Genomic DNA, 286574 nt, shown 5'->3' on the forward strand with positions numbered 1-286574 from the left:
TGATGCACAGTTTCCACTGAGAATTTTTTTTGCAGAGTTTGAGTAGAAAATGGTAGCTTTCCCTAAATTATTGTAGTTACCTCCTGGAGATATCTTTCTCTTCTCAAAGACTTCAACAGAAGGCTGAAACATGCATGTGTCTTCAAGACAGTCTTGTAATAGTGGGGTGGGTGATAACAAAAGTTAGGAACTTTTCTTCTTTCCACTCTTCCCTTCACTGTGGATCATCATGTGAAATAGATTAATTAAATGAACACTGTATCTCCACATTACTTTAGGAAACTGACTTTTCCTCTCATGTCTAAAACAATATTTGTTTAAGTTTTTCTTGAAAGTTATGATTGAAGTAGAATCTTCCATGGTAATTTAGAGGTGGTAGTCTAGAGGTAACAGTCTGGTCTGTGTTCTGTCCTCAAGGCAGTAGATATTGACTGCTTCCCTGATGCATCCACAGTTGTGTGGTTTCCTGACTAAAACAATATGCTGGTTCTTTGAAATGCACTTCTAGGGCACATCTGTAACACTCAAAAATACAAGATTTTTCATTATAATTATTACTTATAGAAGTATAAAAGTGAATTACGTGGAGAAACATGAATGAAAGAATACTGCAATTTCTCAGTTTAGTACGAGCCAGAAATTCCAGCAGAGATAACCGTTAGCCGTAGGTTGTCTGCTTAAATATATTTGACAGTGAAGGAGTAGAAACAGTGTTGAAGGGGCAGGCGAGCATTTCTCTGTCCAAAAGGTGGAGTTAAGATAGCAAAACATAACCTTCTTGAGTTATACTCTGTATACACGCATCAAAAATATTCCAGAGATTGTTCTTTAAAATTTACAGAATTTGCTAGTTGTGAAGGCGTGTTATTCTCAGCTACCACAAATTTTCATTCAGCCTGAAGTAATAAAATAGAATCAAAATTCATGTCAGCAAAGTTGTTCTCACTGTACTTCTTTCCTCAAGGTAGAGTTGTTCTCACTTTACTTCTTTCCTCAAGGTTACCCAACTCAAAAGACTAAAATGATGAAATATGTGTTGACCAGAAGGGAGGAGCCTATTTCAGTTACTTCATTGACTTTTTTTAGCTTGTGGTAGTGATTGATTTGAATATTTCTTTTTTTTTTTTCATTTATTTTAGACTGAAGAAGCCTCTGTCAATAAAACCAAAATACTCTTAATACTGATAGGGTACAATGAAATATTTTACTATGAAAAAGATTGATCTGTATTTGTCCTGTAATCTTGCTAATAGCCAACAACAGTTAGTTGTTCCCATATGCCAAGTTGGCAGACTTGTTTGCATTACATCAAAAGTCTTTATGCAGAAATTTTTAGACTTTCTGAACAACGTTAGCTTTTCAGACTGTTATCTTTCCTTTCTGTCCCAAAAAATGAAAGGGGAGAGAGAAGTACAGAAGATGAAGAGAAAATAGCGTGAGACTTTCTACGCAGAAGACTGGAGAAGGTTCGAGTTAACAATCCTTCTTTAGACTAGCGAAACTGTAGTATAGCTACTAAAAAAAAAAAAGCCCACCAAACCCCAAAACAAAATGCCAAATTCTTGCTTTTAATTTTTTTTTGAAGTGCACTACTGAAAGAAGTCTTCCCAGCAGCCATAAGGCGTGGCTGGAAATGCATCAGCTGATTAACTAATATTCAGATCAGTTACATTCCAGCAAGCCTTTCAGTTTCAGTTGCTTAGTCAGATGGTAGTCTATTTTTATCCAAGGTTTGTTGCCAAATGGGATAAAGGGGCTCATCTGACTGACAGGAAAGCTTAAATTTTTCCAGGCCTGTCAGTAAAGTATCCTTGTAATAAAGAAGAAACCTTGCAATATGCTGTTTCCCAGACACCAGGCTGACAGGAGATAAAGCTCTTAAAGAAATGGATCAGCTCTCTTCACTCAGAGGCTGTGCAGAAATGACAAACCATCTGCTCTCCTGATTGTCCTTAAAGGATAAATGAAAACTAAAGTGAAGTTTGGCCAGGTTTTCTCCTTTAGTCTTCCTAATGAGGTCTTTTGCTAATAGTTCAGCATGCAGTCTTTAAGGCAACAGTTATTAGTGATGCCACATGGCAACTTGCTAAATTCTGACATGGTGCTTAATGAGACACAAGGTGAAGTGCCTAGGTAGGTAAACAATATAAACACAGAGAATTTTATAGATGTAAAATTGAAGTAATATGTGTCTAATAGCTGACTGATTGCTTCAGAAAACTTTTTGTCCTCCACAATCAGGATTTGAGGTGTTTCTCTGCTTTGGTGTTTTTGTTTAGCGTTGTCCAGAATTGTCAGAGTTTGCTGGGGTTTAGTTTTTCTCTTTTATTGAAATTAATTTGTACAATTTTTGTGTGAACTTTCCTCATGGGCTTAATTGCCCTCTTCGGCACCCAGATGAAGTACTAATATTGTCCCTGTCTAATCAGTGGAGAAACAGGATTAATAAATTGGGAAACAGGCGTACAGATCAAAATTGTTTGCCCTAACATGAATCTGAGCAAACTGGGAACTCCTGTAGTCAAGAGAAACCAGGTGCTTCAGAGTTCCAGATATTTGGTAACTTGCAGACTTGCCTAAGATGGTAATATATTGTCTGTGATAGCACTAGGACTGTGGCCCAGAGCAGAGAAAGTTTAACATGATTCTGAAAACTAAACATATAAGGTAAGGGATAATTTCACAATGAGAATGGTTGTTGTGTGTCTGTATTTATATATAACTGGGAATGAGGTATAGGTCTCTCTGTTATTACAAAGAAGTTAAATTTCTTTTTCTTGCCTTCTCAGTGGTTTTCTTAGGTTTTAGTAAGTTTGGATTGGTGATTTATTTATTTTTTTAAGTCAGTAGCACTAATTGTATAGGTCTGTTGAGTAGATTTCCTACTCAGGAAACATACCTCTTTGTGGAGTAATCACAATTAAAAATGGTACAGGAGCTGAAGAAGGATGGGGAAATCTCTACAGACAGTTATGGGCAAGAATTTTCTATTTGGGGTAATGCAGACAGTGGGACAGCAAAGGGTGGTGGCACAAAATGGGATCGGATGGAAATACAGTGAAGTAGTAAAATGGAAGAGCAGGTAAGTACATTCCTGGAGACAGAGGATGATTTTTTCTGCCTTGTAAACCCAGTTTCATTTAAGTGTTTCTTTACCCTGAGGCTTGTCTGTATCATGGTAATCATGTACAGCATTTAAGGCAGCATTGCCAAAAGCAGATGAGGACATATGGTGAAGGCTGAAGCAGTATGTTAGTTTCGTGTGGTCAGCTGCATCAAGGGTGCAAACAAGGACAAGGATGAAGTACACGTGCCAAAAGGTATTCCTGTCAGATGCTTTCAAGTGTGGCTGTTACATTTTTCTCTTGGAAGTTAAATTCCTGTTTTAGAAAGCTGGGGGGTGTGAGAGTTTGAGGACTCCAAGAGAGAGTGTGTCCAGGATCTGAGCAACGCCTCCAGAACGACCATGAGATTAAACACAGGAATACTGCTGCTTCTTTGTTGTCCATTTTTTTTAAGTTCACCATCAGGTCAAATGCCTCTGTATGCAAGATGAAGATGACTGCAGTTTCAAACAACTTCTCTTATTACATGTGAATAGCAAACCAGCCCCCTTTTTGTCCTTTTCAGTTAGCTCATGCAGTTGACCGTATCCACATTTTTGGGTCATTAAAGAATGAAAAGTCTTGTCAATTATTTGTCTTCAATAGCTAAGAAAGACGACATCCAGCCTCAAACTGTCTGTGAACATGTGTGTGTGAAAGTATTTTTCTCCCTTGCACTTTCCCTCCTCTCTACAGAAAAGGGGAATGCTGAATTTGGGAGTCTGTTTGCTTCAGATATTCTGATAGTTTGAGGTGTTGGTAGGAATCCCACTTAGAAGTCTGAAAGGGAGTGTCGCAAATTACTGACTAATCAAATGGGCAAATAGTAACGTTCATACAGAAAATTGGCTGTGCAATCTGCCAATCAAGTATGAAGCACCTATTCTAGCTTACTATGACTATGAAACAGCAACTTAAACATGTAGGATACTGCCAAAAAGAGAAATTCCACCATCTCTTGTCCTCAGAAAGAATTCCTTGCCCCCTTTCTGGCATTGGCACTCACGAAGCCTGATGGGCAGCTAATTGATATGATACAGCTAAAATGCTTATTAAGGCTCTGCAGCTGCACCTCTGTTACTCAGAATTTCTGGAGAGGACGAATATTGAATGCCTGAGTGATCTGTTCTGATTGTAGCCTCTGCCCTAGATTTACTGGGGGCTCTTTTGTTGCGTGGGCAGTTCCACAGGCTGAGAGTCTTCATCTGAAAGTGAAGGTTTAACAGCCTAGCATCTTGACCTCCCTTATTACAAAATTAGAGGCATTTTTCCTTGTATATTACTATAAAGGTAAGTCAAGTGATCAGCACTGACGTCTGAAATCTGAGTTTAAGCTTACCCAGAATGTTACTGCCTCCATCCTATATGAACCACAATGCTTCTAAATGTTTACTCTAGGGGTCTTCTCAATGTGCAGATAAACCGATGATGAGTGCTTGGTGGATTGTGGGAATGTTTCTCTGCCTTTTGGGAATCATGGTCTCAGAGAAACTGGAAAATATGGCAAGGCACTGGTAGTTTAGACTGTGCCCTTTTTGTGAAATGGGCAGCTTACCAAACCTCTTGGAAGCTTTGCTCTGATTTTACAGAGTCTACAGTAAGCCAACTTGTCTGTCTTGCCAATGCCACTGCACTATGGTTTACGTTGGTCCTGTGGGAATGACAGAGTCCTTAGTACAACCCATAGCTCCTGGATTGCCTTTTGTTAGTGCACCACAAGCAGGCTTTGCCCCTTTATTTCTTTTTTTCAGGAGTCTATCTAGTTTCATCCAGCTTGTAATTGCATTTAAATATGTGTCAAATGGCTGACATCCTTTTTGTTTGTTTGTTCTCTGGAGAGAGCATGCTAGAGTAGTGCACCAGCTGACAAAGAGAAGCCATTCATTTTGACAAGACAGGAGACTCGTCAGGTCCAGCAAGGAAGGTGTCTGACAACGAGGCTGAAATTAAGCAGTCATGCATTGTGTGTGTGCCGCAAATACGTAGAAGAATCTGAAGGACAAAGGATGTGGATTAAAATCTTAAATGGATAAGTGCCAAGCAAATCCTAAAATGGGTTAAGCCTTTCTGGCAGACAATTGCTGACATGATAGCATCTGGACCCATGGACTTCCTGGTCTTTTTAAAATTCTTGAGTAACTATTTATGCATTGCACTTAGTTTTGAGGAGAGCACCCCTTGGAACCTTGCATATTAATTCACTTGGAGCTTGCCCTGTGGTTCAGCAGCTATGTAATCAATAGCATACTAGAACTGGAAATAAAAGGAGAAGTTGTTACAGAGACCTAGGTGCATGCTGTGTTTAAACTACAGTCTGGAGCTTGGTCATTTTGGAGTAATGCAAACTGTTTCCTATTGTACAGGCACCACTTTTGGCCTCCAGTGTTTAGTGACTTAGTGACTGATATTTTTATTTAGTATGTGTGTATTTGTCAAAGTAAGAACAAAAGCTCAAAAATACCTAGAAATGTCCAGCAGATGCATGAAAACTTTCCCTGGGGAGCCCTGCCTGACAATGCATCCAGACATGGGAGGTCAGACCAAGGAGTTATGTGACTGGTGTGTGAAGAGACAAAATGCTGATAAAACCATCAAAACATGAATAATAGAAAGTCTCTGGTCTGCATTTCCAAACCTTTGATCTGTAGTGTACAACACTTACCAGATTTTTATATTAAGCAGCAACAAAACAACAGGTGCAGATTTGTCAGGGAAAGATTTCTCTGTGAATTTTGCTCCTGCTCATTACATGATGTGAAAGTAGCTGCATTCAGCCCTAGCCAAATAAACACTACTTGCTCCAGGATAAAAATAGAGCTTTAAAGAAGGCAGTATCTTCTGACTATTCCAGTCTCCAGTTATTCAGAGAAGCTCCCATATGCCACTAACAAAGATAAGATGTATTACACGAAAAGTGATTTCCACATAGACTGAGAGGAGAAAACTCCAAGGATGTTTATGTACCTAACTAATAGTTACTGCTTGCATGTTTCATACAATCATCATCTCATTTCTAACTCATAGGGAGGAACTGGAACAGAGGAGAACAGAGGAGAGGATATTTAGTAAGCAAAGCAGGGAACTCCAGTTTGGATGGTAGTCTTGAATAAAGAGCAATAGTATTCAAATGAACTCACTGAGGTGTGGATGCTGATTACTTCAGGCTTCCTTGTTAAAGCTGTGATACAGGGGCTGCTAAATGTGAAATATTTTACAGTACTGATGTCATAGCAGTGTTGGTCTAAGAATACAAGCAAGATAAACTTGTAGGTAAGGAGAACATCGTTTCACCTGCTGCTTTGGGCATGGGGAGGAGAAGCAGCAAATGAGATTTTAGTTTGAAAGCCATAAATTCTTCTGTACCCTGAAAAAAACCTGTTGCTGGAAACATGGTAGATCATAGTTTAATTTCTGATTGTGAGTATTTGGCCTTCAGCTGTCCTCACATAAATAGACTAGTTGTACCGAGGGAAGAGAAGAGTATTCTGGCCCTCTTTGATCTCTCTGCTGAGAAAACCAACAAGATTTCCAGTTATGGTGGCGGATTTTGTATCTGTGTGTGACATACAAACACCTGTTTATTTTCCATAAAGAAATAAGTCACCAGATGGTAAAGATTTTTATCCATGCTGCTCTAGCTGGATTTGTACCAGTAAGTTGGAGACAAAAAGTACCATATGGTACTGTTAATCCCCAAAGCATTTGTTATTCCTAAAATAATTTTCAACACCTTTTAGTGTTGACATCTCTTTCATTAATGTCATGCTTATTTATGTGGACAATGTTCAGATGAGGTGTAACTTAGCATATTTGGGTTTCTGTTCTTTTTATATGAGTATTTTTGAGATTCGGTGCCAACTAGAAAATTAATTGTGTTTGGACAGTAAGCTAGGGGCTTATGTGAAATGCGTTAGTAGTCTCATTGTAGTCTCCAGTGAATGTGAACTGTCACTGGCAGCCTCAGCAGAGAGACAAACTGCAAATAAGCGTGCTAACTTGAGAAGTGACATGCATTCTGGTGGATAATATCTAATTTTTTTTTTTTTTTTAAAAAATATGTTTTATTGTGAACCATGGCCAATTCTTGTTGTCACTGCTGGCAAGAATCTATGAGACTGCGATGAAATTGTTCTCAGGGAGCAGGACTTATTTAACATACAGGAATTATATTGAAGAGTGGACCTTGGTGACTGCATGAGTGGGTGGCAGTTTTGGAGGGAGATGCTAAGGAAAAGATCAATGTTCAGTGAGTTCACCGAGAACACAAGATTTTGAAACTGGCCCATCAACAATTCTGGAGCCGTAGGACACAATGAATGGATATTCTTCAAGCTGATAAGTATGCAGAGGGGGTTATTCAGCCAGCTTTCCTCAGAAGGCAACCTGATTGCAACACACTGCCTCTAGAACAGGATTGAAGCATGTTTAATTTCATCGTAATGAGGAAATATGTTTAACACAAATGCATCACCACTGTTTCCGTGCAGATGTTGTACTGATAGGTGCAAACCTCTAGTGCTTGAATTAAAGTTGTTTGGCTGAACAGCTCTGTCTTCTGAGGAATGTTTTATATTATAAAAGCATGTCAATAAATACCACATATGTATAAAGGAACAGAACTAGAAGCTTTTAAACTTCAGAAATATGTCATTATCAGAGTTTACAAGTTGCTTATTAAAAGTGATAAGCTTAAGCATTCCAGCATGATTTAAAGAAATAATTTCAAAGCCAGAAAAATAGCAATGCTTAAGCCTACACTTTGAATAGGATTGCATTTGTTCAGCATTCATTTAACAAGAAAAACCTGTACCGATAGTTAATGTCTTTTGTGGAGTGGTCAGTCATGGAACCAGTTTCTAAAGTGAGCTATGAGGAGACCTGTCATCAGACCCTGAAAACTCAAGTGCCCTTCCCTTCAGCCCTTCCTCCCCTAGTTTGAAGGTATTCTTTGCTTTGTCTCTAGTACGTTTCATAGTTCATTTCAAAGGTTAGTGTTCTAACTTTGGTTTCATGGTGCTCTGGGTTGGGGGGAAACAGAGCTGATGTTTCAGTGCACATACCAAATAGACGCTAAGTTGCAATTACGATTTCCTAGAATATCTCATGTCCTACAGTGGAAATGTCCCTCCACGCTTCCTTCAAAACTCAAAGAATTCTGCTCCTTTCACTCCTGCTGTGAAAATACATCTCTCCTTTGTCCTGCCTTTAGTAAGAGCCTTTAAAGCCAGAAGTGGGCAGGACTGCTTGCTTTCTGTTGCTTTTGTTTCTCAAAGCGGCAGGGCTTTGAGGCAAGCACAGTGTAGATCAGTGGAACTCCTGAAATTACCAAATACCTCCAGCTGTGTGAGCTGATGGTCTTAGAAAAATCCCATCAAAGTGTAATTACTTATATTTTGCTGTACCAGCTCTGGTTTTCAGAATTAATTTTATGTTGGTTTTTGCATGGTCTGGCATTTAAAACTGTATAAATACTTTTGGTCTTCAAATTCTGTCCCTGCATGCATCCTCCATTTGCTGACTGATCTTTGCTAGATTTCTTAGAATCATGGAACAGTTTGGGCTGGAAGGGACCATAAAGATCATCCAGTTCCAACCTCTCTGCCATGGGCAGGGACACATCCCACTAGATCAGGCTGATCAAAGCCCCATCCAACCTGGACTGAACACCTCCAGGGAGGGGGCATTCACAGCTTCCTTGTGCAACCTGTGCCAGTGCCTCACCACCCGCAGCATGAAGAATTTCTTCCTAATGTTTGATGTAAGTCTTTCCTGTTCCAATTTCAAGACATTTCCCCTTATCCTGTCACTCCATGCCCTTGTAAAAAGACCATCCCCAGCTTTCCTGTAGCGCCTTCAGGTACCGTAAGGTCTCCTGAGTGCCTTCTCTTCTCCAGGCTGAACAATCCCTACTCTCTCAACCTGTCCTCATAGCAGAGGTGCTCTAGCCCTCTGACCATCTTTGTAACCCTCTTGGACCTGTTCTGACAGTTCCATATCCTTCTGATGTCAAGGATTCCAGAACTGGACACAATATTCCAGGTGAGGTCTCACAAGAGAGGAATAGAGGGGCAGAATCACCTCCCTCAACCTGCTGGCCACGCTTCTTTTGATGCAGCCCAGGATACAATTGGTTTCCTGGGCTGTGAGCACACACTGCCAGCTCCTGTTAAGCTTCTCATCAACCAGCCCCCACAAGTCCTTCTTCTCAGGGCTGCTCTCAATCACATTGTCCCCCGTTCTGTGTTGGAAACCACAGATTTCCCTGGCCCAGCTGTAGGACCTTGCACTTGGCCTTGTTTCCCAGTGAAGAGCAGGGAGTGTGCACAATCATTTCAACATTGTACATCAAGAGGATTAGTTAACTAAAGCTGATTTTAAAAAGTTCCTAAGAGATTCACGCAGAGGTAGGAGAATGCACATCTTTAGTTTTCTCTATTACAGGACTGCATAGCTCTCCTATTTTTTCTAAGTTTTCTTGTGGTTGTTTTTTTTCCCCTTGATCTGCCAGCTTGAATTTTTCATGTTGTAAAATCATCTGCTTTTTGCACATAAATAATTAAAAAATGCAAACTTTTGTTATATGTTTATGGAACATACTGATAAGCACAGCTACTCGGGTTTTTATATCATGACGTGGGACACCGCAATACGCCATCTGAAGAAGGATGGTTGAAGGTTTGCAAGTTTGTTCACAGACACTTGAGGATGCTTGATAGAAGACAGTTCTCGAATAGGTACTGAGTAGTGAAGCTGCAGAACCTCAGCTAGACTTGATCACACACATCCTTCACTGGTATTTCAGCAGTAAATTTTTTCAATTAACCATCTTGCTAAATACGTGTGCTTCTTCCTTGCTTATGTCTGAACGTGGCAGCAGCAGGTTGCAAAGGGCCAGAGGGGGCAAAACAGAGTTCTGCTGTCCCCTCAGCCATGCCAGGACCACCTTGTTGACTTGAATGTATATCAAACTATAACGATTATGGGATATTTCTCCTATTCCTTATATAGGAAAAAACCTCTAACAATATGAACCTGTTAATCTCCTTTGCTGCTACTAACATTACTTTCTTCTTTTGTTCCAGGCTAAATGATCTCTTTTGGAGACTGATTTGTGCCGCCTGCAAACCATGAGCTAGTTCTCTGCTTCAAATGCCTTACCATTTCCTTTTTTCTCAGCAGGTAAGTGTGAAGTACTTATGTGCTTTTCCCTTTGAACAATGTAAGTGAAGTTGTGTTGTGTTGAGAGATGGCCCCAAAACATTTGCCATCAGTCTTACTCTTAAGTATCTACCCACTGATTCTGCTTTCTCTTAGCTTGCTGTATTCAGTGCTGCAGTACATGATTTGTTCCGTTGGGAGCTATATGCATAATGCAAGCGATCTGACTTTCTTGAAAGCTGAGTCTCTGCACGTATGAGGCTCCCAGTTGCATTCACTGCATGCCTTGGGAGGGTATTTCAGTGGGAGATTGGTTGGTTGGTTTGATGTGTTTAAAGCAGGCGTGTGTGAGCTGACATTATAAATGCTGGTGCGGTGGGGAGAAGCACAAAATGAGAACTCCTTATCACAGAACTCTGTAGAACCACACTGCCTTCCCACCATGGCTATGGATTTCTATCCCAAGGGGAGCAGTTAGAAAGCAAGCCCTGAAAACATAAGCGTGATTGATTTTTTGTTGTTGTTGTTGTTTTGGTTTGGGTTATTTTAAACAAAACTTGATAAAGAAATACAAAAAACAGCTGTGAAGGGGTGTCTGGTTTACTGGACAACTGTATAAATTATTTTCGTGGATCAAAACCCTTTGATTTTTCCATATGAAAACAGGGACAGGAAGAACAGCCACTCCCTTTCTGAGCAGATGGCTGGAAAAGTTACCTGTAGGTCATACTAGGAGATTTGAGCTCTGCACTGCTGCTAGAAGTGCTTTGCATCGTCCTCACTTTCTAGGATGAGAGATCATCAAATGGCTATGTAATCCTCTTTAGGTGGAGCTAAGTGAATTTCCTTGTATCTGTCTCCTGTGAGTAGATGGAGGTCTTTCACTCTTGAGATTCTGGCATGCTTACCGCCAAGAGTCTGCCTCTTCTCTTGTCCTCTTTTATCCAGCCACATGCCTGCATTACTGCATAAAGTTTTGATGTATGGCCATATCCATTATTGTTTCTGCTTTCATTTCTGTTCAAGCTACGTCAGCCTTTCCAGAAAGGCATATTTTCCCCATCTGGTAATCAGCTGTGGAGGTGCAATCACAACTCCAGTTAAAACTGACTCTGATTTGTGTTCAATATGAGACTTTTGAATAACATTTCAACCTCCAGTGATTCAAGACAGATACTATTGTTTGTTGTTTTGGTTGTATGAATGAGAGCTGGTGACTGGGGTGGGGAGGGTGTCCCTGTATAAAAGGTCAGACTTTCAGTGTAGTTTACTCCATACACCTTAGATGAGCTGATGGTTGAGTTGACTTTAAAAAAAAATAATAAATTGGTAAGCGCCCTGCAAAATTCTAGTATTGAGGGTGGTTTTTATCCTGAAACAGGTAAGAGATGAAACTTATGTTTGTGTTAAATTAGAAACACAGGAAAACTGAAAATGCAGGGGTTTAGGTTGTGTTCAGCTGGCTCCTCCTGAACAGCTGTAGCACCTCAAGCGAGCCATCATCTTAGACCTGCAACCTCCTGTCATCCTCCAAGCAGAGCTGCCTGCTGTGAGCATGTTTCCCACTGCTAAGTGCAGTCGGTGGCCCAGCAAGGAGGGTGAGCAGCAACACGGGCAAGAATCCAAGAGAAGAGGAACTCAACTAAAATTCCTGGGGGTCATTAATAATCTGGAGTAGGAGAGCCAACTAGTTGAATGTGGCAAACCCAAAACTTCACCATTTGGACTGACAAATGAAAAAATTCTCTTTCCTGGCCCAGAAATAGCTTTGGATTATTTATTTTTCAGTTGAGAAAGCAGAGCAAATGCATTAATCTTATATAGAACATAAAGCACTTGTTCCCAAATGGGATCAAGTAGTGGAAAGATAAGACAGAAATGCTGCTGGTGTTATAGTACATTTCAAGTAGACTAAGCACGAAGAAAATTGCTGCGTGCTTTATACTAATATTTAAATAGAAACAATGCCCCATTACATTTCATATGCTGTACAAAGTCAGTCTGTTTCTGTCCTACAGCGTTTATAGGTAGACAGATAAATTGGCTTTGGTGAATATTTTTGCTTTGTGTTTTAATAGGATTAGATGACTGTCCCTGTGCTGGAGCTCTAGCACCTTGCATGCCTGCTCTCCACAGACTGTATGCAATAGTACTCGGAGTCCTGTCATGGTCTTTTTGCAGCCTTTCACAAGAACCAGTTCCATCAAGTCTGTTGAGGAACATGAGTGGAAGTCTTGATTGTTAAAGGGTTTTTTCCATTTTAGTAATTAAGCTATAAGTTCTTAAAAGTCTAAATTTATCTATGCTTCCTTCTTTTGTAGGACATAGGAGAAAATTGTAGTTTCATCTGTCTCTGAGGACATAAGGAAGTCTGTTTTCTGGGACCCAATCGTTACCCAGCAGCACATAAAGCACACAGCAAGGACCTATAGCAGAATAGCTATTAAGATATGGAGTAACTGAGTAATTTTTTGCCAGGAAAGGCTCTGTTCTTCACTAAAAACTCCCAATAATGGGCAAGAACACATTTCCTGAGATGCTGGCAGTCTTGCAGCTCTGAATTTCCAACCATGGCAGAATTCTACCACTGAGGACTGGTGCCTTGAGGCATAAAATGGAACACCTTGAGAGATCCCTAAGATGGTACAGGCAGAACTTGGACCCAGTGGTTTTTACAAGACATGTCACTGTCGTCCAAAATCAGTTCCTATATGTTTGAGATACTCTTTTAAAGAGGCAGCTGGTAGTGTCATGCAGGGCCTCATTTTCATCTGTGCTTCAAGCCTTAAGGGAGGCCACACAACCTGATAGACCTGTCAGTGTTCTGTAAACTTCTTTTTTTGACGGTGTTAAATTAAGCCACATCTTTCAAACCTGCACTTGTTACTTTTAGCAAGTGAAACACTGCATGTTAAATGGTAACAAGTACTGATAGGTTTGTATAAATAGTTGGTTTGTTTTCTTTGGGGTTTTTTCTTTGGAGTTTTCTGGGGGATTATGTTAGGATATTTAAAGTTCTTTGTGTCTGCTGTGGATTGGGAAAGTATCAAAGAAAGTAAGTACATTAAGTCCTTGGCATGCTGTAAGATGAAGAGATTTAAAAGGGGGGGGTGGTATTTGTTTTTATTTTTAAGACCTCTAGATCACCTAAGTAACAACATGTTTTGGCTCTTTGATTAGAGGTGGAACATCTTCAAAATGGACAAAGAGATTAACTGAAAGTGAACTATTTAGTTTGGTGCATTCCAGCATGAATTTTCAGAATATAACCTTGCAAGCAATAACAAGTTACATTTGGCACTTTTGTTAGCAAAGAAGTTTAACAGCTTAGTCTACTCTGTTTAAAAAAAAACCAAACAAAACAACAACAAACTTTCTAATCCTACATTCACAATTAGTAATGGATGGGATACCTTCTTTCTTCATATCAAAATCAGTCTCTACTTTAATTGGAAATAATGTTTTATTGTAGTGAAAATAAGATACCATTATGTCCATATGTATACACACACAGAGACAAAGAAAAGATTCACTGTATATGCACTGAAATACTTCATACTCGGTGTAACCAAGACCCTCTTCAGCTTGTGCGCAGCAAATACTAGAATACTTTTAAAACATGCCTAATCCTAGGCACCATCCACTGCTGTGCTTAGCAGGGGCAAGACTGAAGCTTCCTCCCAGTTCTGGTAGCCCTGGTGCTTGGAAACAAGTCGCAAGTTGATGCCTGCTCTGAGCCCGGTACTTCTCTACATTTTACAGTTACCATTAACACAAGGCCTTGGTGTAACAGGACAGTTCAGCTGTGCTGCTGGAGGGGCAGGAGGGACTGGGCTGTGCCTCAGGATCTCTGGATCAGCTGCTCTGGGAGCCTTTGGGTCACCCAGCACAATGGAGCACGATCTCATAACATCTGGTCACAACAATATTCATTAGCACCATTTTACTTCCTGCTCTCTTGCATTATTTGGGCTTACGGTGGTTTATGTAAGCATTTCTTTGACAGATGTGTGGCTCTGATACCCATTCCCTGCCACTCAAGGCAAGTAGACACTATGCCAGTGATCCAGTGAGGTTTTCCAGAACGTGTGAAGAGTTGCATTGAAATCTTCCCTTGTTTAAGTAAGCCACTTACAGACAAGTACTTAATTCTCACTGTCACTTAACTCTAAAAAGTATCAGGTGGCTGTTGGCACATGTGGGCCAAGAACTACAGACTTTGTAGGAATAACAAATAACTTGGCCTTGTTTGCTAGCAGAAGCTAATGTGAGACTATTAGGTGCCCTAACCCTGACAGCTGTGTTTATGCTTTAAACAAAAGACACTGGGTGACTGAACAGACCCCCAAGACACCTTAACATGTAGTCACAACTCTTTTTGAAACTTCTACATAAAACTGTTTCTGTACCTCAGGAAGACCCCATCTCAATTCAGCTATTTTAAAATGCTTCAAACTGACTGTGTCTGTTTAAGGAATTCTACATTGACTTCCACTAAGCCAAGAATAATCTCATATTTTTCCTTCCCTATCAGAAACTGCTGCCATCCCAAATATGCATGCACTTAAATACCAGAGACTAATTTTGAAATGGAGCTTGTGGCAAGCTATTGCCCAGTTCAGTAAAGAAAATTCAAATATTTGTTGGCTGAATTCAATATTAAGTAAACACTAAATATGTTTTTAAAAAGGGTGGGCATAAATGCCGCTGTAGTATTTAATCATTAAGCTATTTGTATTTCTATTTCAACAATGAAATCGCTTATGAAAATAAGCTGGTAGGAAAACACAAAACAAATAAATAATACATATTAACTTACAAAATATCAAACAAATTGTCTACATACAAAAAAAGTCAATGTTAGTCACTTAACCTATGTGGAATATTTGTATAATTGAAGCCCTTCAGTATCCCAGCTTGTGTGTCTGTCAGGAACAGCTGGAGAACCAACTATCCTGGCTTTAAAAACACTCTACTGTACTGCAGAAGTACTACCCTGCCTTGCTGAGGCACCCATGAGGTCACTACTGACAGGCAGTGGTGATGCTTACTGCAGGGTAGAGCTTTTAGGAGGCCTGCAGGCTCAGTACTATGTTCTGTTTTGCTGATGACAGATGGCAAAATGTATGTCGGGCATCTGTACACAAAAATCATTTCTCAGGTGAGTTTGTGTTTATCAAAGGAATGCTTTAAAACAATGCTGATGTAATTCTAGCACAACAGTTCTCTCTTACAAATAATGTGTGCAAATCATTTCTTTCCACTAGTGCTTTTTACCTGTGAAATCCCAAGAGTAACCTCCAGTGAGGGGATAAATGCCAGACAGGGATTTTAAATGTGCATTTTATTTCGGTTGCGCATATGTCTTCTCTTACCTGAGGAATTTTTTGCCTTAGTATACAAACTTTCACTGTCCATTTCAGAGTTAAAGAAAAATGAACTTCCATAACCTCTGCCACTTCTGATCACCTCCTAAAAACGTCACTTAATGCAGAAAAGCCAGAAGTAATTGAGATAAACAGACATCTGTACATTTTAGCCATTCATTTAGAAAACATCTGTATCCATCCATGCAATGTTAAGACTATAAGTAACTTTGCAGTTACATCTGAGCCCATTGCTATGGCAACAAGGTAGTCTTTATCTCTCACATGCGTTCTACTGATTTCTTTTTTCTTAAAGCAGCTTCCTGAAATGAAAAACAGAGAAGCAATGATTAAGTTAGTCTCTTTCAAACATTGGATTTAAGTCTTATATGAGGCAGCCCTTACTACTTTCCATCTGTGGAAAATTGAGATACTGAACCTTTTCAAGATGAAAAAATGAACTGAAATGGAAAAATGTGAACTGCTGTTATTTTCAATTAAAAAAAACAACACAAAGCATAGTTGATTCTTGAGCTCAGTGACGTCAAGATCAGAAGCAGCTTGGGTTGCAGTGATTACACACTGGTGGAGTAAAAGGTCCTGAGGGATATGGGACAGGCGAGAAGTATAGTCAGGACATTAAATTTTAGGAAAGCAGACTTCCAGCTCTTCAAGGAGCTAGTCAGTAGGACCCCCTGGGATATAGTCCTCGGGAACAAGGGAGCAGAACAGAACTGGCAGATATTTAAGGATGCTTTCCATAAAGTGCAAGAGCGCTCAGTCCCCAGCTATAGGAAATCAGGCAGGAAAGGGAAGAGACCGGCTGGTCAAACTGAAGACCAAGAGGGAACTGCACAGGCAGTGCAAGCAGGGACAGGGAACCTGGGAAGTGTATAGGGACACTGTCCCATTGTGTAGGGATGGGGTCAGGAAGGCCAAGGCACAGCTGGAGCTGAACTGGGCAAGCAAAGCAGAGAATAACAAAAAGGGTTTCTGTGGGTATGTCAACCAGAAAAGGAGGTTAAAGAAAGCATACACCTTGGGTGAACACAAATGGTGACCTCATATCAACAGATGAGGAGAAGGCTGAGGTACTTAACTTTTTTGCCTCAGTCTTCACTGAAAACCACTCTCCTCACCCCTCCTGGACAACAAAATGGGGACCAGGTAGGTAAAGCCCCTCCCACTGCAGAGGAGAATCAGGTTCGTGACCACCTGAGGAACCTGAACATTTATTAGTCTATGGGACCTGATATGATGCATCCTAGAGTCCTAAGGGAATTGGCTGACGTGGTTGCCAAGCCACTCTCCATGATATTTGAAAACTCATAGCAGTCAGGGGAAGTCCCTGGTGACTGGAAGAAGGGTAACGTGCCCATTTTTAAAAAGGGTAGAAAAGACGACCCTGGGAACTATCAACCTGTCAGCCTCACCTTGGTGTCTGGGAAGATCATGGAACAGATCCTCCTAGAAGCTATGCTAAAGCACATGGAAGACATGGAGGTGATTGATGGCAGCCAGTACGGCTTCACCAGGGGCAAATCCTGTATGACCAATTTAGTGGCTTTCTATGATGGGGTAACCACAGCAGTATACACAAGAAAAGCAATAGATGTGATCTATCTGGATCTAGCAGAAGGCTGGAGCACCTCTGCTATGAGGACAGGCTGAGAGAATAGGGATTATTCAGCCTGGAGAAGAGACGGCTCTGGGGAGACCTCATAGCAGCCTCCCAGTACCTGAAGGGGGACTACAAGAAAGCTGAGGAGGGACATTTTACGAGGGCATGTGGTGGCAAGATGAGGGGGTACGTCTTTAAATTGGAACAGGAGAGATTGACATCAAACATTAGGAAGAAATTCTTCACACTGAGGGTGGTGAGTCAGTGGCACAGGTTGCCCAGGTTGTGGGTTGCCTTCCCTGAGAATGTTCAAGGCCAGGTTGGATGGGGCCTTGAGCAGCCTGGTGTGGTGGGAGCTGTCCCTGCCCATGGGAGAGGGGTTGGAACTGGATAATCTTTAAAGTCACTTCCAATCCAAACCATTCCATGACCTCAGAACACAAGATTTTTGCTACGTAGCTATTTTAATCAAATCCCAGGAATTGCACTACAGTATTTTTCACACTAACACGGCTAGCTGTAATTTGCTGCTTGCTACAGTGAGAGTAAAGGGAGTGTGTATGCTAACAATTAATTCCTCAGACAATTAATGTCCATCAAAGCATACAGCTCAGCTTGCTTAAGTGGGAAGTGTCCCTTCCAATCCAAACCATTCTGTTATTCTATGATTCTATTATGGTCAGTGCCCACCATACCAGACTGGATTGTACTGGTGATCTGTTGTTTTTTTGTTTAGTTGCCAGGTCTTAAGAAGTCAACATAGACTATGATACTTTTTAAACTTCTATTTTAGATAGAACACCAGGCAAGAATAACTATGCTAGAAGAGTTAAGAAGGTTCTGTCTCTGCTTTTAAGGACATGAATTGATGTGAGTGCTTCTCTGACACCCATTAACTTTGGGATTCCTCGTCTCTGCTTTTAACATACCTTCTGGGGCTATCTATTCTTGACATTGATTATTTTAAGTACTTCTAAAGGGTTGAGCCTCTTCAGCAATAATATCGAAATATTAACCTCTAGTGTCCCAGCATTTCTAGACCCTTCATATGAAAAGTACAGTAACGTAGTAAAAGCCACGTAAGAAAATATCAAAGGAGTTAGTTATCCAGACAAAATATTTCACTTACATTTGATGCTGCCTGACAAATTCTGCAAACTGACGGTCTTTTGCGTAGAGCTCTATAATTCGAATCCTGTCCTGAATTTCCTAGAATACAAGAAACGCAATTGTAAGTACATAACAGATCAGAATAATGTTGAAATAACTGATTTCTGGTTTTTTGAAAATAAAATTCTTATGCTATGCTATTCCAGAGAGTAGAGCTTGATATTGGGCACTTCAATGCTAAAACTCTATACATTTTTTGTTTTTAAGTGAAGAACTTGACCAAACTCCAGCAATACTTTACTCTTAAATCAAAACCAGGGTTTAGATAAAATGTGGCATTTCAACAGGCTTTAACAAAAGCATTCCTTTCTCATAGCTACTTCACCTACAAGCCCAGTTACAGGCTGGATTCACATCTCTCACAGTTTTTAAGGATTTGTCATTCGTTCCTGGATGTATCTCTCTTCTCTTTAGCCTTCTAGAGATAACCCTGGATACTGGGTATATAGGAAGGAACAAGAAGAAGGATGTGATCTAACTTGCAGGTTATAGGAAGACCTAAAATTTATTAAAACGCAACTATAAAAAGGCCTGGATGTGCCAGGTTTTCACTGTATAACTACTCTTCCATAAAGTAGTTGGCATTAAAAGCTAAAGGCCATGTCAAGTGATATAGCAGCAAACTTCCCTAACTCCCATGAAGTTACTTAAGCAGTCAGCTCCCTTATCATGTGAAATTCATTATAGGTCAGAACACAGCCATCACTTTATTTATACTTAATAGCAAGCAGGGAAAGAAATCCTTTCTCTCGTCTTAAGTAGTTACAGGAGCCATAGTTGCAACTTCTTTATCTATACCATAGACACTGGGGAAACCCTGAGCCTGCTTCTCACATTACAAGTGTGGAGTAAGCTTATTGTTTATATAATCTTTTCCATGTCACCATGAAAACAAGGTCGCTTACCTCCTTAGTAAGCTCGCTGTTTTCATAAATGTGCCTGATCTCCTCACTGCTGTATTCTGTGGATGTCTCTGCACTGGTAGAACTGTAGGACGTTAGCTGAGGGTATCTCCGGTAATAATGGCTGTAGCCAGTCGTATCACTTTCATACATGGGATTGTATTTCACTGCATTCTCAATGGAAGAGAGGCTGTCACCCTGCCTGAGGGAGCAATAAACAAATTGTGAGCTTCTCTGCAGCCTGGAAAGTCAGCAGATGGATTAAGGAAACCAGGCATTTGGAGGCATCTGTACATCCTATTGCTTGTCACCTATGTGATGTAAGACTTAAGACAGAATTATCCTAATTTTACCAGAAGTGTGTTAAAATATTAGATGATGTCACTTACCCCTGTGATTCCTCAGTGTCACTCTTCGTGTACTGGTCTCGAAGGGTCCTGGCCAAGAAGAAGATGACAGCAGATGCCACCAGAAGAAAGCCTGCCACAGAAGCAATCGCAATACCAACAACCAATGGCTCAGACACATATTCTTCACAGTGCTCCCCTCTGTACCACCAGTTCTCTCCCACACGACACCTGCAACAAAGAAACACAAGGAAATTAAAAACAAGCTACCAGCTTTGGCTAATGTAAATGTATTTAACTCTCTGTTGTGATGTGCCCTCAGTTAAGTAACCTAAATAAATACTGTTGCATGTTCTAGCACTAACTTTCTCCTAGTTGTAGTAGTAGTAGTAGTATCAACACCCTTTTTGGTCTACAAACATAGAATGGTTTGGGTTGGAAGGGACCTTTAAAGGCCACCTAGTTTCAACTCCCCTGCAGTGAGCAGAGACATCTTCAACTCGATCAGGTTACTCAGAACCCTATCCAACATGACCTTGAATATTTCTAGGAATGGGGCTTCTACTATCTCTCTAGGCAACCTCTTGCACTGTTTCACCACCCTCAGAATCAAACATTTTTTTCTTATATCTGACCTGAATCTAAAATCTTTTAGTCTAAAGAACTGACCTCTTGTCCTACATTAACAGGCCCTGGTACAATGTTTGTATTCTTATGGGACCCTTTTAAGTACTGAAGGGCCTCAGTGAAGTCTCCCTGGAGTCTTCTCTTCTTTAGGCTGAATAATCCTAATTACCAAATTGAGTGAAGACAGGTAAAATTAAAGAAGGATAACATTTTTGCAATTTAGAGTATCCTGTGATGTGTTAAAATGGAAGGCTTTTAAATTAAGTAAAAAGTTATGTTTTGATTGAACACTACGTGTAAAGTATATAACACTGCAAAGGCAGAAGGAAGTTGTCTTAATCATACTGTAACGTAAAACCAAATGAAGGTGTGTTAAATGAGCAGAACATTTGTATAATGTGAATTCCACAACGATTAGTTAAATAAATATATAAAATAAATTACTAGAAAGAAGTATTTGTCCAAGATTGTATCTTTGCAACAGTTGCCCAGTATTCTGCCTTGCTGTGGTTTTGAACAGAAGAACTTAAATGTTAATACTGACTTCAAATATACCAGCAAAAATAATATATTTGCATTATGTGTGTTTGGGAGTTCTTGCTTTAAGAACTGAAGAAATTGTAAGGTATTTTATGACTCAAAGCAATGAACCATATTAATAAGAAACATAAGTAAACTAAGTCTTCTAACATCAATATCTGAAATAGTTTCTGAAAGTAGTAAGTCATACTTTAAATTTCTCAAAAAGTTATTAGTAAATAGTGGCCAGAGCATGCTTGAGTTCAGATAATTCCCTGTTTCTAGTTAACATTATTATACAAATATGATAAAATTTATACTATATATGCGATTGTATCCATTTTTGTAGCTTTAAAAACATTTTTATTTCTCCTGTTAACTACTGGGACCTGAAGATTGACTTTAGAGATGTTCTCAAACAAGCTTTTTAAAAAAAAAAAAAATCACCTAGAGTAACGTAACAAGTAGTCATTTTGTTTTTCACAGTTAAGTCTCCTACCTTTTGTTGATAAGTGTATTTTGTTTTTAAAAATAGTAGACAGTTACATTGCTTGAAAAGGAAAAAATTAAGTGTAATGTCAGAGGGAACTTCAATTTGTTTATATCTTATACTAAGTCTTTTCCATTGTTGGTGAAATACAGAGATCCTGTGCTAAGGGGCATGGTTTAGTGTTTGATAGGAGTGGTTGGACTCTATGATCCTGTGGGTCCCTTCCAACCTGGTTATTCTACGACTCTATGATTCTATGATAACATATCTATCTATTTTTAAAGCAAAAATTTGAACCAGGGGGGTGGTGCCTTGATCTTTTCATGAACCACACATATTTTTTTTCCCAAATGGCCAACAATATAATTTTATTACTTTTTCTTATCCAAGAGCACTAATTTTAATATATTGATGCTGTATGAATATAATTTTCAGATACAAATTTTTGTGATGAAATTAATTCTCATATGCTTTATGACATTATCTAACACTTTGCTACTTGAGAAAACCTCTGGAGATAAATTCTATCCTCAAAGATCAATTAAGGTGATTTGAAAAACTGACCATATTCCATTTCCACTAGTTAATTTCCTAATGTTTCTATTCTACTAAAGAAATGTGTTAGTGTCTCATTTCTGTTATATACAAAGGAAAACAAATATTAATATTGGAACCTCCATTCAGCAGCATACCATGAATGATAATCATTAACAGCTCTCTTGTTGCACATTATCCTGTGGAATTTTGCACAAATCTTGTTGAATGCTACAACAAAAGAGAATATAAGGGGCTTTCATACTGGAAGTACATACTTCAAACTTCAGGTTGCCCCACCTGCAGATGGCCCCTTGCCCAGGGCTTATGTCACATTTCCCATCGTTCAGGCAGAAGTTTGGTTGCAGATCACAGATGCTATTGCATGGCAGCCCATCAATACTTAAGTAGCCAGGATTGCAGACACACTCGGCTTCCCCACTCCAGCGATTTACTAAGCATTCAGAGAACTCATTACAGGCCTGGAACTTGCATGGATCTGCTTGTTCACCTGAGAATGCACAAAGCAGAAAATGTTAATTATAGAGAGGAGAACCTTAACTGAGGCAAAGTGCTGGCTATCTGCTGCCATTTTCTCTAATGATCTCTTTGTTAAAATAATCTGCAAAAATCTGGCATGCGTCTTCCCTGAGTTACAAAAGATTCTAAGGTCAACAAGTTCCAGGAATTTTTCCTCTCTCTTCACAGTGCATGTCAGTGGTATAGCGAAGACCAACCAAGAAGCCAAACAAAAAAAGAGTATTAAGTGTTCTTTTTCTTACTAGAATGTACAGTACCTCAGATGTTCTCTCATTTGCTGGAACTATATTTTGTAAATGAGTAAAACACAGCTGATCTCCAGTATTTCTTGTTATAGAATATCAAAGCAGCATGCAAGGAAGGGCAAGGGGACTTCAGGCACTTACCACCTAAGGTGATATGATTTGCATTTGTCTGCAAGGAACACAAGGTTGGAGCATTTGAGATATCTCATTTGTATCAAGATTAAGAGGGCTGACATACGGTTAAATGATCAATATCAAAGGATTTGTTATGCTAATTAAACCATCTTTCTAAGGGAGCTACCCATGAAGGACAGCTACCATTTGCCAACATGTCAGCACTGTTATTTTTCCCTAACCTTAAAACAGGAAATATTTCTGAGTTGCTTCTATGGTAAATTGCTATCTAACTTGGACAGGGAAAAAAAACCTTCTCCCTGTATCAGTGGATTAAACTAAGAGGGCCTGTAAATTTTTAATGCAGCCAAAGCCTTACCAGGAGAGTGCAGCAGCAGCTGTTACCTGTGCAGATTGCCTACCTGGCAGCAATGAGGCAATTTTGTCCCCCTACAGACCCCATGTAGCTTGCTCAGTCTGGGTCCTGCTTTGATTTTCATCTCTTTAGTCACTAACAGATTTTTATTTATTTATTTATTTGTGAAAAAGCAGTGAGCAGTCTCAGAGCTGCTGGGAACCTTCATAAGTTCTTACAGCAGAAGTTGCTCTAAATCTCTTGGCTTTAAACTGCATTTCCCTGCCATCCTTACCTGATTCCACATCCAAGGAGTATTTATCAATGGCCAGGTTCATGGTGTGATACGCAGTGTTGCAGAAGTCTTCCAGGATCATGTAAACAGCGTTGGTGACGTTCCGAGGCACAGGTTTGGCAAATTTCATTCGACTGTTCACCACAATGCTGCCATTTCTAAAGTTCAAGATTTCTAGATTCTGGAAGCCTGTCAGATTTGACTGAAGGTAGGGCACCAGCTGCAGCACAGGAGACATGACAGAAAAGCTGAATCTTTGAATATCTGCTCTAGCCACTTGCACTGTTATTACCTCAGATATCAGGAGCCTGAATTATTTTATCCAAATCCCACAGCAAGGGTATTAAAACTTTACTGAATGGAGGCCCATGCTGGTGGCTTGCCAGGGCTCCGAGTACTTCAGACAGTTCTTAAGAGTACGCCAATCTGCAGACAATTCCCAGAAATCTATGATTCAGAAATACAATGCTCAGGACATACATGGTGCTCTCCCTCGATTTAAGCACCAGGCATCCGCACCATTTAACAGGGTATTTTCTTCAAGCATGTCCCCTTCTCCTTTCTCTCCTTTGTTCCCTGCATTTCCCACAACAAAATGTGAGATATTTTAGTCAAGTGAGGGAAATTTTCTGTTTAAATGTTGGCAGTTGTTCCTGTATAATTCCTCTGAGGCTTTGCTAGCCATCAGTCAGTTTAGGAACAGCTTAGTTCCCTAAGCTTGAACGTGTTGCAGAGGAGTTACCTCCTCACAGCCCTCTCCTCACTTCACTTCACACAGTTACCTCCTCACTTCTCTCTCTCTCCACACTAAATACAGAGCACTTGAGAAGTGAGTAAGGGGAGTGTTGTAGTGACTTCAGCTACACTTACTGACACCAGCAGAGCGTCTGACCCGTGGTCCTAAAAAGTTAAACTTTAGAGAGACTACTCACTGAACAAAACCCAAGAGATACCTCTCCTATTTCCAGACAGAATTTTCCCATAGAGGGAAACAAATAATACCTGTAAACACTAGTCTTGAGTTGCTCTCTGCAAAAGAGAGCTGACAAACTATTATTTCCCAATTATATTTTTTTTATCTGTCTGGTAATGGACATTCAGCAAGAAATGATTCTTACCAGTTCCAAGAATCGCTGCTCCAATGCTTTGTATTCAGGAGAGTTTTTATTAAACAGATCCTCTGAAAACATCATATTGGTAACCCGAAGACTGAAAAATACAACTAGAGCTCGTGATGGGACAGGAGAACTATTCTGATTTTCATGTGTGGCCCAGGCCACACTGGCCATCTCTGTGGACTGGACATGAGTTGTTAGCTCCATGTGACTTTCAGTCATGCTCCCTCCCTCATCAGTCAGCTCAGGAGAAAAGTGGACAGTGCTCACATGATCAAGGTCTTTTGAAACATCCAGAATTCTCGTTGTTTCATCTCCTACTATTGTTGAGGAAGCCACAGATGATGACACTGTAGATCCCACAGGAGGGAGAAGGGACGGAAGCTCAACAGTGTTTGTTGGTGCACTCACTGTCACATAAGAGTCTGTAACACTGCTGAAGCTCTTGGAAACCTGCACGTCATGGTCTGTACCAACCTGCACAGCAAAGCCCTCTGGAACAGTGGTCTGATCTATTACAGAAGGACCTACAGATGAAACTTGAGTGGCAAACGGCACTTCTGATGGCATCATCTGATCTAATAAGTTTTCTAGTGCTCTGTTAGTAGGCCAAACATCAGCTAGATTCTTCACTCCTGATCCAGTAGTGTCCTGGCTTGCTGACAATGAATCTAGGGTATGCTGCTCTTCAGTGGAATCATCAGGGTTCACTGTGGAAGCATCAGAGCTTACCATGGAAAGATCTGCAGTTAGAATAGTTTCTGAAGAGCTTGTGTCCAAGTGGCCTGTTGTAGCAGCTTCAGTTACATCTGACAGCCCCACTGTGATTAGTTCTCTCACCATTGTCCCATCTTCATTTTGGTGTTCAATTGCTTCAGAAATTATGTTCTGGCCTACACTGTACTCTTCAGGTTGCTCCATACTGATCACCCCTGTAGGTGTAAGGACACTTTCTTCCACAGACAGATCTGTACTGTATGGAGAGACAGGTGCCTCTCCAGTTGGCATGTCTACAAAGGAATGGTCCACTGGAGGCTCCAAATCCAAGGATGGTTTAACAAAAGAAGAATCATGCATGCCCAATGTTTCTGTCTGTGTAGATGGTTCCACAGATGATGGCTCTTCCGTCTGTGACACAGGTACCTGCTGAGCTGTAGTCTCTGGAAAGACAAATATTTCAGACTCATCAAGGAAATCTTTTATATTTGCCATACCTTCATTCTCATCTTTGGAAGGATCATCATCTAATTTACTCCCAGAGTTAAGGATATAGTCTAAGATCATGCCTTCAGGAATATCTTCGGTTCTGATTGACGAAGAGTCATTGTCATCTTCAAGCCAGCTATCAGGACCAGGATAAAAAACTGGTTCCAGTGTTGCTTCTTCCCAAGGCCAAATGCTTGGTTCCATTTCTTCTCCCGAACCATCAATAGCTGAACCAGATCCATCATCATATATAACTCTATCACCAAGATATATATCAGTTTCTTCTTCCATAGGGTGTACTTCTAAGGGAAAATTAGTTTCTTCCACAGACCCATGCAACACAGAGTCTGCATCGCTACTGTCTGCAGGACTTAGTTCTTCCTTCTCAGCAGACACTATTTCTTTACTATCAGTCTCTCTGACTGATGAAGAGGCCACTGTTGGTGTAGAAAGCAGAGGAACAGCATAATCATCTGTAGACAGAGGTTCTTCAGGCACAAGGTGAGGAGGAGGACTTGAAGGCAAAAAGTTTTCAGATAGTCCAGTATCTTCAGACACTAAAAATAAAAAGAAAATTTAGAGTTAGAAAAATTGATTCACTTAATTTGGTAAAGACCATTGGTAAAGATCATTGAGTCTGACTGTAAACCTAACACTGCCGAGTCCGTCACTAAACCATGTCCCTAAGTGCCACATCTACATGTCTTTTAAACATTTCCAGGGACGGTGACTCAGCCACTACCCTGGGCAGCCTGTTCCAGTGCTTGACAACCCTTTTGATAAAGATTTTTTTATTTAATACCCAGTCTAAACCTCCCTGGAAAAACTTGAGGCTGTTTCTTCTTATCCCATCATTTGCCACTTAAGAGAAGAGACTGATACCCACCTCAATACAACCTCTTTCAGGTACGTGTAAAGAGTGATAAGGTCTCCCCTAAGCCTCATCTTCTCCAAGCTGAACAGCCCCAGTTCCCTCAGTTTCTCCACATAAAACTTGTGCTCTAGACCCTTCATCAGCTTCATTGCTTTTCTCTGCACACTTTCCAGCAGCTCAATGTCTTTCTTGTAGTGGGGGGCCCAAAACTGAACACAGTATTCAAGGTGTGTCCTCATTAATGCCAAGTACAAGAGAACACTTTCCTGGTCCTGCTGGCTACACTATTTTGGTACAACTCAGGACGCTGTTGGCCTTCTTGGCCACCTGGGTACACTGCTGACTCATATTCAGCTGTCTATCAACCAACACCCCCAGGTTCTTCTCCACCATGTAGCTTTCCATCCTTTCATCCCAAGCCTGTAACATTGCATCAGGTTGTTGCGACCCAAGCACAGGGCCTAGCACTTACCCTTGTTGAACCCCACACAACTGGCTTCAGACCATCAGCCTATCCAGACCCCTCCAAGGAGCCTTTCCTTCCTCAAGCAGATCAACACTCCTATCTAACGATGTCATCTGCAAACTTACTGAGGGTGCACTTGATCCCCTTATCCAGATCATTAATAAAGATACTAAACATAACTGGGCCCAGCACTGAGCCCTCGGGTACACCAGTTGTGACCAGACATCAGATGGATTTAACTCCATTCACTACAGCTCTCTGGGACCAGCCAACCCAGTACACCATTCAAGCCACAAGCAGCCAGTCTGTCCAGGAGAATGCCATGGGATTTCATCATGGTGAAAAGTGTAAAGTTCCATTTGTATTATTGTCTATAGATGTCTGTTCAGGATGTTTCCTGTGATAAGGAAATCATCCAGATTGGATGAAGCTTTGAGCAACCTGATCTAGTGGAAGGTGTCCTTGCCCGTAGCAGGAGGATTTGAACTAGATGATTTTTAAGGTCCTTCCCAACTCAAACCATTCTATGATCCCATCATGACTCTACAATAATATTCTGGCCTTTGTAAGCCAAAGTCAGAAGGTCCTTTATTGACCTCTCCCACTATTCATTCAGATATTCTACAGGCCAAGACAAGGCTACAGAGTAAGCAAAAAAGCAGTAAGTGTGTGGCACGTCCTTAGGCTAGTCAGTCTACTTCAGAGATCAGTTATCTCTGGATGGCGTCACATAAACATGCCCTTTTCCAAAAACCCCCTATACAATAAAACAAGTATCATGTATACAATTCCCTGAGGGATAAACAGGAATTGTTAGCTGTTACAAACATTTTATCTTAACATATTGTTCTTGTATATTTGCACACATGAAAGGTAAAAACTATCAGAGAAAAATATCCAATTTTGTAGACCTTTCTGAAAATGTTAAGACCTTTAAGACCAGACCTTTCTGGTGAATGTTAAGATTTAGTCTGGCTTGATTGGTAAACACGGGTATTTGTGATCACAGACTGCCCCATCAGCCCCTCCAGGGAAAGGGAAATGAGAGAAAGAGACTTCTGGGTTGGAAACTAAGACTAACGTTAATGAAACAACAACAACAATAATAATAATAATAAAATAAAAAATATATGTGAAAATTCTCCCACCCAACAATGACTATGCCACCACTGATGCTGCAGAGCAGGCACAGTGAAAGTCTCACACTGGACACAGCAGTAAGGAGCTGGACTAAGGAGCTGGATTCAGGAATGCACAGATCCATTATCAGGGGCAAAAAGACAGATAACACTGGCTATCAAAGAAGACAGTTTGACTCCCATTATTCCAAGTATTATGTATATGGAATGGAATACACTATTAATCAGTTTTGGGTCACCTGTCCTGTCTGCTCCTTCCTGCAGGTATGATCCGTTTTGCCCCTTTCACATATGGCATTCCACAAGCCTGAGGTTGGCCTTGGTTTCTATAAGTATAAACAACAGCCTTCCTGTATATCAGTGTCCCATGCTAGCACTTCTAGTCAGAAACACTGTCTGAAAAACATGCAGTTAACTTCCAGAAAATGAGGTTACTTAGATAAACCTTAGCTGAAAAATTATAAAACTGATTCTACTTTCGCTCAAACCAGAACAGTAAACTATACCTTTGGTAAGCATCAGGAAACTTTAAAGTGTAATTTAAACTTTGTTCAGTGGCACTAACTTACCATCTAAATAATTGAAGGGTGAAAGCCGTTCCAGAGAATCCACGGAATCATGCGCTGACACTGGTACAGTGACCAGATGAGGAGTCTGATTCCCATCCTCTAAATTCAACCCATCAGGCAGAGAAGTGATGTCAGCCTCTGAGGAGAGCGGAGCTTCAGGTGCCAAACTAGCCTCAGAGTCCAGATCTTCTGGTCTTGGCCAGATTTCATTATCATTGGACTGTTCACTGTCTGAAGTGGAATCTGGTTTGGTGAAATCGAAGGGCAAGGTATTGCTGACAGTTGATTCATCTGCTGAAGGCCGTTCAGCTAAAAACGTGCTGTCCTGGAACATAAACACACTATTAGTATTTCCACTTTTACAGGGGAAGCATTGGTTGTCCCTGTTGGACTAAACAAATAAAGGACATTATCAGCAGACAACAGCAAAATCTGTTACTATTGCCTCTGGGAGAAAGTAATGCACAGGAGCAGGAGGCAAATATATACCCTTTGCTAATCATGTCTAACATACATGTAAAATGCACATCCTCGGGACATATATTTTGTGTCCAGTTATGTCCACTAAAAAGGGAACCAAACCATTCGGATTGCTTGGAATGCAGTTTCAGTTATGGTATTAAGAGATTTACCATCTATATTCACACTATCTCCTTTCCTTCTTTACTGAAAAAATTCATCTATTTCTAATTAAATCAAAAATAAATGCACACAGCCCAACCTGCCTTCATAAGGTATGAAGAGATCTTAGCAGCTTTTTTTAATCATCTACATAATCAACATGGTAATTATAATATTATTAAAATGTCAGGTATTGTATATTATTATTGTATATTATTGTATTATAATAATGGGAAAAATCAATCAAGAGATTAAATTATTTGTTGAAGACAACAAAAGCAAGCTGACTGCCTAAACTTAGGTATTAGTGCTTCAAACGTATACCTGCCCACACATCAATGCTGTAGATAGTCTGATATGGACAAAAACATACCTTGGGGTATGAAAAACTGTCAAACAATTTAAAGTAGCAGCAATTTACTAAGAACTAACTAACTGCTAATGGTAACAGGTGAAGTTAAGGGTGCAGTGGGCACACATTTCTGTAATACTTATTACAGTTCAAAACAAAGTACTGATTTAACCACTTCTGTAGCTCACCATTCCCATCTAATCTTTCTTTTTCTTAACTGACATGAATAACAGGAAGGGTCCAAATACTTTTCTATTTGAAATATTACTCCTGGTTGAAATTCAAGCTACATTTGAATGCTTTGGCAACAAGCCAGTTGAAGTATTTTTATTTAATTATTTATCTGCCTACATTGATCACATTTTCATAGCCAGTTCTTACATCACTTGGTCTTCTCACATTTTTTAATTTATATGGTAACAATCAGTTGAAGAGTGCATATATTGTATAGACATGTGCTCTAGCAATTATCTTTTTTTGGCAAAATTGACCACTATAAATAAAACTGTAAAAAAAGTTACTGTTCAAGATTAGAAAGAAGTTACACATACAAATTCCACAAAGAATTAATAAGGACTACCAGCAATAGCTTCTCAATAGAGTTTGTTGGGGGTTTGGTTTTTTTTTTTCATGTGAGCATTTGGTTGCCAGAGATTGCACTTCATCATTTATTTGAATGTGGATAGATGTTCCTATGGCAACTAACATTATTCAGAGATTCTTGTTACAGTGCAATACATTATATTAACAAGTTTAATATCATATTGGCAAGTTCTGGTTTTTGCTAATGTCTTTTGAAACGCTTACAAATATGACAGATGACTGCAAACACAGAACTTCCTCCCTGATTTTCCATTTAATGCTGCCAGGAAGGCATTATATTCAGCAAGCCAGAGCATTCTACCTGTTTGAACTGAACAGAAATAACAAGAAAATACAGATTTCAAAAACTGATTTTTTTCTTCACTTTTTAGAGATCTGTAAAACTCAAAGAAAGGAATTAATGACTAGTTAGTACCATCTGCTGGCAATTAGATGGTGAAGTCATGATAACGTCACACTATGTCATGAGTATGTATGGTAATACAAATCCAACTTCAATCGGCTAAAAATTAATAGCAAAGCATTTTCTCATAGGTAATAGTTCTACTTAACATTATCTACTTGAACCAGTTTGACATCTGTGGAAGTAATTGGCTAATCCTTTCAGCCTCGTTCACTGTTTAAGTATGTTTACAATTTTCTTAAATTTATCTGAAGTTACTTTCCAGATTATACTTGATTTGCAGAATATACACAGCTGTTTGTTGGATATACTCAGTACCTTTCACGTAATTACAGTTGTTGACTGAAGGCCTAGATGACATTATTATTCATAGTCCATGATTAGAAAAGCATAAGTTCCGGGAAATTTTCTTCCACATACTCTTCCCTAAAACTCATTTAAAAATTATTGCAAAGCTTTGTCTACTCTAAAATCTTCTTGCCTGCACATCTGTCGAGGCATCCACAGACAGAATGTAAAGATGGCAGAATTTGTCGTCTTACTAAAATGAACATCTGCAACATTTTAATCTAGTTAGATAGCTCTAGAAAAGAAAAAGCTTTTTCCTGAAAGTTAAAGTCATATTTATCCACCCTATGTTTAAGCCATTTATGGCAAATCAATACAAATTTGCATTTGAGACATCAATGATTAGTTTTAAAAACTCAGGGAAAAATGGCATGAAATTTAGATTGTTATACCAGTGATGGTTCTAACAAGAATATTTGGGTTCTGTGAAGTCACTGAGAATTTTGCTTCCATAAAGACTCTAGAAGTTGACCTAAAATTATATGTGTCTGTGTTCACAACATAATCTCATAATGAACTTAATGAAAACCTACTATCAAGCATAGGTGAATCTGGATTGCGTAGCGTGAACTGAGCTCATTTCTACTTGGAAGGCACATTTGTGTTACACAACACAGTGCAAAGCAGAAAACTACTGTATAAATCTTTAAGCACAGACAATGCTCCATCATTCAGAAGCTCTAGCTGTGGGTGGAACTAATTAACTCAATCTCATTGTCATGGGCACCTAACCTGGTATTTCAGGTTAAAGCCCCGTTGCATTGTACAGACATGGTCAAGGATACTAAGTTTCCTCTCCAGTGGGGAACCTGAGTCTTTGTGCTAGGTTTTTCCAAAGCTAATTAGGAAAAAAAAGAACCACCGGCTATTATTTTTCTGTAATTCCTTTGCTGGCATTAAGGAGATGGACATCATTTTAAAACTGAACTGGGAACTTTCAGGTGAAGCAATACAGTAACAAAAAGAACATATGAAATTTGCCCTTCTATCTGTTCTAGCAGCCAGTTTTACTGCTTATATCTATTTCTCACTTTCTAAAGAAGCTTTACTTCAGTATACAGTGTGTCTTCATTACAGATTATTCTGCATTACCAACAGGCTAGAGAAGCTCTGTGTGTTGGCTGTAACCCTGCCTTACTAAGTTGTTCAAACATGTCCAAAGACCACCACCCAGAACCATACTCACATCAAAATCTGGACGCTCCAGCACAACTGGATACTCAGTAATCCAGGATGGGTCTTCGGGTGTAGAGTGTAGTATTTCTTTCACTGTAGAAATATAAATACTAGGTATCTGAAGGCTACAGTAGCAGTCTGAACAAATTGCTTTGGAAGACTGACTGAAAAACCCTCCCTCATCTAAGATTTGTGAGTAAGATATTTTCAAAAAGTTTACCAGGGAGATTTTGTTTCTGGAAATGCCCCCAGTACATTGATAGGAAAAGATGAGAACAGAGGAATGGTCAGCACTTATCTGCCAACTCTAGCAGGGTTATTGAATATACAACAACAAACCAGGTATTTTCTTTCCTGTGCTTAAGGCCAGAACAGGGCTACTAAGCTGAGGGTAATCTTAGTGTAACACGCATCATGTGAACCACATTTCCCCTTCTAGACTTGTTGGAATTTTTGGAAGTATTAATGAAATTGCATACCACAAACCTCAGTGTCAAAGAAAAAAGAAGAGTCTAATCTAATGGACAAAGAATAACATAGTACTGCTAATGACTTGGCCAGGTTAAGATCAGAGCGAAACAACCTATAACGTGGTTGGCTTTGTCATTTCTTTTTAATTATTTAGAGGACAACTAAATTATTCACTCATCTGAGGTTTATTTTATAAAAACATCAGATGTGTGGCCCACCAATGCATCATAATTAATACCCACCATTAGTAAGTTGAAGAGAGTTAGGGTCTAAAGACAAGGAAGTGTTTTCAAGCAAAGCATTTTTCTGGAGGATTTCAGCAATATAATCTCGGAAATCACTGATGGTATACACAGCTGTTGGATTATCCTCTATGCCCATAAAGGAGTTGTCCTCCACTTTGTTGGAATGGAGGTTAATCAGGTCCCAGGTGGCATTGCTGATGGCTTTTCCATCAAAGGTGACAGCATAGTGAACTTCCACCCCACTTCAGTTGTACAAAGAGAAAGAGAACACAGATGAAAGATGCAAGGTTTTCCAGCATATAGCAAGCACAATGATTTCTTTCTAAGAACCTGTGTCAATAGCCTTTTTTAATATAAAAATATATTGCTTTAAAGGACTCTAAACAAAATTTAATTCATTTCACACTTGCATCCACCTGCCTGTGCTTTCTACCACTGCAAAGTTCTCAAGGAAAAGGCTACCAAATTCTGACATCTGGTCTGATCCCAGCCTTGTAATTCTACTAGAGAATGATATGGACACCACAAGCAGACCAAAACATTGGCTTTCTGCCAGCATTATTAATGGGCCCGGCAGCATGCAGTGGTGTGAGTGATGATTTTATGATTGTGCCAATGAATGGAATGGCTCTGAGCTAATAAAACAACCAGGAAAAACAGGCTGCCTATAGTAACAATCTACAGCAGCAATAGAAAGCTCTGATTGCTGTCACTGTGTGGTAACAATCTGCTTGAATAGTGTCTTTGATATCAATAAAACAGTATTAAATATAGTTTATATTGGGAACATTTTTTCCAGACTAATTTGATAATTTATTTTTTAATTAAGTTTTGTGTCTGGGTACTGCTTAGCTTTTTTCATATTAACTCTCAACCATGTTCTCAATTTTCTTTTCCTGAATACATCTTGGTGTCCTATCTGACCTGATAGCATAGGCAGCAATCAGATTTACCATACACTGGGCATAAGAACAGGGGAGCTTTAGAAAATGTCACATATTTTGTCTGTAGGCAAGGCATAGCAATAAAATGAAGTAAACTGTGAAGAGCTAAAAAAGGTGCTCCAAAGACAGGTCTTCATCGTTCCACAGAGTTGGACAGGATTGTAAAGTAACAGCTCTGTTCAGAAAAGTCTCTAAGACCCCAATACCAGACACAAAAGAGGGACAATCAGCAAACACACTAACTAAAACCAGGAGCCTGATAGAGTTTTGCTGCTGGCTCTGTCATTGAAATGAGCCCACCATGGGCACTGACTATCAGCAGAAGAAATAAAAGAGGACGGCAATAGTGAAAAGGCACAGCAAAGATAGAATTTAGTATGATCCTCAAAATTAACATTTATATTTAACTGTGTTGACAGTTGCACTTAATAATTCCTCACTAATAACTACGCCACCATCATCTGTCTGCAAAGGGCTAAAACATTTGGTGCTTGGAACATGACCTCTGTGAATAGTTGCATGTGTTTTAGCTTGCAGACCAGCGAAGTAGAAGAGGATGGCTTTAATTCACTATTGCCCGTGGAGAGATTTGTCTTTTCTAACCTCTCTTCTAAAATTAAAATGCTAATTCTCTGTAAAACTGTTCATGAAAACCTGGCTAAGACGTTGCTGAGAAATACGTGAAAGAAAATAATATATCCAGTAAGTTAAAGACTGCAGTTCTTTTTCTGTCTTGTGAAATTCTTAGATTACTAAAGCAGGATAATTTTGGATACCTAACCTGCATATGTTTGATGAAACACAAGTCCAGAATAATCCCATATTTTGCTAAGGAATGTTTATCGAACTGCTAGTAAAGTTGCAGTACCTCTGGTCTTGAAGTAGCAAAGCCAACTGCCTTTGTTGCAGAACTATGGTTTTCCTACCAACTTTAATTTCTATAAAAATAATTATCATCCCCTATCTATTCAAGGCTTTGCTGCAAAGCATAAAGACCCTGAATCATCATTAAGCAATTTTGTTGTCTTTACAAAAGAGGCTCCTATAAACAAGTTAACCCAGTAACTGACTTGGTTTTAGGAAGATTTTCCCCAAGTAGTTTTTTTATGACTTGAACTTAAATAAGTAAATTAGGTTTATCCATAATCAAAACAGATCAGTTACTTCAAGCTTCTGGTAGAATGCCCTCACATAATATTTATTATCTTTATTATGACAATAGCTACAAAAAAAATTGTCTTTACCTGTCCTCCTCAGGAGACCTGAATACAGAAACAAAACAAAACACAACAGCAAAACCTGTTAATCAATGTTACAGTTTCCTTTACATCTTCTAACTTTAACACGTTTCTTTGGTATTCTACAGGATGCACAAATTTGAGAAAGCATATAACAAAATAGTTACAAGCTGCATGGTTATTCTGCCACATAATGAAGCATTCTTTTACTTAACTGAGGTATTTCCTATTGATCACAAGGAATCAGCAGAGCAGAACCATCTCAACTTATTGCAAGAAATGCAGTTACATTGCTGTCATTACCAAAAAAATCAAGGCTCAGTAATTCTACCTAAAGGTTTAGTTTACAAACACTTTTTTGTTGTTTTGCACAGCAGAGTATGGAGCTCAGGTACATTGCCAGAAATGTCAACCTTTTATTTGTCTTTTCAGATAAATGAAGAGCTTACAAACTCATTAGACTGCAGATATCAAGATGGAAGGATTTGCTACCTTCCAAGCTGGAAACTGAACATGGTATAGGTTTCCAAGCATAAAACCTTTCTCACTATAGCTGCTTTGTTACCTGCATGTATTCTAGTTAGAACATACCAACCAATAAATTCTAAGAAACAACAGCTTATTAAGTCTCAAAGAGAACAAAATTTATTTTAGCTCATGAATAGTCTCACTAGATTCTGAAAGTTATATGTACACTTCTCAAGAAAAATCGTAATTTGTGATCCATGTACACTGAAACTCTGGCATAAGATGTTTGATGCATAATAGGCAGGATTCCCTTTTTCCCAAAATTAAGTTAAAATGTCATTCTGAAGCACAAATTGATTTGAGGAAACTAGTCTTTAGGAAAAACGTTTATAAGAATAAAGAGAGTGAAAACATTTCACATCATTTATCAAATTATTCACCCACCTTTGCTTTAATCAAAGGGAGAAATACATATCTCAAACATCATCATTTAGACTAATCCAAATTAATATAAAAAATAGGAAAAAAATTAATATGCCACATTTTTCCAAAAAGGTTTGTGTGTTCTCCTTTGTTTGATAGTAGAACAAGTCAAGAGCACTGAAGAAGTATCAGATAGTCATTTTAAATTAGAAAAGACGTCTTGCTTTTCAGATAGAAACTTGAGTAATAATGCTTTATCTTAAAATCAAGGCAAGTATACCATGTGAGTTTCTCTGGTGGATGTTAGCAGAAAAAAAAGGCACTATTACGCTTACAATACTGTATTTCCATTCCAGCCTCTGTATATGGAGGTACCAAATACAAGAGCACTTGTATTTTGGTTAATACATCCTCGGAATTTCCATGCATATGCCTGGAATTCTTCCAAGTATGGCACTAACACATGACATCATCATACATGATCAGTTTTAATCACCACATATGCATTAATATCTTTTTACCTGTAACCTAGGACATGGATGCTCTTGTATCCAGGTAGTTCTTCAAATACACTTTCAATCTATTGAGAGGGGAAAACAAAAAATTAAAGATTTCTCCCCACCCCACTCAATTAGTTAAAAATATTTCAAGATTTTCTAAAAATGCATCTGAACTTTTATTTCTAATAGGAGAAAAACAGTTGAATATTCTCTTTCATCATGGAAGAAGAGTTTTGGTGACATTGTTTCATTATTAGAAAAGGAAAAGGATGAAGAACAACATCCAGAATTCCCAAAGAACCTTTGAGGAGAGAGGTGCTGGTGTTCCAAAAGACTCTGCAGAGATCTGCATTGTGAACAGCAGACTATGATTTCTGTTATTTATACAGCACAAACCCTCTCTGCCCTAAGGGTTTGCATTACCTTCCAACCCTCTCTGGATTAAAAATATTCAAGAAAATGCTTTGGGCTTTAGCAGCTTAAACAAGAGGAGCAGCTGCCACCACAGTAGGAATGGGGATCTCTTTGGGATCTGAGAGGCATAAACGCATTACATACTGCAAAACACGGCTTATCACCACTGTCCCGAACACACAAAGGTCTTAGGAGTGATTGGCAATGCTACTCAAAAAAAGGCAATTGGGCCCAGCAAAGTGGCAGCCTAATTCAATAGACCACTGTGTTACATGAGGAAAACAAGAAATAGAATTATTGAAGGTTCATGCCCGTTTGGGGTTTTTATTTCCTCCCAAAAGGTCCTTGCCACCTCCTCAAATTCTTCTTCCTCTCCCCAGTCTCCCTAGTTTTATACTGTCTCTGGTGAGACTTAAACAATCAAAGTGCTGCTGGCTTTTTTTTTTTTCAAGATCTTCTTTATCCAAGCACAGAGAAAACCAGGCAAGGGATCAAAGGGGTGGAACATCCATGTGCCAAGTGGACTCTGTCCCATCTGACATTTCTTCCACACACACACACTATGGCATTGCTACTTGGCCACACAACTAGGAAAATTAAGATGTCTAGCATATGCTAGCAACTTGTGACAGTTGTGGTGATGCTTTTTGGCTGCAATGAAAAGTACATCTCTTTCCCATCTGGCCCACAATTTGGCACAAGGTTAGGCCCAGTAAAAGGGATTCACCAAAGAACCCCAACTAAATGGGTCTAAGAAGGAAGCAAAGCTGGAGAAAAGAGATGATTCATGATGCCCTGCTGTACGGCACCTTAGATGCTTCTCCAAAGAGAAAGACAAATTCTCTGCGTCAAGAAAATTATGGTAACAAAACTACATCTGTTGTAGACAAAACAAAACAAAAAATAATGATTGCAAACAATAAGGAGGCAAAAGTTCAGAGGCTGCAGTATGATCATATTTTAAATACATGTTTGTGCATTGGTGCACTGGTAACTTTATTTGTAGCATTCAAATTAAAACATTAAATTTTAATTCAAATTTAATTAACTTGAAATCATATTTTAATAAATATTCATATGTGTGCCTATGTACATGTTTCTATGCATATGCGCACACATTTTTTCTTTGAAGTAGGTGTTTAACAGTTGATATCGTGGTTCATTCCCACCGATTCCAATGAGATTGAAGTATGTGTTTAAGAACTGGCTGGAGGGTTTTAAAATGCACTCGTATGCACTGCTGATTCTGGGCATAAGGGAAGAGTAAGAGTTGTCTTGTCAGCCTAGATTTCAGAGAGTATTTTACTGCAGTGCACAATGATTCATTTGAAGAAATGTTGCTCCTCGGTGGAAATAATGAATGAGTTCTGCTGTTTGTGACTTCTTCAGATTTCCCCATCACCTACTCAGTATAGGCAGATTCTCTAAACTGGTGCGAGAATTTCTAATACATTCCAAAATCTCAATACCATGTAATCATTAAATTATCCTGTTTCAGTGCTTATCTTCTATAGGAGACTCGGAACATGCCTGTATAGGACCTGATGGACCTCTATGCCTTCTGTCTGCACTTCATGTTAAAGCTGTGCTTCACTTGAATTACTGAAGCTGCCTCCCAGCACTGCATGTCCTGCCTTTTGGGAGTGCAAGCAGGCAGGTTTGCCAAGACCCTCCGATTATCTTTTCGCTCCCTAGTTTCAAACCAACTTCATTATGGAAGAATTCAAACTGGACAAGATAAGAAAGCGACGCAAGAAGCTCTAGGAAGATTGGTCGGTAGACAGATGTTAGACGTATCTTTAAAATTTAAGATTTTCAAGTCCTAAAACTTTAAGAACCAATGAGGTTGTATCAAGAGGCAAACAAGAATCTTGTCACATCTCAGAGTTTAAAAGCTCTGTTTTCAGTAACACTGACAGGGAGAGGGACTGCAAAATTCTGAAAGGATGGTAAGGCCAATGTTATGGTAGAAATAGGTATTTCATATGACTAAAATTAGTGGAAATATTCACCTGAGAAATGAATTGTTCGGAGAGTAGTTGATGTTTTGCAGAAGTTGGGTCACTCAGATCATCACTGTACTTTTCATCAACAACCAAAATGCTAAACTCAATCATCTGCTCGCTTACAGGTCTCATCAGCTTCTCATTCTGCTTCTTTATCTCATTATTAGTCTGGAAAGAAAGGAAGAAGGGAGAAAACAAGAAGTCATTTCGTGCCTTTTGTTTTGTTGTTTTACCTTTTGGTATTTTTCCAAGAAATAAGTCCTCTTTACTCACCACAGATCATATTCCTACCTGTACTGTATTTGCTCCATTTAAAAAGCATCGCTAGATATTTATGTGTACGCATGGTCTGCCATCAGTCAACAGCACATCACATTCCTAAGCTTGGGTCTAAACATCTTTCTTATGTAGGATAGAAACCCCTTCAGCTGCTGCAAACGTGAAAGGTTCTCTGGCTCATGATGGGGCAGAAAACCTGAGCCCTCTCCCTCAGCACTGTATAGACAGGAGTACATCAGGGCACTATCCACTGATGGTCATGGACATACTTAATGACATGTGAAAACTGCAATCCAAAGCACGGCATGCTCTCTTGAGCCATCACTGTGCAATGTATCAGGGAAGCGCCTAGCTCTCATGGCTGCCACAGGCAGCAGTGAATTCGAAGTTTAATCTAATTCGAACAGCAGAGCAACACAGGAAGAACATTTTCTTCTTAATTTCCCAATATTTTACAACCAATATACTTTTCTTTGTGGTATACTGAAAGACATGAGAAAAACCACATCTTGATTCATATTTTTGTGCTGTAAAAAAAAAATAATTGAGATTGGGCAGGGGAGGCGGGAAGGAATGCTGGCTTAAGTTTTCTTTAGTGAAACAGCCAAATATCTTTGGATATTTACATACTGTTGTTGCTTTTTCCCCATTTAAAATGAAAAAAGAGAGCCAACAAAGCAGACCTCATCAAAACTGCAGCCTGTATTGTGAACGGTGCAGGAAACGTAAAAATCTTTCTCCAGACAGTTTAGCTGCCACCAGTGAGCAACTTATATGTTGCTTAGGGACTCTCTAAATCTTCTTCCTCTCCTCCCCTCCATCCCTTTTATAACTAGATAACTTTGTTAAGGACCACAAAGACTGGTTAGCTAATTAAAGCTATTTAGCATTAAGAGATGTACACTTGGCAGGCATACATGTGCTGATACTATATCACTGTTGCTACACTATGTAGTTTCAATCATTTACCAGTCCCCCAAAGCCAAAAGTACAGTCAACATATGAGTGCAGCTGATGAGCTGTGCTCACTTTTGGTCTTGTATTCTGCAAGGCGTTTTGGCGGCACAGAGTGATGATGAGGTGTGATGTAACTGTATAGAGTGAAAACACTATAGCAGCAGCACTCTAATTCTGGTTTCTTTCTGATTTACTGAGTGATCCTATTCTATTCTTAGGCAGAAATACTTCAGGCAGTTATATTTCAAAAAAGAATAATGGTGGACATGGAACCAAACCGCAAGTGTCCTTGGTATATAATATAAAGTCAGACCCTGGACTTGGGTCAGAAGCTGTCTGCCTGTTTCATATTCAATGTTTATTCTTGGAAGCACAATATCAGAGATCCACAGTCAGCCTTGAAAGCTCTAGAAGAAAGAACACTTTGGCCTAGCTTTGTTTCATGGCCATACTAGGTTACAGAGCAGAGGACATTTGAACTCAGTACCATAAATCAGCTTCTACTTATATGCAACATCTGCAACTTTGTAAGATTCTCAGTAAATTCACCGAGAGTTTCACATTTATAAGAAGACAAAAGCCAACTGATTCACACCACTGATTTGCAAAATTTTCTTCAGTCATGTAGGCCCATGAATCCTGCAGCTGGATTCTAGATTTCGGGCTTAAATTTTAAGCCAGAAGAGATATTTCCTGGAAGGAAATACTTCCCCGGGACCTATGTGGTGATCAGCAGTTTCGAATACCAAGTCAGTCTTACAAACACATTTTAAGTACTTGATAACAATGTAAGGGTGACTGCAAGATGATAAATAAAATTTCACCTATGCTGGCAGAGGAAAAGGAGCAGAGAGCGAGAAGAAAACTTCAGGGCTATCGAGGTCACCTCTCTGCTATCCTACACAGTTGTATGGTATGGACCCTCAAAACACTGGTACAGCAATTTAAGGTGTATTGTGTTTCTGTGGGAATAATAATGCTCTACATTCTCCTTGGAGCTCCCAGAAGCCCTGGGCATTCTATGTCTCGTCCTATGTCACAAGTGAAATCCTCACCTGATAGCTCAACTGATCTTTTCTCTTTCACTGTCTAGGAAGCGGAATTGCAAAGCCTCTATAAATGAAAAAATAATGACCCAGGAAATTATTTTAGAACTTTCTAAAATTTATGCCCTGTTTTTATGAAATCTTAATTTGTGTTAACACACTATGCTAGCAACATCCTTAAATACAAGGAAATACAAATCACCACAAATAATGTTATTTACGAAAGGCAACAAAATGCTGAACCAAATGAAATAACTCACAGTAGTGTCTGCATCTTCAGTTTGACGGACAGTACTGCCCACAGGACTCTCAATGGAGATCTCATGAGGGGGAGGAACGTTGGCAGCAGCATCTGATTTTGAAAGAGAGCAGTATTATTTTGTTTGGCATTTTTTTATACCCATGTGCATGTAGGTACATACAAAAGCAGTTCAGCAAGCAAAAACCAACAGTAAAATTTGATTCCTATTCCCACCATCATGACAGAAACAACACAGGAAACACCTGAAGAGACTGAGGAAAAAATATCATATGCACTAATCAGAAGAAAATGCTAATGTTCTGTCTAAATAGATGTATTTTTTGGAAACATGAAGTTAAGCGTAGTAAAAAGTGGACAGAACTAATTTCTCAAGTAGAATTTTCATGATTCACACGATAACAAAATAATGTCAGCATATAACATATCTCCAGCTCACAAACAGCATTATTTGAGATGCAGAAATCCACAGCTCTTCCTGAAATCCAAACCACCATCAGATTTCCCAATTTTCTAGTAATTCAGAATCAGCCTTGACAGGAGTTAGATGAAAACTGACCTCTTAATGTCGTAATATCAGCATCCGAAGCTGGAGTTGGAGTCCCACTACTGCTAAATAAAAATAAAATCATAAATTGAAGGTGGACATGGTGAGATAGACTTATTAGTTTTTAACTTATTTGTGATTCTGCTGCCACACCAGAAAGCATCTTTGCAGAAGAAATTTGTCACAGCACTAGTTTGCTGATAACTACATAAACCCTAGGCTTTCCATGTTTCAGTGATCTTTTGCCACTTAGATATTGGGTGACTTGCATCACACAACACATAATGTGCTTCTCCAGGTTGCTGACTTCCTTGTATTCCAACTAACTGAGTCCCACCCAAAAATGTCTTTTGTGTTCTAGCAGTTCTGTAAAGGAAGTAAATGTGAAGACCAGAGATAAAATGAAAAGATAACTTGTAACATACTAGAAAATGCTGGTTTTAAAGTACCTTCCAGTGCACTAAAACACCATAGCTGTACTAAAATCACTGCAAGATGTGTTCTTTTCATCATGACTTTTACTCTGTCTATTTGCAAATCTTCAAAAGGCATCAGTTTCCAATCCAAATATTGCATTCACACACACATAAAACAACTCTAGACCAAATGTGAAAAAGAAAAAAAAAATCAGATAAAAAATCAGATGAAGATTGTCAGCCTGAAGACTAACAGCTCTGACATGACTCTTACAGCTCCCTGGGGCCAATTCTCTAAGCCCTGAGCAATTGTCAAGTCACCAAGACTAGGAGACATGCTCTGACAAAAACAAATCTTCCCTGAATGAACAAAGAGGTTTTTCAGATTTGTTGTATTTTTATTACGTTCAAAACAACCTGGAAGACTGGAAATTTAAGTGCTGGGGAGAAACTTCATCACTTTAGAAAATCATTGATGTTTATTGCATTGAGATATTTCTCTCACTTCTCATGAAACTCCTTTTTTATTTGTGGTCTGGTCATATTTGCGCCATAAAATAAGCATTGCAGCAAAGAGACTTTACTGTAATATATACAAGCACTGATACTAAGTGAGCCACAGTTCCTAGCCTTGCCAGGTTTGATTTTTGATTCCACTACTACATTACTGGTCTTGCAGTCTGTTCTCAAGTAAAACTTCAGTCAAAGTCAAATGATATTTTCCCTCCTTGAGGACGTATAATCAGTCTCTGCAACACTCAGAACAACAAAATCCTCCAGCAGTAGCCAGACTACCAGAACCAAAGTGACATATTAAAGATACCAGAGCACAAGCATATGATCAAACAAATGACAGTGTCACTGAGTTAACACCTGAAAGTCCATTTCTCTCCCTGCCTCTCACAGCCACATAACATTCACCAATAAACAGAACTGAAGACAAATCTGATAGATTTTTTATTTAAGCCAAGGGATTCCCAGGCTGTTCCAGTGCGTAATGACTAACTATACCAAAATATACAGAGTTCAGGGAATGTTAAAATGGCAGGGTGAGGTCTACACAACAATTATAAAATATTAACAAAAAATAAAATAATCTCCCAGTGAACAAAGGAGAAAATACTTATTTAAGAATTTAAACAGAACCTTAATTTACTTTCTTGAACCACTAAAATCAATTTGCTCTATGCAAGCTCTGAAATCTACAGTTTATTCGTGTCTGCTTCCATCTCGTGGACACTGGTACCTGGTTTCAGCCAGCACAGAGCAAGATAATGCTACCAATTCTTTGACAGTCTCACTAAATCTTGGAATGATTTCCAGGACTGGAAAGCTATATTTTACTTGCAAGTACAATTCAGACAAGATAGCCGCTCTTATCTTTTCTGCCATTGTGATCACACACATAAAGAGCCACAAGTAACTACTTCAAAAAAAAAATCAATTCCTTTCTGCTAAAAACAAACAAACAAACACAAAAATCCATATTAAAAGTATTTAGATTTTTTTAAGAATGCTGGTTATAATTTAGTTTCCTTATTTACCCACCTTAGAACTGAAATAGAAACTATTGCTTAATTATTAATTGGTCAGATTAAATATTTTCCAAATACGTTCGCTTAACTATAAGGATGCGTTACTCTTATCAATTTCAATAGGCATTAGATTACACCTATACCAGAGCTTCACCAATGAACAGCATGAGTAAATAAAGCATTTTAGTACATCATATTCAATGATGTTTTTGTCGGAAGCAAATAAGATTCTATTTTTCAGAAGAAATGAAACAATCTGAGCTTTTACTTCCTACAAACTGTTTAGCATAGCTAAGGTCAGAATAAAAACTCAACAAAAACAAAGTGATGTGCAGTGAAATAACGCTACTAGAGGATTTGTAATGTTCTGCTCATCTGAAGTACTCAAACACATATAAAAACATCAGCTAACCTTGTGTTGACTCCTTTTTCTTTAGAAAGGGTAAGCAAGAAACATGACTTGCTATGGTACAAAAAAATTATGCTCAGAGCTCAACCTGAGACTCGCAGGACTCAATCCAGCTGCCCACAGGTTGCTGCCTGTTACACTTCAAGAGGCCTCCAGGCACTTCTGACCTCCAAGGCTCCTGTCACCTGTGGATCCTACATCACACCTGCTAGCCTTCTGCAGATGAGTTCTGTAACTTGGAGCATCTCTGAAAGACCTGATTATCTGACAAACTGAATTATGCATCTGGTTCTGTGGTGAGTTATCCTTACCTACGGGCCAAATGCCCACCAGACCACACTCTCACCTCCCATTCTCAACGAGACAGGGGAGAAAATAAGATTTTCACATAATTCAGCTCATAGAATGAATTAAGGCAGGAAGATTGCTTACCAGTCACTTCCATGGGCAAAACAGACTCAGCTTGAGGAAAATTAATTTATTGTATATTTAAATAGATTTAGGTAGTGAGAACAAGACAAACATTAAAGCACCACCTTTCCTCTACACTTCTCAGGCTCATACTCACTCCTCTACCCAGTGTGGGCTCTGCAGGGTCAGCAGTTCCTTCAGGAAATACTTACCTGCTCCAGCATGAGTCTTTCACAGGTTGCAGGGAATACCTGCTCCACTATGGAATGCCTCCTCCTCCACCTTCAACTTTGGTATTTCCTATGCCATCAATTCTCATCCTTCTTGCTCCTTCATCCTCACCCTGTGCAGGTATTTTCACTCATTCTTACACAGGCTCTTCCTGAGGGCTCTACCATCATCCTTGAGGGGCTTAGCTGTGCCCTGTGGTGGGGCCATCAGAGCTGACTGGAACCAGCTGTGTCAGCTCAAAGCAGCCCTGGCCTCTCCTCAAAGAGACCACCTTGCAGCAACTTGCTAGCACCTGAGCACCTGCACCCAGTATCACAAGATCAATTTTAACAGAATTGCTTGAGTATTTTTTTTTAAAAACTCAAAGCAGGCAAGAAAATACAAGAAGAATGCTATCATATAAAACATGCTTTCCAAAGAAGAGCAGTTTGTAAACGGAAAAGCCTAAAACTGGTTTTCTAGAGTAGAGTACTACTTCTAGATTAGATTACTGGTTAAAGATGGATGAATCAAAATAAAACACTTCAGTGTTTCAAAGGTCCCAGAGGATTCTCGCTGCCACTGACTTAAATGAGCAACAGCTTTCTCTCCAACAGGCTCCTTTGGTTAAGAACATCAACTTAGGCATCTGGCAGCCACAGACCAAACCAGGCCATTGGGTAACCCTGACAGTGTTGAAAGGCAAGGTGAGAATAAAGCCACTGTCGTTCACAGTGTAGCAAACCCATCACCTCAAGAAGCAACAGGACGTGCTCTTTGTCAAGGCCAAGTAATACATTCTCATTGGCAATGAGGGGCTGAAGAGCTAACCAATTTTCTGACAAAATTCCAGATCACAGCTGGCTGAAAATTAAAAGCCAAGGTCTTAAATAACACCTAGTAAAACCCTAATCAATGTAACCAATCAAGATAGTCAAGTACGGAAAATGATAAAATTAACAGTTACTGCTTTTTCTCAGGAGAATAAAAATCTGTTTTAAGAAACTGTGCTATAAACCAACCTCACGTTATGTACAATGGATTTTCTCATCACTTTACTGGAATGGTGAGGTTTGCTTTCTTTTTGCATCTGTTTCTTTTTGTCTTCTACTTCCCTCTAATATTTTACTTTTTCAAATTCTCGCTTTATTATCTCCTAAAAAAAGCAGCAATACTACTATGTATCTCTAAGGAAGCTACTTAAAATACACAGGACAATGCATATACTGATTTGCCCGAACGCACTGCTCTTTTTGAAGTAAACACAGATTCAAATTCCCCTTGAGTCATACCATTTAAAATATTGATTATTTGCCCCAGGACTAATCCAGGGCTCAGGCTTTATTTTTAATTATACCTATACAAGCAAGCCACTCCAGCTGGAAGGGCTGTATTCCAGCAAGAGCTTGTTGTGAATTCCAGACACATACATACAAAATGTAGTTTCTATTGTCCTACCTGCATAAGTGATGCCCTGGACCACCTTGGCTGAGCAGTAAGCAAAATATAAAAACATACACAGATGTATGGAAAGGCAGGAAGGAATATGCACAAGCAGATGTCTAAGCAGCCAAACGAACAACACTGCACTGTGTTTCCTTGGCAGAAACAACCAGTTTCACATCACACAGCTCTGTTAAACACTTGGATCCAGGCAGGTAACTCTTGGATCCAGGCAGGTGTAAGACAAGACCCATAAGATGAAAGCAGTGCTTATGGATGGCCTACACGTATCCATACAACACACACAGCTCACAAATAAAGACTCTCTTTCCCTTCTTCAAGGGAGGAACACGGTGAGACCCTCTGTGTGACATCCATCATGCCAGGAACAGACTTGATAGGTTCCAATCCAGCATAGCACAGAGTGTCCCATTGACTCATAGGCAACTGCAGTAACTAAACAAGTTCTTCTGTGCAACCATGCCATGTTATTATGGAAGATTACCACTCCGGATCTGTCAAATGGGACAGCAGTGGTATAAGTTCTCTCCCCCATGAAATTTTATAAAGGTAGCAATTACAGTTCTCTCTACATTCTTCCTGAAGATTTAACACAAACTCAAGTCTGTGGTTGAAGAAGGTACCATCTTCAGATTTGTACTACATTTTCCAGATGTCCAATATTCATATCACGTAAAGTAGGGAAAATAATTCTATAATCTGGTATGCAATTTCAGAATTATTTTTATCCAAGTACAGAATGCAAGACAGAGCCTTGTATTCAGGTATTCTCCTTTTAAATTGTACCTATATTTATCTCATTTTTTGTTTAGGCAGTTCTTGAATTTTGTCCTGTTGTTTTCAATTAAAGCAGGACAAACCTTGCATATTTTCTACCTGAAGAGGAAGAATGTGGAACTTTTCACATGGGGTAAAGCTGTGCAGATGCTCAAAACTTGAAATTAGCAGTATCATTGCCAAGTCCACATGCAGAGAGTAAAAGGAGCTCAGGTATGTTTCTACTTCACTGCAGGCAGAACTACTGAACTGTTGAAATGATCCCAGCACAGAAGACAAACTTTTTTTCTTTCATAAAACACATTTAGATACAAGGTACAAAATTTGAGTTGATACACCGTCAACCTTTGCTGCCACCACTAATGAAATATGGATCCAAAATTTGCCAATGCATTTCAAAACAGAGAACCAGGACAGAACAAAGGAGGCCTGGACATGATTTTTTGTGACTAGTTTCAGCAACAGCGGTGTCAGCAAGTACCAGTCAGGAAGCAGATGTGATTCTATTGATTTAATTTCACATTAATAGCCACATATGAAGAAGTGAAAAAGTAATGCATTATATTAATCCTTTTCAACTATCCCATAGTCCTTATCTTTTCTTCAGTATGTTATTGTGCAAACAGCCTTCAAACAAGGCTATGACAAAAACACTCTAGTTTTCTACTGCAGCAATTTTGTGCTACTCCTTTGCCTTCAGCTGATTCTCAAGATCTGGCTTTTGGCCCCCTAGGAATTAGAATGGCTGTCCTGTTATCATGAGACATACTCCAAAAGTGAGAAAGCAAAATTAATTATGCAAAGTTGCAATGGCATACTGAATAAAGCAATCACTAAAAGTCTTCAGCTGATGTAGTGCTCCCACATTTCCAACTGAGTAAAACTCCATAGCGTCCACTGGGCTGCTCTATACACATCTGGATTATACCCCAAATATTACTTTTCCTTTGAGGTTTTCTCCTCAGTGGCACTTAGGTTAATCCCTCAGTCCCTTAAAAGGCCAGGCTAGCTGAGCAGTTAACCTACGTGAATGCGTGCACTAGTCTTACGGGAAGAAACTTTCATCCTGCTGTTACGCAATTGTCAGTAATGCCGGATTGTGAGTTATTCTGGGAAGTAAATTACACAAGTACAAGCCACCTTTCCGTAGGCTACACTAAAACTATCTTAGCATTTAACTAACTGAAATCACCTTCTTCCAGTTAGATCAAAAAGTTTTGACATCTAGGAAGGGTTATATGAGATGTCTTAAATTATTTAGGTCACAGCTTCTATTCTATGAATGTTCGTGGCTTTCAGCACAGTTTTGCTTTAATACAGGGAGGTAACGTAGTTAAAATGACTGACAGATATCAAGGGTCTGTCTTCTGTTCCAAATCAGCCCCAAATTTAGAAATTGTTGCACAGAAACCATTGTTTCAATGAAAAAAAAAAAACAAAACAAAAGCAAACAGTCAAAGCTCAAAAAGAAAGCACTCAGTTTCTTGTGCCTTGGATATGCTCTAGAAAACAAACCTACTACAAGGTTTCCTGTGTTCTTATCAGTATGGAGACAGAGTGAGAAATATGCCTAATGCCACATCTCAAAACTGAAATGACGCTTCTGCAGATTCATTGGAGAAATGGGAGTTCCCCAGAGAACACGTCAGAGCACCTCTGATAGACCCTTCCTTCGAGGCACCCTCAGGGGTATCCTGTCCTTCCCTGGAAATATGGAGCCTCACATGAACATCTCAGCTAGAGATGTTGGCAATGCTGAGATAGCTCATTCACTCCTCTTGATGGAAGATGTCTGAAGTTAGATAGGACATCTTCTACCCACAATAGCTAGTTATGGCTTTGGGTTTACATGGCCCTAGCTTACAAACTTCCCATCTTAAACCACGAATGCTCTAAGATGTCCAGAACACTGTTAGAATAATTTTGTGTTAATATTGCCAAAATAATTTATATTGATTTCTTCCTCATGCTCCATTATCCAAAGCAAATATGTTTCTACCTCATTGTTTCAGTCCTGTATCACTCCATGCTATAAAAAACACTATCATATCCAAGCACAAGACAAACAACAACTTTTAGAGGAAAAGATATGGTAAAACCAATGTTTGAACAGATGGTGACAACAAAGATACCATCCTAAAGCTATGAACAATCTGAAGTAATATATACTGGAATAAAAGCAGTGTATTTTTGAAAAAGATGCAATACAGCCCCACAGAGAATTGAGCTGGGTAAAGCTTGCCAGTTGTCAACTGGAGCCTCTTTAAAGCCTATCACAAAAGCATTTGATAAAATAGCTTTTGTGCAACTACAACATTAATCATTCTGATCCACCTTTCAATCAAGTGTCAGGTTTCTTTGCATTTTTGGGTTGTTTAGCCCAGTGCATGTAGTGACTCTAATTAGCTTTGACTCCCAACTCCTCTCATATATCTGCCTCTACATTCACATTTCCTGAATGATCACATAGAGGGATACCGTAGGTTTTCAAACTCAAACTTTTTCAGAAAGATTTTTTTTTTTCAGTTTTCAACATTCAATCTCAGATAACTGTATGTCTGAATTCACATTTTCTGATAAATAATATGTGGTTCCATTCACGTAAAGGGCCAGTCTAGATAAAGACTGATGCTAATGAGAAAGAATCAGACCCACAAAGTTTGCAACAACAAAATTATTTTTTACAATTTATTTTCTGATTGAAAACAAAAGCATATAAGTTTGGTCTATGTTGCATTGTCAATAGAGAAAGTTCGGAACAGATGTACGGTATCCAGTTGACGTGGAGGCTTCAGGCAGTGCTCGTGTTAGAGGAGTGTTTCAGAGAGAAACCGGCCTCTTAGGAATAATTTTTGCACTTATTGTCTCATGATATTAATTTTAATATATAATGTTGTGGTAATGAAAACAGTATAAGGACACCTAATTTGGGAAGTTGGCTGGGAGAAAGAGGGGAAGTTTAAACTCTGTTAAGTGATTTTTTTTCCAAGTAAGTGAATTACTCTTATTTGTGATAGCTCTATTTGGCTTGTAAAGCAAGGAACTGAACCTGCCAGTTTTTCAGTTGAGTTCAGCACTGGGTTGTTTGGGTTTGAATTGCTCTAAAAATAACATCTTAGATTAAGTTCTGAGTAGGAATGGAGAAATAATAATTTGAACTGGTTTTTCTTTTCATTTTAAAAAAAAGTCATTAAACTAACAGGTCAGGTTCAAGTTTGCTTTAATAAAAAGAAGCCACAGTTCAATCTAGTTTTCATTTTTATTGCCTTGTTAAAAGTATGAGGAGCCTAAGCAGCCAAATTCCTTGTAACTGTTTTTAGAGCACACCTCTCAAAAGTTTTTTCAAAAAGTATTTCAGAAACATCACACTTTCTTGCTTGTTGTAATAATGACCAGGACTACCCTAAACCCTCTGGTAAGTGTTCTCAGGATAACCAGAACATTAATACAAGTAACTATGAACACATCTCTTTCCAAAAATAGATTTCCCCCACTAAACCTCTTCAGGTAAATAGCCTGCATCTGTGCCCGACAGCCAGCAAGGTGATGACATACTTAAGCAAAAGTACAAGCCCCAGATCGGCTGAGATATTTTGAGCATGTCAAGCATCCTAGGGCAGCCTGAGAGAGGTTCACATGCAGGAACCACAAGATTCCTCCACCACACTTTGCTTTATGCCCTTTTGCACAAAAGTGCATTTTGTTCATCTTAAGTGCACAAATCAACTCCAGCAGCAGCAAGAACTGGAGAAAGGACCAATCAGGAGTCTTTAAAAAGGGAAAATTACTTACCCACATGACCAATCACTGCAGGAGCTGGCAAAAAAAAGAGAGAAAAGGTTACAAACTGTCACAACTCAGCCTCACTGTTATCTCCAGAGAGAATAAAATGCGCACTCACCTGCTCATTGCTTCCTTTGTATAGGAGAGTTTCTGGAAAACAAACAAACCAATCCTAAATATACTTGAGTATCATAAGATGAAAGAAATTGAAATACAGTTTATACTACTGTTTCCTTCCCTGTGCCAAAATAATTCTCTTTTCTTTGTTCTATGCTCATTTTGAAATTCAAAATCAACAAAGTCCCTGCTGAAAAGAAAATTTGTCCTACATTTCCAAAATACAACTCAAACTCAAGAACATGTAAAGACCACTAGGTTTGTCAGAAGATGCTTTGCATTTTTGCATTTTCCTGCATTATTCTGCAGGAACAACATTCTCTCACCTTAGAGGAGACTAGCAATAAAATCCTTTTAAACATGCAGTATTAAGAAATACAACATTACTTCTGCTGCTGTCCATAGATTTAAAATCATCTTTTTGGGAGTACAGTTACAGCTTAAATGACATAGTTTATGTTTATAGAAGTGGCAGGGATGATTCTTTTTTCATTTATTATTGTATAAAGACTAAGGCAGTGTTATACAGTTCACATTTTTTCATCAAAATTCTCATGGTATTTGTGCCATTGGTTCTGGAGAGGAGTTAAGGGACTTTCTGTGAAGAACTCCACACGAAATGGAGGAGATCCTGAGGAGTTTGCCGCATGACAGCTACTGAGGAATAATCCTGTATCCTGCCGCTGTACCGATGTGAATGGAATATAAAATATTTTTAGAAGATTATCATCCAGCCACAAAGTTTCTGTTTCTCCCTGGCATTGAGGGGAAAGGGATTGTTTAGGAGTTTGTTTATTGCCTTGGCTTTCTTTACACAACCAATGCAGATAAATTTTTCACTAAATACTCAATCCAAAATGGATCAACTCAGGTATCTACTTTGAAGTTAAATTACAATATACTTAATAAATACTATTTCTACTTGGAAAACTTCTCTGTAAAACACCCGTGTGTATTTTGGGACCTAAGGACTGTCACTCTAAGATATCCCAGTGGTTCTTTCTGTGAAGGAAGACTGAAAAGGCAAAACAGACTTCCTGAGCAGGTTAACTTGCTCCTTCTCTTCACCTATATTTCTCAGGGAGCACAGAAGTTCAGTATTTATTGATTTGGAGTCATGTCAATGACTACCTTTCTCTTCTTTCCAGGTCATCTATGGACAGTAAGTGTGATCACAGCTAGAACAGCAGACAGGCTGGACATGGTCATGAGCAGGGCTTGCCAAAATATTAATTTCAGTCAGTTTGCTTTTCAGCATGCCTTCTGGCCAACTTTTATCGTGCAAATCTGTTAAATGCATACTTTAGTAAGAAAAATTAAGACACAGCTAGAATAGTTTTAAGTGACAAACCAAGAAACTAAACAGTCTTAACAGTGAAAATTGTAACCCAGGGCCAATAAAACCATAGTGGAAATTGGGTATTTTTTACACAGGGTTATTACACTGCTCTATACAGTGTTTGTACACAGCTTTAGTGCACTGGATCTGCACGGAACAGAGTGACTGATTCCCCCTCCACAAGCTTTTGGAAAGTTATATATAAGGAGTAACCTGTATGGTAAAAAGTGTTTGTTCATTAGAAAAAGAGACTTTCTTCGATATTCAGTCAGTCAAGGCAGTTTGTAGGCGCTATTAAAAACTAACCTGCTTATCAGGGGCCCCACACAGCTTTTTGATACCACCTGTAGCCCACATTCAGCAGCTTTTCTCCTTGGTCCATAAAGGCCATTGACAGCAGAGGTCAGTATAGTCCTGATCATTTCATAGAGCAAGGAAACATAGAATCATAGAATCACTAGGTTGGAAAAGACCCACTGGATCATCGAGTCCAACCATTCTTATCAATTATTAAACCATGCCCTTCAGCATCTCATCCATCTGTCCTTTAAACACCTCCAGGGAATGTGACTCAACCACCTCCCTGGGCAGCCTGTTCCAGTGCCCAATGACCCTTCCCATGAAAATATTTTTCCTGATGTCCAGCCTGAACCTCCCCTGGCGGAGCTTGAGGCCATTCCCTCTTGTCCTGTCCCTTGTCACTTGGGAGAAGAGGCCAGTTCCCCCCTCTCTACAACTTCCCCAGTGAGGGGCAAAGCTCTGTTGCAGGGCAGTCTGAGAAGTGGGTGGCACCCAGCCCTCCTGAGCGTTAATGAACATGCCTTGTTATTTCCAAGTCTTCTATTCATTAAATTATAAGAAGAATCTAGAAGAACCAAACCTGAAGTGAACTATCTCCGCATTTTTAAAAAGTTATCAAATTACTTAAGTTATCACCCAATTTTGTAGTAAACTAGCAAAGCCTAATACTGTATCATTGGATTTGAATGACAGCCTCTGTGTGGGGCAGGTGTTTTATTCCTTAATTCACCTAGTTCAGGACACAATATTCTCTCTTCTTTGAAAGTTACATCTTTTGTGAAATAATAAAACTTTGAAGGATTAAATGCTTTAAATGTCTGTTTAAATTACTTAGCACAGCTTTTTCTCAAACAAAACCTCACTCTGAACTCAACAACAACTTTGAGAAATGATGGCAAAGATTGTCACTGTTATATTTGTTAGTTATGTAATGCAGTGAATGTATTGCAAAAACAACAAAAAAAAGCATTAACTATAAGTTACACATTAGTTAATCAAAGAACTGCGAGCTATCCGATAAAACCCATTTGGCAATGTAAAACTTGAACAGAGATTATTATCATCTTGCAGCTTTAAGTCACAGGTAAAATCTTAGGGTTCACAGTAAATTCAAAAGGAAAATACAATCTGAATACCCAGTCTTCAGTTTCTTACAATCTACAGAGCGCTAAAAACCAGATTCACACATTTTGCATCAGTCCTATAGACTGAAATATAAGACTTAGGTTTATTATGTTAAATGAAGTTTTTTTCAACTGAGTTTGTGAAAATGTGGCATCCTCTTATTGCAAAGCTGGCACCATCTGCAATAGTTTGTAGTGTGATTCTCTTCTTCTCTCTTAAATGTTGAATTTGCATTCCAGCCTGGGATGGGGACAAGAACTGACATATTTTAATTTCAAGGCAAACAGGCATCTTTTTCCCTAATTAAATGCCAAAGCTCCAGAGTTCTAATACCGGCTTGCTTTCTCATTTAGTATAGAATAGCCTTTGCCAAATCACTTTACCTCTCTGGCTCAGTTCCTTCATTAACAAGATGGAGTTATAAACATGCCTACCAAACAAGGAACTGCATGGATTAACTAATGTCTTTACTCTTTCAATATTTGATCTATAAATAGTTTTACATAGCAGCAGCAGCCACAGCAAAGCCCAAGGGGGTGGATTTTACTCAGTGAAGTTACCTGTGGCAGATGCTTTGTGTAAAATTAGTTCTAAAGCTGGGAGCTGAGTTTTGTGTCATTTGCACTACTGCTTCGCTTTCTCAACAGACCACAGTTAGTTTTATATAATGGAAATTTATCACAAATTAATAGAAGTCCATCAAACTAAATACAGGCTACCACTATAGCACAAATGACATACAATACTGATTGACTCCTGTCAACTTATCCACTTGCAGAAAAGCAGTTATATAGGATACTCTTTTCTGATCCTAAGAGATTATCATTATTCATGGAAGATGAAATATGTCAGAGATAATTACAGGCAGGAGAAAAAGGTGGAGGAAATGTCAAGGAGATCTTAAATAATCTCATATTAGTTTAATCCCATCTGTGTAGGATTGCATCAAGCATGTTTGATTTAACTCACCTGTACACATCATTTCCAACAGGAAAGTCATACCAAGAAGCTATTCTCTCTTTGCCTGTACTAATTCACCATTGTGGTGCATGGCAGAACTATGCTTTCATGGAGGCAAAGCCAAAACACTGTGAGGAATCCAAGGAGATGGATGTCCAGATGTGAAACTGGGAAGGCCAGAATGGAGTGCAATGCTCTGAGGCACAACTCTGACAAATGAGGTAAAAATATAGTCTACAATGAGCAAGAGGAGACACAGCAGAGAAAACTTAGTGGAACAGAAATAGCTTTAGCCATGTTCAACTTGAAATGAAAGCTGGAGACCCAGAGTAAGATGTCAGAAACAAGCTAATCATTCAGTCTGTCCAGCAGGAGTCAACAGCAGAGTTGAACTCTCAACATAGAAGTGGTTCGCCAGCACGTGCTAAGCAGTGCTATCTAGAAATGAAGTGAAAAATACAGAAAACGAGGAAAAACTACAGGCTCGCAAAGTAAAGAAGCTTATCAGACAAGGATTATGAGGATGAAATATTGGATTTGAACTCTGCCTGGAAAAAGATGAGCTTGGGATGATAGTTTTTGTGCTGTGTGAGGTGTCAAAAGAGACCGAAAAGGAAGATATAGTTGGAAACTGGAGGGGAATGACCAGACAGAGAATTAACACAGAGGGATTTGTGAGCTCAGATCTGGAGCTAATTAAGCTGTTTGCATAGATTTGTGGTGAAGGTTTGAGGTTTTTTTCTCTTTGAGTTAGAGGAGTCTAAAACTTGCAATGCAAATAGAACCAAAATCAATAGGAGAATCATAGAATCATAGAACCACCAGGTTGGAAGAGACCCACTGGATCATCGAGTCCAACCATTTCCATTAATCACAACAGACAAGAATAGTAAGTATAGGAATAAGAAAAGGGGTTAAGGCAATCTGATATAATGGCTCCAAGGTGGGCAACAGAAGAAATTTTTTTATTATTTTGCATCCTTAAGGGGTGGCTAGAGGGAGTGAAGGAACAGGAGAAACTGGCTTTTTCCAGATTCAGAAGAAATTCTAGATGTTCTATGCAAAGAAAAAATGTTATGGTATCCAAGTCAGCAATCAAAAATATACTGGAAGCTGCAATTAGGGCATTTGATTAAACAGAGAAAGACAATGGTGAGCAAAGAAGATCCCAGAACAGGAAAAGCAGAAACAGCAGAAGAGGTCTTTCTGCCATAGAGGAACCTTAATAAGACAAAATTATGAACAGCATGACATGATCAGAAACTACAGTGCTGGGAGTAAGCGACTATGAATGACTCATGTCATTGGCATGCTATGTCTCACCTTTGAAGAGAGCTCAGAAATCAGGAAAAATAATGTATTTTACATTGCTAGGTGCAAATTTCAGCATGCAAAGAATGTGGTTTTCCATGCTACCCATTACAGCATCCTGAGGCAGGGTTGCCTCCAGTCAGTTCCTTTCATCCTAGCCTCCCTCACTGAGCAATTAGTCTGTGTTCCAAAAACATTGAAAAGAGCTGCTGATGGGCTTGAAAGTCAATATTAAACAAGTGTATTACTTAGTCAATACAACTGTAGGTTCTGTTTCTTGGCCCAGGAGTTTTTCAAGTTGCCTTTTGGTAGGCAAGCACATCCTGTCACTGTCTGGGGATTCCTGGGAAAACTGCCTGCCTTTTTGTTCTCTGGTAAAGTATTACAAACTCCGTTCTGTGGCTAATTCTCAGCTTAACTCCTAGATCTCAGCCCCACCAAAAGGTGTGCACAGCATGAATCTGCCTCTCACCAGCAACCAAAAGTCACAGCCCTGCTTTATTTGGAAAGGATTCATGACCTAATCCCTGTTGTGACATGTCTCATTTACCCAACACTGTATGGAAATGCCTTGTTATACACATGGGACTACACAGGAACCCTCAGCAGGTATAGATGAGTATCTTTCAACAGAAGCTGAGTTTTTACACTGTATTCTGCACATTGAGGTTTTGGTTTTGATTTTAAAGAACCACAAATTATATAAGGATGTGCTTGACTTCATATTTATGTTTTTAAACCTCTTGAAAATATCTTTGTTCTTACTGACACTCCACATTTTTCACATCTTCAGTTCTTTTATCTTTGTTCCTTCATATTTAAACATTCAGTGCAGCACCTTCTGCAGTTTGTAAAAAAATGTCGCGTGCAATTTCTTGTACTAATTGTTCTGTAAATGCTACAGATTGGTGAGCGTCAAGGTGCACAAAATTTTATTTTGGCACCACAGAACAACAAGTTTTCTGAATTTTCCACATCTCTGCAACAAATAACGTTTGGAAGAGCATGTGGTTGGTGAGGTACATCTTTTCTAGTTGGATTCTGGCTGAAACAGTAGCAGAGCTTTGTGTTGTTGAAATTAAAAGGATTTTAAAAGGGAAAAAAGAAAAGGAAAAAAAACAGACATGACTTGAGGTTTTAGTCCACCGAGATTTATTTCTTGTTCCTAATTACTGTCAGCGGCAGATGCCCCTATGGAAGTTGTATGAATGTCCAAAACCTGCACAGGAATCTTAAGAGAACTCACAGGATGCTAAGGAGACACAGTAGACAGCTAATCCACAAAAAAAAAAGGGTTTTTTACTATTACAGTACTTGTTTCTCAACCTGAAATAAGTCCGTTGTCTAGAAATATTACAAATAGAAAAGAAAAATGCAAACTTTGTCCCCTGCAGCTTTGCTCAGTCCTAGAAGGTCACAGAGGAAGCAGAAGTTTGTATGTCTCAGCTGAAGCTCTTGGCACTGGTAGTCCAGCTTGGGAGCTCACCATACACCTAAAACACCTCCTGACTGGGTGCCTGGTGAGGAGGTCCCTGCAGTTAATAGAAGAAACAAGGGAAGCACTGGCAACTGACTGTCCTTGTTTACTATAACTGGCTGCATATGAAAATTCAAACTTCAGGTTTCATTTCACATGACAAGCTGCAAAGAGTTAAAGAAAAATTGTAGAAAGAAATAGGCAGGAAAGCCATTTTTTTGTACCAAAAAAAGCTCTCTTTGTAGGATCCCCAGAACACATAAAAGAAAAAAAAGTACTCTCTAAAAGACAGAAAATTCAGGAAAGCAGGTGTTAAAACAGTTGGACCATCTGCTCCAGAACTGCTCCATTATTTCAGTAATTTATAAAGTAAAAAAATGTGCCCAGCAGCTATGTGGGCATCTTACAAAGAATATCATATGCCAGCTGTAAATGCTCCTAGAAATGGCACAGACTGGTCTGTTTTGGCAGAAGTGCTTCAATCTTGTAGCAACATAGACAAGCCTCCTGGGAAATCAACAGTTGCTTTTGCTTGTGTTTGTCCTCTCTTGGATTTTTCAAAAAATATCTAGCAAAAGTGTGAACATGACCACAGTTTCAGGGCAGAGTGGAGGCATGTTTCAGCAATATCAGAATTCCAGTCGTATGTGTCCCATAGTGTAGAACTACCACATGAATGAGATGAATGAGAACATTCTACACCCTACAGAGCTATATGACCCCCTAAATTACAGCTACACAGTAAGGAACACAAGTAGAGTTAATTTATATGAAGGAAGGTTTCTATGAAGAAATAGATTGCAAGTAAAACTTCTCTTGGGATTGGAATTACCATCTCTTTTTCCATTTCTGCCAAGATTTGAAAAGAAATGGAGGGATGACATAATCCCAAACTTTGTAAGCCTACTTAATATCCAAATAAATTACTTAGGCTAGTATTCATCCTATGTAAAGTACTTTCATTTATCACAGACTCACAGAAAGCAAAAAGAAATTGGGGGGAGGGAAGCAGAATATTTAAAATAATTCTTTATGGTTGGCATAAATCTGTTCACCTGTTCCTTTGGAAAATCTGGCAGGTGATTTGCTCTAAGAATCTGATGAAAACTTTGTATATATATTATTTATTACTGTATAATATGTTTATACATACACATGTGTGTAGGCAGTCACACAGAGGCAGGCCTTAATTCTCCTAGACAACATTAGACACATAGCTTGCTTATTATACGGCAGCAAAAGCATTGCCTTCTGGAGCACACCCTCCCTACCTCTAGAAGCCACTTGATAGCAAAAGAGTTATGTATGCCTTCAACTGCACCACACTAGTCAAGTCTTTTTGACAGACTAGAGACTGAATGTATGTTACCTGAAGGAATAAGTGTGAGAGCTGGGACCAGAGCTGGTCTAAGCACCTAATGATATCCAGTAAGAAAACCATGTCAAAAGCAAGACAATCAGAGTTTTCCTTTACGTGAACTAAGCCATGCTGGAGCAGACATTACAACATCTGTAGATGTGTGACAGTAATTACCAGGAATTAGATGAAATGGTAAGACATAAAACTAGGAAGGAAGGCTAACAAAGCTTTATTTTATTACACTGCTGAAAACTGAAACTCCACACTACAACAAAAATAGCAAGAAAGTAGTCAGTTTGCTGAATTTTTGTTTATGGAGAGCAAACCTCATGGATTTATTTTGCTTAATTTTCAGAGCTCCTTTTAAGAGAGAAGGGGAAAATTCAAAGCATGCACCACATCTAAAAACTGAATTTCATGCTACCATCTACCAAAAAGTCATACAGAAAGACACTCTAGAATAAGGCTGCCAGAAATTTCAGCAAGCACATTTATAAAAGAGGTGGCAGATCAATGCTGTGACAGTAATAGCCAATATATACCAAAAGAAAATCAGAAATACTTTGATCAGCTGCAGTCTCTAAACTAAATGTTTGAAATTAACCACAGATTATTCACAGTCACTGGAGAGCAAAGGAAGGTTAGAAACGAGTCATATTTAATAAGGCATATAATGTACAGACAAAGAACTACTGCCAACCTCATATGCTACAGTGCCAGGCAGAAATTAAATTTCCTTCTAAGCAATGGAGAGTGTGGACTATTCACATGTACCACACATGCACACTACAGAGTACTGTGCACCCTGTGAAATGCTGGCAGCTCTTTGGTGAGAAGTACTCAGCAGTTTATAGATCAAACTTAAGGAAAGAAAAAAAAATATATGGCAACAATTGGCCGTGAACAAATAAATGAACATGCTGTAATGAAAGAAAAAATACCTTAAAAGTAAGGGAAGGGCTTAATTGTGGAAGTTAGGTCAGCTTAGCTGATCAAAGCGGAAAGAAAAAGAGGGTAGGACAGTGCTTTAGAAAGTGTACTTAGATCCACAGGCTGAGCCCAAGGTCTTACCACCACATCAGACTGGGGCAAGCAACTAGCAGGAGGATGGATGTTATTAAAAGCTTAGTCATAACCACTGCATCTGGTTGGACTCAATGTTCTCAGAGCTGCTTTAAAGAAATTACACACTCTGACAAGCATTTTGTGCATTAGCGGGTATGAGAAAGGGTGAGTCAGTACTAGAGTTTGCAATTAAATCTATACTCTGACGTATGCATTCAAAAATACACCATCACACCTCCTGATGCTGGCTGATTGGAGAAGTCAGTCTTTGAATCTAATTTAAATTTAATTCAGGCTTTTATTTCAAAAAAAATTACCTGATAGATTCATGACATTTTATGTGGAGGACAGTGGTGACAGCATTCAATCCCCCTTGACACAAACTAGCCTCTCATCAAATCAGCTAAATAATCGTTACCTTTTATCAATTACGCTGAAAGCAAATGGAAGGATGAACAGTTCTTCTCCATAATTTGCAATACTGGAGGGAATACATCCATTTACAGGAGAAAGGGAACCTAAATTACACATAAACCATCTGGAACAGGCTGTCCAGGGAGGTGGTTGAGTCACCTTCCCTGGAGGTGTTTAAGGCACGGGTGAACGAGGTGCTAAGGGGCATGGTTTATTGTTTGATAGGAACAGTTGGACTCGATGATCCGGTGGGTCTCTTCCAACCTGGTTATTCTATGATTCTATGAATAAATCATCAAACACAGGGCACTTATTTGACTCCACTGCTAAAGGTTCATATGTAAAACTGTACAGTAGAACTGGGAAGCTGGTTACACCATCCTGCTTTCTTTTAATAAGCTCCCACTATGATCTCACTACCAAAATCTTACACAGAGGAATGACACACCCACTGTGCACATAAAGTATCATGTAAAGTTTATTTGTCTTCATCTTTTTCACAAAATATTCTAAGGACATTAATACCAACAGATGTCATAGAAACATCCACCTGTGAAGACTAACATACAGGCTCAGGAAAAAAAATACCCCTCTCCATTATCCACAATAGTTTTCATACTCCCATTCCCCAGAGCACATTCCAAGCATAGGAGCCCTTAAAAATGCAGGAAGGAAAAATTCATACTAGTAGAACATTACAGTTCTATGAGACCTTACATTTAAAACTACTCTTCATAAAACTACTCTTCTATTAGCTTGCAAAATAGAAGACATTGGAATCTTAAAGAAGATCCATAAACCGTCATACATATTAAGACAACCTTATACCCAGAGAAATTAAGGTGTCCACTGTATCTTAGATGCAAAGAAAGTTAAGCACTTAATTTTGTACTAACGACTTAATTTTAAAATCCACAAACTCCTGAAATGATATTTTTGTGTTTCATTTGAGATAGGCTGCTTTAGTTTAGCATCAGAAATATGGATCGGGACTTCCTGCTTTGGCATGTCATTTGAGCTGAAGGCACCTCCACGCGCAGTTCACAGCTGGAAGGCTGCTCTGTGCCACAGAGGGCAATGTGCCACAGCCTACATCATGTCATGCTGCCTTTTCAGACAAGGGGTCTAGATATCAACAACTTGTTAGGAACATATCTATTGAAGACAACATTCTCTTCATCATCATTGCTTTTCATTCCACCCGATCAGGTACAACTTTGGCTTTTGGAACTGATCTCAGAACTGTAGATCCAAGAGCCGGGAGGCTCATGCCTGTCCATTTTAAGCACTCCATGTGTTATCAGCTGCCATATGCAAAACCACAGGTTGCAGTGGGACATTACGCCCTTGATCATGAGAAAACACCAAGTGCTGTACCCACCTTCACAATCAGACTCCGATGCTCCTCAGACTGACTGAAGTTTGTGCCTATTTCAAAGGTACTCATCGTTCCTTCCTCACACAGGCTCATCCAGGTGTGATACTCTTCACGCTCCGGCAGCCTATCCCAGAATGTCTTGAAGACTTCCCAAACTGTTTCCTGACATACTGAAGGCACAAGAAAGGTCTAGTATTAGTACAACAGGAGTGCTTCTGTGTCATCGTGGCTATGATAGTATTAGCTAAATGTTGCATGCTTTTCAGTATATTAATACACAGAATATAGTGGTTACACACTTACATGTAAATATATAAGGCATCAAAGGGACTGTGTACTGGGTTTGTGTGGCAAGGGAAGCTGCTAGAAGCTTCCTCTGTGCCTAACAGGGCTAGTACCAGCCAGCTCCGAGAGGGACTCACTGCTGGTCAAGCTGATCCCATCAGCAGTGGTGGTAGCACCTCTGTGACAACATATTTAAGAAGGAGGGGGGGAGTTTTTGGAATGCCAGCAGCAGTCAGAAGGGTGAAGTGAGAATATGTGAGGCAAACATCTCTACAGACATGAAGGTCAGTGGAGAAGGAAGGGGAGGAGGTGTTTCACATGCAAAAGCAGATTCCCCTGCAGCTTGTGGTGAAGATCATGGTGATGCAGGCTGTCCTCCTGTAGACCATGGAGGTTAATGGTGGAGCAGGTGTCCACACAGCCCACAGAGGATCCCATGCCAGAGCAGGTGGATGCACCTGAAGGAGGCTGGGACCCTGGAGCAGGCTCCTAGCAGGACCTGTGGACCCATGGAGATAGGAGCCCATATTGGAGCAAGTTTGCTGGCAGGACTTGTGGCCCCATGGGGGTCCCATGCTGGAGGACTATCTCTTGTGGGAGGGACACCACACTGGAGCAGGGGAAGATGATAAGGAGTCCACCCCCTGAACAGGAAGGGGTGGCAGAGGCAGGTGTGATGAACTGACCACAACCTCCATTCTCTGTCCACCTGCACTACTGGAGAGAAGGAGGTAAAGAATTCAGAAGTGAAGACTGGGAAGAAGGGAGGGGAGTGGGTAAGTTGTTTTAAGATTTAGTTTTTATTTTCTCATTATCCAACTTTCATTTGATTGGTAATAAATTAATTTTCCACAAGTCAAGTCTGGTTTTGCCTGTGATAGTTATTGGTGACTAATGTCTCCTTGTCCTTATCTCAATCCACAAGAATTTCATTATATTTTTTGTCCCCTACCTAGCTGAGGATCTGGAGTGATAGACTGGCTTTGGTGGTGACATAGCATTCAGCCAGGTCACAGTGAAGATCTGGTGGATCTTTCACACTCACACTACTTGCCTCCTTGATTTTTTAAAAAGAAGTAATTAATTAATTAATTAAAGTAAAAAAATAAGATGGGAAGAAAGAACAGTCTTGTCTCCTAAAAACCATCAAGAACAACAGTATTTTCACTGAGTGAAACTGTCCTTGTTCAACGTGTCAAATTTTTAGAAAACTTAGAATACCAAAATAGTATGGCAAATGCCCTTGCAGAAAGTAGAGCTGAAGCTTAATATCATAGAATTATAGTTGAACTGTATAAAGTTTTAGAGGCTTCAGTTACAATTCCTTTGGATTCACCTTTATACAGAATTTAAAATAAGTTTCAGAAGTTGTAATTGCATTAATGATTTGAAAAATAGGATGATAACACAACATAATAGGCTATAAAGTAAATCAATCTCTAATCCTGCTGCATGTATGCACTGAGAATGAACTAGACATCTCTGATTGAACACAGTCTGCAAATTAAGAGTTAAATTATCTTCTACTGCATCACGTGATTTAACCTCCCTATCCTGCATGTGCTCTTTGCCAATCAGAGCAGTTGGTCACATAACACTCCAGCAAGAGCCCGTGACCCAGGATAACTGGAAGAAAGGAAGATTTACAGGATTTTCCTTGTGTCCTGGAAGAGAACAACGTTAAAAGGAGAACAACTCTAAAAATCACTTGCAGCAGATGCCAGCCTGGAGTAGTAGCAGACAAACCTGCTTTTTGGCCTTAATCGGATTTCTCTACTTATATATACACAGTTCAGCAGAGGAATGCTTTGCATTCAGGGAAAGTCCTGGCATCATAAGCAAAACCTTACAGGAGACTGACCATGAATCTATTTTCAGAAAGTCATTTTCTTCAATCAGCTTAAAAATACACTTCAGGTAGCCAGAATTCTGAATTCCAGAATTGATTAAATAGACTTGTCTTAAACTTAATACATAGATCTCACGGAAACATCCCTTCATTCAAACAAGAGACAAACATTTTTCTTTAAAGAGTTCATAAGTAACAGTCTTAAGGAACTGTTTCACATGCAGTAACACCCTTAAAGCTTAGCTTATTCAAGCATGCTGGATGGGACCATGCAGAAAATTCTCTTTTCTCCACCCCAAATTTCAGTTTAGCAGTTGAGATCATTTTTGTGTTGAGGAACTCTACCAATACACAGATGTCTCATTTCCACAGCCCTTAAACTTTGAATTATTAACTCTCAATAGTATATTGTTGATCTGGCACCCCTCCAGCTTCCAGGTAGCTAACTTTAAGGCACAGTAATTAGGTAATGAGTACTGGAGATTCTTCCAATCAGTTTTCCTTATGTATCTTTGTTAACTAGAAATAAATAGCCAAATTTACAAGCATCTATGCACCCTGCCATGTTCTCCCTGAAGTTATGCATGCTTCCTTAGCAGCTGAGGAAGCAAATGTTTTAAGGCAGGGACATTTCCATATGATCCCTGCACAGACCTCAGGCAATGAAGCCATAATCCTGCTCTGGGATTTCTGGGTCCTGCTGGAGTACTAATAAGCTTCCTGAAGCAGAATGACATCTGTAGTATCCTCTCTACAATCCCACTCATAAGAGCTAGGCATCCAGGAAAATATCAAAGTCTAATTTCAGACCTAGACACCTATGGGAAGAAATACTGCTTACTCATTTCTTTCAGTGGTATTTTTACCCTGCATTCTGACTAATGGATATTTTACCCCAGGCTTTCAGCAACAATCCTGCAACGAGATTATTCCCTGTGGCAGGGGTAAATCTTCAGCAGTCTGTCAATGAGGGCTGAAGCTCTGGCAGTAGGTTGCAAACACATTGCAGCGGCACTGTCTAATCCTACAGTTTTCAAATGGTAAAGGACTAGTTTTCCAGTCGCAAGTAATAAGTGGCAGCAATAATTGAAGGCAATTTTCCATAATGCTCTCAAATAAGTTTAAGGTCTTTTTAAAAATAAATGGATGAGACAGCATTTTGCCTGAATGCAAGCTGCTGCTGTATGAACAGTTGTCTCAATCAGCTCCCAATAGATTAAGGATTTGTTGTGTGTCCTTTCATTTGGAATTAGACACCCCACTGAATTCCAATCCCAAAGGCTTTGCACCATCTGTGGGCTCCAAGCCCATTAATCAGCTGTAAGCTGTCAGAACAGGGTCATATTTTCCGTGGAAAGGCGATGCAGATAAGGAGTCACATTCTGTCCTCTTTAGCCATTTCCACTGCAGAAAGCCCCTTTCTTCCTCACAAGTAGTCTAAAAGTTTGTTAGTTCTGACACACAGAACCCAGGCAAACATCTATCATGACTGTCATGTAAACACTTCTGTCAGCCTTGCACAGGAAACTGCATCCTATGCCATGGTGACCTGCTTGCCACACAGTCACTTTACAGCCTCATGGGCACACAGTCCATCCCGTCGTTGTCCTGTTTATTCCAACTGTCCTGTTTGTATAGTAAGGGATTGCTTTCCAGGATGACAAATCCAGGCTGTAAGGGCTCAACCCAAGAATCACCCCCAAGCACTTGAACTATATGATGCTCAAGAGCAAATTCATAATGTGGCTAAGAAAAGGAACAGTTTCAGTCTTTCTTTCCATACACCCTTTCCTTGCTTTGTAGTTAAATGAGATTTGCCACTCCAAACACAGAAAAAAAGAATAGCACGGTTTCTTCAGTGTGGTTCAAATCACACTCTTGTAAAGAAAGAGACAAAAATTATTCTCTCTCCCATCTCTTCTTCAGGAATGTCAAAGAGAGAGACAGTGCTTACCACACCTTCGTTGACACGACCACCCAGAGAACTGAAGAGACACAGCATCCTCACAGGGTGTTCAAATCCACAATAAATGTGATTAAGCTTTTTTTAACTTGAAGGTGGAGCTCACTCCTCTAGCAGGTTTTAGACTATCTGCTGGCCAGCGAGGCTTTTCAAAGTTTCTTAACAACAAATTCTTGAGAACTCCAATATAAGAAAAACATGTTTCTCATAACTAGATTATAAGCACTCTAAGATTCTGTAGATAAAACTTGGAGTCATAAAAATATAAACAAAGTTAAACAGGACTTGACTGGAAGCTTTAGTAGGTGAATATACTTTACTGTATAAAAATAATTCACAATTCTTTCTGACCTTATATTAACTTGCCAGTTCCTGTGCCATATATACTATCTACATATCTTGACAATACATGAAGCAACTTTTGACTTGTATTTAAAATAGCAGCTCCTTGAAACTAAAAGAAAATGAGAGTCGGGGGTGGGGGGGGAACCAAGCAGATTTACCAGTAAGTTTCTTGACTAGCAATATAGCTTTGAATTTTAAATATAAAATTTTTAAAGTAGAAAAAGAATGGGAAACAAATGCAGCATCAGAGCTTACAATAAATTGACAGGACCCCAACATTTTAGAGTTATGACTGAAGATGCTTGCTTGATGCAATGTGCTGTGTGAACAGACTCCAGCTACTAAACAAAATAAATCTGCTGTACAGAACTTGTGTGATGAGGAATCAGGTTTCTAAGACCAGCTGCAAAACCGTTCAAAAAACAATGAGCACCCAGCCCTGCTGGGACCAGGAAGGAAGGGCTGAGCAGACCCAGCAGTGCTGCCACCTGCCACCTGAACCTCAGGAAAGCCTGTCTTCGTGGCTAGATCTCATGCCAAACTTTCACTACAGGGGTAGCCACAGGCACAGATATATGGGACAGCATTAGTAACACCAGTCCCTGGAGGAGACAGGATTTGTGACGAGGCCTCTAATCCCTAGCAAACAATACTGATTAAAAGCATCATAAAATCGAGATCAATCTTTTAAGGCAGCGAGCTAAGAACCTTGAAGCTACACATGGGTTGGGAGGGTAAGCTTCCCCAGAAAATTACTTCCTTCATCCCATGGCTGCAGTAACAAATAACTTGTATTGTAGTGCTGACTGATCTCTTGGCTGCTTCACAAGTTTTCTCTGAAGAATTCAAATGTTAAAAAAAGAAGGTGTAAAAGAGAGGCTCCGTCCTACAAAGCTGCCTACAGGAAAGTGAGTAGGTATGCAGAAGATGAGTAACTGACACAATAAACCAGAATTCAAACCAAGAATGCAAACCAGATGGCTTGTTCTGCAGTTTTTCTCCAAAGTATATTCTGTGTGCACATGCTACATTTTGCATGTACTCGAACTTGAATGTCTCAGAAATTAAGTCATGTAACTCATCATTGAAATAATAGTCTTCAAGGTGAGAGAGGAGGCAGGAAAAACTGAAAGATCAACAGCACATTTGTCCCCATACCCTTGTGCAAATTTCCACTTGAGCAAAGTGTCATAGGCATTTAAAGTAGGCGACGTCTTGACTTTTAAAGGCCATAACAGGTTTCAAAGGCTGCCTCAGAAAGCCAGACGTGTAGCGAGACCATGTGAATCCCAGCAAATCTACTCCAGGAGCCAAAACGCCCAGCGCCTGGGACCTTATCTGCTTCAAATGCAGTGTTTTCGCTCAAGTAATACATACAAATAATAGGGAATATCCTGAAAAGCTTAAGATAAATTGCGCTTTGAGCAAAAAAAAATGCCACATAGGCAGGAACAAGCTCTTTTCAGTACTGCAGGAAAGGGTGAGAAAAAGTTTATTTGAAGCTTTCTTTCCTAAAGACTTTGTAATTGTTTTCAAAACCTCCAGCTAAGATCTGTGATGACGTGATGTCTCTTTCTCTCTGTCTCTGAAATTCTCATGCACAGCTACCACTCATGCACATGGGTAGGATATATCATCTCTGTGGCTCCAGCCTTACCATCCAGGATGCATTTATCTCTCCAATGAGAAACAATTAGCCTATTACACTCAGTCCATGCTCAGGGATTTCTGAGGTTAACAGAAGGGACACCACATGACAGCACTAGGCACCTAGTAGGGGGTAGTGTGGCTTTCTGGCCATTTCTGTAAGTGGGCAGTGCTGGAGCTTAATCCTAGGTAAATCCCATTAGTGCTTCTTAAGAGTTGAATCGTGTACAGTGGCTAGGAGCACTGAATCAGGCTGAATAGCCTATTTTGAAGCAGCATGAGGTCAACTCCTCCTCTCTAGCATTTTCTGCACAACTGAATGTCTTAATTGTGGTGGGTTTTGGTAAGAACCCAGTGACAGGGAGACTGACAGACACCTCTTAAAAGATCTTTCCTGCAAAGACTTCATTAGCATTCACTAAATAAATAAGCATACACACATGCAGAGAAATCACTTTATTTCTGTTTTCTAATCAAAATTTCTGTTGCTGAAATGCTGCTCTGTATGACCTACAACCTAAGCAAACCTTAAACGTTATGCTCAACAAACCAGGATTTTAAATTAAAATAGCTGAATGTGAATTATCTAATCCCCATGAAAGATTTTTTTTCTTTGAACATTAACATGTTAAACTCTAGGACATAAACTATTCTGATCAGTAACATTTCAATAACTACAAAGGAACATCTTTCATGGTAAAAATCAAGCTTTTTAGAAACATGTGCCAACATCTAAAAAATCAAATGTAGAGGGAGACAGAACAAGGCCTTCTACAAATAAACTTCAAAAACATATTGGCTGAATACAAGCTATGCATGATATGCATAGTAGGCATTTACCAGCAATTTCCACCAAAGGAAATGGATAGATTCACTGAATTGTCTACGTAAGGTGAAAGGTCTGAGTGGGTATGGCTATTTTCCATTTTTTATTTAACAGGCGCTTGGGCTATCATCTCCCTTTCAGCAGTAAAAAACATAACTATCGTAACTACTCATAATCCACATTACCACATACAGCACACTCACTATCTGAAATCTCACTATTTGATTTCCACAAAATGTGTTCATCACAACATTCTAGCTATGAACCACCACTAGAATTACATCACTCTTCCAGCAGTAACCATAACATTACTACCACTAAAAAGGACGCTTAAAAATGCTACATAAGATCCAACCTGTAGGCCTGCATTACCTGATCTGTAAGGATCTACTACTCATTTCCATCTCCCTATTCTAAAAAATAGACCCCTTGATATTTTTTATGATTTATTATTTATTGATATCAAAGCAGTAGTGCTTCCTTCCATGGTAGTGGCACTGCTTACTGCTGATAGTAAAGTAAACTTAAGGAAAGAATAGATAGTATTGAAAGCATGGAATATTAAAGTAATTCCTTATTTCAACAGATAAAGAATAAAAAGAAAATTCTAAAAATGTAGACTGAGATTGAAAAAACAACACATTCTGTGTACCTGCATACTTATTCCCTTGTAGGGTCAATTATTTTTCTAATCACTGATAGTAGTCTCTGAGTGCTAAACAGTGACCACATGCTTTTCTAGAACTGTTTTGTTGACACTGCAGAGACAAGAAAGTCACATTTCACTATTTTATCACTGCACTGGTTCAGCAAGCTAGGAAAAACATGGTTTCAAATAAAAGCTGGTATAACTCAATAACACTCAAGGAACATCTTTACTGTGAATGAAAGTAACAGCATCATCAACTCTCACTTGCCTTAGGTGCGTTTACTCAAGACGCAATTAACTAGACATCACCAAATACTGGTGGGTCAGAACATCACTACTAAAAGGATGAACAAATTGCTTGAACCACACCTTGCTTGTTTCACTGCTGATTAAAGTCACCTCTGCTACTTGCAGAGATCTTTTAAAAAGTTTTAAGTTAAAACTGCTAAGGGTGGTCATAGCATCTCTGCTCAAGAAATCCTTGTGGATCACGGAACCTGTAAGTCCAGTAAGGAAGCAGATGGACTAGATAGATTCTTGGTTCAACCTAGGACTGTTAAGTTCTAAATAAGCTTTTACAACCTAATTTACAGATTTTCCTCTCAGTTTTGCTCATTCACACTTTTGCTTACTTGATATTGCCCTCACATACTGCTATCAGATAACTAACAGGTCACTGCAGTTAAAGTAAATGGTATGGATTCATTTTGAGCTCAACAAAGAAGAGTTGAGCGTTATTGGGTGGAGAGAAACAAGAAACTTACAAAGCCTCCCAAACTCTGAGTGATCATCACTGTCAACATCCCTCACAACCTGGGCACAATTCATATTAAATGAGGCTCTGATCCCATATAATTCCACTTCGTTCTCCAAACACATAGACACTCACCAACTCCTGATTCTAATTGCTTTTCACCACTCTAAGTGAATGAATTAGTTACTGGTGGGGGTTTCTTCTATAGACACTCAAAAAAGTCTCATTAAACGTGTCTTCAAACACCTTTCCTTCTTCTTTGCGTAGCCAGCCATAGTTTAAAGTCAAATGGCTGAGACACCAATGTCTCAGACTTGACTCTTTTCTGAAAGATCCCTCAGTGAATTCTACTAGTGTTTGTAGAATACTAAATAAAAACAACAAGCTCTGTCATTTAGCTAGTCTGTACATCACACCTATATTTCTTAGAATTCAAATGGTTCTTTGAGAAATGATGAGTAAATATTAAACAGTAATTGCGGTTGCAGGGACTGAAAGTTATTGTGACTTATCAGTGTAACCAGAAGGCGGTTTTTTAGCTCAGAACAAATCATCACAAAAAACTAAGTTTCTCGGGTAACAATGTATTTCCTGGTATTTATTGTGTTTGACGTTTCATCTATTAATTTTTTTAAATAGATGTTCTTTATCAATTACATGAGAGACATATAATCACTTACCTCTGAGCCTGAAATATTTCAGATGGTTGGCAATAGCCTGCTCAATAGATTCTTCAGGGCAGATCTTAACTCCACTGGGAAACAGAATAGACCGCTTTCTTCGTAACAATAAATGCTTGTTGACCTGTTCAGCCTTCACGATGCCATTAAGCTTTTTCAACTCAGGAAGCTGAGAGGGGTTTGTCAACTGCCAGTCACTGAGCTGAGGGGTTGGTGAACCATCTTTAGCCTGTCCTCCTCCTACAGCTGAATAAACTTCTGCTGTAAAATTAAAACCACACATAAACATCTCAGATGAGATAATGATGCAATCGTCTCATGTATATTAATGCCATTTCTCTGGTTTCCAAAGGATGTTGCTGTGCTTTTTTCTGTTAACAAAACCCACCTGTATGACTGTACTATTATGAACAACCTTAAGCTCTTTACAGCATCCCATCAAATGATAACATAACTTAAAGCCCTAATCTTTTGAACGCTAAAGTTTTGTGCTTCATTCCCCTTCTGCGATAGGCTTGTCTAAGTCAAAGGAACAATATTTGTGAATAAGCACGTACTTAGAAGCCTTCAGGGCCAGGAATGAAATAAGTAATTAATTAACAAGTCTCTTTATTCCATACTTTCTTTCCACCAGAAACATTTATATCCCTTGCATCAAGAAATCTGCTTGAATTGATGGCTAGCAAAAGCACCTTTTACCATCATGAGATAGATCCCTACCCAACTAGAGTGGGGAAAATAAAGGAAAAAAGGGGTCATTAGCTTTAGCTTTTTTAAAATTCTCTTATTTTAGTTGTCCCATATCACTCCAGAGGAAACTTTACAGTGGAGGGGGCGATGTGTCTATTTGGTTTAGTCTGACAGTCTAATTCTCTGCCCCCCATAGTCAGCAGTCAGCTGATCTGAAAGTAGTAAATTCAATTTTCTTCCTTCACTTCTTTCCCCTAGAAAGTGTAAATGAAGAAGAATCACAATTACTCATTTATTAGAGAGAGAACAATAATAATGGAATGGCATTTTTCATCCCACAGATTATGGGATTATTCTGCAGCCGCAAAGTCAATAGCACGTTTGACTTGATATCTGAAAGATGAAGAATATGGTTATTTTGATGGTGTAGTAATAGCCAGGTCTAGTGCAGAAGACCACCATCAGATTGTAAATCAGAGGGAGAAGGAAACAGCAAAAAAGGTCACTAAGGCAAAAGCTCAGTCTTCAAACTGACATATCTTCAGTGTACATGAGCAGGAGAGAACCTCACTTTTTAAGATTTAATACAATAAAAACAGCAAGTAAAACATTTATCAGTAATAAATGTCTCCCAAAGTTGGAAAAACTTGCTTCTGTAGCTACTTTCTACACTCAAAATAACAAAAATGAACAGTACAGTAATACCTCCTGGAAATCACTCTAAGTATTCTATATTTACACTGATATCATGACACAGATTTGACCAAACATTTCTCTGTATTAATCACCTTTGTATAATTCGAACACAGAGGTATTTTTATTTCTACACACTACCATAGGTAAACTTTGAAAATAAGAATATGAGTAAGATTTCTGCATTACCTGCAACTATTTGAAGATCACCTTTAATCATTTCTAAAAGCAGGAGGCAAAGAAACATTTTCCAAATGAAGCCAAACATACTTATTTGTATAAAAAAAAAAAAAAGCAAGGAAAATAAGAAAATCCCTTTTAGCAAAAGAGCTGTTGTCTTTAACGTCTCCTTGACCCAACCAAGAGCATTGCGCTTCTTGAAAATGTCTTGATGTCACACACAATTGTCTTCAGAAAAAACATTAGGTAAAAAAAGTCAATCAAGACATCCTGGAAATTTTCTGTTCAAAGACAGTATTCCACTTCAGTGAAGAAACAAGCAAAGGTGATGGAAGTAAACTCCTCGGAGTCAGCAGATGGACTGAGACAATTTTTTAATTTTAATCTGGCCAGCTAAGCTCTTTACCAGAGCTTGTCATACCATTAACAGGCAGTCCAAACAAGGACAACACCTTTCACATTTAATTAACCACAGTTTTTCATTGGCCCTTCAATTTCTGCTGTTTTTTAAAATCAAGCTGACCACAAAGCATCAGAGCGGGCACATTAAACTCCAGTGGAGGGTCTCAGTGTGTTTTGTCTTCTGCTTGTACAAATATATGTCCCTAAAACCACACTGACTCACTCAAACACCAACGCATATGTAGATAACACTGAAGCAACCTTTCTGTAGGATTGTTTCTTCAGGTGACAGAGCTCATGAAGCCCTGCAGCATGAGTCTGCATTAAAGCAGAAAATCTTGTGCTGCTACACCACTGCCCCTTGCACCCCAGAACAACTTCTTCCCCTGAAGCTGACACTAGGGCAAGTTATGTTTCTTTCATCTCTGTTTGGGTATTATCTGATATGAGTGCTAGGAGCAAATTAGTACAGATACCTGAAGAAACGATCAGCTAAGAGCAACTACAGAAAGGACAGAATGCGGGCAAGCAGCAGCACTCTCAGTTTCCCTCCCATCCAGGGTCAGGTCACTGTGAAAACGTGAACAGAAGCAGCCCTACAATGGCAGATGGTATTCGGATCACTAGAAAACCCAGTCAGGGATATCTCCTGAGTGGCATCAATTCAGATCTTCCTGGTTACTGCATTCATATAAATCTGAGCAAACTGTTGGGTTGTCTGGAGTGACTGGTTTTGGCAGTAGCTTTCTGTAAATATTTCAAAGCTGGATTTCCAAGGCTTGACAGATGATGGTCTGCAGAGTATTTAAACAGAGCTCCTTAAGAATACAATGCTGTCTCCTCTCTTCTAGCTGCTCTGCTGAACTCTGGCAATTCAGATAATACCGATAATTCGTGATATTACATGCATGACACAGAAATCAAATAAAACCACCTTTGTTTTTAGGCTGTTTTCTGACATCTGAGAGACTGCAGCTGACATTTTTCAAAATAACACATTTTCCTTGTTTGGTTTTTCTTTTTTTTTTTACCCCACAAAACTACTAAATTACACTTTAGGTTAAACCACTGAGCTGCTCTAACACACCCAGTTTTAATAGAATCAGACACTGTGGATCTGTCAAACTAGCAGTGTTTTACCAAGGCTGGCTCTGTTGAGGTAACAATACTGGCAGCAACACTGGAGCTGTAAATGGAACAGTCCTGATGATACGAGGCACAGGAACAGCGTTATACTGGTGCTCATAGACTGTTTTCAAGTCCTATTCAGCACCTCCAGGTAGACAGAGCAACTTATGAGGTTACCTCAGGTATCTTTATTACAATCTTGGATTCAACAACACAGATCAGCCTTTTCCTCTTTTTAACCCTCTGCAGACTGGTGAATGCTTTTGCTTGCATTACCCTGCCAAAATGCAACTGAATCAAGATTAGAAATAACGTACATACTTATAAAGGCAAAGCCTAGTTCACCTCAAGAATGCATGACAACTAATCCTTTTAGAGAAAATACATGTGCTCAGAATACATGTGCTTCAATAAGAGTATGAAACTCAATTAAAAGTTTTCCTGGAGAGTCTTCAAATATACAGCATTACTGGTTTTTTTCATCAACAAAATTCTAAAAGGCAGCCAGAATGTGAATAGTATAAAAAACTACCTGCTTTATATCTCAGTCAAAATTTGTTTTCTATGGTATGGCCATGATAGCTTCTGTGCAATGAAATAGTTAAGATACTTAAATTGAATTTTATTAATATTAGTTCAAGCTATCAATTTAAATTCACCACTGATTTCAGCATTGAAATCTAGATTTGTAACAGCTGAAAATCTACATTTGTGATAGCAAAAAGTATAATTAAAACCACAAGTATCATTTAAATTTTCTTAAAACGAACAAAAACTCTCTTGCAATAGACATCCAAAATAACCTTGGAAAATTAACTCCTCCCATGGTTTGACTAAAGCTTTTACACTAATACTTTGCATCAGAAGATGCATAATCCTTCATTTCCGGCAGCCAAATTACATCAGACGAAAAGCACTCAGGAAAAATATATTTGCTGGGGTAAAAAAGGGAAGTATCCTAGTGATGTAATATGTCAAGGTCACATTAGTACCTCAAAAATAAGAAGAAAATTTTCTGACAATTTGTATTTCTGAAAAAAAAGGACATACACTTTCATACAGCAGAAGTGTTTAGCTGAATTATAGTTCACTACAAGGTAATCGTCACTGAAATTCTGCTCCAGCTGACATACTGTTCTAAATAATTTCATTGTTTTTCAAATACCGTTTATTCAAAAACCTAAATCCTTCCATCTGTAGCTAAATAGTGCAAAATAAAGGTATACTTTAATGAAAATGCCCCAATGAAGTGCCATATGAAGGCAGAACTCTATCTCCAAGCTCACACAGCTTAATACAAGATTATCAATCGTCTCCTGTGATGAGACTGTGGCAACTGGCTTTGTGGCATTTGACAGGACCAACCAACAGAATTCCCAGTCTGTTTAGGTGAGAAAACTACATTAGCTGAAACCTTTTCATTTGATCGGTTTCTGTGGTTGCTGTTGCCAAGCATTTCACCACTATCACATGTGCTCCTGAGGAGCTCTTTGGTGAACTGTCTCCCAAGAATAAGCAAGGTTTGAGACTGTTCAGCCTTGCAGCTACGCAAATTCAGCCCACCACATCCTGTTGTAATGCCACCTCTTCCATCATGTAGCATTGTGAAGTATTCAGAGCAGAAAGATCAGGGAGGTCAACTAAACTAACTTAACACTTCATTGATCTACTCTATCCTTATAATGCAAGCCTATTCTCAGCATTCCTCCTTTTCTGAACTGTTGATCAGGCAAGTACCTCCTACTTTGCTCAACAGTCAAAGATGATCCTGATGCCTGTGCTTCATCTCTGAACAGTATTTCCAACTTCAATTTGGTTGGACAGAATTATTGCTGTTGGTCTTGGCTTTATTCAGCCATTAATGGAAACATTTTCAATCCCAAGACCTTTTAAGTCTCATTCTAAAATTCCTGCTTATTCATCTAACAACTAGTGTCTTTTTGGGGGAGGTTGCCAGAAGCTATATTCTGCTCCCATGCCATAATCAAGATAGAAGTGTTACTACTGTGGGTTTTAAGTCTTAAATATTTTCTAAGTTGTAGTATAACACTTATTGAGTACTGCAAGCTCACTTCAGGGTCAAATTCTAGGAGGCAAGGACCAGAAAGGACAGGTCACAGAGTCATAGATCATTAAGGTTGGAAAAGACCTCTAAGATACTCAGGTTCAACCGTCAGCCTAACACCACCATGCCTACTAAACCATGTCCCGAAGTGCTACATCTACATGTTTTTTGAACGCCTTCAGGGATGGCGACTCCATTGCTTCCCTAGACAGCCTGTTCCAATGCTTGAAAACTCTTTCAGTAAAGAAATTTTTTCATAATTTTCAAATCTAAACCTCCCCTGGTGCAACTTGAAGCCATTTCCCCTCATCCTATCGCTAGTGGCATTGGATTGCTATTTGCCATTGCAGGTGGACTGCAATGAATCTGTGCCTGCAGTTCCAGAGGAAAAAGACAGCGGTCAATAGATACTTTTAAAAAAAAAAAAAAACCAAACAAACCACACTTGCAGTTTTATGATTAATTTCCCCAGTTCTTGATGAAACCTATGGGGGTTTTATGTTTCTACTGGAAGATTTACTTCCTACTAGTTACCTGCATCATGCTTGCCAACAGATCTCTGTGACTCAAGTTTTTCTCATGACAGCCAGTTCCTGGTCGCACACAGCCAGAACACAGCAGTTTCTTTAGCTACATTTAACGCTTTGAGTACAATTCATTCCCTTGAAAACCAGAATTACAAAGTGCAGGTTGAAGCACCTTACTTGGTTTGCTTCCGAGCATCACAGTATAGCCACTCCACCATTTCTGTTAAACGGGGATCAATAGTAGGAGATGCGGGAGATGTGTAAAAAGGTCCCTGAATCAGTCTGGTGCCTTATATATGCCAAAAGTTATCTTCGGGGAGTTCTAGCGACTAAAAAGGAAGCACAAAGGTACCTGGAGCAGAACTTCTTTTCCACAGACCTCCTAGCATTCACCTCATATCTGTTAAATGCAAATGGCTGGTGGACCCAGGATTTTTCCAGGCTAGTTATTCAGACTGTCAATATACACCTACTGTGTGTATACATTAAAAGCAGTAAACATGGCCTGTTTTACACTCAGCTCACTGGCTATCTGTGGCAGCTGGGAAAAGAATGGCAACAATCATTCAGCAACTTCTGGAGATACTTTTAATATCAAATGTATTGGCATTCTCATAGCATATAACTAACAATCTACAAAGGTAATCCTTCAATGTTATAAAACCAGTTTAGAAAAGTTTATACGTGACTTTAGCTTTTAAATGTATATAAACCAGTCAATCTAGAAAAGAACAGGTTACTTCATGACAAAAATTAACTATACCATAAGAAAAAGCCCAGAACTATTTGTCATAAGGGAACATTGAAAATATGCATCAATTAAAAAGGCATAGAGAAAGGGCACACATTTCCACATTTTATCTTTCATCAGATAGAATGATTCGTGTTTGAGAAACAATGGCAGGAATTTCTTTGGATGACTGTACAGGACCTGAAGTAGTAACTGGATTTTTCCAAACACTAAGTTTCTGAGTTTTCTTGAGGGAAGGGGCCCTGAGAATTCTGCAATGCCATAAAAATGTCCATACCTTTGGGTTGCCTTCAATTTTTATTTTAACTCTCTAGCTTACTTCTAGATATAAGTGCTCTATAGTTTTGTTTTGTAGATGATACATTTATGACACAAGTGGTTTTGATGGTTAGCCAACATATCATCATTCTGAAGGGTGCAATGACAAAGTTTACTTACAGTGGGAAGCAGGAGAACGTATCCTCTTAAAACAATCACCCTCTATTGTGCAGTAACCACAGAAAAAACTGTGCACACGTCAAAATGTTATTGAAGTTTTATGAGATCACTGTTTGAGGAAAAGCTACATAAGCACATTTTAAGACAACAATAAACTTGTGCTGGTTAAGCAAATCAAGCCCAGTTTCAAAAACTGAAATATTCAGACATTTTTACTCAATTCTCCTGAGCAAAGTATAAATTCAATTTTCTTGTATAGAATCATGGAATCATAGATTAGTTAGGGTTGGAAGGGACCTCGAAGATCATCTAGTTCCAACCCTCCTGCTATGGGCAGGGACATCCCACTATATCAAGTTACTCAAGGCCCTATCCAACCTGGCCTTAAAAACCTCCAGATATAGAGATTTTTTAATATCTAAATAATATGTAAATTATATATTTTAAAGGCATATTATACATAATTAAATGAACTTTTTGAATGAAAATTACCTTATTTTTCAGTAAAACAATTCAAACTTTTGAAGTTATAGAATCACAACCTGCTTGCCCTTCTAATGCAAGTCATGCCATAAGATTTGCGGGAGTAACTCCTCAAAATATTGTGAAGAGGATTAAAAATCTACATGTATTGCATTTACATGTAAAATAGTTTTAGGAGAAATTTTGCTCTCAAATCTGACTAGAAAAAAAATCATAAAAGAAAAAAACCCCTACTCTCTACTTTAAAAGATTTTAGTGGTCACTCCAAAGCAAATGTCTTCTACTTATGGAAAAAAGAATTTATGTTGAAAATGCTAGGGAGGGAAAAAATAAAAATAATCAAAACTCAGCAGTCTCGGATCTTGGCAGGACATGCAGACCACTTCTGTATATAATCAGAAACAAAAGAAAAAAACACATCTCTAAAGAGAGTCAATATTAGATCCTTAAATAAAAAATACATAGTATTCATTCTAACTGTATAAGCTGGAAAATTGAAAGAGACCCAGTATGGGGCCAAAATCCTGTCTTCAGGCCTGACTCCCACGTGATCATCCATGCTTATATTACAGAGAATTGTAAAGAACAGGCTGCAAGATGAAAATATTTTTACATTCTTGTGGTGCATACCTGTACACAGCTTTCATATTCCAAGTAAAAAGTCAATTAGTTTATCCGTATGTATTAGCTTTAACTTACATATTTAGACTTTTATGTACAATCTTCTCTTTTACACTCCACAACTGCATTCTATGACCACATAACACAAATGAAAAAAAGAAATCTTTAAATAAATACACACTGAACAAACAAACAAACAACTTCTTGAGGTGGTTCTTTTTTTTTTTTCTTTTCTTCCTTGCAAGGCAGAAAGAGCACAAATGCTGCTGAACACAGTTTCAGTTACTTTATACAGCAATGTTCTTTGCCAGGTCTGGCTTGTTAGATTTATTAGCTGCTGCTGCCACTATGCTGTTGAAAATGCAGTTGCAAGATCAGGTCTCGAATTTCTTCTCTTTTGCTTCTGATCAGCTGACGAGGGAACCACTTCTCCAGATGCAGCGGCTCTTCAAAGTTAACTATGGGATTCTGGTAACAGGAAAAGGAATATTTACCGCACAAATTTCATAAAGCAACCTTAAAAACTAATTCCAAAAAACCCTTCCATTACTGCTGAGACCAATAAGGCACAGACAAGTTTCCATTAGACAGCTTTTGTGTCCAGCTATTTCCCTCAGAAATAGGTTTTTCTGAGTTTAATGTGATTTTTGGGGAAAGGGGTAGTTTCCATTTGTACCTGGAAAAAGCTTTCCACATATTGCAGCAAATAGATCCCACAATCACTGCTGTTATCTTGTTTAGGCACTCTGGGACACAGGTCAATCATAGTTGATTTATTGAATTCTCGATGTGTTTTTCGTTTAGCTTCCCACTCCATTTCAAGGTACCTACAAAAGAAAGTAAACAGATTAAATACTTGAGAAATAACTCCCAAGCTCAAGGCATTTTGGGATATTACTCAATATTGTTCTGGAACTGGACAAAAAGCTGAAATAGCTTTAATCCATTTCTTTCACCAAATCTGAAATTCACAGAGGGGATTACCACAATTTCTAATATTCTATCACACTCGGGTATCTCTACTGCATAATAAGCAATGTACAAAATAGAAAGATGCATGATTTTATATAAAAACAGAGTTATTTGTGCTGAGTTTCTTCAAGCTATTAGGATACCAGGGTATTCTTAAACGTAAACTAAAAGAAGAACTCAAATCTTTCTTGGCTATCACACAGATTCTTCCTGGGCTCATCCTAAGAGGCCAGCAGTGGTTTTCCAACCTGAGTAAACCATTATAAAATTTCTTTCACTTTACAAACAACTTTAGTTACAACTGCATCAATATAACCCTTGCAACCTACTAGCATACAAGGTATATAAAGACTTATTCAAAATTTTAAGGGAACATTTCTTTAATGATTATGACTTAATCGTTATCAGACTTTTCTGTTGTTTTTGCGCTTCAGTAGCAACTCACTGATGCCACATTCTGGGTTGCCCACTGAGTCTGGAGATGGGATTGGAGGCATAAGGGTCTGATTTTCAAAAGCAACAGTTATCTATACTTTTCTGCTCACTTTAGTCATAGTTGCGAAGGCTCAGAGCTTGTGAAGGCCAAACATAAGATCTTACTTTAAGGAACAAAAAGTATATACATTAAGTCAGGCTTTGCATTTTTATAAAAGCCTCAAGTCCTTGCAATTCCGAGAATAAAAACAGATACAGAACACCCCAAAAACCTTTGGGGAATATGGCAATTGTGAAAAGAAGGAAAACATGCAGTAATTCAAAGATGACTGCTCAGAGAAGCACATTCCCTAGAAACTGTAAGAATCTGTGACTTTAAAACTAATTTGAGCCTGACCACTGCCCAAAACACAATAAAAATCAACTCAAGGAAAGAAGAGGTCACAGAACCCCTGCAGTAACTTCCTTAAACTTCTGCTTTCAGAGTGAAACTGCAACTTAAAGGACTAAGAGGTCTGCTTTCTAAACTTCTCTAATACCACAACTCCATAAATCATCTCTCATGACATCTCTCTGAACTCCAGGAAACCACTCCCTCTGGAATCACAACCCCAGAAATAGCTCAAGATATAGAGATTTAAAAAATAAAATAATAATTGCTACGTCATTCTCCCTCCGAAGACACACATGGTGGGGAGGCCTCTCTATCTAGGGAAAAGATAGTTTCAAATAAATCCTGATTCTCATCTAACCTTTAATTAGCCTTTTGAAAAACTTACTTTTACAAGGAGAATATATTTTTTGGTTTACTCATTTTGTTCCTTTCAGTGAAGTGGATACAACAGAGAACAAAAAGAACAATGCTGCTCAGTTTCAAATATTTAGTATTATTAACTTTTTAAAAAGTTGTTGAGGGACGTTAAAGTCAATAGGAGCATGTAGAAATACTAGAAGCTTGAAGATGTTCTTCCAGTACTTACATAGTTATCACATAAAAGACTGAGTATATTTTTACTCTCACTTTTCAAAACAAATAATTCCATTCTGATAGAACTATACAGACACATTCATCTTTTAGACAGCTTCAGTCTAGTTTCTACTTCTTTTTGCACAGAGATAGCAGTGGATTTAGCACTATAATTCTGTAAACTCCATCAAAAAAAATAAGATCGGCCCTTTGGAAAATTAGACATTTAAATTTCAAAGGATTCATTTTAAAGAACCTTCGTTTCTACCCTTAAACATACCCTCCATTACTGAAATGGAGAGGTTAAAAAAAAAAAACCAACCAAATCACCTCTACTTTTTAATTGTTAAAATATCAAGCAGACTGTCAAATTGAAAATTTTTGCTTTGTATCTGCACTGCAGATCAAAGAAAGGCCTTTTACACAAGTTTCTGTAATGCTACCACAATTTTCTTTGTTGTGGATCTTCATGGATTTTCCTTTAGCATTAAAAATGTACACCTTTATAGAGAAAAGTATTTTTAACACAGAAATATGACCAGGAGCATCTCTTTGTAATAAATAGAAACTGTAGTTACTTACTCTCTCAAAACCTGAACTGTTTTCTGCACAGAACCAGCTTTCAAAGAATCAAAGATGAGGATACAAGGTCTGTAAACAACAAAAACAAAACCCAAAAAATATCTTTGTAATCTTTCATTGCCAACACTACTGAAGCATATATTTTGTCTGAATACAGTTTAAAAATAGCATCAATATCTGAATAAACATGGGGAAAAAATGGACAAGCTCCTATAGCTGTGGATTTGTGACAAACAACTGAATGATTGCAGAATTTCTTAAGACAATTTAATGACACAATATCAGTATGAAAACAGAAACGTACCTCTTACAAATCTGCCTTTTGGAATTATTTAGGGAGATCTGTAAGAAGAGAAAATATAAATAACCTTTAAAAAAACCTACAACAATCAGAAACTCAAATGTCTTCATGGATCTAAAGATAAAGCCAGAAAGGCTCTCATTCCAGAAACAGAGCAACCGATAAATAACTTTCAAAAATACGTGAAAGCATAGCACAGGCTATAAAGGTTGATTTACTTGTTTGTGTGTCTTAAACACTTGTCTTATTGCAAAACTGTGTGTCCTTTAAGAAGCCTGGCATCTTGCTGCCCTGGTGTTTAAGGCATGCGGTTGAAGAGGGGAAGGGGCACAGCACCTTGTAAATAGGTGAAAATTGCTGAATCCCTGTGACTGGGCTGAAGAGGCGAAACCTCTCTTGACTGCACATATGCCCAAAGGGTTCAAGAATCAGCTGTTCTGGCAAGAGTCTCTTAAACTGTGAGTGACTCCTAAAATACCCAGAACCAACCCCAGAACCTTCCAGAAAGGACTTTTACATGCTCCACTTGGAGAACTTTACAAGCAGGGATACTGCAAGAGCTCGGGAAGACCCTTCCTCTGTGTGCCTCACATGCTAATAAGAGATGGAACTCCTCTATAAATAACCCACATAAACAAGCAAATGTGTACACCCGCTGCCCTATGGACCACATTTTCTGCTGAAATATTCACTGGATCTGTTTGGGTGGTGATTATTTCTCTGTTATAGTCCCCTTTCCTGCTATTTTTCTTCTCTTTTTTCTCTCCATCCTTACTCTCTCCTTACATGCCTACCTCAGCACTTCTCGGCCCTTTTGGGTGACATTGACTGTATTTGTGCTGTGCTATTTGGTAAAAAAACTAACCTTTTGCCAAGTCTGTTGTAAATTGTTGTGACTTAACTGAGCTTGAAGTAAATACTGGAATTTTGAGTAAACACCTAAGGTCAACATTATTACTTCCATTCTGCCACAAAAACACTCAACAGATCATCTATTCACCCTGCTCCTGCAGAGTAAGACCAAGGCCTAACACAGGTAACACAGTTAAACAAAGGAGGACTTTAGGCTAATTCAAAGTGCCTTGCACATGCTGCAAGCAATGTAAACATCAACAGCTGCTGCAAAAAAAAGATGATGCAAAATCATTTGATCAATTCTCAGAGCCTTCAGAAACCACAGTAATACAAAAAGAAACTTACTTTAGAAATGCCTGAATCCAGGACTGAAGCAGGAGCAGCAATTTCATTGCCACCTAGTACAAAAGAACAAATTAAGAAGTCTTAAGAAAACATTTTCTAACTATTTCCATTTTCAAATTCATTATTATTAGGATTCAAAACATCACAGTAAAGTATAAACTAATTCTGCTTCCCTTCTGAATGGTCAATCAGCAGAATTACTAAGGGCCTGCCTTCCTGATAAAATTCCTACTGAAGCCAAAAAACTTTCCACTCGTGATAGGATCTCAGCCACTGATTTTTACATGTCCCTTCCAGTATTTTCCAGAGTTGCAGACAACAGGAACGCAGGGCAGTCCTTGCAATGCATGGTAATACACATCTCAATCTTGATGTGAAAGATACTTTGTAACACATAATATCTCTCCTTAAAGGATTAAGACACTATTAAAACTGTATATGGATTGACACGATTTTCTTCTAAATTACTTACCTTTTGAGAATAAAATTCTGTTAGCATCCATTTCTTCTTCATCCTTGCAGTTACCAGGAAAGGCCAACACTGAACCAGTTCTACTGTTCTCACTCTCTGACTGAAGTGGAGACTGTTGAAGCTGGTGATGTAACGAATTCTGATGGGGACACTCTTCATATACAGCTTCTTCTAACCAAGGAAAACAGATGACTGCAATATACCAATGAGACCTGACCAGTGGTGAGGAGAGGGAGGGAAAAAAAAAAGGTCAAAACTGTGTAACATTTGGTTCCAAAGAGGATATTAGAAGTTTTTACAACATCAAGAGCTCATGGACAACTGTTCTGTGACACATAATCATTGTTGCTGTGTTCCTTCATGGCATCTCCTACTAATCCTCTCACTTGATTTTTTTTTGTTTTGCATTGTGGCATTAACAGCAAAAATAAGTATCAATTCCTTTAAAAAAAACTCAAAGCCCACCACAGCAATTTATCAGTGTTTCATCACCCGTTCCACGCTGTTGAAAAACAAACAAACTAAAAATTTAATAAACTCTAATGGTTATTCTATTTTTTAATATAACTGAGGGATGGCATGTCTGCAGCTGTTTTGCATTTGTCACCCTCGGTGATTAGTTTTATTGGAGTTTCCATGTGCATTCAACTGGGCCAAAGCACAGACCATGAAGTCCTACTCGTGATCCGTTAACACTGGGTTTCTGTGATTTGTTTCTAGAAATCATAGAATAACCAGGTTGGAAGAGACCCACCGGATCATCGAGTCCAACCATTCCTATCAAACACTAAACCATGCCCCTTAGCACCTTGTCCACCCATGCCTTAAACACCTCCAGGGAAGGTGACTCAACCACCTCCCTGGGCAGCCTGTTCCAGTGCCCAATGACCCTTTCTGTGAAAAATTTTTTCCTAATGTCCAGCCTAAATCTCCCCTGGCGGAGCTTGAGGCCATTCCCTCTTGTCCTGTCCCCTGTCACTTGGGAGAAGAGGCCAGCACCCTCCTCTCTACAACCTCCTTTCAGGTAGTTCTAGAGAGCAATGAGGTCTCCCCTCAGCCTCCTCTTCTCAAAGCTAAACAGCCCAAGCTCTCTCAGCCGTTCCTCATAAGGCCTGTTCTCCAGCCCCTTCACCAGCTTCATTGCTCTTCTCTGGACTCACTCCAGAGCAAGTCCTTAAGTGCACGGGAATCATCACGACACACAAATTATTTTGAAAAACACATAAAAGAAATTTTCAGTAAGACAGAAAACAAAGATGCAAAGCTCACTGAAGGCAACTGAAGTTTAACATTTGAAGACACTTCAAAATTACTCATTCCACACCTGTCACTTCTTCAAAATCTAGTGTGTTCATTTCCAGTGATCCAATTTCACAGCCATAAATCTTTTCATTCCCACAACATTCAATTGCTTAAATGTTTAACTATCAGAAAAGACGTCTAAAATACATAGACTTACTCCTCATTCACAGGCACAAAGATATAATCTTTACTGAAGATGTTTATATGACGAGTCCATGTGCTTACTCTTCTGTGCCTTCTCTGTGCCGCTCTGCAGAAACCAAATGACAACTGTTGATCAGACTTGTTCCTTTTAGTTAAAGCAAGGCATAGATATGAGTACTCCTAACATCTTCCCAATCCCTCCTCGGATTTTTCATTTTCTCTTGAGATTTCCACAACAGAGAAAAAAAAAATCAACTCACCAGTAGGCACAAGTGAAAAGTGACTAACAAGCTATTTTGAAACCATCTTAAACTCTTCTGGGAAAAAAAAAAATCTACATATTTGAAAGGACTTATTGTGGTTATTTATCAAAAAACTATTATTTACTACATGGCAAAAATCTCACCTAACCACCACCCAGTGGAAAACCAGTTCTATAGCAATTTACAAACATCCATGAATTAAACTTCACAATAACACTTTTAAAGGCCTGTCTAAGCCACCTTTTCCTACTAAAAATCTGGACAATAATTTATTACCATTATGGACAATGAAATATGTGGTGAAATTTTTAATAGAGCAGTTTATTAAAATGATGCATGCCTTGTGAAACTTTTGAGCCTATAAAAAAAGATCAAAAATATATAAATAATTGTTTGAAGTAAAGAGTCAGATAAAGATGGAGAATGGTAAAAACATTTTCATTCGCATTCAGAATGAATCACACAGATTGTAATGAAAAACAGTATGCTTAAATTGCGATAACTTTTAAGTATTAATCCTTTAGAGAACATTGATTACTATTTTATGTACTAACTGGGAGATGATCTGCAGAACTTCCAAGTGGCATCAATAGGTAGCTTGTTTCTGGTCATAATGGCATCTAAAACGAACTTACGAAACTTTGAGATCCCCCTCAGAATTTTTTTCTGTCCTGGTCAGACACTTATAGAAGAAACTGCTGAAAATGTGCGTACGATCAGCAACATGTTTTGGTACTTTCTCCAAAAGCAGATATCTAACAAAGAAAAAAAGAAGGAGAAGTTCAACTTTCTTTTCTAGAAAGTATCGTTACTGATAAAAAAGAAGAACAAACATTTTAATGACTTACATACTCAGGTTATGCTTACTACCAGTTGTCTTCACAGGCGCTAATCATGTCAAACTTTCTTGGCTGAAAGTACTAAGAATGCAGTTACTTTTTATCTCAGATGTGTGCTCCAGTATTAATGCTTCAGTATGTATTTTTAGAGTTAGATTTCTAGCCCTTCCAATTAAGACAGGCTTGAAAATCTAACCAAGTGTAAGTCTATGAAGTGTTACACTCCTGAGTATACAAAAAGAATTTATCAGTTAAGTACCATAAACTGTCCATTTTGTTTCCACAGGTTATGCATATGAAAGTTAAGATAAATATAGGAACTCACTCTGTATGACTTTACTGCTGATTATCTTACTACAAACACCAGCTTGAGTGTTTTATTCTGTCACCCTAGAAGGCCAAAGATCTTGTAACTGCAGTGATCCTACACAAGGTGCCTCCAGCTTCACTCCATGACGTGGGCAACACAGTGATACATGACACAGCGTGCAACACCATGAAAACTGACAATGCAGAAAGCCTAACAAATTTAAAAAGCAGAGTTGTGTCTCCAATGATTGCATTAAATTCCTTTAAAAAGGAATTATTTTATTTTATCTTATACTCCTTTATAAAAGGAATTATCTTCCTTTTCTGGAGAGATGAAGCTACAGATATTGAGAGGACCATGCTGCATGCATGATTCATTTCTAATTTAAAGCAAAACACACATGGCTTTGCTGTAAAACCATACTGAAACACTGTGGTATATGTTTCCTTTCCCACTCCTCTAGAAAAGAAGTTTCAGCTGGCTTCGTACTGCTCACAGTTACAGCAGCCACGCTGGATGCCAAGCAAAATTAAATTCTTGCAGACAACCTCTACAAAAGCCAGAATTCTGCTTAGGTTTAAGTCAGCACAGGGGAAAGAAATCTCAGCTTCAGGGAATGGTGGCCCACAATGCTGGTTCTGGAAACCTTCCTTTCACAAGCAACTTTAGCAGGAAGGTATGAAGCACACAAGCCAAGCACAATTTCCTCAAGGGGTATTACCTGTGTTCCTTTCTGCAGGAGCTGTGCATCAGACTAATTCCTGAAATTCTGCACAGAATAGCAGAGCACGCTCCACTTGATGTAAACTTAGCAAATAAACTACCTAGTACAGATGCTCTAGTTTATTCAACAAACGCCTGCTTAAAACTGCTCGGCTCCTTATGTTCTGTAAGGTTGCCAAGGGGCTTCTTCCCCTGAGTTATTCCGTCTGGATTACATCACAGCCCTCTAGAGGGGAAGAACGAAACTGCAACAAATGAATCTGTTTGGAATACATAAATGCTTTAAAAAAAACCCAACTTACAAATTCATCATACTGTTACTTCTAAAATAGTTGTATTTTATTTAGTGACTAACATTTACAATAGCATTCAGGTCCAGATCAGGTCCCAGAAAGAAGGGTACAATTAAGGCTACAATTACTTACTTGAGATAGAAATCAATGATGACATCATTGAGAAACTCTCCATCTTCTAAGCAATATAGGTCTTCTCTTGTGACCCCCAATCCTCTTTTTGCAGGTGGGGGTGGATAAACAATTAAACTAGAAAACACAGATCACATTGTAACAGTCACAAACTGTGTTTTACGTAACTTTCTTCTTAGCATGAGTGTCCCACACATAGAGGATTTTCTAGACCTGTTACAAGCAGTAGTTCGCAGAACTGTTAACTAACTGAAAAGCCTTTTACCATTTCTTCCCCCAACAGTTAACTGTTACAAAAGAAATATGCTCCCCACTGCACACTGAAATTTTAAGAAATCTTTTGAAAAGGAGATTATTTTTTATCTTCATCTTATTTTGCTATTGTTGAAAAAAGTAATTTTTAATGGGTATATAAAATGGTAAGAAATACTAGGGGACATATGCTCAAATGGTATGAATGAACAGTGATTTTCTACTCATTAAGGATCCAATAAGGACTCCCACGTTTCCAAACGGAAAACTTGGATTTAGACACCATGCAGCATATGCACCACAAGTGGTTTGAAACTGGCCAAGTTACTTTTAACACTAATACTTAAAATGTATTTTAAAAGTTCTAGATTAACGACCATATTATTTAACTGGGACCATGAATTGACCATTTTTGCTGTTGCAGAAACAAACTCAATTGCTCTACTACCAGTAAAAAGTGACAGCAAAAGGCAAGAGTTGTTAACAATAATTTACTTCACTAATATTTGCCATACTAGAAGTAAGAGCACTAACAGGCTGCTGCTGAACTGAAGCATGTCAGCACTTTCACAATATCTTGCTGCATTATACATTTGTATGTTCTCATTTTCTAATGTCTTTCACTAACTAAGCTCCTGTACTAACTACTAAATTGTATGACAAACTAATTATAACTAGATTGTGATACAACAGTGAAAGAAAAAAAATATTTAGATTAAAATAAGAGGCTCAGCTTAAGTTAGCAATGTTTTTGCTGTGATATGGACTTAGATGGACACTCACAGAGGCCATGAGGTCCCTACCCTCCAAATGATGCATCAATGATATATATGAGCCTGTAGCCACAATTCAAGTATTCTCTAATTTCTCTGAGAAGTTCTGTCATCCTATATCATACCTATTTTGTCTGTTAACTATTAGGATGGAAACAGGAATGCAACTACCTTCACGCTTGGTGATACTTTAAATTTCTAGAGATCTTTCACACAACACTTTCAAATCAATTAGAGAATGCTTTTATTCCAGCTATTTATTAAATATGCTTTATTTTCACATTCTCATTTGTATGAAATATACTTACTTATTAACTGCCCCTGTTTCTCCTACTTCTTTCCATTCTTCATTCAGTGCAGAGGACAGAGAGATGGAATAGCAACCACTATTCTGTTTATTTGCAAGGGCATAACTGGGCCTGACCACTTTTGGTTTTGATACCTGCCAGAAAAAAATCCAGACAATAATAATAGTTAAAAACATTATACAGCCTGATATGCAAAACAGAATACAAAACCCAAGTCTGAAGCCCACAGGAGTACCCTGCATCATTGAAGGGGAATCTTGCTGGAGAGCAAAAATGTAAACATTAGTATTTAGGCAAATGTACCACTGCTCAGACAATAAAAAAGTTATGTCCCCTTTAAAATTATAACAGTTCTTAATCTGCTCATAACCTCTATCTATAACTGTTTAGGCATTATTCAGCCAACTGATGCAGAACTGGTTTTGGAGAACAAACAGGACCTGAAATGATGGAAGGAAGCATCAGACTGTCTTATTAGGAGCTATGTACACTTGCAAGGTTTGAAAATCTAGTTCTTAACAATTTGCCTAAAAATTATACAGAGTTGAACTTGCTGTCTCCATTTTTAAGTTCACGGTTTCATAGCCAGATTGATCTATTGTCTCTGTGTTTCTTACTGATGGGAACAAACACGTAACTTCTGAAGTGATAATGATGTGGGACTGGGTTGAGACATTTACTCCTCACATTAACTTCCATGGCTTCATCTACCCAGCAGCCTTAGGAATTGTTTAGCATTTCAAGCTGTGAAGCCCCCACAAGAACACCAAGAGATGTCTGGAACGAGCAAGATACATCCTCTGCTGCACCCCTTCACTTCCAGCTCAACTGAAAAATGGCCCCACTACTCAATCTTTCATTTACTCCCAACTTACTGCCCTGGAGACACGACAACAGCAGGAAATCCCTGTGGTTCTAGGCACACACAACCATGAGACAGCCTAAAGCTTCAGTAATTGCCACTAACTGATGACATCTATGCATTATCCCTCTGTGGACACAACATATTTTACTGCAACTCTTGTCCCATTGTGAAATAACAAATATGGCTGATTTATTTTTTTTTTTAGCTATAGATTAAGAAAAAATTCACTTTTTTGCAACTCGCTAATGTAATATTTACTAGAATAAGTAAATGCCAACAGGTGATGATGAATGAAACTACAGCTACTCACTAACCTGAACTGCAAGTTCTTGAGCATCTGAGGTATCCTCTTTTGGCTTATGCTGATTTAATAGATCCTTACTGTAACTCATAAAAGAGGTCTCTTCAGGAGAAAGGTCCTTAAGGAAGGGTAATGCTTGTTTTAAAGACAAAATATCAGGAAGATCTGGTGCTCTGTTTTTCTTGCTCACATCTGTAATCAATTCAGTCAGTCTGTCTTCTTCTGATTCTGTGAGTGGTTGGGTCAGTTGAAGAAATACAAATTCACTAGATTTGGCTGGAAAAAGGAAAGAATGGATAGCATTAACTACTAGGTTATGCGATCAAAACTTATCTGTACAACCACAAAGGAGCGTAAAGAGACAAAGGTTGGAGGGGTAGCCCAAATAATACCCTGGCCAGGTTATCACAGAGGCCAGGTTATCACATCAGCCCACCAAAGGCCCACTTCCACAAGCCCAGAGGAGCAGAGGGGCACAAGGGCAGGTAGGACCCAAATTAAGGGCTGGGAAGAAGAGACACCCAGTCTAAGCCCTTCACAGGGCTGTCCCATCAGCCCCAGGGTCCAGACCTGAAACCCACCAAGACAAAGCCTTTTGGATTGAGGGGGGTTGTGCAGCTTAAGTGTACAGCAAACATGATGGGATGCAGGGGAAAAGCATTTTAGGATTGCAAACGACTTATTATCGGATGTTTCAGGAAAGGATCAAAGGCAGGCAAAGGAAGGCATTTAGGTAAACTGGGGAGGAAGAAGTGTGGGAAAAGAGGGCTAAGGGCATTAAAAGGACCAGTCACATCTAAATAGTTTATTGGTCAGAAAACTTCTCTGGCCGTGCAATGTTGTCTTCTTAATAAATTCCTATCTTTCTTGTAGGCGAGGGATACTTTTTTCGATCTGTGTGGATGGGGGTCTGAGTGTGGCAACTGGAGTGAGTATGGGTGTATAAGTGAGCATGTGATTGCTAGCAAAGATCAAGCTAAACTAGGTGAACAGGCAAAGCACCTTGAGAGCCAGAGGGGTGAGTAGGTCCCTAAGGGACAGCTCTCATGGCTGGACTGCCTGTGTACCACTAAGGATTAGAGTACACGGGGGTCAGGTACCAGGACCAGGAGAGTCCTGACCAGCTGTGTGACTGCATGCACATGACTGCCATAACAGCAACAGGCAATGTCCTAAGTGACTTGTAGGTCCAGGTGCCAGCAGCTGGGGAGACTGGGATCCAGGACCAGCAACTGGGCAGACTGAGTGCCTGAGCCCAGCTGACAGAGGGATCCACCTTGTACATATGCGTGCATGTGTGTGCGTGTGTGTGTAGTAGGCTACCATACTACTCAGCCAGAAAGGGGAGAAGGATGAGGCTGTTGGTGCTGTCTGTGTCCATATGAGTGCTGTATGTCTGTGTTATCTGTGTGGCCAGTTATGTGTATACGTGGTATATGCATGAGCTCTGTATGCTCTACCTATCGAGTCTAAATCTTCGCCCTTGTGACTGGTTGGACTTGGGGACACATTGTTGCAGCAGCCTCACTCCTCTCAGACTGTCAGATGTGGCACAATATATTTCATCTAACATTAACACACTAGGAAGGCAGAGCAGAATCTTAGCAACCATTTCCACAATCTGTAAATACGCCACCGATTTGTTTCAAGTCATCTCTACATACATTTCAAAATATTTACATTAATACATATTTAAACGGCATAAAACATTCAAAAATAGAAATTTAATAATAACTCCTGATGGTTTATCCTACAAGAATGTAATCAAGGTAAATAAACCTAAGATTTAAAAAACACCTTGGAGCTTCATACTCAGATTCTACTGATTTCACCAGGAGCTGCATCTACAGAAGCTAACAGTAATTTTCATAAGCTCACATGAAGTAAAGGTAAATCACTGCAAAAATTTCACTTAGTATCTCACTTCAAACTACTCATGCTCCTTATGTGAAGTAAATTGCTTACAATTCTTTTTCATACAGGTGGTTATTATACAGGGTAAACATACTGTTAAATTTTACACAAGCAACGCAATAATTATTTTGCTAGATATTATTTTGCAATTAATGTAAAAATGTTAATGTAAAAATCTTGGGTGATTGTGCCACTCTGAACATTTGATCGAAAATTACACTCGGATTTACAGACCCTCATGCTAAAAGAACAAATAGAGCCAGTCCATAAGACCCTACAAAAAACTCATTTGGCCTTCAGTAGATTTTTTTTTTCCCCAGTAACAATGCAATGGCCCAAAGCAGCCTTGTCAACAATCAAATCAGCCTTTAACTGCCAAGCCCTTCGTCTAGCACATTTGTTACTCAAGAGTAAGGACACTTCAAACATTCCATTTATTTTAAAGGGAGGGATACTTTATACACAAACCTAGTTTTAGAAGGCCTCTTCACACAGATTACACTTGAGTTGTGTTACAGGGTGGTTTTATTAAGTAGCAGTGGTTTTGAATCACATCGTTAGATTTTCCTTCCAATTACAAGTATAGTGAAATACTTTAGAAAACCAAAAATGACTAATTTATCTTTGAAAAGCTATAGGCTTTCCTCATATTCCAGAAGCACAACTGTAAAATAACCACTTTACTGACATGCCAAACATTAGATGTTTTCATTGCATTTAAGGAAATTTATTACTCACATGGCTTGCTGGTGCCTAGCTTTCCGATCTGGGTTTCAATCTTTTCTATATAATCAACAGACAACCAAAGGAAAATGATCGTTGTTGAAGAACAGCCACCATCACTTCTCCACAAGCCAAACCTTCTCAGATCCAGAGTATCCACCGTCAGGTTAATATTCTTATTCAGAGCCACTGCAGAAAACAGAATTTAAACAAACATATCTTTCACAGCCACAGGTAATCATAAAGTCATACATATTATATAATAACTACATACTAAGACATAAGTATGATCAGAATGCATTAAAACAGTACTTACAGATTTTATTCCTGACATTACATAAAATGTGTTCAGAATTTCATGCTTAAATCAGTTTTATCAATGTGAAACAAAGCTACCAAATTGTAATACCAAAAACTAAACAACTGAACACAGTATTCTCCATGAAAAAAACGTATTTTTGCACAGAATAACCACAGTTTATACCTTTAATTTGATACTGTAGTATAAAAAAGAATGAACAGTGAAAAAAAAACCACTAGCATAAATTCGTAAAGCAAATTTCACACTTAAAAATGGTATACAACATGAATACAGTTGAAGTGTAATCCAACATAAGCATCACAGTTTATAATGACAAAACTGACAATCATTTTTGTACCAACCTAACAGAAGTCCTCCTTAAAAGTGTAAGAACCTGTTAAGTCATTACTGCTTACACTGTATACACTGATACTTTTATTTATTGAAAAATGCAAATTTAAAAAATTATTCAATGTCTGTATGAAAGCAAGTAAGATTATAAATATATATGGAGTATTTCAGTGTAGTTCTTTAAAGATACAGTTAAAAGAAGGCTAAAGAAAAAAAAATCTTACCCTTAAATGGGATCGTAATACACTTGCTTGTAAACTGAAACAAGATAAAAAAATATAAAATTAGTTTGCTTTTCACAGATTGATTAAAATAAAATAAGAATGTCCAATTATCTGTGCCTCCTTCTTAGCTTATAGCCAAATAAATGGAAGATAATATGCTGCAAGTGTTTAGGTTGGAAAAGATCCTTAAGTTCATCGAGTCCAACAGTCAGCCTAATACTGCCAAGTCCAATATGCCTAATTTGAGACTTAATATTGCCTATGTCACCTAAAATAACACTCCTAAATATATATTACATTATCTAAATGACAGCAAACTGACTTCCCGAAGTGCTTACCACTGAGAAATATGGGGAAAGTTGAGGAACTGTTTACAGGTCCCATAAGAAGAAAAAAATTACGAACACCTTGGACAAAAGGAGCTTATTTGTAAGCACTCCAAGACGAAGACTGTCAGCTGCACTATTTGAATTAAGGACACTATATAAACGGTCTAATGCTGGGGTTGAATTGTTACCTTTGACTTAAAGGCCGTTAAAATTTCTACTTACACTGCTATGTAAAAAAGACTCAGCTAAATAAAGAACATTTTCGTGTCACATTGACAAAAGGTTGTCACATACATTGAGTGAAAAGGTTTCTCTTACGTTATCACAGTAAGCACAAAGTTGGTTTTTCCAAGGAAAAGTTTCATTTTCCACCTGAAAGGATTGATTCTAAAAGTATTTCAACTCATCGCTCATATGATTTTGGCATATTAATTTAGGAAATTTTCACTAAAAGTTTTCATTATTGCATGAAAACTGCTGAACAAAACCACTCTTTTGTGAAAAGCTGAAATTACTTTTACAATGCGAGATTTCAAAATTTCTTACTGTAAGCAAAAAACGTATATATACATGTTCAAACATTTATCTCTCATCTGCAATATATAGAATGAGCCTCTTGAAACTCCTGCAGCTGGTACTTCACTTGAAGTACACCTTCACTTATATTTCTGCCTGCTGTGAGCAGCGCGTTGCCTATGCACTGCTTATGCTTTTGTGGTGGTTTTATGTTCTTTAAAGCTATAAAACAAGCAATTCTCATTTTAAAATGAAAGATTAGCACATATTATATATCTGAACTCTGACCACTATGGATTAGTTTATTTTAATAGCTGGACTATTTCTGAGAAGAGTAGCCAGTGTTTATTATAATAAAGTGACACTAACACAACCATTATTTTCTGTTAGAATTTTCATTAAAAGCTTCCTCAGTATGATTTCTGTTCAAATATAGCACTTACAAAGTGCTTATATGCTACAACCTTTACCTCTGAAAACTGGGGCCACAGAAAATCCCAGTTAGCTTTTCTACTGACAGCTATCCAAACATATGATGTAATGGACTACACACTATTGTTTAGCTAAAGCAGCTTGATGCAATAATAATCAAAACTCAGCACTTCCACATTAAGTACCACTAGCTTTGCTTAACCAGAATTCTAATTTTTAAATATTGTCAACATATCACCATAATAGAAAAACTTACCCTAGCAGGACCTGTTGATAACCATTTAAATTTCCCGATGTACAGACTATCAAATTCAATGTCCAATCCTGGGTTCATCTGTTTCCTAGATGCGCTTCCAGAAGTTAAGCTGATAGGACATTTATCTTCAACTGACTCTGTTAAAATCTGGGGGGGAAAAAGTGTATTTACTGCAGGGATCCAAATTAGGTACGTCCCTCCTTTATTCTTAAGAATTTTTTCTTTATGTTGGAAAGAACTTACTCCCAAAGCCAACTTCCATACAAGTATTCCATCCAAAAAAGCTGTAGATACTATTACAATCATTTCTGACAATGTCCTCAAAGGCCTAACATTGTCTTACACCACCTCTAAGGTTCCCACTGCCAAGACATAACCTGTGCTTTTTACTAATCAAGAGCCAAGTAAAAACTCAAATAACAGAGCAACAAAAAATACTACTTTTGATATCAAACGTACAGTATCCAATTAAATGCTTATGATCATAATGATGCGTCCGTGAGAAGAGGCAGCAATAGCTTTTCTGACTTATTTCAGGATTACAGAGATAAGCCAAATCCAGGTCAAAGCAAGCAGCACAAGGATAAACAAGTCCAAAATCGGACATTTATGGCTAGTTTTAGATTCAAATTCCACTGCTAGCCACACAGGAAAGGGAACTTTACCCTATTTCTGTCTGCTGTTAAAAAGACTTTTGATAGTCTTCATGCACTGAATTACAACAGAGGACTGGATGACAAGAAGCAGCTACAGACTTCAACTATGATCAAGATAAAACTAAGTAAAAAATAACTTTCCACAGATGTTCCTGAGACTAATTATATCTGCTCTAAGCATTTCTCTTTTGGTCTAACGTGCAAGAAAAAAATAAGCACTGGAGAAATTAAAAGGTTGGCGTAACAATACATAGGCCAAAAACTGGACTACCTGCTCTGTGTGTCTTTCCATCTTGTCTTCCGGTTGCTCTGCTAAGAAACATATGTCAGACTGTTGCTCTCTCTTATCAGTGATACTACCCTGCAGCAGCTCTGTACATCTTGGTTCAGAAAGTCCATCTTCATCATCACTGGAAAGGACAACTAGAAAGGAAAAAAGAAGCACGCATATACTACGAGATGCAGACTTAAGGATATTTCATTGTGGATTTCAGATGAGCAAGGAATGCTCTCCTGCACTATCTAATATCAAAGTACATTGCCCACACAAGTCAGGGTCTGTGTACATGGAAGCATATGCAACAAATACAGCTTTGTACTTTACTTTTTACCCACCATTCTCAAAATTATTTGACTATTAGAAGCAACAGGGCACAAGACAGTTGCTTTGAAGAGGAAAGAATATTTTTTCTCCGTTTAAGCATCATCAAAAAGTACAAGCTTGATTTTCCACAGCCGCAAAATCAGCTGCAAAATGTAAGGATTGGAATTTGAAAATCCTGCTGTCTATTCTGTTTCTCAAGTAGAAGATTCTCCACACTCCAGCAGCGGACACTGGCACTAAGCACTGTTCTCTAACCTGCCCAGTGTATTACAAACAACATTCTCCATCTTCAGTCTTTTCTTCCATATGTTTCAACTAGTCAGTGACGCATGAGTTACCCTAGCGCCTAAGGATACCAATAATAATTGTCAGCAGCACAGATACAGTACATACTTGGGTCAACTGAAACAAGTTGCTGATTACCCCTGCAGATTCTGTTCCGCAGCTTGGTGAGGTATTGTGATGGGTCTATCTTTAATGCCTTTATGGTACTAACTCGTGATGAAATCGTGTCCCCACTGGTGGCAGAAAGCTGTTTGTCTGACAAGTTTCTGGGAGGAGACACTAAGCCAGGTTTCTCTGCACAGCTGTGAGCAGGCCTTAAGTGGCTGTGGTTGGAAGTCTCCTTATCTTCTCTCTCTGATGGCTGTGGAATACAATCCAGCACCACAATTGCATTAGATTTGTGATTCTGTTCATCCTCACAGGGTGTTCTGAGGCCAGGAGACCGAGTTGAACTCAATCGTTGCTCCTTCTAGAAAACAAGAATCAAGAGACAGGATATATGTTTATTTTTTCACTTTCTACGATGCTTCAGTGATCACTGAGACTTAGCTACGTGCTAGACAAAATAATTACAGCTTAATGCAGCTGCATTTAGAGCTAGAGTCAGTGTGATTTCTCCCTCCTTGTATTTTAGAAGTTATTACATTAAGGTATGAGGGACAACCTTTCAAAGGTCTACCATGACCCCATTCAAGCAGCTCTCTGCCTCACACTGCAAGACCAAGCACCAACCACACTTAGCAAATGTGCAACTTGGTCAACTCGGCAACTACCTACTTCTGTGGGGTTTTGATCAGAAGGTTACAGAGATGCCTTTACTGTAATACAAATCACAGTTTGTACTGGACTGACTGACTCCCTAAGTCTTTTTTTTTTTTTTCTTCCCCTCAAATCCTAATGACTTTAAGGAAGGGTACAGTACACTGAAAAGGAGGGAGAAAGAAAGAAGACACCTGCAAGATTTCAATAACCCCAGGTATACTCTATACCATCTGTGAAAGACATTTCACTGAATGGAGGTGCCTTATTTCCAAAATTGTTTTACTCCATGCTTCTGCCTGAAGGAAACACCATCATTCACCTTTCACAACGTTTCTGATACAACAAGCATATTCTGACATATTGTGGACAGAAGTACATATACTCACTCTTCCTGACATACCACTGAACTGCTTTCCTTCAACAGCTGTAACAGTATCCATAGCTATCCCACTTAGTAATATAATTCTTTTATTTTGGGTGTTGCTACGGCTGCTACTGAAGTGTATGCATATAACCACATACAATAAAATTAAGTGCAACTTACTTTTTTTTCTGGAATGCGTGCATTACAATCATCAGAAATGTGGCCACTAGATCTTCTTTTCCTTTTCTCAGAATCAAAAGAGCCTGATTCCTTCTGATTTAGAGTGGTGCTCTTCATGTTTCTGCTCTTCTTTTCCAGTTCATCCTGCTTGTTGTTTTCTGGTACAGAATAATAAAAAAAAAAAATTTTAAAAAAAGAGTGATTTAATGGGTTATCCTTTTATCCTTAATAACCTTTGTATTTCTTCATATCTGTTATGTCTTCAATAAAATGCATGGAAGCAGATATCTTCCACACTGGTTAATTCCCTATTTAATTGTGTGTGGCTGCCAAAATATATTCACTAAAATAATTAAGGAAAGATTATTATTGCACAATTAGTTAAGACAAAGGTATAATTAAATTCATAGTTCCCTTTCAAATAAGGATTAGCACTCCATATTTCTTTTATCTTCTGCTGGATACAACACTCTCCATTTTCTGTTCTAATCTGCAAATATTACTAACTAGTATTGAAAAGACAGTACATTCTCCCTGGAGAATCAGCATAGAGCTCATGATTTTTCAGCTGTAAATACAAATACTGTCATATAGCATAAACATTTTAGCAGGTTTTACAAACCATTTGAGCATTCTTAAAGTATTACATTATTAGTACAAAAGACTACTTATAAAATCAGGATTATAATTGAGCAATAAAGCTCCCTCAGTTTCCTTTTTTCTTACACAGATCTGATTTGCCATAGCTTTATTCTTATTTAAAAACAGCTATTTGATATATTTCATCACATCTGTAAAAAACTGCATTGTGAGGAAACACATAAACTGTGTGCAACACTTATTTTATTTGTGCTCTCCTCATAATACTAGATTAAAAAAATAAAATTTCTCAACACTCCAAAATTCATATTTAAGCGCCATTTTATTGCTCAATACAAACCTGTCTCCTGCAGTTGCCGTCTTCTAAAAGTGAAGACATTATTTTTTTCTGGTTCCTTAGAAGCCTTAGTCAATTGACACAGATCACCATCTGTCTTTCTCAGGCAATGCTCAGACCTATAAAGAATATTAACTGTAACTTATCTTCAATTTTAGAGAAAGAATACTGAACAGAAATGCCGAAAGAGTTGGTTAGATCACAAACTTCTGCCTCTCTCATAAGTATGTGGAGCTTGGCAAATGAAACACAAACTAATTAAGTTCCCATTATGTAAATACACAGATACTCTGACATTATTAATGAAATACATGCTTCTAAAAAGCACAAAGAATGAAAGTTTGACATGCTTGACATCAGACACTGAAATATGCTGTAAAGCGAGACTGCAACGGAAACACAAAACAAGAAAAAAAAAGAGAACAACAGTCAGTTGAGTGTATCCTTGCCTTTGTCATGAACGCAAAGTGTGAATGAGGCAATGTAGCATATAGTTGATTTAGATTTAGAACTGTTAATAGAATCCAGTGAGTAAGCTCCTGCAACAAGAAAAGTTTTGAAGTAGAAACTCCTGTTCAAAAGGGCCTGAAACAGTAACTTTGAGGGAGGGGCGGCGGTCCAGGATATGAATGAGGAAGAAACAGAAAAGGATTACAGTACAAAAGACTAGGCAACCTACAGGTGTTCAGCTAAGTTTGTAGTTTCGTTCTGAAAAGGAGGACATACAAGAAAGTAATCAACTTGTTTAAGTTTAAAATTAGCTTTTTTATAAATATTTTATTTTTAGGAGGTACCAATAAGACTGAAAAGTATGATGTCCTCACATTTGATGTCTGATCTTGTACTCTCAACTTTTTTGTCTGCTGTAACTAGCATCCAGAGATCTACGTAACTGTATTTTTGTTTCTAGTGTATACATTAGGATAATATTTAGTTGTATGCCCGTGTGAAATTTTCTCACACGCGCTTTTATACACCCACTACGCAAGACCTCTTCTGAAAATTTCTGAGTTATAAGATAAAAGAAACTAACCTCCACGACCTCTGCTTCCTTTTCTATGAGATTTGGAAAACAAAATAGTAAATAAAGAAGATTTCACAGATAAAGCAAAATAACGTTGCTCTTTTCCTCCTTTTGTCACCGCAGTTAATCCAAAGGGATATTTTTGTCAGTGTTTTAGAATGTTCCTAACTTGCACTGCCGCAGTCTCCAATTTGCAGAGCTAAGTGATCATCACAATGACTGAAATCACTAACAGCTGAGCCCAAACCCATAAAGAACATCACCAACCATGGGAAAGAACATTCTTGACTTCTCTAACTAGATAGCCAAAGGTGCTGGACACTTTCTGAACAGATGCCTACTCTCCAATGCTCTATCTGTAGACTGGGCTACCATTGCTCTTTGGGAATACCGTAAAGGCAAGTAAAGATTTCCAGAGGGCTCTGATATTACAGTGATGAAGAGTACACAAGCACCATGAAGACATCACCAATTATCTTTCCACTCACAAAGAATCATGAATTGAACCATACACAGAAAAAGCTTTCGGTAAGCACTATTATTCATTCTGTATATCGAATAAGAGTGAGCCTTCCACACATCAGGCAGTCCTACTTCTAGGAGAACCTCACTACAGAAAACTTGATTTTGGAACCCACATCTCTCTTTCAACACAAATATTCTGCACGCATAACAGCTGTATAGCTCTGACTGCCTTAAAAGACCATAGGAAACTATTAAGCACTTTTTAGCATTTGTTTTACACCAACATCCTAATTCAGGCATTTCAACTTTTTAACTACAGGAATTATTCCTATTGAATGTTTCAGCTAACACACTTCCCTAAATGTATTTACTCTATACACAACTTCTGCACATTTTATTTTCACTTCTAGTCTTCACTGATAACTCAGTTTAAAATGCATCTAAAAAGCTACGCCAGCATTCTCAAAAGACATGACAAACTAGGATGAAACACACTTTGAAACTCTTAAGTTTCATTACATTTAAGACCTACCTCAAATTCGTTAGTTTTACTGATAGGTCAGCGGTGACTTAAGCAAATGCATTTCACATTGGGTTGTTGTGAATAAGCAATGCAAAATCCACCGATTCTGTAACACCAAAAGCAAGAAAGGAAACAGAGAATTTGCAGCAGGTTCTAGTTGATAGAGAAAGGTAAACTTATTACCACTGTGTTCTGAACACACCAAATTCTTTGACTTGATCTGAAATTTCCAGAGTACAAAACTGGCACAATTTTCAGCAAAGAAGAACATGCATTCTCGCTACTCTGATGACACAAAAGAATCTCTACATGGCCAGGTGCACATACCTGCATGACCATTTTAAGGGGAGAGTTTTTGCTCTCCTCTGAAAGAAGAGACCATGAAAGAATCAGTGCTAAGTGATGCACAGACCTTAGTTACAGAAAGATGACCAAGATCAAACCACATTTGTGTTGAAATAATTGCTAAATTCTCCATTTCCCATGCAATACCAACCACAACTTGCACTAACATACTGGTCACTAAGGAGGGGTGGAAGATCCTTCTAATGTTGATTCCTGCTAATAACAAGCCTTTCATTTAATACATTAGAAAAGCATATCACAGGAATGAAAAATTAATCCTTCAAGTAATGAACAACTCCAAATCTAAAGTAAGTTGAGTACACCAACTACAAAAAAAAACCAAAAAACCCTGACTAGTTCAAACGATTCTTGTGCTTAACTTAAAACTCAACAGTAGCCCTTCAGATATGAGCTTGAAAAAACATGCAAGATGTTTCCTCAAATCTAGAGTTACATACAAGAGTTTATGTTTTGCTCTCTATGAACCTACTACCTCCCACCATCCAAAACAATACCAAGCAGAAAAATAGGATACTAGAAACTATAGATCTTAAAGATTTTGTAGCAAGACAAAAAATACCCCAACATTCCAAACAAACTCCCCGCACTTTAGTCAGTCTAAAGTTCTGGAAAAGTATTTATTAGCAACAAATGTAATACTTCTAGAATGAGACAGTCTAATAAACAATTTTTCATTCTGTATATAAATTACATCTTTGTCAGATTGATTTAAGCAGCAGTAGTGATCCCAACATAAAAAGGGAAAGGAATTCTTAGTAATTTAGGTTCTCTAATGTGATCATGTATCAGAATAAGGAAATGACTGACTCACTTCTTTCAAGAATTTTTAATAATTCTTTAACCTAGGAACTGTTGATGATTCCTGCCCTCATAAAACATTCTTCTCTTCCTTCCTCTATTTTCTTACCCAAAATTTCTTGCTATTTGTTCCTGTGGATACTTTGCTGTTAAGCAAAGAGGCAGCCATAAAATACAAGAGGAAACAGCTTATTCTGAATTCAGCTGCAATCTCAGATCAAAAGAAATGTTATATAATTCCAATATCTGATTTCTTCTAGTTTTATATATCAAGTGTTCATGTGATGCTAAGTCAACCTAAACATAGGAAGAAAGAAAGAAGAGTAGATGTTAAGAAGAAAAGAGAAAAAGTTGATGTTAAACAATGAGAGGACACATACAGCCCTTAAACAATGGCACTCTGTCAGGACTGAGAACATTTATGGATTAATGTCAAAAGAAACGAACTATCACAGAGAGGAATTTGGAAAAATATTGTAAAATAAGTTACTTGAAATCATGCTAGAACACGTTAACAGGAAAGCAAGATTTTGGTTCTGGACACAAAAAGAACTTAAATATGTTTGAATTACACAGCCATCTTCACAAATGAACACTCTGATCTGTTACAAATGGAAATGCCTTCTGCGAAGGAAAAGTAGCCTATTAACATCAGGTACAGCAAATCAGAATAAATGCACTGTTAAAATGACTCACTGCAGCAGCGTGTTAGGAACGCACTCAGGAAACTGATCTCATGCTTCTAGACAAGAGTATAACAAAAATTGGTTCAGGGAAATTATTTTCCATTGTGAAGTTACGTCACTTCAGGAACACTGGTAAAATCAGCAGTGAGTAACATACCTTTCTGACAGAAAAGAACTTTCACAAGTAGAACTTAGTATTTCACATGTCTGAAGTCTGGCAAGAGATGATGAGGGTAGTTGACCCAACTGTAACTTGTCATCATCAGGTAAATTTGCATCAATTATTATGTGGCTGTCTACATATTTTCTTCCGATTTTCGTCGTCAGGACGTTCGTCAATATAACTGCAGGTTGTCTGTCATATACATAACAGTAAATCATAAATACTTCACTGAAAATCCACAGAAAGAAACTACTTCTTATATTCATGTTTCTTAAGAGACTTGATAACCATCAAACATCATTACTTTCAGTCCCTCAGAGACAAAACAAAATCCCACTAAGGCACTTAAAATCCCAGGTAAGCAGATAAGCAACACAAACGACAAGAGATCAGGGTAAGAAACTCCAGCCATATAATGCCACCTTTGCCAGATACAAATCACACTGCATTCCTTCTAACATATTATCTCACAGAGATATATATATATATTATAGTTTAAAAACAGGTAAAAGTTTATATCTAAATAGCCCTCATGCAACATCTGTACACATTTCTCAGAACTATGGAGCAAACAATCATGACTTTCCTGTGAACAAGAAGCCTCCAGTAAAGCAGACTGCCTTTTTTCAAGCACTTAGTCAACAGATATGAAAGTAGCACAGAAACACAAATATAGCATTAGAATTTCTTCCCTTCTTCAGCTTCCAGGTGGCATTCTAGAGAACAGCAATAGTAGGGCTCAGAAAAACATTTACAAGTGTTAGAAGAGACAAGCATGAAAAATAAGTTAAACAGGAATATGACAACGCAACTGACCACTGCAGCATAGATATGCAAGAGCAGCACAAGGATTTCAATTTAACCAGTTCCATTGCAATTTATTTTGGATTAGGATGTAACATCATGGCCTTTTCTGAATTGGTTATGAACAATATTTGTCTTTTGGACATCAACCGTATGATTGTCTGTATTCATCCAAAGCACGCTGCAGCACAGACTGTATGATATCTGGGGAGCACTCAGATCTCCTCTTGCACAGACATGTAAATTTGCTTTTAATCAGGAGACTACCTTACAGACAAGATGTTGCAAAGGCACACAGGTGATAAGCAATGAGGATATACTTGAAAGGAAAAGTCCAATACAGCAGAAAAATGTAGTCTGGATCTAACTTCCAATAAAGGCCCCTAAACTGTTTAGCAGCAGCAACTGAGAAAGAAAACTGAGTATAAAAAGCATTCACTCTAGCCATACTTTTCCCTGAATATTTGCAATTGACCGCTGTTTGGGGCAGGGGTGTGGGAGAATAGTGGACTTGATATGCTTTTCTCTGATCATTTATGCCAGTTCTCAAATTTTTATGAGTAGTCTGAAATGGTTATCAGTGAAAATACACCTTGATAACTCCTCTGAGAAAAGACAGCAGTTAAATGCACATGTACACTTCTTTTTACATGAATAAAAAAATCCTAACATTCTGAGAGTTCAATGGCTGAATGAGAATTAGTCAGTCCTGTCAGTACAGGACCATCTAGAAGCCATCTGATCAGAAAATCCACTAGAGTGTGTTTGGCACCATCTCTCTCAATGATTATCAAAAGGAACAAGGTACAAGGAATCTAGTTAGGTGACATGAGAACACAGTTCATGAACAAGACAGTTGTGGCAGAACAAATACTTTCTCCTGAAAAACTGCAAGAAAAACTATTTTTAGTGATATGAGGCAAAGACAACGTACCTTTCAGACAGAAAAGGGCTTTGGAGAGCAGGGTTTAAAATTTGCCATATCTTGAGGCTGGCAGCAGATGATGAGGGTGGTTGATCTGACTGCAGCTTGCCAGCATCAGAAAAATTAGCACCAGTTTTAACTTGTGCCTGTGTGTATTTTCTTCCTATTTTCGTCCTCAGGACATTTGTCAAGATAACTTTGGGTTGCCTGCCACACATATAATAATAAATTAATAATACGGTGTTGAGAACTTAAGTCATATGAATTCAATAAAGCTTTTCTATGAAATTACTGTCTCTGCATCACAGCTTGCATCTTCAGTAAAATTAAGTTCATTTCCATGACAATTTACAAAGCAGTTCTCTTTGGAGAAGAGGAATCACAAACATATCTCCTGATTAGGACAGCCTTTATTAATGACGGGGTGGCAGAACCTGATCTTGCTCTTGACGCAGATTCTGATTTCCAACTCCAACCCCTAATTATTATTGATAAGAGGGAGAAGTCTGAAACCTCTGCTGTAGGGAAAGCAAATGCATGTGCCCTAACGGAGCTGGCTGGATTGCAGGAGCTTGAGGGAGCACTAATGCTTTGTGATTCAAGCAGTACTCTCCTGGGGTGGAGGAAATAGATTTTGGGAGCAGAATGATGCAATTGAAATCCATATTCCTGGACCCAAAATTCTATCCTTTAGAGAAACCAGATTACTGTGAGGCTTTGTTGTGACATATAGTTTGCTGGCCACCTTGGAAACTCAGGTCTGACATCCTTTGCCCATACTCACATCAGCCTAGACCTTGACAGGCTTCAGACACCTCCTTAATTTGTTTTACTGATTGTTATTACGTACATAATTTGTAGTGTTTCCCATTCCCTTGATTTAAATAGGGTTTATACATTTTCAGGAGGTATCCTTGCAAAAATGATCTTACAATTTAAAGCATACATGCACCCGAGCAATTAGCTTTGCATTGGAAACCTGTGCAAAGGAGAGGAATTTTCAATAATCAACAAGGAAGAAAACAATATATATTGGGCTCTCCTTAAAGATGTCAGTGCCACATTAAAGCATCACTTCTTACGTGGCACTAGCTATTCATTGAATATCTTGATAAGACAGCTAGTTAAAACCTGATCTTCAGAACTGTACAGTGGCTTCAGAGATTTCAATGGTTTCCCTTGCTGAAAGAGGAATTTCATCTGGTGGTATTTCTTGAAAAATGATGTTATTAAGACTGAGTGTAAAATAGATTCAGGAAAAACACCTACACTTAAGCCAGCCTGTACATCTGTAAATGATGTCTGGGACACAGGTCCCTAAATTACCTGTTAAATTGTCCACAGAATAAAGTGAGCAAGTCATGAAAAAGACATTTCAAAAGATAAAGATTAGCGTCAAGCAAAGAAAAAAAAAGCAAGCAAAGCACACATTAAAAGCAAGTCCCACCAGCTGAACCTGCAAGTAACCTGCACAACAGTAAGACTGGAGGCATCTTGGTGAAGTAAAACCAAAGGCAATTATTTTTGTTTCAGAAACAAGAGCCTGCTGTACCCCCTCCTTATCCATCTCCACAAACCAGAAAAAAATACATAAGCAAAGGTAATGAAAATATACAGAGACATGAAAGAACAGAATAGACGAAAAGTATATATTATGAAAAAAGCTGTTTGCTGCTCTTGGCAAGTCTCCCATCACTTTTCACAGGCAGAAAAAGGATTATCCTACCTTACAAAGCCCAGAATCAAAAGCTATTAAATGTTTATACCCCTTTGGGGAAAATGATTGACCTCTATTTCACCCAATAATCAGAGCTGCTAGATTCAGTTCCTTTCTCAATGACTATATTTGTGTACACACCAGTTTTGTAACCACTGGTTCCAACATGCTCAGATTTGTATTAGAAAGTTATCAAATTGAGACCTGGAGACTACCAACTCCTTTTAGAGTAAATTATTAATTGTCTACACCACTATCACCTTCATGTCTACATTCTCGTCTACATTCCGAGTCAAGCTTTAAGGCACCCTTGGATTTGTAAACGAACACCCAAACCTCCCAGCATTGATAAAGCCTCCAATAAACAGATATCCAGCTACACAAGTTCTTTCACAGGAATAGGTTCCAAGTTGCCTCCTGTAGTTGGAGTAACAAGTAGATGAGGGCAAATGTAACATCCAACTCCAATGGCAGCATACCTCTATGTACTGTGCTACCCAAACTCGTCAGTTAATAAAGAACATCTCCTCAAGCTCTGCCTGGGGAGGTTCAGGCTGGACATCAGAGAAAAATTTATCACGGAAAGGGTCATTGGGCACTGGAACAGGCTGCCCTGGGAGGGGGTTGAGTCACCTTCCCTGGAGGGATTTAAGGGACGGGTGGACAAGGTGCTCGGGGACATGGTTTAGTGGTTGATGGGAATGGTTGGACTCGATGATCCTGTGGGTCTTTTCCAACCTAGTGATTCTGTGATTCTGATTCTGTGATTCTTCTACTAGTAAACTTTCCCAAGTTTTGGAAAATAAATATTTTGACAGTGGGATGCCACATACTGTCTGAGAATCACCCCATCAGGTCCCATAAAACTTGAACATCTGTCCTACATATACAAAATAGAGCCACTGATAGTATTCAGCTATTTGAGCTTCTGCAGCACATGCACAGCTCAGAAGGTCCTTGGCCTTTCAGAGCCCAAAGGAATAACACAGCGCACTATCATTAATGGAAAATTCCAATTGCCTCATTCACTGACTACACCCTGTTGAGAAGAAAGCCTCTGTCTGCCCTCCTCTTACTTCAAGGCCCTGACCTTTCATCAACTGATCAGAAGTCAATGTATTAACAGCAAACATAAACAACCCTACTAACCTCCCTGCTTTCCAGAACCAGGAAGGACCAAGTACATTTTCCACCTTCCCCTAAAAGTGATCTGACAGGCAAGGACAAGAACCTTGAATTTCAAAATAGTTTTCCATTTTGTTTCTTTTTTTTTTGTTTCTCTCTATTCCCCTCTTGGAGAGGATTAATGTAGCTGAAATAGGTGGACGCCTCCAAGCTCTATTTCCAGGCAGTGATAGCTACCCTTGAACTATCCCTTTCCAAGAAGTTTTATAAGTGGGATATGAAAGGTTAACTGACCAATTACACAAATAATGTACCTAACTTTCTGCAGTGACACAAATAAATTGAACTATTCAAGTTTCATGACAGGTCTAATCTGTTTTGTGACACAATCATTGGAACGTACAAGAGACCTCCAGCATATGAGAAGGGCCAAAAAAATAACATGCCCCAAGAGTCCTGCCCAGGATCACAAACAAATCACCTGACAGTGACCTTTCACAAGGCCATGAGCAGAGGCATTCAAGCAAGAGCTGCTGCTTCCACACCCCACGGTCTCACATTACAGCAGAACTGACAGAAGCACCAAATTTTGTAACCCTGAACTTCAGTTAAAAACAAAAGCAAAGGTGGGTTTGTGCTAATAAACCCATTTTATCCTTTCTGACTAAAATTAAGCAGCAATAAAACAATGCTCAAGCAGCACATCAGATGCCTCTCTGTAAGTATTTGAGATTAGCTCCTAAAGAAGGCCGTTTTTAAAACATGAGGAGCTAACAAGATGTTGTCATCTAGACTTATTTCCTTGTTCACAATGCAAGTGAAAAATTCCTCATTGGCAAGAAAGAGCAGAAAAACTTTTATATTAGAAAGATTGTCAGCATGCCCCATCACACTTAACTTATTTTGAGTTTTGTCAGTTCTCCAACTTTTGCTTAAACATCACCTCTTTAGAACCTGTGTGCTCCTTCTACTTAATACGCAAATGAGATCACAATGTTGATTTTGACTTGCCAAGAAACACCGGGTACCCAAAAGGAATACTTAGAACAAGCTTTACCGCAGACAGAAAATTAAGTTGATTTTACAAAGAACCTCCAGGTAGCCTCTACACGTACAACTTTTTTTAAAGAAATTAAAAATGCATAGATTTAATTTCTGAATATTTACAGTCCAAATCATTTCTCACTAATATGCTGGTAAGAATTTCGGTAAAAATGACAGAACACCTACAAATGTTACTTGAAAGTCTCTCACGTATCAAAATTAGTATATTTAACAGAAAGTTAACATATGTAACAGATCCAAAAGTAGCTTTTTTTAAAAAAAAAAAGCGCTCAACATGGAAATGTCAGTTCAAAGTTTACTGAAAGATCTTTAGGGATTGATATCAGATATTAACCACTTCCCAGCATAATTAAAATTCTTATTTGTTTTGATTTAAATGATTTGTGGAAGAACAATTACTTCATTAAGATAAACATAATTAATTTCATTGTGAAGTCACTATGCTTCCTAGCTGCTGTCAATTACTCTAACTCTCCATTTTCACTTCCATTTGTCAACTATGGCACTTACAACTTCAATACTTTCTTGGACAAACAATCACTTAGCTGACAGCTTCACAGAAGACAATTTTTTAAAATTTGCCATAATCTCAAAGAAACCAAGATATTTGCTATTGGCAACAGAGCATAAGAAGTGGCACAGAGGCAGTCCTATTTATTCACTTAGGTTCTTAACTATAAAATAGAGGTGAAAAACTTCTTCACTGCCTTCCCCTACTAACAATCATATTGCTTGGTTTTGGGTTTTTTTTGTTGTTGTTGTCAAGAGTTGATAAATACATTTTAATGACTGTGGACCACAGGGAAAAACGTGACAAGCAAAGGGTAATCTGGGAAACTTCTTAAGTGTCTAAGATATCTAGGGCTAGAATGATTATTTACACTTAAAGAGTAATGAACACCTCTCAGGATTCCAATCAGGTCAACAAGCAGTAACTCCTCCACTAAGTGTTGCATTCCCATTCTGCTGTTGCTGTCTTTGCGTTAAAACAAAGAAAAATATCTTATTTTTTTCCTAATTCACAACGCCATTAAACAACTGAAGCAAGATTTGCTGAAGGTCGGCTACGTAACATGTGGAAACCATCTCTACATGACACAAATAATTATCTAGAGACCAGAGATAATCAGCTTCAAGAAAGATTATGAAACTGAATATACAAACAGAGAAGAACTACTTTTGAGATTACTTCTTACCCAACTGATTCTTCACCAGTAGAGCTGTGTCTCTTGCGGTCCTTTTGCCTTTTTCCTTTTGTGGAAGGCTCTCTGTTGTTGGCACTTAATTTCCACTGAAATAAAAAAAAATAAATATTGGCAAGTTCCAACAGACATAAATATGTCATCACAGATATTGCACTAAAAAAAGGTAACAATGCCAGACACTGAAACAAAGCAAAGCAACAAGGAATATACTCAACCATTTTGCAAATAATGCATTTGCTTGATTCGAAGCACCCATGTACCACACGATCTTGAATGGAACTTTTTCTCCTAAAGAAATTTGACAATACAGGACAATTCAATTATTTCCCTACTTAACAGGGCCATAAATATTAGGCCTGTTCTACATAATCACAAATACAAAAGATAACTCCTACTTTCTTTAAGTCTATGCATTTAATCAAACCATATTCCACTCGAGATATAAAATTCTAAAATGGAAAATGTATTTGAAGGTTTGGGACTCAGGTGGCAAAACTCACAACAGCAAAACTTCACTTTCTCCAAATTCTCTTACCTTGCTGGAATGTATTTGTATTTTTAAATTAAATAAGTGAAGCCGTATTAAAGCATATAGTTATTTCTACAGTTCCAGAAACCTATCTCCCTCTGCCATTGCCTCTTCCTAATATCTCCTCATTTTTTTTAATACAAAAGATAATAAACTAAAGAGATGTTTGAATTTTATATCCTTTCAGCCTGAGTGGTATAATTTTATCTTCATTTCTGTTTAACGTGGGGCAAACATACATCTGAAAAACTTATGCCCACACATACTTTACATAGTTTAGTGAAGGCTGAAAAGTGCACCCCAAATCAATCTTTTTTCCTACCACAGGGGCCCACTATGTAATGGAAAACACACTCATCATTAAAATAACCAGCAGCAAGAAATTGCCTTGAAGGTGCTCTCCCCTTCTCCTGCCGTCAAACATCATCTAGTTCACCTCACAGCACTGATCTTCAAGCCTGTTAAAGACCTATGTACCTAAATCACTAAAAACTGTACAAAATTTCTCAAACAACACGGAACAAACTCTGGCAACACTAAATACAACATGAACAGACCTCTGTATGGATAAACCAGTAATTTTTCTTTTAATTATGATACCTCATGAGTAATCTTCTCCTTTAAAGTAAAATATAAGGACTAGTCATTGTTTAAAGCATATAGACCCCTGTACTGCATGGAAAAGTCTGCAATATATAGACACAGGTAAAAAGAATGCTCCAACAAAACTAAACCTGGGCCACAAGAGAATTAATTTGGTTGTGCAAATACATCAGAACACCCTAGGATACCTATAGTCTCAGAGTAAAGCATTGCAAATTGTCAGAAGACTTACACTGACATGACCTGAAGATGATGTTCTTCCTTCCATGATTTTCTCTATTGAAAAGAAAAGTTACAAAATGTTAGCAAGACATTTTATTCAGAGGTAAGCAGGACCACAGTAGTAGGTACTAAAGGAGAATAAAAAAATAACTTTTTAGCAACCTAACGCAAGGAAAACTCATTCATACAATGGTTTGGATACAGAGGGACCTTTAGAGATCACCTAATCCAACCCCCCTGCTGTGTGCAGGGACATATTTCATTAGATCAGATTGCTCAAAGCCCCATCTAGCCTGGCCTAGAATACTTCCAGGGATGGGGCACCCACAATTTCTCTGGGCAATCTGTTCCAGTGCTTCATCACACCCATCATAAAAAAATTCTTCCTTGTGTCCAACCTAAATCTACCCTCTTCCCATTTATAACCATTACCTGTTGTCCTGTCAGTACAGGCTGTACTAAAAAGTCATTGACAGCCACAATACAAGAGAGATGTGCCTGGCCAAAGCTCTCGACTGTCAGTGTGGCCAAAACCCTTACAGAAAGTTTCACCAGCATTTATCCTTAGTGATAGTGTTTACTGCATAAGCCCACCTCTGGCAAGCATGCAACCAATAAGCAATGCAGTATTGATTATAAAGTGGAAAGGAGTCGCAGAAGATGTCTGTAACACCACAGCACCTCCAAGAATAAATAACATTCAAGGATTGCTGTTAAGAGACAGAATCTTTTTCCTGTGAGAGTGGTGACATCCTGGAACAGGTTGTTCAGAGAAGCTGCTGATGCCCCCCCCATCCCTGGAGGTGTCCAAGACAGGCTGGATGAGGCTTTGAGCAGCCTGATTCTGGTGGGAGGTGTCCCTGCCCAAGGTAGGAGCATTGGAAGTGGATTAACTTTAAGGTGCCTTTCCAACACAAACTATTCTGTGATTATTCCTTAGCTTCAGAGCTTCCAGCATTCATAGCAATTTATTCTCTTCATAAATATCTCTGTAGGACTCCAGTGCAAGACCTTCAAACCTTTCACCTAGTCTGAAATCTCCCAGGATAACTTTACGCTCTAGTACTGTCATGTAACACTTTTTCAACTTGCAGCCCCAGCCCTGGGTGCAGGGAACATCAGCATCCACCACTATCTAACCAAAGCCAAACCACCGCCTCCCCCGATGCCCACAGGGGGTAAGAGATGGCAAACTGTGGGTCTTCTGGCACCTCTGGGGCACAGAGGCCACTGCCCATCTGTCCCCGCACACCTGCCTCCCCAGCTCCCCCCCGCAGCCGAGCTCCTCCCACCAAGAGGGGGATGGACGTGCCTTTAGCTGAGGGTGAGGGGGACAACCTCGCGTTCCCACACTCTCCTTCAGCTGCCACCCCCGGAGCCCAGCCACTCACCATGGGCGCCCATGGGCACCCACGGATACCTGTGGACACCTGTGCCCTTCCATGGACACCTCCGCACACCCGTGGGCACCCACGGATACCTGTTGACAGCCGTGGACACCCAGGGACACCCACAGATACGCCTGGGCACCGGTGCCCACCCATGGATGCCCACGGACACCTGTGGACACCTGTGCCCACTCACGGACACCCATGGGCAGCCACAGATACCCACAGACACCCGTGTTCACCTATGGACACCCGTGGGCAGCCGTAGATACCTACAGACACCAGTGTCCACCCATGGACACCCACAGATACCCACGGATATCCACTGACAGCTCTGGCCACCGGTGCGCACCCATGGATGCCCACAGACAGCTGTGGACACCTGTCCCCACTCACGGACACCCATGGGCAGCCACAGATAGCCCCGGACACCCACAGAAACCCACGGACACCCGCGAGCAGCCACACGCGCCTACCCACAGACAAACACGGACACCCACGGACACTCGCGCCCGCCCATGGACGCCCACGGACAGACACGGAAACCCGTGGACCACCTGTGCCCACCGCCCCCCGATGCCCAGGACCCCCGCGCTCACCCAACGGCGCCCAGGCTCCCGCTCTCCGCTCCCCCCGCCGCCGTAGGCCCCGCGGCCGCCCGCGCAGCTTCCGGGGCCACTTCCGGTCCGGCCCGCGCCCCGCCCCGCGCGGCCGGGCGGGGTCTGAGGGGAGGCGGAGCGGCGCGAGGCTGCGTCGGGGGGTGCAGGGTGTCCCTTTAGGACCACGGTTTCGTTCAAACAGTGTTTTCGCAGGCGCTGTTCGTTCTCTGGAGCTGATAACGCCGTGTGCTCGGGCTGATCCGTGCTGAGCAGCGGTGCTGCTGCAATCCCTCTGTCTGCACCTTCCCCTGGCTCACAGGGCAGGCAGAGCTGGCCCCAAAGCTCCAAGCGAGCCACAGCTTTGACTGCTGTGAAGCTCATAAGTAATAGAATACGCTTAAGGTTTCCGGGAGAATTTATCCACGTGCATTTAAATATGAAATCCATTCTGTCCCAGCTCTTGTCTCGCTGCACACGACTGATGGAGATCGCTCCCTCGCGTTGCCCAGGACCGGTGAAGGGCGCTTGCTTTGCAAAACTCCAAAAGGAATCCTAGAGACTCGGTTTACCCGGCATTTTCGGTGTCCCGCCCCGCCCGCGCGCAGCCTCTCCCAGTGCCGCCCGCCCCTCGCTCCCAGCCCCACCAGGTTTAAATTGCACATCGCCCAGTCTAAATCCTCCTTCTCTCCCTCCCTCCCTCTCTCCCTTCCCCTGCAGGTGTTGGTCAGAGCCCGGGACACCGGTTCGTCTCGTCGGACGGGAGGACAGGTTCGGGTGCCGGGCACCAGAGGGTGTCGCTTTAGGAACCCTCCCACTGCCAAGTGGAGACAGAGATCCTATTGGGTTTTGTGGGTGGTTTTTTTTGTACAGGTTTTTGTAGTTGGTGGGGTGAGTTTTTCAGTTTAGTTTGGGTTTTGTTTTGTTTGGGATTTTTTTCTGGTTTGCTTTATTTCAGGGCAGCTTCAGAACTGGAAGCTTTGTGTGTAGCTTCTGCTTGGTAGTGGCTACGCGCTAAGTGTGGGAAGCTGTGCAAAACTAGTTTTGACCACTTTTATCAGTTTCGCGCTGAAGAAGCTTAGCTTTAATTTATGGTCAGTTGTAAATCAGGACGTGAGGTGTCAGCTTGTAACTTGGAAGGATGGAAACATATACAGAGGTGATTCTGCCCCTCTACTCCTCTCTTCTGAGACCTCACCTGGAGTACTGTGTTCAGTTCTGGAATCCTCAACGTAACGATATGGAACTGCTGGAACGGGTCCAGAAGAAGGACACAAAGATGATCAGAGGGCTGGTGCACCTCCCATATGAGGACAGGCTGAGAGAGTTAGACTTATTCAGACTGGAGAAGAGAAGTCTCTGAGGAGACCTTATAGTGACCTTCTAGTACCTGAAGGGGGCTACAAGAAAGCTGGGGAGGAACTTTTTACAAAGGCTTGTAGTGATAGGATGAGGGGCAATGTGTTTGAATTGGAGGGGGGAGGATTTAGATTAGACATGAGGAAGAAATTCTTCACAATGAGGGTGGTGAAACGCTGGCACTGGAAGTTGTGGCTGCCCCATCCCTGGAGGTGTTCACGGCCAGTCTGGATGAGGCTTTGAGCAGCCTGATCCAGTGGGAGATGGGAATTGGATGATCTTTAAGGTCCCTTCCAACCCAAACGGCTCTATGATTATCACTGATATATTTCATAGATACACCCAGAATTAAGTACATAAAAGTAACGAAGCCTGAACAAAGATGGGTTTGTTCTTCCTTCACGCAGAGAAACTGCCTGCAACCTCAGAGTGAAGAAGATTTCAGTCTATGATGATGGCAGATTTTACAGGAGATGATATGGTATGTTGAGTTTTACCAGAACAGAGGAATCTGGTTTTATTTGGAAAATCTTATCAAATGTAGTACACTGCAGTTGTGTTTCTAATACACTAACAGCTGTAACAAGCACCAATTGAATTTACAGCTGAAGAATTTTGCAATCCAAACAGAAAAGTGAGAGGAAGGATTTTTCTTTTCTTTTCTCAATGGTAATATTATTTAAATCAAAATAGCAATTGTAAAGGCTACCAGAATAAACACCCTTGTATATTTCATATATATAATGATGAAGCACAAACAGCAGTCAATGCTGACTTAGAATGTATATTTTCCTAAAAGAAGTAAATGCATTACACAGCTGTTTCTACAACAACCTATAACAGCTGCTTTTAAACTCTATAATTTTTTTTTTAATTTGGAAGTATAAGAATCAATTTTCAATATGCCAAGCAGCTTACTCAAGGAAACCTGCATTCCATGAAGGAGCTGGGCTCCAACTCAAGTCACTTACATGAAAATTTTCAGATTGTTTTCAGTCCTAGCAATCAGCTTTATCAGATGGTATAGTGAGTTTTAACATAGTCGTGATTTACTGTGTTCTAAAAACCTCTCTTAGTTCAGTACAAAATATTTAAGTGTATAGTAATTTGTACCAAGGTATTAACCAAATATAATGTCATATAAACAACTTGCCAAATCAAAATTACTGTGTTAAGATGATAAATTAATTTTTTACTGTTTGCAAATCGCTGCTTTTAGGAAAAAAAAATCCTGTACGATTCTAACCACATAAAAGGTTACCCCAGGTTTACCATTCTACAGCCAGCAACAGACAGAAGCAGACTGAAGAGTTAATAGGAAAATAGATTATGATAAGCTTTGGTTTTCTGTTGCATGGAAGCTACTTCCTGGTATAATTCGTAGGAGTTGATCAACTGAAAAATTATTTCAGCTGAAACTAGAGACTTGCCTGATTTCATGAAAGCTTGCTGCATGGGTTTTCTTTTTTCCTGTTTGTTGATCACAGTGTCTAGCTTATTCTGCCATTGATGCCACAATTTCCATGTGGCAAGTGCTTGTAAGGATGAACAAATAACTGGAGAGGTTAGTATTAATGTACTGCTGTTGGAATTTAACAACCGAAGTATGTGAGAGGCTTTATAAGCAGCTAGTTTACTATAGACCACCAAGAGTCAGGGTCAATGAGTACTTTGTTTGTAACCACTTTCAAACCTGAATCCTAATGAATAGGTTTCCTTTATGTAGGTGCTGTATGGTGGTCTTGTCAGCACACTGACATAGTCTCCTTAATTTGTAGTGGTTACAAATACAGCACGAACTAAGCTTGAGGAAACTAATAGAGGGCTCAGAGTATCAAGAGGAACTGAAATACGACTTCAATATAAAAGGGGAACTAAGGCATCTAGATACAAATGAGTCCTTTGTTTTCAATTATTACAAGAATGCACATGAGCAGAATCATAAACGCTATCAAGTTTTGGGACATCTGATTACCCAATATGTTTATGGGCTCCTGGAAAGAGTCTGCATACTGCAAAAAGTTTACATTCCTATTGATGCTACAGAGGATGAACCAAGAAGTTTCTTTTTCATGAGTGAGAACGCACTCACAAGTTCCCTTAGCCTAATTGTCCTTCTTCAAGACCGTGGAGTTTTCCATGCTGGACAGTGGGGGCGAAGGACAATTGTCAGGGAGGGTCTAGGGCATGGAACACAAATACCATACATCAAAACAGCCCTTCAAAGCCACAGGGGAGTGATTGTACTGAATCCCAATGACAACTTTGTTGATGCAAAGACTGAAAAGGAGAGGTTAAGCTTTTATTCCAGGGAAGAAGCACTGAGTTCTACGCAGTCCATCGGGTGGATCCCCAAGAGAGGCAGTAGTACCCCTGAGGAGCATACCATTTATGTATGGGATAACTTCATTTCAAAGAGCACAGTCAAGAATGTGGCCTTCATTGCCCATGGCTATGGTGGCTTGGTGTTTGTTGATCTGCTGGTGCAGAGAAAGTGGGAGGTAATGAATAAAGTTTACTCTGTGGCGTTCATTGACTCCATGCACAATGTGCAACACCAGACAAGAAGCGATCCACAAATACAAGAATGGATACAGAAACACTGCTGTGAATGGGTGTCAAACTGTAAGCCTCTAGATAAAGCTTTTAGCTCTTGCATGAAAGTGAATTGTCCTACTGTCTCTGCCAGAGTGGAAAAGTATGATTTAGCACCCTCCTGCTGCTTACGTGCCATCTTTAAGCACCTGAACAGCACACTGAAAGCCAAGACCTCCAGGCATTCACCTGTTGTAACCAGAAGCAGCACAAGTAAAAGAGGCAATAAATGAAGGTATACTGAGCTGTTCTTGATAGGGCTTTCTTCCTTTCACAACTGCCCCTCCGCCTTTCAGTCACCTACGGATCTTCACCTCATTGTGGAGCAACTTAAAATTTTAAGTTTGAAACTAGTTTCTTTGGTTTTGAGAAACACACAAATACAAGTTAACTGTTGGGAAAAGAAGTGCATTGTTGAAAGCTTTAGGCCACAACTCTCCAGCTAGCTGTCAAATTTAAAGCTGCACAGAGATGTTCAGGTATATCTATTCTGTATAAATTTTTGAAATATTATGCAGTTATGGCTCTATAATCATACTAAAATATCAGGAAAACACTTGCTTTGTAAGTGCAAAGCTTTCATTAAAAGGACAAATCTGGAACCAGAAGCACCTAAAGGATCTCTTTCCTTCCCCACCATATGGTGTTTAAAAACCTTCCAAGAGCTGGAACTCCCCCTCTTCTTGAAAAGCTTACTGTTAAGCTGAACAACACGTTAGGGAACTACACATTGCTATCTTCCCCCAGTCAGAGATTATATGCCCCAAACACAATAAAGTGAGCTAAAGTAATTTATGTTTCAAAGCCAACTAAGCCAGTGAGATTGCTGGGCATGAGCTGCCTTAGAAATTCAGTACTCAAGCAACCTGTCGTTACCAGACTGACGCAAAAGATAGACACTGCTGTTTGCTCTCAGCTATTTAATTTTAGCCAGAGGTAGGAAATAGATACAGTTTTTAGATGTCCATACTTGAGCCTTCAAAGCAAATGTAAACGAAATGGTTGCTCTGAATTTCCAGTTCAATCGTGTGGGAATTAAAAGTATTCAGCAGCTTCAAAAGAGCTTTGAAGGATGACAAAAAATTTTGTCCTACAATTTCAGTTCCCGTCTCAGTCAAAAAAAAATGTTGAACAGCAATACTTGGTGCCAGAGAAAAGAGAGTGTCAACTTTACTTCTGGGTTTACATCCATTTCAGTTTTCAGTCATCTCCAATACTGTTTGAAAAAGCTTCCATCTTGTTATCCAGTAATGAGTAAAAGCATAAAATTCCATTGGACAGGCACAGTCAGCTGAATGCTCTTGAGAGCAAGCACAGCTCTTTAAATAAAGATAGGTTTACTGTTATTGCATCTGAAAGAAAATGGTACTAAATAGGCAATTAATAGATTATACAGGATTTTAGTTCACTTAAGATTTCTTAAGTTTCACTGAGGATGCATTCAACCTGTCTGTCCTGTAGGTGCTGGTCAGCATGCCACTCAAAGAACAGTCGCTTGCGTGAATTCAAGGCATGAACGTGTAGATTTATTTACAAGTACAAGGTGACAGAACGTCTGTCTTCAGAAGGAGACCAATATGATCCTTAAACATAAGTACTCAAACTTTACCACAGTGCTAGAGGTGGCTAAACATGCTTGAAGAGAAACAGGTATCTAGAATTTCAGCCATTTCTGTAATTCTTTACCTCAGGCCATCCCATTAAATTCCTTGGTAGAGAAGATCATATTTAGGTATGTTATTGGGATCAATAGGGCTTCTCACAATGAGCTTTCCCCGCATTGCTCCACGGTAAATCACTTCAATCAGATCTATAAAGTCTTGCTTTGTTTTGAAGCTTCCTACAAATTTGGTGTGATCTGGAGACCTAAACAGAAGCATAAGATAAAGGTAGAACTGTAATGTATACAGTGTTCAAAACAAAAACATCTAAAGACAGGAAAAGATGTATAATGAAATTAGAAGTTCTGACTTGGTCATTCTAAAAGAATTAACGATATTGGTAATGGCATAACTAAGTCAGGAACTGACTGTGACCTCCAAAGTCTAAAAAGGTGCAGTGTCACATCTAAGACTTTAACAATACTATTTTTTGCACAGTCAGGAACATTTCACAGCCAACACCTACTTATTGCATCAGAGCATATTTCAAAATACTTCTTAATCTCAAGCCCTTCTGTCTGCCTACAGAGTTCTCAATGCAGATGCTGGTAACAGTTTTCAAATGTGACCTTCCCCAGGCATGGCAACATAGGGAAAGACTGATAAATTCTTACAGGCGTAATAGGTAATGCCAGGTAGGGTGCACATACCCATAGTCAACTTTCATGTGTTGTCCATTGAAGAAAAATACAGTTGATGGAATATAACTGATGTCAAAATACTGGGTGTACACTGGAACCTTGTCCACATCCACCAGGTAAATGACTGCCATTTTACTTAGGTCATGAGCTGTCTTTGCAAGCTGAAAATAGTGAGAAATATGGATGACAAATGGATTGACACACAAGAGGAAAAAGGATGGTAAGCTTTATAAAGCCCATTTTCCTTATGTCTTTTCAGTATAAGCAGGGCTAGAATATCACGTCTTCTGTAATTCAAGCACTTTGTACACCCACTACAATAACACAGTAATTTGCTTAATTTTCAAACATTTTTATGGATATAGTATTGCTTCATTTTACACTTAATTGATGCCAAAATTTTCATGAGACATCTTATTATCCAGAAGCGACATATCATAGAATCATAAGGTAGTTTGGGTTGGAAGGGACCTTAAAGATCATCCAGTTCCAACACCCAGTGATGGGCAAGGACACGTCCCACTGGATCAGGCTGCTCAAAGCCCCATCCAGCCTGGCCTTGAGCACCTCCAGGGATGGGGCAGCCACAACCTTCCTGGGCAACCTCTGCCAGTGTCTCACCACTCTCACAGTGAAGAAATTCTTCCTTATGTCTAGTCTAAATCTGCCCCTCCAGTTTATACCCCTTGCCCCTCATCCTATCACCACAAGCCTTTGTAAACAGTCCCTCCTCAGCTTTCCTGTAGCCCCTTTCAAGTACTGGGCGGTCACTATGAGATCTTCTCGGAGCCTTCTCTTCTCCAGGCTGAACAACTCCAACTCTCTCAGCCTGTCCTCATATGGGGGGTGCTCCAGCCCTCTGATCATCCTCGTGTCCCTCCTCTGGACCCGTTCCAACAGTTCCATATCCTTCTTATGTTAAGGATCCCAGAACTGGACACAGCACTCCAGGTGGAAGTCTCAAAAGGGAGGAACAGAGGTGCAGAATCACCTCCCTCACCCAGCTGGGCAACCTGTGCCAGTGGTGAATATGCCACTGTCTTGTACGCAAGAGGGGTACTAGTAGGGTGTGTTTAATAAATAAATAAATAAACCGTCGGTCTTACAATATCATCGAGTTGCAGGCAAACAGCATCGTTATCTCTTCCAAACCGGAGAACCAACACCTTCTCGGCCACGCTCTTTATTGCCTGATCCACCTCCCCCTTACAGCCCAGCTTGGGCAGCAGGAAGCTCATCGCGAGGGGCCTCGGCTCCCGCCTCCACCTTGGGAGAAAATGAAACAGCGTCACGACCCCGCCGGGCTCCTCCGCGCCTTCAAGAGAGAACAAGGCGAACGCATCGCCCCCCCCCACCCCGCCCCACCCAAGGCTCCAGCGCCCGCCCCGGCCCCGAGGGTTCCAGGCCTTCCCCCACGTCCCGAGGCCGCGGGGCGCTCACCGCACCCCGCAGGGCGACGCGGGCCAGGCAGAGGGGAGAGAAGACGCCCGGAACTTTGGCCTCGGGGGCCGCGGGGCAGCACGGGCGGGAGGCGCAAGGGAGCCAGCCTCGCCCCGCGCCGCGCATGCGCAGTTCCACGCCCGCCCTCCCCGGGCTCGGAGACACGCGGGGTGAGTGCGCGGCGGAGGGGCCGGGGGCACCGGCGAGAGGATCGCAGAGTGGGTTGGAAGGGACCTCAAAGATCATGCAGCTCCAACCACCCCCTCCCCTGCCGTGGGCACGGACACCTCCCACCAGATCAGGCTGCGCAAAGCGCAATCCGGCCCGGCCTCGAACGCCTCCAGGGTGGGGGCAGCCACGGCTGCTCTGGGCGAGGTTGTCCACCCTGACCCTCGGCCGTGGGTATTCATGGGTGTCCAAAGGTGTCCGAGGGTGGGCACGGGACTTCATGGGTATCTGTAGGAGTCCACAGGTATCTGTGGGTGTCCGTGGGCGCACATGGTGAGCGCCTGGGTCTCGGGGGTGGCGGCTGAAGGAGAGTGTGGGAACGCGAGGTTGTCCCCCTGACCCTCAGCCAACTGTCAGCTAAAGGCACATCCATCCCCCTCTTGGTGGCAGGAGCGCGGCTGCGGTGGGAGAGCATAGAGTCATCCTGAGAGACTTCAGACTAGCTGAAAGGTTTGACGGTCTTGCACTGGAGTCCTACAGAGATATTTATGAAGAGAATAAATTGCTATGAATGCTGGAAGCTCTGAAGCTAAGGAATAATCACAGAATAGTTTATGTTGGAAGGAACCTTAAAGATTATTCGTTTCCAGCCCCCCTGCCATGGGCAGGGACACCTCCCACCAGAATCAGGCTGCTCAAAGCCTGCCTTGGACACCTCCAGGGATGGGGCATCAACAGCTTCTCTGGACAACCTGTTCCAGGGCCTCACCACTCTCACAGGAAAAAAATTCTATCTGTTAACAGCAGTCCTTGAATGTTATTTATTCTTGGAGGTGCTCTGGTGTTACAGACATCTTCTGTGACTCCTTTCCACTTTATAATCAATACTGCGTTGCTTACTGGTTGCATGCTTGCCAGGGGTGGGCTTACTTAGTAAATGCTATCACTAAGGATAAATGCTGGTGAAACTTTCTGTAAGGGTTCTGGCCCCATTGACAGTCGAGAGCTTTGGCCAGGCACGTCTCTCTTGTATTGTGGCTGTCAATGACTTTTTAGTACAGCCTGTACTGACAGGACAACAGGTAATGGTTATAAATGGAAAGAGGGTAGATCTGGGTTGGACATAAGGAAGAAAATTTTTATTATGAAGTGTAACCTGGCTTCCTGTGGTTCAGTTCAGGCCTGGGCTGGTTTAGAAGCTATGAAGGAGCATGTAAGGCCATGCTCTCTGGGGGAGCTGCATTGGTCCTTGTCCTGGTCCAGTGTGCTGTGTACTGCATCGTTGAGGGCTGCTGGCAGCATCTGCGCTAGTGGCAGTCATGCATTATTCAGTCTCTGAAATATTGGTGAAGGGCTTTTCTGTTCATGGGATTAGTTACAGGGAAGTCATGTTGATACAAAAAGTAGTTACTGTTACAAAAAGTGGTATATTTTTTCTAAGCTAAAGTAGAGTTTTCATCCAAGTAACTTTGGTGTTTTGAAAGTTGGACAGAACGTCCCTCTGAGAGCACGATTTCTTTTTCAAATAGTGTTTTTTCAGACACTGTTACACTGTTTGTTCTTTTGGAAGTGGTAATGTCTTAAGTGTGATCTGTACTGAACAGATGTGTCTTCTATAATCATCTCTGTTTGCAGTGTTTCTGCACCTCAAATGCAAGGTTAGACAGAGAGCTAGGGCAGCTCGAATAAGCTAGGGATTTGATTCTTGTGAAGTTTATAATAACATTGAAATTAGTCCTTGGAAAGTAATAGAATATGTGTAAGATTTCTGGGAGACTTTATACATATGCATGTAAGTAGGAAATACATTCTCTAACCAGCTCTTGTCTTGCTGCACAGGATTACTGGACATCACTCCCTCATGTTGCCCAGGCCCGCTTTAAAGGATACTTGCTTCCTAAAACTCCAGAAGACAGTTTATTTGCCAGCATTTTCTATCAGTGCTGCAAAACCAAGGAAAAACAAAATCAATCCTAGAAATCAAGGTTCTTCGAAGAGATTTAGAATAGTAATGTCGTGATAGGGTGCATGCTGGGCATACTGAAAGGTGACTTGGCTTTTATCAAAAGCTGTCATCCAATTGTTTATGGATGACTGGAGTTGTTCAATGTAAAATGTCAGCTCTTTTGGTAAATTCACACAACTTTATTAGGTTATCTATAAATTGCAGCTAACTTGATGTCTTGTTTGAAAAACTCTGTTACAAAAGCCATCAGGTAGTATTCAGATTGTCTAAATCTGCCTTTCAAATATCGACTTAATCAGAGTTCCAGTAATGTAAGTTAACTCAGAAACTGATCCCTTGATTTTCCCAGGCTGGACAACGTACCTTTTTGATTATTAGTTTCGCCAGCAGTTTTAACACTTAAATGTAAAATTATGAACAGATCTATTGTGCCATGAGTTTTCTCTTAACTTCACACTCTTAGGGTTTTTTTGTTCATTTCATCTTAATGGCAGTAGAAAATGATTGTTCAGTCAAGAATTTGACTAATTACAGTGTTGTTAAAAATGCCAGTTTATATAATGTTTCCTAATAACATGCTGCTCTTTCTGTGGTCTTTATTTAGGCAGATATACACATAACCCCCAATTTAGATTTAACTTTTCTTTTGTATATCTGTTTGTACTCAGGTGCTAAGTTATTAGGGAGAGTATTAATTTTTATTTTGAAATTTGGAGCTAATTTTTATGCTTTGGCCAAATGCTGTTTTCTAAAAAAGTGAAATTTCAATGTTTTTACTTAAGTAGGTTTGCATAGGACAAGGAAAATATTAAACAATCTTTGTGTTTTTTCTTTCTGCAGACTTTTTACATTTAAATACAAATGTGTATGAAATTAGTGGGATTGTGGGTTTCATGTGCCTAGCTTTATGTGCCAACATCAAGTTCACAGACAACTTAGCCAAAAGAAAAAAGATAGTCTTTTCTTGTGCTGGTTGCTTATTTTTCCACCTCTTCTTCTTTCTAGGAGGTGTCCAGTGAACTAGGCGTGGCAGCTCATTTGAGTGGGATGATGACTTGGTTTTTTAACCTTTCTCCATCTCCTGGTTAGCTGTCCCTTAATTCAGGTCTCTGATTTGGCTTATAGCATGGCTATGTGGATGCTTGGACTGCTGCCAGAACCAGGAACAGAGGGCTCAGGGGACATAAGAGGGCCTTCACTGACAGTAGTATTAGCTTAGCAAAACTATAGCCATAGTAGTTGCAGTAGTTCCACTGACCTGCAATGTGGAAATGCACAGAAGAGGGGGAACCCTAGTAGCAGAGCTTTCACAAAATACAATGAGAAAAGCCAAAAATGTGATAGTGATAAGAGGTGTTCCAGAGGATGTTACAAGATGAAGCATCTTACCCATTATCGCAGGGAGGTAGATTAGGTAGGCACTTCTGGACATGTATGAAAATAGTTGCAGTCTGCATGCAGCATTTTGCTTAATATGGTTGTGAAGGTTTTTTATTTGTCATGTCATACAGATAATTTAAATAGATTTCAGACACTACTTAAAGGTTGTTTGACCATGTTGTGAGTTCATAAAATCACCAGATTGGAAGAGACCCACCGTTCATCGAGTCCAACCATTACTATCAAATACTAAACCATGCCCCTCAGCACCTCATCCACCTGTCCCGTAAACACCTCCAGGGAAGGTGACTCAACCACCTCCCTGGGCAGCCTCTGCCAGTTCCCAATGACCCTTTCTGAGAAAACTTTTTTCCTAATGTTCAGCCTAAGTGTTCAGTTGCAGTAAGCATATCTGTTTTAAGCAGCAGAGCTAGCCATGTCTGTTCACAGCAGTGCCACATGCTGTTTTCATTTAGAAAACAGTAGAAAAGTAATAGTGGAAGCAAGAATTTCTAGTGTTATCCAAGAAGTAAGTTATTGTCTGTCAATATTACTACGGATGAAAATCTGTGTGTGTTTTCTCCGTAGTTTCTGACAAGTTTCTTTTTCCCTTTTTTTGTGTTCTGCAGGTAAGTGCTTGAACACAGCACATGTCCAAGTATGCAGTCTGCTAACGTGCTTCTGAAGAAAATTCTAAGAAGCTCTGTCCTTTCATTTGCTGCACAACATGGGATGAAAAAGGATTTGTTTCCACTCAGTAGAACTCTGAGTTCATCATTTTGCCTGAAGCAGGACAATTCATGCAATTCCTCGGAAAAACTAGATTTAGATGCTTGGAAGAAGGTAATGAAGTCTGGGTTGCAAGAAGAAGTCAGTGAGACGGTCTCCAAACATCAGGAGATTTCTAGTTTGGCTGCTGCACGTGAGATTTTGGACATGTGGAGACTAGCTGGCAGATTGGTTCCAGAAAATATAAGTGAAGAACAGCTTCAAACCTTTATTGAATGTCCTACCAAGTCAGCCAAAAAGAAGTATTTAAAGTTCTTGCATCTCAAAGAACTTAAGAAGAAAAGCGACAAAAGAAAGATAGAGGAGAAAAGGAAAAGGAGGCTGGAAGCACAAGAGGGAGCTCCAAAAACTGATGAGACCCGAAGAAATTCATACATATGCCTGTGGACCAACAGTATGGATAAAGCATACAACTGGAGGGCTGCTCAGTCTATGGTCTTTGGCCAGCCTCTAGTATTTGACATGTCTTATGAAAAAGATATGTCTGTCCAAGAAGTTGCAAATACAGTAAGACAGTTGGTATTCAGTGAAGGCTGCAATCGAAGATCTGTGGATCCGTTCCACATCCACTTCTGTAACTTCAAAGAGAACAGCCTCTACCATAAGGAATTTATCAAGCATTACAGAGAGTCATGGGGCAAATTGCTTATCACTGTGACAGACCAGTGCTACACAGATGTCTTTCCAAAGGATAAGCTTATCTATCTGACTGCTGATTCTCCCAAAGTAATGAAAACATTCGATCATGACAAAATCTATATTGTCGGGTCAATGGTTGACAAGAGTATAAAAACAGGAGTCTCTTTAGCACGGGCAAAGCGATTGGGACTGGAGACTGCAGCCCTTCCACTGGAGAAGTACTTGCTTTGGAATACCGGTGCCAAAAATCTCACACTGGATCAAATGATACATATCTTACTAACCTTGAAAGATAGTGGAGACTGGAAGAAGGCTCTGGAATTTGTTCCAAAAAGGAAATACTGTGGCTTTGTAAACAAGCCTGTACATGAACTGAAAAAAAGCTTAAACCTGATCAATGCACTGAAACTTGGAAAGAGACAGGAAGAAGTACAAAAGCAGTTTGCCAAGAACTACTCTAAGAAGCTAATGCAAAAGTAGAATGATGGGGAAGAGAAGGATTTATTATTCGCAAACTGTGCCCTTGAATGCTCCAGTTTCTCCAGGCTTCTGGAACTGAACTCAGCTATTTCTCTCTAAAATTGCCTTTGGGTTTTGGTCAAATTGGAAAGGACTCTTGTTAGGGATTTTAAAAAACTTACCTTAATATTCCAAATGTTTGAATTCATTCACACACTTGAATATGTAAGAGAAATGAGATAATGTGTTCTAGAAAACTTCTCTGTACAAAGGATATAAAACTGTTCTGTTGAGCCATGCTGGGACAAGGTTGATTGTAACTGAGTGCAAAGGTGGTTCTTGAGAGAACACCTCAGTGCTTTGGGTTTGCAGCAGGTGGAGGCCATCCACAGTCATCTTTTAGAAGGTTAGCTGAGAGGAAATAAGGAGACATTTCCTCGTTACTTCTGAATCCTCTTTTTGTGTGTAGCTGCAGTCACCTGTGGTAACTGAACTCAAAACACGTGCTTAAAACCTAGAATGAGTTTGGGGAGCTTCACTGTTGGTTTCTGGGTGTCCCATTTGGCACAAATTAAGTCCCTATTTGGAAGGAATAACCCAAATTTTATTTACTCTACCAAAAAAATACCTTAGGTACTCTTGTGTAAGATTCTTAGCTCTGAGTGGCTGTGGTTTCAATGTGTGTAATGCAGATTTCCCAAACTTATTAGGACTCTAATGAACAATCCTGTTGCTAAGTACAGGAGCAGAGAGCCTTTTAACGTTTCTCAGAGCAGAAAACTTGGGTCAGTCTCTCTGAAAGCCTGTGTTCAGGCTGTGGAGCTATGGTGGACAAGCTGTTGAGTGCAGTTCTTTCTGCTACCTGTGGGATCAAGACAGATTTCTCAGGGCCTTTGCAGGCACTTAAATCTTTGATTTATTACTCTAGTTGAATACCCCAGTGCTTGTAAGTTAATCATAGAATCACGGAATTGTTGAATAGTTTGGGTTGGAAGGGACCTTAAAGATCATCCACTTCCATCCCCTCTGCCATGGGCAGGGACACCTCTCACGAGACCAGGCTGCACACGGCCCCATCCAACCTGGCCTTGAGCACCTCCAGGGATTGGGGCAGCCACAGCTTCCCTGGGAAACCTGTGCCGGTGCCTCACCACCCTCAGCATGAAGAAATTCTTCTTTCTGTCTAGTCTAAATCTGCCCGTCTCCATTTTATGCCCATTGTCCCCAGTCCTATCACTTTGTAAACAGTCCCTCCCCAGCTTTCCTATAGCCCCTTCAGGTACTGGAAGGTTGCTAAAGTCTCCTCACAGCCTTCTCTTCTACAGGCTAAAGAAGCCCAACTCTTGCAGCCTGTCCTTGCATGGGAGGTGCTCCAGCTCTCTAATCATTTTTGTAGCCCTCCTCTGGACCCGTTCCAACAGCTCCGTATCTTTCTTATGTTGAGGATTCTGGAACTGGACACAGTACTCCAGATGAGGTGTCAGAAGAGAGGAATACTGGGGCAGAACCACCTCCCTTGACCTGCTGGCCAGGCTTCTCTTGATGCAGCCCAGGATACAGTTGGCCTTCTGGGCTGCAAGTGCACATTGCTGGCTCATGTCAAGCTTCTCATCAACCAGCACCCCCAAGTCCGTCTCTGCAGGGCAGCTCTCAATCACATCATCCTCCATCGTGTACTGAAATGGGGGATTGCCCCGATCCAGGTGTAGGACCTTGCACTTGGCCTTGTTGAACATCATGAAGTTCACACTTCTCCAGCTTGGCCGTTAATGATGGCAGATGGTGGGGTTTGTCCTGAAAATTCAAAAACAAAACAAAAACCCAACAAACAAGTAGAAGCAGGGAACACAGTTGCCAAGCGTAGATTTAAGATACCCCAGTTGTGGGTGGCGAGGCCGTGCCGGTCGCCGGGAGAGGCCGGAGGCTGCGCTGCCCCGTGTGCCCCTCGGGGCCGGGCAGGGGGTCCCGCCGAGCCTCGGGCGCGGGGCGCTGCCCACGTGCGCCGCCAGCAGCTCGCGCTCCGCGCCGGAAGGCGTTGCAGCAGCGTCACCCGGAGCCTTCCCGCCCTCCCCTGCCGGCGACGGTGCCGCGGGGCCGCTCTGGCCTCCGCCTTCGTCATTCTCTCTGGTCGGACGCGAGATGATGGGGAGAAGGGGGTGGGGCGCGGTCGGGCGCTCTGCCTTCCACCCGCGCGTCTCTATGGTCGGAGGCGCAATGGGGCGGACCTGGCGGGGTTGGTGTCGGGGGGGGCGTTGGCGCACGCGCGGCGCGGGAGGCGGCGGTGGGGGAAAATGGCGGACGGGAGAGCTGAGGGGGAGAAGACGAAGCGGCCGCAGCCCGGAGGAGGTGAACACCGAGCGCCTCTCGCCGCGGGCGGGCAGCGGGGCCGGGCCGGGCCCCTACCGCGGGGGTGCGGGGCGTCGGCCGGGCGGGGACCGGGGGGGCCGCGCCAGGGCCCGCCCGCCGCGCCTGAAGTTAACGGGGGAGAGAGCTGGGGGAGAGAAGGCTCCGGGGAGACGTCGTAGAGGCCTGCCAGCACCTGAAAGGGCTGCAGGAAAGCTGGGGGGGACTATTTGTAAGGGCATGGAGAGATAGGGCGAGGGCGAAACGAGGGCGAATGGCTTTAAATTCGAAGGGGGCAGATTTAGATTAGACATTGGGAAGAAATTCATCACAGTGAGGGTGGTGAGGCACTGGCACGGGTTGCCCAGGGAAGTTGTGGCTGCCCCATCCGTGGAGGTGTTCAAGGCCAGGTTGGATGGGGCTTTGAGCAGCCTGGTCTGGTGGGAGGTATCCCTGCTCATGGCAGGGGGGTTGGAAGTGGATGATCTTTAAGGTCCTTTCCAACCCAAACAGTTCTATGATTCAGTGATTCTATTTCTCTCTCTCTAAAATGTATACGGAGCAGTCCTGCCATGTATTAAGAGAAATGTGGTCCTTGCTGCTGGGAAGGATGAGGAAAGTATTTTAAAGATTGGCTTTTAACAGCTGTGCTACCTTTTTGAGAATGGGTACACTGAATATGCCTTACCTGCTGCTTTAAGTATCCTAGGGTTTTTTTTGCTTGGCATCAATCTGCGAGTTTTCTGTTTGGTTTTACAGTATTATGACTTGGACATTCCTATCCAAGTCCATTCTTGTCCAGGACATCCTCTGTATGGCTTATCATCAGATGTACTAAATTTTTTTGTCATATACTTCTTTTCTTCTTTCTTCCCCTGTGTTAAAACTGAGAAGAAAGCAGGTTTTCAAAGATAAAGCTTCCTTTTCCTGGCTTTTTTTGTTGTTGTTGTTTAACTGTATCTGTTGCCAGAGGGCATTTCTTTGATCTGTTTAAGCTTAAATTAAGCTTGTAAACCAGTTAGGGTAGCCTCAACAGCGGCTGTTATTTCTGATAATCTCTAAAATATGAACAGTAATACCTGATTTTACATAGTTTACTGACTCATGGTTCTCTGCTGGGTTTTTTGATTTTTTGGTTGGTTGGGTTTTGGGTTGAGTTTTTTTTGAGTTTCTTTTTGTTAGGGTTGCAGTAACTGGGCAGCATCAATACATCAGTTATCCGTACCATCTTGTATAGCTTGGTGTGCTGGAACGTGATCTTAATGAGTTGTGGTACATTGGCTCTAAGGATAGTTATTCCCTCGTAATTTTTGAAAGCAAATTTAGTCTTTAGGTTTTATCAAGATCAGAGGGGTTTACCTTAAAGTGAACTTCGTTGTAACTGGTTTTTCCCGTAGGGGCAAGAGATACTGAAATTGCTGTGCAATTAGTACTGGCAGTATTTGTCACTTAAACCGCCCAAACAGTGGAAGTTGTTCACTTAGTAGCTTGTTGATACTCATAAGAAAAACTCATCTGTGAAGTAGGACAGCTTTTTATCAGTGTTAATGAAAAGAGCATTGGTCAGACTACTTTTTTTAAGAGTACAGGGGCATTTTGTAGGCAAAGTATGACCTCCTTAAGAGCTCTAGGAAAATATTAATAAAGAGGCCTTAATATCCTGAATAGAATGTAAGTATTGGCATAGGAGATGGGAGAGACCCATTTTATGGGTAATATACGTCTGCATGTCTAACTGTTTCCTGAAGAAATAGAACAGCACAATGGCTCCCTCCCCACCTACCCCAATTGTCCTATGCCCTTATAGCTCCTTCAGCTCATCCTAAGCAGAACCTAGTCAAAGTAACATTCAGAATGCAGTGGTGATAGGAGCTAATCTCTAGAGGGGCTATTTAGTATTTTTGAGGGAAAACGTGGGTAGCTTGTGTTAGGCTTCATCTTGTGCTTAGCAATATTCTACAATTTGCAGTCTGAGAAGTAAGCTGTAGTGTAATTAACTTAAAACTTGGATTAGCTTAGGAACCTGGACTGGTCCAGTGTGCCCTGAGATTTGGGCTGTTGTGGATTTTGTATCTTATGAAGAAGAAGACTTTTAGGCCCACAGTTCCAACACTTCGAAGGTCAATGAATCTTCTACCTACCCTTGAATCACCATTCAGTTTGTAGTGTACCTAGATTGGACTTGTAATTAAATATTCTGTTTAATGTGGTTTCATGAACAACCTGTAAAGAGCTTCTCATAGGCTTGCAGAATGCTGTCTGGAAAATTGTGCTAAGACAGCAATGAGTACCTAAGGTCACTTGTGTAAATTTTGCTTGTTTCTCTGTCCTTCTGTGCTTGTCACTTTCTTATCTTTACTTTCTGGGTCAAATTTCTAGTGGTGCAGATTAGTACTATATTTTCAATAAAGCAAAATTGATTAAAGTTATTAATATTTTTTTATGATCTGCCATGTTCCCAAAGGAGAAAAGTAACTCAATTTTTGTTCCAGTCACTTAATAGCTTGATAGCTGGAAGAGTGGAGTAGAAGGGGTATGTTCTGCTACTTGTGATTTGGGAAATAACTGAAAAAATATATAGATGGTGTTTCTAGTTTTTCTTTTTTCCTAATGTCACTTGCTTTCTCAGGGCTACAATCTTGTTGAGCCCAAGTTCAGCCTAACTTCTCTCTCATTGCTCTATTTTACTTAATAGCTTTTTGCTCTTAGAGAGCAGCACAAAGAGCTTTCTTCCCTCATGGTCTGAATTTGCTGTGTGTGGAGGGTCCTGTTCTCCACTTGATATAACAAGGAACTGGTACTAGCTCCAGTTTTTCTTAGACTGATAGTATGAGCACTTTCCTGTCCATTCCTCCTGCTACTGCAGTGGTTTTCTTATTGCAGCAGCAGAGAAATGTATTTTTGCTGAAGCAGTTACTCTGTTTGGTGTGAGTTTTCCAAGGACACCTTTGTCTCTTGATGTAGCTGAAGAAGCTGAGTGTACAGCAATGAAAATGTGATTTGAGTGTTTTTTCCTCTGTGGATTGTTGTTTGGCTGCTATGTTTTCCACTACTTCATACAAAACCAGAAAAGGTGAAATCTATATGTATGTTTTTCTAGTGCTGATTCCTTCCTCACGCAGAGATTGGCAGATTTATTACAGATGAGATGCGGACAAGCAGTGACTTGAAACATGATTGAGACAGCCGGCCTCCCTGTAATCACTTCCATTATTTTAGAGTTGTGCCAGCCAAGCCTAGAGACTGGCATGGACATGTTTTTGTAGAAATTTAGTAGATTAAATTTTAAATTAGGTTGTCTACTATAGATTTGGAAGTGGATTCCAATTATGAAAGCTTATCTATGGCAACTTAAACCTTAAAAAAGTTTAGTGATCTACATTAAATTTACTACATGAACTTTGACTTCTGTACTAAATAAAGAGATGGTGCTTCAAGATTGTTTTCCTGGCTCATACACAAGAAGTTCTTTACAAGTAGTGGAGTGCTTGCAGTTTCTTCTCTTCTTTGTGTTTTGCTGTCCACTAAATGTACGTTGGTGGAAAATACTGTCACTAAAAACACCTTACCTATTGCACTCAAAGTATAATGCTTTTTGAGGTTGCTGCTCCCATCAATCTGCTCAGTAAAAATAGCTCATCTTGGTAAGTTGTTTCGACTTCACCAGGACCTGAAGAAGAGGCAGAAAAACCTGTGAAAACTAAGACTGTTTCTTCCAGTAATGGAGGAGAAAGTTCGAGTCGCAGCGCAGAGAAACGGGCAGCTAATGAAGAAGCTGAAGACTTCAGCACAAAGCCTGCTCCTGCCAAAATGTCCAAGTTTGGATTTTCCATAGGCAGTCAGACAGCAAAGAAGGCATCTGCAATATCCATCAAACTAGCAGCAAATGTAAGTTGTCTAAGGGGTTTTAATTTTAGAGAAAATGAGGCAAAGGGGGAGGTGCTTCGGGGATGCTTCATTGCAGAAGGAAAGCCTTCAGTTATGTTAGGGTAACTTGGATAAAATTTAAGAAAGCATTGCAGGGCCAGCTAGCTATGCGTGTGTAAGTACTTAAGACTAGGTCAGTTGTCTTAGGAAGCATGAGGCTTGATTGAAATGAACTCGAGAAGGAGAAGGGGAAGGATGGTTTATTTTTCATGACTTTGCCTGTTCTTGGCAAGGTCAGTATGGTTCCTTTATACTATATGCAGGAGATGAGGGTTGGTTGGTTACATGTACAGGTTTCTAAGAATTCTGATGCCCTTTACTGCCCTGTACAAGGTATCCTTAAGCTTCTTCAGATGTGGGTCTGATGCTTCCCTTTACTGCCAAAGTGGTCCTCTACTGGCTTGGGCAAGGACAAGCCAGATGCTGCCCCTCTGTTTAATACAGTTAATTTATACTTCCCACGTACCGTTGTGGTAGATGCATTATAAATCCTTGTCTGGATTAAGTTCAAACTGTAATCGTGAAAGGCTTGCACCTGCAATGCTAGCATTTTGCAGATCTGCAAAAGATGAAAAGAGCGCTCTGTTATTTTGAGATGGGAGGGACATGTGGGCTGGCAGCATTCTAGGGTATAAATGCAATCAGGTCAGCTCAGACTTTGGAAAAATTGACAAAGCTGTCTTTTCTGAGCCGCTAGCAAGCTCTGATTTCTCATGCAGAAAGATACTTCCAGCGGCAATACATTTGGCCTAGGATTTCTGGCTTTAATGGGTAACTGACCGTGCACCAGATTGGACAGTGCTGAAACTTATGCTGTTTGTTTTTAGTCATTTTTTACTCATTTAGTCTGTTACTTGTTCCTATGGAGCTGATGCTTTAAAATACGGCACAGTATTTATACCTCATACACTATTGGTGAGGAACCACTGTAGACAGTCACATAAGGGCTCTGCTGCAGCATCAGCTTCAAAACTGAATGTCTGTGAAATAATGACCAATAAAGTCAAAATTAAGGAAGCTCTGTGTGTGATTGATTTAGATAATTGGCAATACTGTAGAAGCAAACTGTTACTGACGACTCAATGCTTTCTTACAGGTCTCAAAGTTGTTATACTTTTGATATGTCTGCTGGTTTATGTGTAACAGTTTTGAGTTTAATAGCTTCTTGCACTTTAAATAGGCGAAGGTATTGGAAATCAAACCAATACTTTTTAAAGGAGCCTTACATTAATTGGACTGTGTGATGCACACTGATGCTACTTTAAAAGTACTGGATTGTTTTAAGCCAGAAAGCTATTATTTTCTCATCTTTTAACAACATAAATATATTCATCTTCCTGGCTGATAGATAAGAATACTCCAAAAGAATAATGGAAACAGTGACATAGTAAAATTTTGAACACCACAACATATTCAAGTTCTGATTTAATTGTTTGTGTCATGCACCAGTGTTGGCATACCCCTGCAGTGCTAGAAAGTTAAGACTTGTTTGTAGGGAGTTGTAATATGAGAGGGCTTGGCTTGCTTTTCATAATGTCTCTCTCACAAATTAGCAGCCATTTGCCTTTTTCATTAGAGAGAAACCTTTATCTGGTTGAGTCAAACAAAAACATTTTTCCCCCCTTTTTTCCCATTTCAGTGAAGATGTTCAACTTCATTTTACCAAAATATTTAAAATACCAAGGGCGGCTTTAATAAGTTAATGGACTTAATTGATGTGTGCCTTTGGTCTCTTTCAGAAGCCTAAAGAGCCAGTTCCAACCCTTGCTCCAAAAACCCTTTCTGTAGCCGCAGCTTTCAATGAAGATGAAGATGTGAGTAATAAGACAGTGATCAACACAATTTAAAGTACCATTGGTGTGGATCAGAGTTAGACAGAGCGGGTCATTTAAGGTCCTTTACCTAAATCTCTGGGATTTTCACCTAGAAACATCTCTTGTGTTTCTGTTTAAGAATGTGCAACTTTGTAGCTCTATGTTTGTTCAAGAAATCATTAAACTGCTGAAAACTTTTCCCTGAAAATGAGATGCACAGCATAATTTGAATTAACAGTTGCTTTCTGTGAGCTTGATAAAGGGGTGGTGAAGAAGAGTTGTGTTTCTTCTGTTTTTCTAAGTATTTTATTATTGTGCTACTGCTTGTTCTGGCACTGAGGCGAGCAAAGGAATTTGTATTTATTTCTATAAGCTTGTAGAACCTGTGTTTTGTCCTAAGTCACTTTGCTTTCCTGTAGGGCAGTAGTCCATTCCTTTATCTTGTTGGGCATTTGAAATGTTTGAAAGATACCAGCCATCCACACTCTAACCTCCTTTCTCTCTGTAGAGTGAACCAGAAGAAATGCCTCCAGAAGCCAAGATGCGCATGAAGAACATTGGAAGGTAGGTCCGCTTTTATTGGTTTGGAGAAGGGTGAGCATGTGGGAATACCTCCTCTAGCACAAGCCAGATCTTGTAGATGGTTTAGAAATACAGGAAGATAGAATAGGTTCAGAAAGCTTTTCTTCAGAAACAGTAACATTTTAATGTAGACATTTTCTAATGTTTCAGCTGTAGTTTAAAAAGCAATACTCTTATATTTGCTCTTTGAATCTTATTTGCCACTTTCGTTTTGAGGAAGAAATCGATTCTATATTAAATAGAAGCTGATTTTTCTTCTTGGAAAGGTAGTAGGTGGGAGTTTCTGCTTGCTGCTAAACTTTGTATCTTACTAGTTCTCCATTTCATAATCTGCCCTGAAGTAGGATAGTCTGCTCAGATTTTTAAACTCCTGTGCAAGAGGGAGGTTAGAATCATCTCTTTTGGAGAGGCAAAGAATAGCTTGTTTGCTTTTAAAACAAATGTATTTAACTCTTCTGCTTGCCACAAATTTGAAACAGTATAGAGCCAATCCTAAAATAAATAGGTATGTTTTCACAGGAGGCTTCATTTAAGTTAGTGATGAACTTTGAGCATGTATATTTTGAAAAAGTTTTATCATGATAAATTGCTGTTAAAGTCAGTCCTCTGGAGGCTTGCTGCTATTCAGTGGGGGTTCTTTTCTCCAGTGGCAAATTTTATATAATCCTCAGTTTTATAACCCTTGCACCAAATTCTTCACAACTGGCAGCAGTTACTGCTACTCCCACCTCCTCTGCTGCTCTGTCACATCGCTCTGTCTTGACTTGCCACAGAGAGATCTGTGGTCAGCTTACATTTGCTAATAGTGAGGTCTCCTGATGTAACAGAAAGAAATAAATGTGTCGTAGTTTCTGGCAGCAGGCTGGACTTGGAAGTGGTGTTTTCAGTGTCATGTTGCACAAGCTACTCTAATTGAACTGATTTTCACAGTTGATCTTGTTTTACTTTTCACAGGGATACACCAACCTCAGCAGGACCAAATTCCTTCAACAAAGGAAAGCATGGTTTTTCTGACAACCAGAAGCTATGGGAACGAAATATAAAATCTCATCTTGGAAATGTCCATGACCACGAAAATAACTAAACGATGTGGATTGAAAGTTGGGTGTTTGGGGGGAGGGGAGGGTGTAACATTAAAGGAACAGTTTCCTTTTTTAAGAATGGTATAAGACTATCTTTGGAGCCACTTTTTTAAGATTTTGAGTGGTACACTAATAACTGAGTTTGAAATTAGAGGTAATTTATGTTTTGTATACAGATTTCAAGGCATTTGCTAATTTTGTAGTTCCATGTGATTAGTTTCAAAAGGTTCAGATAATAAAGAAGTTGGAGTGGTACCTTTTTAAGATTTTAATTTTTTTTTCTTTTTTTGGTCAGTGGTTAATTAAGGTGGATGAAAAAGGTTACTGTCTCTTTAATCAGGTTAACTTTGAATGCACTCGCATTCTCACTTCCGGCTCCCTCTTAGTAACAAGAGAAACAGTTGACTCCTAAGAATACAGCTAAAAGAGAGTGAGCATTGTCTCGTGCTAGAAGTGTTACTGGACTATTACTTTGAATATAAACTTATGCAGGAAATAATAAGAACCTGGATCCTTTTTTTTTTCTTTCTCCTGTCACCTTTTGTTAAGTCTCTGCAAACTAGGAATTATGTTGCTCTGAGTGGCTTTGGTAATTTAGCTCTAATTTTGTTTAAGACTTCATGTAGGATGTGTAACCTGTGGCCTCTTTCATCCTAAGGAAATGGGCCTTGTCTGTATATTAGATACAGTCTGTAAAGAGTATTTACTACAAAGGTAAATCAGTATTTTCAGTGTACTCCTCTTAAGTCATTAGCCTTGAGTAGTGCTTGTTAGCATTTCCTTGTGGTACACGAAAGCCACCACCAAAAAGGCAAGCTAATGTACATTAAGCTTCACGTTTGGTTGAAATATTTTTGTTTACTATGCCTAGAAGGAATAAAAGCCACACCAAAAATCAGTAGCTCACTGCTTAAGTATGAAAAACCTAAGATGCACTTTCCCTGTTTTGCCATTTAAAACAAAATGCCTTGATGCTGTGACCTCAGTGGACACTATCAGGTTAAAGAAGAATCCTGTATTTGCAGTCCTAACGAGTGTCAACTTCAGGAATAAAACTTGGCCTTTTCCTACCTGTCTGTCTTTTGCAATAATTTTCAACAATGACATTAGCCTGATCAGTTGAATTTCCTAGCTCTCATACTGATGAACAGTGCTGTAGGATTTCAAGCCTAGGAAGGGCTGTCTAAAATTCAGTGTAATTCAGATTGTATATTTTTAGAACATTTTACCAGCGGAACTGGTTAAACAGAAAGTTATCAACAGCAACACCCACCCCGCCCTCAAACAAACATAAGAGTCTTTTTAAACTCAAATACCTGATAGTGTCGACCACTAAATTAATTTCAGCATGGAACTGGTTGTAGAGTTCAATACTTTAATAGCTTTTATCCTGCCTCTAAAACCGTTCTTTCTGCTAAAGTGGAACCTGCAAGTGGAGAAGGGAAAGTGCATCTCGAAGTGTATTGTTTCTTTTTTTATTTTAGGAAGTTCTGACCACTTAGACTTTTGAGTTTGTAAGTTCTAAAAAATATTTTTTTGTATTTTTGTATTGTATGTGTAATCTTTTTTCTTTTGAAGTCTGATGCAGTTGAATACCTGTAACTATTTTCTTTAAAAGCCTTGTTATAAACGTAACATAAAAACATTTACATTATTTTTTTTCCATAGCAGAAATCTTTGATTTATTTAAAACAAAATGAAAGACACTTTCAAAGCTGACTTTCAGGACTTCCAAACTGATTTGGGCATTACTGGAACTAGGCAAGGCAAAATGAAGCATTTACTTTTCACTTATTTTTATCACGTGTGATTATGGTTGTCTAAATAAATCCCTTTAAGATAGTGGTAATTCACAGTGAAGAACTATTTTATCTTTCTCCTTAGTAGTTTCTTGATACTGTCTCGGGCACTTTGATCAAGAATAAGAGGATTACTTTGAGACCTTTCTTTTTTTTAGTCAACCTACCACCAACACCTTCCACATGAGTTTTGACAGAATTTCCTGGTATTCCAAAATCCATCAGGAAATTTTTAGGTGGAACAGCAGACAGGCTAGGAAATACCTTCCATGCAAGTGTGAGAGCAAAAGTTATATTTACCTTACTTACTCCCATGGTCATAAATGTAATTCTAGAAGTTGTGAGACTGCAACAAGTTCTAGATCACAGCTGAGGCTGAGCAGAGATTCTGACTCTCAATCTACGAGTTCTTTTCTTTCTCAGTGCTTCACAGAAGAAAATTGATCAGGATGGCCTAACTCCAATCAGGACTGAGTACTTAATAAGCCTGATCTTGACTGACACCGGTGCCTGCTGACATTTAATGTGTGATGCTTGCAGGAAAGAACTTATCTGAAAAGGATTGTCAAGGTGAACATTAGATAGAACTTCAAGTGAAGTTCTAGTTACAGTAGTCACATTCTTTGCATGACAGTAGTGTTGGGAGAGAGAGTGATGTTATTTTTTTTTGTTGTTCGTTTTCTAAGACTACTTGGGAATCTAAAATTTGTGGTAAATTGCCTGATTAGCTATTTTAAGTGCTTCCAGGAGATACGCAGAGACCTTTAGCTGCTTAGTGTAGCAAGGTGTGTATACCTCAGTGGCTCCAATGTCTGTTTGTGTAACTTGTGTGTTTTATCTCAGAAGGCTTATGCTTGCCTTGCAGTAAATCTTTACCTAGCACCTGAGCAGCTTACAAAACATTCAGGGCATTAGGTGAAGATCATAGAATAGTTTGGGTTGGAAGGGACCTTAAAGATCTTCCAGTTCCATCACCCTGCCATGGGCAGGGACACCTCCCACTAGATCAGGCTGCCCGAGGCCCCATCCAACCTGGCCTTGAACACCTCCAGGAATGGGGCAGTCACAGCTTCCCTGGGCAACCTGTGCCAGTGTCTCACCACCCTCATAGTGAAGAAATTCCTCCTTATGTCTAGCCTAAGTCTACCCCTCTCCAGTTTATACCCATTGCCCCTAGTCCTATCACCACAAGATGTGAGTTGTTATCCAGTAACCTTCTCTGTGCCACCCTGTGCCCAGGCTGCTTTTGAGCCTGCTGGATTGTCAATGTTATGCTACCTATATTAATAATAACAAAGAATGAAAGAGTGCAGTTGTGTACGAGAGGCAGTGTTTCAGGTAGCCCTAGGTGTAGCCCCTCAGACGCCTGATTTCATTCCTTTAAACGTGCAGGAGGTGCACTGTCCAGGTTCTCTGACTGTGTACTTTATCAGCAGAAAGGAGCACCCAGGCAGCCTGTCTGCGAGGTGACTAATGGATGCAGTTTTAATTTCATGGCTTTACTCCCATGTCAGGGATGACCCAATTACAGTGTGCAGCCAACTTTGACAACACCAACTCCCATATCTTAATGTGACCACGACAGCAGCAGCCCCAGCTGCCCTCAGGCCTGATGTGCTTGGTCTTTGTGTCTGCCAGATGTGTAGCGCACCTCATAGAATCACCAGGTTGGAAGAGACCCACCGGATCGAGTCCAACCATTCCTATCAAACACCAAACCATGCCCCTCAGCACCTCATCCACCCTCCTTGTCAGAACTCGTGTCACTGCTGAGTTCTGTTTCCTGGGGGTACCTTTCCCAAACCTTTCATTGTGAGGAGACTTGGAGAAAAAGTCAGCACTGGAGAAAATGGCAGCTGCTGCTTCCTGAAGAGACAGGCTGAGCTTTTGAACTATTGGAAGTCACTGGTGTAACTAGAACACTTTCCGGGCTGCTGTTAAGATAAGACAATAGATAAATCTGTGCAGAGAAGCAACAGAATTTCAATAAGGTTTGTTATCTGTGTAGTTAGGAGCCTTAAAAGATATTCTGTAAAAAGAGGAGTTTTTTTGAATTCATTATAAAATTATAAATTGAGGAATACTGGATAGTTCTGCCCTTAGGCTACAGAAGGGAAGGTTACAGTTACGTTCTAAAGTCACCATGATTTGTCTAGTTCCTCTGCCAAGAGATGCTAGAACACTGTTAAAAACAAGACAATTAATAATCTGTTTTTTACTTTATCCTGTTAGCACCTTCCTTATATCTTCTGGTTTTATTAACAAAGGACTACCCTTCTGTTCTCTAATTGTGATGTATTGGCATCTTAAAAGCTATATAGTGCTTCCTTAGGAAAGCTGCTCATGTTTAATGAAGTGGAGCCGTTGCCTCAGGGTCAATGTGTAGTTATCAGCATGAAACCTGAGCTGTTACTGAACTCTGTATATAGCGTTAAATTTCTGTTTATGAACTTCCATTTAAAAGTGTGCAGTGGTTGGAGTCCAAACAAGATTTAATTACCAAAGCAAACCTTTAATCTCCACAGGGCAAGCATTTTTTTGTTGTTGTTTTTTTTTTTATAGATACCTATCCCCTTTAGGCCAGGCAGAGTGGCAGTGACTGTCACAGCTACCAATTAGAGGAGGTATTTCTTGATTCTGTAGCATACAGTGAGATATTAAAAAACCTTTGCTATTCGTGTGACCCAGTTCTTAGACATGTTCTTGGAATTGGATTTCCTGATGAGACAGGTGCACAAAGCATTTGTTATGCTGCAGCAAGAGCTCCACTGAAACTTGATGTCATGGGCCTATGTTTATGTTTTCCGTGCAGTACAAGTCTATTTATTTAAGGTAATGCAAATCATAATTAAAACATTCGCTCTCCTTTTCTCCCCCAGCTTTCCCTAATTTGTAAACAGTAGTTGCATCTAAAATGTTGGCTAATGCTCAGTAGCTTGTTACAAAATAATTCTGCCTTTGCTTTTGTGAAAGAAGCATAACTGTGGCAGCCTTTCATGCTCATACCTACACTGGCCTCCACCACCTAGAACCGCAGGCACCAGTGTAGTGTAAGTCATACAATTGTGGAGTATTTTGAGTTGGAAGGGAACCATAAGGATCATCAAGTCCTCCACCCAGGACTACTTAGAACTAAGCCACGTGACCAAGAGCATCATGCAGATGCTCCCTAAATTATGACAGGCTTAGTGCTGTGACTGCTTCCCTGGGAAGCCTCTTCCAGTGACTGTCCGTGCTCTCAGGGATGACCCTTTTCCTAACGTCAAAGCTGAACTTCCCCTGATGCAGTTTCATTCCATTTCCTCATGTCCTATCGCTGCTCACCAGAGTAACTGAAACTAGCAAGGATCTTAGGCTGTGCTTTACTTTTTGCTCTTCAAATCCTTTTTTTTAACATGATCCTGTTCACATGCAAGATTTAAGGCTGTGAAAAGAGCTTGGGCTACTACACGTCAAAACGTGCTGAGTGACTAAGTTAATATTGATGTTACCATCTGCAAGGCAGGGCACTTCAAGACAAGAGATCCTGTTCTCGGGACAAAACCTTTCATAGGGGTGCAAGACAAACTTACTTTCTGGAGAAGCCCCTTCAGAGTCACAGTAGACTTGTGAGCATCTCCCCCAGTGCCTGAGGGTGGCAACCAGGGGAGATGCAGCTTCTCATCTTCAGGAGTCAGAACTCTGCATGAGAACAGGGATCAGTAAAGAATTACCCAAGAGGTTCCCACTGCAGTTGTCAGCAGCAGCTGTAAGCTGCTCCTGGATGTTAGCATATTAAATGTATACAGCATTCCAATGCTTTAGAAATGTCCGGCTCTTCCTTTTAACAGCCAGGAATGCCACAGTTCTGGCTCATGTAGAGAAAAGAGGGTGGGGAATGGGTATTATTCACGTATCACTTTGCTGGGTTTAATCTACAGTCGTATCCCTGTTGAACAGTAGTTGCTCATTGGTAGGGCCACGTTATTTTCACTACTCAGCCTTTTGTAAATCGTTCTTAGTTACGTATTTCCTCACTTAGCTTGGTTACCTATACCAGCTCATCAAAGAGTTAATAGGCTAAAAAGGCCTCAGCACTTCCCCTAGGAATCAGGATGAATCATGAAAAGGAATTGGCCTTTCTGCAACATTGCCTTAAGGTTGTTCTGCCAGTAAACAGAGAAGCACAGACAGGAAAGGACAGGACATTTAACACCGGAGGACAATTTCCAAGCCACAACCCCTGCTCAAATATTCATCCCAGAGCAGAGGCCAAGCCAGAAGTGCTGCATGATGCTGGCTTCTGGGTGGCAGTGTTGTACAGAAACCCACCGCAAGAGAAAGAACATCCAAAACAATCTTACAGTGGTTACAGCTGCATATAAAAGGGGGCTGAGTGCTCATCCACCAACACGTCCTGCAGCCAACGCGATTCCAGTCTAAACACTGTTTTGTTACCCTTGTGCTCCTGTATAGCCATGTTCTGACACAGCTTTGAGGACAGGAACCCCACTACCCTCTTACAAGTTAAGTTTTTGAGCCTTAAGCAAAAATTAAAAAGCAGGTGGTACTAGAACTATTCAGCTCAGACATCTATCTATAGCTGGAAGGTTAAATACTAGAGAGGAATAATGCTTTTTTCTCCTTGAGTAAAAAAGCTGCTTGAAATTCCTGGTAAAGCTCAGTTTATTTAATGACAGAGATAACCATAACTTTATACATCTAACATTGAACAAAACCAGCAGAATGTACAAATCAAATTCATTATGTACAGGAATTCACTAGGAATGCTTTATAAATGGACACTTCCCATGGACTTTATTTAAAAAAAAAAAATCAGATTAAATAATGTCAACTGCATATTTGCAGTCTGACTTCAAATAGGTTGCAGAAGGGTAGCGAATATCTTAAATTAAGAGCTGAAATCTAAAGAAAAACATAAGGCAACTTTCACCCCTATGGGAACAGCAAAGCTAAGAGTGACACTCCCTGCTTACCTCATGCCCTTCTGAAATGGTAAGGCACAGTATGTGAGGAAAGGGGTGCCGCAAGATTCAGCTTTGATGTTCCTGGCCGAGTCTTGCTTAGGAAACAACTTTTTCTGCTTTGTGTTTGTTGTTTCTTTTTAAATGGCAGGAGATCAAGTCAGTTAAAAGTATTTTTACAATGGGTAAGAAGGCTCCAAAGCTCAGATTCACTTCTGTCTCTTCCATAGGTTGGGCAAATAAATAAATGCACCAAAGATTAAACTAAGGTGCAGGTAATATTCTTTTTGTAAGGTAGCACACTAAATATACAAATAATGTTCTAGCACTATTTACAGCTATTTCTCCTTGAACGCTTCCTCACTTTAGTATTACATAATTATTTGTAAGATATAAACATTTAATTAAATTAAGTTTACCTAGTGCTCTTTTAACTCTTCTTCCATGACATGGCAGTATTTAAATTTTAAGCAGGATGGCTCTCTCCAGATCCTTGACCATACAAAAATTAAAGAGTTACAGCTAGCAGTAATTTTTCTTGAAAGTATTAATTTTAATTTACTCCATTTGGTAATTAGGAAAAAAAAAATACAATTGTTAAGGGCTGCAGGGTATATAAATAACTGTATTACTTATCTGCAGGAAGACCTTGACCTTTGAAATAGTAATTTACAGATGAATTCGGATCCAAGGCAGGAACTCAAAACTACATATTGCTTAAAAAATTTCAACAACTGCTTATCCACATGCTTGCAAAGTTTAAAAAGAACAGTCCATTCTGTAGCTCAGCAGACAGACACTCAAATAGTTAAAGATGAAAGGTAGACAAACTAATTGAAACGAGTTTGCTACTTTGTCACAGATTTCACTTAAATTTTGTTCAGTGGGTCAGTGTTCACAGGTGCAGAGTTGTATGCTGTAACTTTATTTACAAAGTTTACCCTGCAATATTCCAGGTTTCCGGCTCCTTGCATATCTTGCTGCTGTCCAAGCTGGGAAAAACATTTGATAATAATATAGACTAAGAGCAGCATAAAGAATACAGTTCTGATTGTTCATGTGTGTAGCACATTCTGTTCCCCTTGGTAGACATGTTTCTTGCTTAAAAAAACGCCAAAGAACAATGGAAGAACTCACAGCCTGCACAAATTAAGATGTGCACTGTTTGTGGTATTAAATCGGAGACATATAAACTTGGGACAAGCATAGCTGTATTTCATACTTACTTACAAGAAAACCTAGTAAGAATTTTTTCCATCTATGCAGTGTAACACTGGGAATTAGCTTGCCCTAGAAGTATTTTCTCACAGCAGCAGTAATAAAGTCTTTCGGAGACTAGTATTTTGCAAAAATTTTAATTTTTACCTCATATTAAAATTTTCATAGTCCTCTATCCCAGTATTGCTACGTGTCCCATTTGGAATTAGCTGTGTGCTTCCTTTCAACACGAAACAAGAGGAACAGATTGTAACTAGCTGGACTTCCTCAGTATATTTATGTTGCCAAAGTTGCCATAAGACCTTATCCATTTGAGAGTTTCTACATCAAGGGTAAAGCAAAATCAGAAGCGTCCATTGGTAGATTGCCCGCTTTGAATACGTACAACACAGGTGAAAGCTTCTGATACGCAACCAAACATCATTAAACAAAATATGGTTGTTCACAGAGGATGAAGTTTTAACTCCTGGCTTACAAATAAAAAGCAGTTTACTTCTCTAAGCAGCCTCCCTGCAACAGGCTGTCCTCTAGTCAACTTAAATTCACAATCCATCTTGGAGAACCACTTCCTCAGAATTCAGTGGACCCCAGGCCCATTACCTGTAAAACATTCAACAGCTTTTCCCTGAACCTTGGACCTGCCACCCACTGACCTGGAATTTAAGCAAGTTCTTCAAAACTGGGATTCACAAACTGGTGATGATGCACCTACCCACCTAAAGAAATATGCCTCAGATTTTCTGGACGTTGTTTGAAGCACATACTGCACAAAGCATTCTACCATCGCCTTGTCTTGGGGAGTAAACAGACTGAATCCAGTACAGGTAATTTGCTCACAAATTTGATGAAATGCACATAAAATCAGAAGTAAAAAACCTGCTACTGATACTTGCACATTTGTAGCTTTTAGTGCAGCCTCTTGGTATTTTTTTTCCTTTTTGTTTTTTAAAAGTTACAGCACAACTACTTGCTCCATGACATGGAAAATGTTATTCCAACTTCTTTTTTTTTTTATACAGTTGTGGCCAGTGCAGAAATCTTAGCCTTCAAAGCCTTGGCCCACGCTGAAGCATCTTAACTTTTCCCCCATAATGCGTAGTGCAGTGTTTTGTCACCAAGACATTCAGAACCAGGGATTAATTGTTTGAAAACAGGTATCACTGCAAGGCTCAGATACCCAGTTATCCAAGACCTCACCCTTCTTGCTCTCTCATTTACTATATTCACTCTGTCTTTGCAACATGGGCCACTTCTACTTCTACAGTTTCAATGGCCTGCGTCACTTCAGCCATCTTCTGTCCTTGCTGCTGTGCCAATACATAATTTACTACCTGCATGATGCTTTGGTCAGAAAGAGTTGAGACTGATGTGCATTCCTCAGTAGCTGCAACTGCTTCGATGGCTTCAAGTGTCTCTCCTGTCACTACCACAGTCTCAATCTCACCACCACCAACGCTAATCTCAGTTTCTTGTTCCTGCATGTCTGCTGCTAAGATGCTGATGGCGTGCTCCACCTGCGTTCCCTGGTTATGAAACTGAAGAGTATCCTTTTCCAGCATAATTTTGCAGGGTACATAGTCCCTATGAAACTTGGTCATGTGCTTCCGTAGTGTCCGGGCATCTATGTAAGCTTCGTTGCACACTGGACAGACGTACGGTCGTTCTCCAGTGTGCGTCCTCACGTGACGCTTCAATGAACGCGCATCAGCCCAGGCTACTCCACAAGTTAGACATTCAAATGGCTTCACACCTGTTCTCAAAGGGAAGGCAAGGAAAAGATGACTGTCAGTGCTCATAAATACGTATGCAGAATGATGAGAAATGACAGGGAGAAGAGCAGTATAAAAGAACAGAAGAAATACTGTAGCTTTTTCCATGTAAGAAAGAGATTGTTTACCATTTCTGTACTATAACACAACATTCAATGATAAGATTTTCCACTTTTAAAACTTTATTATTTTCAAAATTACTTTTATTTTCTCTCCACTATTTTAAAAATATACTGCTTAATAAAATTCTAATTATTTTTTCCTGGTGATGCCTTTCTGAAACTATATTTTACTTAACAGAATTTGTCACTTACATCCTCCTTAGCCATACTTAGTTTCTGTAAATCTCACTATACACACCTCATCAAATCAGCACTTATTCTACTTAGCTTGTAATGCTGCCTACAGCTTTTTTCCTCCTCCTCCACACCACTTATGTTCAAATACCACATCTGATGTTTCTATAATCTCACTCTCCCTCACATCATCCAAGTTCTGTGGTCAGCAGCAACAAATGCTATTTCAATACCAGCTTTTCCACTCTAACAGTTACTGTAGATTTAGGGTACCTATTACAGCATACTTCCTCTGCTTAGGAATCAACAGAAAATGTCTGTTACTATAAAAAGCTTTCATATTTTCCTCAAATAACATATAGCTTACTGCTTGTTATAAATCGTGAAGCTGACCAATTTCAAAGAGCAGTCCTTGTTTAAAATTCAAGCCAAACGCTCTCCTGTTTAAAAAATATTTGGTTAACAATGCGTACTTTTCAAACTGGAGAATCTTTTACATCCAATTCTTTGGTAGATACAGATTTTTTAATCACTTCTGAAAAAGTACCTCTTCCATTAAAGTTCTGAGAAGGATAGCTTGTCGCTGTCCCTGTGTGTGACTGCAGTGTTAGAAAGATCTCAAGAACCACCTCTGGGAATTGCTGGAAGCAAGTTAACAAACCAGGACTGGCATAGAACTAACTGGAGAGAATCTGTAACTTCTCTGCATCTTGCAACACAGGACAAAGCACAGACTCAGAGAAACAATTACTTCTTTCCCCATCACGATTTTTGGAGTTCAGGGTTGTCATAACTACTTGTTTTTTTACACACCTTCATGATTGTTCATGTGCCTCCTGTATTCCCGGAGTTGCGTGAATTTTCTTCCACAGTGCTCACAAACTCGTTCCAGATTTTGTTTTGCTCTTCCTTTTTTACCATGTGTGGCTTTCTGAACATGTCTTCTGTACAAAGCTTTCTCATAAAATTCTTTACCACATATATTACACCTAAATTGCATTAAATGAAAAATTTATTGAAAACTTTATTCTATGCTTATGTTACGTTTTTTAAACCAAAATGCACTTTAATTACAGTGGGCAATGTTTAATGGGAGTTCTGTCTCATATAAGTAGTTCCATCATTAGAAAGAATATTGTTGGACTGAGCTATGTTTTTTCTTATTCACAGCCACAAATCTTACTTCTGTAGAATGGTAAGTGTAAGATCACATACCAAGCACTTCTAACTTCATCAACCATATCTATTCTCTTACAACTTCATATGTATTAGTTCCAGGATTGAGCCAGCAGATTAACACTATTTAACACTAGGACAGCTATTGAGCCACAGATTAACACTAGGACCACACTATTTGAAGTTGCCTATCCAGTCTCAAGTACTCAAGAGCCCAGTAAACATCAATCACCTGGTACTTCAACAACGAACTAGGCAGTTCCTTGTTGACTGGCTGTTGGTCTGTATAACCTCATTTTCATTAATACAATTTTATTTGTTAAATGAATCCCCTCTTACCTGTAAGGGTCTGTGACAGAATGAGACTTTACATGAGAATACCAGTCTTTCTTCCAACTATAACATTTTCCACAGAATTGACACTGAAAAGGCTTCACACCTAAATGTTTGTTCATATGCTGCCGAAGATCTCGAGCTTCATAAAAACTTTTTTCACACCTGAAACAGTAAAGGTTTTAGCATCCCATATAAGAAAGATCTCAGTGATCCTGATTTCAAAGGCACTGTAACTCTCTTTAATGGCAACTGAAGACTTTGAGAAGACAACACCTATTACCTAACCAAAGAGGATTATTGATACAAAGATAACCAGGATCTATTGTTTGGAATGCTCAAATTATTTTTTTAGAAATTAAAAACCAAATTCAGAATCCCACAAGAAAGCATCTGAAAGTAGTGATAAGCATTCTTCTGCTTGCTGAAGGCAAATTCCTAGTTTTCCTCCAATTACACTTTGCCATAGGACCAATAGACAAAATTACATATCACTAGGCTCCTCTTGGTAGAAAAACTACAGAGGTCAGTCCAATCAAAGACATGCTTTCTCCCTCTGAAATAAATTCTGCTCTTCAGATATCTATGCCTGATGATCTGCATCTCTTCATCTTGTAACACCGTAACTATTGCAATTTAACCGAACGCCTACTTCACTAGCAAACTTCCACAAACAGTTCAGGGAAACGACTCGTGTTAAGCTTTATTCAGCTGGTCCAGAAGCTCAAACTGAAGCCTGGCAGCAAGTTTTACATACCAAGCCACAAAACTAGAAAACTGAAGTCTGGCTATTGCTTAGTGAAGCTCTCTAAACCATGTGGGACATTGTGTATTATATTCTTAGTAGAGATCTTCACTTAAAAAAGAACTGCACCTATTTTGAAGATGAGGAATCATAAATACCTTCTCTGTCAAGGTAATCTTTTGCATCCATGACTGTACTATCTTGAGTAAAAAAAAAAAAAAAATTTAAACAAAACAAAACAAAAATGGCCTTTCCTGGTATGAAGAGTTCTGTTCCTTTTGAGGACCCTATGAGCTCTATTCTTTGTATTTTTAAGATTGGCATCTTTAGCATTACAAAGCACTAAAAAAAAAAAAAAAAATCCACTGTTGACAGAATTAAAGTGAGTCTTCAGCAGTTAGAAAATATTATTGCTAGCACACAGCAGCACTAACAGAGATGCTTTGAACAATGCTATAGATTAAAGCTTTCATTAAAACCATGAGTTGCATACAGGCAATCATATAAATTGTGCAACCCCTCTTAATACCCGAGAGAGTTTTCCAGAGACCTAATCGACAGTTTGGAAATTAAGCACCATCTATGCTTTTGTACATCACTTGAAAGGTTCTCCTACAGTCTGCCTGGTCATGGAAAAAGTATCCATCTTTTGCTAATGCACTAGGAGACATGCTCTTTCTAGTTACAGAGCTGCTGCTAAACTGAAGTCCATAATGCAAAGATATTTAAGTGGTCATGTAAGTTTTACAATGGAGTTAACTGCAGTAGTCAGCAAGTCTTAATTCATGATGACCCTCTAGAGCTGTTTGCTAAACAAAGCGAGTATTGCAGCGCACACAAGTACACGGCCATATAGATTGTACAGGAGCTTTTCAAATCAAACTGAAATCAACTATCACAGTAAAAAAGGGCAAGAACAGACTGAAGGCCCTTGGCCTCTGACAAGCTTACCTCTCTTCTACCTGTCCAGCAAGGGTGCTTTAAAACCATACAGCTACTGATTACAGCTGTAAGTGCAAAGACACTCATTAAAAAAATACTTTATGAAACTAGAGGTAGGTAATGGTTGAAAATCAAGCTTTTGCTCTCTAATGCATATATTAATAAAATTGCATTTTTCACTCTTGTGCTTTAAAAGAGTCATTCCAGGCCAGTGAACAGTTTTACGCTACAATAAGCAGCTGCCTTTAATCTTTAAAATTACAAGGAGCACTAATGCTAAGGAAAAAAACTCATCAACCCTCACCCCCAACAACTTACTGAGTACACTGATATCCACGAACTTCAGGCTTTGGCTGGTGTTTCTTTATGTGTTTACTGAGTCCTGATGCTCTATGGAAAGATTTTCCACAGATGGAGCAAAGATACTTGGATTCGCCTGACAAAAACAACCCAAACAAAACACGTTATGAAGCCAGACCTCCATTTGTCTGGAGTGCTTTGTGAGAGTGTTTTTAACTTCTCATATAATTTATCTTAAATAGTCAGAGCAATGCTGCAAAGAGAAGTTGGTTTAATTGCACACAGATGGAATTTTTAAGTATATTTTGTATGTACCAATGTAATAACACACAGGGAGGGGAGTAGCAACTCTAAAATTACTTTATCACATTTTTTTAAACACAGGTGCAACTAACTAGACATGAAATAATAACAGTCTAAGAAATTGCCCTCTTGTGTGAAAAGTAACACCAGTTGCCCATGTTCATATAATATGCAGTTTCTCTAGCAATGCAGCACTACTTACGGATGACTTACACCTTGAATTTTTGGAACAACACCTTAAAATAAAAATTTTTATACTCCATTTCATCAGTTTAGGAGTGCTGAGTACTAATATAAATTCTTTCATTTATAAATTCTTTCATTTCTGGAATAAATTGTCTTTAGAAGTATCTATTACTTTAAATTCCACCCAGCCCGGGAAACAAAAACTGCAGCAGATTTCTGCACATTACAGTTTTAAAACTCTACTTGTATGTTATTATCTTTTCATATGATAAGATCTTTTGAGATATTAGGTGTTATAAAATGCTAGTATTTGTACAGCACATCTTGTAAAACATATACGGAGATTATCAGAGATTTAACTTAGCATGCTTTCCTCTGAAAGGACAGGCTGGAAGTATGACTGCTCCAGAGCATTCCAGCCTGTTGCCTATCTTTGTTGAATTGACACGATACAGGCACAAATATGTAAATAAAAACATAGGAACAGACTAACCATGATTCACCAACCCTGATTCCCTGTTCTTGTATGGAACATTTGCATAACATTGAACTACAGTAAAATAAGTCCAGAAAATAAATGTAAAATGACAACTTACCTCTGCTTCAGCAGCCTGAACAGTAGAAGAAAAAGAAGAAACTAATTTTCTTTAAAAAATTCCTGTGACACTGAAGAACAACATCAAAGTCCAGCAGCATACAAGAGCCAACCAACATAAAAAGACCCTTTCTCATCGCTTACCTGTATGAATGCTCATATGTTCCTGAAGACTTCTTTTTGTGACAAAAGACTTTTCGCACAAGTCACACTTGAACTGTTTCTGTACTTCATGGAGAGCTAAGTGCATTTTTAATCCATGCTTATACGTGAAGGTCTTTCCACAAACCTAAAAAAAACATATCTGGTGGAATAAGACAAATAAAACTCCCTATGTAATAGGTGTTTAACTTCAAACACAACAAAACCCCCTGGATTTCCTGGGAACCAGGATAATCAAGCTTGTGATTTCACACTGGTAGCAGAACTGGTCAGTTAGAATATTCATGGGAAGACATTTTTCTAGATGAAGGAATATGAACTTTGATGATTCAACTTCATTCTAGTTTTCTCAGTCTTGGACTACCAAGAATTTTCATCAGGCATTTTACAGTAGTATTCCCCATTTTGAAGTGACCTAAATTAAACTAAATTTTAGGATAGTGTCAATACTAAAATATTTTATTACAGAGTTTAAGGACTTTCTCTTTACCTTGCATGCATGTGGTTTTACACCTGTATGTTTGAGCATATGTATTCTGAGAGAATAGAGCTTAGGTAGTGTTCTCCCACATATATCACATATAAATTCCCGTTTAGTTCTGCCTTTCACTGAAGATACGCCTGTCTCTTCTGAATTAGCAGCTGCACTATTAACTTCAGTCTTACGAGTGTGCCGGACAAGATGAGCTCGAAGGGAAGCACCATACTGGAATTCTTTTTTACACAACTGGAAAAGAAAGTATTACAACCTTACTTCACATTCAATACTCAAAAATGATTTTTTTTAAAAAAAAAAAAAAGTAGTCAAAAGTTTTAACTATAGCAATATGATTATCTAGGTCTATGACACGACTCCAATAAGCATTTTTTCTCAGGTTAATAGCTGTATAATTTTGAATTGCATGGCTACTGACAGAGCCACTGATTACAACGCAGTGAGGCTAACTTCCAGGTTAATCTAAACACAATTGCAAGTTTACTGGTAAGATTAAAAGGAAAACCCACTCCAGCACTCCCATGCCCCACAGTGCTGTCAGACCATGTGGCTGCATCACATTTTACCCCACCCCATCCAGATCAGGGCTTCATCTGTCTCTTAAATCCATAACTATAATTACTAGGGGAATTACTAAATTAATTTTCATAGAAGCAGGTTTACATATGAAAAAAATAACCAACAACTTACTGGGCATTTATAATCTTTGGATCTTTCATGTTTCAGTGTGTGCATTATAAGTGCATAGCGCCGCTGGAACACCATTCCACATTCAGTGCATTTGTGCTGAGCTGCTTCATTATTTTCTGTAATCTCTCTTTTGGGCTGTTTCATTTTCTTCCCTCTTTGTACAAGCTTCATGGCAACCTGAGTTGGAAAAGTATAAACCTTGAATGAACTTTACTACACTGTATTTTACATTTCTTCTGCAAGCTAGTACTAAAAGCTGATATTTCTGTGTATTACTATAACACCACTCAAGTCTGCTCAGTTTACTTAGTTGCTACACATTTACCCCTTTCCAGTTCACCGTAAAACTACAGATCTCGTGGTGGGTGAAAAACTGGTCTTGCTTTAAAAGCATAAACATCGTAATCAATAGGCAGAAAACAACTTACCAGTTCAGAGACAACTAACTATTCATTCCTGAGTTACTGCCTAAGAGAGCGCTAAGGCAGATGGTTACAAAGGAGCCACAAATTACTGTCAGTCACAATTCTACCAAATCTTTCCAATCCTTTCCTAAACTCCCAACTTCCCTTTTCAGGATTTACATTTGCTTTACTACAAAAGTTATCAGATTAAAAAAAGAGTGGCTTGGCCTAATTAACTTCTACCAGCCAGCAAAATCTAAACTATTAATAACCTGTAAACAAATTTGCAGTACTTAAGCAAAATTCTTTCAGATTAAAAGCATTCCAGCTTTTCCAGTGTTTTTGGTTTGGTTTTTTTTTTCCATTAGGTACTAGCAATTTTTGTTAGGCAGTACTGGCAGTGCTACCTGAAGCTCATAACCTCATTTTCCTTTGCAGAAATTCGCTGTCAGATTCTTTAAAAGCCAAATTGTAAGCGATCAGGCTGGTAATTCCTGTACTGGGTATCTTCCCTTCGGGTTTCTGAGAATAAAGCAAAGGAAAAAGGCACAAACATCCCTATGTCTTCTTCTTCCAGTTCTCTCAACAACCGAAGCATCTAACAGTTTCTGAAAACATGCTAGCCCTTACATGTCTCAAAACCAAACTGAAACTCAACACACAGACAACATTGTAATTTTTTAAAATTTTGCTGTTGCTCTGAAAACTTATGCAAACTTGGCTAAATTGTGAAGCCATAAAAATAACTTTGTTTAGTAGATGATTAGTAAGAGCTTGAAAAACAATTCGTTTATACAAAGCACACTTCATCCCCAACATCTCCATGCCAATGCAGTTACTATAATTCAAGAGTTAGCAGCATTTTTCTTGCAAACTCTCTTTCCAGTTATTCTTTCGGTGTCAAAATTGGAAAACCAGGAAGGAGTGTCTCCTTCCCAAAGCTTATATAACATTCAGTGGTGTGGAATGTCATTAAAAAAAAGCTATTAAATTAACTAGGAAACCAGAAACCTATTCCCAAGTCCAATTCTGAGCAATTGTCTAAGCCAATTTTTTTTTCCCATAGATGGCCACTGTCTGTAGAACTCAACTGTTAAGGGGCTAGATTTAAAAACTCCAAAATAAGTTACAGAAGCTGTTCCTGAATGTAGTTATTCCCCCCTCCCAAAAAAGAAAAAAAATTTATAATTCTTCAGCCATCATAAATAGGTTGCTCAACTGTTTTGACTGTGCTAGTTTCAACATCTGGGCTTTAAGTCATCCATCTGTAAAAGGAAACTAATGCTACAATGTCTATCTAGGAGGGCGTTGTAATCAATACAAATTACCCCCTGCCTGTGGGACTGCCGGCTCTAGTATGCAAACATCTCACAGAACACCTCTGGAAATTAATAGTTCTTCTTAAGATTTAGCCAATGCGGAATTAATAATGCAAAGTGTACTTTGTCATATAAATGGATGTATTAACACTCAGTGAGGTGAATGTCAGCTATCCAGAAGCACTAGAAGAGTAAAACCTCCTTAAGGGGAAAAAGAAGACAGTGTCATTAAAAAAAAAAGGTAATTGAAACAACTTGTTCAATTATTAAACATTTAATAAATCTGAGTGCTTGAGTTGTTCATATCAGAGCTCTTTAAACTCGTTTTTAACTGACCCCAATCTGAAATTAACAGGATTGCATTACTGTAACTTATAACTAAGTCTTAGGGTCTACATACAATGTCAAATTTTTCATTCCCAATGCTCTGATTCAACTTTAAACAAATGTAGGGTCTCACTGCTCTAACAGATAAACACTGACCTACACACCTGCTAGTTAAGAATTAAATTCCCAGATCATTAACCATTTTAGGGAGAAGATACACCTTCTGTTCAACCACAAGAAGCTGTGAGGAGATATTCAAGCTGACCTAAGGTCACTAAGAACTCTTAAGATTTTCCATACAGAAGGAATTTTGATGCCAATGTCTGTTTGGGGTTTTTTTCATAATTGTCACATCTTAGAAGTTACTTTGGTTTGCAATAATGTTAATCACTCAAAAAAAGAAAAACTTTTGCCAGACAGTGCTTGGAATCGGAAAATATCCTTTTTAGATTGGTCTCAAAACATCATATTATTACTGACAACAGGCCTAAAGACATATAGAATACCTGCTGTATTGCCGATTTAGGATTTGCCTTTCTATTTTGTAGTTTTTTTTCAATTCCTTTATGCAATCTGATATATCCCCCTTCGCTAACAGAACGCTGGCGAAGCTTGCTCTTGTATGTATCATCTTGGCTGGAAGCTAGGCTTTCTGGTTGTGAAACTGAAATGCTCTGTTCTTTACTTTGCATGCCATGTTTTTGCTCCAGTGTTTCCAAGGAGTCTTCAGAAGCAGCATCCACATTTGCTTTACCACTTTCATTTTGATCTGTCTCAATTTCACTTTGACTTTGTGTGTCCACGGCTTCCACAGCTGACTGCTCAGCTTCTATGACAGACACAGTGCTGTTTGAAATGCTCTCCAGCAGCTCTATCTTGACATATTTTTCAGTTGTTTCACACTGCTTCACAGGCTTCGAAAGATCATCCAGTGTGGGCTCCACAGGCTCTGGGGGCAGGAGGTCAGGCTGGGGTGCTGCTGTCTCCTCTGGCCCAGCAGAGGAAGGAGCTCCGTTCACAGCTACAGGCACTTCACCAGCTGAGAGCTCAGGTTGCTCAGCACCATCCACAGGCTGCATCTCAACTTCAGTCTGCTCTACTAAATTTTGTGTTGACTCTACTGTTTGAATATCTCCCTTTTGGTACACTGTAATTTGTTTCTCTTCCATCTGTTTGTGCACATTTTCACAGATTTCAAGGACCTCTGACATGAAGAGATGCCGGGCAAGCATGGCAACTTCTGCCATGCTACAGAAGTCAAACGTTAACTCTGAAGTATAAGCAAATTCCAATAGAGGCAGGAAGCTGGACTTGCAGAACCCTATCAAGAATAAAACAAGAGATTAGAGCAAACACTGATGACCCTTAATTACACCAAAATACCCCATGCTGGATAGAACAGTTCATCTTTGATACAGTTAAATCTGAAATCTGGAGTGAAATACACTTGTTGCAAGTAACATTGAAGCCCCAGCACTGGGACTCAATCACTTGTCATTTATGTAGAACTGTCCTGCTCGTGTATTTTCTACATGCAAGTAAGCTCTGACTACTTTTCCAATAAGTAAGTAGAACTGAGGTATTTTCACAATAAAATTCTCCAGATAAACATTTCAAGATGCTGGGAGAGCCACAATATTTTTGAAGCAGATTAACCCCAATTCAACTTAAGTCTTCTGAACCTGCTACATTCAGAAAGCAGTCAGGACTTAATTAACAACTAATATGACAGAAAAATTAAACAAGAAAGTGACCAATGAATAAAATTAAGGTATGGATATATAGATAGAAGTGCTTAAAAGTAAGCATTTGGTGTAATTTTCCACAGTTCTGTAAATTACGAGTCAAATACTTTATTTGGGCGACCTTCTGGACCATCATACTAGAAATCTATTGTTTGTGCAGAGACAGACACAGTTAAGAAACTGACAAGAACGCAAGCTACACAGTAGGCGTATGTTCTCTACAGTACTCTTCATCACTACAAAGCTATTTTTAGAACATTTATTTTAGGATCATCTCCTATCTTTAAGGAACCAGAAGGTTTGAGAAAAAAAAACCAGAAACACGTATAATTGTGTTTTACAGACACAAGAAACAATTTGACATTTGTTCAGCAAAAAAACTGTCTGAGAAGACAGTCAAAATCCTCTCTTCATGCATTCAAGCATTTGATTGAGTTCCCTTTTTTAATGTTTGTGACTAATACATGGAGAAAACACACCTAAGCAATGTAAAAATCAATCCAAAGCTTCTCAAAAACTTTAAAATGAAATTACATAGCCCACTCAATATGGAAGATCAAATTATGCAAAATCAGAGCAATTACTTTAGCATTAAAGTCCACACAAAATACTTTTAGATTAAAAGACAGACAAAAGCGAGATAAAATATTTGGTTGTCTTGAACACTCAAAAAAGACCGAAGCAAGTACTGTACACCTTACTTAGGGTATTATGATTTCTAGCTTTGAAACACACAACAATTCACCTGACAGGTCCACTACAGCTTCATGACTAGAGACAGCTCCCTTTTCAATGAAGAGCTCTCGGAAGTACTCGCTGTTGGCTGCCAAGACAGATTTGTGAGCTCTGTACTCCTCTCCTTCAATCAGCAGAGTCACATCACAGAATTGATTGGAAAGCCTCTGCTGATTCAGTTGCTTTAAGACTGACAGACAATGTTTGGAAGACGACTGCTTCACAAGGCCCTTACTGTCAACCTGTCATAAACAACATTATGAGAACTTCATTACATTTAGATTGTGCCTTTTTAAGTGTTCACACAGAAAGACATTTTCTGCAACCATGCAATCAGTTTACGCCCATATAACGCACAGCTTAACTTTACTATTGTTTTCTTTCTTTAAATTCATCAAGTCTTGCCCTCCCTCCAAACACAGTTAAAATAGACAACTGGAAAAATGGGAAGACATGGGTATTCAAACCATTCTTTGACGATGTTTTTCAACTCTACAAATGGTTTTTAGATTCAAAAGCCTTTGCGTGTGTACGAGACTCCATTATCATCAAGAATTTTACATATAAATACAGTACCATTTATTAAGCAACAGATATAGATTCCATAAGAATCTTGTATGTGATGCTTTACTATTTCTACATTTACCATTCATTTTCCCTTAGATCTTATAAATAGGAGTCAGAGTGATTTTGTTTTCCAAAGATGACATACTATAATTAATTTCATGTCACATACACCAGTAATCCATTTCTACACATCGAATATCTTTGGCAAAATTTACATCGTCTTCTTGTTACAAGATTATCACAATGGCAAATAACTATGTGACTAAGGAAGCATTAACAAACATCTTGCATACACTCAGATCAAACAATGGTACTTACAAATACAAGCTCATGCTTTGCTATTGGCTTCTTCTTCACAGACTTTGGGGATGCAGCTGGGATTGATGCTGTATTACTCAATTCATCATCTGTTTCATTACTATCTTCATGAGATTTTGCATCCAGTCCTAGTTCCTCTAGCATTTCAGAAGGATCTGACAGAGATCTAGAGCGATCTAGCTTTTCCTGGCACTTGCTGCATTCTTTAATGTAATCTTTAACCTGCTTAAGAATACCTAAGAAAAATTAACAGAGCTTAATTAGGCTTCCAATCTTAATTCAACTTACTTTATACGCTTAATTGAATACGTGATTAGCAAAACAATACTGCATACTTACTAAAAAAAAAAAGTCAGCCACCAACACCTTCCTCCTTTTTACTAGTTCTGCCTCTCTCACACTATGTCACTACTGTAACCCACTGTTAATTTGAGACAGAACATTTGAAACATCACTATAACAAGCAGACTCTCCTAGAAAGATTTTTAAGGCTAGGAAAAAATCCTGTATTTACACATTCTCCTTAAGAATCCCACAACAATGAAAGATCCCATGTTTAGCCTACAGAAGTGGATCTCGGCTTGCTCTTACTGAAGGGGACAAGAATTGGAAGGCTCACCTAAGGGCTTTTGCAAAACTGGGACCAACCGCATTATATGCAAGGACACTGATAGGTATTTTTAACAGAGATTTACATCAATCGCTCATGATTTCAGAATTTAAGTAAATTAATTTCCCAACACTACTCTAACCAGTATAACTAAATAATTTTAGATACTCGACGGTTCCTAAGCTCAGTGTCCTCTTCTAGGTACCACAATACTTCTATTGTATAGCTTTCAACCTAGATTTGTTTTCTTCACTAGGACAACGTAAAAACATACATAAAACCAGTCATGTCTCTCTCTCTCCTGTTCAAAAGCAAGCACAGCTCAAAAACTTGGCTGACTTGCACTGCTCACACCTTTTCAGAGCATGAGATCTACAACCATTACATACCCATCTCTGTAAGGGTCAAGAAAATATGGACTTCAAGCAACTAAAGGCATTCATGCCCATTTCAAACATTTCTACATTTCCTTGTTTTCATCCAAAATGAAGGCTAGCTCCCAGGACAGAAAGTTTCTAACACCATTCCTGGCCACTCAAGCCACACTCTAGCCTGTTGCTTCCCAGTTACATAACAAAGAAAGAGTGGCACTCACGTCAGGATGACAGCTGGGTCAAAAGCCACTGTCCGCCAGCAGCAGAAGAGTATTATTATGGGAGGGGAAAACAGTATATTCATGGAGACGCATAAATGAAACAAAATGTTTGAACTGAAAGCAGGGCGTGAGTTTCAGTATTCACAGTGCAAGAGAAATAAAAGTATATAGGCTGTGCAAATAAAAGTAAACATAACATCAAAAGCTGCAGAATACAGCACGCCCTCTTCTGATGAACAGAAGATCTGCTGAGGTCCATTAAGGAATTTTCTGGCATAGGATGGCAGGAAATGCTAAAATGGTCCAATATCAGGCAGACAATGAGAAACCAGATAAAGGCAAGACCACCATCATCCAAAATGGTCCCTTTTCACATCAAAGATCTTCCAGCCAATGAGATCTGGACTGCACAGACAGGCTGCAGCTAGAACAAAAAGCCTCCAAATTAAGATAGGGAGAACCAAAGCTGAAACAACAGATACGTTGACTGACGGACCAAAAAACCCAAACCAGAACAGCAGTACAAACAGAAACTTGGCCCTGGGCCACTGAAAAGTGGGGTATTTGTTTAAGAGATACATAAGACTAAAAGTAGAACACCAAGTCCAAAGGGAATGCAGATATTAAGTGATTGGCTCAGCCAAAAGAAAGCCCCAGTGAACAGTTATTGCCGTTCAAACACTACCATTTCTGTCTGCTATGACATCACTCAGGATCCAACTAAGAATTAGCCTGGTCTTACAGCTCCTCATTGAAAGAAAGAAATAAATATAATAATGAGTGCAAGGACTACAAGCCACCACTGGCAGCTCTACTATTGAAATGCACCATCCACGCACTAACTGGAAAAGCTATCATGATGTCAAAAGCTGAACTAAGTCACGTGGAGTGGATTACTGCCCTACACAGGGCGATAACTACCCCCTTACCCCCCCTTACCTTTCCTCCTCCCAATTCTCCCTTCCTCCCTCATTTTTCCTTCTCCCGTTATCCCTCATTCTTCTCCCCCCTTATTCCCCCAACCCAGTTTCCCTCCTTATCCCTCCATCCCACTCTCCCCCCTTATTCCCTCCATCCCACTCTCCCCCCTTATTCCCTCCATCCCACTCTCCCCCCTTATTCCCTCCATCCCACTCTCCCCCCTTACTGCCTCCATCCCACTCTCCCCCCTTATTCCCTCCATCCCACTCTCCCCCCTTACTGCCTCCATCCCACTCTCCCCCCTTATTCCCTCCATCCCACTCTCCCCCCTTACTGCCTCAACCCACTCTCCCCGTTTACTCCCCCATCCCACTCTCCTCACACTCAGCCCCTCTACCCTTCCTTCCCCCTATCCCCCTTCCCCCCTTATTTCCCCCCATCCTCCTCTCCTATCTCCCCTCCTCATCTTTCCTTCTCCCCTTACTCCCCCTTCCCCGTTCTCCTCCCGTTCTCCCCTCGCTTTCCCCCCCCCCCACTCACCTCTCCACCAGTACTTCTGGGACAGCCCCTGCCATGTCTGCAGGCGGGTGCGATGGGCCCCGTCGGGGCCGAGGTGGGCGGCGCGGATGAGCCCCCGCCGGCGCTCGGCCTGCAGCACAACCTCCAGCTCCGCGAAGCGCTGCTGGTCGCGCTGCCGCCGCTGGTAGAACAAGGTGCCGCCTCGCACCACGTAGCACGCGGCCGCCTTGCGGATCTTCCGCTTGGCGTTGCCCTCGGTGCCCGGCGCGTACGGCTCCCGCTCGTTCGTCAGGTACCGCAGGATGGCCAGGTAGCTCTCCTCGCTGGACATGGCTGGGCGCGGCCGCCTCCCTCCACGGGGACACACGCCTCCCTCCCCCCCACCCGCCGCCGCTCGCCGGTCACGCCGCTCCCCGCCCGTGGGGAGGGAGGGCGGCGGGAGCCGGGGCCCCGGGGGGGAACTGGAGTTTCGGAGCCAGCGGCGGCGGGTGGGAGGGAGAAGCTCGGGCAGCGGCGAAGCGGCGGAAAGACAAAATGGCTGCTGCACCAGAGGAAGTGAGGTCGAGAGCCCGCGCGCGTGGGAGGGGCGTGCGCGCGGGGAACGCGCCGCTCGCCCTAGGGGGACGGGGCCGACATCTTGGAGCCGGGCAGAGGAGAGCCCGGGCGAAGGGCTGGGGCGGCCATTTTGGAGCCGGGCAAAGGACCGGCCAGGCGATGAAGGGAGCGGCCATCTTGGAGCCGGGCAAAGGACGGGCCGGGCAGGGAGGTGGCGGCCATCTTGGAGCCGGGCAAAGGACGGGCCGGCCATCTTGGAGCCGGGCAAAGCCCGTGAGGAAGGAGCATGGCCGCGGCGCCGTGAGCGGAGGGCGCTCCGCGGTACCTGCCTTGATTGCCGCGTCTCCCGGACGAGCGGCCTCCCGCTCGTGATTGCCGCGGGAACGGGAGCTGTGGGAGCTCCGGAAGTGGGATATCGCGTGGCAGCGCGAGGGCAGCCATCGGGGCAGGCGGGGCGCGCTCGGTTGTTTGTGAAAGGGAAGGGAGAAAAACCTTCTGAATGTCGAGTGTTCGCTTTCCTCGTCGGAGTTCTGAGCCGACTGATACCGAAACTGCCGTCGAATCAACTCCGTAAGACTCGTTTTGGAGTTCTAGGAAGCGAGCATCCTTTATCAGGCCTGGGCAGCGCGAGGGAGCGATCTCCATCAGTCGCGTGCAGCGAGACGAGCTGGGACAGAATGGATTTTCCACTGACATGTACATGGACACATTTTCCGAGGAATCTTAGGCATATTGTATTACTTTCCAAGGGCTGGTTTTAATGTTATGAACTTCACAGCAGTCAAAGCTGTGGCTCCCTGGGAGCTTAGGGGCCAGCTCTGCCTGCCCTGTGAGCCAGGGGAAGGTGCAGACAGAGGGATTGCAGCCGCACCGCTGCTCAGCACGGATCAGACCAAGTGCACAGTGTTATCAGCTCCAGAGAATGAACAGCGTCTGGAAAAACACTGTTTGAAAGAAATCCTGCTGTCAGAGGAACGTTCTGCCTAACTTTCAAAAGATACAATTATTTAGATGAACTTAACTCTACTTTAGCTTAAATCAAAATATTCCGCTTTTTGTAATAGTAACTAGTAATTGTATCACAGTTTTGCTTTATACCCTAAACAAAGACCCAAAATGCAGAAGCCCAAACAGGATGCAGGAGCATAGCCAGCTGCAACCCTTCCCTGTGCTCAGTGGCAAGACAGTGCCTGGAGTATTGTGATCCCTCCAAATATAAAGATAGTGACTGAATGGAATGACTGGCAGAAGGCCGCCAAGAATGTCATGTGTTAGAGCATGAGGGAGGATGTGAAGATGAGCGCTGGGCTTTTTCAGCCTTAAAATGGGAAGGCCTTATGAGGACCTTGGGGCTGTCCACAACAGATACAGAGACGCTGGACACAAAATATTCTAGTTATATTTAAGGGTTATTTTATCTTTTTCTTACAAACAGCGGCAGTGGTCAAATACTGGAACAGGTTGCCTCAAGAGGTTGTGGAACCTGTCTTTGGAGTTGTCTTTGGATACTCAGCTGAGCAACTTGAGCTAAACAGACATGCTTTGAGGAAGGAGTTGGACTAGATGACTTCTAGAGGTCCTTTTCAATTTTTGGTGATAAATATCTAATAGAAAATCAGTTCCTTTGCATTATGTAAACAAGATCTCATTAATTTCCATGTTAATTCATTGCATTTAATCTACGAGCTGAATAATGTGCAGTTACACTAGGTTAATGCCCTGCTCTGAATATCCTGCCTTGCTCACCTGAAGCATAGTTTGTGGGAGGAGTAACCAGATGGGCTGTTATTCTTTACTCCATCTCCCTTTATCAGTCAGAACTCATTAAGTGTAATCTTAAAGCATTTCTGTACATCTCTGCAGTAACACCAGGCAGCCAAAGCCTGCTAACATCAAGCATTAGACTTAATTAATCATATCTAGCAATTGATTCCTACATATTAGAAATGATATTTAAAGCAGATCAATTTATTATAAAAGTTTGTCTTCACTTTCAGCTTTCTGGCTGAACTTTCATAAGCATGCATGCAGCTACCAGGTGCTTTGTATAAGACATGGATACAGTAATGATTTTACACAGTCATCACCAGGATAGGTAAATTTCATTGGTATTTTCAGCCTCCAGTTTTAAATTAAGAATTCCTTTCCCAGTAGCACGCAGTTTTCCTTCCCCTCTTTCCCCCCAGTTTCTGTCTTCTTCGCTTTCAAGTGTATTAAAAGCTTCAACACCTTTTTTTTAAAAACAAAAAACAGTTGCTTGGAAGATAATAGTGCAAATTCTGCTAATGTAATCAAGCTAGACCTATTTTAAATGGGTTGCAACCTTCATCCAGACCCTTTATCTATTTTATTAATAAACAAATTATATAGGACTCAAAATATAACCTGTAACTCAGTGCTCATTACAGCCACTGTTCTTGAAGCCGAAAAGAACTGCAGGAAGCATCATTACAGACAGCTGTTTTCCTGACTAGTGTAGTAAGATAAGAAAGCAAGCCACAAGCTAACAGGCATTAAGATGTGACATCAAGAAATTGAGAAGTAGCTGATGCAAAAAATGACGTTCATTTTCTTCTGTGCTTCTAGCAAGTCAGAGGAAATGGCTTTGCCAAAGCTAATTCTGTCCATCAAAACTACAGCAGTTTGGTCACACTGTCTACATAATGCAAATTAAAGAGATAGTTCACATGAAAATTTTAACAAATGGCCACTCCCTCCAGAGGCGGGAGGGAGGGCAGCTACTAAAGGGAACCTGTCTGCATTCTGGATCTGAACCTAAAAGAGCTTGAAGTGTATACCATCAGCTGCATTTGAAGCTCACTCTGCTTTCACAGCCATCCTTTTCCTGACAACTTCCATCAATCCATAGTTTTGTTGCTTCCTGACCCAGGAGTTGCATCTGAACCTTTGTGCATAACAGCCACGCAGTCCATGAAATAATTCATTCCCTTTTTTCAGCCTATTCATCCTTTGATTCTCTACATCTTGCCATGCACGTTCCACAACACAAGTAGTGCATTAGCCTTTTTAAGTCACAGACTGTACTGCTTTGTGCACCCTTGAGTTTGTGTCACTGAGCTTAGAAACCTGTTCTAATAGAGAATAAACTTCTACTTGTGTGTTGTTTTGTCCTTCAGACAAGAGCAGCTCCTAAAAACATCAGCTCCTCCTCCCCCAACACCTAAGCCATTTGACTTCTGAAATGTATGATAATATAGCAGGTTGTCTAAGAAACCAAGTGTTTTATGGCAGGATGTCTGTAAAAATGTGACAGTTTTTTCCACAGATAATTCTCTTCAGTAAATCTCACACAGTTGAGGAGAACATGGCACAAGTTATGAAAGTTGGTCAGATGTTTATTCAACATGGCTAACAGTTTGGCAAGTTAGCGCTTTCCACCCACACGGGGAGCAGAAACCTTGACTGGTTTCACAATCTTCTGCTTAGGTGCTGCCTTTGTAGGAGCCTGCAGAGAAATAAAGCATGAGTGAAAAGAAACAATTTATTTGCAGTTCTAAAAGCATCCCTGTCTATTTAAGATTCTTGACAGAAATTAGGCAATTTAGATGAGATTAGAATTGCAATCTATCAAATAGAGTCACGTTAACAGATGGTTACACACCACTGTAAACCCACAACATGCAGGATGCCAATATGTTATGAATTTGTAAGTAATCATGAAATAGATGCTAACATTCATCAATACATTGATACCAAGTTTGTCAATAAGGAAGAAATTGCATCCAGACAAGTTTTTAGCTTTTGAGAATCTCTGACATACGGTCAGAAAGTTGTTTCACTGCAATATGTATTATGCAAAAAAAGGTTCACTCTAATCAGCTGTTTGGGTATGCTTCCAGATCAAAAAATATAAGCAAATGCTTTTTCCAAACACAAATGAGAATTTCCAGTAAAGTGCTGCAAGCAAATGTTGCATTACAGCACTGTATATTCCATTTCATTATTTCCATCCACCTATTGCATCTTACCTTTGCAGCAGAAACAGCCGTTTTCTTGGTTGCCTGCTTAGCCTTCTTGGCTTCTTTTGCAGCCCTGTTGATTCACAGAAAAAAAAGTAACAGTTATCAGTGCCTGACATTTATTGTTTCTTTGTCTCAGGACTGCAAGAGCTACCTGAGATCAAGAAATGAATGCATTCAGGTTTATCTTCTGCGTTCTCTACCCTCTAGGGAGACTACTACAGAGACAAAAACAGTGTTTTTGCAAAGGGAGAAGGCAAGAAGAGACCCTTCTCTGCTGCTACTATTATCTCTTGCTGAGATCACTCAGTATTACCTCCGAATATACTAATTTTTAAAAAAACTAACCACAAAAAAAGCTTAGGAGATATGGAAATCGTCTAGAATTCATCTTGTATGAAAAGCATTAATAATCTGTGAAAAGTCTAAGACAGCTCCACTTATCTCTGATTTCTTACCGGATAGCTTGTTCCCTCTGGGCCTTTCGTACTTCCGGCTTCTGATTTCTTTTAGCCATAATCTCAGCTAAAGATGCGCCAGTGATAGCTCTCTGAAACTTAACAGCACGACGTGTGCGCTTCTTTTGTACTTCTTCCTAAAATAGCAGAAGATAAAGACAAACAATTATTATCACAAGACATTAAATAAAAGCCTAAGGACAATTACAGAAAAAAGTTGCTATTAAGATTGAAGCTACTACAAAACTGTGTACAGAAGCAGAATTTTACTCTTTGCTTTGGCCATAACTAATTTCTTAAGTTTGCCAAAGTGGATAAGCAGGTAAAAAAGAACAATGTATTCTCCTTTGCAAGGTACAGAAACAACTGTTTTGGAAAAATGGCAGTTACAGAAAACTGAACTTCTGACAGGAAAAAAAAAAAGAAGAGGGATGAAGTCCCATTTGATGGATTCTGAAAGAAAGACACCCCCAACCTGTTTCAAGTGGGATCACTGTGCTGAGCAGCAGTGCAAGCCCCTGAGCATACTTTCCTTCTCCTAACTGGTAAAAACACTGACTTAACACATACGTAAGCCTTTCTAAATGCTCTACTGCTCTGCAATTTTTAACAAGTTGTGCCAGGGATGGTTTAAACTGGATATTATGAAAGATTTCTTTACTGAAAGAGTGGTCAAGCGTTGGAATGGACTACCCAGGTTATCTGGGTATTCTCCTTATCTGGAAGCATTCAAAAAACATGAAGACATGGCACTTCGGGATATGGTTTAGTAGGCATGGTGATGTTGGGCTGACGGCTGGACTAGATCATCTTAAAGGTCTTTTCCAACCTTAATGAATCTATTAAATACATCATGCTACATGCTTTATTAATCTTTTTCACGCAATGACAACTACATAGGAAAGATTTTCTGCTAAGTTAGAGCCCAAAGTCTTCAAGGATACCTGAAAACTCCCCCTCCCATTTAAGCCCCAGATCAGTTCTCTATCCTATCACCACTCCAGCAGTTTCCAGGACCAAAATTTCGGATAGTCTACATATTAAGTAGCATTACCCGCTCTCTCTAAAACTGTTTTCTAAAACATATGCCATTCATACAACTGTTAAAACGTACTGTAGTTCCGAGTAGCCCCGCAAAGAAATGATAGAATACAAATACAATGCTTTTGATATTACCTTTCTAACATAAAGCAGCATATGAACTCATGTAAGTACACTCATAGTTGATTTAGAAGTGGACAGGTACAGTTGGGCTTGATGATCTTAAAGGTCTTTTCCAACCTACTGATTCTATGAGTCCACATTTTCACCATTACTGGCCAGTCTTCATTCCGATAACACTAGCCTACTGAAGTTGCTTCTATTCTAACAAACCAGTGACCACATCTTTTGGTAGAAAACTTTAGAGTGCCATTAGCTGGTATGTACTCACTGACTGTCCTTTCTTGTGTTTACGCCTATACAGAACAGTCCAGTTGATTTGACGGGGGTTTCTCTTGGAAAGGAACGCAGACTCACATTTTGCATTCAAGAACTGAAAAACCTGGGAAGGTAAAGTATTTTGCATAAGCTTTGTTTCTACAAAAGACACGACTGCAGTTTACGTTAACATATCAAGTAATTCTTTGATTCAGTGCTTTTCAACCGTGATGCTTTCATATTTCATTACACAACTGCCACAATTAAAAATTCTAGAAGATAATTTAAGAAGTTCAGAATTTTGTTCCATTGATTTTGCAGGCCTAACTTAGTTCTTTCACAATAAAGCCCGATGTTACAGGTTTTAGAATGCAACAGAGTGGCTTCTTTTTTCTTAGGGAAAGCTCCAATTCCACATGCATCCACTGCTGCACGCTATCCTAGGTGCAGCATATGAATCCGTATCCAGCATCACGCTTTCAAAGCATCTGACCTCAAGCAATTCTGCGCTTCCTGTATGCGTAAGCCAGTCAAAACTTGGCCTAGAGAACACAGTGACCAATACTCCACCCAATTCCTTCTTGCATAGTTACACTGATCTTCTTGCCTAGAATAACAGGCAGAATCAGCAGGCCATTTCGAAGCATAAACTAATTCCCAGCAGAGCACCTGAGGATTTATTCAGTCTGTTTACTTAGTTGTCATTTCCCAGGAGATTCTGTACAGCAGGACAACTGTACTGGGATATCCAAACCCCAAGCACCCCTCCTGTATGTATGAGTACTGTATTTCTCTCTACGACAGTCTGGTCTTTACGAGGGAGTAGCGCTCTTCCGGGCTCTCGTCTTTTCACTCAACTTATTTGCAAGTCGAGTCGTTTGCTTGAGCGAATCAAAGCGTGAGACGCAAGTACATCTACAAAGCTTTGGCATTTTAGACCAGACGCTTTAAGACACTCTTCCCAAACCACCACCCGAGACCCGACCCACACCTTCGAGGTGCAGCGCAAGTGTGGTTCCCCTGCTGACCAGCTGACACGGACGGACACCGCTCAACACCAGCGCCTCAGGCAGCCGCGGAATCGAGGCCACCGCACAGCCGGTGCGAGGCCTTTGCCTCCCCCAGCACCGCGCAGGCCCCTCTCTCCCAGGGCCCGCAGCTGCGCCAGGCACCGCGGGGCTCACCTTGCCGTCCGTGCGGGCGTAGCGGCGCCCGTGGCCCGGGTAGATCTTGTACCCGCTGAAGCTGCACAGCTCGACCCTGCGAGGGAGAGAAGGAAGGGTTAGGGGGGAGGCAGGGGGTTGGCGGAGGGGCCAGGCGCGGGCCCCAGCGGCCTCCCCGCGGCGGATGGCGCCGGATGGCGGGCAGGAGAGCCGCCAGGCCCCTTACTTCATGATGGCGGTGGCTGCGTCGCGGGCGGCGGCCGGGCCGGAGAGGGCGCGGAGGATGACGGGAAGGGGCGTGGCGCGCGCGGCGCGGAGCACGCCGGGAACGCTCCCCCCTCCCGGCCCAGCGCCTGGGAGGGACGCGGAGGGGGACTAAGAATTCCAGCGGGATCGCTCGCCGGTCGGGCTTCTCGCTCTGCGCTTATAATCCTGCCTGACAGTTCCATATGCGGGATTTTCGGCCCAACCGACTATAAAGGAGACAGCTTTCCCGTCGTGAAGCGAAGCAGCCAATCGGCACCGGCCGGCGCGTCGCCTAGCACCGCTAGCAAGCGGGAAGCATGGCGGGGACGGCGTCTGAGGCTGCCTCGGCGGCTGGAGCGGGTAAGGGGGGACCGCGCCGTTGGCAGTGAGGCTGTCGGGGGCCGCGCGGGCGGGCGGGAGGTGCCGGGGTTCGGTGTCGGTGCAGGCGCTGGTGTTGGGGGCCGGAGGGGGTTTGTTTGGGTCGCCGCTGCGGCCGCGCGGAGCACCCTGGGAGTTGTAGTCTAGGAGGGGCAGGCGCGGCACAGGGAGCGCGGGGCTCGGACTACAAGTCCCGAAAGCCTTTGTGGCCCTCGGGGCGGGTTGAGTGGTAGCTCGGCTGCGGGGCCCGGGGCGCGCCCTGAGGAGCGGGTTCGGCCCTGGGCATGGAGGGGAGGTTTGAGGCCGAGGAGGGGTTTGCCCACGGACGTGGGAGAGGTAGGCCAGGAGTTGAACTAAGGCCCCTTTCTCCTACAGTGGAGGGCAGAGAGGCCTTGGGAGAGTGTATTGAGTGAGAGCCTTCTATGAGAGTGTAGTTTCATAGAGCCATAAAATAGTTTGGGTTGGAAGGGACCTTAAAGACCATCCAGTCCCAACCCCCCTGCCATGGGCAGGGACACCTCCCACCAGACCAGGCTGCTCAAAGCCCCATCCAACCTGGCCTTGAACACCTCTAGGGGTGGGGCAGCCACAGCTTCCCTGGGCAACCTGTGCCAGTGCCTCACCACTCTCAGTGTGAAGAAGTAAACATCTTTCCAAGGCACATACCGCTATAGGATATACAAACTTAGACAATTGATATTAATTAATGCACAAGCTTAAACCTGACTTTGCTATTTATTGCTAGTCTAAATCTTCCCCTGTCCAATTTGTACCCATTTCCCATAGCCCTATCACTACAAGCCTTTGTAAATAGTCCCTCCACAGCTTTACTGTAGCCCCTTCAGGTACTGGAAGGTGCCTAAAGGGTCTCCTTGGAGCTGTCTCTTCTCCAGGCTGAACAAGCCCAACTCTCTCAGCCTGTCCTCGTATGGGAGGTGCTCCAGTCCTCCGATCATCCTTGTAGCCCTCCTCTGGTCCTGTTCCAACAGCTCCATATCCTTCTTGTGTTGAGTATTCCAGAACTGGACACAATAATCCAGGTGAGGGCCTTACAAGAGAAGAATAGAGGGGCAGAATCACTTCCCTCACCCTGCTGTCCATGCCTCTTTTGATGCAGCCCAGGTTATGGTTTCTTGCTTCCTGCCTCAGTCTGAGAGGACATTGTGTTGTTATAATAATGTGAGTCTGGCTTTGAAGGCTGAAGTAAGCGAACAGAGGCCTGAGTAAAAATTGTAAGCTTCTGAGGTCTGTTAATGTGTGTAACTGCCAAAAAGTAGTAGCGAATTCTGAAACGTTTCCCTGAGTATTGAGGGTCTGCTAGGAAAAGTATCGTTCCTGTCCTATTTTACCAATGAACCTTTTATTGTATGAAACTGTGTTAACTTTCTTAAGATGATATAGGTACATTTCACACTGTATACTGAATAGTCATGCTTAAACAAGCAAACTAGGGACCCCAGTTTGTCACAAGGAGGAGAAGGATAGACTGATTTGAAACAGGGACCTTTGCTTCTCTGAATCCTAAAGCTGCTCTCAAAGGATGAAGGAGTACCCCCAGACAACCAAGATAGTGCCAAAATGCATAAGCAACTGTAGCAAGACCATCTCCAGGGACATCTAGATCAACAGAGCAAGCAGGTGGATGGTGATGCCATTGAAATATAGTTTCTTTGCAATTAGTTGTGTGTGCTAAGTAGCGATTAGTCAAATCTTCTTGAACCTAAATGCTTGTGAAGTGTAAGAAACATCTGTAAAACTGCATTCTGCATTCTGCCCCAGTTTGAATCGGACACCTTGTGCATGAACAAAAAGATTACTCTTGTAATTTTATATTATGGGTTCAAATATCTTTTTGGATTAACAGGCAGGTGCAAAGTTTATTTGTTTAGTTAAAGAGCAGAGATGGTCGGGTGAGAAACTTTCGGTACTTTCTCCCTGAGCATGCAAAGACAGGAGTGTGACCATTACTGGTTCTTCTGGCTCTGCATTGCTCTTCGTGTGGCTGTGGATTGACAAGCAACAGAAATGTAATAAATGTCATCAGAGATGCTTCTTAGAAAAGCATATTCTGTAGCTGGCAAAATGATACACCAAAAATGTTTGTCTGCATCCTTAGCATAGTTAAACCCTAAAAGCCTGCAAACTGTAAGACTTAATACATATTAGAGTAAGAACTCTATTCTGGAACATGCTGCTGAAAAAGACAGCATTATTTACTGCGCAGATAGTAAAAGAAGAGCAAACACTAGAATGATGGGTGGATGTAAAACACACAGCAGAGGCCTAATGTATGAAAATTATTAGCAGGTGCCACTGTGCTTACCCAGTGATTCAGATTCCCTGTAGATGGCAAATGTTTTTCTTTTAGCTTTATAGGTTTTGCATGGTTCCATTTTAATTGTGTGTTCCAGTAATGAAATGATACAGAGAAGGAAAAAGAGAGAAGTGCAAGCTTTTGTTCAGTGGTCTAACTTTTTGCGGGCTTGTTCATGATAAGGCAAAACGCATGAAGATCTGTTTATCCTGGTTTCTCCGTATATGTGCTCCTATATAAAGTGTTGACTTTGGGTGCCTTTTTTTTTTCCTACTCCTTTTTCTTCTTAGGCTTGGTAGTCAACTGGTCAGGTCAAGGATTGCAAAAACTGGGTCCAACTTTACCCTGTGATGCTGATACTCACACTCTGATTCTGGACAAAAACCAGATAATTAAATTGGAACACTTGGAGAAATGCAGGAATCTGATGCAGGTCAGTGTTACTTGCCTTGAATTTGCTATGAAATAATGGTACTATCATGCTAATTGCAATACTTCTGCTTTAGGGCCATATTATGTAATCAAAGTGAGTTAGCAGTTGCTGTTTTCATAGGAAACTAAATAATTGCTAACCAAAATAGAAGGCTTTGTTTTCAGTGTTGCTTTATGTTTGATAGTGGGAAAGGCTGTTAAACTAGTTACCTAGGTGACTAAAAATGAACTAAATAAATCCTATTGGGAGAGGGGTGTCATAAGAACATTAGAAAAGTAATCGATAACCCAAATTTTGATACTTGTTAGTTTTTTGATACTTGAGCTCTGTAACATTAAAAGTAACTTTGTTTTATCTTTCCTCTGTTTAACTGTAAACGTAGATATTCATACAGAACTCTTCTCCCCATTTGGGTGCTGGAGCTCTTCACAAAGGGAAAGAATTTGTAGCCTTAATTTCCAAGAAGAAAAAAAAAGAACCTGTGTGGATGAGGTTAAAATAGAAATAGCAAATAAATGTGAAGTGGGAGGGATCTGTGTAGTCTTGTTAACATATCAATTTATGTAGGCTCTGATGTTAGTATTGCTTATCATTAATTTTAATTCTAGCAGCAGTCCATTTTAAGTTCATGAGGGTGTGAGTGATAACGATGTGAAGCCTGTGCGTGGTGCTTTCAGAAATCAAAGTATTAAACGCTCCAGGGCAAAGCTGTGTGAGTCTATGTTAATTATCACTGAAAGTGCCTCCAGATAGACTTGAAGTCACCTGAAAGCTTCTAGAGACAAGCTGCACTGGGATAGGAGAGGTAGAGTTTGTTGCCACAACAAACTAACCTTCACCAGTTTGCTGCTTGGTGGTTGTGTTATTCATGCACGTGTCTGAGCAGGACTTATCCTTTTTTAAGTTTGCGATTTACAGTTCTGTTAGCACAGGACTTCTTTGTGAATCATATGACATCTTTTATATTGACAGTAAATATGATTTTACACCAGGAGTAGCAATTTGCACAAAGATTTGGCAATTCTGATTTTAAAAATCTTATTTTCATATGACACAATTCCTAATTAATTCTCCTCTGTTTAGCTATTGATATCAGGATTTCCTCTTAAGATTGCAAAGTCACTTGTGAAAACTACTTTCTTTATATCAGTGATTTATTTCCTAGCTCTTGCAGTTTTTTTGTCTGTGTTATTTGCTTGTAAATGGAATACATAGATTGAAAAAGTTCCCGTTGGATTAGATTTTTAACCGCTGAAAATAAAAGCCTGATCTGTCTGTGCAGTTTAATAACTAAGACTGTTTTTTCTATTTGTGTGTCAATCTGCAGCTCTCTGCAGCCAACAATCGTTTGGTGCGCATGATGGGTGTAGCAAAACTCACTAAACTTCGCGTGCTAAACTTGCCTCATAATAGTATTGGGTATGTGGAAGGGCTGAAGGATTTGGTGTACCTGGAATGGCTGAACTTGGCAGGAAATAACCTAAAGGTGAAGTATTAAGTCTCTATGTTTTCCAGAATCTGGCATTGTAGAAATTAGGAAAATGCTGCAAAGAAATCTGAATGTTTCTGGTCTTTATTGGAACAAATGTTGTAATTTTAAATCTACTCTTTTTTGAAAGAGGAGAAGGCAACTTTTGCACAATAGTTGTCTAGGAAAAAAATAAAAGGCTTGGTATAAAAATATAGTGAGAATAGGGATATAATTATTTTCCTATTTTGGGGACCATCATCTTCAAAATGGAACAGTGTAGAAATATGGGTTTTATTTTGGGTTACTTATCCGGTCCTTTGTAGCTTTCAAAGTAATTCATAGTTATTGATATCGGGTTTTATTTAATGACTAAAAGAGAGTTACTGTGAGTATAATGGACATCTTTATTTTTGTAGGCCATTGAACAAATCAATTGTTGTGCGTCTCTTCAGCATCTTGATTTGTCAGACAATAACATAGCTCAATTGGGCGATCTCTCCAAACTTACATCACTGAAGGTAGATACTATTTTATCTCTGGTTTTGTTACATGTTTTGCATAAAGAAATTTCCTTTGCTTTAATAAAAGGCAGCAATTTTCATTCATTCTTCAAGCACAAGCTGTTAAAGCATTAAAATTAATCACTATCATTTCTAGAGAGAAGCATGTAAGAATTCTTTTTCTTGTTTTTCAAGTTGCAGGAACTGAAGTAGTGATTTTTCTGTAACTATAGTGATTTTGGTAAAGATAACATGGTGAGATTTTGTTCATAGCTCTTGATTCTCATCTCATGTCCTGAATCAAGACAAAGCAGTGTTAACTCTTTCAGCATGAGCACTGAAGAGAAAAAATGTTTCCGAATACATTTTCTTGAAACTGACTGTACGTCAGTTCTGCATTTTAAAATGAGATGATTTTCCTCTAAAGTATAAAAATTACTTTCCCCTTGCTGGGATCAACAAAAACAACTTTGATACCAGAAAGCCTTAATTGTAGTTCTTTTGTATGTATTGTGCAGGTGTTGCCTGAACAAGAAGTATGAGGGTTTTAATCAAACGTATGTTTCATCACCATAATTGTCTTTTATAGACTCTCTTGCTACATGGAAATATTATAACTTCACTTCGCACTGCCCCTGTTTGCCTACCTCAGAATCTGACTGTTCTTTCTTTAGCAGAAAATGAAATCAGAGACTTAAATGAGGTAAGATATAGAAGATATATCACCTTTCTTTAGGTAAACGGAAAACCATGAGTTGGATAATTCATTTGAGAATGTACCTGAAAACGGGCTCTGCTCTTTGAAACAACCTATGTTGGTGGTAGTAACTTTTAATAGTTTATTTGTAGTAACTATATTTGCCTTTACTGCAGAAGCCAGGTGATACCTTTTAAAATTTATACATGAAAGAATATACTTGCTTTTTTTTATTTTATGCTTTTATATTATTCAAGAGCATCAGAAGTATGCTTCAAGGGCTATATTTAGAGAGCTTTCCATAGCTGTCTGACAGTTGAAAGCTGAACTGATTAACTGCTGCAGAAGGTTTCTGCAGCTACTATGTTTAGAACAGAGGTTTGAATTGTGTTTGTTGCAGCTAAATGTTTTTGGGCTTATGTCTTACTTTATCTGTTTCTCAAACACGCTATAAAAGAAAAAAATACTCTGCCTGTGATTTTAGTCTTTGTTGTTTGTTTTAAAATATAAGTAAGAGCCATCAGTTGGACTTCCATGTTGGATGAATAATTGTATTTTGGTAGTACATTTCTCTTCAAAACAGGACAGTGTTTCTCCAGCTTTTTGGCTTGCCAGTTTTTCTTGTCAAAATCTCAGCTCCTGCTATAGTGAACTGGAATCATGGAAATACTGTATTTCTCTATACATAATTCATTCCCACATTTTAAGAGAAGCTAATGCTTTCAAAGGCTGTAGTACTTTCAGGGGCATTAATTGGAAAATGGCAGTTGTTGATGGATGGTCCTTTGAAGATGTTCATGCTCAAAAAGCAAATGTGATTTTCAATGTATTTGTAATTACATTGTTTTATGTGAGATGTCCAGATGTAATTAGGTGAAATGCGATATGTTCCATAAGCACTTAACGGGTTCTGTTTGATTAACAAATACATCTTATTTTCTCAAGGTTTCTTTCCTGGCCTGTCTTCATCAATTGGAACAGCTGTCAATTATGAACAATCCTTGTGTGATGGCCACACCTTCTGTCCCTGGCTTTGACTACAGGCCATATATTGTCAGCTGGTGTCTGAACCTTAAAGTTCTTGATGGATATGTGATTTCTCAGAAAGAAAGGTGACATGATAGTATTAAATTTTCAAAATTATTTAATGAAGTTTGGTTAAGCTGAAATTGCTTTTTTATGTAATAAAAAAAAATTTAAAATGCTAGTGATCTGAAATGCTGTTTGTCTTGTAATGGCCATACGAGATACAGGCAAACTAACGTAATTCCTTTTGCCAAGATTTTCATAGAATCACCAGATTGGAAGAGACCCACCGGATCATCGAGTCCAACCATTCCTATGAAACACTAAACCATGCCCCTTAGCACCTCATCCACCCATGCCTTAAACACCTCCAGGGAAGGTGACTCAACCACCTCCCTGGGCAGCCTTTTCCAGTGCCCAATGACCCTTTCTGTGAAAAAATTTTTCCTAATGTCCAGCCTTAACTTCCCCTGGTGGAGCTTGAGGCCATTTCCTCTTGTCTTGTCCCCTGTCACTTGGGAGAAGAGGCCTTTCGCCTGTACCACTAGAATAATTATGTAAGATCACAGGTTCATTTAAGTAGAAGTATGAAGTTAACCTTTTGTTTTGTTACTGAAATCACACCAGCACCATTACAAAGCAAAACCGTGGTAGCAATTTATTAGTGGTCTGTTACCCCTTCCAAGCTTACAGCCTCTTTGACTTTGCAGAATGAGACAATTGGCTGTTATTTTAGGGAAAGTTCAAATGTGCACTTTTATAAAGGGCCTGATTTGCACATGCATTTCTAGATTTGGTGGTTTTTGTATCAATTAGTCAAATATTATTTTGTTCATATTGCTTGTTTCTGTATATTTATGTGCATTATAGCAATATTATAATCTGTATGACAGTAGAAATGTCTTCTTATAGTTCTTGACATTAGAACAGTCCAAGCAGAAATATTATTCATTATAAACTTATTCTAGTCCAATACATTAATGTATTCCAGGACACTAATGTTTGTGGGTTTTTTTCCCTATTACTAAAATAAAAAGCTGCTTTTTTGATCAAAGTTAAAACTAATTCTGTTTCTGTTTCACCATAACATATTATGACTTTCCCAGAAAGTTGTTCGTAAGAATTTTAGAAACTTTTTTCATGAGTAATGGTGGTTTTCCTCTTGGCTGAATTATTATATATAGATATAGCAAATGTTCTCAGACTGAAGAGCATTTACTTTAAAAACAGGTTGCAGTTGCTGAATACTTTTAGCAAGATTTGCTCTCTGTGCCTGTTTTACGTGTTTGTGTGAACTTTTCTGTTTATGTGAAGGCTTTGCTGATAAATTCATTGATGTAAATGTGTTTTCAGTGCTCAAAGACTACACACAGATAAAGCAGAGACTGCACAGTATGGGTCAGACTTTTTTCTCTATTGATAGTTATGTGAGGGAATACTTTATTCATTATTCTGGTAACTTAATTCCCAGCTCCTCTGGGCGCTGCACGTGTTCCAAGTCTTGGTTAGATTTGTAGATTAGCTCATAGGTACTCACTAGAAGAACAGCAATTAAAAGAGAGTTAAGAGCTTTATTCTGGGCATTAATGGTAACCGTTTTCCCCCTTCCTAACAGTTTGAAAGCAGAATGGCTCTACAGTCAAGGTAAAGGAAGATCATATCGACCTGGGCAGCATGTTCAGCTAGTCCAGTACTTGGCTACTGTTTGTCCTCTTTTATCTACCTATGGTCTCCAAACTGAAGAGGATGCCAAACTGGAAAAAATACTCAGTAAGCAGAGGTGAGAACTTCTTGTTTCTCTGTTGTTAAAGAATCTAATTGGGAACATAATAAGACATACAATCATGTGTTAGATACAATAGCATTTCCATTTAATTATTTCAAAGCAATATTGATGGCTGGAGATGGGAAGAGTAATGGAGGTACAGGCTTAGAGAGGAATGAGAGGCAAGACAGCAGCAGCAGCAGGAGTGTTTTCCTCCTCACTGGGCTGTCTAGAGATAAACTCTCTATATTTTTCAGTCTGTGCTCTGTGAAGGTTACTAGTGTTAGGACGGTGATTAAAATAAACAAGCTACCTACAGAGATGATTTTTTGCCACTGAGAAAATGATGAAAACCTCAATAAGGAGCTTAGATTAACTTTTGTTCTAGTTGTAAACAAAGGCTATTGTGATACGTTGGTGTATTAGCCACTTTTTTTTTGTTTTAGTGTGTTCTTTACTGGTCTTAAGGTTGTCCTTTGAGGGATGCTGTTCTCCTCATGCGCTTGATGATCTTTGTGTCTGGCAACTCAGGTTCTGTCAGCAGAGGCCTCTGCACAGCCTGCTGATTCTGCCCAGTATCTGTTTTGCTAAGGTAGATGAGTTATCATGGTACACTTTCCTCCCATGAGAAGGTGAACTAATTTGGATTAAAAGCCAGCAAATGTAACAAAATGGGTATCCCTATTCCACAGGACCTATTGACAAACTTTTTTTTTTTTCAGAAAGATAAGAGCAGAACAGTCTGCTCTAAGGAGCAGGCTATGTAAGTGGCATAGGTGTGGGTAAAACCTTGGGCAACAAAAGTGTTGTGGTAAGCAGAAAGGCAGCCTTTCATCAAAGGGGCTGGAAACTTGGGAGCACCTGGAAGGAGCTACTCTATGCTCTGTTAGTGTAGATTGGTCTCGTGGAGGAAATTTATAGAAATATTCAGTCCATTTCAGAGGATGAAGTCCAATAAAAGTATATTGACTTTGGAATTTCTAGCTAATGCTCTTGACATTCACGTGATGTTTCTGGGGAAAATTCAGGAAGTTGCCTTACAAGGCATAACTCTAAAAAATTAAAAAGCCAACATACAAAATAAAAAAAACCACCAAAACCCTCACAAAAGAAATCAAACCCCCAAATCCCTGCCCATAAATGTATGTATGCATGCGCATACATATATGATTTATAAGGCAGTTTGACCTCTGTCTCACGATCTTTGAATTTAGCTGAGCTGAAACAACCTGTGTGCTTTCTCAGTTTGTAAAGGATGATTTTTTTTTTTTTTTTTGTGGAGGTATTTGTTTATTTGTGCTAGGATTTTGTCTCTCTAGTAACAGGGACACCTTTCCCTTTATTCAGTGATTTCCAACTGTAAAAGGCACTCCTTTCATCCTTTCAATTCTCAAACTGCTCTACACATACTAGCTAATATACCCTGCCATAAACACTTAAAATATCTGCACACATCCCTTGTGCATAGAAATACATAGTGGTTTTCAGTCTGTAGTCTGAATTGCATATTGGATTTTTATTTTTTTTTCCCCCCTTGATACATGTACATGTAACGAAGAAAAATGGGCAGGAGGAAGGGAAACAGGAGCAGTCTGTGCAGTCCTCTCTTTCGTGAGTAGTCCTGTTGGTGTCTTGTAGGTTTAGGGATCTGCATAACTAGCCTTGTTTAGATGATTTGATCGCTTATTTCCTTTAAAGTAGTTGATAGTTTCTTTCAGGTGTCTTCTGTACTAAAAAAGTCTAAAAGAAATATAAAGTCGGTTCAAACTCTGTGTTTAGGCTCCACCAGAGGCAGTTGATGTATCAAAACCAAAATGAAGGACCTCCTGTGTCTTCTACTCCTAACAAAACACTGCCGGTTGCTTATGAACACAGCAGTCCAGCCCAGCCACCACAGATCGTTATTGAAAGCGGTAAGAAGCTAATTGGTAGCTGTGATCCAACCTGTAGAAATAGTTTGTTGTTTTTTTTTAACACAGATAACTTGGTGGAGAGAATTTCAGGGCAAGGCCCTGGTTTTATTTTATTCTGTTTGGTTTTGGAGATTTATATATACTTTGTTTTCTGGAAATATGTTCCGTGTTTAGTCCTGTCTTGAAATGCTAGTAAGGTTGTTATGTGAAACACACAATCCAGTAAACTAAAGAGTTATTAGGTAGACTGTTCTGTCATATAAAAGTGTAACTTCTCCGGGGGGAGGCAATTTACAGTACCGAGTATTTGCACAGTTTGTGGATGTTACTGTGATAAGTACTTACTGTCCTTATTGTGATAATCATTATTTCTATATAAGTAGCATTTTAGATTTTACACACACACAACTTCTATCTAAAATAAATTGTGAATCTCCATTAATTAAATGAAGATATGTTACTGAAATATTATGACACTTTTGAATATGGCTTTCTGCCTATCTAGAACCTGTCATCCGGAAGAATTCTTGGGTTGGATCAAGTGTAAATGATGATCATTCCTATGCAGTAAAGAACACTTTTCTTCCTGAAAGAAGTTTTCAAAAGGAGCTATACCTTGAAGATATACAGGCAGATGAAGACAAACTAAACAGCAGCCTGTTATCCTCAGAGTCTACTTTCATGCCAGTTGCTTCAGGGTTGTCTCCCGTGTCTCCTACTTCAGACCTGAAGCTACACAGAATCAGTTTGGGCCTGGAAGATGCTGATGATTCAGTATTTGAATGTGTGAGAGAAGTTACTAGTGGAGAAACAGCTAACAAGGAAGAAACTTTATGTATTACAAGAGAGGACTCCAACAAAGCAGTGGAAAGTGAGGGAGCTCAAGAGAACATCAAAGAGAGCATGCTGTTGCCTTCTACTGATCCAGTAACACCTAGCCTGACAGCTAATACTGGTGATGGTTTAGCGTCTTCTGAAGGCCAGGTTCTTTGTAGTCACCCCAGCACCTCAGTAGGTGCTGAATCAGGAGTTACGACTTTCTGTCCTGACCAGACGGCAGGAGAAGGTTCCAATTCACTAACTGTTGTCACAGCTGAACTGGAAAGAATGACTAAAGCAGCTACCAAGCTTCAGGCCTGCTGGAGAGGATTTTACACAAGGAACTACCATCCCCGAGCCAAAGAAGTGCGTTATGAAATTCGACTAAACAGAATGCAGGAGCATATCATTTGCTTAACTGATGAAATAGAAAAGTAAGTTGAGGTCATATAGTATGTTTTCAAATCTGAATGAATATAACCATCATTCCAGGATATTTCAGAATGGATATAAGTGGGTATTGATATGACTAATCACAGTAGAACCTAACATCAGTAATATTGACGTGGTTCGGTGGCAGACATGGTAATTGCTGCAGCTGGGCACTACATGAAGGTGAAGGGGCGATTGTGAAACCAAGGGAAGCCAAACAATGAAGCCTTCCTCCTCCAGCTACAGGAGGCTTCACGCTCACAAGCTCTCATCCTACTCTGGGACTTGAACCACTCTGACATATGCCGGAAAAGTAGATTTAGTCTAGACATAAGGAGGAATTTCTTCACTATGAGAGTGGAGAAACACTGGCACAGGTTGCCCAGGGAAGTTGTGGCTGCCCCATCCCTGGAGGTGTTCAAGGCCAGGTTGGATGGGACCTTGGGCAGCCTAATCTAGTGGGAGGTGTCCCTGCCCATGGCAGGGGCATTGGATCTAGATGAACTTTAAGGTCCCTTCCAACACAACCTATTCTATGATTCCATATAAAACTGATTACATTAGAGGATTGCTTCCTGTAAGGTAAGCATAGTTATGCCCACAGCTGTTCATACTCTTGAAGTGCCTTCTGTAAGTGGGTTGGGTTTTTTTTTCACTTGTCTCCTAGCAATTACAGAGTCTGTGAATGAAGTGTCCATATTGAGAATCATCCCTCTTACTGGTGAAAAGAAGAAGAATTCTCTCTGCCTTGCATAATGCAGTTTTAAAATGTGATTCTGTGCTCGGTTCTGTTTTAGTTATCCTATGAATCCATGTTTGGAGGAGATGATTATCAAAGTTCCTCAATTTGTAAGATATAAATTGCAGATTTAGGTGATATAATTCAGGATCAGCCTGGAAACTGGTGGCCTGACAGGCTCTCGTCCTTAACTATCACAAGCAGTGAAAATTCTTTGAATTGAGTTGAGTCCTTTGGATTTGTAAAAACTCTCGATCCTTACACATCATACCTACATCCAAGTGATAGCAGTTGGGGAGAATGTAATTTCAAAATTAGAAGTGCTGGTTTGGGGTTTTTTTTGGTGCAGTAAATAGAAGCACGTCTACCTAAAATTAAGATCTTGGGTTCGGTTTAGAAAAAAACACTTAAAGTATTAGCAAGTCAATAAATGTGCTGCAGCAAAAGAAAGCAGAATCTTTATATAACACTGAAAAAGAATGTTCAAGTCAGCAGCTGGATATTGATGGCAAGCCAAACCGCAGTACTGTCTTAATATTAGGTTTTGTTACATCTTTCAAGAGTACTGTTCTATAAATAGGCATTTTTATGTATTCTTGTTGATCTTGTTATCCAAATGTTTCTTATTTAAGCTGCATAAATTTGTATGCATATTCTTGCAGGCTAAGAAAAGAAAGAGAGGAAGATAAGATTCAGAGGCTTGTACAGGAAGAAGCTGTCAAATTTCTTTGGAACCAGGTAAATAGTTCTAGTCATCTTAATTTTCTGCTTACATATAAATTTGAAAGGCATTATTCCTACTGAGGTCCTGAAGAGACAGTCAATATGGTTCATTTTTTCCAATGATGACTCGGGTGGCCTGTTAGAATCCAGTTGCCATTTTGTTTGCTATACTGGTATTCCAAGGTAAAATAGCATTCAGAAGTAGTAGTGCAATAAAACTGGTTTTGTTACAAAAGGATAAATTATAGCCTGGTGTGAGGAGGAGGAAAAAATGCAAGGGAAGCTAAATAAACATAGCAGAAGGTAAGAGGAGTGTTATAATCGTGAGATGCCCAGGGCAACTGAAATGGTCTCAAGCTATGTTGTTTATGAGCAACAAGTTTCTAATGTAGAAAAGTTATCAATACACCTTCTAATAAGCTGTTCTTAAAAAAAGAAGACTGTTTTGTTTTTTTTTTCTAAGCAGGGGTTATTTTGTAAAGGTTTCCCAACCTTTCTGTAACAGTGGGAAGAACGTATTTTCCCTAAAGGTGTAGCATACGTTTTGTTAGTTCACTTGGTCTTAAATTTTATACTAGAGCTTTGTTGGTGATTGCAAGATATGCTGTAGAAATCAAAGTCCTTTCTTAATTGCATTTCATAATTAAGTTTTCTCTGTACTTTACAGGTTAAATCCCTTCAACAATGGCAGCTTTCAGTGACACAAAATTCAAGTGCCGCTTGGCAACCTGGGATCCCTGCAGCCAATACTTTCTGTCCATCTGAACCATCTATTCGATCATTCACTCTTGAGCAAGAAACCCCATCAGATGTTAGCGCTGCTTGCTTAGTTCCAGCTAACGGTATTCTTCAGGTAAGGTCTTCATCGCAATTCCCAGATTCTGGTTTTCATTCTTCCATGGCTGATCACACTCGTGGTGGTGACTTGTGTAGCTCCGAAAAGAGCTTAACAGAAGGAACGGTGAGTTCTCTTTCAGTGGAAACCGTCAAGCAATGTGACAACTGTGTTTCAGCATATTCTTCAGATGTAGAGGATGACCATGGGGAATATGGACAAAGTAGAGAGAGCTCTAGCAATGAGCAGGACAACAGACTAATACAACAGTATTTGAAATCTGTTCAGCAGCTGGAAGAGGCTGATGAAGGATCACATTGCAATGATGAAACAGAGGGAAGCTGGCCACCCATCACTTTTTCAGCAGAAAGCCAAGAGTCTTCAACTGACACTGTCTCTGTAGATCTCCCTCAGGATAGATCTTCCCCTGCCCGAGGTGAAATGGGTCAGACACCAGAAAGCTGCAAACTGAATTCAGGAATAGTAGAAGGGAAGCAAACAGACTGTGATTCTTCGTTTCAAATGCTGCATGTTGGGATAGCTGTATAGTAGGCTCAGTTCCACAAAGAACTAGAGATTCCATTTCACTTTCTTTCTTTTTCCTGTTTACACAAAACGTATTTTTCCTGTGTGCTGTTTCAGATTTTTGACTCATGTTACCAATTTATGTTTTAATTAGTATTTTATTGATGTTGCTGAGGGCTGACACTAAGCTAATCTGAAATCAGTAAAGTTCTCAGTGACAGTCATTATGCACTTTATTTTCTAATAAACTAACTGGCTTCCATTAAGTTAATTCTGAAGATCAGGTGTGTTGTGGGGGTGGTGTTTGCTGTGAATTCACTTCAGTGAATGTATTAGTCTTCGAATTCTTTTCTAAAGAGCAGGACTGAGTTCTTACTTTGCAAAGAGAAGGAAACAGCATGGAATGAAACTCCATCAATATAAGCAGCATATGTGTGTGTATGGCTACAACCTGATCAGAAATATGAAAGCAGTCGTCTTTAAGACTTCTTTTGACTTCAACAAGAGTAGTTTGATCAGTGTTTCAAAGATGCATTCCATGAAACCAGTGTCCAAGTTGGTGACTTCTGTTTGTCATTTACATGAAGCTGCTGGCTAGGATTAAGGTCACTTATGGATGCACTGAAAACAGGAGTCAGACCTTCAGGAGCTTCAAACAACTTTGGCCTTTGTTTGCCCTGGGGTTGAATGTCTCTGCTTTCTCAGGTAAGACTCAAAATGGAACCAATAGCAGCCTTTACTAAATAAGAATTTCAAAAGGGCATGTGATGTGGAACACAGTTTCCAAGGCTGCACTTCTGCGTCCTAGCAGCAGACATGGTGACACATATTTGATGGATGCCAACTACTTCTGTCTACAGGTATGAATATTAAAAGCAGACATTGTGACTAAAAACTATTTGTTGACATGTTGGTTTGGGTTTTTTTCTTTTTCCTCTATGTCCAGTTTTGACATTCTAATTAGATATGGATAAAAAGCTGTATTTCTTCCCTGTTGGCAAATGAGCTAAGCTACCTAGGCTGTCCTTTCCACTTGAACACTGGGCAAGCAGTAGTGTTTGTATTTTGCCTACCTGTTCCTACGTTGGTTTTTGATAGAAAAAGGTCAGGTATCTCAGTATACCACAGAAGTAGCAAGGGAAATCTGTTTTGCCATGGACACTAGTAAAATAAAAGTTGCTGTTGTGACTCTTAGGGGTCAATTCAGTTTGCTAATACCACATTTTGCAATATGTACTGGAAGGCCAGTTTTTCAATACTTTCTTAGTCTTAACTTCTTAGCTATAGAGACACATGCGTGTTTCCTGAATCTGCAGGTTTCCTTCTGGTGCTATGGTGTCCTTAAAATAAACTAGTGCTCTTTTAAAGTGACTCTAATGACCATGTTGCTATGTAAAATCATTTAATTTTTATAAAAGCTTTAGTTGTTTGTCTACTTTAGGTTATGAGCTGAAATTTACCACTACTCAGGAGTTTGGCCTGAGGCCAGTATCTGCTTGAGGCCTCAAAATAGCCTTTATTTAGAACATAAATGGTGTACTGGATTTGTACCAGCCATCTCTCCAGTGGTGAAGCTCACCTTGGAAAAATAAAGCTTCCCTCTGTGTACAGAGTATCCATTATCTCTTTCCCCTACCCTCCAAAAAATAAGTTCTAGGGCACTAACTTCTCAAAAGAGCTGTTGTTGCGGTCAAGCTGATATTTGACTGTGCCTTGCATGCATGAGAGCATTGTGAAAAAGACAAAACTGAGGTGGTTGATTCTTCGTGTATTCTCTTTTGGTCTAGGTACAGTACATTTGTGGCATAACCATATTCGTAATCAGATCTTAGAGCACGAGTGTGTTTGGGAATTGAAAGTGGTACAGGTGCTTTAATGTATTTGCAACCTTATAAAGAGGCTCTTTAAGTTTTGAGAGAGAAATTTGTTACACAGTGGCTGGACCTTACCCTCTGGGGACAGCAGTTAGGTGTAATAAAACAGTAAGTTCTCTTTTGTGCTAGAGTGCTGTATTAACATATGCAAAACCTGGGAGAAACTAGACCGCTGTCTGAATAAAAATGTTTCACTTGCAGCAGACACTGAGGGACTATATATTTTGCTATTTTGTATTATTGTCACTTTTTGCTGCAGAATTAGGAAGAGGAGAAACAACTTTAATTTTGGAGGTCTCAAAGGGAGAAAACTTGATGAAACTTAATTTTTCATGGAAGCCCTAGACGTTTCTTGACATTTCCCCCCCGTTATTTGGGCTTGCAAACACCAACACAACGAGACGTTTTTTAACTATTGCCTAGGTCAACTACTGTTTTTTTAAACTTGTAACTCATATGTCCAGAATTGATTTTGTGAAGATACAGACAAGTTTATACCAACATATAATCAGCTTCATCTTAGTCTTTTGGGGAAGATATGAAATATAAAAGATTTTTTTTCATGATGTTATGAAAAGTATCTTGCATGTGTAGAAGATGAGTTACCTAAATATAGAGAAATTGCAAAGAGTGATGAAGTTTTGGATTAGTTTTTACAGGGTCAAATGTAATTAGTTTGTATATACACAAAATATTTTCATCCTGACAACTAAAATATATAGAGGGAAAGACGTTATGGGAGATAGAGTGAAAAAATAAAGAATCAAACGGGATGCATACTTAAAAATGGCTTCATTCAGTCATTTTTGAGCTCTCAAAGAGTCATGATCTAGAGATATCACAGTTTAACATGTGGTTTAACATTTACCCTTCTTTGTTTCTATAAGTTTTCTTAATCTAGGTATGTAGTGGTCTTTTAACTGTGTATGCCTATCCAGGTTCCTTTGGAGATGATGGAACTTTTGTAAAGGAATCAGAAGGCCTCATACATGAAAATCCATGTCTGAAATTTTTGTGTATTTAATATTATAGTGTTCATAATTTTCCTTTTGCGAGGCTTCATGTTCAGCAGAAGAATGTACTTTGTTGAATGAATGTACTTTGCCTGTCTGTTGTCTTTTGTCCTGGGCTGGATCATCCAGTACTGATGGAAGAGATTACAAATGTTTGTCAGGCAATGTTGTCGGCTCTGCTGTGAGTACAGTTTAAGCACTTCTTTAATTTGCTTTAGAAAAAACAGCTAAATAGAACTTAGGTTAAGTAGTTCCGCTGTTCTACACAAGTAGTTTTTCCCCAAATTAGGTGGTTGGCACATACAAACTTCTTTCAGCTACTCTGTGGCAAAAAATTACTCTTGCCTGCTTTTCCTGAAGGTAGGGACAAGACAGAAAGTGGAAATGCATTTATCTGTGTTTTCAGGTTTAATCTGTGATGGTAACACCAACTCTTCTGTGACTACTATTTCAGTTTTCCCCCAATTATTTTTCCAGTTTACATGTTTCAATCTTGCATGCAATCAAGAATGCATTTTTTCTACTGTATGTAATATTTGATAGACACGGTTCCACATGGTATTTGGAAAGGTGGAAGAATGTCATGAAAGCAAGTCTGTTTGCATTGTGTATTTCAAGGTTCTTTCAAGGTGTTTGGATTGCATTGACTCCTCTCTGCTAGATAGCTTCTTTACGAAAGAAAGACATAAGGCAATGAATGCCTCATTAATGACATTAAGTAAATTTCTGTTTCTGCCTTCTTCTGAACTGAGCTTAATGGTCACTGCTCTGGTTTTAGTACCTAAATCTGTAATCGAAATGGAAGAGATTTAACTGCTGAATTAATGCAGTAACTTAATGGTTTGGATTTGAGGTTTTTTTGTGTGGTAACTATTCTTGTGTGGTGCTATTTTGTAAACAAAGTATATGTGGCAAGGATAGAAATTTTAAAAGGTACTGAACATTTGCTTAACTCTGCCTTCATTTCCTTAAAAGAAGCAGAGTCATGTTTAAGCTGAGTCCTTGTGAACTGGCTGTCTAAATTAGGATTTTATCATATTAACATCTCCAAAAGTGTTCTTTTATCACAAACCAAGAAAGCATTAAGACTGCAGATTTTAGTTTGTTTTTAAAAGGCAAATATCTTCCAGTGAATACTTGAGAATGTCCTTGTTAAACTGAATTGCAGAACCTAACCATTTGTTTATAGTTAAGTTCCTTAAACAGCCATAGATTATACTATTTGCATGCAGCAATTTAAATAATACACTTATCAGCCAGTCTGTCTGTATATAAACAATTTTGGTTTTTTCCTGAATAATGTTGTATAGAATTAAGCTTGCAAGTTGTTCCTGGGTTTTATGAATTTGTATATATTGTCTGAAGAACTCCAATCTTAATTTCTACTTGTAGTAGGTTGTTTGTTGAACAAAAATGGAAGATAAATTCCTTTGGGATTTCCTGGGTACATTTTACTGGACTTGAAGTTACGACGAGTCTTGCTTTTTCCTGAGAGGATAGGATTGTAGTATTTAGTGGAGATTGACTGAAGACAACAAATTGTAAAAAATGGTCAGTTCCCCTGCTTTTAGCTAGTGGAAAAGAGACTCTTTTTTTCTTGTTGTATTAGCTTTTTTGTTTGTTTGTTTTTTCCTCCCTTGAGGACTGTGCCACCCAAATAAATAAGAACCAAGTATTCATGAAGTCTTTCAAAAAGTCTTCTTCTTTCATAGTTACAGGGTTTTTTTCCCAGTTTGACTTTCTAGAACAAGCTACTGAAAAGCACTTGTTTTCTATATTCCTGCCAAAAAGCTGGACCTTTTATTTTTAAATACTTTCTTTATGTCAGTAATGGAAGAAGCAGAGAATCCTTTACGTACAAAAGCATAAAGCAGTATTTACCAGGAAAGGTGCTTTATCTCTTGTGAAGTGCCATGCCAAATTTTGTTATTTAAGAACTCTGAAAAAGAAACTTCTTTTCTGGGTTTATTACACTTATAACCATATGGGCCAAATTCACTTATAGCGTAATTCTATTGAACTAAATTTTGTTGAGTCTTTCACAGTAGTATTCTACCTCTAAACTAGAATCTGCAAAAAGAACAATTAGGCATTGATTTGTCTTTCTACTTCTCACTGTTCTCTGTGAAGACTGGTGGGTGGTTAAATTGGTACAGTTCATGTCTTTTCTACAAGTGTTTACACTTCTGGATTTATTGTTTCTTCAATATTTTGTTTGTACCTCTGAGTTTTGAATTTTAAATAAATGATTTGTATGTTTATTGAAAATGTTAATTTGTACTTGATCCTTAACAGTAATGGTCATATTTTTTTATACTTTGGAGGGCTCTCTTGGAGACAAAAAGATTAGAAATACAAACCAGTGATGACAAGGTAAGTATTAGCATTCATGGCTTGGTACATCCGAGGCATCTGATGGCCCACTGTTTCAGTGTTGAAGACAGTAAGAGTGTGGTAGGGTACTCAAAATTTATACACCAATTGTTTACCAGATGCCACTGAAATAGGTTTTTACGACTTGCAGCCCTTTGCTTCTGTCACTGCCCCTGTCTTTCATGTTTTTAATTCCCCACTGTGTTTAAATTAGATATGCGGCAATATTCTGCACAGAGCTTCCTAGGAAGAGAATTAAGGCTATGCACTTATCAAGAGAGATACAACTATTACTCCCTCTCCTACTATTTTGGTTTGCTCAGACACCTGCAGTGGGATAAAATAAATGAATACTAACTTAACATCTTTCCGGCTTTAAGAGGCAAACAGTCCAGGAGCTCAGCCATATTTGAAAGTCATGTTTTAATGCAGGATTGTCACCCCAAAAGTAAAAAAAAAACAACAAACAAAACCCCCAAATAACTTTGTTTTGCTTAACTCTCATTTCACACATGGAGGTTAGTGGGCATTTTTAAACTCTTTACTATGTGTTTCCACTTCATTACACTGAAGAAATTGGCTGAGGTTTATAAGTGAGAATCTTCTCTAAAGGTATTTGAAAGATTGAAATGGGTGCAGCTGAAGTGACTTCACTTCAAGTCTTAGAAGGGAAGAGCAGTGCTGTTTTCTCTTGGAGTAGTTAAGACCTTAAATCTGTACTATTAAGTTTAAATGCTTTATATGTTAGCAATAGTAACCATAACACTTCAGGAGCTCAGGCTGAAGGTCCCTCTTGTCCTCATTTTTGATTCATGTTTGTAATAAGATCGGATATAAAAACATTTGCCTAAAGTTGGAAAATAAAGGGACAAATTTATCTAGTGGATGGAACCAATTTTGTTCAAATGGAAATGGTTACTTTTAATTTTATGGGCTGAAATCATTATGTATGCTTGGGGCCAAGTTTGATACAGTTGCAAAAGCACAAACCAGTATGCTCAAGTATAGTTTGCATCAGTACCTTACTGGTTTCAAGCCATAGTACTGCATTTGTGAAGGCTCTGTGGCCAATTAATGCATCTATCTGTCAAACTTATAGAAGAAAGCCCACTTTGGCCTAAGCGGGACAGCACCTGGGGATCTTGACAGCTCTTAATATGTGGGCTTTCTCAACTTTACCAGTGTCACTGATGGAGCTCTTTCTCCCTTTCTGTCTAAATCTTGGCACGGGTTTTGCCTATACATAAGGGTATTTTCAGACACGTCGATTGTGACCCTCCATCATAAGTTCTGGTGAGTCTGGAGTGGTGCATATGACTACCACAAGTCCTGCAAAAAATCCACTGTGTTCCTTGGTCTAGGAGCATCAGGACCAATGGAGCCAACATGCCATGCTTGATGATTATGCCTGTTGTCCCTTCTTGAAGATTGCTAGGACTTTTCAGGTACAGCTCAAGTAGTTTCTGGCAGAATTTGTCAATGTGAGGGCCTTGGGATTGCTGAATTCTATCCCCTTTTTCCTCGTCAAGGTCCTGTTTGGTTTTTTTTTTCTCTGATATGTGCAAGACAACATTGAACGAATAAGAAACAGCAGAAAACTGTACAGGATGCTTGAATGAAACCAGTTACAGCCTTTGACTTCCAAGACGCTTTGTGAGAACTGGGAAGCCCATCATCATGAAGGATGCACCAGAAAATGTGAAACTGATGCACTTCGTGTGGAAATTGGTTTTGTGTTGGGCTGAAAGCAATAAACCATTACAGAAGCCTAAAATATTCTCAAACAATTGCAAGGAACAGCAGTCTAGGAGCAAGGGCTGTTTTGTTAGTATTGTGCTAAATGACATTCAAGCAGCAGCCTTTGCTATGTTCCTTCCTGTCCATTTTTGTTACACTAGCTGAAGTTTTCCAGTCCCTTGAGAACCTGCAGCATGTTTTCTGGTGTGGGAAGTGCATGAACAATGAGCCAAGGAGGTTGTCACCGCTTTTGTGCGGAGAGGTCTGTGGGACCTGAGGCGAAACAAGAGACACTGAGAAACTGCAGCCTGAACTCTTCTCTTCCTTCCATCATTAGCTCCTACAGCCTCCTCAGCTTTAAGTTAAAGGCAAAAATGCATGTGTTACTGGAGTCCATATTTTCAAGGTCAGCTCCACAGCTGTCTTGTAGTGTGTAGCTCCCTGGGGTGGAGTTCATTCCCTTGTTTTTTTCGCCCGCTTTTTCATATTCATAGTTGCCTGATGCCTTTTCCCTTCTTTGGTGTAGCAGCGTAAATGTTAAACTCGATGAATATACTCCAGGCAGCCTTTGGCTGAAATGGCTGTGACCTCACCCATTGTCTGGTGGAGGAATGGAAAAGGAGCCCTTGTGATAGTCCCAAAGGGGAACCGAATTACCTCAGGGCAATGGGAAGCTGTGCTCCTGGCTGTCCTTGGAGTGGGGAATACAGCACAGCTGCCTGAGAACAGGATCTGCAGCACATTTGCTGGCACAGGAAGGAAGTGGAAAGGCTGCATGTTTCCTGTAGATAAGCTTCTCTGGAACCTTTTAGGGAAGGTCTTGAGGAAGATGGAAGAGGATTCTTTTGGTAAAAACTCTGTCCGTTCCTAAGTGTTAGATGTGAAAAGAGTCTAGGCAGCAGCAGATAAGCAAAAGACATTTTCCAACCAAGTCAAATATACTTTAGTTGTTGCTATACCTGAAACCAGGGGACACGCTGAAACTTGTGTGCAAGGTCAGAGTGATACTCACTGTTCTAGAAACTGCTAGGGGACAACGCAAAATGGTTATGTAAATGAAAATTGGTTGGAAAAGCAATACAGGGGCAGTGTGGGAAAAGCAGTTGAAGATGTCTGTAGAAAAGAAACAGGATGCGGTTTGCTCTTCGCAGACTCTGTCCCGTACTTGATTTGATGCATTATTTGTTAAATTAATCAGTTTGGTCATCTTCGATACATTATATAATATACTGTGTGCTGATGATGATTATTTATAGGTAAAGGATGGGAGGGCAATGGGGCCAAGGGCCCAGCATAACTTAACCTTACTACATATAATTCTGGGGGGAAAAAAATCTTTTTTTCCTTATTTCTAAGGAAAGATTAATTCTTTTTCATTATCTATCTTTCCGCACTCATCTCAAAAATAATTAGCAAATGCTTCTAGTGTGATAAACCACACAGGAAGGATGTAAGGTGAGCGACAGCTGCTGCAGCTGTAGTTTTTAGGGGGCTAAGGTTGTCTCGATGTAGCACATGGAACAGACCTCACCAAAGCCATTGACATTCTAATAATTTAAAACCAAACCTTTCACAAGGCCCCTTCTAGTGAATGTAGGGGTAGATGATCAGTGACCAGTTTACGGCCTCTTCATGCTCAAAAGCATACCACTTTAGAGATTAGAAAAGCACATTTGAGTCATTACTAGGTCTTCACGAAAGCTAGATACAGTAATAAGTGAAGAATTATATAGGGAAAAGTAGTGGAGATCCCTTTTCATCGTTGATAGATGATAAAATGTGGTGGAAAATGGCATAGCTGTACCCATTTCCTGTGAATAGGCCATAGGTTTTGTCACTGTTTTCATCCTCCATGCCCCCCCCCCCAACATCAGTCAATTTATATTACAGTGACAGACCTATACCTGGCATTAGCACACTAAATAAATAGTTTTGTCTTGGGTATCACTTTGAACTGAAGAGTCTGTAGGAGAATTTGATGTGCTGCATCAAGGTGAAGGGTGAAGAGAAATGAGGCTTCTAGATGTAGACTTTTATTATAAACAGGAGAAAAGGCTGCATAACATTCACACTGTGTGTGTGAGAGCATTGCCCAAATGCTTCTGGATTATTGTCAGGCTTGGTACCATGACTACTTGCCTGATGGAGCTGTTCCAGTGCTCCGCCACCCTCTCGGTGAAGAACATTTTCCTAATACTGAACTTAAACCTCCCCCGGTACATCTTCCTGCCATTTCCTCGGATCCTATCATTGGTCACCAGAGAGAGGAGATCCAACTCCTCCTTTTGCCTTTGTGAGGCAGCAGGAAACTGCAATGAGGGCTCCCCTTGGTCTCCTCCAGTCTGAACAGATCAAATGCCTTCAGCTGCTCTTCATGTGGCTTGCCCTCTCGACCCTTCACCAAATCTGTGGCCCTCCTCTGGACCTCCTCCAGTAGCTTCATATCTTTTTTATGCCCAAAACTGCATCCAGCACTGGAGGGGGGGTTGCGCCAGTGCAGAGTAAGGTGGGACGGTCATAGAATCATAGAATGGTTTGGGTTGGAAGGGACCTTCAAGATCATTCAGTTCCAAACCCCTTGCCATGGGTATGGATGCCTCGCACTAGATCAGGCTGCCCAAGGCCCCATCCAACCTGGCCTTGAACACCTCCAGGGATGGGGCAGCCACAGCTTCCCTGGGCAACCTGTGCCAGGGCCTCACCGCCCTCAGAGTGAAGAATTTCTTCCCGAGGTCTAGTCTACATCTTCCTATCGCTCCATGCCCTTGTAAAAAGCCCATCCTCAGCTTCTCTGTAGCCCGTTCAGCTACTGGCAGGTCGCTATAGGGTCTCCCTGGAGCCTTCTCTTCTCCAGGCTGAACCACCCCAGCCCTCTCAGCCCGTCCCCGTGAGGGAGGTTCACACATCCCCGCTTCTCCCGCTCCCTCTGGCTGACACCCCGTCCTGCAGTGACAGCCGCTCCCTCCGGCGCCCCGTCCACCCTTTCAGAGGCGGCGCTCGGTTCTCTCTCTCTCATCAATGAAGACACCGAAGACCCGCCTCCCCCACAACCCCTCCCCGTTCCCCGCTCGGTGGGAGGAGCGGGGCCGCGGCGAGAGGGACGCCGGCGGTGCGGTGAGGGGCTGGGGGCGGCTGGGGTCGGGGCTGGAGGCGGGGGGCGGGCAGGCCGCGCTGAGGGGCCCCTGCGCAGCGGGACGCGGGCGTCGCGGCTCCTGCCCGCTGACCCCCGCGGGGCTGCTGCCTCTCGCCCTGCGGCCGGGACTCCGCTAGGAAATGGAGGAGAAAACCGCGTTTATTATTTTCCGGAGCACGGTGAGGTTTAAATGGGCGCCCGGTATAAGGCGAGCACGCAGGGCTGCGCTGAGAGTGCGGAAGCAGCTGATGCACCCTCTGCACAAGCTTTCTCGAGAAGTCTGCTGCGTGGAGCAGCTGAAGCTGTTTATGCAGCGCCACTCACACTGCTTCTTGTCTATTTCTATGAAATTCGGGGTTTCCTGTAACCTACAGATTGGAAGAAATAGAAGAAAGTAATGCCTCGAGGGCAATGAATTAACGAACTGGTGGGCAAGTAACATAGTCTAGGACGAGATGGTCAGAGAGCTGGAGCACCTCCCATATGAGGACAGGCTGAGAGAGTTGGGAATGTTCAGCCTGGAGAAGAGAAGGTGCCAGGGAGATCTTATAGCCACCTTACAGTACCTGAAGGGGCTGCAGGAAAGCTGGGGAGGGGCTGTTTACAAGGGCTTGGAGAGATAGGATGAGGGAGAATGGCTTTAGATTGGAAGGGGGAAGATTTAGATTAGACATTGGGAAGAAATTCTTCATGCTGAGGGTGGTGAGGCACTGGCACAGGTTGCCCAGGGAAGCTGTGGCTGCCCCAACCCTGGAGGTGTTCAAGCCCAGGTTGGATGGGGCTTTGAGCAGCCTGGTCTGGGGGAAGGTGACCCTGCCCATCGCAAAGAGGTTGAAACTGGGTGGTCTTTAATGTTCCTTCCAACCCCCAAACCATCCTATGATTGTATGATTTCCTCTGGCTGCAGCGAGGCAGATGTCTAGCCTAGAAACCCTGTGCCTTAAGGAAATGGTTTTGCCATCCCCAGGGTTAGCGGCTCCTCTGCATGGTTGCTTTCTGAAGCAGTTGCTCTAAATCATGCTTTTGTGATGCTTCTGGCTTAGAGCAGCATTGGCACAGGGAGCTGACAGTATTTCATGGCTTAAAACAACCAAACAAAAATCTAGTTCTGGAAATGCACATGAGTGAGCTTGGAAACCGATTATAAAATGCCACTGAGCTGTTTTTGTTTTTTAACCTTGGGCAAAATTGGATTTGTAATAACATGAAACGAACCTGAGAGGAGTAATACTTGACAATAAATAGCAGGAAATTCAAAGGTATAGGACTGAAGTTAAATAAAAACCCAAAACAACAAAATACCTTTAAAAAGCCCCTAGATTATTGTGCTAACAAAATTAGTCTTACAGGTAAGGAGTTTGAACTGTCCTGTTATTTTGTGTCACTGCAAATGAACCACTAATATATAAGATTTAAAAAATAAATAAAAAAATTGTGTATGTGTATATATATACACACACATAATGGGTTTTTTTATATATGTTTCCAAGTTTATTTTCAGCCTTTTACATGAATGGCTTCAGAGAATGCTCCAGAGAATTCTCAAAGAATAGGGTAAGAATCTAAGGCTTTTGGGTTGACTTACGTGCTTCCGTTATATAAAAAATGCACTAGATGGTTATTCAAGGATGATGAATCTGGAGGTATGTAGAGGCCTTTAGTGTAAAGAAAGCTCTAAAACTGCACTTTTGAATGTTTTAGAAGATGTGATCTTTACAGAGATACAGAAAAATTTGCAGAAAAACTTTTGAACAAAAATGCATTGGAGTAGCCTCTGTGGCCTTTTTAGGTATATGAAAATAAATTACATTAATTTTCAATGTCTGTGCTTTTCATTGATTTCATAAGAACTCTCAGCAACAAAATTGGAAATTCCCTTTTACTCTAATCTATTTGTTTCTGTTCCTCAAATTGAAATATATAACCTTAAATTAGTATTTTAATATATTTAGGTATATTCATTATCCTTTAATGCCCAAAATGTTATTTTATAGACATTTAATACATTGTATTAGTACAGAACTGTTCCAGCATAGCTGTGTTGCATTTTGTCCATTTGATACTTTTACTTTAGTGGACATCTTGTTTTTTCAATGCGTGTTCGTCAGTCAGCAGTACAGTCTCTGTAATTCTCAGCAAAGCATGTAAAGTTATAATCCCTGTAATCCTTGTAAAGCAATTTCATATGAGGTCTATTTTGAGACTGTCCTGGTTATACCAGCAATAGATTTCAGTTTTCTAGTCTATGTTCTATGTTTTGATATTTAATGTATCATTACATTTACTTTACACTTATGCAACGTTCTTTATATGGTCTTAATATCACTTCTCAGTTACACTATTTATGGAAAGTTATACAAAGTTTATCCAATCATTTGAATATGTTGTTGCACTTGGATGAGTAATGATGCTTTGAGAATATTACATTTGGAGAGACTGGTGTCTTTTGACTGTCTCTCCTTGCCATATGTTGTCTGTTTCCAAGTTTAGAGCTTCTTCTGCATGAGCAGTGCCCTTTTTTGCTTGCAAAATGACTGCCTCAAAATTGTCCTTCTTGCGTTTTTCCCCGAAATTTACTTTTTTACTATTACAGCTGCATAGAGTACATGATGTAAAAGGAATAATAATTAAAAAAAATGCAGGGAGGATGTAGTCTAATGTTATAGGAGATTTCTGAAGCTCAATTTTAGTGCACTCAACTCTGTTAGGTATCTCTTGTTTAACTGATAGGTTTTGCAGCTATATTTTTTCCCCCTCTTCTGAGCCGAAAACTGTAGAGAGTATGTTTGCTCTTATTTATCCAGACTTGCTTCAGACCTTAGTCTTTAATAACAATTTATTGGAATCTCTAATCAGGTAAATGGGGAGATGTCTGAAAACACAAGTTTCTGCTAAAAGTCTTGGGCTTGCGATGGCTGGATGGTGACAATGTGGCCTAATGGATAAAATAGGGTGATGGTTGTTTGTTTTGGAAATCTTGTACTCTTCTTTTGATTTTTTTTTTAATCAAATAAAGATGAGGCTGGCTTTACAGTAAAGGTTTGCTTTGACATGCCAAAGAAAATTAAGTAACATAATAGACAGTACTGTTCAGATTAATGCCACAAAAATCTGTTCTGATTTACCAGTTCAATTGTACCAGTTGTTGCTGTGTGAAGTTCCACCATTCATGTGTTTTCAGTGTTAAGCTCTACTTTACTTCTAATAATTTTGAGACTTAATTTATTATTTTTTTTTGTAAATATATTTGCAGGAATGAAGTGGAAGTCAACTGAATTCTCTTGTGCACTTCTGAGACGAAATGACATTCATGTTTGTGGCGAATAGAAGTCATGACAGCCTCTAACATGGGAGGGAAAGACATGAAGGGACAATGTGGCGTGACTCGTTCAGACTGCAGATCTTCTGCCTGCTTATGGCAGTACTGGCTGTTGTGGTGCTGGTCCATAATTTTTTTCAGTTAGAGGTAAGTGGAGCCTGTTTCTTCTCTAGGAGGGCTTGAGCAACATTATTCCTCTTTGAGTGCAAGGTTACAATTGTGACTGTCAGCATTTAGCTACAACTTGGAATCATATAAAATTCATTCTGGAAGAGATGTCTGTATGTATTTCATCGAACACCCTCCTCAAAGGGCTAACTTCAAAGTTAGCTTTAATTGCACAGTGTGTTGTTCAGTTGAGTTTTGCCATTTTTCAATGATAGTCAGGTTTTGCAACGTCTGGGGCATCCTGTTCAAGTACTGCACCACTCTTGTAGGGGAAGAATATTCTTGCATGCAGGTGAACGTTGCGTCTTGTCTTTTTAGTTTGTATTCCTGTACTTCTGACTCCAGTTCCTCTCTAACTTCCCTTCAGGTAGTGAATGAGTGCAGTTAGATACCCCCTATCTTCTCTGGAAATTAAAAAAAAAACAAGTCTGGTTCCCTTCATGTCTCCTTTCTGTCTCATACTGCAGTTCCCTCATCATCTCCGCAGTTCCTAGCTGGTCTCTCCAGTTTGACTCTGATAAGAGTTGTCAAAAACCAGACACAGTGTTCTAAAAATGGCTTCACCAAGGTCAAGTTGAGGGGAATTTTCACTTTGCTTGATCAGCTGGTTATTCTGCTCTTAATTCTTTGCTGCAACCCTATGCTGCTGATGCATGGTCAGTTTGCTGTCCACTGGAATCCCTAGGTCTTTTTCTGCAGAGCTGTTATCTAACTAGTTGATCGCCAGCCTGTGCTGATGCAACTTCTCTTTGCCTTTTCCTTTTTTCCGTTGATTTGCATATTTTTTCATTTTACTTCTCACTTTGGTGCAGAGGTATTTTCAAGCTGCAGTAGTTGGCTACCCCAGACTAAAGTCAAGACAGATAAAGTCACTGGGGATCTGTTCCAGTGTGTCATGATTTTGAGTCCCAGCTGGCAACAAAGAGCCATGTGGCTGCTAGCCATAGTGGGCAACAAAGCAGCAGACAGTTGCTCACTCACCCCTCTTGCTTCTGAGTCCCATTGGAAGGAGGATTGAAAGAAACAATGGCAAAACCTTGTGGGATCATTCACCAAGCATCATCACAGGCAAAAAGGACTCAACTTGGGGAAAGAAAAATCATTTTAATCTATTACTGATTAAATCAGAACGAGATACTGAGAAACAACCAAATTCCAAAAAGAACGTGTTTTCTCTACCTCTCCTTTCTTCCTGCGCATAACTCTACTCCTGATTTCTCTGCCTCCTCTTCCTGCAGCTGTGCAGTGAGACAGAATGAGTTTCAGTCAGTTCCTTGTGTGCTTTTGGTGCTGCTCCTTCACCCTCAGGGGGAGGACTCCTCACTTGCTTCCTTGCTCCAGCATGGGGTCCCTCCCACAGGAGACAGTCCTCTGTGAACTTCTCTAACACAAGTCCTTGCTGTGAGCTGCAGTCCCCCACGACCTGCTCCAGCGTGGATTTCTGTGGGGTCATGGCCTCCTACGGGTACTTCCACCTGCTCCAATATTAGATTCTGCACAGGCTGCAGGTGGATATCCACCAGGAACCCCTCGTGGGCTGCAAGGGAACAGCCTGATCAACTATAGTCTCCTCCACAGACTGCAGGGGAATCTCTGCTTGGGTCTGGAGTACCTGCCTGCTTTCTTCTCCATTGACCTTAATGTTCTCTGCAGTGCTGTTTTTCTCGTGTCTGATGTCCGCAGAGTTGTTTTTCTTGCATCTGGTGTCTGCAGAGCATATATGCAAAAAATCTGGATGAATTCACAGAAGAAAAATCCAGTAGGGATACTAAATCTTAAAGATATCAACTCTAGTGTTTAATAAGTCCCTAAGCCATAAAATGTTCGAAACTGGATTAAGTCTTCAGGAGGAAGTATCATAACATGTTTGGCCTGTATTCTTTCCCCACACACCTGCTGTTGGAAACTGCTGGAAATAAGATACTTAATGTCGACTGAGGGTTGAGTTAGCATGTTCATTTTTCTGTATAATAAAAGGTAGCTTTTCTTTTATTATTACTTTCTGTGTTTTCTTGGCCTAGGATGTTGCATGAAGAATGGTTTTGATGTTTTGAATTTTAGACTATTATCTTCCTTTTATTAAATTAAGTTTCTTGGAGATAAGGGCTCTGGTAGAGCTTTCAGAGTGAAATGAAACGCAATATGAGTATTCATTCTGTGCTTTTGTTTACAGCTATTCATGATATTCCAAACTCAATTAAGTATTGCGTTGCTGATAAATCTATGCCGTAACATGCAACTCTAACCCCTTTTGTTGTCTTGACTTTTCTGAATGGACCTGCCCTGGTATTTGTCTCTGTCTTTGGCATAGCTTTCAAGGCAGTCTAGTATAGGTAACTATGCTGATTCTTTTCAGTCAGAGATCAAAGCCAGAAAAAGCCTTAGAAAGCTTTAACAGAATATCTGTAACCAAATCTGTTCAGGAGGGGGTTTTTTGGTTACTGTTGAAAATGTGTTTGTAAATGAGTCAGACATGCTTCTCATCCACTAATCATCTGATCTTGCTGGTTAAAACTAAAGAGCTAAGGCAATTATCAGCTAGCCCCAAGTCAGCCTCTCTGCTTTTTCTCTTTAGGATTTTATACTTTTTCATGTTGGAATATTCCCTCTTGAATTCTTAAGAAACCAATGATACCCTTTCAGCCGTCATACCCACGTTATAATTTTACTTTTCTTACCTTGTGTGTAAAAAATGATAATCAAGCTGTCCATAAAATATTTGATAGCCCGCTTATTGTTTAATTTGCTTTTTAGTATGGAGTAACTCCTCCCTTGAGGTCTACAGCTGACCACTGTATTATAGTAGCAGAAAAGATGTATTTTTAATTTATTATACTTTTTTTTTTTGCAAACACAGCCAGACAGAAAAAATATTCAATAACTTTCCACAAAGTTTCATGTTGTTGCCATGGAGCAACATCATGCCTTTAGGATATGTTGGAGTTTGTGTATTTGTATCTATTGTCTTTAGAGCGACAGAACCACTTTAGGGTTGGTTGTGAGCATTCTTTCATTTCAAAACACAACTAGAAAAGATGGGGAGAGGAGAAGTTTCTTGCAAGGATGAAGGAATAGTATGTGGAATCAAACAGCTGAGACGGAACAAAACAACCATGTAACGAAGTGTTTTTTTTATTCTTGCTTGTAAATTGCAGGTGCCTGCAAAAGATAACTGCATCATCTTATTTGGATTATTGCTGGAACTTTGTCACTTGATGACTTTTCAATATTGACTTTTACATTTAGAGTAACTTGGTACCCACTCAGTGCTGCGAGACAGTAAAGACAGTGAACTGATCTCATGCCTGTCTTAGACAACAAATAAGGATAAAAGACCTGGAGCTGACCTTTCACTAATTGGTATTTGTTCAGTTTTAGATATTGTGTGCTGCATAAATTAAAACTCTATTAGGCAAAACGAAACTTCCCCCCACCATGCCTGTCACCTGGGAATCTCCTGTGATGATTCCTGCTCTAATGTTAATAGTGCATGCAGGTTTACAGCAATATTTCTGAATGTAGAGGCCAAGCTAAGAGTTACAGCTGGTGGAAGATACTGGGCTTTGAGATGAAGATCCACATTTCAGCAGCTCTTGAAACACTCAACATTTTTTAACAGCCGCCAACATTATTCTATGTAACTGGGAACTGGTGTTCATTGCAGGTTTGACCAAGCATCCTATGACCCTTCTAGAATATATCTGAGAACATGATTGCTTGGGTGGGATTGTACGTTATGTCTGATTTTTGTTTAGCATTCTCACTGCCAACTAAAAGCTGAGTAGTTGGGCTGAAACGTTCATTAGTTCTCCTGAAAATACAGCTTCCTTTTTACGCACCATGAACAGCTTGTGGATTTGTTTGCACCTAAATGACATGTAATCCATCCTGTCCTGCGTGTGTTATTTGGCAGACATCCATTAAAAGAATTTGTGATCACATTTGGATTCTGGTTATCTTCAGAGTGTAGCAAATAATAAAAAAAAAAGGCCAAACCCAATCAATAAACAAATAAACAAAAGAAACCCTTGGGAATTGCATTCAAAATCAAGACACCTTGAGTGAAGTATGTATGGAAGTAAGCAAAGCAGGGCAAGTGTTATTTGACATGGAGATTGTATTAAAAAATGAGAAGAATCTGTGTCGTAAGGTAAAGGAAGAGAGCTCTTGAGAAATCTTAAGAAATGCTCTTTATCTGCCCTTCCTGAAGAAATTTTATTTTATTTTGGCTGCTAACTAGAAGAGAGACCCCATAATTCTGCAAGGGCTCAGTAGGACTTCTTAACATGCAGGAGCCAGAGAGATTTGGAAATACCAGTGAAAGAGACGGTAGGGAATGGAGTGGGGACAGACCAAACTATTAATCTGCCTCAAAGCAAGCCGTGTGTATCCATAGGAAGAGCTTGAGCACCTGCTTAGCGATGAGCTGGGGAAGCACTTGAGAAAGTAAGATGGTTTAGAAAGCTTTTCTGTTCCAGTCAAAGATCTTCTGTATGATAATTGACTCTGAAGCTTTCCCTGCCTTAACTGAAAAATGTAATCTCTGTAATATTTTCTTCTGTGAATAGCATACATGATATAGTTTACACTTTCACACATAATCTTAGAATTGTGCAATAATACATGGTCCTGTTTGGGCATGGGAAAGGGCTGTAAAGATAAATAAGGGTACTATGGAAAGAATAGTCTTTCAAGATGTTGAAGAAGATCTTTTTTAACCTTCATAGAGATTCTTCCCCCCACTTGAAGATTGACTGAGAAAATATTTGTGGAATGATCTATTCTACTTAATGGATCATAACCTGGAGATGCGGGAATTGAAGTGGCAGTGCTTGTCTGGAACCTCAGCTGCATATAAGTGAAGAGCATTGGCCTGATGCTTTGCCTAAAAGGCTGTGTAGGTGGACTGCTTTATGGACATTAACCTATGTTCTCTGTTTTCTGAATGTATGAGTTTGTCACCTTGATGTTCTCTGCACTGTTTTCCATCGAAAGATAGGTAGGCCCTTGGGGAGATGTTGGAAAGGCTAGCCATGCCACAAATGACATCTTCTCCTTCTCTGACAGAAAGACTGGGTTAAAAACCCTGAAGAATTTATAGGTTAAAAATAGTCATAGTTCTGTTTTTAAGGCTTTCTTAGATATCCATCCTTCTCCTTCATTTGAAAGGTTGTTTTTTTTCTGTGCTTCTTCTCTTGCCCCTTGAAGTACCAACTATTGAAAAACCAACTGAAATATAGAAGCTTTCTCTTGAGATCTTGCATTGAACTCAAGAATTAAACATAGATGTTCTCCCTCTCCACCCCTCCTTAGGAAAACACTTAGATGTTTTTGCTGACTGAGACATGGTTATCAGCTTGTTGGATGCATCAAAATATATAGGTAACTTTTAAAAATATTTCCAGGCAGTATTTTCTGTTATGCGTATGCATGAGCAAGTGAAAGGAAGAAGTTGTGAGGGTGTCCAAAACCAGAAACTTGGCTTAATTCAAGAATGCATGTAGGCAAGATTTAAAGTAGAACTGTAACTGAGATTCACTCCCAGCTTTGCCTGAAGTTTACTGGATTAATAAAATTAATGTGTAGTGATATGTTTACTTTTTTGTCTGCTGTAATAGAAAACGGAAATACTTGCAAGTTACCTCACCTGGCCTTCAGAGAAAACTTGTTAAATCCAGGGTGGAAATGTAAAACAGAAGCAAAAGCTTAAAAAGTTAAAATGTGACAATTCACCATTTCCCATTTTATAGTTAACATGGATATCATACAGAGAAGATTTTACATCCTACATCCTAGTGTGCTCATTATCCTCTTACTCTTAAGCTGATCAAAACCAATTTCTTGCATAATAGGCTTCAAAGCCTTTGCATTTCTATTGCTTGGAAGGTTTATCTTTCTTCTGAAAAAAGTATACTGAATCTCAGTGTTGTTCAAATGACTTTAATATACTGGCAAATGAAAAAAAAATGTAGCGTAGTGGGAACTACTTTGTATGTACACATACTTTTATGTGATATTTCAACAGACCAAGAAAGGTTTATAACAGTTAATAAGGCTTTAATATAAGTGCCATGAATTTTAGTATGTTACTAAGAAGTTAATTATGGAAGAATTAAATAGAAAACGTTGGGATACTGGTAAGTACAATGTTTTTAAAAATTTCAAATAGCATAGTTTTGGGGTTTTATCAGTCTTTCAGATATAAAATAGAATATTCTCCATGCCATGTGAATGATGCATTGTATCAATTCAATCTTTGCTTGAAAACTGATTTGATGTACTTTACTTCCCTGTGAAATATGAGTATGGATAAGTTCTACTATATGCACCTGATGGCTATGCACAAAATCAGCAGTTAATGAGTACTTATTTGAGGTGGAAGTTTGGATTTGCTGATTAGAAGTCTCACAGGTAGCTCTGGAGTCTTGGACTGTGCTATTTTTTAAATTTCCCAAACCTGCAAAATTATGTGATGTTATGATGAAGATACTATCTCTGCAGTCATTTGAATAGAAGTAATTTTGAACATTGATCTCAAGTCACTGCAAAAGCCCCCTCTATTTGTCTAGCATTTTATTTAACTGCTTTAATTTTTAAACTCTTGTGTGGATTAGGGAATGATCTGGTTTCGTTCCATATGGCTCTTGAAGAAGCTGCATATAGATTTTAAAATCTTAATAAACAAATGATTTTTTTCTTCCTGTTTAGATCACAGAATTATAGAATGGTTCAGGTTGGAAGGGACGTTAAAGGTCATCCAGTTCCAACTCCCCCTGCTGTCGTCAGGGACACCTCCCGCAAGACCAGGCTACTCAAAGCCCCATCCAACCTGGGCTTGAACACCTCCAGGGTTGGGGCAGCTACAGCTTCCCTGGGCAACCTGTGCCAGTGCCTCACCACCCTCAGCATGAAGAATTTCTTCCCAATGTCTAATCTAAATCTTCCCCCTTCCAATCTAAAGCCATTCCCCCTCATCCTATCTCTCCATGGCCTTGTAAACAGTCCCTTTCCAGCTTTCCTGCAGCCCCTTCAGGTACTGGAAGGTGGCTATAAGATCTCCCTGGCACCTCCTCTTCTCCAGGCTGAACATCCCCACCTCTCTCAGCCTGTCCTCATATGGGAGGTGCTCCAGCTCTCTGACCATCTCGTCCTAGACTATGTTACTTGCCCACCAGTTCATTAATTCATTGCCCCCGAGGCATTACTTTCTTCTATTTCTTCCAATCTGTAGGTTACAGGAAACCCCGAATTTCATAGAAATAGACAAGAAGCGGTGTGAGTGGCACTGCATAAACAGCTTCAGCTGCTCCATGCAGCAGACTTCTCGAGAAAGCTTGTGCAGAGGGTGCATCAGCTGCTTCTGCAGTCTAACATCTCAAAGAAACGCAGTGTGCTTGCATTATATCGGGCACCTATTAGACCTTATTGCGCTCAAAGACTGAAATGTTAACTACAGTAAGAAAATTAAACATGAATTACAGTTTACTATCCAGTTGTATGGCCTTTGTAATTTTCTTTTTTTTCCAAATTGCTGATATTTGCAGAATACATTGGTAGCCAAAATACTGGGCCTGATCTATATGAAAGGCTCTGCCACAGCAGGGTAACCACAGGTTGCCCACCTTTTTTTTTGGAAAGCCCATGGTCAAACTAATAGATTTGTGTCTTCTAGTGAAGCTGCGTCATTTGATCAGTTTCGAAACTCTGTAAAGCAAAGCCACGTTTGTGGGATTGTATCCTAACAAAACATCTGTTGGTCATGGCTTTTCATTTAGTAGCACGGTTTCAGGTCATCTTTTTCCTCCCCAGCACCTGGATAATGACACAGTTTCAGGATCAAATTGGATAACAGAAGACAATGTCCAGCGTTCTCTATCACAGACAACCAAAACTGCCAGGAAGCCTTACTGTGGTTTTAAGCAGCAAACTTTGTCCAAAAGAGAACAAGCGGAACAGGAATTGTTGCTTGCTGCAGTACAATGGCCAAAACCCCCTGATGGCAAAACTGCCTTTGTGCAAAGTACTGATCCTGCACATAGTGACTTTGTGATTGTGAAACCAAGTGGATTCTTCAAGGTGGGTGATCAGTTAGAGGTGCTTGTTCGTATGAAGGATTTCCAAGGAAAAGCCAAGCAGTATGGCGGAGACTATCTACAGGCACGAATTCACTCTCCTCTGCTGAAAGCTGGAGCAACTGGAAGGATTGTAGATTGCCATAATGGTCTTTATAAAGTCTTCTTTACCTTGCTGTGGCCAGGAGAGGTCAAAGTTTCTGTGTCGCTTGTCCACCCGAGTGAAGCAATCCAAGTCCTTCTGCGTTTACGAGAAGAAAGGCCAGACAGGGTCTATTTCAAAAGCTTGTTCAAGTCTGGGAGGTATTCGGAAACCACTGAGTGCAACATTTGCTTGCCTGGAGATTCTCCGGTCTGTAACTTCACAGATCTCTACACAGGTGAGCCATGGTTCTGTTACAAGCCTCGAAAACTGTCCTGTGCCAGTCGCATCAGCCATGCAAAGGGTGGATATCAAAAAGGTCTTCTGACACAAGAGGAAAGCCTCTTTTTCCAAAGGTATGTATGTTGTTGGATTTATATATACTCAGTCAAGTAATTTTTTGTAAACACAAACTCTGGGTTATTGCTGAAATATGGCAGATTGCCTTAGAGGAGGTGTGTATCTGCAGAAGGATGTGTTTCATGTCAGCTGTTGAGTATTCTCTTCCCCTCTGTTCAGCTGTGCAAGAACACAGTAATCTTAAACTAAAGAAACTTGGAGTGTAATTCTTTCTCCATGCTTTGAATTCAATCCTGGTGCACCTGCTAAATTTCACGAGAAAATGCTGTCTAAATCTAGTGGTGGCTTGGGGGACTGTTTCCTAATTTTTTGTTTCCACATCTATGCTTGCAATACAAATAACAATGTATTGAGATGGTTTTTTTGACCAAGTCTGAACTACCTGAAAAAGGTCCATGTTTGGGGCTTATTTTTACACAAAATACCAATTGCTTTATCATCAGCAAAAGTTAACTTGCATTTAATGCAGTGTGTTTCATGTTTTTCAGTGGAACTTTCAAACTGAAAATGAGTAATTTTGTCAGTCATGAAGGAAACACCTGGTAGAACAAACTGCTGAGCAATACCTGTGCAAGTGCAAAAGATTTGTGCATGTTCTATAAAGTGTCAGATTAGTTTCACAGTCATCTTTTATGCATTCAGCGTTTAAAAATAATACCTTAATGCATGGATAGATGTGATAGAAATACTTGTGTATATACGCTCAGCTAAAATCAGACAAAGTTAGCGACTGTGTAGTGTCAGAACTGTAGTTGTATGCTACAGTTGTGGGCCTTGCTGTCCCGAAAAGGTGTTGAAGCAAGGTGTTTCAGCAGTATGTCCACTTGAAGCTTAAATTGGGAAAGTTTTTAGAGCCATGCCAAATGGCTTAGGGATGTGCATGTTTGCAACTGAAGATCAGAAATCAAAAGTAAATGTCAGTGGAATTGTTTTGGCTATTCCTTATCAAGTTTGTAATTGGAAACTGTCAGCCTCTGGCCTGGACAGGCGCACACTCTCCTGGGTGGAAAACTGGTTGGATGTCCGGTACCAAAGAGTGGTGGTAAACAGAGTTAACTCCAGCTGGAGGCCGGTCACGAGTGGTGTCCCCAGGGCTCAGTGCTGGGTCCAGCCCTGTTCAGTGTCTTTATCAATGACCTGGATGAAGGCATTGAGTGCACCCTTAGCAAGTTTGCAGATGACACTAAGCTCGGTGGAAGTGTCCATCTGCTGGAGGGTAGGGAGGCTCTGCAAAGGGATCTGAACAGGCTGGACCGCTGGGCTGAGGCCAGTGGGCCAAATGCCAGGTCCTGCACTTGGGGCACAACAACAAACTAGGGGGAGAGTGGCTAAAAAGCTGCCTGGAGGAGAAAGACCTGGGGGGGTGTTGATTGATAGGCAACTGAACAAGAGCCAGCGGTGGCCTAGGTGGCCAAGAAGGCCAATGGCATCATGGCTTGTATCAGAACGAGGGAGGTTATTCTCCCTCTGTACTCAGCACTGGTGAGACCACACCTCGAATACTGTGTTCAGTTCTGGGCCCCTCACCACAAGAAGGATATTGAGGCTCTGGAGCGAGTCCAGAGAAGAGCAACAAAGCTGGTATAGGGGCTGGAGAAGAAGTCTTATGAGAAGTGGCTGAGGGTGCTCAGGTTGTTTAGCCTAGAGAAGAGGAGGCTGAGAGGAGACCTTATTGCTCTCTACAACTACCTGAAAGGAGGTTGTAGAGAGGAGGGAACTGGCCTCTTCTCCCAAGTGACAGGGGACAGGACAAGGGAGAATGGCCTCAAGCTGTGCCAGGGGAGGTTCAGACCAGATATCAGGAAAATATTTTTCACAGAAAGTGTCATTGGTCACTGGAACAAGCTGCCCAGGGAGGTGGTTGAGTCACCATCCCTGGAGGTATTTAAAAGATGGGTAGATGAGGTGCTCAGGGACATAGTTTAGTGGCAGATAGGAATGGTTGGACTCGATCCAAGAGGTCTTTTCCAACCTGGTGATTCTATGATTCTTTTGTCCTTCTGTGCCCCTGGCAGTTTACCTGTAAAATAGGGCTGATACTGATTGGTGATGTTTCCAAATAGGAAATGTGCTTGTTTGGGTTTGTTTGGGTTTTTTTCACTTGTTTCATTCAGCTCAGAGATCCTTGACTGAAATGGCTTATAGATATTCCAAATCATTTGTTTCTTCAATAGAGAAAAACATTACATAGGTATTGTCTTTTAAATATCAATAAAAGATGAAGCAAGAGCTTAGTATTAAATCTTCACATCTGTCAGCTGTACAATAGGAATATGTGTCAGATACAAACCGATCTGAATTCATTGATGTCCACAAACAAATAGTTGTGAGGTCTCTTGATGTTCAAGGAGGAGCTTTGTTTCTGTATTCAGCAAATTGCTGTCCTACTGGAAAACCTCATTGCTGGAGATGTCAAAGTTGGTTGGTTTTGGCTGTTACTACCATCTCCCCCAGAGGCAGGAGACACTGCTGCTAGCCTCATCTAGATCTAGAACGGCAAGTGGTGGTGATGCTGGACTGCTGCAGTCTCTGCTGTGTACTGCGAAGGAAGCTGAGGCTGAAAGCGGTTTTAAGCACCTATTGAGAGCTAGCAGAGCTGGTAGCTGCTGCTTCATCACACCTTTCCAGTGGTTTGTCTCCTGGCAGTGGTACAGGTACCACAAGCTGGGAACTTCCCATCTTTGTGAGAATCCCCCAAAGCTTCCTGCAGACCTGTGATAGCTTGATACCTTTACCTAGGTTTGTGCCAGCAAAAGGGTGCCCAAGACTTGTGTCCTAGTGCTTCGAAATTTTGAATTCTGACTGATAACAGCGTTGGTGGTCTCAAGGAAATCAATGCAGAATTAATTCAGCTATAGGAAGCAGAGTAAACTTAAAATAATAAATATGTATTATGAATCTTGTATGCTTATTTGAAGTGGGTTAAGAAAAAATGAAATTAATATTGCCTTGAAATTTTACAGCCTTACTGTATTATTATTATTAATTTTTTTCAAGTGATGTGAATATCAAAAAAGCGATACTCTCCAGTGGACCTGATTCAGTGATTGTAAAGCCCAAGGCATTTCCAGGTAAAGTGAACTTTATAAGATTCTTGTTTGTAATTCGTACTTAAATTTAGAAAAAGAAGAACAGTTATGACATAATAATTGATTTGTTTGTTTACACAGCAGGGAATAGAAATTAACTTTTAAATTTGTGTTGAGAAGATGAAGGCTCTTGGGTGTTACTGTAGTATAAGTTAAGTACTAATAACACAATTGTCTAAAATTACATACATAAAAGGGATTTTTAGGAACAAATATATATAAAAAAGTTTACTCTCTTGCCAGAACTGTCTTTTTTTTACTGTTTAGTCAGAGATGTAAAATGTCTCATGGTAACTGCTTACCAAACTCTAAAGTTAATCTGGCAAAACCGACTGTGTGGTGTTCCTTAATTTCTTTCTTTGTTAAGAATTTTGCCTAATGGATTTTGACAATTTGCATTTAAGTATTACTACCATTTTTTGTTACCACAGGACATCAGAACCTATGACTCTGGACCAGAACCTAATTGTTCTGTACCCTGACTAAAAACAGAAGAAGGCAGTCTGTACTAAATTAAACTTAGAGGTTTTAGCTCATTCATATCGATGCGCACGCTTTTTTTGCCTCTAAAAGCCTGCATGAAGTTTGATGCCCAGTGATTTTCAATTGAAAGCTTTTCAGATGTTTTTTCTGTAAGGTTGTAGGAGATTTTAAAGGTAGAGTTCCTGACCTGAGCAATATAGTCTTAACAGAAAACAGTATACAGCATTTCTTGCTTTTTGTGCTGCTGTTCACTAAAACATAGAGGGCTGCTATTAGGCTAACAGCACTTTCCCCCCTTTATTTCTCTCGATCCTGTAGATGTCATTGGTTTTGTTGCTTTTTTTTTATCTTGCACATTACCTCACAGGAACTGCTGCGACTTTGAAATTCAATTATATTGCCCTTTTTTCAAGAGTTAAGTGATCAAAGCCTGTCTGCATTTCCTGAGGACTAACGCTGGGTTAGAAAGTGTTGATACAGTAGCACAGTATTCCTCAGGGAAATTCCTTCTAAGAAGAACAGTCTCTGAATAAATAATACAGTAGTGTAATCACAGAATCACAGAATGATTGTTCATGTACAGGTTTGTTTGGATTGATGGCATACTTTGAATTTATTCTTTTGCGGTTGTTGATTTTGGGGTGCATGTAGATCATGTTAATTCTTAAAAATTAGTTTTTCTGAAATAAAAGGGTTTTTTTCTATTCTTGATTTGTAACTATTCAGATTGGAGCTTTTATTCTCTTCTATAAAATCCGAAAGTAAAGGCTTTCTGAATTCTGTAGTGAAACTGATATAATACTGTATACAGATTTGAAATACTGGCTTAGTGTGAGGCAGCAAAAAGTTTTCTAGTACCATTTTTATATATAGAATGAATCATATGTGCGCATATACATGTGTAGTCTAAGAATGAGTTTAAAAGGTAAGAAACTGGAAATGTTTTTATGTCAAAACTTTAGAAATGGACTGAATTTATGAATTCACATGATGAATTAGTCTTGAATTATGTGACTGCATGAAGGGTTTGGTTTTTTTCCTTTGTATATTTTGTACATAATGGATGAGACAAGGCTACTAGCTGTTTTTTCTCTTTCCTTCGTTGTCTGTGTTGCCTGATTTAAAGAAGCATTCAAAGATAAAATTGTCTAATGGCTTTTTCTGTGGTACTTATGATTATAGTCTGTGTTATATAAACATAGCAGTAATTTGCTTTTTACAGTGTTCCTGTGAGGTCTAAGGAGGTTAATGTCTACTAATGCATGACACAGAGAATATTGTATAGAAATAGTAAGAGCAAAAATGCCTATTAGGAAGGCATGTTTGAAGATGCTTGTGGCCTGGTTTTTTGAGTGTTTTGATGTTGGCTGCACCTACATTATACTGAGGATGCTTCAGGGCCTGTATTTTACATAGTTAGAAATGGTCCCTGTTGTGACCTTGGCCATGGCAATGTGTGCTTTCCCAAACAGCTGCAATTAAGGACAGGACAGGGACTGTTCTTGCAGGTAGTCTCCATGTCAAGGTGGGTAAAAGCATTTGAACAACTGGGCATGGCAGCTCCATTCAGCTGTTGTTTGTGCTGGGGAACAGCTCCGTGCTTGTTCAGTTCAGGTGTTTGAATACACACATGGTAACCTCTTGGAAGTTTGATGTACTAGTGTCACACCTGATATGAAGAGAATTATGGCAATGTTTGACATAACCATGAGGTGGCAGCTTCTCTTCCTGTAATCACTGGCCATTGCTTGCAACATATCAGCCAACTTCTCCAAGTTAAATAGGTATCCTACAGAACAGATCTTCCCTGGTGTTGTCCAGTTATTTCTCGAAGGGCCACTATCCCAGGCAGTAAAAGAGCAAGGGGCTAGATAACAGAGAGAAAGTATGAAATCCATGCAATGAAAGACTCTCATAATTCATACATTTGAAGGGCGCATAGGAAATTATTGATCATGACTTCAAGTCTTGAGTTTTGAATCGTAGAATGTTTTTATAGAATGTTTTGGGTTGCAAGGGACCTTAAAGATCATGCAGTTCCACCCCCTTCCATGCACATGGACGCCTCCCACTGGATCAGGTTGCTCAAAGCCTCATCCAGTCTGGTCTTGAACACCTCCAGGGATGGGGTTTCCATGACTTCTGTGGGCAATCTGTTCCAGCGTCTCACCAGCCTCACATGAGAAAAATTCTTCCCAATATAGAATCATAGAATCATAGAATAACCAGGTTGGAAGAGACCCACCAGATCATTGAGTCCAACCATTCCTATCAAACACTAAACCATTCCCCTTAGCACCTCGTCCACCCGTGCCTTAAACACCTCCAGGGAAGGTGACTCAACCACCTCCCTGGGCAGCCTGTTCCAGTGCCCAATGACCCTTTCTGTGAAGAATTTTTTCCTAATGTCCAGCCTAAACCTCCCCTGGCAGAGCTTGAGGCCATTCCCTCTTGTCCTGTCCCCTGTCACTTGGGAGAAGAGGCCAGCACCCTCCTCTCTACAACCTCCTTTCAGGTAGTTCTAGAGAGCAATGAGGTCTCCCCTCAGCCTCCTCTTCTCCAGGCTAAACAACCCCAGCTCTCTCAGCCACCTCTTGTAAGACCTGTTCTCCAGCCCCCTCACCAGCTTTGTTGCTCTTCTCTGGACTCGTTCCAGAGCCTCAACATCCTTCTTGTGGTGAGGGGCCCAGAACTGAACACAGGATTCGAGGAGCGGTCTCACCAGTGCCGAGTACAGAGGGAGATTAACCTCCCTGGACCTGCTGGTCACGCCGTTTCTGATACAAGCCAAGATGCCATTGGCCTTCTTGGCCACCTGGGCACACTGCTGGCTCATGTTCAGTCGCTGTCAACCAACACCCCCAGGTCCCTCTCCTCCAGGCAGCTTTCTAGCCAGACTTCTCCTAGTCTGTAGCGCTGCACAGGGTTGTTGTGCCCCAAGTGCAGGACCCGGCATTTGGCCTTGTTAAACCTCATGCCATTGGACTCTGCCCAGCGGTCCAGCCTGTTCAGATCCCTTTGCAGAGCCTCCCTGCCCTCCAGCAGATCGACACTTCCAGCCACCTTAGTGTCATCCGCAAACTTGCTAAGGGTGCACTCGATGCCTTCATCCAGGTCATTGATAATCCAATTGATATCTAATGCAAATTTCCCCTTTCAGCTTAAAACCATTCCCCCTCGTCCTATTCCTGTACTCCCTGCTAAAGAGTCCCTCCCCAGCTTTCCTGCAGCCCCTTCAGCTACTGGCAGGTCGCTACAAGGTCTCCCCCGACCCTTCTCTTCCCCAGGCTGCACAACCCCAGCTCTCAGCCTCCTCGTACGGGAGATGCTCCAGCCCCGGATCATCTTCGCATCCGTCCTCTGGACTCGCTCCGACAAATTCATGCCCTTCCTGTAGCTGAGGACCTTTTGGAGCCCTTATGGTTCAGAATTCCCAGTTGTAGCCCGCGTGGCTGGAGCGGGGGCGTCAGGGCGTGCGCGGCGGGGTTGGCTCATTGACCTCTACGCCGGGGCGAGCGAGCGGGCCCGGGTTGGTGGCGGGGGCGGTGCTGAGGCTGCGGCCGCTGGGGGGCGCCCGAGCGCCGCGGCAGGCGGGGAGGATGGATCGGGAGGGACCTTAGGGATCATCCAGCTCCAACCCCCCAGCTATAGGCAGAGAGACCTCCCACCAGACCAGGCTGCTCAAAGCCCCATCCAACCCGGCCTTGAATACCTCTAGGGGTGGGGCAGCCACAGCTTCCCTGGGCAACCTGTGCCAGTGCCTCGCCACTCTCAGCGTGAAGAATTTCTTCCCAATGTCCAGTCTAAATCTACCCCTTCCAATTTAAAGCTATTTCCCCTCATCCATGCCCTTGTAAAAAGTCTCTCCTCACCCTTCCTGTAGGCCCTTCAGGTACTGGAAGGTCGCTATAAGGCCTTGTCAGAGCCTTCTCTTCTCCAGGCTAAACAAGCCCAACTCTCACAGCCTGTCCTCATATGGGAGGTGCTCCAGCCCTCTGTTCTTTGTAGCCCTCCTATGGTCCCGTTCCAACAGCTCAGTATTCTTCTTATGTTGAGGATTCCAGAACTAGACACAATACTCCAGATGAGGTCTCACAAGAGAGGAATAGAGAGACAGAATCCCCTCCCTCGACCTGCTGGCCATGCTTCTTTTGATGCAGCCCAGGATACAGTTGGCTTTCTGGGCTGCAAAGGCACGTTGCTGGCTCATGTCAAGCTTCTCATCAATCAGCACCTCCAAGTCCTTCTCTTCAGGGCTGCTCTCAATCACATAGTCTTCCATCCTGTACTGAAACTGCAGATTGCCCCGACCCAGGCGTAGGACCTGGCACTTGGCCCTGTTGAATGTCATAATGTTCACACAGTCCCACTTCCCCAGCCTGTCCGGGTCCCTCTGGATGACATCCCATCCTTCCAGTGTGGCAACTACACCACTCAGCTTGGTGTCATCTGCAAACTTGCTGAGGGTGCACTTGATCTTGCTGTCAATATCATTGATGAAGATACTAAAGCACTGGTCCCAGTACAGACCCCTGAGTGATGCCACTTGTCATGGATCTCCGTTTGGACATGAGCCATTGACCACTACTCTCCGAATACAACCTTCCAACCAATTTCTTATCCATTGAACAGTCAACCCATCAAATCCATATCTTTCCAATTTAGAGAGAAGAATGTTGTTATCATCCAGTTCCAAGCCCCCTGCTCTGGGCCAGGACACCTCCCACCAGACCAGGCTGCCCAAGGCCCCATCCAACCTGGCCTTGAGCACTTCCAGGGAGGGGGGCATCCAGGGATGTGGGGACTCTGAGATCTGGCCCCAGCTGGAGGAGGAGCGTGCTCTAATGAGCTTTTGCAAGCATCCGTGATTGAGCACTTCTGAATGTTTAAGATGTCAGACACTTAGTGAACGTATAATTCTTCAGTTAACTCTGTCAGTAGTTACAGCTGCTACTGCAGAGGCAGAAGGTGAAATACTTGGGCTTACAGAAGTGTGAGGCATCAGTGTTTTTAATCTATGTGGTACATCATGCTCTTTTGCTTTAAACTAGGGAATATGTTTGTACATCGCTGGCTATATGTTCATGAAGGATATGGAGGCTGGTTTTGTTGTACATTGATTTAAAAGAATTTATCTCTTCCAGATTTGAGTATTATGGACAGAGCTGAAGATCCCGCAGTTTTCCCTTCTGGTTATTATTATGAAGACCAGTGGAGGTCCAGAACACACTGGATCCACCATTTTAACAAATCGGATGATATAACCAAGTGCTTAGAAGGAAAATTAATTCACTTGTTTGGAGACTCTACGATAAGGCAGTGGTTTGAATATCTGACAGCATTTGTTCCAGGTTATTTTTTTTTATTTGATTTTGTCCTTAAAGACTTTTGCAAAGCTTTATTTCTCACATCTCAGACACAGAGTTCATCTTACTGAATGGCAATGACAAACAAAGGAAGATGTCAGACAAAACATCATCAGAAGTGCTGGCAGAAAGGCAGTTAGTTAATGTTTGAGCAGATACTGGAAACTTGTAGGCCTTAGAAATAGGACCACAAGGTATCAACTTAGAAGTTGTCCTTGTAAAATGTTTCACCCGTGAGCACTGCTGTTGTGGCTGTGAGTTAAGGTGGCCACCCAGGGCCATGGCTGAAGTAATTTAGAGTGCCTGCGTAAGGCCTTACAGAATCTCAGTAACATGAGTGACTTTGCAATAGTGTAGCAAATGACTTCCATTAATCTTAATTGGTTTTGGATCTTTTCTTCTGTTTCCCTTATTTTAACCTTTCCTTAAATAGCAGAATTTCAGTAGCCAATTAGATATTCCTTTCTTACCCCTAAAGCAGTTAAATTGTGTTGGAACAGACTTGGAGACTCGTTAATGCCTAAAAGTTGAAGGCGTGTTTAAATTTAATGGAGTCCTAAAATTGCCAGTAGAGTTTCCATAAATTGGATTCATAGGACAACAATGACGGACAACAATGACTGAAGGACTTTATTTGGAAAATTTCTTTTTTACAAGAGAGAGAAGATGAAAGCTTGGGAAACTTGGAAAAGGCATTGCCAGTTTTGTGAAGCCCAAGTGTGCTGTCCTGCAAATGTCAACACCCATAAACTCTGCTCTGAATTGTGTAGCTAGCCCATGTGTGACACTCATCTTCTGTTTCATTTTAGAGTTCTTAGAATTACGTTCAGATTTCCTGCTTTCAGATTTCCTTCTCTACTGCTACTTTTGCCCTGTGGTCTTAGCATCTTGTTGATAGTTTTAATCTCTTATGCTGTCTTTCACTAATACTTGCTTTTGGGTTTTCAGATCTAGTGGAATTTAACCTGGGGAGTCCTAAGAACGTGGGCCCTTTCATGGCTGTTGACCTGAAGCACAATATCCTACTGAAGTTTCGCTGTCACGGGCCACCCATTCGCTTTTCAACAGTCTTTACCAGTGAACTGCGCTACATTGCTAATGAACTGAATGGCATAGTAGGTGGGAGAAACACCGTGATAGCTATAACTATATGGTCCCACTTCAGCACTTTCCCTGTGGAAGTGTATATCCGGCGGCTGAGGAACATTCGCAGATCAATCATTCAGCTGCTGGATCGCAGCCCCAAGACTTTAATCATCATCAGAACTGCTAATGTTCAGGAGCTTGGGCCAGAAGTGAGCCTCTTTAACAGTGACTGGTATTCCTATCAGCTTGATTCTGTCATGAGGAAAATGTTCTCAGGAATTGCTGTGCACTTTGTGGATGCTTGGGAGATGTCTCTGGCTCATTACTTGCCACATAACTTGCACCCAAAAGAAGTAATTGTTAAGAATCAAATAGATGCATTTTTATCTTATGTGTGCCCTCTGCAGACTTAGCACAAGTGGGTATCTATGCCTGTGTTATCTTTTTGCTGTAGCTAAAGTAAAGCTGCTCTTTGTCAGAGCTATCAGAGTATGCTGGATGGTATGGGAGAACTCTGGCTGTTGTACTTACATGCAGTATAAGTGGGTTGACCTTAACTCTGGGTAGTTGTGAAAGGTGGTAAAGAGGAGTTGATGGTTCAGGCCATACCTCACTGCAAGGGTGATTCTTTTCAACCTTATTGATCGTATCTGAGATTATTAGAGAGCACCTTAAATGAAATTGACGGGATTCAATAAGAAATTATATGGGTTATTAGCTTTACTAGTTGTCTGCACTGTATGCTTAGTTTAATCCATATGACACAGATTCTGTTGCCAGGTTCTTGCTGCTCAGAACTGTGTGTGGAACTAAGTAAAGGTTTTGAGAGTGGTGCTTCTCTCAGCATTCCAGAGTTTGAGGGATATCCCTTCCAGTTATATGTCAGAGAAAGCACAGTGTTTGTTCTTGTTTCAAAGTGCTAATTAGGAATATGAAGGGAGTGTACTAATATCACTAATATCAATCAAGAAAGCACAATCAAAGTACCTATAGTACTAAGTCATGAAGAATTTGCTGTAATTTAATAGAGCACACTAGTTAGGCACCCTTCATGTTTACAGATGGCTGCTAACTAATGCAAATAGCCAGTATTTTCATTTGTTTTCCTGTACTACTACTGAATCTCTTCTAAGCTGTGATGTACTGTCTACTTGATTTATCTATAATAGAGAAATGTATATATTATGACCTCAGTGCAAACTGCCACAGGCAGTTTCTGCAAGTTCAAATTGCAAGCTTGCTTACTTGAAGCTTGAAGAGTTTACTAATACAAGTGTTTCTCTTCCCTGTAAGGTAAAGCTATTCTGTTATCTCTTGTACATGATTCATACATTACGTCTGTATGGAAAAGGCCAAGTGACTCCAATGGACTTGACAATGTTTGCCAACTGGTAACAAGAAGTAGCACACACTAGTGTCAAGGCTATGCAGTGATGCCCCTTCTGCGTTTGGCAGTCTTATCATTTATTCACCAGCTTGAATGCTGCCAATATAAAAGGCAAAAAAAAATCACACCCAAAAGCCAAACACACTCAAAGTTGCCATTAATACAGATGCTTGGTAAATATTTGCAACTTCGCTGCTGTGAACGCTTCTGGCTCTTAGGCCTCCTGGTGTGGCATTTGCTGCTGCTAATTTGATTGAGCCTGCCAATAGTTTTAACTAGTAGGACGTTGAAAACAAAAGTTTTGCTTAAATTCAGTCCTCAAATTAGACAGTAGAGGAGTGCTCCAGTAGTCTTATTTCTGGTCCTGCTCAGGCCAAACATAGTCTTTACCACTAGCTTTATTGAGAAATGTATCAAAACAGTAGTGGAGTGCTTCTGAAGAAGCTCATCGAGCTTAATGAGGATATGAAAGTTGTGTCTTTGTGAGCAAACTGATAAGATAAATATTAATAAAGCAAATTGGTAGGTTGCACAGAGTGGAATATATGACACATCTTCATATTAGGAATATTTTACTCTTTGCTAGGTTTGCTGCTACGTTAGGAAGATTGTGCTGTCATTGCTGGAGCCCCAAGAGAGCTAATGCTACCAGCTACAAGAACAGTGTTTTATGTTTTATTTATTTTAAAGAAAAACTGAGAGCTGTTTTAAAAATAAATCTAACCACTTTTTGGCATGAGAAAGTCATCAGTAGAATCCATCTATACTTTACTGATTTTAAAATGTTTAAAAATGACTGGAGGAGTCACGTACACTGACATAATATTTATCCTTAGCATTTCAAATCAGAATTAAGGAGGTCCATTTTGCCATTTCTACTGACATCTGTCCATACATTAGCCTTAGGTAATTCTTTCTTACTTTAATATGTTAATGGATATTCTTTGCCAAAAAGAGACCGTACCAATTCAGCTCTGGGAAGGTAAACCACCGCAACGCAAAATGACCTTTCATCTTTTCCTGGCGTGTTTTTTAAAATAGGTAGGATATTAGGCTTTCATCCTGAATAACAAATCTATCCAAATAATGTTGATGAAAACAAGACTTCAAAATTTTACTTTGAAAGCACTTTCTTAATTTATGGACTAACCTTTTGATTTTCCTTGTAAAGCCATATCATGTGAAAGTGTTGTGGGGACATTTGTCTTGTGCTCACCGCTGCTCTTCAACAGCAACTTGGTATTGCTATTAGCTACCAAGAACAAATTGAGAGGAACAAATTTGTTTGAATGTTTTGACAATTGAGGGAAAAGGAACAGGACTGCTGTTAGTAAAGATGTCTAATCACCTTCTGTAGAACCTGTCCCTTTTAGATTAATTAGATTAATCTTTTAATTACAGATTAACTGACTTCTAGGTTATGAATTTGAGGGAAATTGCCAGCTAATGCGGAATGAGGACTGATACTTCTTTTCTTTGGACTCTGGAATAGACAACAAGGAGAAAGGGAGAAATGGAGGATTTACTCATGTTTTAAGATGAAGACTATGGATGCTATGTTTTTACATGTCATTCTGTTGAACTGTAAATGATTTTTCATTTCTATTTTCTTCTCATTACCTGTTGCACCAGTTGTGTATGTACTGTATATGGAAACATAGGAGCAATAAAATATTTTTAAATGGTTTCTTTAAAACTTGAAGCCTGTGAATGGATCTTAGTGGGGAATTTGGGTTAAGAGGTTGGCTATTTTTCAAGTTACTATGAGACAGGATTGCAAAGGGGTTTATTAGTTGTCAGTTTAGTATCTCCTTTTACATGTAAAGATTTATTTAATCAGATTTTTCAAAGCCCTGTGTTCCTTATCTTTGAATTTTCGTCCCTTGAAGGGAAGAAATCTTATTACTTCTCATATTTTTGTTCTTTTCCTGAGCCTTTTGATTATTAACCTTTCAACACAGAGATATTTTTCCTTTTTAGTTTTTCTATTCCAAATCTAGCTCACTAAAATCCCAGTGAAAAAGACTGTATTTTTGTGGTGCTTAACAGAAGATTTCAGAGCAATTAATTTATAAAATAAGTTAACCTCATTTTACAGATTGGACTGATACATGGTGATTTTCTGCACCTAATGTTTTGAGAATCTTGGTTCTCACATGTATCATGTTAGGCCGATTTCTTCATTCTAGAAATTTAGTAGAAACATTAGTTGAATTATTGATGAAAACAGAAGTAAAAAGCAGATTTCCCCTTTTTCAAGTGTTCAGCTGCTTCCAATTTCATCTGCTATGCAGCACTATTACAGCTCTGCTTTACGAGGTTCAAATTATTGTTTTTCATTGTTTTACTTGTTGGAAGTAAACACTTAAAACCCAGAACTTTGCTTACTAAAAGGGTCTGTACAGCTTTTTATGTACTACAGGTGACAATTCCATGTATATGTGACAAAAATGAAGATTTGAACTTGTCTCTTAGGAAGGATGAGGCTGTTGGAGTTTTGCTTTGTGTTGTTTTGTATTTTTTTAGAATTGTGGGTTAAATCATTGTTCCACTCATGGCAGTTCAAGTAACAAACAAACAAAGAGCAAATAGTAACAAATATAACAGCAAAAAGCCTCAATCACAAATGTGTATTTAATTTATAAAGCACTCACTTGTTAAGTTCAGATCACTTCGTGCTTAGTTTCTACTCAAATATATTTAGATTGTTTGGAATGCTCTTGTTACCTGTTGTTAGCAGTGAAGGGCTCTGTATCAGTGTTAGAAAAATAACTTGTTTTCAAAAGGTTTTTTTTTCCTGTTGTATGTATATTATTGAAATGCTTACATTAAAAAGAAGGCTTTCATGTATTTTATTTCCCGATGTGATCAGAAAAACTATTTAAATAGCTAAAAAGCTCAAAGAATAAAAAGTTCCTAATAAAGGAAGGCAAGTTTACTTCAACTCTTTCATATAATTTAGTCTCAGTTTATTTTGTTTGCCGTAACCCCACATTCTTTATGGTTTTATAGTTGTGTAGTAGTTCGCTTAGATTTACCTATTACGTTTTTGTGCTGTGTGTTGGGTAGGAGTTTCATGCTATGATTTATAGATTACAATCACTTAAAGTGAGTTTTTTTCTTTTCCTGATCATGTGTATCTGGAGGGGAGTGGTCTGTGCAAGCAGCACAAGTCTGGCGTGAGACCTAGGGCTGAAACACACTGATGTTTCCTGTTGTGGGTGTATCAGGCCTGACGCATAATAAAAGCTTGTATGTAATCTAGGCTTCCTTCTTTGAGGGGTTTTGCAACCCAGCCAGCCAATGGGAAATCTTTAAACCCCTTGGCTTAACAGCAGTGTGAAGAACAGTGTGATCATTGCTTCTCTAGCTTATGAAGAGTTTTTACTTTAAGTGATGGAAGAAAAATCGATAAGAGATGCGTTCTGTAAGTCAGTCAGTGTGTTCAAGGGTCATAGGGCATCCTGTGCTGCCTGTCTGCTTGCCCACTGCCACATGAGACCAGGAGTTGTGTTTGCAGGGTCACGGGGAGGGGGAGAGAGTGGCTGCATGGTACAGATGGGGGGACCCTCAGGGATGGCTGGAGGGCTGGAGCGGAGGAGTTGGGGGATGGCTGCAGGGTTGCCTTTGAGTTACGGTGCAGCCAGAATTCATGGCTGGGAAAGAAGTAAGCAGGATGCATTGCCCTGTGTGCTGCTTTCCTGTACGTGTAGCCAAAACCAGTTTGTTTGACTGGGAAAAATCCCTGAACTACAATTTTTTCAAAACTATAAGAGGGTACACTGAGCAGTACTGCTGAGTGATTGCTCGTTTTCTTCTGTTCCCCTCCTCATCCAATGGTGACTGCTGAAAGAGGCAGGGTAGGGGGCAACAGCCAGTGAGCTGCTTTTCAGTGTGAGGTCAGGCTCCAGGCATGCTTAGAGGAGAAATGGGAGTGAGAGGTAAGAAGAAGAGGGGGACCAAAAAGGGTGAGGTGGGGTCTAAGGAAGAACAGTGGGCAAAGGTCTTGCTCTGTGACACAAGGGAGAAGAAGAAGTTTGGGAATTTGGTCATATGCAGGTTTCCAAAGGCAATATCAGTTATGTGGGATAGAGTCACTCTTCTGATATATACACTTGAATATACACTTGAAATATACATGCATATATTTTTCCATGTATTTCTGTCAAAAAAGGAACAGTTTGCCCCACCTAGCCTGCTCACCCACCTCTTCCTCTACTCCTTCCTGACAGCAGTGTCATAGCAATCGTATGTTAGGTACTGCTCCAAACTTTCTGCTTACAATTGGTTTGAAGTCGTGTATATGGGTTTTCATGTGTTTGTATATGTGATACCACAGGTGGGGAACTTTTTGAAACTACTGAACAGAAAACCAGGGCACTTATAACCAGAATAAGGAGCAGTGCACCAGCAGGCTTTCACCCTATGTCGCGTGCTCTTCAGAGCCTGTGATGACTCAGAAAATGCATGTGACTTGCCTGAGAGGGCACAGGTGCTTGGCAGGGAAGGGTTTGAGCACCAGGCAAAGGGATAGGAGGCTCACTGGGGTTGGCAAAGAGCTGAGACCACATGTTTTCTGATCTGGTTGGAATAGGGCTTCTTGAGTTCATCCCATGGTTTAGCACTGCATAGGTATTACCTAACTTCTAATGTTAGCTATCCTAGTCACAATGCAAGACCCATGTATCTGGAATCAGGGAAATGTTTTATTATCTCTCTGATTCTGAATCTTTGAGTCTTTCCTGAAATGTTAATTCACAGCAATGATTGTCATCCAGATCTGAACTCTCTTGTAACTAGCTCTTATCTGGGCAGTGACTCTCTAAAATCCTATCCAAATTACTGTGTACTTCTTCACTGTTGGTGTTATTAGCCTCTTGTGGATGTATTCAATAGGCTTTTGGGGTGAAATAAGCTTGTCTGCTTTGGGAGTCTGTCATGGTGAATTGCGCTGGAGCTTCTCTGCCTGGAATGAGAGAGAGAGGGATTTGTAGTAGGATTCTAGAGAATGAAGACCATGTGAGTAATTTTGTATGAGCCCCTAATGCAGAGTGGGCATATCACTAAACCCAAGTGAAAGTACATGTCCTCCCCCACATCCCGACTGTGTCAGATGGCACGGGCTTAATATATTAGTGAATCCTTAATGAATGTGGCCAGAAGAGGGCTTTGAGGCACTGAAAAAGAGCCTAGAAAAATTTTCTCATATGAAAAACATAAGCTATAATGTAATGGTGTTCGTGGTGGTTTGTGTTCTAACTGCTGGGTAGTTGCATTTTGAAAAAAAATCACATCAACACCACTGGATGAAGCTCTTTTAGTTGGAGTTCATTTTAGAGTGAAATTCAGTTGATGGCATAGACGTTGATAACTCAGGTTGACTGAGGACTATCGTTCAGAGGGTTATTTTTTTTTTTGCCCTAAATACTCTCTTAAATCTAATAATTCTTTTCCTAAGTCAAAACAGGATCCGGAGGAGTAAACTTTACTGGGATAGAACAGTCCATCTCAAGTCAGTTCTTCCTGCAACGTGGAAACTTCAGCAGACTGTATGGTCTGAAAGCAAGACCATGCTATGGCAGTCAATATTCCCTGGTTCAGCCATCCATTAAATGTTTTGTCCTACCCCTCGGCCTGTTATTCTCTTCTCTGGCCAGCTTTGAAAATAGACAAGTGCTTTTCATCCGGTGCCCTCGTGCTTGGGGTCTCTGTATGAACCTGTTATCTTTTTGGCTTAGCTTGGTATGGGACTCTCCCTTTTCACTCTAAATCTCTGCTGCAGGTTGTTTGCAATGATTGGGATTAGTTATATGGCAAGTGCTATTGCTCTGCCATGGCATGGAAGTCCACTCTGAAAGATCTCACAAAAGAACTTCCAGGGTATTTCCTGAAGTGAAATAACTATGACAGATGCACATTCCACCACCCCCCTTTCTCTGTTCTTTCCACTCCTTCCTACCCCCTAGTTTTCTTTGGGCTGAGTGAGTCACGCTTTCCAGTCCTGCCTGCCCTCTTTCTCTGCCTGAATCAGCTTATCTCAGGGAATAGTTGCTGCTTGCAAGGCAGCTGTTTCTGTCTTTAGCTGTTTCTTCCTTCTAATGTTTTCTTCTCTTTCTGCTCCACCTTTATCATTTTTGCCCTTTGTAGTATTATTTTTTGCTTCTTCTGTATCATTTTTGCCTTTGCTTTGACAAATAAAAATAGAAATAAAAAGTAACTTTAAGGAAAAAAATAGTTTTAATAACCCAATGAAAAAAATCCAATATTTCCAGTAACAAGTAGATATTACAACTATTTTACATTGTTGTAAAACGTGTCCAATATGTTTGCATCTTCCAAATCCCAGCAATTTCATATGTGTTGTTTGAAATGTGGGTTCTCTATGTCCACAAATGAATTCCTGATGTCCTGCTCTTCTGTGCAACAAATACTGCCACAAGCAGGTATTTTGATTTCTGACTGGAACAATGAGTTTCCTTCATGCCTTGCCACACATCAGCACTCTGGCCATGGTGTTGTTACTCTGTCCTTCTGTGCTATGGTTTGTTTCTTGTCATGTTTGGATTTTCCTATTCTTTGCAGGAGGGATTGACTGCACAGGTAAGTGGTACCCGGGAAAAGGCTGACCCCCAGTGCATTTACAGCCGGTAACAAGTGCCTCTCATTGCTTTAGGAGCCAGAGGACCTGAGCTGCCCTCATTCAAGAGGCAGTGACACTGAGGGAGAAAGGTGTGGAGAAGCTGGTTGAGCTGAATGGTGCTCCAGGTGATGCTCTTAGTTGTCTGTGATGTTGGGCCATGGGTGCCCCTCTGGGGCTGCAGCCTCCCCTCTTTGCAAGGGCAGATCTTGGTACCTTGCGAAGGCACCCAAAGGCCTCTCGGGTCCCAGAGGGCAGCATGCTTTGCTCCAGAGTTGCTGTGGAAGCAAGCAGGGCAAGGGTCTGGCTGGGGCACTGCCCTGCCATGTGTGAGATGAGACTGAGGGCACCATAGGCCTTCGATGAGCAAAAAATCAAATACCAGCCCTCGCTGGAACAAACTGCCCTTATTTCAAAGAAAAGTATTGAGCCCATCAAGATTATCAGTTGAACGTGTTCCAGTGATATAATACATCTGCGAACAGGAAGATGGAGCCCACACAGTGTTTCCTGCCTGCAGGGGGGAGGTTTCAGAATGATCACCTTTGGGAAGGAGACGTTCCCTCCTATCTCCTTCCTGCAGCTTGCTGAGACAGGGTGGGGTAAGGTCTGAGGGTTTATTTATTTAGTTAGTTAGTTATTTAAAAATATCTACATTCTGGTGCAGGGGGCACTGGGGATGCATTGGGCAGAGGAGAGGTGGTTCACTACTTTTTTCTTGTTGGTGCCAGCCACTGGGAATTGTATGTGTTAACTGTGCTTGGGAAGGGGTAACAAAGGTGATGATTGAAGCAAGGGTGTGTTTTCTCGGGAAGATTTGGGTGCCCTGTCCTTGCTTGGCGTGTTTGATAAGCATGGTGAATCCTGGCTGGTTCCACTGCTGAAAGGAGAAAAGGGAGTGTGATTCAGATGGATTCGCTCACCTTTTAGGAAAATCTTGGAAACGTCTTCCATGCTGAAGGTTATCGTGTCTATTGGAGCAGGTGATTATTTTACATCTGATAAAGGGGAGTACTATTCTTTTCTTGTGTGTTTGTTGTTTTCTTTAAGCCCCACCCCCTTTTAATCAGGCTTCTGGTTGTATGGAGCTTTCACTCTAGATGACACTAGCCTCCATGAAACTAATTCCAAATTTCCTGGGTCCAAAATCCCACTGTAATCCAGGCAGTCACCAAGGAAAGGTGGTTGCCCTGCTCCACCTCCCAAAGACTGGAGCTGTTATTTTTCCCTGCGGGACGCTGCATCTCTCTCATTTCCTACGTGACATCTAAGCAGGCACTTGTTTGTCCGGGTTACCCTGTAGCACCAAGGCAGGAAAAGGCGATGAGCCATGAGCCATGGCTTGACTGCTTGCTGCCATACAGGCAGCAGTGCAGCCAGGAGGTGGGCAAGGAGGAGAACCTGATCCTGCCAGGAAAGAAACCCCTCTGTGTTGTACGCTGCAGGTTTCTTTTTGTCTCTTTGCTGTACAGCCTTTTTTTCATTGTTTATACTGTGAAACTCACATCAGCGTCTTCTAGACTCTTTTTTGGCTGCATTACACCAGGTTGGGGTTTCCTGCCAGCCTCCTTGGTAGGGGAATGTCCCTGCCAGGGCTTACCCTGCCTGGGAAATTCCACTGCGCAGAAAAAGTCCAGGGAGCCATGCTCACACCACCCTCCTCCTCCACCCTGCAGCTTCCTCTCACATGTCATAACATCCCCGCGAGCTGGGTTAACCAGGGCTAAAAGATAAGCAGTGTGTGATCCACTGCAGTAGAAAGAACCCCATGGGTACTCAGCCTGGAGCTGTCACAAACTGGGGGGAAGTGTTCAGGGTGGGTTTTTTTTTGTTTTTTTTTTTCTCTGACCAGAAAGCCAGAGTAAGCAGGACTTTTGTGAGGGAGGGGAAAAAAAAAAGTTTCCTCACTGCTGCTTCTCTGTTTCTTACCTTTAAACTCTCACAGTAACTTTTCAATCATTCACACAGATGTGGCTATAAGGGAAGATCAGTTGCCTAGTGGGTTGCAAAGAACTGGCTTGTTTTCTTTAGAGCTAATTCTAACTGCAGTCCTCCAACATGAAGGTACACTATTATTATTTTATTTGCTTTATTGCTTAAAACTTGTAATTGATTGGAACAATAGTGGATTCTCATTATTTTTTATTTTTTTTTACTTCTAATAGCCTTCAATGTGGCTTGTGCTATAATTGTCCATGCATGTTTTGGGGTTGGGTACAGATGACTGGCTGTGTTTTGGGAAGGTAATGGTTAATAACTAATATTGAAGAAACCACTGTAAGTGGGGTGGGATTTTTGAAAGCTCACAGTGGAGCTAGGGGCAAAATACCTCTAAATAACTTAGATGTTTTGAGCAATTCTCTCTGAAACCATCTTTTTTTTATGGAGGATGTAGTAGTTTAAGATGGATGGATGGATAGGAAGCTAAGTTCTGAGAGTACTGAATGAAAGAAACATCGTTAGTGAAAGCAGGTGTTTTGTATAATCTTGGTTACAATTTCTTTCCTAGCAGCTCATCAGTAACTTTGGAATAGCAGAGCATCATCGGCATAAAGCTTTGCCTGCTTCAATAGGGCAGGAGTAAACTGTCATGATGCAGTGTGAGACAACACTGAGAAACATATATAAAAATAGGGATCTATACCTACTTTCTTATAATTTAGCAGAAGCTCTGTGGGAATGAAAAGAAGTTTAATGAACTTAAACTTCACTTTAAAATTCGTTATGCTAAGAGGTTTATTAAACCAAACCATAAGCTTCTTTCATCACCTGGTGAGGGTTTCTCTGGCTTACCACATGAGGTTGATTATGCAGCACCCCAGTTCATTACCCGTGCCCTTATCAGGCAGGCAGGGAAGGCAGCTCAACACGAAGCTTCTTGCAGAGGATGAATTGTGGTCTGGATTTCAGACCCTCAAAATCTGGAAGCATGTTTGTACCATAGTGCCATTAGAGGCTCACGTGTGGCTGGGGATGGGCAGCTTGCAAGTACTTCAGATGGAAGGCAGGTATTTTCAGATGGTACATCATGGTTTGCCTGGAGGTACATAGGGGTCAGAGAAAAGAGGATACCCTGAGCTCTCCTTCAGCCAATCCAGGTGACCACTGAGCAGCAACAAATATCACCTAGGGGCGTTGGGAAGGAAGCCATATTTCTGCTCTGAATGAAAAGCCAGTATCAATTTTGTTCATGAGGCAAGTAATTTCTTTTTGGCTAGTTAGACCTTTTACTGACTTTTTTTTTGAAGCAAGCCACATGTTTCCCCTTGTGTTTAATGGCAGTGGATAGGAAGAGGGTGTGTGTCGAGGGGAGGAAATGCCTTCTGTCTCTGGGTGCCAGGAGCCAGGCACTAGCAGAGCCCTGGGCTGCTTGGGGTAGCCAAGCAGCTTCAGCCCTTCACCCTGCCCTGTTTATGCCAGAGTCCCAATGCCACCCTGGAGACAGTGGTTAGAATCATCATCATCAGCAGCAGCAGCAGCAACCATCTGCTGGAAACTGGCTTCCAGCAGCTTTCCTGGGCACTAGGAATCTTCCTTTCCCACCCCTGGGCCACCTGGAGCAGCGGGGTGGAGGGCACAGTGCCATCCCTTCCTTCAGCTCTGCCTCCTGCCACTGCCTGGATGGCTTGACGCTGCATTGCTTCTAGCCTTAGACTTTCTGGGGCAGCAAAATTCAATCCTGACAATACTGCTGAGAAACTCATGTGTGATTTTTCACATCCCCAGTCACAAGATCCTCAGACACAACGTGCAAGTTAGACACGAGCTGCCTTTACTCTTGCTTTCTTCTTAAGAAATTGGCAGGAAATTAAAAGGAAACTTAAACATCCATGGGCTGGCTTCTGTGAAGAGCAGCGTCCTGTAAGACAGGATACGTCAGTGTCTTTTCTCAGCTGAAAACTGGAGGAGGGAGCCAACGCCTGGGAACAGAGCTTTGCACTGTGCTCCACCAAATCAAAGGGTTTATTTCTAGCTTTCTTGATGTTTTATGCTAACCTGTGCATGATTTACATAATACTGTAGATTTGTCATTACTGTCGTGGCTTTCTTTCTAAATGGGTAACAACTGGCTCTTAGGTCTGTAGAAGCAAGAAATAACATGGTATTCGTATCCTTTCCATGATGCTAATATCCTTTATGCAGACCTAGGACACCCATGGTTCAGATGTATGTGGTAGCAAATTTTGGCCCATAGATGAGTGATGTTGTCCCAGTTGAAGATGACTACACACATTTAAAACTGCCCTGGTAAATGCAATTCATCCCAAGCACCAGGAAAGGTTTTATACCACTGCTTGGAAGCAACTTAACATTTTCCTTACTATAATAACATTTTGTTTGGCTGCCTTGGTTTAGGTGCTTTTCTAAATGAGAAAATTTCCTGTTCATTGAATTTTTGTCTGACTAATGGAAGACAGCTCTATAGCTGAATTTCAGGACTTTCCCAAGTTCAGACAGCCATGTGTTTTGAAAGGTGGGATTTCTCTAGTGAATGGAAGTCTGAAGTGAAGGCATTTAAGCTCTATAAACTGGAAAACACAGTGAAATAAAATCAAGACATAAGATGAGGGCATTCCCTTCAATGGTCTTTGCAGTGCTAACATGGTGAAAGTGTCTTTCTTTTATTGTAGTTGTCTTTTTCCCACATGGGCTTTCCTGTGTGCTGTCCTGCACCCTTGAGCTGAGGATATGCTCACAGGCTGGGTAGAATTGTGAAAATCACTGCTGAAGCTTCCCAAAGGTGTTGATCCAGCCATACAACCACAGGACAGCTGATCTGCCTGTGTGCTGCCAGTGCACCTGGGATTTCTGGACTGGTCAACCCAGTAATATCTGCTGTCCGGTAGATGTAATTGGTTTGCCATGTTGAAGAAGAGGGTAAATTTTCAAAGTCTGCCTGGAAAATGTTTTTGAGTGGAAAAACACATGTCTGGGAATCCAGGATGTAGGACAACCTTAATCTTAGATAGATTACTCATTGCTACACATAAACTGAGAGACTAGAAAAGTAGAGTCCTGGGTAGATTGCAGTTTGAAAAATCATATTTTTCTGCATTAGTCTGATTGAGATAAAGCAGCTTTTCCTCTTGTTCCTGTACTAAAGAGTTGAGTGGCAATGCTGCATTAGGACAGCTCTGCAATCCTACTAGAAAATGATTTTATTTTACAGGTGGTTGAAGTGGTTCTTATTTGTGGAAAGTAGGAAGACTGAAATAGACCACCAGAGCTAAGGCTACAGCACAGGCTCCTGTATCTGACAGCAGAAAATAAAATTAATATAGGCTAAGAATGACACGTTTTGGCCCAGGTTGGTCACCTGAATTAGGTGGAAAAAGGTCTTCAGCATGAGTCATGAGGAAAACTGATGCTTACACCTTTAGACCTCCACTGAGGCTCCTTAACAGCACTGAGAAACTGTGCTAACTCCTCCCTTTCTTAACTGGAATATCATAATGAGAAAAATATTTAAAGTCAAGAACATACACTATTTACCTCATCTATGTACACACAGTACAGGTAACATATGACGTTGCCCTTTGCTATGGGGAAACAGCTTTTTGCTCCTTGTTTACATGCTCTGACATCAATGGTGCTTGTATTTCTTAGCCACACATTCATACTGCAAAGTGTTAATGAACTAACAAGATATGCAAGCTTACGAGAAAACATGACTAACCAGGGCAGTGAGTATGTTGAGAGGAATGTCCACAAGTACAAGGTGTATGTACAGGGAAACTGATTACTTGTACAGAAATCAGATCCACTTAGCCAGCTTTGTAACACTTGCTGGGTTTGGGGGTTCATTTCCTCCCTACTGTTTTCTGCTGCTTTATATGCACAGTGTGAAAGGATCTACTTAGGAGCAACCCGCTTACTTTATTTATTTATTTACTTATTTATTTAAAACATCAAACAACCTGGGAGGGAAAAAAAGCAGAATTGAAGGCATTCTTTGGATCAAAGCCGCAGAAGATATATGTTAAATAAATAGTCTGAGTTTTCCTTTAATATGAAGGATTATACGTGCCCCCTTCTGAAGTTCAGGCTAATCCCTTAGAGACCAGCGTCTGGGAAGAATGTAGCAATACAAGTATGGCAAAGAGGGAAGAAACACTGACTCCTCTGTACTGCCTTTTAAAGTAAAAACTTGTCATGGACCATTTCCAGCCTGCTGATGTGTGGTGTCCTAAACCGTTAAAACACACACAGGTATCGATCCTGAAACGTCTCAAGGAGTGGAATAGTTACTAAGCTTTTACTTCTGGTTTTCTCGCTGCTATGATAAAAGCAAATGAAGCATTGTGCTGGATGGCTCGGGTTTGTGTGCTGTGTGGAAATGCTGCAAGCGTACCGAGGCGTGGCAGCGGTGTTCACACACCTCGACTCACAGTCTGCAGCAGGAGCCTAATTGCACCTATTGGAGAACAAGGAGCATTTGACATCCATACAGCGAATACTCACTTGCATTAAGCAACTGGATTGTAAACTACCATTTTTATTTCTAGTTTGAGAAATACCAGAAAGGTTATACTGCTCCAGAAATGTGTTGCAAAACTAAGTTCTTTTTACTAGTAGTTTGTGCTCCACCACTTTACCTAAAGGCTGTCCCTTGTCTCGCACTGCTGCTTAGGAGATGGACTGACGAGAGATGTTTATTCTGCTCCTGTACTCGCTCTGAGAATTGGCACAGTCCTTGCTTGCAGTTGGGAGGGACTGCATGCCTGACAGAACAACTGTGTGCTGCTTTACAGGGAAGACAAAGCTCCACTTTCTGGGCTTTATTTATTTATTTATTTATTTATGTATTTATTTAAAGCCTACGTGGCCCATAGCATTCACCCCAGTATGTGCCCCAGGGAATGAGCAGCACAGGCACACTGATGCTGTAAAGGACCCTTTCCTTACAGCCAATCAGCCACGTCCACCCAGTGTAACAAGCATTTGCCTTGGTCTCCTCTGAGCACCATGTAGCCTCCCCAAGATGCATCTTCTGTTTGTTTGTTTGTTTGTTTTCTTTTCAGCTATGCATGTGAGATGTGTTGCATAAGCTACAGCTTCAAGGAGGCTTTCTGAGGGAAGAAAGGAGGTAGGATGCCTTTTGGGAGAGTAAGCTAACATAGGGGGACACACATGACAGAGTTTTGCCCATTCTGCCTCTAGGGAGCAGTCCTGGAGTAAACCATGTCCAGATTTCACCCAAATGAGCTAGTGTCTCTCATCAGTGACCCTAGAACTGAGCTAATGTAACAGCATTGTTACCCATCCTGGGACGGGGACGTGAGGGTAAACTGTGTGGCCCCGTCATTTGACCGTATACAGATAGGGACTAGTCACACTGGGGATTAGACCGGCAGTGATCACTTACACACGAATCTATAGGGGATAATATAAGATGTTGGGAGGATGTATTTGCAAGCACACATAAATCTCCGCCTGAGATTTGCAGCCCAGAATTTTCCCAAGTTGAGTGTGCTCAACCTGTCTGCCTGTTACCCCCCGATGTTGTGTTTGAGCTTTGCCAGGCTGATCACAGCCAGTTCTGCTGCAGGTTTTCTTTCGGCTGCCTTGCTGCCATTCCAGAGGATGGCCTAGATGTCCCCTGAACTGCAGCATCACAGCTCAGACTGCAAAGTTCATGTCAGAGAGGATCAATCAGAGACAGCTAAAAGCTGGGCAGGAGAATTTCTCCCTCAGTCTGAATTTGTGCTATCATTATTGAAATGCTATTATCAGTATTAGGGCCCGGGTATGAGATGAAATCTCACAGTTACAATTAAAAAGAGTGTAAAAAGATGGAAGTCTGTTTTAACAGAAAAAAAAACCCAAAGGCCGATCAGCACAGGCTTCTTGATTTTAATTTGAGTTAGTGCAGTGGCTCAGCTGTTTCCTTGTAACAAGGACACTGTTACCGGAGACCTCATGCAGGGGAAAGACCAGCCCAGCAAGCCCAGTGCATCTTTTTTCTATGCTGGCTGTGATTAAGATTGCAAAATGGAGATATATGACCTTGATTAGCCTAGAGTTAGTTGGTGGTGAAAGTCGAAGTTGTTGGTTTTCAACATCTCTGACCCGTACTCAGTGACTGTAAGCTTTGAGACAGCAGGGTGGATTTTTTTTTTTTTTGGGCTTAGCTGAATTTTCAGATCACTTCGAAGTAGCTCATGGGTGTGCATAAGTCACACTCTCAAAAGCTGTTTCTGTAATCAAGTATATTGATATAACTTAAACCAAGATTGATTAGCTTTAATTCCACAAATCTTATGTGGGCTGTGTCTGAATTGAGGGAAAAAGCAGAGTTTTTGGAAACAAACACATTTTGTTCCTTATTTTTGCAGTGGTCTGAGATACTAAGATAAGCACATGCCATTATTTCCAGAAGTATGTAAGAAAGGTTTCAGGACAAATGTTGCCAATACTAGCCGCTAGTTGGCATTATTGATACATCCCAGTAAAAGGAGGTGGTGCAATAAAAACCTGGGATGGCAATGCTGGAGGAGTGAGGCATCATCGTCCCTCCTCACCTGTCAGCCTTTTCCAGCTATAGGAGTTGATGGGTTTTCACTCAATCACAGCTCAGCCAACGCAGGTTGAAACCACCCGGGCACTACAGCCCTGCAGTGCCTTCCCAGCTCATCCCTATTTTCCCCAAATACTGTCTGTATGGACTGCACTGTGTTTCCATCAGAAGAAGAGGTGATGAGCACTTTTGGTCACCACCCTACCCAAGAGCAACTTTCTTAGGCTTGAAGACGCCGCATGGGGTTTTGGTCACCACAGATGTTGCGCAGTGTTTGGGCCAAAATACAAATGCTCAAGTCTTCAGCATTAATAATTACAATTTGTAAATGTAGCAACAACTTACCAGTAACCTGCATAGAATCACTTTGAGAGCACAGGGCCAGCTGGGAGCCAGCTCATCTTGTGAAACCAATGGGTGTGTGTATTTTTGAAAGAGCCTTTTGTTGCAGAGCTCAGTGGGATTAGACTTGTCTTAATCTGCTTTGACTGGGAGTAGATTTATGCCAGAAGACATGATAAATAAGATGTTGCTAATGAAAAAAGTATGAATTGAGGTATCAGAGCATTGCCCAAAGTAGGTTTTGCTTGGTAAAATGAGGGCAAGTCAGCAATTCAGCCTTTGGGAGAGTAAAAACTTTGGAATGGTATAGAAAAAGAAATTTCACACTCTCTTTAAGACAAAAATCTCATTAAGCTATTTTATAGCACGGTTTTCACTCGTATGTGGAGTCTAATTTTCAATCAAATCCATTCCAAAATCATTACTGAATAGCAATGACAAAAGTGTTGTCTGTCCCTGGCTGTGTGTGGTTTGAGGACATTCCACAACACAGTAGGACTACAGTGAGAGAAATCCGCTTTTAATTTTGAGATTATTAAGGGGATTGCAGGCAACTGTGATGGCAAATCTAATTTTCTGGGTTGTGGAGTCTCAGATTCTTGTTACTGTTTGCTCATTAAGAGTTAGATCCTTTTGCTGCAGTAGTTGGAGACCCTCCTGGTTAGATTAAAATGACTGGCTTTCTGGGCTACCTGGCTGGGATGTGAATGCAAAGGTTGATCAGTTAGATCCATGTTCAGAAAGCAGAGTTGTGGGTCCTCCATCAGACCCTGAGCGTGCAAAGAGCATTTGAGGGCTGAAGGATCTCTAGGCAGCAAGCACTTTTCAATGAGGAAATACTTAAAAGTTTCTACCTAAGGCTAAGGTAGCGTAACTGGGATCTAAGACCTGAAGAACAACAGAGAACCATCTCCTTGTGTGTTTAGAACATATGGCCTGATTTCACAAATCTTCATTTGCATGAAGAGGTTCACAGACATCAGTGAGGATGCACACTTGGGAGATAGCTGCTGATTAGGGAGCAAGTGAGATTTTACCTTTATTAGACAGTGCTGTTTCTGGCAGCACTACTTGGCATCTGTTTTCATTTTATGGGTTACATTTGCAAATTTTACTGCGATTGCATAAATTCAGACTATGGTATAAACCAGCAGTCTTTGGAGTAGAAAACTGCCTAGTTAATCTCTAGAGAAACCCTTCCTTCGCCTGACAGTGGAAGAAATAGTTGAATAATGTAAAATACTTCCCTCCTGCCTCTTCATGGGCTGATTAATACAACTTCATGTTGCACCTGTCCCATGTTTTTTACTACAATGAAACCATGTATAATAATCTAAATTATAGACCTCTAATTTGCACAATATACTTCAGAAATACCGTGTTATTTTATTACATATTTTTTGTGGCAGCCGTGGTGCTAAAACATCCTAATCACAACCTTGCAGACAAAAACGCACAATTGTGTTTTAGAAGATGGTGACCTCAGTGGAAACGAGGAAAGCAGAAATACTTGTATGAAAAGTAGTGATCTGAGAAGTCTCTCTTGTGACTATTGTAATAACTCGGTAGTGTTGTTAACAGTAATTGCAGGCACGTAGTTTCACCCACTTTGCATTTCAGCATTGTGTTGCTTACCTACTTCTCCCTGCTGGCCTCGACCAAGAGGCTTTGCCATTGCGATATGGTGCAACCCAAACCCAAAATATCTTCTGTCTGCCCCCTGCCTACTATATGTTCCAATAACAGAGAAAGAGAGATGACTCATCGCTGTTGTAACTGCTCACGTTCCTCTTCTCTCTGGATGCTGCCCACTTGACACATACGATCAAAAAAATCCCCATCCTCCCAAACCAGCCTGTCCAGAACTGAGACTTTGCAGGAGTGGGGTTAACACTCCTGTGCCATCGGTCTTAGGGTGCGGAGTATGCATGAGCAGGGTCATAAGCCTGCATCAGCAGTGGTAGGGGTATGAGGGTGTGGCTTGTGGTTTCTTTGTGGAAATTTGAGGTTGCATGTGTTGTGAGTGAGGGGTGGAAAAGCTGTGGGAGGGAGGCCTCCAGGAGCAATCTTGGAAGACAGGGTGCGAGGCAGCATCCATCCCTATTATCCCCATCCCAAACCCATCCCCATCCTCTCCCACCCCAACCCCACCCCAATCATCCTCATCATCCTTATCCTATCCCATCATCCCCACCATCCCCATCCCACTCCATCATTCCCAACGCACCCCAAACACATGCCCATCATCTCCATCATCCCTATCCTATCCCGTCATCCCCACCATTCCACCCTAACCCCGTAATCTCCATCATTCCTATCCCACCACCCCCACCATACACCCCCATCCCCAGCAGCCCAATCCAATCATCTCCATTTCACCCCATTCTCATAATCTCCATTATCCCTATCACATCCCTGGAGATGTTCAAGGCTAGGCTGGATGGGGCCTTGGGCAACCTGATCAAGTGGGATGTGTCCCTGCCCATCGCAGGGGGATTGGAACTGAATGATCTTTAAGGTCCCTTCCACCCCAAACTCTTTTATGATTCTATGATCATCCCCACCATCCCATGATCCCCACCATCCCCATCCCACCCCAACCCCATCCCCATCATCTCCATCATCCCTATCCCATCCCATCATCCCCCCTGCCCCTATTCCACCCTATTATCCTCCCCAACCCCATCCCCATCATCTCCAGCACCCTTATCCCACCCCATTATCCTCAGCATCCCCACCCCCATCCCCATTATGTCTATCCCATTATCCCCACCATGCTCATCCCAATCCAACCCCATCATCTCCATCCCCCCTATCCCACCCCATCACCCCCACCACCCCATCATCCCCATCCCACCCCATCCCCACACTCCATCCCCCATTCCACCCCATCACTCTCATCTCACCCCATCCTATCATCTCCACCACCCCTATCCAATCCTCATCACCCCCATCACCCCCATCCCATCACCCCTGCCACCTCTCTCCCACCCCATCACTCTCATCTCACCCCATCCTATCATCTCCATCACCCCTATCCCATCCCATCACTCCCACCATCGTCATCCCACCCCATCACTCCCATCCGCTCCATCATCCCCATCCCACTCCATCTCCATCATCTCCATCACCCCATCCAATCCCCATCCCCCCCACCACCCCATCCCATCCCCCCCACCACCTCATCCCACCCCTTCACTCCCATCTGCTCCATCATCCCCATCCCACTCCATCTCCACCATCCCTATCCAATCCCCATCACACCCACCACCCCATCCCATCCCATCACCCCCACCACCTCATCCCACCCCATCACTCCCATCCACTCCATCATCCCCATCCAATCCCCATCACACCCACCACCCCCTCCCATCCCATCACCCCCACCGCCTCATCCCACCCCATCACTCCCATCCCTCCATCATCCCCATCATTTCCACCACCCCTATCCAATCCCCATCACCCCCCCACCCATCCCACCCCATCACTCCCATCCCACCCCATCCCACCACCCCCAGCACTCTATGCCCACCCCATCCCCATCATCTCCATCACCCCTATCCAATCCCCATTCCCCCATCTCACCCCATCATCCTCACCACCCCAATGCACCCCATCACCCCCATCCCACCCCATCCTCATCATCCCCCATCCCATCCCACCCCATCACCCCCATCCCACCCCATCTCCATCACCCCTATCCAATCCCCATCACCCCCACTCCACCCCGTCACCCCCATCCCTCCCCATCCCCGCCCCGCCGCCGCCCCCGCCGTCCCGCCCCCCGCTATTTGGGCTCCGCCGCCGCCGCCGCCGCTCCGCACTCGCCCCGCGCCCGCCCTGGCCGCGCCGCTCCCGCTCCGCCGCCCCGCGATGATCGTCGAGAGCAGCCGCGACGTGGCGCCCGATGCCGGCGGCGGCGACGGCGCCCTCAGCAGCCCCATCAACCTCGCCTACTTCTACGGCGCTTCGCCCCGCTCCAGCGAGGGCAGCTGCTCCCCCGCGCACTCCGCGCCGGGCTCGCCGGGCTCCGACTCGGACCTCTCGGGGAGCGGCGGCCGCAGGGAGCCCCGCGGCGGCGCCCGCCCCGCCATCCAAGGTACCGCGGCTCGGGGACGGCGTGTCCCGGCGCTGGGAGACTCCCAGCCCTGGAGGACCGGTGGGGGCTCCCGGGGGAAGCTGGAACGCAGGCGGCGAGGCGCCATCCGTCCCCATCCCCTCCGTCCCCATCCCCTCCGTCCCCATCCCCTCCGTCCCCATCCCCTCCGTCCCCATCCCCATCCCCGTCGTCCCCATCCCCGTCAGCTCTTCCCTGCAAAACCGCGGATGTAGGGGGTTTTCCGCAAGAGTTCCCCCGTTTAATTGCCTTTTTTTTTTTCCTTTCCCCCTCCTCTAAACTGAAAACGTAGTCAGCCTCTTAAATTCGGGTTTTGTTTTCGTGTGTTCACAGTTGAACAGCACATGGCGGGGGGAAAGCAGCACCGAGGACCTTTCCAGGGGGTCCGTGTGAAGAACTCCGTGAAGGAGCTCCTGCTGCACTTCAGGAGCAGCAAGCAGATGTCCGCGGGCTCCGCCGCCGAGGAAGGCAAGGTAACCAGCATATTTCAGCGCTGACATAACGCTTTTAATGGTTACTGAAAGCTGGTAAAAAAAATAAGAAGGCACGCGATAAGGCTGGAAGGCAGCTCGCAGCTTTATCTGATGTAGATGGAGTCAGTGTTTTTCCTTTTCCACGCGTAATGGGAGAACAGAGCTGGGAAGAAATTAGTGAGCAGGTTTACTTGCGGGAGAAGGAGGGACTTAAAAATGTTCTTGCTAAGCTTTGTTTTCTAAAACGGAGTTCGGATAAAAGCGCGTTTGTGTTGTGAAACTGCAGAAACTCCCTGTTAGCGCCAATGAGGTCATTCACTGGGGAATCTCAGAAAAGAATCGTTTGTCATGCTATTGTGCTCTTCCGTGGGGAGCACGCAGTACAGAGGCAGACCCCCCCCAGTCTGGAAAGATGGAACCAGAAAAAAATGTAAGAAATTCTGGGCTGATTAAAGACTGTATTTCTTATGAAATAGTCTTTCTGAGGATGTGTTTGGAAGCTTCCTAGATAAGCGTTGTCACAGGAGAATCTTTGCATAGAAGAGTTCACGGCAGTGAACAGTAAAATTGGCTGGCTCGTGTGTGTTTTTAAAAGAAACCCTCAGACCTTAGTAAGGAACAGTGCCTTTCTCTAGATCTATTGAGTTTTGTGGTATTATAACAAATAGCTTAAAAACAGCGGTTTTAATTTAAGTTCAATAAAAGTCTTTGTTTTCTAACCTTAATTAAAAACAATCAAATTAGGGTTAGACAATTGTATGCCTGAATTATTCTAAGGTGTATTCTGTATTTACAGAAGGAAGCCTCTGCTTTGTTGTTCTTGGTTTTGTTTGTTTGGTGCTTTTTTTTTCCTGAAATAACACTATACTAATGCAATAATTTGATTTTTCTCAAAAGGCACAAGGAGGATTGGTGAACTATGAGCAGTTCACAGGTAAAACCTTCTTTCTTTAAATACCTTGCAATAAGATTTTAAAAGCTGATTGTAAGAATAGTCTCCAAATGGATTCTAAATTCATTGTCTTGTTGGCAGAACTGAAGAGCATACTAGGTCACAGTGGCAAAAGAAAGGCTCCCGAGCTTCTTTCCGATGGACTTTCTTTCAAACGCCAAGCTACCATTCACCCACATCTCCTGGTAAGTAACTTTTCCTGTGCCTTGATTTTTCAGTTTGCTTTGTGCAATCAGAAATTGCCAGATACAGTAATACCTCTTAACTTTCTGGGCCTTAATGCGATTTTTCTTTTGTTTTTCCTGACAGACACCACCCCAGACACCAACTTCTGTGGATAACATGGAGGAGACACATAAAAATGACCCAAAGCATGACAGCAATTCCGATCTGCTTCAGAACATTATAAACATCAAGAATGAGTCGAGCCCCATTTCACTGAACACAGTGCAGGTTAGCTGGCTGCATACTGTCTCTAGTCACAGCTCACCTGGTGAGCAGTACCAGGACAGCCCAGGAACACAAGCTTTCTCCCCATCCCAGAAGTACCAAGCATTCCAAGATCAGACCTCCCAGCATATACTTGATCTGCCGCAGCATTACCAGTTCCCTCCAACCCAGAACCAGGATCTGTCACAGAGCTATCCTTCGGATGCCTCCCTGGAGTACAGGCCGTTTGGTGCCAATGACCAGTCTCCTGGTTACCAGCAGAACACCTTCGAGAGCCATGAACTGCAGTACTGCCCGCCGCAGAGCTTCTCCTCCCTGCTGAATGACTCTGAAGGCTCGGAGGGCATCTCTGCTTCCCTCCAGCCGCTGTCCAGTGCCCACCCACAGGCTGATGTCAGCCAACGTGCTCCAAACTTCGGCTTGCTCTCCGATAACATGTGTGGTAGCCTGGAGTGCAGTGTTTCTTTGGATGCTTTGAATGTCTCTCTACCTGACCAAAACATTGCCAGAAGCACGACGCAGCTGGGAAAGTCATTTTTTCAGTGGCAAGTGGAGCAGGAGGAAAACAAACTGGCTAACATCTCTCAAGACCAGTTCCTTGCAAAAGATGCAGATGGAGACACGTGAGTGCTGTTTATCTCTGTTTCTGATGTGGAAGGTTGGGGAATATTTCTTTTTGCGTTTTGGTGGGCTGTGGGGTTGTGATGGTAGCTGTTCATTAGCAGTCTTTGTCACAAGTGCAGTAGTTTCGCTAATCAAATGAAATGTGTGCTCTTACTGATGGACTGCAACGTACAGAGTTGCAGCACACTACGTAGAAGAGGTGTTTGCTTAATTTCGGGTACTTATTGTGACTTTTATCCAGTAAACAGGGAGAAGAAGATTCTAATTTAGATGCTTTAAATTGCCATGGGGAAAAAGCGTTTCTATTTAAGTCACCCAGCGGAGGTCTGAAGCTGGCAGCATAACGCCATTCCCATATATTTGGATCTTTGTAATGACTTGAGCCCTGTTTTGTATGGTGGTGTAACTCTGTTTCCCCTCTTTCCTACAGCTTCCTTCACATTGCGGTTGCCCAGGGCCGACGGGCTCTCTCCTATGTTCTTGCAAGGAAGATGGCTGCCCTGCACATGCTGGATATTAAAGAGCACAATGGCCAGGTGAGGTTCTCAAAATCTTTGCACGCACTTTGTGCACCTGAGCGCCCTGTGTGTCTGGACCTGGGGAAAGATGTGGTGAAATGCTTATTTAATATTAACCCCAAGATTTAGTCTGCATACTAATATTAACCTTGAGCTATTAATACTTCTTGGGATCACCTTGAGCTGGTAAAACTACGCGCTCTGCTTGATTTATCCTGGCTTCCTGGTATTCATAATCACTGCTTAAATAATACCAGGTAGCTAGGCTTTTTATTTGTTTTAGTTACTTTTTCCTGTTCAAGATCAGATGACTAACAGTTTAAATTTTCTTCTCAATGTTTGCAGAGTGCTTTCCAGGTTGCTGTGGCTGCCAATCAGCATCTCATTGTGCAGGACTTGGTTAGCTTGGGGGCTCAAGTCAACACCACAGACTGCTGGGGTAGAACGCCGTTGCATGTTTGTGCTGAGAAGGGGCATGCCCAGGTCCTTCAGGTAAGAACCAGGCAGGCGTAGCTCTGCCCTGACTGTTAACGCTTATGCTTTGTATTGGTTGTCTTGGAAAACTCAGAAGATGCCACTCTTCTCTCTGTCTTTCTGTAGCCTTCTGAGTATTTCTCAGGGCTCTACGGTGGTGGCTCAGTGAGACTGAGTTTCACATTGATGTCCTCACCTGTGTTTTAGAATAATTTGGTGGAATCCTAGTGTACAAAAAGCCCCAAGTTTCCTCCTAGTGCTATTATTTATTGCAACTTTGTTGCAGTAAGACTGCATACAAGCTTGAAGTAATACGTGGTTTGGATAAGACATAAATGCATGCTTGTTCCCACTTTGGTAGGCAATCCAAAAGGGAGCCATAGGAAGCAATCAGTATGTGGACCTTGAGGCAACAAACTATGATGGTAAGTAGTTAAGAGTTTATAATTTACAGAGTTACCGAATGCTATAATGTTTTATGGCTGCTGATGTGAATGTTACTCTGGGTTGAGAAGCCATAAAATGGAGTGTGTCTTTGCCAGGTTGAAATTTATAATTAGAATTGAAATGACATTACAGTTTGCATGTCTGTCAGATAAAAACATGGTTAGTCTGTGTCTGTTAAGACATCTTACCCCTAACGCGATTGCCCTCTTTGGCATGGAAAGTGTAGGTAGTAATAGGCTGTTGGTTAAAACCTTTGAGTGCCGGTGATACATTGGTGGATCAGGAAGCCAGATTCTTTGACACTAGAGAGCTGTTTTAATTGATCCACTTTTCATATAATAGTTCTTATAAAGTACATTTTGTGTAAAAAATACATCACAAATTGTTTCTTTCATTATCTGCTGGCTGAGAGCTCACAGTAGGTTGCTAAGTAACTCTTCTGGTGATGGCCAGCCCGAATCCTGAGCCATTCCAGAGCAATCACTGTCACTTAGAAATGCAGAACTGCCCCTGAGCTTGACAGGGAGAGAAGTTGCTTTATCTGTCCTTCAAACCAAGCAGCTAGTCAATACTTCTGTATTGCGTTTATTCACTAATGATGATTTCTTTTTTTAATGCTAAGGTTTGACAGCATTGCACTGTGCTGTTCTGGCCCATAATGCTGTGCTGCATGAACTGCAAAACAGTCAGCCACCTCACTCCCCTGAGGTCCAGGAGCTTCTGCTGAGAAACAAGAGCCTGGTAGAAACCATCAAGACTCTAATACAAATGGGAGCATCTGTTGAAGCAAAAGTAAGTACAGTGGCTTTGTGTGAAGTACCGGATCTGGAGAGAAAGTGGAAGTAGGACATGTCCCTTTTCCCCATGCTACATCTCAACTTTATTACAAAGAAAGCAGACTAGTTTGGAAGCTTGCCTACAGCCTTATTTACCCAAGTGGAATGAGAATGTTGCATTTATTCAGAACAAGGCATTATTAGTGTAAATGAACCATTGGAAGGCGAAAGAAGGAGGTGACAATCCAGTTCTGGATTAAGAATGATGCTGTACTTGTTTGCACTTGTTTGTGTCTTAAAAGTAAAAATGTTTGGAGCACGCTGAGGTACCCATAGTAATAGAGTGCTGATGACACCTCATTCTTTAACTGGCAATTTTAATTAGACACTGCTCCCTGTCCACTTTAGGTCTGTGCTGGGCCAGATGATTACTTGGTGTAACATTTGGTATTTTGGCTGCGTAAGCTTACTGGTCCATTGTTCATTAGATATTCATATTAAAATGTATATTCAGATGTATTCTCAGTGGATTTTGTAGTGCAAATATGTATGTTCAACACTGAAGTGACTCTGCTTTTTGTTTTGTTTGTCTGCATGTTCACCCTGCATAGGTGAAGCAGCTGCAGGGAAGACTAAAAGTTTGTTTGTTTGTTTGTTTTTTCCACAGGATCGCAAAAGTGGTCGCTCAGCTTTACATTTGGCAGCAGAAGAAGCGAACCTGGAGCTTATTCGTCTCTTTTTGGAGCTGCCCAACTACCTGTCTTTTGTTAATGCAAAGGTATGATGATTTTTCCAGATGTGCACGTGTAGCACTGTGAAGTGTCCTGAGACTCATGCCCCTGCCTTTCCCTCGTTGAGTTATTACTTTTGTCTTCTCCAGGCTTACAACGGCAATACAGCACTCCATGTGGCTGCCAGCCTGCAGTATCGGGTGAGTCAGTTGGATGCTGTGCGCCTGCTAATGCGAAAGGGAGCTGATCCAAGTGCCAGAAACTTGGAGAATGAGCAGCCAGTTCATCTGGTTCCTGATGGCCTTGTAGGAGAACAGGTAAAAAAACTCTCCTTTGCTCTGATCTGTCCCTATCTATACAAAAGCCTTATTCTTCTCCAAAAGTTTCTTTTGGGTTTTGAGTTGCAGCTTTTAAGGAAAAGATTCAGCAAATGCCACTTTATTCAGAGATCTTTGGTTTTAATGTCAGGATCAGGCAGAATATCAAAATAGCTGAAATTATAGGTTTTACTTGTTGCTTTTGTTTTTTTCCATCTCAAAAGCTTTTTTCCTGTCAAGCTAGATTTTTTTCTTTGTAACATTGCAATGTACTGGAAGTAATATTCCTTCTCTTGTTCATCACAGCATGGCCTGAGATGATAATTTTTTGTTGCTCTTGTAATAAGTAGTTATGGCAGTTCTTAGGCCTGATAAACAGATGAAGAAAATCCCTTTTTCCTAGGAGCTATAGAAATACATGATGAAAGAGGTGGCTCTTGACCTACAAAGCTAATAAGCAACTGAGTAATTTTATTGCCTTTTATTCATTCAAGTGCTATAAAATTGAATAAATTCTGCTGTAACTGGATTCAGAACCTAGGCTCAGATAAATGAGGAATACAGAACTGGGTTTGTTTTTTTTTTTCTTGGATTATAACTCACATCAGGGTGATGAATACTAACGTTTTTTTCTTCTTTTCTCCAGATAAGACGTATCCTAAAAGGGAAGGCGATTCAGCAGAGAGTGTCGCCGTTTTAAGCTCCATGTTTCTTGGAGTTCAGCAACTCACACTCACTGTCAGTCAGGCAGTCCTAATGTATCTGTAAATAGACCATTTGCCCAGTGTGGGCAAATGTTAGTTGTTTCTATGAAACAAAAGTATTTTGTTCACTATCATATAGTGGGTTATATAAGAGTAAAAAAACCCAAAACAAATAAAACCCAAACCCAACAATCAAATTCCTCTGAGCGAATGGGAATGTCTCATTCCCAAGTATGTGGAACATTTGCCTGGATACCTGGATTTCATACCTATGGCAAGACTGATTTTATTTAAACAGCCAGACAGATAACTTCTTGACATGGCCAATTCTATGGGAAATCTTTTTATTTAGAGAAGGCTGATGCACATCAACATTGCAGAGGTTTTTTTTGCTGTGTTGTTAGTAACACTTAAATATTTAAGTGCTAGAGAAATCAAGTATTTTTGAAGTTGAACATTTATTTATGTAACTTCGTAGCTTTCTCCAGTGTCTCATACAGGATTGTATATAGTCACTGACATTGTACAGCTGTATAGTTCTAAGAATCTGATTGCTTGTAGAATGAACTGAAGAAACAAGTTCCTTGATCTTGAACTTGCAAATTGCATATAGAGTTTTAATACTATACTGGTGCAAATTGGGCAAATTCTATTGCTTTGAAAGACTGAAAACTGGAAGTACAGTTAAGATAGGTCATCCCTAGCATGATTTATGCATGTTTTTGGAATTGTTAATAAAACATAAAAAGCCATGCTTTTTTCAGGGGACTGTGTGAGTCTTTCTCGTACCCAGTAGAGGTTTTTCTTTCAATGGGACAATAGATTGGGGGAGAGAGATAATGACTTTTATAGTGTATATAACTTTATTGTGCTTTAAGGACTATGATCCTGATTCAGTGAAAGTATTTAGCATGTACTTAACTGTTGATGCATGCTGAAATCTCTTCATTTAATTATAACACTTCAATATGTGTAAGCCCCACTAGTGTCAGTAGGACTTAAGCACATGCATAAGTAGTTTGCTGAATTGGGCTCTAGTTAAATCTGGAAACTTAATGTTTTTTTACCTCCTAAGCAGAGTTAGTCCATTTGTGGTTTTACCTTATAGGTATAGTGGCTAGCCAAGTAATATTTGAAGTTAATGTTTTTCTATTTTTTAATAATTATGGATATTGATGCAAAGTGTGTACTAATGATGCTGTATACTTGTGTTCTTTTGGAGAAAACTTTCCTCCTGTCACTTTCTGAATGATCCATGCTGGGCTGTAATGCAGTAATATGTTCTCTATATGGTCTGTTCTTTTTGCATCACATGCAATTCTTTGCCATAACTGCTTAATTAGTCTGATTATGTTGTTTCGACAAAATATGTCTTGTAGACAAGCTAAGTGGAAAAAAAATCTGATATGCAGAGGCCTAGTTGCAATGTACTTCTTGAAGGGTCTCCTGTAGCTTGTGTTTGAATAAACATGCTAATTAAATGTTGGTGGTTGCTGTCTGTGATACATATGATGATATCAAAGTGATTTAGCGTGGTAATACTGTAAGACTGCTAAAGGTCCATTTGTTAAGGATGAAATGAGTTCTTTTCATCCCACTGTTCATGCTTTCTCTTATTTGATGCTGGTTTTGAAGCTGGTCCTTGGGTGGTTTGGGTACCATGCAGTTGTATTGCCTGTGTATTTAACAGATGTGCCCTAAATAGAGTTAATAGTTACCAGGTTGTCCAAATTGTAAGTTGTTTTCTGAATGCTTGTCCCCTATAGTTGAAAGAATGATAGCAGCTCTGATGATGTCATGTGTTGCCCATGAGATCCTTGCCTTGGTCCTCAATTCTTATAGCTTGGGTACAAGCAGTTACTTTAGCACAGGTGAAAGTCTGCATGAGCAGATAAGACTCTGCACCTGGGGAAAGACTCTCCTGCTTCACTTAAAAAAAAAAAAGGGCTCTGAGCTGGTCATGACCTTTCAGGAGGAAGAACTATTTTCACAGACTGTCCTTGCTGAGCTGGTGAGATGGCAACAGCCAAGAAAAACAGGTGAAGCATTAGGATCTGTAGGAAAAAGGACTGAAGAAAAGCAACAGCACGTCTATGCTACTGTATAAACCACCTGTGCAACGCCGCTTTGCTGCTGTGTGCTGTTGGGGTGTCCCCTGAGATGAAAGTGTTATAGGATTGGAAGAGGCCCAAAGGTATGGATGAGCTTTCTTGTGGGGAGCAACAGTGCAAACTAGGACTTTTCAGCTGCAAAAGCAATGGCTGACGGTGGGTATGGTAGGCCTGCATAGGCACGGCAGGCCAGAGAAACTGGATTGGAATGAACTGCTTGCTGTCCCAGCATGAGAGCTGGTGGCTATTTATGAAACTAGCAAGCACACAGTAGGCAACAGGTGTTATGATTCCTTGAGGAACTCAAAGCATGTGGTAGAAACAAGACATTTGTGGATGTGGGGAAAGCCTGAGTGCGTACTTAGAAAGAAGATTGTTTTGCAGGGTTACTAAAGTGATCAACTATGTGAGCAAGTCCTTTCTGTGTTGAAGGGTGACAAACTGTACTGCAGGCCGGCCCTGCTCTCAGCTCTTCCCTGATGATTTGCTGCTGGACACTCTTGCACATCTGATACCAGACTAGATGACACATTTTACCCAGATCATTGCAGTTAGGCTTTTAATAGTTCAGTCTGGTTCTGCTGACATTGGTTGCAACTTTCATGAGAAGGACATGTAGGAAGGACATGACATCTTGCTGTCAACTGAGTGCTTCAGGGAAGTGCGTGCAGACCCTTTGCTCTGCCCCATGCTCTGTGCAAAAACTTGTCCCCACAAGTCTCAAAAGTGGCCTTTGGTTCTGAGATAAGATGACCGAGAGAGGAGGCTGTATGTTCTTTAGCAGATAAGAGTAGGAAATGATGATGGAGACTGGAAATGGAACTGACTTTCTGGTCAGAGTGTGCAAAGATGAAATGGCACCTCCTTGTGAGAACAGCTAATTGGGCCTGGATTGTGTTGAAGGTGCTGTCATCTGCACCTCTTGTTGCAAGACGCTCTACCTTAGGTTTTTGGTTTTAATATATATGCAGAGCTTGATAGTACTATTTCCATATTCTTTATAAGAGGCGATTACATGGGGAAAAAGAGTTGCTGATGAGGTTTACTGGCCTTTCAGATCAGCCCAATCTGACTGCCTGACACTCCTTTCTGGGTGGTGTTAACTGAGTCATCTCATGAAGGATAAAAGTACCTTAGACTTGTAAGGGTGGAAAAGCATAAGCATGTGTTCAGTCAATGCTTGAGCATGAAGTAGGTGCTGCTGGTGAGAGGCATTTAGCAAGCAACACCGTGCTTTCAGTGGCACTTATGTCCTTCTGGAAGGGGCACTGCTGGCACCTCAAGTTTGAAAATTGCTGAGAGGAGGTTGAAGTATTTGAAGCCAATTTAATCTGCTTGCAGCCGAAGTTTATTGTCTCAAGACCTCAGTAGGCAATTTCACAAGAAAGCATCCCTACACTGAGTAACTGACTCACTTTTCTCTCCTATGATACTGGGAGCTTCTGGCGTGTCTGACGTGATGTAACTAGTTATTAGAAACAATCCCTTTTTACTGAAGGGCAAGTTACACTAAATATTTAGCAAGCTAGTAGTGTTTACCTGTAAACTTATGGTGCTGGGAAAGTGCTGAATAGCTCTTACTGACGCGAATGCAGGCACATTATTTATTTTTCTGGTTGGTGTAGAGGCAGAAGAGACTAGCTTGGGTCTGAGTAGGGATATTAAGACACATGGAGCTTTGTTCCCAGGATGTTTATGATTTGTTTGTCTAAGTAAGCCAAACCCCAGGAAAGGGTTGCTTTTTGATCTTTGTGGGCTACTCATCTGGCTAGAGTTGTAGAAGGTGGCAATCCATGATTTACAAGAAATGCATTCTGCTTCTGGGGATGGAAAAAGCACATTTCCCACATTTATTGCTCATTTTATACTTTTATCAGAAAAAGAAAACACATCCAGGAAGGGCTTTCTTAGAGAGGCTGGGTGTGGCAGAAGTGTCTGCAAAGATACAACATGAACTGCTTGTTCTTCTCGCCTGACAGTTTGCTTATCTGGTTGCCTTTCTTTTAGAAAAATATGTATGTGCTTTCCCGTGTAAGGGAAAAGGTGAGAATGATTTAAGTGCAGTGAACATGGGAAGATAAAGAACAGGTTCCTGCAATTAAGTACCTGCCAAAAACTGACCCCAGTCTCCCAGGTCATTCAAACCAAATTCTTCTGTGATCTGTTACTTTTCTTGAATATTTGGTGGTGGTCTTGGCCTGAGATATTGATGGCTTAGGATAGTCATGCAACTGTCTTTATCGATTTGGTTAACTGCCATCCAGCCTCTACTAGTGCTGCCTTTCACTTTTTGTGATTAGGACAAGGACCAGCATTGCTCGTCCAGACACTGGCCTGTGCCTGAGTTTAGAAAGCAAGGGGCACCTCCAGACATCAGGGCAGCTTTCAAGTAGCATCCCCACCTCCCTTCCCCACTGCCCCTGGGGCTACAATGAGGGATCTTCTGGCAGCATTTTGCTGTTTTGAGAGAAAGCCTCTCTTAGCATCTTTTTCATCTTCAAGAAATTCATACTAATTTGAGAGGAGAAAGGTTTAGTTTGCACAGGGGGTGGACTGCTGATATCTCTGTCTCTAAACGAGGCAACACTAACTCCACTAAATGAAGTTGCTACTGACAGGTTGCCTTGCTATTTGGGAACATTCACCCCTGCACCAAGCCCACATGGGCTGCTCTGTTTCCTTGCAAAATTTCACCCGTGTTGCTGGCTAATAGCCCAGCATTGAATATTACAGTATTTCTTTAGGTTTGATCACCACCATTAGCAAAAAAGCTCAAGACAGCACAAATGAAATAGGGAACTGCACTAGAGTTGCTACACTAGAATTTGTCTTTTTTTACACAGTTGGATTTGGGAGTTGGTTTCTCTTTCGGAAGCGTATCTTGGTCTAGGTGGGGAGAGGTAATATATCTTGGGTTTTGTTTGTTTAGTATGTATTTGTTTTCAGCTCTTGTGATTAAGTGGCTGACTCAATAAGTCTTTGTTTCATCTGTTAAACCTTACTCTTGGCTCTGAAAACGTGATCTAGGCTGTTTTAAGAAAGTAGGCATTGCACTAACCAACCTATCCTTCATACATGGTATTCCTCTCAGTTTCTGGTAAGTTTTCTCCCTTTCTCTGTGGTAGTCAGAGGGAAAGATGTCTAAGAGGGTGCTTTGGATTCATGAGGGGAGCAGACATTTGAAAGAAGTTGCCAATTACATCTGCAAACATATCTGGGCTGCGAGTGAGCCTGTGAAGAGTCAGAATGAAATGTTTTCACGTGGATGCAGTGCAGAGAAGCTTTTGCGTATGCTTAATGAAAGCTTGTAGCTCTGTTGAGATGGTCTTGGTCACATATGTGACCTTTTGGTACCATGGGAGGTACCATTTGGTACTGTGGTAGGTCTTGGTACCAAATGCTGTATGCTGATTGCCTGTGTCTGGCTCTTAGGCCCCACATAAAAGATTTCCAGCAGTGCTGAGCTCTTTCCATCAAGCTGACCTGGGAGAAAGGTAGAAGTTTGATCATTTCAGCCTGTGGCTCCTTGGAATGGCTTTCAGTCATTTTTCATGAGGCACTCAAGGCCTTTCTGGGAAGACCCAGAACTGCCCTGTAAACTTCAAACACAGGCTTGCCGGAGAAGAGAAGTAGGACTACATAAGCACTTCTGTTTGTGGCCAGCCAACAAACACTGTGGAGCTGAGCAGGTACACCTTGTTACTATCCTCAGGCAGATGACAGGTCCTTGCCCAAGGACTTTCACTGCACTAAACATAACCCAGTAAGTGATGCCAATAAATTTGGTGTTTCTCTAAGAAGAATTGGAAATTCGAGGTCATAGCAATGAAAGAGCTTTAGAGCTACTTAAGGTGCTACCTATGACCTTGTCCTTTGCACAGTGGTGTAGTTGGGCACACTGTGTAGGACTGCGAACTGGGTCACCAGTGGCAGCTGACATACATTTCGAGTGGAAGTGTTTTAGGAGCAATTTGAGGAAAAACATCAAGATAATAGTGTGCTGTTATCATTATTCACCAGGAGATTTCCAGGTGGCTTCAAAAGACAATAATAAGTACTAATCCCATTAGCTAGATAAGAAACCAGAGGCAGAGAGAAGGAAGGAAGCTTGTCTGAAGATACTCAAAGAACTGCATGAACTTCATCCAAAGGCGGTGCAGGCTTGCAATTATCCTTCTTGTTGCCTGCCCTCTTTAAATGTACTGAATAACACAGTAGCAATGACTGATCTGTAGGTCGTTCACAATTAGTCCATGTCTTTTCTGTGCTCTCTTCAGAGACCCTGCCGGCAATGCTACTAGGATTGCCTGACTGTTCAGATCAGCCACTGGACAAAACCTCAAAAAAATGAGCTGCAGACTCTTTTTCTCTGAAAAAAAATTGTCTTTCCAAGCCACGATTGCTGGAACAGGAAAGGAAAAAGCAGACCCAGCCTAGGGAAAAATACACTAGAGCAACTGACTATGACTGCAGAGAACTCTGAGCTAGACCCATGTCTCTAGTCTCGCTGCATTTTGTGAATATTGGATTCAAAACAATGAAACACTTTTTGAAGTGAGGTGGAATTGTATAAAGACATTTTAAAAAGCTGGTCATGAAACATGCTTAGTCATTAATGGATTTTTTAAAAAAAGAAGGGAGATGATTCGAACTGAGAAATAAGCATTTATTTTGTTAGTATGAGCTTTTAATGGTGCTTAAGACATCACTATGAATGCTCTGATGGAGCTATATAAAGTAAATCTTCCTGTTGGGAAGATTCAGCTCAGGACATGGATGACTCACTGGAGGTAACTATGCTGGCTTCTCTGGTGCTCAGTAGAGATGAACTGTTAACAAAAATTAAAGGCGGGTGACGAAGTGTCTTTACAAGTAAGCAGATAAGAGAGAATTCTTTACTACATAGAATATACAGCTTTTATCCAGCTCTGTCCTTGCCCCTGGCCCTAGTCACAGGCTGGTATGGTTTTTCATTTTCTCAAACTTTCTCACACAAGTCTGTGAATTATAAACTTACTCTACATATGTATGTTTTTAATATGGATCAATTTATTTTTGTACTCTGTAGGAGAATTGTATGTATATATGCATGCAAAATGTGACTATGTAAAATGTATTGTGTGGGAGTACATAAGGCAGCAAAACTCTTTCAAGAAGATGAATCTTTTTATCCTGTAGTTCATTACTTCAGAAGTTTTTACTTTCTTTTGTTAAAAATAGAAACTTTTTCCCATACTATTCCCTTGAATTTGCAAACTGAATCCACTAGTAAAGACCTGTAGTAAAAAACAAAGCTATATGGGGAATAAAAGCAGGTTTGTAATGATTTTCTGTCCTGAGAATGAATGCCAATGTCAGCTCTTCCATACCTAGTAAGGATGAAGCAGAGTCCTTGGCCACTGGTGAGGACCTTAACGTCCTCTCCATTTCTCTCTTGATAAATTCATAAATCTGTAAGTCTGTGTGAACTAGTAAATCTTGCACTCTCCTCTCTCTGCTCCTGTAAGGAGAAAGACCTTGGGAAAGGTGTTTTGTGTGTACTTTGTTGCACAGAGGGATGAGTTAACCCTGCAAGGGGCTGATCTGCTGCCTTGAAAACAACATATAGTGCATAAAGAAACTTCTTGCCCTCACCCAGGGCTGAAATCTGCCTGTGCAACCAGTACTGCAAAGACAGATACCTTTGTACTTCATTATAGACACGGTAAACAAAAAATTTTTGTTTCGTCTTCCTTAGCCATCATAATGAAATTTTATTATTGCAATGGTTTTATCTGTCTCCTGATGAACGTGAATGTCGTTAGCCTCTTTCCCACGCTCCCTGCATCGGTGTCTCAAGGTGCTTCTCTTGACTTCATGGCAGCCATTTGTTTTCACGTCCTGTGTCCCAAGCTGACTGTGGCTGAGACTGAGGAGGAAGAGATGGAACAAACCTGACTGCCAGCGTGTGATCAGTGGGCACTGATCCCTTTTGGAATGGCCTGAGCTGAGGATTGGGATTTTCAGGCTTGGACTCAAAAAATACAATGGGGCCAGTGCACACCCCCAGCTGCCTGGCTTTGGTTCTCGGACATAAGTAAATGAGAGGTACGCTTGGTACAGGGGCAACGGTAACTGTCCTCTGGTGCCCTGGGCTGGGTTAAGCAGGAGCACAACCAACGCAATGTGCTTTCTAGGAAGCTGCTGGAAAGATGCAGCAAGAGCTGTGTGGAAGGCAGCCTGCTTCCCCTGCTCCCCAGTTGATGCCTGGTCTCCTGTTTCCTCTCTGCTGTGGAAAGACAGTTCTTTGCTCTCTAGGAAGATGCCTAGTTGTAGCTCCTTAGCTGGTGCTGCAACTACTAAGACCTCTTGTCCCTTCCTTGTGCTGCCTGTGCTCCACAAGCCCAGCAATGATACCTTCCTTCAGGGACCTACTGGTGGCTGCCATCCCCTGGAAATGCAATCCTGCCAACCTCATGTCTGTCCCACCCTATCCACCCCACACATGGTGGGGATCTTGTGACAGCTTCTGCCCTGAAGAGCTCTTGGTCTAGACGCCAGGTGCAGAGACAAGTGCAACAAGTGCCCTACTTCAAAAAGATGTCTCTTCCCTGGTCACTGGCTTGACACGTTCCTAAAGGCCTCTGGGCATAGATGGGTATTCAGAGAAGATTTGAACGAAGAGAGGGAGGAGTCCCAGCAGCTCCATCTGGCCTTCTGTCAACTGCTCTCCATTTGTGTACAGAGTTTATATGCTGCTCTGTCGTTGTCCCTGTTATCATGCTGGTGGCTCTAATTCTTGCTCTGCCTGTTTATCTTTACTCCATTGCTAAATTTATTGCTCCTGGACTCTTTCCTCTTGTTGGCTCCTGATAAATTACTGCCTCTTATTAGCATTAAATTACTGCCTCTTACCAACCTTTAATTATTTGCTGCCATCATATCTTGATGCCACATCCTCTTAATTAGCGTTGCCATGCTGGTGGAGACTCCTCTTTGTTAAATCCATTAGCTTTGCTTTCAGCTTACTTTGGCTGTTCTCTCATCTCTCCCTGCTCCTCCTTCTCTATCACCTTGCATCCCACGTTGATATTATGGAGCATCATCCATATCCTTTGCTGTGATTCTTTATGGTCTTGCTGCAACCCTCCTGGCTTCTCCTGTGCCACCAGCTCACTGCTGCCTCATGCTTCCACAGCCTGCATCACACTTGCTTTTCAGGGCTGGAACGTGTTAATGGATTTCCTTTGCTCTGTCTACTCCCTTTCTGCTTTTTGCATGCTCTGATCTCCTCTGCCTGTCCAATTTCCCCCATTTCTTTTTGTGCTTTGCCTAGTGGTTTGGTTCTTTTACTGCTGGTGTTCCAGTTACTTTGGTGGGATACACTTTGAAACTTTCTCCTTCCTTTTACTGCCAAATTTAACTTTGAGGCCTGTTTTTCTGATCAAGGCTGGTGCTTTGGTGCCTCTTTTCTTGAGCAGCAACCAAGAGCCTCCATCCTGTTGTATTCTATTCACCACATCTAGCTCTGGTATTTGTTTTTCCATGTTTCCTGCTCAGTCTCCTTCTTGGAGCACTCTGCCTGTACTTATGCAGTCATATCCTGCCTCTCCTGGTTCCTTTGAGTGCTCCATCTCTATCTCTCACCATGTCTGCTTTACGTCCTCAGCTGGTTCCACCTGAGCACTAGTCAAATACATGTCTCCATCCTGGCACTTCATTTAGCTGCCTTTGTGGCAAGTTCAGGCTTCCTACATGGTTACAGCATTTGGTTTCTAGTCACCATGCTCTCTGTCATGCTCTGTGTTGCTGTTTCCAGAGTTGCATCCTCTCCTAGTCTCACCACTGCAGCCATCTTCTCCCCTGCCCATTTTCCCACTTATGCAAATCCTACCAGCTTAAGGTCTCCTTTCTAACACCACCACCGTGTTTCCCTTTGTGTCTGGTACTACTTGTGTCGGCTGTGGAGAAGGCAAATTAAAACTTAGAGACACTAGAAAAGGAAGGTAATGTAGTCAAAGGTAGAAACGGCCAAACCTTGCTTATGTGCCTAGAATTAACCTATTCTACCATTGTAGTCTTCTCTTAAAATTCCTCTGGTCATAACCCATTGCTGAAATGTCAGCTGCCTGCTTCTCTTCCCATGTGCAGGTCCCAGTGCTCATGCAGTCCTGCAGCCCTTGTGCCTTTTCCTTCAGCCATGCTGTTGACTGGCCACATCCCACAGCTCACCCTCCTGCCCACCCTGCACGTGAGACTTTATCTAGAATAATCACTTTGACTTGCTTTGCATCAAGCCTCTCAACACAAGGGCCAGCAAATGCCTTGGCATGGACATTTCTTTCTCAAAACATGGCCATGAAAATTTCCAGCTGCTGTCTGTATGCATCCATAAGTGTTCTTTGCTGTGCTACGTCTTCGTGACTTAGGTTTTGTGCTCATTGATGCTGTTGATGAAGGCTTTTGCTGGGCTCAGGGAGTTCCATGTGGTGCAAACTTTGTTCAAGAGCCTCATTCCCCCAGTAAGTAAGTGCTGTCAGTTCTCAGGACCTGTCTGCTTGCTCCAAGCATTTGGAGAGGTTGCGGGAATGATTTGGTCTATAGAAGTCATTAGTTTAACTAATATTGTATCTCTTTATTGTAAAAATGCTCTTTGAGGTTGATTAATGAGGAGTGGGTGGAGATAAAATGAACTCTGGTTTTGCAGGTGAAACACCATTCCTTAAAAACAAAATACTTGTAATGTTAAAAAAAATAAACCCACTTAAAACAAACCTCTACTTCTTCCTGTGGGGAGACTATGTCTCCCACAGAAAGTTATATTTTCTCTCTCTCTTTTTTTTTTTTTTTTAATATATGTCTATATCTGCCTGTCTTCAGTCTTCCTCTTAATGAAGTGCTTAGACCTTGGGTCACCAGGATGTAACCCAGTGACTTGTCCCTTTGAAACACATCAAATGCGTGATACAAGGTATGAAACTACTGTGTTATCTTGGAACAGGAGGACAGCTTTCTGACTGTATGGTTGAAAAGGGTGACCATGTATCAACAGATGAGGAGAAGGCTGAGATACTTAAAAACCTTTTTTGCCTCAGTCTTCACTGATAACCACTCTCCTCTCCTGGGTCATGGGATAGCAAGATGGTGACCAGGGAGGTAAACCTCCTCCCACAGTAAAGGAGGATCAAGTTCGTGAACACCTGAAGAACCTGACATTTATAAGTCCACGGGACCTGATAAGATGCATCCTAGAGTCCTGAGGGAATTGGCCGATGTGGTTACTAAAACCCTCTCCATGATATTTGAAAAGTCATGGCAATCAGAAAAAGCCCCTGGTGACTGGAAGAAGGCTAATGTTGTGCCCATTTTTAAAAAGTGTAGAAAAGACGACCCTGGGAACTACCGACCTGTGAGCCTCACCTCTGTGCCTGGGAAGATCATGGAGCAGATCCTCCTAGAAGCTATGTTAAAGCACATGGAGGATATGGAGGTGATTAATGGCAGCCAGCACGGCTTCACCAGGGGCAAGTCCTGTCTGACCAACTTAGTGGCTTTCTCTGATGGGGTAACTGCAGCAGTGGACATGGGTAAACTGACAGATGTGATCTACCTAGGCTTCTGTAAAGCCTTTGACACGGTCCTCCACAACATCCTTCTGTCTAAATAGAAGATATATGGATTTGACAGGTGGATGGTTTGGTGGATAAGAAACTGGTTGCATGGTCTTATTCAGAGAGTAGGGGTCAATGGCTGGATGTCCAAGTGGAGATCCATGACAAGTGGCATCACTCAGGGGTCTGTATTGGGACCAGTGCTGTTTAATATCTTCATCAATAATATTGACAGTGAGATTGAATGCACCCTCAGCAAGTTTTCAGATGACATCAATCTCAGTGGTGTAGTTGCCACACTGGAAGGATGGGATGTCATCCAGAGGGACCTGGACAGGGTGGAGAAGTGGGACTGTGAGAACCTCATGAGGTTCAACAAGGCCAAGTGCAAGGTCCTGCACCTGGGTCGCAGCACTCTGCAGTTTCAGTACACGATGAGGGGTGATGTGATTGAGATCAGCCCTGCAGAGAAGGACTTGCGTGTGCTGGTTGATGAGAAGCTTGATATGAGCTGGCAGTGTGAGCTCACAGCCCAGAAGGCCAATCATATCCTGGGCTGCATCAAAAGAAGCGTGGCCAGCAGGTCAAGGGAAGTGATTCTGCCCCTCTATTCCTCTCTTGTGAGTCCTCATCTGGAGTATTGTGTCTAGTTCTGGAATCCCCACCATAAGAAAGATATGGAACTGTTGGAACAGGTCCTGAGGAGGGCTACAAAGATGATCAGAAGGCTGGTGCACCACCCATATGAGGACAGGCTGTGAGAGTTGGGCTTGTTCAGCCTGGAGAAGAGAAGGCTCTGAGCAGGTCTTATAGCGACCTTCCAGTACCTGAAGGAGGCCTATTGGAAAGCTGGGGAGGGATTGTTCACAAAGGCTTGTAGTGATAGGATAAAGGGGAGTGGGTATCAACTGGAGAGAGGCAGACTTAGACTAACAGAAGGATGAATTTCTTCAGGAGAGTGGCAAGGCACTGGCACAGGTTGCCCAGGGAAGCTGTGGCTGCCCCATCCCTGGAGGTGCTCAAGGCCAGGCTGGATGGGGCCTTGGGCAGCCTGGTCTGGTGGGAGGTGTCCCTGCCCATGGCAGGGGGTTTGGAACTAGATGATCTTTAAGGTCCTTTCCAACCCTAACTATTCTATGATTCTATGACTCTCTTAATACCATGGCAGCTACCAGCTCCTATTACGTCTCACAGGGCCTCTTGCACAACAAGTTGTTGACTTAATGATAAATCTTAGCAAACTCTCAAAGTACCTGTGTGGAAATCGCTCCCTCTGTAAAAAAACCCTGCATGTAAGAATGAGCATGATTCCTGGCTCTCCCGGTGCTGCCCTGGCCATATCCAGCAGACAGGAAGCTGCTGGTGATGCTTAGTGGGGGACATCCAGTGGGCTCCTGTGGAGGCGATGGCACAGCCCTTATTCAGTCCTTGGCCAGGGCTGGCAGAGAGCTTTCAGACTGCAGCAAACCCAGAAAGAGCCTCTCTAGGTGTGGTTCCTGACTGTCATATCCTTATCGAGAAGCTGTTGGGAAATCTGTTAGGCTTATTCTCTTGCTGAGTAGAAGTTCAGCTTCCAAGTCTATCAGCCTGGCTGGAAACAGCAAGGTGCCTTAGGGGGAAGGACACATAGGAAAACACTGCAGCTCTTGCAGCCATCCTTTTATCCAGTTTCTAATACCACCAGGTTCTTTCAGTGCACAACTTGATAACACCTTGGCAGTATGGTAGGATTTCCTGGTCATCACCACGGCACCCTGTCCTCCGGGAATGTTAAAGAGCACCTTTTGATTTTTTCCCATGAGACGTGTTATCCAGAAAAAAGGAAATACCTGATCATTTTGATTGTACATTACACAAATCCCTTTGAAAACCATGGAGCATCAGTGTAGGGTGTGCTTTTTGGCAAATCCCTTGTGCCCTGGGGCTAGTTGGGGTGAGGACAGGCTGTGATGCTGAGATTGATGGTTAAGCTGGGGTTGTTTAGCCTGGAGAAGAGGAGGCTGAGGGGAGACCTTATTGCTCTCTAGAACTACCTGAAAGGAGGTTGTGGAGAGGAGGGAGTTGGCCTCCTCTCCCACGTGACAGGTGGTAGGACAAGGGGGAATGGCCTCAAGCTCCGCCAGGGGAGGTTTAGGCTGGACATTAGGAAAAAATTCTTCACAGAAAGGGTCATTGGGCACTGGAACAGGCTGCCCAGGGAGGGGGTTGAGTCACCTTCCCTGGAGGTGTTTAAGGCATGGGTGGACGAGGTGCTGAGGGGCATGGTTTAGTGTTTGATAGGAATGGTTGGACTCGATGATCCGGTGGGTCTCTTCCAACCTGGTTATTCTATGATTCTATGATTCTAAGGTGCAAATGTGAAGACCATCTGAGCAGAAGATGGATGAATTAACTTAAAAAAAAAAAAAAAATTTGTGCCTGGCCACAACCCAATGCCTGTCTGCTTTGGCACACTCTGCACTGGGATGGGTGAAGAGCAGGCGGGGTGTGTGTGGGGGAATGCGCCTTGGCAATGCAGCAACATGAGCAGCGTGGCCCCTGCCTGTGCCAGCGGAAGCAGGTGGGAGGTGATGCGAGCCTGAGAGCTCTCAGTGGCATGGCTCGACTTGCTCTCCCCTGCTGTGCCAGGCTGTGGCCATGGCTCTGCCTGCTCCTTTGCTTTCATTTCCCTTTTTTTTTTTTTTAATTCCTGATAAGCTAAATTTTGTTTTGGACAAGGAGAGACAGGGGTGCAAGTGAAATTGGTTCTCAGCAGTAGAGAGAATGTAAGGTAATTCTTAAAGTCTTCTCTTGCCTCTCCTTTTACTGCTTTTAGAGGAGCAGCAAAGCACCTCCCACATCCCAGGGCCATGCAGAAGTTTGCCTGGGATGCTGGCACCAGGAGGGTGCTCTCAGAGCCTGGGCTGCTCTCTGGTGGTGACCCCACTCTCAAAGCTGTCTGTGCAAATATGTGTGTGCAGGGCTGAGACCGAAGGGCAAACACATGCTGCTTGTCCTGTGAGGGAAAATGTACCAACTGCCTGTGTTGGAGCTGTGTGCCAGCTCCTGAGGCATGCACAAGGATAGAGGTCTGCATGATGGGGATTGAGTTTGGTCTTAATTGTCAGAACACCGCATTAGACTCCCAGCATATCTAGTGCAAGGATTTTGGAAGAGTGACTCTCCAGGCTCTGTCAGAAGACATGCAAATGCATGTAGAGCCAGCTCATGCACCCAGCAGGGAACAAGCTTTCCCTCCAGGTAGGAAAGGGTGGGCCTGTTAGCTGTCTGGGCCTGAGAGGTAGGAAACACCCCAGTGTCAATCCTGGCTCCAGAAGTAGGCAACACAACAGTGTTGGCAATTGCAAGCTGTGTGGGGGCTTTTGACAGCCTTACCCTACACTGGCTCATCTCTGTCTGAAAGGAAAAGGATGTTTTTCTGCAGTGGAGGCAGGGAAACTGTCTTCTCTCCATTTTGGTTCACATCCAGTTTGCAGTATGAGGAGTGGCTCTGAAACAGTTGATTAGGGGACATCATACATTAAACCCATTTTCTTCTTGATGTCTTTTGATGCATCAATCATTAGTGGCATGAAGACAGCAAGGGCACCATCTCCCAGGAGAAATCACATGTAGCAGGGGGCAGCTCAGTACTGAGCAGAGAGGGTGACAAGGGGACTCTGCCAGGTCCCCTCTCCCTCCGTGGGAAAGGCTGCTGAGATGCTGGGTGCCAGCAGCACCCTCTGCCTCAGGCACTGGGCCCTCGGGCTTGTCTGCTTCCCTTGGCAACTGTCCAGGTGACTCCTCCAGCACCATCCCTGCATCAATCCCACATGGCTTCTTTTGTGGGTGCTGCTGTGTGGGTCAATAACACTAAATGGGATTGTTTCAGGGAGGGACACTGTGGCAAGCTGCCAGCCCCTGGATGGGAAAAAAACCCAAACACCTTGTTTCCCTGAAGGCTGTTTCTTTGAACAGAGCATCCTGCCCTTAGGGAAAGCCCTGACCCCACCAAGGAGGGCTTGGCACCAACGCCTCCAGAGTTTCAAGCACCGGTGCCTTCTTTTGCAGGATGGGGGGCACCAGAAAGTGAGCCCAGCCCTGGCTCCTCCAGAGATATGTGTTTTGATGCTGGATTTTGCCCCATCCTTCCTTGTGCTCATTTTAACCATTCGCCACCTCCTTGGCTCTGCTAGGTGCTGCACAGCCTCAGTAGCTCTTCCCACATGCTTTCATTAATTTTTAAGGGATTATTTTTTTAATGAGGGCACATTCACTGTCAGGTTTGGTCGCAAGGACAACTCCTGCCAATAACAGAGATGATCTCTGCATCATGGGGATGGATTGACAACAGCACAGGGAGGAAGGTGACAGGAGGAGAAAGCTGGCTACTGTATGGTGGTTATCTTCTCCCCAGGTTGCATGGTGGGAGGGTTGCACTGGAGATCATTCATCCCACTGAGGCAAAACGATGCTGGCTCAAAGAGGCCTGCAGCCTACTGGATCCAGGGGATGGTCTGAGATCTGTGGTGAAAATCTATTCCCAATGTGGTGAAATCCTGAGGGAGTCTCGTGGCTCCTCTGATGTGGACAGAGGTGTGGTTTTGGACTGGCTGTAGAAAGGTGTAGAGGACTTTCCTTGTGTTTCTCAGGGGTTAAAGTGAGTTCAAAGGGTGAGCGAAGCTAGTCAGTTGGTGAGATGTGGATATAATTAAAGCCTTCCAACCTCCTTGCTTTACCTAATTCTTCTTAAATTGAACCTTAAATCTACTTTCTTTTTCCTTACCCAAGGATAAATGCAAAGCAATACAATTAGGCGCAATGAAAAAACAAATGGTAGAACACTAATCAGAGATAAGAATTCAGTTTAATCTCCTGTAAAATGGTGGTCTCTCTGCTACTTCCTCACCCAAGCAAAACCTCAAATGCTAAGGGGACCTTCACCTCCTCTATCATTCAAAAATGTCATTTCGCTTTAATTTTAACACACAAAACACCCAGCCAAGCAAATACTTAGTGTGCACAAAACTTGCACCAAACAAACCACAACAAATTCCCCACTGCTGTAATTATCCTCCAACACTATTCTTTGCTCTCCAACAGCCAGGATACACTTGCAGGGAGGCTGTGGCTCACTGGAAACCTAATGCATCATACAGGGCTGCTCTGGCCACTTTTCCCACAGCGAGTCTTTCCTTTCTCCTCAAGGAAGGTGCTCTGGTTTTAGTGTGGCCACATAGCTCCCCAAGCAGTGATAGCTCACCTGTGCCAGAAGAGTGGAAGTGAAACCATCACATGGGTCTTCTCTGTGCCCACGTGCGGAGGCTTGCTCATAGTCTGCCCAGGCTGTATCTCCAAAAGCAATTGCTGCTTTGTGATGATTTAGCACCTGATGGAGATCAAGGACTCAGCGCAGTATGCCTACATATCCTAAAAAGGCGCAGCATTGGCATCTCACCTTCATGTCTGTGAAACGGCCATGGTCCTTCCCTGTGGGCTTTGGGAGGGAGAGGGAAGATGCTGTCTGAGTGTAGCAGGCAGATTACTTGAGTTCTGCTTCAGTGTCTGGTGTACAACTTAGCTTTCCATGTGCTGGTAAGAGTTGTTTTATTCCCTGATCTCTTGCATTGGGTTGTACAGGAGAGTCTTACCAGCATGCTTTAGTGGAGACACTCATAGGAAGACACATTCTCGGTTTAGACTCAAGGATAATAAAAATCATAGGTATATGTTTTTTGCTGTCTGCCTGTGGAAGAGGAAGTGAGACACTGCTTTGCTCAAAGATATTGCGGTTTGCTTTTAAGGTGGTTTTTTTGCACACTTTCTAGAAAGCCCCTTTGATTATTTTTTTTCAATTTGCCATTAAACAATTAAATTCAATTTTAGAAAATGTTCTACCTGAAACTTCTGTTTTTGTTTACTGTAAGCAACTACAGTTTGCTGGACTCCAGCCCTTTGTGGACCTGCATAAGTTGCTCGGAGTAGCCTGTTGCTGTGAGTTAGTCCTGGTGGGCAGCTCAATCCCCACAGCTGCTCACTCACTCACTGCAAAAGGATGGGGGAGAGAATTGGAAGGGTGAAAGTTCATAAACTTGTGGGCTGAGATACAGATGATTTAATAGGTAAAGCAAAAGCTGTGTGCACATGCAAAACAAAATAAGGAGTTTATTTACTGCTTCCCATGGCAGGCAGGTGTTCAGCCATCTCTACGAAAGCAGAGCTCGATCGTGCGCAATGGTGACTTGGAAAGATAAATGCCATAATGCTGAATTTTCCTGTCTTCCTCCTTCTTCCCTAAGCTTTTGTTGCTGAGCAGAACGCTTTACGGTATGGGATAGCCCTTTGATGAATTGAGGTCAGCTGTCTTGGCTGTGTCCCCTCCCAGCTTCTTGAGCACCCCAAGTCCTCTCATATTCAGGGTAGCCTGAGAAGCAGAAAAGACCTTGATGTTATGTAAACACTGCTCAGCAGTAGCTAAAACATTAGCATGTTATCAATACTGTTTTGGTCACAAATCCAAAACAAATCACCATATGACCTGCTATGAAGAAAATTAACTCTATCCCAGCTAAAGAGCTGTGCATCTGTTATTTCCAGTGAGGAGGAGTAATAAGTCAGAGCTTTTATCCTGGTAGTTTGTTACAACTGCATTGTTCAAAGGACATTGGGAGGACAAGTTTTGTAGGTAAAGCTAAAATCTATTCTTAGATGAACTATTACAACTACAAGAAATTAAGACGCTCTTTTGAGAATAGAGTCATTCTTTGCTTTGGGGCTGTAGGCATGAAAACTAGTTTCTTTCCACCAGTACCAATTAGTTTAATAAAAGGCATAGGCTTGTAATTGTGCTCTCATAGCAGGTGACTGCCTCTGTAGTGTTGGAAGTACAACAGGGCAAGAAGTATAAAAGTAACATCTGAATAGGAGGAGTTCTTCAAGTACACAGTGAGTGTATAAATCAGGTCAAAGAAATGAACAAATTAACCTGTCAAATTCAATAACTCAACATGACATGTAATCCAAAGTTCAACTTTGTTTAGGTTTTTATTGCTTGCTCAGGACCAACTCTTCCAGTAACTTGCTGCTGTTTGGATTTCTTTTGAGTGTGCATGTTAGCACTGTTGTTTCAAAGAAGTAATAAAACTTCAAAAACTGGACTTTGAGTTTACACTGTTTGTGCTTGGGAATTGAAATTTTTTAAATGGAATTTATCTTCATCACCTGGAGAGAGTGTGTGTGTGAGCAAGCAAGAGGGAGATCTTTACATATCTACATCATCTTGAATTTCAAAGGGCTTTACAAATCTTAGTCTTCCAAAATCTACTAAAATGCTGTGCTTTGCATATGAGTATATGAAGCTCATTAGTAAGGGTACTAATGAGCCTCTACACACCCGAGGCAGATAAATGAGGTTCCAGAGTAAAATGATTTGCTTAAGGTCAGACTCCTGTAAGCTGACAGCAGAGCTGGAAATAGAAACGATTGTTTCCAAGTCTCTCGTACCATATTCCCACGGAGGGAGTATGTTTTTTTTTTTTTTTTTTAAAGATGAAAACACTGCTGTCTGTTCATGCTATTTTGCTTTCAATGTAATCTTCACAAATGCAAATGTCCTAACCTAGAGCTATATAAGGCCTTCATTAAAAAAACACTCTCCTCTATATCAGTCTTCATATAATTCATATGAGGCAGAATGGATAGACCAATTTAAAAATTCCCACGCCTTATAAAATGATTGGCTTAATTTCTTTAAAGTGGGTTTAAGCTGTAGCCCCCAATGTTATTTAATGTGAAAGCCACGCTATTAATGGTCTATTTTCTGCCTTTAAATAGAGAGTTACTGGAAAGAGAGGGAAACACTGTTTGTTTCATGCGCTAATAGCCAATTTTGCTTTTTTTTTTTTTTTCTTATTTTCAGGTTGTAATGCAGCACATTGCATTTCCTCCTTCTTTACCCTTTGAGGAGCTATAATTGGGATGGGATGATTGCAGGGAGGTGCAAAACTGATGCTGTCTGAGAGAAGCCCCAATATTGGTGTAAGGGCTCTGCCACTGAAACACTCTGTGCTCACAACCTGGAGAGAAGCTAGGGATGGCATTCCCACCTGGGAAACGCAGACAGGCTGCATTAGGGAGATGCCTAGAAACTCCCAGCTACCTTTCAAAGGGTATTGCAGCTCCATAACAGTGTGCTTTACCTGTGAAAGATGAAGCACCCTTCATGCTTTTCCCCTTCTTTCCACTAACATCCCTCCTTCACCCCTGTACATACAGCATGCCTTTTCCTCATTTCCCTGTTATTGCTGGATCAGAACAGCTGTAGGTCTTGTCAACAATTTGGAGCAAGGCCAGTGAAAGGGATTTTTGGCAATTCTAGGCTTGAATGCAAGACTTGTGGCCCAGAAAAAAAAGAAAAGATATGCATATACACACACATATATGTATGAATATATGCATATGCACACGAGAGAGAAAGCAAGAGTGAGAGTCTGCCAACAAGACTACCATGTAAATGCATGTGTGTATTTTTTTGGCAAGAAGCATGTGACTTTGTGCCTGCACATTTTATACCATTTCTGCATACTCCTCTCATCCTGGGCACATTTTAAGCTTGGATATCTGGGGACACAAAATTCTTCACTAGGAGGGCAGTACCAAGGAAGATATTGGTACCTACAGTCATGGTTGACCCACGACCAGCCTTGGCACAGATGGCACAGATCATTCATCCCTGGGCAGATGGCATTTTCTCCACCAGCGCTTGAGCCTGCATGGGTAATGATGGCAAGTGGAGAGCGATAACTGAAAGCAAACAATTTACTTCTTATATAAACCAAAGAGATGAATACTCATTCTCCTACTTATCTCGGCAGGGCTGAATCAAATGATGGTTGCAGAGTTCAAATACCTCATGATGATTAAAGCTGGGGGGGAAAGTGTTGTAGGTTATCTTCAAACTACTTTTTCAATGCACTGAGACAGTAGCAATAAAAGCTGTAAACCTCTGTTCTTCTTTTGGCATTAGCCCATTTTAAACAGTGAGCTACTGAGCTTAATGAGGCAATTCTGTACCATCACTTTTAATAACTGAATGTTTGTCTCCCGGCTATTCAGGTGGGCTATTACTGGTATTTAATATTACTGGCAATGTTGTATATTCTGTGCCAGTGCTGGCAAACAGCAGGGTGATTCTTCCAGATAACAGCCATGCAATAGCATTTTTCAGGATTTAACTGAGAGAAAGGCCAGTCAAAGCCACTGCATGCTTATATTTAGCTTTCCTTTTTTTTCTTGCAAGTGTTATTTCAGGCACTGAAGAGTTAAGTGAAATAATTACAGTTGTAAGCATGTTGATTCTAGCTTCTGTTATGGCAAACATGAAAATGTATTGACCTAAAAGGTAAACGTTGATTGAAGCAAAAAACTGACGTCAATGTAAGCTCCAAAGCATTTTGTGTCTTGATGTTTGGCATAAGCATCATACTGTATATATCATATGAAATACTTAGGTTTGTTACAATTAGATGGATCATAATCTGGTGATTGTGATTCTCATTTCAAGTGTAACAATTTATGATGTGACTAATTCTGCTGAAAAAAATGAAATGGTGAGTATCTGGAGAGCTGAGCAACTGTTAAATGATGGCAAATCATTGTTTCAATTACATCAATGGTGTTTTCGGAGAAAAAGATTTCTATACTCTGCCTAGACTTCCCAGTTTTTGGTGTGATTCCTTTTCTCACCAGTGTGTTTTGTATTAATATTTCCTCCCCACTCAGAAATCTGCCAATGGAGATCAGTTTGTGACCGAAGCTGTAGATATTTGGTCTCAGTAGCATCCCTCCCTCTGCTGCATATGTACTGGTGCTGGTGGAGTTCTCCCACCTACTTTCACCTCCCATAGCCCAGCTGAGTCCCTTGTGCAGGTCACCCCACCATAATTACCTTTCCTTCACTTAAACCAGTGGATCAGAGATAAAATTTTTCTCTGTCCTTGGTTTTGCATGGCACTGAATTGTCTCCCAAAAGGGGAGCAGCAAAAGTTAAGTCCTGTTGAAACATTGTGAGAGTCTCAGAGAGGTCCACTGGTGGATCCAACAATGAGACTGCCACGACTTATGAAATGTGGATAAAATTTATTTTGTCTTTCTGGTAAAAGCCCTACTCACAGACAGTGGAGATAGGTGGTGAGCTGGTGGTGAAATTGATGTGTGGGCAGATCCTGGCTCCCAGAGATAAGGGATGGGGCCAGGTCCTAGATGGTAGAGGTGGATATGAGTGCTGGGTTGGAATCCAGGGATACAGGTTTATGGGGACAAGGGATAGCCAGCAGCTGGAACGGTTGCCTTGGGGATCCAAGGGTGGAGCAGGAGGGGAGGCATACCTGAGGCTCTGCTACTGGCCTTGACTGAGTAAACTATGACTAGAATTAGACTTGCAAATCTCCCAAGGAGCCCTTGGGAATGTGCCCGTCATCATTCATAGGGCTTTCCTGGGCCTGCACCCCACTGTGTCCAAATACCCTGACTGAAGCCCTGGTTGCTTCTGTCGTGGGAATGTTTCTTGCAGCCGTGATATCTGTATGTTCAGCAGCTGCGCCTGGCTCTGTCACTCAGTCCACTGTTGAATCTCAGCATATCAAAATCCTTACATGTGGTCTTTGCCTTTTTTCTGCTCCTGTGAACTGACTAAAACTTGCATTGATTTTTGAGAGCCCTTGGTGCAGGAGGTAAGTATGGATAATATAAATGTGTACATGTCCCCCAAAGTAGCACCCGAGAAAAGAAAGGTGAGCTGGAAGGTGAAAAAATTAAGGTCTTTCTTCATTTCTTAAGATAGATCTGACCTCATACATAACCTTGTGATTTTTCCCACGCCTTTTTCTTCTCCCAGATATGTAAGTAAGTGGAGATGAACTGGTTTCATAGAGAGTGCTGGTCTTGCCAACCTAGTATTAACACAGGCTTAGCTTGAACCAAGGGACTTAGGGTAATGTCTTGATCTGAAGTCAATTTGGAGCAGTGCTTTTTTGACTTTGTTTTTAGAGTATCCCCATTTTACACTTCCGAGCTCCCACCCTTTCAGAAATTCTAAAGAGGAGAAACTTTAACGAGGACTTTTAAATTAAACACAGAAGACGGCATTCTCAAACTACAGTCTGGTTCTGGCAGCTTCTGTGTTAAGACAGACGTTACTGACTTATGACCTGAAGTGTTCCCCATTTTCATAACATGGCTACATTAAAAACACGTAGTTTGTGTCTGTAGATTTCCTTGGAAAATGCTCAGGGACATGATGAAGAATTAAGCACATGGAATAGTTTTCATTGCGCCTTGATGGATGAGCTGCAAGTTTTAATTTTAAAGTAAGAATATTTTCTTTTCTCAGTGTTTTCAGGTACTTCAGCTATGTGGTAAAACAAGGTCTTCAACAAGCATTTTTTTCTGTTTTGCAGGGTTTCTGTCTTTTTATTAGCTCTTTTACCTTCAGGGAAAAATATGGCAGACAAGACTGGTGCTTAACAACAAAAGTCAGCTGGAGAATTCCACTGCTGCCTCTTTTGGAGAGGAGCAAGAAGGACATCCAAGGAAAAAAGAAACAAGTTGGAGAACTTTGCATTTTCCTTCCTCTTCCAGGTGACTTTTAACATGACTTTTTTTTGATAGTAATCTATTGTTTCAGGCCACTGCACATGTATGTGTACTGAAGGGGACCAAAACGTGATGCTTGAGAGGAAATTTTGTATTCCATGGTAACCCAGTTATATGATGTGGCACACACAGGGTAAAGAAAATGGGAGAGTTTATTTCCACACTTGCCGCATCTCTCATTTGAAGACTGAACACACAGTTTATTAAGAAATCATGGTGACATAGTCTTATAATTTCTTAGTGTTGTGCAAAGAAGAAATTGGGTCCCCTGCATTTTAATGGTGCACTTTTTGTGATTGCTTTTGTGTTTAATATTGCAAGGTAAAAAGCATCTGGAGGCAATAGGAGAGACTTAAATACAAAGCAGTTGAAAATGAAAGGCTCTTAACATGGAGCGTAGATGTTGCTGTGTTGCTCAGATCATTAGGTGTGAGCCAGTTGGAGTGGTAGTCGTCTTGACCTCCGAGCCGTGGTTGGGCTCTGAGCTCAGGAAGCAGAGTACAGCATGGATCTGGCCACGCAAACTTATCTCAGTTGCCAAAGGCATCTTTCAAACTCTGACTCACCCTGCAGGGACACAGCCCATGGAGTGAAGGTAACTTTTAAGGCAGTAACTCTTTGGAGTAAAACCGCAATTGAAGAAACTGGACTGTTCCCACCAGTGAGCTCAAGAGCTCCGCGCTGGCCCTTCTTCACATTGTGAATGATATTAGGAGCATTCACCCCTGGGAGACAAACTGCCCAACCTACTTGTTGCAGTTTACTAATATATCAAGGTTTCACGTAGTTTGTGAACAACTAGGTGATTCATCCTTTTCTTGGTAGGCAACTGATGTTCCTGTTGCTAGACTGGGTATTCCCCTGCCTTCAATACTGATGTGTGACATGCATTTTTCTCAGGGCTCCTCTTCCTGCTGGTTCCCAGCACATGGAGGTTGAAAGTTTTGAATGTCTCCAGCTACATCACTGCATCACCAGGGAGGATGACAGGGAGCAGCATGGCAGTGTTCAGGGCATCCTCTCCGACTTGGCCTTCTAAGAGTTCAGGGATCTCCTGCTCTAGTTCTTGCATGAAGCCCAGGTGCAGGATTCCTGCTTAGTCAGCCTGCCTTCCTCTGCTGCTTTTTCAAGAAAAACTCAGAAAAGCTGCCACATACAGGTGGTGGCTTCAAAAAGATGCATCAGAAATCAGAACGTGCTGACCAGTGCAATGGCCAACCATTTCATTGTGTCACAGTGTTGGCTCTGCCACTGGCTCCACATCATGCCTGTGTTTGGCATGCTGGGATAATTTGAATGAAGACAAAATTCTGTGTAGCTGGAGTGAGTCATGGGCTGCAGGAGCTGTGCAAGCTCCAGTCATGTCTTGCAGAGAGAGCTTGTTTTTCAAGCAACTCGGATGTTATCTTGTCTGAGGTTCTTTCCACGCTGTCAAAATCAGTGCTGCTGGAGGATCGTGCAGATGTCAGAAAGCAGATGGTTTGACCTTATTCTCCTTTCTTAAAGTAAACTGGTGTGTTTAGTGGATTCTTGCCCTGGTGTAAGTCTAATTAATTTCTCCCCTTTCAAAAGAAGTACTTAGCAGCCTGAGGAAATGTATGTACTGTTGACTTGCTACACATCCATTTAGAAAACTGATATCCAGTGTCGGTATTTGCAGCTGGACAGCATGTGGGATCTGGCCAAAGTAAAAAACTCTCTTAAGAATTATGGATAAACCCTGTCTGTGCTCTATGGCGGATGCTTCTATTAGCTGAAATAATATGCTATCAGTTAAATATTTGAATTCCGCATAATTGGAACAGCAAAGAAACTGGGAGCAAGTGATGTTATACAATATATAAATCCAAGCTACACTCATATCTTGGGTAACGTGTTTCTATACACTTAAATACACATATCTATGCGTCTATATAGTTAATCCTTGAGGTGGAGATGCTACTGTGTGCAATTTGCTGCTTGATTTTTTTTTGGACTGAAGCAGAAGAAACTGGTCTTTTATTTGCTGAATAAAAATACAGTGATTTAAACATAGCTCTTTGCATTTGCTTCACTGAAGATACAGTAGCTACTTTTGGTTATTTTTGGTATTGATGTCTTTCTTTTTTTCGTATTGACGTGGTTTTTTCCATGCCAGCATATAAACTTCTGGCATAGCCATGCTTATACTTTTCTTGGGAAATAAGGAGTGCTAGTAAATATGCAGCTGCAACTCTGCCAACAGGTTAATTGACTTAGGTAGAGAAAAAGTGGTGGTTGGCACTGCTTGGGGAGGCAGTGTGGCTTCAGCTGGGCACCAACGTGAAACCTGGGTATAAGGATCCTGGCTTTCAGCAGAGCTCACCCTGGGGGCCCATGGCTGCACACAGGGAGGGTTTGAGCAGCCAGAGTGTGTTTTGCATCCCATCAAAGGGGCACAGGGTGGTCTCCTATTCCCACTCTTGGGCGTCATGCTGCTCCCAGTTTCTTTCCAGAGGAGCCCCGAGGTCCTTGCTACCCAGTGAGTGGAGGTTGAGTGCAGGTGCTGGGGACTCCTGAGACATCTGCCCACCCATCCCTGCACCAGTGTGGGAAATTGAAATGAGAAATGATGGATCATGGGTACGTCCAAAACCCTGCCAACCTCTTTCACTCCCATCACCGCCTCAGGGCCAGAAACTATGAAAAGGAAATGGATAAGAAGCAATTTGTAATGGGCTATTTCTCTGACAGGCGACCTTATCTAGCAGAACAGAGGACAACAAATACTGGTGGATACTGCAGTCAGTTTAAGCTAACCAGTTACTCTGTTTCCCTCTTATCCCTTCCTTTTTTTTTGAGAGAGATTTTCTTGTGATTAAAGACTTCCTTTTTGCAGAGCTTTATGCACTTACTCATTTCTTGCATGGCTTAATTCCCGACTTAGACACGTTTTGTTAAATCTTATAATCCTAGAATGGAAAAAATAAAATCTCAGATGGAAAAATATCTGCCCAGGATGACTTTGGCTTTAGCTTTAGAGCAAGCAGTGAAAGTACACAAAAACATTGGGAGCACATGAAGATCATCCATTTCCCTCGATAATTTGCTTGAACTGAGTAAAAATTTCCTCACAGAAAACAAATGTTGGATACTTGAAGAGGCAAAGTGCAAATACTGCTGCTTATGAGAACAAACCACTCTGTGCATAAAAAGACAAGATGCCAAGGATGTCTTGGCTCACAAAATCTAGACAGCTGAAAAACGTCTTCTGAAAATCTGTGGGGATATATGCAGAATGAAAGTAAAAATACCCATACTGGTTTGGAAATGTACATACAATATCTGGTTTGTTTTTCTTAATAGGGGCTTGTATTTGCATCAAATCAATTTCAGTACTTGCTACTGAGGGTATCTTCCTAACAGGCATGTATTTTCCTGTTATTAACTCAGGTTAAGTCTTCTCATTAAACATAGATCTCTCCGCACATGGATGCATGTTCTCTGATTACTGTACATGCCTTGATTCATGACCCCAGGGTGGTGTACAGCAGTCCCCAGTGTAATGGCAGGGCTGCTGTGGACTTCAATCCTACTGCTTTCTTTATATTAACTTTTATCATGTTACATTACTACAAGAGATCTGCGGGTTATAACTGATGTTTGGATATGCAGTACATTGTGAGTCTAAGTTTGCAGGAGCTTGATATCCCTAACCTTTCTTATGTGGCATAGAAATATTTTTTGCACCTTTACTATACACCCTTTCTATTTGTTAGAAAAGCAAATAGGCACTTGCACACGTACCCCATGGATCATCAAGCCTCCTTGGCACAGTTCTCCATCCTGGCTATGTGCTACGATTTTGCTGCCTTTTGGATCTGGGTCTGGATGTTACAACAATACAACTTGGGGATGGCAAAGAAATGAAAACAAAAAGTTTGAGTTTGCGTTCTGGCTCTTGGAAGAGGGATATGCCTAACAGCAGGAAGTCAGGTTTACCTAAAAAGAGGTGGAACCCAAACCATGGTAGGCATGAGCTCCATTTGACTCCAGACTGTTACATCAACAATGGACTTCATCCACAGAAAACATCTAAGGAATATAAGTATGAGGGTTGTAGAATTAATACGTGCACATTAATAGCAATTATTTTATTTCTGGGAGTGATTACTGAAAAATGGTGGTGACGTCAAGTATTTTGTCTCCCTGACAGCTCTATAATATTTGTATTTCTTTGCTTTCTGTGTTGTTTTATGAGGACTTTTCTTTTTTTCTGGTTTTATTTGTAAACAAGGCAGCAGATTCCAGGGCCTAAACCCTATTAAAGATCTAATCTAAAAGTTGTGAAAGTCAGTAATTAGCCTGTGATCTCAACAGACTAACAAGCTCATAGTTAGACTAGATTAACAAGCTAACAATAAGGTTATTTTAAGACCTGAAACAGAGATTGACTAACTCTTCCAAACATTTACAACAGTAATTCTGGCTACCCATTTTATCCAGGTGAACTGAGATAGTTGATCCTTTGCTCTTTCTCTTCTACCAAAGCATTTTTGAATGGTAACTTTATGTAATTTTTAATAGGTAACTGTGGATTTTGAATGAAAGAAATTTTACATGAACTGTAGCTGGTCCCCCAGTCAACTTTTGATGTTTTGTTGTTGAGAGGAAAAAAAGGAATATCTGAAAAGCTCTGATGCCTCTGCATCTAGTCCAGTAACTTGCTGTCACACTAAAAGTCTAAAATCCTCTGAATATCTCCCATACCTCTGTCCCTATCACCTATCCCTATCCTGTCTGGCTGTGGAGATACTCTGATACCCCAGAAGATTGCAAAAGTAGTTAAAAACTTGACCCAGAAAAAAGGTTACAAGTGTTTGTTGCTAGTACAGATGGTGACTTCTGATTTGGTTTGCCTAAGTCTATCCAAAAGGACATCTGAAGGAAATGGCAATAATGTTATGTTTTTATTCTTTGTTTTTGAAATGAGACTAAATATTGCATATGCATCATTTATACTTTCCTCTTTGATAAAGCTAAAATTGGGGTCTTCAGATTTTTTTTGAGAGAGCAACATTTTTTTCTGGTGGTTCATGCATCTACCCAATGATGAAAAAGTAAAGAACTGATAGCTGCTGAGCCAGACAGGAACACTGTTGCACAGGTGTTATTTGGATTGGCCAACTTGCAATATGTAACAGAAACATTTCCTTTTAGATCTAGAGTAAATAATGAAAATACTTCATTATAGAAACTGTCAAAGCATTTATTATAGTGGCCCCAATTTTGTGATGTGATCACTCTTCTCACTTCAAGAAATGGCTTTTCAGTGAATTTGATTAGCAAAGTGCTAAAAATTAACCTGGCTGCAGGGTGTGTCTTCTGTGTCATGGTACTGGTCAATGTGAGCATCATCAAGCTGTGGACACTTCATCTGTGAATGTGGTTAGCCGTCTTCATAAGCCTTTCACCATGGAAATCCCCGGTGTAACTTGACCTTTGCATACTGGCAGGAAGCAAGTTGGCTAGGCATCTCCTTGCGTGCGGCCCCAAACCCATTCTACCACTATCCTGAGGAACTCTACCTTGAGAGACGTTTCCCTCTGCCAGCCTAGCCGCGCTTATGTGACCCTGAAGAGTTCACTGCAAAGCCTCAATGTTGACATCAGGAATATGACAGCCTTTATCCGGCTGCAAGCATTTTCAAAAGTACTGGCTGGTGTCCCAAGTTACCTGAAGCAGTTACTAATTGTTTGGTGATGACGCAAATGCTGGGGTCCAATTTCAGCCATGCTGCCGTCTCCCAGGCGGGAACGACCTGCTCAGCTATTATTGCTCTCCATATCCTGGTGGCAGGCAGGCAAGCAAATTCCCCAAGTGCTGCTTTCCTGCCGTAAGTAGGTTATATTGAAAGGTGCATTTGATTGCTTTTGGAGTGCAATACTCTTTCCTGTGGCTTTTGCTCTGATTTAAACCTGTGGTTTCCCCCCCTCCCTATTAAATGTAGAAACTGTTCCTGGTGCCTATCTGAGCATCATTTCATGTATGCTTACTCGACATACTTTTGTTACTATCCCAAACTGATAAAAAACAGGTTCAATGTCTTAAAGACACTTCTTCTCACCCAGTTACCTGGCCTGACTCTCCAGCTGCGGGCACATCCTACAAAGCTGTTTCTCCAGCACTTGTGCACTCCCCCATTGAATTGGAATTGTCCTCTGTACCACTGGCAACAATTGTGAAAAACTATTGTAGTAATTGCTGAATTAACACTTCAGGCAGTTTTATAGGTTTTTATAAATTTTTTCACTTCTGATTTGGTCATTTATAACAAATGCCCTCTGATGTAATTTATGTAATGATCTAAGTATAAGATATATCTGGAGATATCCTCCTATCCATCCTAATTCTGTGATGTGGAGTGAGTGAGTGTCTGCCCTGGTATCACCTGCCATTCAATTCCTACGATTATAGGGAGAGAAGCAAGGCAGAAACACAGAGCGGGGGCTGCTGAGGTCCCCTGGGAGCACACCACATCCACCAGTGCTGCAACTCCTGCTGCAGTTGGCTTGCTTGGGGCCAGTCCTGAGAGACAGACGTGTGGGTGGCTGGGCAAAGGGGCCTTGGGTAAGAGTCAGAGCCTGGGCGAAGTACTGTGAACAACAGCAGTACTTATTTTCTGTGCACAACCCTGAGAATATTTTCTGTACAGCTTTGTCATGTGTATGGTTATTCAGTTCTGTCTAAGCCTTTTACAAGACAAGTGATGTGGGGGGAATAGAGAAAAAAAAAGTTCCTTGTTTTTAATGGTAGCATTTCAAAACAGTATAAAAACCTCTCCAGCGGCCAAACCACAGAAATTGCCATGCAGATCCAAGAGCAGGTGTGCCTCCTGGAGCTACTGGAACACCATCAGAAACCTGCTGGTTCCCCAGTAGAAAGTGTCCTCTTAATTCTGGGTCAAATTCTGCTCCAAATGTGGTTGAGAGAAAAGCTTCTATTTACTTTAATGCTCGCTGGCTTTCATGTGTTGTTTTTGGAACAAACTGAGATCAGACATGAGAAGACCAAAGTATGTCTGTTAGGGCAGGAGGAAACCAGCAGTGTGCTGGGGGAGGTTGGGAATGAACTCATCGGTATGTCCGGGTCCTTGAGATAAGGCCTTTTAGGAGTGTAACATGGTGAAATGGTCTCCTGGTCTTTCGGCATGAAGATGATGTTATGGCTTTCCATACTTACTTCTCATTGTCCTTAATTTCATCCATAGGTCCCCCTGTGTGCCTGCAGCCAAATGTCTGTGCTGCATTCAGCTGTGGCCCAGCACAGCAGTTCATTTCTGTGGGGTCTTGTGTTACTCTCTCCTGCCCAAAACTGTGGCTCTGGGTAGCCATCCCTAACCCTGTTGCTGTGAATGTGACCTACCCAGCAAAACAGCTCTGTGCCTGGCATCACGCATTGAACTGTCCCCTGGTGTAACAGGTGTCTCCCCACATACACAGGCAGGCGTTTATGCTTAAATGGCTTCATGCAACTTCATGGACTTTAGGCTATACCCAAAACCTTATTTACCTACTTCAGCTAAAGATAGAGACATGCACAATTTCACCCATTTTTTGTGCCATGGAAGTTATCCCATTCCTTCAAGAACATCAGGCTGGCTGAATACATTCTTGTATTGTAATGGAAATAGGGAGAGAAAGCAGCTAAGTTGTGTGCATAGACTACTACAGGATGTATTTCTTAATTCAATTTCCTAACCGTATGGCCAGTCCAGTTTCTGGATCTGTGTGGACATGGGGCAGTAAGTCATGATTAAGACAAATGTCTAAAGAGATTCAGACCTTCCACCATTATTATTATTTCTTTTCCCATCACACACTTCAGAAAAAAATGACCTATTATTCAGTGGGAGAGCGCCTTTCCCATCCACTTTCCTCCCCCCTATTTCCCAAAGCATTCCCTCTCATTTAAAGCCTTCCAAAACATTCAAGACTTGATACTCCAGAGTGCCGAGTACCCTGGCCCTGATTCAATAGAGCAGTTAAACATAGGAATAATTTCATTTGAAGTCAATGCAACTATTTGCATCCTTTAGTTGCTTTGGAGTGAATTTCTCCATATTCAATAGGGTGGAGCTCATCGAGTCCTTTCCTGGCTGCTATGCTCAAGTTTGCTAGACCAGGAGGAAGGCTAAAGAAGCTCCTTTCAGTGCTTGTGCTGCTGGAAACAAAAGGAAGTGGCATCTAGAAAGGGTATTTCTAGGCAAGACGGGGTTGTGGTTCACTAATGCTGTATTATAAAAGGCTTGTTCTCATTGTATTCTTATTGGAGCCTGGGAGATTATTCTTATCAGAGTCTGTAACATTATGTTTATCAGCTTGAAAGATGACTCCTTTATACTGGGGCAGCTGTGAGCCTCTTAAAGCCTTTACTTTTATTTACCTCTCTGCTGCACTTCTCTGCTTCTCTCCCATCAGCATTTGCCCTTTGATATGAAAGCTCAGAGAAGAGTGACATTTAAACAAAATACTCGACTGGAGGTATTTTATAGTGTAAAACACCTAGATTTAGACCATTTTCTGTCAGTTCTCAAGTAAAAGTATGGCTCAAATAGGGCTCCAGTGCCTGTTTTAGGAGATTTAGCCCAGTGAAGCTCATTCCTAGTAGCTGAGGCTGATGGTAGAACATAAAGGTATGCAGCTGTGATTTTATCTGTGCTACCTCAGGCTGCTACTTTGTGGTCTGGGGTGAGCTGAGCAGTTCTCTAGGACAAGAACATCCTTCTATTATGTGTGGAGTCCAGAGGAAGACTGAAGCTCGTGAATCCTCCTGGAAACAGATCAAATAGTAATAATAATAACAACAACAACAACAATTATAATTCTGCTCCATCTTCTGTGTCAAAACCATCACCTCAGCCAATATGCGCGTACTTGTATTTTGATATCCTAGACTGAAACCTCAGCAGACTCCATGCTCAATCCTCGTCAGAGGAGTTGTGATAGGGTTGCATTAGCAGATACTCCAGGCCTCTTGTGAAGTTTGTGTTACCAGGAGGTGTGGTGCCTTGATGAGCATGGTCCTGACCTTGGGATAGGCAGGAGCAATGTGTCCATGGGAGTTGTCCCCCAGGGCAACATGGACAGGTCCTGCTCTCCTGACTGTGAGAGAGAGGCTGGCTGCAGGGGAGCTGGTTGTGATACGACACACAAACTGTGGACCTGGCCCCTTTTGTTTCCTGGCTTAATAATCAGAGACCAGCCTTGACCATTCATGTTTATGGTGTAAAGGAGGCCAAAGAAAATTGTGTGAAAGCTTGATGGTTTTTATTTTATCATGCTCCCATTCCTGTGTTCACTTTCCTGCATACAGCCTGTGCACAGGCATTTGACTGGGGTTGGTGCTGCAGAGGCAGCAAGGGTGTCTGTGTGCTTATTGAATACCCATGCAACTCGCTGCTCACATGACTGGAGGATCATGATGGGTGTTTCATAAAGAGAGGCAAGGAAGGAGAGGGAGAAGAATTGTGCTTTGTTGAGGAAAACCTTGAATGTATAGAGGAGGTCTCTTCCAACCTGGTTATTCTATGATTCTATGATTATATGAATTGTGGAATCCCTTTTAAAAGCCTTTGAGATAAGATGAGATGGGTTGTCTCCATGTATGCATCTGCTACTGAACTCCAAACCCAGACAATAAGGCCAACAAAGTAAAATTTGGGTCACTTAAACAAGCTTGGGTTCAACAGAACATGGTTCTTATAGGTGACTTCAACTACTCAGGCATTTGTTGGAAGAACGATACAGCAGCTCACTTGTTATTCATCAAGTTCCTGGAATACGCAGAGGACTGCTTCCTCATACAAATGTTAGATGTGCCAACCAGGAACGAAGCGCTGCTGGAACTGCTACTCACAATCGAAGAAAACCTGCTTTGTAATATCTCAGCTGGTGATAGCCTTGGCTGCAGTGATCACAAAATTGTGGACTTTGGGATCCTATTGAGCATGCTGAAGGGATTCTGTGGGAAGCTTCCATGGAGGATAAAAGAGCTAGTAAATTCCAGGACTTTTTAAAGAATGCTCTCTTGAAGCACAAAACCAATAAATCCTGTTTAAAGTTAAGGGGAGTAGGCAGAGCAAGAGATCCTCTTGGCTTAACTGTGAGCTTCCAAGCCTGCTCAAAACTGAAACAGAAGCATACCAGAGATAGAAAAGTGGTTCTCATTGCTTTCTTCACTCCTGTTTTTACCAGCACTGTTGTGGCCAAGGCCTTGGGAACAAAAACCTAGGATGATGCAAAAAAAAGACCCACCATCAGTGAAGGAAGAGCTGGTATGCAAACTATTACAAGAGCTTGACCCCTACGTATCCGTGGGCCCTGACAATATCCACCCGAGGGTGTTAATAGAGCTGGTTAATATTATTGTGAGGACAATTTCCATAATCTTAAAGAAGTTGTGGAGATTAGGGGACATCCCAGAAGAAGGCTAATGTCACCCTTATCTACATGAAGTTCTTAAAGCAGGATCTGGGAAATTATAAGCCCATCATTCTTACTTCAGTCTGGGGGAAAGTTATGGAACGAATCCTTCTGGGAGTTACTGCAAGTCAAATGAACCACATGACTGGGAGAAGCCAGCATAGATTCACTAAGGGCAAATTGTGTTTGACAAACTCGATCACCTTCTATGACAAAGTAATCTGCTTGATTGACTTGGAGCAAGTTGTGGACTTTGTACCTGGATTTCTCCAAGACTTTTGATGTGACTTCCCATGTCTACCTCCCAGAAAAGCTGATATGTTATGGTCTAGACAGGTCATCTGTGCAGTGAGGGGAGAGGATGCACCCAGAGGGTGGTAGTAAACATCTCCTTTTCAAACTGGCAACCTGCCACAAGTGGGGTCCCCCAGGGATCAATATTGGACCTACAGCTGTTTAATATCTTCATAAGTTATATGGGTGGTGGGATCAAGTGTGTCCTGATGAAGTTTGCTGATGACACCAAACTGAGTGGGGAAGTGTACACTTCGGAAGGGGTAGCCACCCTGCAGGAAGACCTGGATAGGTTGGAGAAGAGGGCTAATGAGAACCTTATGAAGTTAAACATGGACAGGCGTAAGGTCTTGCACCTGGAAAAACACACTCCAGGAGTGCAGCACAGGCTACGATCTGCCAGGCCAGGGAGCAGCTCTGTGGAAAGGGACCTGGGGGTCATAGTGGGAAACAAGCTCATATTGAATGAACAGTGTGCTGCCTCAGCAAAGACAGCCAACAGGATGCTATTTACATCAACAAAGGCATCACCAGCAGAGATAAAGAAGTCTTTATCCCACTCTACACAATGCTTTTCAGGCCACACCTGGAATACTGTGTTCTGTTTTGGTCCCCACTATACAAAATAGATGTGGACAGGCAGGAGAGGGTCCAGACAAGGGCCACAAGTATGATCAAAGGACTGGGAAGCCTGCCATAGGCTGAGAGAACTAGCTTTGTTCAGCCTTGAGAAAAGAAGGCTTAGGGGAGATCTTATCGCCGTGTTCCAGTATTTAAAGGATGGCTACAATTAAGATGGAGACTCCCCTTTTTTACAAGGAGTCACTTGGTAAAGATAAGGGGTAATGCGTACAAGTTACTCCTGGGGCAATTCCGATTGGACACAGGAAGAAAATTTTTCATAGTGAAAACAATTAGCCATTGTAATATTCTCACCAGGGTAGTGGCAAATTTCCCAACACTGGACACTTCTAAGATTCAGGTGGACAGGGTGCTGGGCCAAGATAGGTTGGACCAGATGACTCTTGAGGTCCCTTTCAACCTGATATTCTATGATTCTGTGATTCACCGAGTGAGTAACCATCTCAACTCACCCCAGTGGCCAGAAAAGGCTTGTAATTTCTCTGTCAGCAGCGATCCCCACTTCTGCTTCTTCCCTCTCATGTTACCTCTTAGTGGGCTGCCACCAGAAAAGGAGCAGATAAAGTGCTGTGATGAAGTAACTGGACTCAAAAAGGGGAGTTGTCTGGAAGCAACCTGTCATGTTCCATAAATCATTTTCAGAGAGATGTAAAAATTGGAGCTTTACTAGAGACAGGGGATAAGCAATGTGCATGCAAGGCACATGTGTAAGGTATCAGGCCAAATATCTGCCTGGCTGAGGGTCCTGCCCCTGTGCCACAGCAGCAGCTGTGAGACCTGTATGGCAAAGGCAAGCTTTCCTCTCCTGCAGCATGCCTGCCTCGGCGTGAGCAGCCTGCAGTCCACCTCTGCCCCACTGCACCCCCAGTGCTGTGGCCAGGCACTGGTGCGGAGCATCCCAGCAGAGAACATGTAGAGCAGGATTATGCTCCAGGAGCAGGGAGCACTGACCCCGGTGTTGCCCTGGGCACAGGCAGGGGAGCAGACCAATGAGCATTCCTCTTTTGGCTGGGGCCAGATGTAGCCTCTGCACAGATGTTTTGGAAGCACTTTGAGACTGTTTCTCCCATGGGCTGTTGCTGCCTGGATGCAATGTAGGCAATAAAACCCAACAACAGCAGTGCCAGTGGGGCCTTCAGACCATGGTTCCCTCTCCATTGGCAATGCCATAGAGAGGGTTGTGCTGCAGCTACTGGGAGATGCAGCCTGAATTGAAGTTGCCTAACCCCCCACAGTTTTTGCCTCCTTTTGACAATTTTTAACTCGATAAACCTCCACTGAGGAAAGATGCTGCGTGAGCCCCCTCTCTTCCTAGGGCACCCTGTCCACAGATGGCAAAAGCACGTTGGCATGGCTGTGCCCGCTTCTGCAATTAGGTCCCAGTTCATTGTGGCTGCACAGGGCTACTTTCACTTCTCTTTGCTCCCTTGCACCCTGCAACCGAGGGTTTAAGCTGCTGAGGAGCTTCTGCTGACTCCCCAGACATCTGCCCCACTGTGCCCATCGAAAGGGAGCTGTGTTGGCCCCTGGTGCTGTGGTGAAAATGTTTGGCGTTGTGGCTGGAAAACTCCCCTTGCTCAGGTACCTGAAGGGAAACCACCCAGATATTTGGTGGTTTTATTTTTATTTCTATTTTTTTTTTTCAACCTTAAAGACACGGATTTACAAGCTAGCCTTGTGAGGACATTTTTTTTCAACTTGTATGGGAAAGATATATGTGGTATAGAGGGAAGGGTACAGCCCCTAATTTCTGAATACTTAAAGATGGTGAAATTTGAAAAAGGTTTGTGTCATCCATCATGACTGCTTCTTCCCCTCCATTTGCTCTGTGTCTCTGCCCCATAAAATCATGGACCTGAGCTCCTGGGCTGCTTGGGAAGATGCTTGTCTCTCCAGAAAGCATTGTTGATGTGGATTTTAGAAGTATCTGGATCAATTTTTTAATGTAGCTTGTACACATTTTTAGCAGAAACTTAAATCTAATCTTGAAATAATATTGCAGATTGACATTATCCAAAAGGAATGAGAAAATACTACAAAAAGCCCTCTGCAGTTCACCAGTTTCCAGTCCTAACTTAAAGCCTCCCCTCCTCTTGGGCTTTTTCTAGGACTGTGGTATCAGTTGTGCTACGTTTTGCCAGTACAAGTTATACTCTTCAGACATCACAACTCCTGACTGACAACTTCCCTGCCCCCCTGAAAATGTTTACAATGTGTATACCTGGCCTAAGTGATGTAGCCTTGAGGCGTCTCATCAGCAGTGGTTTATGCAGATACTTAGATTTGTATGAGTTTCACAATCACATTTGAAGCCCCTGGGCTGCTGGAGCATTCGCTAGGAGCTGGAAGAGGATGGGGCCCTCAGCAGTTTGCAAGGTGGAGCTCATTGTCTTGCTTTAAAACAGCTCCTCATGAATTCTGTGGACTGAGAGCAGAGGGACACTGGTGCTTCCCACTGCTTGTACCCAGGGGAATAAAGGGAAGTGGGATTAGTAGGAGTTTTCAGAAGCCTGTAACTCCCCGGAGAAGCATAAATATCTTCAAGGGATTGCCCTGAGGTGCTTCTTAAAAAAGCAGCCCGGTTAAGGTGGCTTTACTAAGTTTGTTCCCATGAATATGATTTTCCCCAGGCACACTTTTTACATATACTTGTTAGATAAAAGCTACCACACAGTAAAAGAAAAACAACACACAACCCTCTTAATTAAAGATACCAGGGGAAGGAGACTCCTCACACAAACAAAAAAAAAAAAGAGGTGAGGTGGTTCTGGTTTGAAGAGCCCTGAGAAATAAAGCTTCCTGTGATTGCTGTGGTGGTCCACCCAGGCTCCTGCACAGGGCCTGGACTCAATGAGTGCTGGTGACTGGGATGCTTATCAGGGGTTCCCAAATCCCTCTCACCTCCTCCACTGTAGGCCAAATCCTCACTGCCCAGTGATGACGGGCATTGGAAAACCCAACTTAAAAGCTTCTTCTGTTGATCAAAAAACCATCTGGCCTGATGAATGTGTATCCATGCCTAATGGGAAGGGGGTTCAATGTGCTATCCTATCTGTCCTACTACAGTTTGTCCTCATGTGTACTCTCAGTCTGGGAGCTCAGTAATGTACTGGTATGAACCAAAGCAGTGGTCCGGCACCTCAGTAGTGGAGCAGTGGACCTGACTAAAATGACTCATTAAAAAATTGCTACAAGAGCTGTGTGTGAGGTCTATAAGATAGTCCAGACCTAGCAAACCCTTGTGAGAGTGAGCAAAAGCTTATCTTGCTCTCCCATTGGTCTACTGCTCATGGGAACCTATACAGTGAAATATTTATTCAGAAGGCTAGTTGTGTAGGTGGCCGAGCATGTTATCACAGAAATGAATTGTTAGTCATGAGAGCATACTTGCTAGACATGCCCTCCACATGCGCCTTCTCGTGAGGCAGCTGGCTTTATCTCCTGACAGGGTGCAGGCCCTTGCCAGCTTGGCATGGGAACGCGGCAGGACAGGACTTGACACAAGGAGTCTGGAACGGAACACCACTCCACGAGCATCGAGTGCTTCGGCTGCATTTCCATGTCTAATCGGTCTAATTCACATTTGAATTAATGCAGTGTATATGAAGACGCTTACAGCTAACAAGTGGTTGTGGTTTTGTTTTGTAAATCATTATCTCACTTTCAGATCAATGAAACTAACTCCGCAGCTGACAAACAAAGTTAATGCACTAAGGCTTGCAGATGTATGTAACTCTTATGTTGGCTTAGGTTTTGGGTGCCCAACTTTAACTAAACTTTCAATGGATTTTGGAAACGCAGATCCTGTCAAGGACAACAGTAGTACAGGATAGGGGATGATGTGATTGAGAGCAGCCTTGTGGAGAGGGACTTGACGGTGCTGATTGAAGAGAAACTTGTCATGAGCAGGCAACATGCGCTCACAGCCCAGAAGGCCAATCGTATCCTGGTCTGCATCAAAAGGAATGTGGCCAGCAGGGTGAGGGAGGTGATTCTGCCCCTCTGTGCCACTTTTGTGAGACCCCACCTGGAGTACTGTGTCCAGTTCTCATCCTCAACATAAGAAGGATATGGAGCTGTTGTAACAGATCCAGAGGAGGGCTACAAAGATGATCTGAGGGCTGGAGCAACTCTGATACGAGGACAGGCTGAGAGAGTTAGGATTGTTCATCCAGGAGAAGAGAAGGCTCTGAGGAGATCTTATAGCGACCTTCCAGTACCTGAAGGCTCTACAGGAAAGCTGGGGAGGAATGGTTTACAAAGGCATGGAATGATAGGACTAGGGGCAATGGCTTCGAGTAGATCCCCTAGAGCAGCTGTGAAGGGGGGGGGGCTGTAGGACTCCATTGCAGTGAGATGCAAAGATGTCCCAAAGGAAGCAGAGGTGGCTTTGATGGGTGACAAACATCTGAAGCCCAGTTTCAGTGGCACCCTGATTTGCGAAGGGATTTCCATCCACTGCCATGCTGTTAATTTAGCTATAGCAGAAATTGCCAAAGTTGTTCAACTATCGTTTTCTTGCTACACATTGATTTTATTCTGTTGCCTAAAGGTATAGGAATAATTAGCAGAAGACTCTTCCCATTGCATTTACTATGTCATTAATTAGAAGTTTTATCATATAAAGTAGTAATGCAAGAAAAACTGTACTATAGTAACTCAAATGTGCTCTTCCAGATGATGTGAAAGAGCAGGTCTGCATTGACTCCTGCTGGTCCTCATTGTTTCACAACAGCAGCAGAAGCATGGTCATAAATGACATTGCAAACACCAATGGCTTCTTTTTATAAACAGAGGCCCAGCACGTATTCCAGGGAAACTTTCACTGTTTAAGCAGCTTGTTGGGGAATTAAGCGAACTTGTTTCAAATCAGTGCACCATTGCCTCACAGTTTCCTTCTAGTCACTATTGGAGTGACCCAGCAGGTCTGTGACATTTCCATATTCTTCACATTCACCTGGTGTTTAGATGAACTGGGATATTTAGGGTGATAGTCTGCCTCTGGGCTTGGGGACTCTGGGGGTCACTGTAGCCATATCAAATGCTGAACCTTTTGTTGCATCTCTTCTAGAGTTTTTCCTGTGGCAGGATTGCCCACCATGCATTAACCAGCTTTGCTATGGCAGGAAAGCCTTTTGTGCCCTACAGTGTCCAGTCTCTGGGTCAGATAGCTCAAGCATCCTTCTTCTGCTCCTCTCTTCCATGCTGCAAATTCATGCAGAGTCTACCACAGCCAGCTGACAATGGGTGCTGTGTCCAGCTCAGCAGGTGGCCAGTTGACCATCTGCACAGCCATCTCTGAAATGACCTTCCTGGAAAATGTGGCAGTGTCTGGCCCATGGCTCATTGAGTAGCCAGGACTGTGGGGTTGCCTCTTTGCATGCAATATTTGATGGTGGCAATCCTCACCAGCTTATGGGTGCCATGAGCATTACTTGCTGTTAACCGTTGCTCGTGAACTATACTTGCAAGTGCTGCTGGGAGTGATGGAAACAAGCTGCAATTGTGTGTCTGTCTGTCTGTGTGCAGGTAGCAGAGATAAAAAAAAGCTTGCACATGCCAGTAGGTAATTTGGGCATTGATAATGAATCGCTCCCTTGTGAGTGAGTGGCTTAAACTCAGCTCATGGCCAAGAGAGGATAATGATTATTCCTGAAAAGAAGGCTCTTCAGCATGATTTTCCTCCTGCAGTCCAACATGTGATATCCACTTCTTAAATTGGGATTGGTGTATGTGCATCCTGGAGAGGAACTGAGAATGGTGGCTGGCTGAAGGTATAGCTCCATCTCACCTCCTCCCAATAAATGGCTCCTGTAAAACTGGGAGGAAGCATATGCTGGCCTGGGTAGAGCTCCATCTCTAGACCCTCACCTCTGTGGAAGAGGTGTTGTGCCAGATAGCTGGTGGTCCTCTGAAGCTGCCTGCATTTAGGTGTTTGTTAGAGCCTGTGACATGCAGAGAGCGTTTGTGCTTTGGCAGGGAAGGCAAGATCAGCCAGGAGCTGCTTTCAAGTTGAGTAGCACTGTTTCCTGCTGAGGAGATGGAGTCTTGGCACTCGAAAGAGCAACTGGATATACGGGCTGGTCTTTGGAGAGGTTGCCAGTCAGTAAAGTAAAGGTGGGTGGGGGTGCAGAGCAGGACATCTCCTGGTAGCACCCTGTGGCAGGCATCTAAGCAGAGGCCAATTTTTTGGCAGCTCCAGGTTCTGCTTTCAGATCCTCCACTGTAAGTTTCTGTAAGTGCCGTGTCTTTTATCTCTGCAACTACTAGCCTACTTATATGCCAAACTCTTTGGCCTTGGGTGTTTTGTATTTTCCTGTTGTTCCCTGCAGCCTTGGCTTGATTTGATTCTTTTCTAAGATGTGGAAACTCCTCACTCTGCAGAACCATGGGCACCTGGGATGGCTGCTGTGCCACAGGAATAGGTGGGCAGCCTACCTGGGGAGGCACAGCCCAAACCTGGGCTCTAGGTATCTGCGTTGACTTCTGGATACTTTGCTGACTACCTAGGGCTGATATGAGCAACTAAGTTAGATGCCTAAAATTAACCTAAGATGGTGTGACAATCCTCCTCACCCCTTCTTCACATGCACATTTTTTATCCACATTCATGTTTCTCTATGGCTGATGTTTGATTCCTGTCCATTAATTTCCACCTGAAGACCTTGTTACATGCAGTCCATGTTGTGAAGAGGCCTGTTACTGGGTAACTGAAACTCATTGAACATTGTTCTGAAAATCTCTTCGAAGCCTGAAACAAGAGCTCATGTATCCTTTTGTGCATCAAGATTGTGGTTTGAGATGCATGCTTAGTATGATTGATGTTAGACAGTATTTAAAATTTCTGTTGCATCAATGGAAAAAGATAAATTCTGCTTGCCAAAAGCCCCTTCTTAGATATCTATCAGTACATTGCCTAGCTTAAATGCAATATCTACATCGTAGCTCAAAGCTATTATCACGTTAGAAGTGAACTTCCCATCTGCATGTTGCATGAAAGAGGATATAACCTCAAAATTAAGCTGTAATAGTATGGACTATAAGCTGTAACAGTTGGACTATAAATTGATTGCTTCCTCAGAGAAGCCAATTTTTGCCTTAAATACTTGGCTAAGCTATGTTGCTTGATCAGTTACATTTTACAGCAAGTTTACTCTAAGCCAACTATGCTAAAGATACAATTGTCTGCCTGCTTGTTACTGCTTCCGTGCCAGAGGGAGGCAGCTGCAAGAGTGACAGCCCTCTCTGGTGTGTCGTGGCAGGATCCCCACGAGCATTTCCCAGGCACAATCCCCCTGCCTAGAGCAAGCAGCTGGCTCTTGTGGTTTGAGGGTTTGCCCTCAGCACGAGTGCACAGGGCAAGCTACTGGGCCGGAAGACAAAGTGAAGCCCTGTCTAGATCTGCCAGCAAAACTGCTCATTATCTGTAACCCACTGGAGATGAAAGAAGCCCTATTTACCTATTTAAACTCTTTGAATGAGTGCATTGTGGCTGCAGTACCTTAAGGAGGAAAGCAGGCTATGGGCACGTAGGGACGCTAAGCTGTTGAGCTGACAGCAAGATGTATAAGTCTGGTCCATTCATGGCTAAAGTTAGAGCAGCTGCAGTGACATGAACTCCATGTAGTTTTGGGCTGGAAACAGGAGAGATTGCTCATATCCTCAGCAGTGGGAAGGTGGCTGGTGGTATTTCTAAATGATGGAGGAAAGAAAGCGCAACTAATCCTAGTATCTACTGCGCTTAAAGTAGATCCTGGACTCTCAGGTACTTAAATTTGCGGAATGATGTTGTGTATGATGGGAGTGATACTAGTGTTCGTGTTTGGATTTCCTTGAATTGTGTGTCAAGGCTATGGGGAATGCCAACCAAAGCCATTTCAAGCCTGGACTGTGATTATTTATGTATTAAGATGACTCCTTGTGTGAGCATCAAATGACATCTCACTGCTCAGAGAACTGCTTATCTCATACATGATGAAAGCAGTGAATCTGTTGCTGGAGAGCAGGTAATCTGTACTTTCTTATTATCAGAAGTATAATTTTCTGGGGCTGATCTTTGAGCCTTTCTGACTCTAAAGCACTTGGGAACTGCCAAGGCTGAAGCTAATGTTTTCCCCACTAACTGGTGTTTTAGTGAGTCCTTCACACTTAGGTTTTCACAGGAGGAAAGGAGAGGAAAATGCTGGACTTTCCCTCTGCCAGTAACTGTGATCAGGAACCAGTGGTCTTCTTGCATACCTGAAACTAACCTTCAGGTGGAAGATGCCTGGAGACCTCTCCAACTAGCAGGAGATGCCATGATTGGAGCCTATTGTCTATTGGAGACTGTTGTGTCAAGCAGTTTACCTTTCAGCAGCTGCCTGGCATGCAGACTTTTGAAAGACACTTTGATGAAAGCAAATAATTATCATTGCAGAAAAATATCCAGCTTGCTAATTGAATTAAAATATGAAATCTTCATGCATGACTGCATCTGAGGGAGAGGATGAGCTAGGCAAAGCAGATCACTATTGTTCTAACCAGCTCAACACTGCCCTAATGAATTTCTGGCTTGAGGATGAACTTTCAAAACACACGTATTGACAAATGCAATTGTGAATGGGGCAGGTGGAAAGGCTGCAGTTCAGCATGCTACTCCAGATACAGATCTGCCTTGAAACAGTGATCAAGGCCCCATTCCCCTTGCCAGCTCTTTCAGTGGCTTTAATGTGCGTGTGAGGCACAGGGCTGTGCCAAACCACTCACAGTGTGGAGAAGAGAGAGGAATGGGATCTGGCAGCAGCAGGAAATGGAAAGAGAAGAGGGAGACTGGTGGGGAACCAAGCTCTTCCCTCCACCATTTCTGACAGAGGTGGCGTTTGCAGCGTTGTTGTGGGACACCACATCTCTCTCTGGACATGAATAATGTGATTTGCAGGAGCCCCTGGTCAAAACAAGGCCAAAGGACTTCACCCTGACTTGAGGAACAGTTCTGTGAATCTTCTGCTGACCTCCAGAGGTGGTGAAAACTGCCGTAGTTTAAACCAGATTAACACAGAAAGACTAGGTCTTGCAAAATATTTAATCATTGAATCTGATACGTCTGGGTAATTTGGCAGACAACAGCTGTTTTCACACTCTGACAAGGGCTTTGCTGATTGTGTAACTAGAGAAGAAGAGAAACATGGCACAGCAGCCACAGCAGCAGCTCCTGGCAGGGCAAGGACAGTGGCACCAGGGAAGCGTGCAAGGCAGAGGAGTCGGGCATCTGCAACATGAAGCAAAACACAAACCAAACCCAGGAACCAAAGCATTGCAGGCAGCTCATATTTGCTTTTCTTTCTGATCTACTTTACTAAGAGGCAAGCGAGACCCATTCAGACCCAATGGAGCCCATGTTCCTTGCACAGCACAGGAGAAAAGAACGCTGTCCTCTCTTTGGCCAGCCTTTGCCTGGCATGGGAGCTGCCTCTGGACCAGACATGGTGGTGGCTTTCTTTGGCTCCTGCTTCAACCCACCAGCTTGTCCTGGGCCTTCTCCCTTCATCATTTCTCACATGGGAAGATTTCCCCCTCTC

At 41.1% G+C, this 286574-nt stretch overlaps 11 protein-coding genes across 18 annotated transcripts; 6 read left to right on the forward strand and 5 right to left on the reverse strand.

The window, feature by feature from the left end:
* Positions 1 to 15323: 15323 nt before the first annotated feature.
* IMPG2 (interphotoreceptor matrix proteoglycan 2) lies at positions 15324 to 73092 on the reverse strand. The gene is made up of 21 exons (XM_069868364.1): positions 72478 to 73092; positions 70906 to 71166; positions 61911 to 62077; positions 51180 to 51211; positions 51071 to 51094; positions 46496 to 46525; positions 42069 to 42121; positions 41511 to 41602; positions 38975 to 39136; positions 36570 to 36628; positions 35164 to 35181; positions 32973 to 33217; positions 32270 to 32352; positions 28757 to 29081; positions 24506 to 26265; positions 23388 to 23607; positions 22139 to 22349; positions 19711 to 19899; positions 19325 to 19523; positions 18379 to 18458; positions 15324 to 15951 (listed from the first exon to the last, which is right to left on the reverse strand). Exons 1-21 carry the CDS (start codon positions 72554 to 72556, stop codon positions 15939 to 15941), a joined length of 4302 nt encoding a protein of 1433 aa, XP_069724465.1. The 5' UTR covers positions 72557 to 73092; the 3' UTR covers positions 15324 to 15938.
* A 5124-nt stretch (positions 73093 to 78216) lies between these two features.
* SENP7 (SUMO specific peptidase 7) lies at positions 78217 to 113381 on the reverse strand. The gene is made up of 25 exons (XM_069868001.1): positions 113359 to 113381; positions 111382 to 111425; positions 110233 to 110305; positions 110009 to 110103; positions 104915 to 105112; positions 103171 to 103368; positions 99155 to 99270; positions 98211 to 98372; positions 97714 to 97721; positions 97017 to 97377; positions 96291 to 96442; positions 95364 to 95510; positions 93831 to 93864; positions 92970 to 93143; positions 90331 to 90593; positions 89152 to 89285; positions 87819 to 87935; positions 86157 to 86276; positions 85272 to 85364; positions 83813 to 84024; positions 83341 to 83393; positions 82144 to 82181; positions 81840 to 81908; positions 79560 to 79710; positions 78217 to 79351 (listed from the first exon to the last, which is right to left on the reverse strand). Exons 2-25 carry the CDS (start codon positions 111387 to 111389, stop codon positions 79214 to 79216), a joined length of 3114 nt encoding a protein of 1037 aa, XP_069724102.1. The 5' UTR covers positions 111390 to 111425; positions 113359 to 113381; the 3' UTR covers positions 78217 to 79213.
* Positions 113382 to 115168: 1787 nt separating this feature from the next.
* On the forward strand, positions 115169 to 117542 carry LOC138718091 (putative protein ARB2BP). The gene is made up of 2 exons (XM_069852345.1): positions 115169 to 115195; positions 116493 to 117542. The coding sequence occupies exons 1-2, from the start codon at positions 115169 to 115171 to the stop codon at positions 117540 to 117542; spliced, it is 1077 nt and encodes a 358-aa protein (XP_069708446.1).
* Positions 116946 to 121132, reverse strand: TXNL4B (thioredoxin like 4B). Of its 4 annotated transcripts, none has more exons than XM_069868030.1 (5): positions 121052 to 121132; positions 120718 to 120877; positions 119621 to 119772; positions 118996 to 119175; positions 116946 to 117194 (listed from the first exon to the last, which is right to left on the reverse strand). In XM_069868030.1, the coding sequence occupies exons 2-4, from the start codon at positions 120847 to 120849 to the stop codon at positions 119010 to 119012; spliced, it is 450 nt and encodes a 149-aa protein (XP_069724131.1). In that variant the 5' UTR covers positions 120850 to 120877; positions 121052 to 121132; the 3' UTR covers positions 116946 to 117194; positions 118996 to 119009. The 4 variants fall into 4 exon arrangements, with proteins under 4 accessions (XP_069724131.1, XP_069724124.1, XP_069724137.1 ...); XM_069868023.1 differs by having other exon boundaries at positions 116947 to 117191; XM_069868036.1 differs by lacking the exon at positions 116946 to 117194 and adding an exon at positions 118225 to 118628.
* Positions 121133 to 121193: 61 nt separating this feature from the next.
* On the forward strand, positions 121194 to 126564 carry TRMT10C (tRNA methyltransferase 10C, mitochondrial RNase P subunit). The gene is made up of 2 exons (XM_069868149.1): positions 121194 to 121221; positions 125195 to 126564. Exon 2 carries the CDS (start codon positions 125226 to 125228, stop codon positions 126471 to 126473), a length of 1248 nt encoding a protein of 415 aa, XP_069724250.1. The 5' UTR covers positions 121194 to 121221; positions 125195 to 125225; the 3' UTR covers positions 126474 to 126564.
* A 2145-nt stretch (positions 126565 to 128709) lies between these two features.
* Positions 128710 to 136455, forward strand: PCNP (PEST proteolytic signal containing nuclear protein). Its single transcript, XM_069868385.1, has 5 exons — positions 128710 to 128798; positions 132463 to 132683; positions 134462 to 134536; positions 135045 to 135100; positions 136073 to 136455. Exons 1-5 carry the CDS (start codon positions 128744 to 128746, stop codon positions 136200 to 136202), a joined length of 537 nt encoding a protein of 178 aa, XP_069724486.1. The 5' UTR covers positions 128710 to 128743; the 3' UTR covers positions 136203 to 136455.
* A 6191-nt stretch (positions 136456 to 142646) lies between these two features.
* Positions 142647 to 160771, reverse strand: ZBTB11 (zinc finger and BTB domain containing 11). Of its 2 annotated transcripts, none has more exons than XM_069868394.1 (11): positions 160256 to 160771; positions 157590 to 157825; positions 156715 to 156946; positions 154731 to 155545; positions 152175 to 152351; positions 151479 to 151715; positions 150971 to 151115; positions 149761 to 149878; positions 147762 to 147920; positions 147060 to 147235; positions 142647 to 145931 (listed from the first exon to the last, which is right to left on the reverse strand). In XM_069868394.1, exons 1-11 carry the CDS (start codon positions 160563 to 160565, stop codon positions 145405 to 145407), a joined length of 3132 nt encoding a protein of 1043 aa, XP_069724495.1. In that variant the 5' UTR covers positions 160566 to 160771; the 3' UTR covers positions 142647 to 145404. The 2 variants fall into 2 exon arrangements, with proteins under 2 accessions (XP_069724495.1, XP_069724503.1); XM_069868402.1 differs by lacking the exon at positions 160256 to 160771 and adding an exon at positions 158589 to 158716.
* Positions 160772 to 164044: 3273 nt separating this feature from the next.
* On the reverse strand, positions 164045 to 168162 carry RPL24 (ribosomal protein L24). The gene is made up of 6 exons (XM_069868451.1): positions 168036 to 168162; positions 167831 to 167906; positions 166660 to 166770; positions 165228 to 165364; positions 164779 to 164842; positions 164045 to 164255 (listed from the first exon to the last, which is right to left on the reverse strand). The coding sequence occupies exons 1-6, from the start codon at positions 168038 to 168040 to the stop codon at positions 164175 to 164177; spliced, it is 474 nt and encodes a 157-aa protein (XP_069724552.1). The 5' UTR covers positions 168041 to 168162; the 3' UTR covers positions 164045 to 164174.
* Positions 168145 to 184522, forward strand: CEP97 (centrosomal protein 97). Of its 3 annotated transcripts, none has more exons than XM_069868428.1 (12): positions 168145 to 168415; positions 171038 to 171180; positions 172508 to 172666; positions 173068 to 173169; positions 173741 to 173854; positions 174794 to 174960; positions 176490 to 176654; positions 178419 to 178552; positions 179058 to 179805; positions 181205 to 181280; positions 181933 to 182536; positions 183331 to 184522. In XM_069868428.1, exons 1-12 carry the CDS (start codon positions 168373 to 168375, stop codon positions 183366 to 183368), a joined length of 2493 nt encoding a protein of 830 aa, XP_069724529.1. In that variant the 5' UTR covers positions 168145 to 168372; the 3' UTR covers positions 183369 to 184522. The 3 variants fall into 3 exon arrangements, with proteins under 3 accessions (XP_069724529.1, XP_069724538.1, XP_069724518.1); XM_069868437.1 differs by having other exon boundaries at positions 181933 to 182118; XM_069868417.1 differs by having other exon boundaries at positions 181933 to 184522.
* A 9192-nt stretch (positions 184523 to 193714) lies between these two features.
* NXPE3 (neurexophilin and PC-esterase domain family member 3) lies at positions 193715 to 219373 on the forward strand. Its single transcript, XM_069868486.1, has 6 exons — positions 193715 to 194309; positions 196009 to 196221; positions 204052 to 204812; positions 207814 to 207887; positions 213533 to 213739; positions 214703 to 219373. Exons 2-6 carry the CDS (start codon positions 196129 to 196131, stop codon positions 215251 to 215253), a joined length of 1686 nt encoding a protein of 561 aa, XP_069724587.1. The 5' UTR covers positions 193715 to 194309; positions 196009 to 196128; the 3' UTR covers positions 215254 to 219373.
* Positions 219374 to 235559: 16186 nt separating this feature from the next.
* Positions 235560 to 243792, forward strand: NFKBIZ (NFKB inhibitor zeta). Of its 2 annotated transcripts, XM_069868474.1 has the most exons (12): positions 235560 to 235823; positions 236175 to 236314; positions 237212 to 237248; positions 237348 to 237451; positions 237576 to 238339; positions 238771 to 238876; positions 239204 to 239350; positions 239694 to 239757; positions 240402 to 240571; positions 241223 to 241333; positions 241436 to 241603; positions 242250 to 243792. In XM_069868474.1, exons 1-12 carry the CDS (start codon positions 235598 to 235600, stop codon positions 242301 to 242303), a joined length of 2091 nt encoding a protein of 696 aa, XP_069724575.1. In that variant the 5' UTR covers positions 235560 to 235597; the 3' UTR covers positions 242304 to 243792. The 2 variants fall into 2 exon arrangements, with proteins under 2 accessions (XP_069724575.1, XP_069724566.1); XM_069868465.1 differs by lacking the exon at positions 242250 to 243792 and having other exon boundaries at positions 241436 to 242231.
* Positions 243793 to 286574: the final 42782 nt, after the last annotated feature.

The sequence above is a fragment of the Phaenicophaeus curvirostris genome, chromosome 1 (assembly GCF_032191515.1).
Source record: "Phaenicophaeus curvirostris isolate KB17595 chromosome 1, BPBGC_Pcur_1.0, whole genome shotgun sequence".
NCBI lineage: Eukaryota > Metazoa > Chordata > Aves > Cuculiformes > Cuculidae > Phaenicophaeus > Phaenicophaeus curvirostris.

What these genes read in the sequence shown, in the direction of transcription:
- IMPG2 (XM_069868364.1), bottom strand. Translation starts at nt 72,556, where the DNA reads ATGTTTGGCTTCATTTGGAAAATGTTTCTTTGCCTCCTGCTTTTAGAA. An exon ending in TGATCTTCAAATAGTTGCAG is followed by an intron (nt 71,167 to 72,477) that starts GTAATGCAGAAA and finishes TTAATTTTACAG; the next exon opens with CAGAAGTTTATTCAGCTGTA. An exon ending in CTCCTTGGATGTGGAATCAG is followed by an intron (nt 22,350 to 23,387) that starts GTAAGGATGGCA and finishes GTGCATTCTCAG; the next exon opens with GTGAACAAGCAGATCCATGC.
- SENP7 (XM_069868001.1), bottom strand. An exon ending in ACTTGTTTCAGTTGACCCAA is followed by an intron (nt 96,443 to 97,016) that starts GTATGTACTGTA and finishes TTTCCTTTCTAG; the next exon opens with TTGTCCTTTCCAGTGATGAT. An exon ending in TGGATTCAGGCATTTCTAAA is followed by an intron (nt 82,182 to 83,340) that starts GTAAGTTTCTTT and finishes CTCTTCTTACAG; the next exon opens with ATCTCCCTAAATAATTCCAA.
- LOC138718091 (XM_069852345.1), top strand. Translation starts at nt 115,169, where the DNA reads ATGGCAGATTTTACAGGAGATGATATG. An exon ending in ATTTTACAGGAGATGATATG is followed by an intron (nt 115,196 to 116,492) that starts GTATGTTGAGTT and finishes CTTAATTTGTAG; the next exon opens with TGGTTACAAATACAGCACGA.
- TXNL4B (XM_069868030.1), bottom strand. Translation starts at nt 120,849, where the DNA reads ATGAGCTTCCTGCTGCCCAAGCTGGGCTGTAAGGGGGAGGTGGATCAG. An exon ending in GCCTGCAACTCGATGATATT is followed by an intron (nt 119,773 to 120,717) that starts GTAAGACCGACG and finishes CACTATTTTCAG; the next exon opens with CTTGCAAAGACAGCTCATGA. An exon ending in CACATGAAAGTTGACTATGG is followed by an intron (nt 119,176 to 119,620) that starts GTATGTGCACCC and finishes GCTTCTGTTTAG; the next exon opens with GTCTCCAGATCACACCAAAT.
- TRMT10C (XM_069868149.1), top strand. Translation starts at nt 125,226, where the DNA reads ATGCAGTCTGCTAACGTGCTTCTGAAGAAAATTCTAAGAAGCTCTGTC.
- PCNP (XM_069868385.1), top strand. Translation starts at nt 128,744, where the DNA reads ATGGCGGACGGGAGAGCTGAGGGGGAGAAGACGAAGCGGCCGCAGCCC. An exon ending in CCATCAAACTAGCAGCAAAT is followed by an intron (nt 132,684 to 134,461) that starts GTAAGTTGTCTA and finishes GGTCTCTTTCAG; the next exon opens with AAGCCTAAAGAGCCAGTTCC. An exon ending in CTTTCAATGAAGATGAAGAT is followed by an intron (nt 134,537 to 135,044) that starts GTGAGTAATAAG and finishes TTCTCTCTGTAG; the next exon opens with AGTGAACCAGAAGAAATGCC.
- ZBTB11 (XM_069868394.1), bottom strand. Translation starts at nt 160,565, where the DNA reads ATGTCCAGCGAGGAGAGCTACCTGGCCATCCTGCGGTACCTGACGAAC. An exon ending in AGCTGTAGTGGACCTGTCAG is followed by an intron (nt 155,546 to 156,714) that starts GTGAATTGTTGT and finishes TATTCTTGATAG; the next exon opens with GGTTCTGCAAGTCCAGCTTC. An exon ending in ACATATGAGCATTCATACAG is followed by an intron (nt 149,879 to 150,970) that starts GTAAGCGATGAG and finishes TGTTTTTGTCAG; the next exon opens with GCGAATCCAAGTATCTTTGC.
- RPL24 (XM_069868451.1), bottom strand. An exon ending in AACACAAGAAAGGACAGTCA is followed by an intron (nt 165,365 to 166,659) that starts GTGAGTACATAC and finishes CTGCTATTTTAG; the next exon opens with GAAGAAGTACAAAAGAAGCG. An exon ending in CGGCTGTTTCTGCTGCAAAG is followed by an intron (nt 164,256 to 164,778) that starts GTAAGATGCAAT and finishes ATTTCTCTGCAG; the next exon opens with GCTCCTACAAAGGCAGCACC.
- CEP97 (XM_069868417.1), top strand. Translation starts at nt 168,373, where the DNA reads ATGGCGGGGACGGCGTCTGAGGCTGCCTCGGCGGCTGGAGCGG. An exon ending in TGGCAGGAAATAACCTAAAG is followed by an intron (nt 172,667 to 173,067) that starts GTGAAGTATTAA and finishes TTATTTTTGTAG; the next exon opens with GCCATTGAACAAATCAATTG. An exon ending in AAATCAGAGACTTAAATGAG is followed by an intron (nt 173,855 to 174,793) that starts GTAAGATATAGA and finishes TATTTTCTCAAG; the next exon opens with GTTTCTTTCCTGGCCTGTCT.
- NXPE3 (XM_069868486.1), top strand. Translation starts at nt 196,129, where the DNA reads ATGTGGCGTGACTCGTTCAGACTGCAGATCTTCTGCCTGCTTATGGCA. An exon ending in ATAATTTTTTTCAGTTAGAG is followed by an intron (nt 196,222 to 204,051) that starts GTAAGTGGAGCC and finishes TTTCCTCCCCAG; the next exon opens with CACCTGGATAATGACACAGT. An exon ending in AAAGCCCAAGGCATTTCCAG is followed by an intron (nt 207,888 to 213,532) that starts GTAAAGTGAACT and finishes TATCTCTTCCAG; the next exon opens with ATTTGAGTATTATGGACAGA.
- NFKBIZ (XM_069868465.1), top strand. Translation starts at nt 235,598, where the DNA reads ATGATCGTCGAGAGCAGCCGCGACGTGGCGCCCGATGCCGGCGGCGGC. An exon ending in TTAAAGAGCACAATGGCCAG is followed by an intron (nt 238,877 to 239,203) that starts GTGAGGTTCTCA and finishes CAATGTTTGCAG; the next exon opens with AGTGCTTTCCAGGTTGCTGT. An exon ending in TGTCTTTTGTTAATGCAAAG is followed by an intron (nt 241,334 to 241,435) that starts GTATGATGATTT and finishes TGTCTTCTCCAG; the next exon opens with GCTTACAACGGCAATACAGC.